This window comes from Archocentrus centrarchus, chromosome 14 (genome assembly GCF_007364275.1).
Source record: "Archocentrus centrarchus isolate MPI-CPG fArcCen1 chromosome 14, fArcCen1, whole genome shotgun sequence".
Lineage (NCBI taxonomy): Eukaryota > Metazoa > Chordata > Actinopteri > Cichliformes > Cichlidae > Archocentrus > Archocentrus centrarchus.
In genome coordinates, this window is record NC_044359.1 from 23,866,869 (window position 1) to 24,155,226 (window position 288,358).

The 288,358-nt window shown below is 40.1% G+C and overlaps 11 protein-coding genes, 1 long non-coding RNA gene and 1 pseudogene across 18 annotated transcripts; 3 read left to right on the plus strand and 10 right to left on the minus strand.

Moving 5' to 3' along the window:
• Positions 1-3,284: 3,284 nt before the first annotated feature.
• fat3b (FAT atypical cadherin 3b) lies at positions 3,285-65,057 on the minus strand. The gene is made up of 53 exons (XM_030745992.1): positions 64,947-65,057; positions 61,049-64,038; positions 60,812-60,946; positions 59,812-60,013; positions 54,640-54,758; positions 51,900-52,098; positions 44,240-44,301; positions 42,962-43,276; positions 41,803-42,013; positions 40,852-40,923; positions 39,003-39,139; positions 38,172-38,447; positions 37,779-37,989; positions 37,443-37,657; positions 37,051-37,209; positions 36,327-36,448; positions 35,977-36,159; positions 35,758-35,872; positions 35,353-35,634; positions 34,645-34,995; positions 34,180-34,353; positions 33,551-34,081; positions 32,026-32,390; positions 31,573-31,726; positions 30,850-30,957; positions 30,574-30,757; positions 30,060-30,280; positions 28,976-29,428; positions 28,155-28,289; positions 27,643-28,036; positions 26,571-26,767; positions 24,707-24,860; positions 24,368-24,601; positions 24,034-24,212; positions 22,828-23,041; positions 22,518-22,732; positions 22,291-22,428; positions 21,943-22,086; positions 21,665-21,862; positions 21,150-21,427; positions 20,488-21,050; positions 20,028-20,159; positions 19,723-19,883; positions 19,111-19,642; positions 18,752-18,905; positions 17,156-17,312; positions 14,958-15,350; positions 13,638-13,893; positions 9,345-9,443; positions 8,137-8,196; positions 7,811-7,849; positions 6,431-6,496; positions 3,285-5,108 (listed from the first exon to the last, which is right to left on the minus strand). The coding sequence occupies exons 2-53, from the start codon at positions 64,013-64,015 to the stop codon at positions 4,348-4,350; spliced, it is 14,376 nt and encodes a 4,791-aa protein (XP_030601852.1). The 5' UTR covers positions 64,016-64,038; positions 64,947-65,057; the 3' UTR covers positions 3,285-4,347.
• A 363-nt stretch (positions 65,058-65,420) lies between these two features.
• Positions 65,421-72,938, plus strand: chordc1b (cysteine and histidine-rich domain (CHORD) containing 1b). Of its 2 annotated transcripts, XM_030746367.1 has the most exons (12): positions 65,421-65,605; positions 68,316-68,365; positions 68,449-68,505; positions 68,679-68,839; positions 69,332-69,432; positions 69,679-69,737; positions 70,487-70,557; positions 70,814-70,919; positions 71,082-71,201; positions 71,298-71,360; positions 71,685-71,881; positions 72,069-72,938. In XM_030746367.1, the coding sequence occupies exons 1-11, from the start codon at positions 65,542-65,544 to the stop codon at positions 71,856-71,858; spliced, it is 1,026 nt and encodes a 341-aa protein (XP_030602227.1). In that variant the 5' UTR covers positions 65,421-65,541; the 3' UTR covers positions 71,859-71,881; positions 72,069-72,938. The 2 variants fall into 2 exon arrangements, with proteins under 2 accessions (XP_030602227.1, XP_030602228.1); XM_030746368.1 differs by lacking the exons at positions 70,487-70,557; positions 70,814-70,919; positions 72,069-72,938 and having other exon boundaries at positions 71,685-72,021.
• Positions 72,939-74,474: 1,536 nt separating this feature from the next.
• LOC115792022 (tyrosinase-like) lies at positions 74,475-77,339 on the minus strand. Its single transcript, XM_030746366.1, has 5 exons — positions 76,418-77,339; positions 75,882-76,098; positions 75,378-75,525; positions 75,127-75,308; positions 74,475-74,868 (listed from the first exon to the last, which is right to left on the minus strand). Exons 1-5 carry the CDS (start codon positions 77,237-77,239, stop codon positions 74,603-74,605), a joined length of 1,635 nt encoding a protein of 544 aa, XP_030602226.1. The 5' UTR covers positions 77,240-77,339; the 3' UTR covers positions 74,475-74,602.
• Positions 77,340-80,537: 3,198 nt separating this feature from the next.
• Positions 80,538-99,161, plus strand: grm5a (glutamate receptor, metabotropic 5a). 2 transcript variants are annotated; one of them, XM_030745910.1, is made up of 18 exons: positions 80,538-80,765; positions 80,850-80,983; positions 82,353-82,614; positions 82,975-83,089; positions 86,289-86,538; positions 90,967-91,202; positions 91,309-91,430; positions 91,508-91,632; positions 91,727-91,895; positions 92,941-93,067; positions 93,506-93,623; positions 93,915-94,101; positions 96,131-96,289; positions 96,373-96,498; positions 96,580-96,762; positions 96,872-97,041; positions 98,230-98,564; positions 98,661-99,161. In XM_030745910.1, the coding sequence occupies exons 1-18, from the start codon at positions 80,538-80,540 to the stop codon at positions 99,146-99,148; spliced, it is 3,534 nt and encodes a 1,177-aa protein (XP_030601770.1). In that variant the 3' UTR covers positions 99,149-99,161. The 2 variants fall into 2 exon arrangements, with proteins under 2 accessions (XP_030601770.1, XP_030601769.1); XM_030745909.1 differs by having other exon boundaries at positions 98,230-99,161.
• On the minus strand, positions 97,259-97,377 carry LOC115792714 (uncharacterized; annotated as a pseudogene).
• Positions 99,162-105,055: 5,894 nt separating the features above from the next.
• On the plus strand, positions 105,056-110,918 carry rab38b (RAB38b, member of RAS oncogene family). Its single transcript, XM_030745911.1, has 3 exons — positions 105,056-105,459; positions 107,014-107,291; positions 108,371-110,918. The coding sequence occupies exons 1-3, from the start codon at positions 105,231-105,233 to the stop codon at positions 108,518-108,520; spliced, it is 657 nt and encodes a 218-aa protein (XP_030601771.1). The 5' UTR covers positions 105,056-105,230; the 3' UTR covers positions 108,521-110,918.
• A 3,254-nt stretch (positions 110,919-114,172) lies between these two features.
• On the minus strand, positions 114,173-119,804 carry bach1b (BTB and CNC homology 1, basic leucine zipper transcription factor 1 b). The gene is made up of 6 exons (XM_030745543.1): positions 119,786-119,804; positions 118,976-119,085; positions 118,600-118,848; positions 116,568-118,052; positions 115,314-115,520; positions 114,173-115,200 (listed from the first exon to the last, which is right to left on the minus strand). The coding sequence occupies exons 1-6, from the start codon at positions 119,802-119,804 to the stop codon at positions 114,865-114,867; spliced, it is 2,406 nt and encodes an 801-aa protein (XP_030601403.1). The 3' UTR covers positions 114,173-114,864.
• Positions 119,805-120,503: 699 nt separating this feature from the next.
• map3k7cl (map3k7 C-terminal like) lies at positions 120,504-132,415 on the minus strand. The gene is made up of 5 exons (XM_030746860.1): positions 131,978-132,415; positions 130,885-130,995; positions 126,067-126,125; positions 125,024-125,139; positions 120,504-121,322 (listed from the first exon to the last, which is right to left on the minus strand). The coding sequence occupies exons 2-5, from the start codon at positions 130,958-130,960 to the stop codon at positions 121,142-121,144; spliced, it is 432 nt and encodes a 143-aa protein (XP_030602720.1). The 5' UTR covers positions 130,961-130,995; positions 131,978-132,415; the 3' UTR covers positions 120,504-121,141.
• Positions 132,416-135,907: 3,492 nt separating this feature from the next.
• On the minus strand, positions 135,908-173,699 carry grik1a (glutamate receptor, ionotropic, kainate 1a). Of its 4 annotated transcripts, none has more exons than XM_030745940.1 (18): positions 173,310-173,699; positions 162,276-162,443; positions 159,884-160,141; positions 158,122-158,303; positions 157,470-157,523; positions 157,057-157,227; positions 156,623-156,766; positions 154,089-154,196; positions 153,786-153,830; positions 147,772-147,888; positions 147,193-147,396; positions 146,612-146,835; positions 145,938-146,056; positions 143,615-143,832; positions 141,930-142,155; positions 139,284-139,534; positions 138,290-138,458; positions 135,908-136,449 (listed from the first exon to the last, which is right to left on the minus strand). In XM_030745940.1, the coding sequence occupies exons 1-17, from the start codon at positions 173,389-173,391 to the stop codon at positions 138,333-138,335; spliced, it is 2,697 nt and encodes an 898-aa protein (XP_030601800.1). In that variant the 5' UTR covers positions 173,392-173,699; the 3' UTR covers positions 135,908-136,449; positions 138,290-138,332. The 4 variants fall into 4 exon arrangements, with proteins under 4 accessions (XP_030601800.1, XP_030601801.1, XP_030601802.1 ...); XM_030745941.1 differs by having other exon boundaries at positions 135,908-136,452; XM_030745942.1 differs by lacking the exon at positions 153,786-153,830.
• Positions 173,700-176,432: 2,733 nt separating this feature from the next.
• Positions 176,433-234,235, minus strand: LOC115792050 (T-lymphoma invasion and metastasis-inducing protein 1-like). Its single transcript, XM_030746410.1, has 29 exons — positions 234,044-234,235; positions 219,069-219,174; positions 217,223-217,869; positions 216,273-216,559; positions 214,845-215,117; positions 214,522-214,753; positions 213,342-213,514; positions 212,527-212,751; positions 210,091-210,276; positions 207,094-207,240; positions 206,759-206,833; positions 203,840-204,010; positions 202,103-202,207; positions 200,514-200,595; positions 200,165-200,251; positions 197,617-197,829; positions 196,394-196,527; positions 182,896-183,120; positions 182,493-182,561; positions 182,247-182,372; positions 181,930-182,038; positions 181,456-181,635; positions 181,190-181,308; positions 180,961-181,069; positions 179,381-179,439; positions 178,884-178,980; positions 177,888-177,975; positions 177,589-177,761; positions 176,433-177,323 (listed from the first exon to the last, which is right to left on the minus strand). The coding sequence occupies exons 3-29, from the start codon at positions 217,860-217,862 to the stop codon at positions 176,686-176,688; spliced, it is 5,022 nt and encodes a 1,673-aa protein (XP_030602270.1). The 5' UTR covers positions 217,863-217,869; positions 219,069-219,174; positions 234,044-234,235; the 3' UTR covers positions 176,433-176,685.
• A 22,574-nt stretch (positions 234,236-256,809) lies between these two features.
• sod1 (superoxide dismutase 1, soluble) lies at positions 256,810-260,408 on the minus strand. 2 transcript variants are annotated; one of them, XM_030746553.1, is made up of 5 exons: positions 260,250-260,408; positions 258,836-258,932; positions 258,600-258,669; positions 257,430-257,547; positions 256,810-257,209 (listed from the first exon to the last, which is right to left on the minus strand). In XM_030746553.1, exons 1-5 carry the CDS (start codon positions 260,319-260,321, stop codon positions 257,102-257,104), a joined length of 465 nt encoding a protein of 154 aa, XP_030602413.1. In that variant the 5' UTR covers positions 260,322-260,408; the 3' UTR covers positions 256,810-257,101. The 2 variants fall into 2 exon arrangements, with proteins under 2 accessions (XP_030602413.1, XP_030602412.1); XM_030746552.1 differs by having other exon boundaries at positions 257,430-257,568.
• A 1,639-nt stretch (positions 260,409-262,047) lies between these two features.
• Positions 262,048-277,352, minus strand: scaf4a (SR-related CTD-associated factor 4a). Its single transcript, XM_030746472.1, has 19 exons — positions 277,180-277,352; positions 275,533-275,616; positions 275,351-275,395; positions 275,095-275,256; positions 273,949-274,081; positions 273,569-273,705; positions 273,245-273,439; positions 273,012-273,097; positions 272,793-272,874; positions 272,301-272,477; positions 271,957-272,030; positions 271,604-271,794; positions 270,898-270,998; positions 270,561-270,674; positions 270,307-270,463; positions 268,754-268,881; positions 266,786-266,939; positions 266,039-266,194; positions 262,048-265,742 (listed from the first exon to the last, which is right to left on the minus strand). The coding sequence occupies exons 1-19, from the start codon at positions 277,207-277,209 to the stop codon at positions 264,448-264,450; spliced, it is 3,501 nt and encodes a 1,166-aa protein (XP_030602332.1). The 5' UTR covers positions 277,210-277,352; the 3' UTR covers positions 262,048-264,447.
• A 5,470-nt stretch (positions 277,353-282,822) lies between these two features.
• Positions 282,823-287,571, minus strand: LOC115792677 (uncharacterized). The gene is made up of 5 exons (XR_004021059.1): positions 287,489-287,571; positions 286,713-286,755; positions 283,459-283,541; positions 283,124-283,197; positions 282,823-283,018 (listed from the first exon to the last, which is right to left on the minus strand). It is a non-coding gene; the product is annotated as an uncharacterized LOC115792677 (long non-coding RNA).
• Positions 287,572-288,358: the final 787 nt, after the last annotated feature.

Consider the following 288,358-nt stretch of genomic DNA (forward strand, 5'->3'; position numbering starts at 1 on the left):
TGGCTGCCCCTCAAGACAAAAAGGTTTGAAAACTGTGAGAAAATGAGCATTTACAGCAGTCTGAAGTCTGAGATTATGGCACACAGGGTTTACTTGGACATATGCTAATCTCAATTCAAAATTTTGTTTTGCTGTGTATCGAAAGTATCAAAAATAAAGAAAATTTTTAGCTGTTTGCTATAATATAAATGCCAGATGCTCCTGTTTGATATGGGATACTTAAAAATGAAGGATTTCATAATAAGCCACACTTCTTTTGGAGATGGTAGTAATAATAATATTAAAAAGTACACAACAGTGAAAATGTAAAAAATACCCTTGCAACAGTTTCCTGGCTCTTGTGCAGTGCCACTTTTCGTGTAATACCACCTGCATTAGTGCAAAAGGAATTGCACAAAAGCCTGAAAATTCTGCCTAATATTTTCTGAGCACATTGTACATCAATGCCTGAGGTACAGGACTTAAAAATCTTCTCTGCAGACAGCCAAAGGATTATCTTATCACAGATACATGCCTTTTAGAGATGCACCGTCTGCATAATTTCATCATCGCAATGGGTCAGTATGGAAATAAACTCCCAGGCACAAAGAGTACCACACAATAAGCCGGATACATTTATTCAAGTCAGCAAAGAATTCAGTTCCTGAGGTAAACAAAAAGGCATAATGCGAAGATTATGCTGAAATCTGCTCAACTGTTGACAGTGTATACAGGCAAAGGAATCTAAGCCAAGATCACAACAGCCTTTTCAAATAACCTCAAATGATTTCAGAATGAAATTTATTGTTTAACTGATCGAACATTTTGTGCACTTTACATTTCAGAAGGAATTCTTATGCCTTCATGTCTTCCCAGGACATTGACAACTTTAAGCTCTGCTAAATGAATCTGCCAGATTCTAGTGGGGAGGGAAAGAAAAACATAAGAGGCATGACAAGACTGATTTGATGGGATTAAATATTTTATGGGGATTATTTATCTCATATAGTCTAGGTTGAGATCTGGCTAACCTGCTATAACACACCCGTTACACATTCACCCTTAGGACAAATGCCGTTCTCTTCCTCTCATTCTCAATAAAGTATGAATCTCCTTGATTGGAGCACATTCTTCAAGTCTCGTTAATGTGCAGCCACTCAAACATCCATTGCAACACTGCGCTTCAACATGTGACTGACCTGAAATAACTTATAATCCCGGAGGAATGAATGGTAGTTTGCGAGGTGATTCAACTGCAGTGGATGGCAATAAAGAATAAAAAGATGACAGCAAAGATGTCTCACTTGTTAGCAGTGTTGATTCACAGCACTGAGGTTGTGGGTTGCAGATTTCAGCCTGTGGAAACCGTTGTATTGGGTTTGCATGGTCTCACAGTAGTCCTGTGGGTTTCCTTTAGGTACCTCAGTTTCCCTCCATAGTCTGCAGACATGCAGGCCAGGTGAACTGGAAACTGTAAAGTGCCCACAGGTGTGGATGTGTTTATCCATGTTTTAGTCTGACCTGTCCGCTATGTGTCTCTGTGTGAGCTGCGGCACGCTTCAGCGTCCCACATAGAGAGTGCACCTGAATAAGAATGGACAGAGGATGAACAGATGGACCCTGTTTTTGTGAGACATGGTTGCATTGGGTGAAACTAAAACTGATTATAAGCATGATGAGACCTGTCAGCTGACATGTGACTGCTACTGCTGGATGTTACAGTATTTCCAAAGAGGCCATTGGCACAGTACCTTTCAACAATAGATTATTTAACACAAAAGTTTGGCCTTCAATTCTCATTACATAGTGACACAAACAGATGATTTGCATTTGCTTTGTAGCATCTACTCTATCCTTCAGTTTGCTACACATACTCTGTGTTTTAGCACAGGCATGTTTACCGGATGATGTGTATGGTAACTTTGACATGAAGGTGGCCTGTAGTTCTGCCCAAAGTGAGATGCATAAAGGTTTATGCAGAATTATGACTAAAACTGTGTTCTTTTACTCATATTTGTAAAGCAGTGCCTACGCATGGTGCTCTTTTTTTATACTCTACTTATGTCTTTAGTAATGAATAGATGTAAACCCTCCCTTATTCCCCATTTGCATATAAATCCTCTAGTGATTAGACATAACAATGGAAGAAAAAAAACAGCAAAGAAGAAGTGCAATTTCACCAAATCTGAGACTGAGACATTAACGTGAAAAATGGAGAAAAGAAAATGTGTATTGGTGATCTCAGTTCTGGACTTGTGAACATAAGAGAAACTAGTGAAGGAAAAACAAAAACTGTCATCTTTCAAGTTCGGAGCAGAGGACCCTGGCAGAAGTAAAAAAATAATAATAAAAAGGAAACAAGAAAAAAAAACAGGTCACAGGAGGAAGGCAGACCATCATTCACAGCTTCAGCTTTTTATAGCACCCACAATTATTGTATCAATATGAAAAAGAAGAACAAGCAGAACAAGAAAAGGAGGCCTGATAAAATTTAGCATACACAATGTGTAGATGTAGTGATGCTTATAAACGGTACATATACAGTTAGGTCCATAAGTATTTGGACAATGACGCAGTTTTCACAATTTTGCTTCTGTTAACCATCACAGTGAACTTTAAAGGTCTGACAGAACATCTCAAGAGAGATAAAAGATCTGGAGTTGATTTCAACTCCAGATCTTTTATCTCCTTAATTTGTCATGAAATAAAGAGGGAACTGGTCTCAACTGGCCATGAAAGTGCTCGTCAGTCAGTTGTCCAATTACATCTGAGTCTCTGAATATGGGGCACTGTATAAAAACAGCTGTAATTCCTAAACAATTTTAATGCAATACTTTTGCTAAATCCTCTGAACTTAAGCTGAAAGTCTGCACTTCAATCGGGTATTGTTTGATTTGAAATCCACTGTGGTGGTAAAATTGCATAAACTGTGTAATCATCAAAATATTTATGCACCTAATTGAAGTGGAAAAAATAAATGCTGATAATATAAAATGCAAGCTCACTTTATTGCTGTCTCGGTTCATTTTTCATCTTCTCTTCACTGTATCAGGCTTGACTTGTGATGGTCTGTGCACGGTGTGAAGTATGAGCAAAGTCTAAATACCGGTTTGTGCATGCGAAGAGACGTATGCATTTTTGTGTACACGGTCTGCCTTTTTTTAAATGACACAAATGACCCAAACAGCTATTATGAATATGTTTATCCGTAATTACTCCCAGTCAACTAGGCATATTCTCCGAAATAACAACACTCTTTCAAAGCTTCGTAACATGGAGTTTATTTTCATTTGCATTTCCTTTGTTGTGTGTGAACTGGGAATGCTGCAGCATTTACACTGCGTTATCAGCGAGCCAACCACGAGCACATGTCCTGGGTGAGTGATTCTGTACTTCACGGTTGCATGTCCACAAATTCTCTAAGCCGTTCAGCACATAATGCCCCAAAAAATTCATCTCACATGTTAACAGCAGGTGTAAAGTGGGCTTCAGCCTGTCTGAAGCAGTGCTAAAGCTTCATTATATTCAAATTACAATATGTACATTTTGATTAATACTCGGATGTGTGTTAATAAGTATCTCTGTGTACTTCCACACACTTTCATTAAGAACAGTTGATTGAGTAAATAAAAAAATATGCCTAGAGTGCTGTTTTTAATCATACTTACGCAAACCAGATGCCTGTAACGTGTTGTTGTTTATGAAGAGACTCATAAGCAAAGACACAATTATGAAGAAATAAATAATTATTGAAAAATTAAATGATTGAGTAAAAGATCTCCTGGTACCAACCTCAGGTAATCTTAATACTCTCAGGCTCTGTGTGGGATGCGAGTGAATAGTTCCCTACAAAAACAACCCTGAGTGTGTGTCAGCAAAAAGAATAAATGCGTAAGTATCGCATGGCTGAGTTAACATAATAATAGTGATCCAACAAAACGATGTGTGAAATACATGATTTGAAAACGTGCGCAGACACGGGGATGTGATCTAAAACGGACACAGACGGGGCTCCAAATGCTGTGCTTCAGTGACTCTAAATAATACATGTAAAAGCACTGATTCAGAGCCAATCGGAGCACATGCAGCACAGGTGAAGCTGTGAAGAGACACATATATTTCCTCTTATTCCTCCAGCTTATAAATGAGCCAGGGGATTGGTGGTGGATTAGTGCTTGTACACAAGGATAATAATGTCGGATAATAAAAGTGTGTATGTTAATATGCTTGTTCAATTATTTTTTTTTAGGTGGTGGACCAATGGTAGAGTAGGTTATAAATGCGAACTGTAATCAGAGAGGATCGCCGCCACTGTAATTTGCAAAGGGACATAAAATCTGTTTGTTTTAATGAGTCTTGAGCATCAGCTCATTTCAGTCCATCCCAGCCTGCTGCAGGATCAGATTGGGTGGAGGCTCTGTTTATTCGTGTGGCTCTCCTGGCTCTCAGTGACACCAGGTTCAGTAGTCTTTCTAGCTCATCCCCAGAACCTGCCAGACTACTAGAGCCAAGCCCTCCGTGATCTTCCTGTGATCCCCTCCACTCCTCTGTCTGTAAGTCCCAGGCCCTGAGGGGGGGCATAAGTTGAGCTGGATGCAGGTTGAGCCCTGGGGGGCTGGATGGGTATCCTTCGTAGGCTCGCCGAGTTGGGGGTAGAGTATCATAAAGGCTCTCTGTGTCTTCATTTTGTTCTGGATCATGACTGGACTCTTGGTATTCTTCATACACAGGCGAGGAGCTGCTGTCACAGCTGTCTTGACCCTGCAGCTGCTGCTGATCGCCGTGGTCCTGGTGTCCCTCCATGTCCCTGCTCCTGATGCTTGTATTCTTTCCTTCCTCCTTGTACCTTCTCTTTTCTTTTCTGTCCGGGGTGTGTTTTCTCTCCCACTCTCCAGACTGATTCCTCTCCCACTGAAAGGTTCTCCTCCCGGTTTCCTGTGTCCGCTCACGGCCTTTGTCCCCACTGTGGCCCATCACTCTGTAGTCCAGCTGGAGAGAGCGTGTGCTGCCTCCACGTCTGATGTTCTGCTGGGTGTCATTAAGCTCATAATGGGATCCTACCTCTGGTGGACAAAGGCGTGATGGTGACACCCAGCTTGAAGTCTGACAGGAAGACTCCCATCTGTATGCTGAAAACACAGTTGGGCATAGTTCAGTAATAAATATTACGGACTCAAAGGAGATCTACTGCAGTAAAACTCAGTCAAATGAATATGATTTATGTAGAAAAAGAGTGTGTTGATGCTATCACGCTGACCTCAACTCAACTTGGATCCTTTATTATTTTTAATAACTGATAAAAATTGTGGGGCATGAACTTTTTTTTTCAGCTGTTAATGGAGCGCACCAGAACAAGTCAAAGAACCACCGTGTTACAGCCTCTCTACACAGTGTGAGGAAGACCGAGATTATCAGTCTAATGGGATCAACCGGCGAACGATGTCCATCAGTAAATAAACTCCTCACCTAAAACAGCAGTATCACCGCAATCTGCTGGAGGTCGAGAGAGGTGACACAAGTAAATACACTTCTGTGCATTAGTTACAGGAGGACTGGTGTGAAGATTTTCACACTTGCACACACAAATTCATTTTCACTGCTGATTCTGCCTCTGTTCTTATTAAAATAAATTTAAATGAAAAAAAAAAAAGCTTTTTCTCGAGCTGTAAAACCACAAGTATCTTGAAAACACTCGCCAATGTTATTACCAATTTTGAATCCATTAACAAATAGCGTGCGTATTATCTGGCTTGTGGTGTTTATTTTGTTTCTCCTCGTAATTTTCCCCGGCGCTTGTTGTCGCTTCCTTTGACTGGGTTTATTTTTGTGGAAAAAAAAAAGAATCAGGCATGAAAATGCGTGCACGTGTGAGCGTGCGCTGCACATTTGAGAGCTGCTGGTGTAGCAGGAGTTCCACAAACGCCTTTGCTTCTCGCTGTGTCACCATGGGGCTTACTGTTTACTTTGTGAGATTTCTCTAGCATGTTCGCTTTGTGTAATCGCTCCGTTTTCATTAATGTGCAAATAAAATTAGTCAACTTCAATTTTTTTTTTTTTTTTTTTACATTTCAGTTCATGCTGTTAAATGGACTGACACAGAACTCCCCACTAACCCACAACTTCCTACAAACTACGGCATGCAGGTTGCATAATTCATGATTAGTTTAATGAGCTGTAAGTGAAAAAATATCATATTGATGAAGTGAGAGGAGGCTGAGGGGTCACCCTGTGTGTGGGACAGAGAGTACACTTAATTACCGTGCTGTGCCAGCCACTACTATATAATGCATGACACATGTGCAGACACAGATATCTAACAGACCGCTATGCCATCAACCCACAAAACACACATGAGCTCTTACTGCCATGCCATGCTGCTTGGAAAATCTGTCTGTGGTTAAAGTATTTTCTAATGAAGGGTTAAGGGAGGAAAATAGATGAATGTTCTTACAATCCACAATGTACTCTTTGATGAACTCTACACAAATCTCATCTTTGCTCTGCAGGTGGCGACTTGCTGTCAGCAAAGTGGAAAACAAAACAAATATCTCATGGGACAGCAACGCTTTGATGATGAAATTCTCGGTGAATGCAAAAAAGACACAGCGAATTATGACACAGAAGAAAGCGCGCGCGCGCTAACAAGAGAGGGAGGCTGGCGAAGAGCCATTTAGCGCACCGCTTACACGCACAAACAAAATTCATAATGGATAATACATGCACACAATCATGCTGCAACTGTACACACAAACACAAAATGGAAAAATGCCGAATAGCAGTCGTGAACTACTAGCAGACATGAAACACTGTTTATTTGCTCTGGCTCTGCTTATGAGATTGAAAAAAACTTTATCAAAAGATGTTCTTATATAAATAGAAAACACTGAATCCAGTGGGTCATTTAAAAGAACCTACTGGACAAACATCATTTAACTCTGTGTGAAATCTAGCTGTTTGTGCTTCAGTAGGCTGGCAGTGACTGAGGCGTAAACACACTCTTGCTCTGGGTTAGAAACGAAATGCTTTGTAGACCTAGCAAATTGCATGCAACTGAGAACAAACAGACTTGGTAACTATGAGCCAATTAATATTGATTGCAAGACTGTAGCACAAGCAACTGACAGTGGCGCAGGGATCTTAAAGGATAGGTGCAACTGGATCTTGACGGCCCCGATGTTTGCTTAAGGAAAGCCGTGCATTCACTAAGAGCGGAAGAGCAGTTTTCAGACTGTAGATGACCCCCCCCCAACAAAAAAGAAAATGTTGAAAAAGGCAGTGTTTGAAGCTGCCTTCTCCTCTGCTGTTCTGGGCGGATGCGAGACTTGGCTCAAAGTGCCCCTAATCCTCTGAGACCCTCTGCAAGGCCGGGGTGAAAGCTTTGCTTTGCTTGGAGCTAGAACTGCTGCACCCAATTTAACAGTCATCATAATTCAAAATTTCTTAATTAACTAGGAAGCAGAATATGTTTTAAAAGTATCTTTTGATGTACAATTTATTTATTTTATCACAGAACCTGACTGTTGTACCTAAAGGTCCTGTGTTGTTTGCTACATCCAACATGGTACCACACAGCATCAGTTTTTATTTTTCTCAAACTCTGAGGTCAGGAAACATAATCAGAAACTGGAAGCCTACATTGACATTCAAAGTCTTGATAGAGTTGGAATAAACTGAAATGGTAATCTGTGCTATTGGGGGTATGATAAACATATTCAGGGAAAATAATGCTTAACATGCAAAAGGTCAGGTTGTGGGCTCTCACCCCTGACAAATAAAGTCAAAGAAATGGCAAATTAATAAGGTGTTTTTTTCAGCTTTGCGTCTCACTCACCAGGGCTGCTACGCCGCTGTTCTTTGTCCATGTTTGACACTACAAAGGGAGCGAGAAAGGGAAAGTCAGAGGCAGACCGAGACAAACAACACAGAAACCAAAGGGGAAAAACTGAAACACAGAGAAATCCGGTGTCAGAAACTGACAAAAAATATTAGAAATCCAAGCAGGATGTTTAATTCTTAATAAGAACGGGGACTGAACAGCACAGGCTCGGCTGCATTCTGTAAATTCTATCTTTATGCGCCTCCACTGAACAAACATTTTGGCATCGGAAAACAGACACAAAGGAGACGGGGGAGTTAACAGAAGATTTTCCTTCATACCTTCACTTTCAATGTTATCAACGGCATCATTGACTAGACGTATTACCGTCACTATGGAGGCTAGGCAGAAAACAGAAAGAGAGAAGAGGAGCAAAAATAACGTCAATGCATTTATGAATAGGCTAAGGTTTTATATGATGGAGGTGACTAAGATGTGTTGAGAGCACCGAGGATGCACGTTGCACACATGTAGTGTTTGTGGGTGTTCCATAAGAGAGACATGAGGACTTTTTTATTTACAGCTAAACTAATTAGGCAGGAAATAAAGCACTGACATAGATTTCCTATGGAAAGAACACAACCCCACGCACACGTGCGCACACATGCACCAGCATCATTAGGGTGCTCGACTTCCACCCTCTTGTAGTTAGCCAGGGGAAGATAAATAGTATTGAGTTATCTGGGAATTCCAGCTAAGTTCTCAAAAAAACAGCTGCGCAGATGACCGGAGCGTATGGATTTGGTTGCACGAAGGCGTTTCCACTGCTCTAATATGGCCTTGCTTTTCAATAATTACTAAAGGACTAGCATTTATTTTATTAGATTTTACATTAACCTTCATTTAACCAGGCAATTCGTTAGGAACAAACTCTTATTCACAGTGGCAGCCCTGCGAGGGGCAAACCCTCTTGAGGAAACTGAAAAAGAAAAATCAGACATTTAAAAGACAGCGGCGCACATCTAAAAACAATTTAAAACACTCGCTGCTTGCATGCAATCACAACAAGCGTGACACGTGACAGCAAACAATACAGGATTGACAGTCTAACACACAAGCTTCAGGCAGGCAACTAATGGACAACGGCATCAGGAATCCAACAGCAAAACAAGAACAGCATGCACAAGTGGCCAGAGCGAAGAAGACGGCAGCAGCAAGACAACAAGAATAGAAGAATATGCATGCAGAACATGAGGCAGCAGACAGACAGAAGCTGGGAGACATTAGACAGCTAGGAAACAATTGCATGTGTCAAGTGAGAATGTCTGACTAAATGTGTCCAGTTTTAGGGTTGTTGGTTTTTTTCTGCAGAAGGTTCCAGGCTTTGGTTGAAGCAGTTTAAAATGATGACAGGCCAAATAAGGTATTGGTTTTGAAGAACGTTCAACAGAATAAAATGAGCATTCAGGAAACATTAACTACAAACTCGTTCACTTGTGAACGACTAAACTGTGTAAAGTGTTTTGGTTCATTTTCACATCAGTCTCACCGTTGTCGTCGAAGGACTCTGAAGTGTAGGAGCTGAGTGAGCGCTCCTCAGAAGTGGAGTCTGAGAGACACCCCAGCCCGTCCGCCAGCTCCGACACATCTGATGTAAAAACGCAAACCACATTTATTCATATCAACATTTTCCACTCATGGAAAATTAAATATACCGAAGGTTCAGAAGACATGTTCAGATACTCGAGTCGTTCAAATCTTCAGATCTTAATAACACTCAGGCTGTATTTACATTTAAATGCTCGACTTCAGCTAATATGAAGCTTCTAAAGTCTGAGTTAAAATCGCCTCACACCAGCGTTGAGTGGGATTTCTAAGCAGGTGGAAAAGAAGAAAGGATTTCAGTGACCGAAAACTCACTTCTTTGTTTATTCAGTGCACTCATGGGAAAAAAAAATCCAAACTGAAATGTGTCCACACATCCATCACCCCTGTCGACTCCTTTTCTATGTTCGGTGAGGAGAGAAAGCCTAAATCCGCCATTCATCCACTTTTGACTCAGATAGAGTGTATTTAAAAAAAAAAAAAAAGCATATTTGACCTGCAGTATACTCTGAATGATTTCTTTTTTCCCCTTAAGGGTTGCCTAGCTGCTTTGATGTACAGCATTTTCCACAAATCCCAGTACACCCACTGCAAATCCAGGTCTGCTCACGTAATGCTGTCCGCACCAGCTGGGGGTATCATGGAGGGGCTGAAGACCACCAAGTTACTTGTGCTTACATAACTCCCCAAAACAACCTCCCTCTTTGCTGAGCTCTTACTTGAAGGCTTGTTTTCCTTTAAATCACTCCAACTGTCCCCTGAGTGATTGTCAAACAACTGCCCGAGGTCCACAGCAGGTAATTATGACTTCAGATACGGGCGTATAGCTGTAAAGATTGTTTGTAACACAGTCAGAGGCAGGTGCATTTCTTTACAAGGTCCCCTTATGTAGCAGCAATAAAGTGCTTTTTTCTACATTTTTGTTCAAATTGGGAAGGAAATACAGAGGACCAGCAGAGTGGAAATACTGAGCTGTGAGATCAATTTATACACTGCTCAAAAAATAAAATAAAAGAACACTTTTTAATCAGCGTATAGCATTTAGTCAGTTAAACTTCTGGGATATGGATCTGGTCAGTAACAGAGGGGGGGTTAAGCAGTTTCAGCTGCTTTGGTGTTAATGCAATTAGGAACAGGTGCACTTGAGGTGCAACAAAGCAGGAATGCTTTTACAGGTGGAGGGCACTCCACCTTTCCCTCCTCATTTTTTCTGAATGTTTTTTCACTAGTTTTGTATTTGGCGAGGGTCAGTGTCCCTACTGGTAACATGAGGCGATACCTGGACCCTACAGAGGTACAGAGATTGGACAGGGAAGGCATATCCACAGCACAGACATCTACTGGTCCAGAGCTGGGAGGAGATCCCCCAGGACACCATCCATCGTCTCATTAGCAGCATGCCCGGACGTTGTCAGGCATGCATACAAGCAGGTGGGGGCCACACAAACTCCTAAGTACTATTTTGAATTGGTGCAATGACATTTTGGCAAAATGGACCAGCCTGCTGCATCATTTTTTCACTTTAATTTTTGAGTTGTCTGAATTCAGCCCTCTGTAGGGTGATAACTTTCATTTCCATCAAACGACGTGGTATCCTTTTGTTCCTAACACATTACCCAGTCCACATCAGTACAGACATCCAGCATGATTTTTGTCCCACTGAGATCTGATGTGTTGTCAAAGTGTTCCTTTTTTTTTCTGTGAGCAGTGTACATTTGCAAAATAAAACTGTATGGAAAGAGGCTGTTTTTGCTGATGTGATTAAAAGTAACTTTTAGCAAACTTTTGGGAAAACTAAAGAGGCTTTTAGCTGGTAGGTGGAACAAACAGGGGGAAAAACAGAAAGCAGTTTATATCCACTTTACTGCTTTACTGCTGAGCAGCAATGCACCAATCTTAAAGTGCGAATCTGAGAATCATTGACTGGCAATAAATGCTCTGGATTCTGAGTCTCACATATTGCCATGTAAGCATCTGTTCAAATGAATTCTTCTACAGCTCTTCGTATTGAATCACAGTAAACAAAGATTCACTGATACATTATATGTCATCAAATCAAAAAAAGTAAATAAGTCTTTGGCGCTAAAGTCATCTAAAAAGGCATTTTCAGGAATATTATATAAATAATGTACGCATTAGGTGAAAATACAGGATTTTTAAATTTGCTTCTTGCAGTTTCAGCTGCACGTTAACACATGCTAGCACACAGGCTTTCCTGTGCTTCAAAGGGGGGGGGGGGGGGGGGGGGGCAGTTCACAATAACAACAGTGATTTTGTGATTGTGTTGTGGTTCTCACACACGGACACAACAGATTAACCTCGTTTGACAGATCTGACAGAATTTCAAATCCTCAAAATCGTGTTTTTCACTTCACGTTTGGCGAGCCAGCGTTCAGGGCTCGGCCACACTCCGCAACCGTGTCCACAAGGGCCGGGATGTCTGGAAATCAACTTCAGCTTTCTGAGCTCAAGCTACGTGATCATGGTCCAGTGCATATGGAACAAGCGAAACGCTCCCGTGGGAATGTGATCAGCAAGGCAGTACTATCAGTCAAAATAAATAAGAAAGACAGTGCAGCGGCCGCTGGTCTAATTCAGAATGCAGGCAAAAAGGGGGGGAAGGGGGGTGGGGGGTGACTCAACATAATCAGGTTTTAGAAAAAGCAAACATTTTTTACCCTCTTTCATCCTTCTTCATTTATTTTTTTTTTCCCCCCCTCACACGTTCCTATAACTAAGACTCACCCAAACTATGGTCTTTGCCTGCCTGGTTCAGTAAAACATCATGTTAAGCTGATTTAAGTGATGCAGTCTACAGTTTGGCTCCCTTCATATTTTCCTTTTTTTCCCAGATCAGTTTTCAGCATTTCAATTCAAAAACATTAATTATGACAAACACCAAACCAAACAGATCCAATCCAACAGCTTTAACTCAAAATCATTTTTCAGCAAATTAAACATCTTTCAGAAATTGCTTTCAGTAAGTAAAATAATTAATAGTTTAAAATGCTGCCCACAAAGAAGGTTTAGCGCTCCCGTAGAGTCCGGTTACCAGAATCTAAACAGTACAGTATAAGGCCTGATTTGTTCAGAGTATTTCCCAAGTATTTAATTATTCATCTCATTTCATTTATTCATGATGGAACGAGTAGTGACAGAAAATAACCAGTATGTTTCCTTGTTAGTAAGTATTTCATGTTTTGACTTGTGGCCTTGCATTTCAATATTCATAACTGCACTTGTTTGTGGTTGCTGCGGTGTAAATAACTCACTGAACTAAACTAATAATCTTGAGATTAGTTTTCTATAAGTCAAACTGTCATTTCATTAATGGACTGTGGTGTCAATGTGAGCCTGGGGGGAGGGGGGAGGAGTATATGTTTTTATACAGACACTCAGCAGGCGACCAAAAAAAAAATGAACCTATTTCCCTTTCCTACAGGAAGAAATCAATAATTAACAGCCAGGAAGTTCCCACTGCTAGCTGTATTATTCAAACAACAGGTTGGACAGAGAATCGAAATATCTGAGGTCTACCTGCACAATGAAATGCAACGTGGCTATTTCATCGGCGGAGACCAGACTGTGAACAGGGTCGGCAGCTAAATATCAGATGAACACCGAATTACAATGACATGCTTCTCTCCTTCAGTTTGGTATCTGTACAGTCGACAAAGGTAAACGCAAAGCAAATTTAGGGAAGAAAAAAAAAGGGGGGGGGGGGAATGGCAGAGGAGGTGGGTGACTTGGGTGAGTGAGTTCCAACTACTTTGATTTTAACTGAACTTTATTTAGTTTTTTTTTTTTTTGGGACAAAAGTAGGACAAGAACATAGGACATCAGTTCTGGCTGATTACCCTGACCATTCAAACAGAAGTGCACAAGAGATGTCAGAGAGTTATCCTGATACAAGTGGACATAATTGCCAATTTCAGCAGTGTAACAGAAAGTTATATTAGCCATTATTGCTCCTAGGAAATAAATAAGAAAACTGAAATGATAGCAAAATAAAAAAAAATTACTTTTTAAGCACTCTTGCTTACTCTGGGCAATTTTCTTTGATGTGTGTGATCAAAAGGCATAGAGCACTGTGAAATGAGCTCTCTCACTGAAGATGGTGTTATTGGTGTAACACAATGCGTTCATGGCCTGTGCACTCTTTGCCTTTTTGATCAGGTTAGAAGCTGGGTGTGCATGCGTGTGTGCATGTGTGCAAGGCAGGCTGTTGCCATCTTACCCTGTGGACTGTTATCTCTCTGTGTTCTCTCCAGCTCAAAAGCTCTCTGCCCCCACTCCTCCTCTCTCTCATCTCTAGCCCTCTCCAGCTCTTTCTCCCTTATTTCTTCGCCTTCCCAGGACACTTTGTGGGCCGGGCTATGCTCTGAGCGGCAAGCAGATGCTGAAGGGAGATTGGGTGCCACGCTGCACACTGCGACGCCCCGCCTATTGGCCATACCTCGGACGTTAGACATGTCTGAGAGGAAACTGCTAATCTGCAGAGACACAAGAAAGCATGCAGACAGTCAGGGTAAGGGCAAGTCAGGTGGTTGCTGCTATTCAGTAACACGAATGATTTCATGCATTGTTTCCAAAAAAAAAAAAAAAAAAAAAAAAAAGCATTATTTAGTTAGTGCACAAACAAACATACAGAAATTGCTAATTGATTGCTATTTGTAAAAGTAAAATATGATATTCTGCATTTGTGTACATTCTGTCTATTTAGTTTTTCCAACTATTTGAATTTTCTGATATTATTAACAATTTCTTAATTAGTGGCATAAATGAAGAAGTGGGTCACCACCCGATCTGAAGGGCCACACACGATGAAGTCAATGCTATAAAGCTCCTTTTTTTTTTAAGCCCATCACATGCAGAATTGACTATGAAGGAGGCATGAAAATGATTATTAAATGTGAGCAGACTTTCTCTATCCTGTAAGCTGATTACATACATAATACAGTGTACATGCTGGGAGCGTTACTACTATTTAATCTTCCTATATTTAACTTTAAATCAAAACCCAGTTCCTGCCATAAAAGCACCATTTTTTTTATACCTCAGCTGTGAAGTCCATGTATCCTTTTTTGGCCACACTCTTTATCCCAAAGGCTGTTTGCAAAAACAGGACTAATACAGAAAGTCATATTCTCTGTTAAATAATAAAATTTATTCAACTATATTGCAGAAGTGCCACAATATCAAAGGGGACTGATGAGCTGGAAGACATGAATATTGATATTGTGACATAAAATGGATAATGCTTGGGATTGTCATTATTATATTTTCATATGAAAACTTAAATGTACTTATTTTAAAGCCTGCAGGATGTTGCAGGATATAATCCCTTCTTGGCAACTGTATTATGAATGTATTTTCCAGATCAACTGTTTTTTATTAGCAGTATGAAAATATTCAGATATTAGATTATTTAATATTTTCTCTGTTCCACTGAATTATTTTACTTTCCCTTGACCAATCCTGCCAGTCCGGTGCGCTGACTATAAAGCAGACACATAAATATAATAATTAAAACATGGCCATGCACACTTTAGCGCACCTGACTGCCTTCGCTGGAAGTGGTCCTGTCACCACTGAGTCCTCCTGGTAGAGGGGAGTGGGCAGTTGGACGCACCATGACCTGGGGAGGGCCCCCACTGCTGCCTCCCACCTCACCATAGGTGCTTGTGGTTGCTGGTGAGCCTGATACACGAACGGCTTTAAACTCAATCCCTTCTGCTCCCATGCCAGTCTTGTGCAGCATGTAGCTAGTTTCTGCTGAGATAGATGAGATGCCCATCCCAGTCTGAGAGCCTGGGCCTGGATCTGAGTCTTTCCTGAATTTGATCTTTTTCCTAAAGATGATGAAGAGTATGAGGAGGAAAACGATGACAAAGGCAAGGACCCCGATCCCAATTATCTCTCCTGGTCCGACGTATGACAGAGGCTCAGCCTGGGCAACATGAAAAGTAAAATCATAAAAACATGAACACAGCAACTCTTTTTGTAACTGCACCCCCCCCCCCTTCTAGTCAGTTACTGAACAGCTGAAACAGTCAGATGTCATTTTTGTTACAAAAGTTCTCAGGTGATGATTAAATAAAGACATGTTGAAGATGACCAAGCTTAAAAATGTTTAAATAACAGCTTACAAGAAAGGTCCTTGTTATAAGATGATTAACATGAAGTGCTCTTTCCAGCCAAATATGCCAAGATATAAAGTACTGTGCTAGCCTTGAGCCACAACTCAGTTCTTTATATTTTGCTGTAGTGGTCTTCTTTGGGCATTGGCTGCTTTTTTGCTCATGTTAAGTCCAGTCCTTGTACTGGACCATTTTCATAGGAACTAAAGGTTAAGCCACTGAACACTCACCTATGAATGATTCAGGTATAAACAAGGCATCTAACACAAACAGACAACGTAGCAAAGTACCAAATATAAATTGTGTCTTTAGGCACTAGCAACCTGTTGCAAAAACACATCATTTGTTTAGTTGAATCTACAAAAAAAAAAAAAAAAAATGTCAAAGATAACAGAGCTTGACAGACATAAAATCGCATTCTTACACCAACAAGGTGATTCCCAAAGAGCTGAAAACTTGACATATCTCAACACATTGTGCAAAGTGTTCTTAAAAAGTTTGATGAAACTTGACAAGTGGAGGAAGTGGCAGGCCTAAAAAAAAAAAAAAAACTACCTACAGCAGATGAACAGTATCTGAAAGTCATGTCCTTAAGAAATAGGGGGAAAAAAATCCAGCAAAGACCTGACACAGAACCTGAGAGATGCATCTGGCCTTTTAGTCGATTCATCTACTGTTCACTGAAGTCTCATCAGAAATGGTCTCAGTGGAAGGGTGGCTGTCAAGAAGCCTTTTTTTAAGGAAGGGAAACAGGGAGAAAAGGCTGCTGTATTCCACATTACACAAGAACTGGACAGAAAATCAGTGGCAAAGGGTCTGATGGAGTGATGAATCCAGATTTGATAATGTTGATTAACATTATAACAGAATAATATGAATCTTATAGGCCCAACTAACTATTAAAAATGGTTATCACAAGAACGTTAATAAAATCTTACCAAAGTTTTAGAACACAAAGCATCTTTTGAGTACTGAAGTAGTGAAAATGCATCATCTGCTGTTGCATATATTTACAACCTTTATGGACCCACTACTGCAAAAGATTAAAAGCACATTTTATAGTTTTGCAATTTGGAGGGAATGATTGAGCCCACAGTTTTTTATGTTTTAATGCAATGCGTGATGAATAAGCAATAAAAATAAACATTATCTTTAATGCAAGCATTCGATTAAAAAAAAAATCAAACAACAAAGTTAACATACATTAGTTGTTAAAGCAGCTTAGTAGATTTTGTCAACTCTGCTGCAGTCCTCTACGGATTAATAAAGGCACCTTCCTTCTTCCTCCCTTCATTAATTGGGTTTGCAGTCTCAGTATAAGGTATAAGATACAATAAATTCAAGAGCATAACAACTTCAAATAGCAATGGCAATTACTACACTCTCATTTACCTACTGTGGGGACAAAGATACCAAGCTGGTGAAGGAGCCTTCCCGGGGGCTGCTGCAAACTCAAAATTCTCAACAATTTCACTGTGTATGCAAAGTCCAATTAGGTGCATTGCTGAATGCCAAAGAAAAAAGCAATTTGAGGAGCTTTTTCGATTATTTTTCAGTTTATTCTGTAACATCAACTTCAACAAAAATCCAATTCCAAGCGCTGCTCATACACTACCTGCGTGTCATCCCCCGGATCACCAGGTGTCAGATTGTCGCAAAACTGACCCTCATACTCTTCTGAACAGTTACAGTAGAATGATGCAAAGGTGTTGACGCACTCTCCTCCATTTCCGCACACTTCCTGGTCGCACTCGTCGACATCCTCATCGCATCTGTAGCGGCACAAATGAGCAAACTGCTATGGGTGGCAGCAGCAAGTACGGTATCAAAGTGAGAGAATGAAAAATGCAAGTGTGGCTTTGAGTTAAAAAACAGAGAAAACAAACTTTGTAGAGAGCATTTCTTTTGCCAAATATAGGGATTATCTGCAGATTCCCTTTTATTTACATTTAGACAGTTCCGATCTAAAGAATTACTTTAAGCATGAATGCAAAAATGCACGCAGACCCCTGCTAAAGAAGCAAATTCCAGCTGAACGTCATATAAGTAATTTCACTGCAGGCCCATACGTGCTCATCTCAGCTTGTCATTTCAAGCGTGGTGTCCTGCTGCGAAGCGGATACATGATACACGCAATTCTCTTTTCAATTATTTTCTCTTTGATGGGATTTTCAAAACATTTCACAAGAGTTAGTCTGATGGAAGAAGAAGAATTTGGTAGAAAGCTTCACGGCAGAACTTTCCACAGTTTTGCTTTAAATGACAAAAGTGTAGGTCACAGCATAGTCATTAATTATACAGAGTATACTCATTAAAGCCCGGATGTGCTGGCCAGTGATATCCTCTCATTATTATTTTAGATGATGAATACTTTACCCCGTAATTAAAAAACTTAATGAAGTTGCCTCACATTTGTTTTATTAACCTGAGTATATATATATATATATATATATATATCAGTAATAATGAGAAAGTTTTGAATTATGGGCTTTTCAACTAAAAATTTCTATATTTTTTGGTTTATTATAATGCAAATATTTCAGTACTGCAGGGGAAAACAAACAACTCTGTAGCCAATTAAATGCAACAGCTATTTGCTTGTTATGATTTCAATCTGTGTTTAACATTAATTAATAATGGTGTAAACAATCTGATACCTGAAAAACAATTATAATTTTTCCATAGTTTTTATTCATGTGAGTATAATTGAATTCAAATGAATCAAAAGATTTTTCAAATCCTCGTCAAAAACATGAAGAAGAAGAAGAAAAAAAAGGAAAGAAATAAAAGAAAAGGAAAAAAAAATTGCTCTGTGAGGGAAAGCTGCTCTCTGCTGGTGGCTCCGTGGAACAGCTGCATGAGTAGGGAGGTTATTTCAAAGGCAATTACTAAGCTGTAATTAAGAAGACAGCTAGAGAATGATTATAGGCTTTTCAACCAAAATTATGCAGAATTAAATTAGAACCTCAAATTTTTTTTTTCCCCACAATAACAACTAATGTGGGCTAATGCGCTTTTGCTGAGTCTAACAGATGCTCTTTCATGTTTCAATGAAAAGGGAGATGCAGACGTTAAGTGTCTTAATGATCTGTACCATACACTCTCATTGTGTACATACTTCCTAAATAGGACACGGCGTTTGTCAACACTGCTGTTACAGCCAGTTTTTAAGGCTAGAAAGTGTGAGTGATTCCAGGCTATTATATCTTACATAAGTCCCCCGAGTCCTGTAGGACAGCCACAGAGGAATGCGTTGCCTACAGGCTTGCAGTCCCCACCATTCTGGCAGGGGTTTGGCATGCAGGATGTCAGTTCAATTTCACAGCGCCCCCCAGTGAATCCAACACTGCAAGTGCACATGAAACCTGTGGGAGAGAAAGTGTCAAATAATAATGTCTGAAAGTGAAAAATATTATAAGTAATGGGCATAATACTCATAAATGTTAATGATGAATGACACACCAACGAGTTATCAAAACGAAATGATCAGAAATAGAACTGCTAATCAATAACTTGTGTAATTAATTTAACACACGCGCATGCATGCGATCATCTGTATAATACACACACCTCCGGAGGGAAGGCTGCTGCAGATTGCACCGTTGAGGCAGGGCTGACTGACGCATGGATCTGGATAAAGCACGCAGCCCAGTTTGACCTCACTGAGCCCTGCTATCTCAGCGTAACGGCTCCTTTTATTCTGGAGTGGCAGCTCATTTCCGTTCAGCATCAGCGAGCCCAGGCACCCCTGGAAGCCGTCCTGGGCTCTCGGAGGGCCCTTCACACCACGCTCGCCAAGTCCTGGCCCTCCCTGGCTCCTCCCTGATCCTGTGCTTGGCCTCTCACCTTGCCCATTTAGTGGCCTAACTTGGGCCCCAAAGAAAAATGATGAATCTGGAGCCAGAGGCCAAAGACGGACAGGGGCTCTAGCTGCCCGTCGGCGTTCCACGTAGCTGTCATCCAATGACAGGAGTGTGTAGTTCCTAGTCAGCTCTAAAGTAACTGCATGCCAGAGACCATCATTTATTGGTCTTCCAGATATACCCATAATGCCAAGGGTGTTGTCACAGTCCAACTGAAACCAGAGTCGACCCCCTTCGATCTGTGGAAGGAAAAGAAAAAGAATCACATCCTCTGTGTCTTGCATGAGCCAAAAGTAAAGAGCAGCCCTATAGCCTTTACCTTAAGCATGGTGCAGGGGTTAACCCGTGTGAACATAATGACTCCTCTTCTCTGAAGCGTTCGGATCCTCAGGCCGAGCTTCATCTCTCCTCCACTCTGGTCACTCGCTGTCACTCTGTACTTGATGTAACTGTTTCCAGAGAAACTCAGCGAGGTTTGGCCTATGCATTCGTACACACAGAGAGGTGAAAGACTTCAGCTTAAACTAAACTGATCAAACTAATAATAAAATACACTGTCATCTGCTTATCAAGCTCAATCAGAGATGTAGAAGTTACACAAACTGCAAGCATGCCAAATCACACCTGCACACTCATCTAGTCTCTCAGGCTGACACTGGCAGACAGATGGCGCCGCAGGACCAGAGCGCACGCACTGCATATCAGCTGGACAGGACTGACCTTCACAGAGCTCTACGGGGGTGGGGCACGTCCCTCCTGTTTGAAAAAAGGGGCAGAAATATAAATATTACAAAAAACATATCTTCACAATTTCAGAATATTATCACGATGCAAAAAAACATCAGATTTATATTATTATTCTATTATTTATAATTTATTCACATTTCTATGCATAGTACATGCCTCTGTAAGTTTTGTGCTTCTCTTTTCAGACAGAGGGTGTAGCACTATAAAACTGATACTACATAAGTAAAACTTCAGTTTGTTTTCATTCAGACATTTCAGGATTTTGCAGATTTTTATATGGCAATGAACTCTGATAAGTGTAAAGGTTGCAAAGTGCAAGAAAGAGAGCAGTACAAACCAGGGCAGGTGCAGGTTTCTTTGCGGCTGAACGTAGGCGACACCAAGCTGACCCTCTCTGTGCTGTAAGTGACAGGCGAGCTACCATCCATCACAAGTGTGTTTTCACATACTCTGTCCCCACACTCTAGCTCCCCAGAACAAGCGCTGCTCACCACCACAGCCCCAGCTAGGATACCTCGGATCTGACCCTGTTCTGCCGCCTCCTCCAGCTTTGCAGACAGCTCTTGCTGGGAGTAGAACCCACCCATCCGTCCACTGACCGGCGTCTCCAGCCTCTCCAGGGCTAGAAGCAAGTCCACGTCCAATGTCCCCATCACTGGCTGTACACTGAGTATGTGGAGAGGATCCTGCTGCCCTGGTGACCATTTCCACCCACCTAGTCCCCGTAATGTTAGCTTAATCTGGCTAAGGTAGCGACTAAGTAAGTCCTCTGGGGACAGCAACCTGAAACGTAAGGTCAGAGCACTACGCAGCATGACATCTGTCACCTGCTCTACCTGGATGGAAACATCAGCTATCACAGCCAAGCGTCCATCACTCACTGTAGCATTCATCTGGTATCTGAGAAAAGACAAGAAAACACACAGAATTTTTACAACATTTTTTTTTTCCATATCAGTTTTTTTTTTTTTTTCTGTGTTTGTGTGGTCTAGTGTTCACCTGCCAGGTTCCAGGCCTGGCAGCGCTATAATGCTGCCATCCTGTCTGTTGACCTTAAACATGCTCTTGGGCTGAGGCTTCTGGGTAAATGACAGAACGTCACTGGGGTCACGGTCAGTGGCAGAGATCCGACCGATCGGGCCACCTGGAAAGGTATCCGTGACTATGACAATGAAGATCTCCAGAGGGGAGACAGTAGGCTTGTACTGACTGTTCCCAATGACCCTCAGAAATACCCAGGAAGCGGAGGTGAGGCTAGGCTTGCCAGAATCACTTGCCTGAGAGACCAAAAACAAAGTTATAATAGGATTTGATAGCAAGTAATTTTCTTCAGTAATATTAAGACTTTGGCAGGTTGAATTTACTACTGCTGTTAAAACTTCTCCATAACAGAAAAGCCGTTATATTTAAAAGGCTACATTTTTAAACCCAAGACCCTAAACAGCCTGAGTGACCAGCTCTGTTGTTAACATTTCCTTACATTTATCAAAAAAAAAAAAAAAAAAGCCCCTAACCTGGATTTCAAGAGTGAATTCTCTGGGGGCTTCAGGGCCAAACACACGGTTAGACCTCAGAGTCCCAGTCTGGTCCAAGGAGAAGAAATTTCCCTCATTTCCTGACTTGATCCGAAACTCAAAGGGAGGGCCATTTTTAGGAGAGTCTTTATCACTTACTGATAACTGCAGGAGAGTGGTACCAGCAGCTTGGTTTAGCTGGAAGCATGAAGAAAGTGAAGTTGAGATAACATACAGCCAATCATATAGCTACAGACAGCAAACACACTCAGACGTACCTGTATAACCACTGTAGAGTTGAGAGGAGTGAAAACAGGGGGGTTATCGTTAACATCAGAGATATCGATGTTGATTGTGACAGTGGAGGACATCGCAGGAGAGCCACTGTCAAACGCCTGGACCGACAAAGAGTACCTGGATACCTAGGCAGTGAAGAAGAAAATATGGTTGCCATATCTGTATGTACATCAGGCAGTGTGGCAAGCACTCTCGTGCTTGCATAATCTGAGATTTCATTGAGTGCTGACCTTGATGGAACCTGGTGTTTTTTGTCCTGACTATGCTCATGAACCAGAAAATTACACTTGATTGTTTATGAGATACTGTACTTAAACGTGCATCCTTACGAGTTCTCTGTCGAGCTTCTTATTGACTTTGAGAAGTCCTGCTACAGGGTCAATCCAGAAGTGGTTGCTTCGGTCACCTTTCAGGATGGAGTAGGTGATTCGCCCATTCACTTGGCTGTCCAGATCTTCGGCCGATACCTAAAAAACATGCACAGGGTGAAAGAAAATTATTGGAAAAGTAAAAAGGTAGAACATAGAATGGAGAACAAATCAAGATTAAGTGTTACCCTTGTAACTGTCTGCCCAACAGATGCATCCTCGCTGACTAGCAAATTGTAGATGTCCTGACTGAAGGTCGGAGCGTTGTCATTGACATCCATAAGTTCAATGGTTACCATCGTAGCTGTGCTAAGAGGGGGGCTCCCATTGTCCCAGGCCTCGACAGTGAGGTAGTAGTCCTTACAAACCTCAAAATCCAAATCATCAGCCACTGAAATAGAGCCTTAACATATACATCAGTAGATATTCAGTTTATTTTTAATGGCTTCAAATTTCACAACAACATGCCACAAGCCACATGCAGGAACATCTGCTCACCCCATTTCCTGTCTATGGTGAACTTTCCCAACTCATTCCCCAACCGGATGTTGTAAGTGATCTCAGCATTAGAGCCGATGTCAGCGCTTGTGGCCAGTACTCGCACCACCTCGGTTCCCACGGCTACGTCCTCAGGGACAGTGACAGCATAGTCTCTCCTCTGAAAGACTGGAGCATTGTCGTTCACATCTAGCACCAAAATGGTCAAGTCGACCTGAGAAAGACACACAAGGCTGTGAAGCAGCACCCCACCAGTTCACTTGTCTGCCCCAGTCCCAGCGTTGGTAGTTCAGTTTCACCAAAAGGAAATGGGCCCAAAACACATATGAAGGTTGTAGAGGCTTTATTAACAAAGTAGTAGAGGTACGAGGTAAATGCTGTCTTCACTCTATAAAATATAGGGTCATAATAATAAGTTCCACTTACTGAATACAGAACACCACTAATCCTTTTACAGTAGTTTTGCTTTTATAATACTGTGGCTATGACAAAATCTACGACACCGTAATAGAACAACAGAAAAGCTGAAGCTAGTTCTCTGCTTATTTGTAGTAATAGTGACCCCTACTGCTAAAAATATTTAGTGTCTGCATCTATGGTCAGTGAATCTCCAAATATGAGTAAAAATAAAATAAAATCTTCCAAAATAAGAACACCAAAGCTCACTTTTAACAGAGTTTTTTTTTGAGCTTTAAAGGATGTCAGATAAAGAAAACTTAGGCACTTATCTGTTTCCCACCTTTTCTGCACTGCTTCTTTCTCTGTAATTTTTCCTATTGCACCCGCTGCACGATATGACAACAATCTATCTTAATTAAAATCTATTCGAGTCTTTATCTGATCTCTTCAAAAAAAAAAAAAAAAAAAAAATCACGTCTTATTCACCGGATTTTCTTCTTCTCCCTCATTTTTTTTAGAGAAATAAATGATTTTAATAGTCATGGATTTACCTGAGAAACAAAATCAGATTATCCAAATATATACATGCTGTGAACACTGATATCATTTTCAGTTACGTTCAAAAGTGCATTCTTCTTTTTATTATTAATTTATTTCAAAACAAGTGGCATTTTTTTGGGGGGGGGAGGGGGGGGGTGTATCATGAGCATCTGGGTGTAAACATTTCCCACAATAAGGTTTGGTAGACTTAATATTGATTGCGTGATACAACCATTGACAATACTGTCACTTGGACTACCCACCAACCTGTGAGGACAGTGCCCCCTGTTGTCCAGCTCGATCAGTGGCCTGCACACGAACGTGATAGGAGTCTCGGCTCTCTCTGTCCAGAGACTTCTCCAGAACTACTACTCCAGTTACCGGGTCGATGGAGAAGAACCCGTTCACTGAGTCCATCAGAGAGTACACCACTGTATGGTTAAGACCTGGAAAGCACAGACTGTTTTTCATACAAACTGTACACAATACAATAATTTACTGGAAACTTCAGCAGTATATTTTTCTTCCATAACATGGGGCTTAAATAAGAACTCAGTAATGAGGGAAACTTTCTGCAACATCCAACAGCAGACCAGCTTACCTTCATCGGGGTCACTGGCTTGTAGTCGGGTAAGCAAAGCCTTAGGTGTAGCATTCTCATACACACTAGCCAGGTAATGAGTGGATGAGAACAAGGGGGCATTGTCATTCACATCCAACACTTTGAGAAAAACATCAGATCGACAGAACAGGCCTCCCCCGTCAGTTGCCTGGGCGATGAGTTTGTAGGTGGGGGTCAATTCTCGGTCCATCACAACGGCTGTACGCAACTCACCTAAGGGCATAAATGCAGAGGTGTAAAAAGATATTTGTGAAGAATTTTTTTCTTTTTTTTGTGTTACTCATGCAAACCCGAAAGGAATAAAATACTTAAATGTACCAGAGTTTGCATCCATGTAGAAATCTTCAACCCCGATGCCAAACAGTGAATATTGGATCTCAGCGCTGGAGCCTGAGTCAGCATCTGTTGCACTCACTCTCAGAATGCCCTTGTTAATGGGAATGTCCTCAGGAAAAGAGGCGCTATAAACTGCCTGGTACAAAACAAACGCATACACAGATATTAATAAAGCACAAAGTAATAGCAACACTAACTACTCTGGGGACAAAAAAAAAAATCATCTATCTAATACAGCAAAAGTACATGCAACCACTGGACACTTGATCCATTATGCCTGCTAGCAGAACAGGGTCAGCTAAGTTCCCTTTTATATCACCCAGTGTCTACTCCTGCCAATGACTGCCTGAGAAATGGAGCTTAGTGGCCTCACGATTTCAGCAAACACAGAGCAGCACAACAGCAACGCAGCAGATCGCACCCTGCTGCGTTTGCTCTGTAACATCAAAGCAAGCTTGCACATTTAAAATGTTTAAAGTTGAAACAGTTGGTAACTTAAGTAATTAAACTAATAAACTGATTACCAATCAATAGCTTGAAAAGTGCCAACAATTAGTTTTATATCATCTTAGCATTTTGGGGGGCTGCTTGTTGCACAAAACTAACATTTAAACATGACTTTAATAATATTTACAGACTGATTTATCAATTGACTAAAGAAATGAGCACTAGATAACTATGAGTGAACCCCTTACTACTGGAGAAAAACCACCACTATTATGTTCAAGCAAACTTTAGAAAAGATGCACAAATAGCAGTTATAGTACAGTGACTGGTCATTTTGATCCAGCTGATGCTGTTGCCAGACTTTGTAGTTACAGTCTTGGCTTGTCTGAGAATAGAAAAGACTATCAGAGGAGAACTGGGAGCATTTCAAGGAGTTTAGAGTTTCTCAACTAATTATGTGAAACTGAAGAACTGCAGAATTTTTACTAAATGAAAAGAGATCCCCCCCAGAAGACTTTACAGTCCAATTATCCTCTCATTTCACAATGATTAGATCATCTTTTGGTGCAAGACTAACTATAAATGTAGTTGGAGCTACAAGGTAGGAACCAGCACAATGTGATCAACTTAATTGGTTTTAGCACCGATTGCTGTCTTTTATTTGTGTAAAATCTCTAACTTGTGCGATTCAAACAGAACCATTCATCACTTTGTCACGCTATTAGATTAGGACTGCATTATATACGCCATAAAAGCACTATGTAAATGTCAGTTTATACATAAATTATATCACATTGCCTGAACTATAATACAAAGACAATCTGTCTGAATTAATTCGCACTGAGTTTGTACTTTGATGCACTTTGGAACAAAGTATCAATATTTGAAGTGAACAAATCCAGTTCTACTAGTGAAGCCAAAGACTTTGCTTTTCTTTTACTAAGTCATGAATATGCAAATTTGAAAATTATTCAACACTGCTGAATTTTCTGAGCTAAGCCAGCATTAAGATTACCCAAAAGGAAGTTCATCATTGGGGGGAACTGGGATCTCCACTAATCTTGACATTCTCATTGGGATTGAAAAGTTTTTTTTTTAATGAGACTTAAAATGATTAAAAATTCCTTCTTTCATAAACAGCTTCTTTTTTTTTTTTCTCATTCAGTCGAGAACCACAATGCCCGAACTTACCTTTTCACTAATAAGTGTACACAACTGTATGCATGGTCAAAAGCAATGTATTCTCTCTGTTTATAGAAAGAAAATTAGCTGGGATGTGGAGACAAACAGAGGATAAAGGCAATTACTCTACAACACTATTTATTCTACAAGCTCCTCTCAGTCTGTTTACTTTGCATATTTTCATTTTGCACACTTCCATTGCTTTTTTATCCCTGACCTGGTTGCAGATGGGTCTGTTGTCATTTGCATCCATAACTGAAACCTCCACTGCCGTGCTAGCGACATACAGGCCGTCGCTGGCAGTGATGTTGAGCAGATACCAGTCCTGCTGCTCACGATCCAGCAGACCACTCACGTAAACCTTCCACTCCCCCTGCACAAGGGCCAGGCCAAACACTCCCCGTGGATTTCCCCCTGGAGATTACACAGACGAGAGTTAAAGCGCTGACACTAAAAAGTGAAGAAAGGAGTGATGATGTATTGTATTAAATGTAAACAAACTGCAGGTCATTATTCATTCACAGGATGAATTGGCACAAGATTCTCTCCAACCGCACATAAAAAATGATGCAGGTACCCTTTGGTGCAATCAATAACCATCTTCATAATATAAACCAGACGGGTAGGGCAGCCGCCACGGCCCTTCAAAGTTTAAAAGTTTGACCTTTTATGACACTTTCATTGGGCCAGTCTCTATTTTTTAAATGCCAGAAAACAAGGACAAAATAAATCATCCACAATCATTATCATACAGCGTTCTGCAAACGGACGTGTTTGTACTCATTATCAAGGTCAGAGTTTTGCTGAAGAGGCCAAACAATGCTTTTCATTATTTTCATAAAAAAAAGAGTAACCACACAAAGGAAGAGAACTGCTGATGATCAATTTATCAAGTGCACTTCATCAGCAACACCTGTCGGCTAATTCTATCCATCAGCCATTGTCTTAACTACTTATCCACTTCAGGGTCACGGCGGGTGGGGGACTGTCCCAGCTGTCAAACCTTTTTTGCACCTAACTGTAGACTAAGTTTTTCTACAAAACATTTTTGTTTTATAGTATAATGGGCATCTTGAAATATTAAAATGAAAAAAAAATATGAAAAAAAAAAAAAAAAGGATTGCTGTGTTTGGCATTTGAATTCAAATTCATTTATAATTTGACCTTTGGAACAGAAACGTTATTAAGCCAATAAGCAATTTTTATGCAACACAGCCTCATCTCATTGCAAGAAGGACAGTTACTGCAGCACAGAAGGGGCAGCATCACAGTTATCTCAGTGTCCTCACCAGTGATGTAAAAGCTGACGAGGCGGTTTTGATCTGTGCCATCTCGATCTTTGGTTTTTAGAACAGCCACCACTTCGCCGAGGGGATCGCTCTCCTTTACGGCACCTCGGTAAAGCTCCCTCTCAAACAGCGGCGGGTTGTCGTTGACATCTGACACAGTGATGGTCACCACAGTGGTCGAGGAGAGAGGTAGTAACTCGCCCAGATCAGACGCTACTACTTCAAAGCTGTAGCTGGAGCAGGCCTCATGGTCCAGCTGACTCACTGTGGTGATCCAACCCGTTTTACTGTCAATGGCAAAGAGAGAACTCGTAGAGATAGGCCCAGAGAAGGAGGGGGCATCTCTTGTCAAGTCTAGATTGTAGGTGAGTAGAGGCCCAAGGCTGTAGATTACCTGCAATTCAAATAAAAGATACACAACATCCTTTCAAAGCGTCTGCAACTCTCTGACTTTAGAAAGATGATTGTTTTAAAATATCACAAATACACAATTTGACCTAAATATCACACACCTGCCCGTTAGAGCCCCAGTCTGGATCAAGAGCACGCACTTGGACCACTCTTGTCCCTACAGGCATCCCCTCCATCACTGTGGCCACATAGGTGCTGGTCTCAAACACTGGCTTGTTGTCATTGACATCTAGGATCTGTAAAACAAATCGGATTCAGTTTAACAAAATCTAAATATAACAAAAAAGCACAGCACAGTTACCTACTTCTCACTATTGTAATGAATTTATCAACAAAATCCCTCAATCTGCAGCATTATTCCATAAAATCAATTCATGCAGATTTCCCTAAAGATAACAATGAGTCTTAAATAGGTGATGTTTCCAGCTTACAGTATGTCTTTTTCACCATTAGCATTTATACATTGCTACACTGATATGTGTTGGTTTTGAGTTAGAAGATCCCTGACCCTCAGCGTACCTTCAGCAACAACAAGAAACTTATGAACTCAGTACATGTTTCTATCCACTGTTAGACTGCAGAGGTGGGAGTGGATGCTTATGATTAGACACTGGTATTTTTCCAAATCGCAAATTAAAACAGAAACAGAAATCAATGGCATTAAGTCATCAGAGGCAAACTGAAAAAGTGCATCACTGGGCTCTGCCTGGACCCCCAGATGATCCCCAATCAGCTCCTATGACAGCCTTTTTTTGTTCATAGTTTTTGATAAGTTCATATTACCTGTTGTGATATTAATTTTATCTGTGTTTCCATTTTCAGTTTATAACCTAACAGTTGAATAATGATTAAATTTATTTCAATTCAGCTGGAAAAAAATAAAGAAAATGCTACCGTTCTGTAGCGCATTTGTGATACTAACCTTAACCTCCAGATCTACAGTGGAGACAGACTCAATCAGGTCTCTTCTTGTTGTTGCTGCAACTTTAAAGCGGAAGATGCTGACCTCTTCATAGTCCAGCGGTTTAACCAGACGGATGAGACCTGTCTCCTTCTCCACCAGGAAGGTCCCCTCCTGGTTGCTGTCATGTGTCTCCCCTGTGACTGCAGTAAAGAACCCCGTCTGTCCAGCGCCCATGTACACAGACCCCAGAGCTGTTCCTACTGCTGTGTCCTCAGGGATAGTGAAGGAGTACTGAGGCTGGCTGAATGAAGGAACAAATGCATCTGGAGGGACAACGTGGATGAAGGCGGACACCAGGGAGTGCTTAGCTGGAGAACCGCCATCTGTGGCTTTGACGAAGAAGGACAGCACGGTGCCCTGGAGGTGGTCCACTGTGCTTTTAGTCATCATCCAACCACTGTCTGGCTCCACCTGAGCACCAGCAAAAATTGCAAATCAGGTTAAATCAGCTTTTAGGATTTTTTTTTTTTTTTACACTGTTAGCATTTGTAGTTATACAGTTAATTCCAAACCACCAGAGTTTTTGCTATTTTTTTTTATATCATCATGATTAATAGAAATAAAATATAAGCAGAATTTTCTTCACAGGTTTACAAACTGAACCACAATGCCCTTTGAGCATCAGCTGGATATACAGTACAGTATTTATATGCTGCAGCTGTACTCCTTTAATCCCATGGTGTTTAGTTTTATTTATAGCAAGAGCTCTTTATTTGTTTAATTGTATTTTTGAAAATTAACCACAGCATCAATCTTAATGCAACATCATTTTGATTAGATAAGTAAAAATACATAATCTACAGCAAACAGATGGCTTTTAATCCCCTGAAATGGGGAGGGAGTGTCATATGAAAACATTCCTTAATTGAAAATCAAGTTAACAGCACAGAGTTTGTGCTTTAATGAGTTTTAAATCAATTTGTTGCGGTTTGCATGCGGTTGCATTTTTATGTGCTTTCACGTATTACGCAGAGATTTAAGCACAGAATAACATTTTTATGAAGGAGAGTCACACAGAAGTTAAAGAGCGAAATGTACTGACCTCCAGCACATCAACCAGAGACAGGCGTGCCTCACTGTAAAGTGAGTAGGTGATCCTTCCATTAGACCCAGCATCTGGGTCAGTGGCCTGGATCTGTGTGACAAGTGAACCTTTGGCAACATTTGCTTTAATGCTCATACGATACTCCACTGCTCTGAAGCGTGGGGCGTTGTCATTCTCATCTGCAAGAACCACGCGTACGGTGCAAAATGATGCACGGCCTGGAAAATAAAAAGACATATTTTACATTTTTTAAATGTACAGTGGTAATACAGATGTAATTTGTAATGAGAATATGCTTAATATTACTAAATGTCCAGATATGTGACTTTATATATATATATATAGATACAAAAGTGATCGTCTCATGTGTGACAGCTACACTGCACTTCCCAAAAGCTATTCCCACTCATGCATTCATGTTCTCAAAATGTTTTAAATTTCCAGATTTAGAGGAGACTAATTTTTAACTTTTGAAGATGATTGAAGATGTCTTTGTCGGGGAAACAGTTACCTCCACCATCCAGGGCCATAACAGTTAGCACCATGTCCTTGTTAAGAGGATTTTCTCTGTCTAATTTCTGAACAGTGGATATGACCCCATCAGCATCAATGGTGAATTGAGTTTTCCCCAGGTCATTGATGAAGGAGTACGTGATCTGACCGTAAAGCCCGGAGTCCTCATCTGTTGCTCGAACCTGTATGTCCACACATAAATTCAGCAATATTCCTCATTACATGGTTCCATATTCATTAATGGTGCTTTGGTGAGCTGAAAACGTGAAATTACCTGAATGACCTTTGACCCTGCCGGCGCATTTTCCTGGACCTCGGCCAAGTAGAACCTCTGGCTAAACACCGGGCTGTACAGGTTAGCTCCCAGGACACGTACAATCACCTGTGAATCATGATTGCATCATCGCTCCATCATCATCATCCTCACTGTCTGCTGACATGTTGCTGTTGTTCATCCCGATAAACATCACTGGCTGATTTGCCAAACATGATCAAATGAAAAAGGCACACCAGTAGTACTGAGCGCACTGGGCTTGTGAATAATTAGCTACTGATTTGAATTACAGACCAGCCACATATACTGACACCTCTGTGAAGAACTGCTGTGGACATATTTCATGCATGTCAGAAGAATGGGATGAGGTGTTATTGCAACAGAAATGTGAGATGTATGACCCACCCTCCCCCACCACCAGCCCCACCCCCACCCCACCATCCCCCAATGCCCCATTTGTAATTACCACTAAGAGACAGATGTGAGTATTTTTTTCCAGCTGGCAGCTCATCCTCAAAGTAAATCTGATATGGCAAGACATTAACCTCCTACTGTGGAGCTTGCAGTCGTGAGAAACGGCGGTTACTCTGACAGCAGCAAAGGCTAATTTTGACAGGCTGGTGAAGAAGGTCAGCCCACTTTCTGTGTATAAGTACTACTGAGACTTAAAAAAGACCAAATCAGCTGACAGAACTAATACGCAACTGCCAAAAGTTGTCTCACCTGAGCAGTGCTGGTGAAGACTCCATCTGACACTGACACATTGAGTTGATACGAGAGTTTCATGCCTTGTCTCCTCTTGTTAGACAGACGAAGCACCCCCGTATCTGGCTCCATCATAAAAGTCATTTTCTCATTTCCTGAGAGAATACTGTACCTGAAGGCAGAAGAAGAGAGAACATGTGTTGCTTAAATTTTGCTCAGGAGATGCTCCAAATACAAATATCCACTTTTCTCGAGGAGTGCCGAGCCAAAACTGCTTGAGAAAAAATCAAAACAAAAACTGAAGAGAAACCGAATTTACATTCAGGATTTTATTAAACTAAAACACAACACTGTGCTTTTCAAAATACGACAAACTGAAAAATTCTGAAACGGGATTTTCACCTGGATTCAATGGTAAATTATTTCTAAAGACACTAAGTCTGTAACTTTTTAAAGCACCTTTTTCCTTACCTCAGCCTGCTGGCATCGCAGATGTCAGCATCTGATGCCTGAACACAAGTCACAAAGTGTCCTCGGGGAGCCAGCTCGCTGACAAAGGCCTCGTACAGTATTTGACTGAAATTAGGTGGGTTGTCATTGGTGTCAGTTACAGTAACAGAGACACTAACATCACTGCTAAGGGCAGGGTCTCCGCTGTCTGTCGCCCTGACAATGAAGTTGTGGCGCTGGATGAGCTCATAGTCGAGCAGACGTGCCGTGTATATCAGTCCGTTGTTACTGTCGATGCTGAAGTAGTCGGTGCTGTTGTAGATGTCGGATAGGATCTGGTAACTCACCACGGCATTCTTTTCTGTGTCCTGGTCCTGGGCAAACACCTACATGGAGAGTTACATTAAACTGTGTCCTGCCTCATGCATTATTCAAGATAAAGGCTCATTTGTTTACCCCACACATACTCTGTGGGTACAGCACCAATACTGAGGCCAAAATGAAAAAGTAAATAAAGTTGCAGATTTTTACTGAGACTAGGATAGAATGCCATCTGAAAACGTCTGTTCAACATTCAGCACGAACACCTTGTTGAGATGCTACTATATTTACAAAGCAGAGAATTCAAGTGGCTCATTATGAAGTAATAAAATACAAAAAAGTGAACTAATAAAAAGGTGTGATATCACATTAAAAGAGGAGGAGGAACAATTATATGGAAGCCAAGGGATCACCCATAGTGTTCCTAGCTTTGTTTAACTTCTAAATTAATCTTCTGTCTCCTGCCAGTGGAGTCTGTGCAGCTCTTTATAACATATAACTGACTGTCCTTTTTTATGTCTGTGAATTGAGTATTATAGCATCACCATTGGGCCAGAGATTATACATGCAATTTTTTTTTAATATATGTATGATTTTCAAATATGACGCATAGCTGGGCTCTTTCAATCATGTCAAGTTCATGCCACCCTTTGACTGCCATATTGGATATTATGAAACCACAAATAAAAATTAACCAGTTCTTTTGTCTGTTTTACCAGGCTCAACTTGTCACTTGTGTTAATGTAACTGATGTGACTGCCATATTTGATTTTCTCAACAGATTTGAACATTTCTAGCCCGCACCCCCCCCACCCACCCAATTTTCACTGAAACTGACAAAGATAACCTTCACACCAAGGACCACTGAGGTTATCAGACGGATTTCAGATTCTGTCACTTACAGCCACCAAGAGCTGTATTTTGATGACTGACTCAAGAAGATATGAGAACATTTTGAATTCAATAATGTGATGTTCTCATCTTCTAAATTTAAATATGTTCTTCACTGGAACAACAGAACTATTGTATTACTCCTTAAAGGTCAAGAGCCTCCGCTGGGAAATTTCTAGGCAAATATCGCACTATCTTCCCATGAATAAATGATCCATCCACACTGCTACTCAAGTGACTCTTAAGTGTAAACACTCATTCAGTTAGAGTACACACTGGACTGACTCAGTAAACACACACACACACAAACACACACATACACACACACACACACCTGTAAGACGGGCGTTCCAATCATGGAGTTCTCAGACAGCACAGCTGAGTATGAGGTGTTCAGGAAAAGTGGTGGGTTATCGTTCACGTCCAGCATGACAATGTCCACATCAACCTCCGACTTGGCTCCAGTCAGTGTATCTGTAGCCTTCACTGTTAAACGGTAATACTGTGTAGTCTCATAGTCTAATGGGTAAATCACACTGATGATTCCTGTGTCAAAGCCAATGTCAAACTGGAGGGAAGGGTCTCCATCTGTGATGGTGAAGATGACTCCCTGACCCTCAGGACTGCTGGCATTGATACATAAGACAGAGGTGGAGACAGCCAGATCCTCTTTAACAGTGACACCGTAGAAGGGCTTGTCAAATACCGGCATAGCTTTATTTACTACACTAACAGGCAGCTCCACTGTGCTGGACAGAGGAGGGAAGCCACCGTCGGTGGCCACGAGAATCAGTTTGTACTCTGCGTTAGATAAGTCCGCCTCGAAGGCTCTCTTTAAGGTCAGCTCTCCTGTCACAGGATGCACCTGCATGCAATTTATAGACATTAGTCCAACTCACAAATTTGCACAATTGTTACATTCTACTGCCTCCGATATGAAATATAGAAAGATGTATCTCTTACTTGAAAGTTCCTGTGCTGCTCCTTAAGGCTGTACGTCACTTGTCCATTCAAACCGTAGTCTTTGTCAGTAGCTGAGACCCTGAAAACAGTTGATCCTGGCTGTGCTTCGACCTGCACTACAGCGTAGTAAGGAAGGTTCACAAACTGTGGAGTATTGTCGTTTACATCCTCCACCTAGAAGGCAATTATTTTAAGGAAAATATAACGGGGTCATTTTAAAGCCGAGAAGGTTTAATAATGTTAAACCACGCAAAATAGGCACACAATATACACAAAATAATTTTTCTGACATTTCATATTATATATATAAAATATATTTAAAGCTTTCTTAACCAGCAGAACTGAAAACACAGGTGCTATAACAATGCATCCAAGTCTACATTAAGTGAGGAGGAAAGATTGCAAAAACAACAAAAAGAAACATTCTTGCACTCATTTACAAACACAGATGATTTCCACGCTCACCTGTACTTGCATGATCACCCTGGCCACCCTCAGTATTTCATCTTCTCTGCTGACCTCCACCACCAGGTTATAACTCTCCCTCTCCTCTCTGTCAAAAGGCACACCGGTAGTGAACACCGCTCCACAGGTGGGCCGAATGGCGAAACGCCCAACAGGGTTCAGCAGGGTGTACTTCAGTGGCTCATTGAGGCGGTGGCCAACTGTGCTCACCACAGTCACTAAGGTGATATTGGGTATGTTCTCTGGGATGGAGGCAGAGTAGACTGGGAAGTTGAAGAGAATTCCGCTGTCTATAGCTTCTCGGACAAGCACCGTGACCAGCGTCATGGTGGAAAAACGACCATCCCAAACCTTGAAGAAAGAAGGTATTTATGACAAATGACTGATAACTGGCTATTACAGGCAATATAATGCAGGAGGCTTTTTTTTATGTGTATTTGTAAAAGACTACAGGCCTTTATGTGTCTTAATAAAAACAGTAAATTCAAGATTGTGTAATCTTGGGACAAAAACCCGGAGTCATGTAGATGAAGTATTCTATCAAGTCATAGAATAACTTTGGGCGCTAGGTGCACAGTTCTGCACTGACCCAGGGATCTGACCTTCCAGTGTAAATCATTATTATGTTCACCCATCTTAGTCAAGATAGTGTCATGATGAAAAGATGTTCTAATGGTATGTTATGTCCACTAATGACCAATGACTTACCTTCACATTAAAGCGATAACGGTCTTTATTGAGATTCTGATTGATGACCGTCACAACTCCAGCGTATCGCTCAACCGAAAAATACTCCGCATTGCTGTCCACCAAAGAGTAAAGTAGCTGGGGTGTGATAGACTTGTCAGGGTTAAATGTGGGGTCAGAGGTCATATCAGGGTCAAAAGCCTTAACCTTAAGGACCTCGACTCCTATGTAGGTAGGCAAGAGGAGGACTGTCTCGTAAGTGTCCTGGGAGAACTTTGGGGGCGAGTCATTGATGTTGATCACCTAAGACGTGGTACACAGGGAGTGAAAATAATGTCTAAAAATTACTACAATAACACAGGACTCAAAGTGAGTCAAGAGTTGTTTATGAGACAATGAAAGCTGATTCACATGTTATTTACTTACCTCTATAACTACCTCTGCTGGGCTGTCAGCACTCCTGGGAGGCTGACCGCTATCTCTAACATGAACCCGAAAGAGGAACTCAGAGAAGGTTTCATAGTCCAGACTGGCAATCGTTCTAAAAACCATTCAAACAAAACCAATATATATCAGCTTATAATCAGGTGAATCAGATCAATACGGATGCACTTGGTCTGATATCTGCTCAGCACTGTCACCTACCGGATCGATCCAGTCCCCGAGTCCACGCTGAAGAACATGCGAGCAGTCTCATCGATGATCTCAAACACTAACAGTGCATTGTGGTTGCGGTCTTTATCAGTCGCCCGGATGACTAAAGGGTTACCGTCTTCTGCCAGGACCACACTGTTGATTGGAGCAGCCTCACTGACTACGCCTACATACCTGTTAGGAGAAAAAGGTAACACTCATGTAAGAAAATCAGATATTTCTTGAGGCAATCCTGAAAATCACTTTTCAGTAATCAACAAAGCTAAGCAAACAGCAACAGAGCAGCATAGTAGTGCCAAAGCTCTAGTTATCTGTAAATCAACTTTGACCACCACTAATACCTGATTTGTTGGAATACAGGTGGACTATCGTTGGCATCCCCTACTTGGATGATGACAGTGGTGCTGGACTCCACTCCAGCCATGCTCAGAGCACGCACCATCAGAAAGTAGGACGGTGTTTGCTGGCAAAACAAAGAAATCCAATCAGTAAAATTGTTCTCGCAAAACTTCATGTAGATACAGTGTTGAGCAAACCTTATTAGCATAAAGAATTATGTGACCCTGGCTTTAAAATTAATGCTATGGATCATTATTTTAATCAATAATCTTCAAGAAAGTGTAGTAAACAAAAACCAGATAACAAAAATAATACCAATATTTGGTGTCATCATCCTTTCCCTTTCAAACAGCACCATGTCCCCAAGGTACACTTGCACAAAGTTTCTCATGTTACCTGACCGACAGGTTGCTACAAGCATCTTGGAGAACCTGCCCGCAGTTTTTCTGCATATTTATGCCGTCTCAATTACCTTTTTCTCATTTAATCACAGGGAGTGATTAGATGTAATGTTGATCACGGCTCTGAGGGCCACACCATCTGCTGCAGCACTGCTTGTCCATTGTTGTTTTTGTTGCTGAATATAATTCTTTATGACTGACTGTATGTTTGGGTCAGTGGCACACTACAAAACGCACTAGGGACACAACAGATGCCCCTTGTGGCAATGGCGATGGATAAGCATCTATACATCTAATACAACTGAACACAACAACATTAACAAACCTCGAAGTCCAGCGGTTTGCGTGTAGTGATTACACCGGTGTGGTGGTTAATAAAGAAGCAGCACTCCTCGTTGCCTCTGGTGATGTCATAAATCAGTGCTGAGCGGCTAAGGGCACTAACAGTGATCACATATGTTCCAATTTTGCTGTTCTCCATTATCTGTAAAAGCATATGGCAGAAATATGCAGGTACATTTTAAGCACTTGAGTGAGTTATGTGGACAGTTTCCTTAAAGACACTATTTTTACCTCCTGTATATCTGTCTAGACATTTAACCTCCATACACACATACCGCCTTCAAGACTGTCTTTATTCCTTCTATCTCTCCCACCCTCTACAGCCTTCCCCCCTTCAGACAGTAATCTCTCTTATTTCTTTTTTTTTTTTTTTACCTCAGCCTGATACTCCTTCTGAGAGAATTTGGGTTTGGAGAAGTCAGAGAGGATCAAGGAAATGCGAACTGAAGCAGTGGCCATTAATGGAGGAAATCCACTGTCTGTAACGCGCACGCTGAGGGTGTAAAAGCCCAAAGAGGTGAGGTCCAGTTCCTTGGCAATGATGATAAGGCCTGTGGTATTATCAATGCCAAATACACCACCGGTGTTACCTGAAAGTAGCAGAGAGGTTACAGACATTGTTAAAGGTGAATGCACACTACCACACTGCTTAAAACACAAGCACAGATACAAATAAAAATGATAATAATTTTATTTTAGGTTGCACTGCACCTGCTTCTATAGTATAGGTGAGTTGTCCATTAATTCCATTGTCTTTGTCCAGGGCCGTCACCTGCACTACAGATGTACCTACAGAAAAAGTCTCATAGGCTGTAGCATCATATACAGTGTTAGTGAAGTAGGGAATGTTATCATTGGAGTCTTCCACTGCCACCAGGATACGAGCCAGGTCACGGTTAAATGGAAACTCCTGATCCTTGACCTACAGCAGCAAATGAGGGATGAATATGGATAAAGCTGTACAAGGTGATAAAAGAGCAAAATCAGCAGAAATTAAGTAAGGCAGACACAGTTGCCAGAATGGGCATCATTTATTAGATAGCACAGTGGCACATACAGACTCATAGTAAGTAACAGAATTTCTCCCACATCTCCTTTTCTCACCATAATAGTGAGGATGTGCTGTGTCCTGGCTTCATAGTCGAGCCTGTCTGCAGTGTAGATGACTCCTGTGCCAGGATTGACCCTAAACAGTCTCATACTCGCCGGGTCTACGCTGCCATAGATGGAGAAGCTCAATCGGGCACGCTCATCAATGTCTGATGCTCTAACCCGGAGCAGCTCCATGTCAACTGGTATATCCTCAGATACGCTGACGTCATAAGTCGGCAGAGAAAAAACTGGAGGGTTGTCGTTGCTGTCCTGTATTCGAATGAACACCTGAGTGACGAACAGACAGAAGAGGGAAATTTGCATAGTCAGCAAGTTATATACAGGCTGTGATCAGTGATAGGAGCCCTGGTGTCGAATTAGCTCTGGCAACTGACAGTCCTCGATCCAGTTGTAGAGTAATTGCAAGTCTCAGATACGACTGAAACGCTATTTGCATTAAGATGAGCCCCTACTTAAGGTAGACTTGTAAGCCAGACTGAGCATTGTCCAAGAAGCATGAGGTTCTTTTTGTATTTATATGAACACTTGACCTTTATTTGCTCAGAGTAATCCCATTAATCCTCTGATATCAAGGATTTTCCTTACAAGAAATACCCAGCAGGGCAGCCCAGGCAGAAGAACAGGGAATGTCAAAGCCAGGACAACAAAAGCACATTTCATAGTCAGTGTGAGATAATTTAAGAAAAACAGAGTGTGAGCACAGGAAGCGAAGCTGAGAGTAAACAGCTCCCCATGAAAAGAGGGAACAATCATTTAGTTTGATGTGGGTTTGGGGCGTATGAGAGGCAGAGCCAGTGCATAACAAATCAAAACTCTGTGCACCTGTGCTGTGGCAACGTTGGTCCCATCTGTCACCTGTACAGTCATGTTGTACACAGACTGCACCTCCGCATCAAGGGGCTTGGCCACGACTAGAGTCCCCACCCCCAGCTGGAGGTCAAACTGCATGTCAAAGCTCCCTGGAATAAATGAACACACACACACACACACACACACACACACACACACACACACACACACACACACACACACACACACAGTGTCAGCCATTTAGTATTCACATTGCATATTAGACTCAGGTGCTCTAAGTTATTACTGTGTAATTGTTTTGGCCAGGTGCCTCCGTCTGGAGCTGGAGGGACTGTGAAATAAAATGAACTGAAATGCAATGTGATGTAGCACCGAACCCACTTGGCAGCCTGAGAGCTGTTAACAGCCACACAAACATCTGTCTTATCACTCCAAAACACAACCCATCTCAGAGATCAAAAACCTGCAGCCGGGTCTTTTCCACGGGCGGTGAGTGTACAGTTTAAAGGCTTAATGTTTGATTAAAGTGAGGGAGGGGATTGATATGTGTTAGGTATTCGGTACCATCCTTCGTCTCATTCCAGCCTCTCTCTCTCTCTCGAGATATCTGGGAGCCTGAGCACCCCTCAGCATATGAATACTGATTGGGCATTTTTCACACAACCACTGATGCGTGTTGAGTGGGAGCAAAATACACGGTCTCGCTTTTTCTTTTCTTTTTTTTTTTGTTAGATTTTTTTTCTGGAGGAGCAGTGGGTCAATATTACACTCTGAGGGATCAATCCCACAGCACTAAGGAAAACAAAATTACAGTATCTAGTCACCAATTTCTTTTCCTCTCAGTGTCCTGTCAGGGTGGTATGATGCCTCGGAGTTCTGTTATTAAGCCAGTAGGAATAAACCAGAGAGGAAAGCCACATAAGAAACAACCATAACTAAAATCTCTCCCTTCTGTCTATATCACAAAAATCATATTCAGCAGCATAAAAGAATGATACAAAACAAAAATACATCCAAATATTTCCTTACTGCAATAAAAATATGATACATCTGAAATGACATTTTTAATATTAAAAAAAAAAAAATCAAATATAAAACTCAGAAACTATACATGCCCCCCAGCAAATGTAAGCAAAGCATTCAATCTTTTTTTCTGCTCTGGATTTGGTCTCCACCAGCTTCCAGAGGTAAAAACCTGCCTCTTCATTTGCTAAGCACTCCAGCACAGCTCCAGCTCCACAGCTGTTTGCTACGGCTGACAAATGATGCACACAGCAGTGAGAGTGATCCAAAATACTAATGCTGCCAGGACTGACAGCAAAGCAGCGTGCTAAAGCACTATGAAATTCTGTAAATCTAAGGAGCATCTGCAAATGTGGGTGGTAAATCTCTGTAGGCTCATCACTACTGTAAGAGAGATTCCGCTCACATTCCTTAGTACTTGTTTTAGTCACTGTAAGGTTTATGTGTAACTGCTGAAAAATAATAAGGTACACTTGAATTCAATCCTAAGTGGAAACATAAAAATAGCCAGGTGTTTTATACAAACACACCTACATAAGGGGGAGCATTACCATTACAGGCTGACTCTATCAGAACATATGTGCAGTAACTTGCCAAAATAGCAACACTGTAGCTGAACTAACAGCATAAACCAATCCTATGTGGGCAAAGATAACAAACTATATGCAAACTACATGTGAATTTGTGTGAGACTACTTTTTTCAAACTCAGATCAATCACACCTGTCTTTGGCTAAACAAAGTCACGGTACTGAGTGCTGCATTTCCTGGAAGTTCTTAATTTCTTCAAACCTGCAGCATTTGAGAAAAAGATGTGACAAAATTAGCTTTGACCCGACCTGTGTCCAGCGAGCAGTTTCTTCCACATGCATTCTGAGGAATGTAGAACATTTCTCTGGCAAGCCGTCCACCTTAAAGGTGAGAGAGGGGGGGAAAAAAGAGCATATAAATATTCATGAAGTCTGAATATCCTTGTGAATAAAGGTTTGGATGATTTATATACAGCACTGCAAAGCTGACCTCTTGACGTTTTTACATTTATATGTGTCACTAAGTAATACAAATTGACTTTTCATTAGACTACTTTAAGCTAAGAGTGGGTGATAAGAGCCCACTTCTGGAAGTTTGAGAGAAAAGATCCCCATGCTTTTACTTTATGAAAAAAAAAAATGTGAAAAATTAATAACCTTGTCTGTACAATTACTCAACTAACATTAACAGTAAGTAACTTACATTTTCTCTATCCATTTAAAAAGAATAATCAAATAATAAACTCATTTTTCACATTTCTACAATTTTTTTTAATATGTACTATCAAAAAGAAATTAATATTTCTTAGTTATCTTTGAAAATCCGGGCTGTTTTATACCGGCACACAGGTATATATTTCCACAAAAAATTCTTTTCATTTTCATTCCTTTTTGCTTGCCAACATGTGTTTGGGTAAATATGCCATTAAGAAGTGATATCTTTTCTATAGAGAATTCACTTTTCTCTGTGTAAAAGTAATTTCAGATACATCTCTAGTGTGCTGACTCTGGCTCGTCCAGAGCAGATGTGATAAATAATAAATAAATTTAAAAAAGCCAAATATTGCGCCTTAAATTTTTAAATTCAATAAAACTGAAATTCAAAGTACAAATAATGATTTGGAAACCAGTACAATTCAAACATTAACATTATCAATAAACATTTTGGGGGTTTTTTTGCTACTGTAACCACAAAATTTTTATTTTTGTTGACTTCATGAGAAAAATCTCAAATATGTACTGCTCTCTGGCCTGTCTTACCGACGATACTGAACCAGACACGTGTGCTGGACTGGCTCACAGCCACGACTCCCACTGGCTGGGCAACAGCAGCTGTCTCAGAAACGGAGAAATTGTAGTACCGCTGGGTGAACAGTAGGGGCACTGGTGAGGGGGCAGGTTTACGAATCCACTCTACATGAAGGTTAACAGTAGACCATAATGGTGAATCACCACTGTCCTCTGCTTTTATCTAAGACAAAGAACAATACAGAGAAATTAGATATTGAAGAAGCAACACGAGCTCACACATGTTGGAGGATTTAGCTACTTGCTCAGGTATTAGTATGTATGTGTTCAGGCCAAGCAAAAATTGAGAGTCTATTAGAATTCTTTCCTCTCCACTTCACAGACTGTCAGACCTACACTCATAATCTATACTGATCACTGCTACACCGACACTGCACCTAGAGTGAATTAACTGCACCTACAGCTTAGCAATAACATCCCATCCATACAAAAACTGAATACCCCTACCTGACTTCCAATAGCTTTCTCTTTTTCACAGCCAACACAAATACAATTAACCAAAATAAATCAACTAAAGTGTACTGTAAGAGAAATCAGGTTTGTGCAGTGCACAAATATGGACACAAAAACATGCAATTTGTGTTTGTTTTCGTTTGGAATATTAGTCTGACCATGATAAGCACAGGTACCCTTTAATGCCAGATCAACAAAGATCTATGATGCTACCTGGAATCCATCAACACAGCTCCACCCCCACCAGCCCCATCCCACAACCCCCCCACATCCTGCTGCTGAATTTATTGGCAATAGAATAAAGTGTGTGCTCCAAAATCTGGGCTTTTGCCTGATGAAACATGGCAAAGTTACTGCATTTGCTTCTGCCAACTTTCCCTGAAAGCAGAGCCTTAAGATCTAACTATCTAACACTGGCCGTGATTAGTTTGTAAGAAACTGAATTGATAAAGCAGCGCTCAAGACATGGAAAGAAAGCAATACTGTGCCTTAAAGTCTTATCTAAAGGAAGGCCATGTACAGCAATTCAAATTGTTGTTCCTGAGTTCTGTTTTGTTGGTCATATTTCCCCACACAACCAGAGACTGAACATCATTAAAAAAAAAAATACAGACGCCCTTTGAAAAACAAGAATCACGTTTGTAGTTTCTGAACTCACAGTGAGGATGTCATAGCTGCCTGCTGTCACCATCTTCTTTGATGACACCATAGCAGTCCTGGGGTCAATACTGAACTTTTCATCCTCATTACCGCTAATAATGCTGTAGGTGATGTTGCCGTTGGCGCCATAATCACGGTCATAAGCAAAGACACGGTACACGGGCTCCCCGCGTTTGTTCCTGTCTCGTTCGGGCAAGCTGATGCGGTAGGTGACCTCTGGGAAGGTGGGCGGGTTGTCGTTCTCATCCTGGATGTGAACTATGACCCACACCGTAGACTGGCGAGTGGTCACTGGGCCATCTATTACTGTAATCTGAGGAAGAGGTGAACACACATGCATGGGATTTTACTGGTGAGTGCATACATTTTATTGGCACCGTAAATCTTGCTCACACTGTGTGAGGGCAGGGCCACGTGTGGCTGAGCTCACGGGAAATCTCTTTGTATTATTGATCCCCTGGAGGCGGTGGCAGAGGGCTGATCACTGATCAATCGGATCAGATAAGCTGGCAGCAATAGTGTTCACCCCTGGCTCCTCACTAGGCTATTAATTAGAACAGTGTTTTAACAAAACCTTCTTTATACCCAGTGGTTAAAGTCCCTTTGCAGGTTGACCAGAATAGTACTTTTTTTTCCTGTTAGATGCCACTTTTCTTTCTACTGTTGCTTTCACTTCGTAGTGTGCTGCCATACATTTATTGAGTGCGGGAGCTAAACAAAGCAGCATGAGTCTAGACAACTCAATTTGGCAATTCAGGCATACAATACAATACATAGCAAAAACACACAGCTACAATCATGTGGGTCAACTGCAGGTTATTTCATTCCATTTTGTAGAAAATGGAAACTTATTCAACAGCATTTAATAAGTTGTAAGAGGAGTCTGGGAGAATAGAAGTTTGTTCATGTCCACAAAGTCAAGAATCTCTGATTATCAGGTTCATCTGCATGCAGAGCTGCAGGAGCAACAGAAATGGTAATCACAGAGCTATCTGTATGCCTAGTGTCTGCACTTATCAAATACCGGGCAGACTAGCTCCTCTCCTCCCTGTTCCCGTCCTGAGTGGAGAAGATAACCAATGATGAATGATTACATTTAGAAAATCTTAAACCTGGGGCCCAAAACTACAGCCATTCATCACAGTTTATGGAACCTTGAGGGTCTGCCAGAGTTGTCCTCCACCCTGTCTTTGTTAATAGTGGGTTGTGGCAGGTGCCAGGGCTGGATAACTAATAACAATATGAACCTGTGAATACGGTTCAGGTTTTACTGTACCTCTAAAAAGTGTTCTGCCTGTTGTTCTCTGTCTAGCTTCCTCGCTGTTGTTGTGATGAGACCTAAAAATCATAAGAGAGCAACTTTAAAATAAATACAAACACAGATTTGCATAAAATAAATAAAAACGGCTGTTATCGCTTGCGCTGTGCATTTATTTTATGTGACAATATGCACTTACATCACAGAAAATCATCAAAAATCATTAAATCAACCTTATTTAGTGCATTTCATGCAAATGTGTGCACACATGCATGAATGTCCAAAAAAAAACTACACGCTGCAACCCTGGCTGGGGCATTCCCATCGAGCACAAATGGTCCTGGGTAGCAGAGGGTCATTCAGTTGGCCAGCAAGCCACCAGGACAGAGGGAGAGAGGGTGAGTCCACTGATAATAGCTTTGATCGATCCAGTTCGTTCAGATGATGGTTGGATGGTGTGACAAACTGTAACAGGCTTCACTGGAAATCACACAACGACAGCTCCATATTCCCCTGACACTATTTGTTCTCTCATTTGATTTAACCATTAGCTTACTTTCACTGTACAACTACAAAGGTCCTCCACCCCCACATTTCCACTTACTTCATAGGATTTTTTTTTAGAATATGCTTCATTGATTTACTTTCAATTCCTGGAAACTTTTCCTAATGCTAATCCAAAACTCTGCTTGCCTAAATGATTTACAATGAGGGCATATGCATTTGTCCCTAATAGGAAGGTAAGCCTTTACAAAGTAACTGAATCTGTGCAATAACTGCCAGATTCGGTCAGCGAAAACTTTAGGAATTAAACAAAAAGCTCCTCAGACATTATTCGTACTAACAAGGAAGAAATATAAGCATTGATCTATAAGCAGATTCAGCCTATTAAGATATCGTAAGTCAATATTTGTCTCAGCCTGGAGCTATTTTACCCTAAGACGCACAAACAAATGCAAGGGGAAAAACTCACAGACGATTCTTGTTTTAGCAAAAGAAACAAACAAACAAATACTTCTGTTTGATGCTCAGCAGCATTCCTGTTTACACTCACAGCAGGTGTATATAATTAAAGAGTAACTGCATTCCTCTGCAACTAATGACATCCACACACACACACACACACACTAACCAAAAAGTATATATTGTGAAAAATCACTCTGAGTGCACTTTTATGTGAAGTTGTGTGCTTGACTGGTGACTGGTGGTGCTTGAGTGTTTTTGTTTCAGTGTAATGAAGCGTTGCAGAGGGGTAGGATTAGTCTGGGTGCCTAAAATGCTGTGCAGTCAACGCTCAATGGATAGACTAAAATCCTGGTGCGCACTCACACACACACCCATTCACACATTCCCAAGCTTGCGCATATCACAGTGTCACCTTGAGCTTGTTATGCAGGCTAACTTCAATTAAGCAAATTAGGAGTAAATCTAGAGCAGCGGTCACAAGCTCTGGGAGACAGACTGGAAGGAGGAGGTGGGGCTTGTTCAGCAGAACACTGCGCGAATAACAACTCTGATAAAAATCAATGATCTACAGCTTGCAGCACATCTGCACTCATACTACACTCAGTTTTAATTGGACAAAGAAACAATAATTGTAAATGTCCCCACCCACCTACTTTCACACCCACACACAAAAAAGTGATGGCTCAGTGGGCTGTCTCAAATTGTCATACCAACTTCAGCTCATTGCTTTCTTCTTAGCCACATAAGCGCTCATTTATTTTCTAATTCGAGCAACATTAAAAATACAAATTCTAGATTTCAAATTAGAAATATTCATATTAGAACACTTTCCGTTTTTTTGATCCCTTTGTGACATATGGTAGAAATCAAAATCAAATAGTTCATTAGGCAGATGAAATCAGAAATTTAGCACCATCTGTATCACAAAATTAAGTCTAACAGGTGCTACAATAGCTTCTGTATGAACACAACAGCAACACATTATTTAACTGGGACTGCTTCCCTTCTTTGTTGGATATCATAACAAAGTGGAAAATAGTGCTTTTTGCGTTTCCATTTCTATTTTAATTTTTCCACCATAGATATATGTATCTTTATCGACATTCTTGGCATTTGTCTGCTAATATGGGAGAATTCAATGGGGAGATTTCATAAGTTGCATGAATGCTGTATAAATTATCTATGTATAGCAGACCAAAAAGAAATATGTCTTTGACCCAGATGTGCCCAAGTGTCCTGGTATAACAAACCAACTCAATCAAACAGAAGGTTGTTTAAAAAAAAGAAAAAAGGTCACACAGCCACCATGGCACTCTGCAAACATGCACGCTTTTACAAGAAGCGCTCCATCTCACACCCTGTGTCAACACTTATCTGTTCTGTTTTCCTCCCCAAAGGAGGTAGGCTTCACTCACTCAGCCAGAGACAAACTGACAGCACTGTAAGCTGTCACAGCACATTTACACACTTTGCACTCATTCAAAGTTTTGCTTCAATACATTTTGGGAATTGTTGTGGTACCTCAAACCCATCAAAATGAAACTTCCAGAGTAAACTTGAAAAATATGTTACTTTCAAGGACCCCAAACCTAGTTTTGAAAAACAATCTAAAACTTCAAGAAGTTTTTTTCAGCAGTTCAGGTTATAGTTTTGCTGGCACTTGCTTCCTGAAAGCAAATCAATCAGCTAGATTTTGTTTATCCAATGAAATCACTCTGGTACATGGAAAGTTTCTGACTGTGTAAACAGTGAGGATTGATTTAAAACTGAATGCATCTCCCCATTCATGCATGTCTTATTACCAAACCAACACGGTGGCACTGTCACTCACAAAACAATGGGAATTATGGTAATGATGCATTCAAATTCAAACCTTGTGACTGTGTTTTCCGAAAGCTGCAAAGTCAAGTTTATCCACAAAAGAAAACACAATTTTTGTGTTACTTAATGGGCTTTGGTAGGCTGGCGGAACCCAGCGTTTCTTTTGAAGTTCATTTATCACACTGGGAACAATACTGTCATCAATGAGTTTCTTTGTATAAAATTAATGACTAACAGATAACAAAATGCTGTGGGTCTTTGACGGAGACAGAAAGCTGGGCTCATATGGCTAAAAACTCTCCCCTGTGGCATGCACACAGACACCAAAGAAATACAACTCACTCACTCACTCACTCACACACACACACACACACACACGCACACACACACACACACACACACACACACACACACACACACACACACACACACACACACACACACACACACAAAGGCAAATTATTTTTACACAGCTGTGTGTTGCGGTTGTGGCGTCATCTTTATTGACTCACTGCAACAGCCCCAACAATGCTGTAACCAATTAATCCATTAATTAAATTACCACACAACGTCTCTTTCTCTCTAACACATACACACATTATTTGTAGCTACAGCTCCTGGATGTGTGTGTTGGACTCTGCTGAAAAATAAATGCACTGACTATGATTTTGAACCTGCATTAACAGCATTAACATCAGTCGTTGCACACTGACTCACTCTGACTCACTATTACAGGTAAAAGTGTGCGGTCAAATACTCAATTTTACTCAGGATCTGCATGGCAGTCATAATAAGAGCTGTTTGAATTCTTTAAATACTAAGGAAAGGTGCTTCAGTGCTCCCTTTATTACCTCCTTTAGAATGATATACACAGGGCCATCCTTTTTGAAAGGAAAGAAGATAATTACATGGCATACCCATCCAACCATTCATGAAAATGATCAATAAAACTGACAAAGTGATGCAGATCATTTAAATGTTAATTATGGATCCATTTTCCATTTCCATGAACTGCTGATATGTTTTGAATTTTCATCAACTGGCTGTTAAACCCACAGCTGAACTATGAACATTACGCTGCTGTAATGAAATCTGCTTCTGAAAAACGCAGATTTCTATAAGCTCCCCTAATCAAGCTTATGAGCTACAATAAGTGTTCAAAGTGCGTTTCACTATTTTTGTTTTGTTTGTTCGTTTTTACTGCAGGTCAGCTAGGATAAGTGATGGATGCAGGGAATTCTACTTTAGTTATAGGAATCCTAAACAAGCGAGAGGAAATGAGTCATACAGAATCCTTTTCCAGCAGGAAAAAAAAATAGGAATAATTTATAAGCTATATGTTCCTTTGTCTTTAAAATTCAAACCTTTGTAATTAACTTCTTGTTCTTGCTTATCTAACCTGCATGAAACAGGCTAAACGAGTTAAATAAGATGCACATTTTGTAGTCTATCTTCTGGACATTGTAGTTTCAATATGGCAGAAGTGACAATTTCCACCAAGATCAAGGAAAACTGATTAGGAAAAGAAGGAAGGAAGTAATTTTTTTTTGGCCTATTCAACCAAACCCTATATGTGAGAATGCCTGTGTTGGATACAGTTTACATATTAATGAGTTTGTGAGGATCAGCGTGTCTGTAATGGGATCAATATTAGTCTTCTCACCCCATTTGAGCCCAGTCCACCTCCCTACATAGTGTCAATATTATAGCCATAATGCACAGAGGAATATTCAGAGGATTAGAGGACAGCACATGGAAATACCCTTAACATTTACAAACAAGGTGAACATGCAGCAGCATACCATTAGTGAATTCTTTCTATTATAATCTTGATCTCTGAGGTCCTGCTGCAGTGCATATAGGCCATCCGATTTAGATTAATTTACTGACATTTCTTTGAGTCTGAAGAGTTGTCCCTGCAACAGCTGAATGAAAGGTTCACATTTGGCTTTTGTTGCTTATTAGAACACTCACGACTTAATCTAGGGCAGAGACAGCAAAGACTTTACAATGTTTTTTTTTCTTTTTTTCCACTGGATTTGAATAAAACATTTAAACTCTTCAATAATTCTTTAATAAAAGCTTCAAGCAACGCTTGTACTGAGAATGCACGGGGACATCCCTAGACTTCAATCTTGGCAGTCAAAACTGAAATACATCAAACTTACTATTTATGTATTTATTTGATTACATTTGTATTCTTCAGAAACATTTTGGGTATTCTTCTCATTTTCAGATGTGTCCATTTTGTTACTATAAATTGATTATTCATTTAAATTTTTTGAAATATTTATTATAGAGCATTATTATACACAGTCTGTTAAAAATATAAAATAAACGGAGACTTTGACAAGGATCCTACGACTTTTACCGGCATAATGCTGTGAGTTGATATTCAGTTGACAGGCTGTCGCTATAAATCATCTTTCACAAAACTCTTAAAAATGCATGAGAAATTCAAATGTGTTAAGAAATCTAAAAAAGATTTTGCCAGCACGGAGCACGCACCGACGCACAGGAAAAAGTACAACTTTTAAAAACATTTGGGCAATGTGTTAAAACGCACAAAAATATTTAATAAAAACAATGAAAGTCTGAAAAAAAAATGCAGAGAACAGGCTCTAAAGTTCCGTTGTTTTATCTTAAATGTAAAATGTGGACTCCTCTGAATTTACAACCCAAAGTCTATTTACAGATCTTCTACTGCATATGTGAAAAAAATATATAAAGCCTCGTGTGGCCTCAGAGGAGCTATGATAAATCTGATAAATTGCCTGATAAATATAAGGCAGTGACAGTTGGGGCTCCAGACTGAACCTGAAAATGACAAAATCTTTGGGGTATAGAGTAAGAAAGCCGTTAGATCACCATACGTCTGTGGCCTCATTTTTACTGGAGTCTCCCGGGGTTGAAAAAGGAAGCCAAATGTAGAAATGCCAAAAATGGTTTGCCAGTCGCTGGGTCCAAAAGCAAGTCAATCTATATATCTCGTTAAAATGCTCAGCTAATAGAGATAAATAATGCAGCCTGGTGCAAACAACAGTTTTTGTCTCTATGGTTAATTTTCTGCTACATAACAACTGTATGCAGTGTTGATATTCAAATAAATCATCTGTATAATTGCATTAAAGCACAAGTTTATATTTATTAATGGGAATGGCCACTTTTATTTAAAGCTGCAGTTTTGTCTTTTTAACCTTTGGTTTTACAAAAACCAAAGTATTTGCAGTTCAGTTTTCCTGGTCCTTACTGGGGATGTTCCTGGTGACTAATTTGCTAGTCGTTTACATGAGAGGCAAAAATTTGACTAAAGGACAGAAAACCTTCCTAAAACATTTAAAACTAAGCACACTTTAAATGGACATGAACTGACCAAATTGACCAAACAAATATTTTGTGTGTATTTTAGGAGCTATATGGAAATGTTAAATGCATTACTTATTTATAAAACCATGTTTAAATGTGGCACTTTACATCTGGTTTAGCTAATTTTAGCAGTCCTAGTAGCAGTAGTCTTGGTTTCCTCCATGCTAGCATCCACGTCCAGGTGCAGAATATGTATATATGTCGCTTCAGTTTATACTGGCAAAGCCTGACAGCCACTCTTTTCTTGTTACATCAAAGTATTGCAGAAGAGTGCTGGTTAACACGGCCATCGTCTTTACTTTTTCCCCTCGCTTGTTTACAACTGCTTTTCACAGTGAGAGAGATGGAGGCTCAGCCATCAGACTACCATTGTATATTAATGAAATAAGAATAATACATGTAATGAACTAGTATTTCTGACACTGACTAGCAAGGGAAGGAACATTTAAACATCTAGTCGACCAGTCGTGCACATGCCTAGTCAGTATATTTGTTCTACACTTTCTCTGCTAGCTAAACTTAGCATCCCATTTAACATCAGAAATAATTATAGTCATCTCGCCAACCAAACAAGAGAGCCATTAGAAACAATAACTGATCCTCAGCATTTTCTGATGGCCATAATGCTTTAAGGCTTCAAAACAGTGGTCAACAAACTAATGGATGGCAGCATGGAAGGTACGTCTATCTTTTATAAACAGTCTATGGCTCAAGGCTATATAAGCAAAACCCACCAGCAGTGAGGCTGTCTTCTTATATCTATTTTGATCTTTTTTCAAAGCGAAAACCAGGAATCTGACAATATTATAGGAGTTCAATGCCAAATTAGTACAGCACCTTTAAATATACATTAATCCCAGTGCAATTAAACAACATAAAAAAAGAAATATCTACTGAATAATACATAAATCACTGTGTTTCACCATGCAGTTAGACTCTAGTCACAGACACAAACAAGTACACTGGCAAAGAAGTAAAATTATTCAATTAATGCTTTATACACATTCACCAACTTAAATCTCTCGTGCAGTATTTCCCTCAGATACTCTAAGCAAAGTTAATACACAACTACAGGCGATCTGAGCATCATTTCACAAGCCCAGAATGTTTAAGACCCTGTGCTGATCCAATATATAATAGAGGGCTTATGGTGAACCTCTATCATGGTTGGTATTTTCTCAATAAATCCTAATTCCAAATTGAAAGTAATACGCCTCAAACCTTAGCCAGCTTCAGTTTTTTTTTTCTTTAACTTTACACCTTTTTGACTTAACATTTCAATACATATCAAAAGCAATGAAATACAACTGCTGTGAATAGAAAGTGAATAGCTCAGAGTAATATCAGCTAGAAGCTGCATGCTGTTATGTGAGATACTCTTGTTTGTTCTCTGTCATACAGCTCTTATCCGTGTAATATCTGTTGTTCTGTTTAATCCCAGCTCGTTAATGAAATGCCTGAAGTGCATTTCTTTTTCTCATCCTTCCTTTCCACACTACTGGTAGTACACCACAGATTACCTCACCTGTTTTTGGATTAATAGAGAAGAAATTCTGCGGGTTGCCAGCAGTAATACGATAACTCAGACGACTGGGCATAGCAGTAAGATCGGGGTCTTGCGCCTGGATACGAATGACTGACACATCCTTTGGAGAGTTTTCCATGATGACTGGGTGGTAGATAGGATCCGAGGTGAGGGGCGCATTATCATTGACATCCTCTACCTGAGAGAGAAAGAACAGAGGCCAAAAAAAAAAAAAAAAAAAGACACAAAACAAAAAAGGGACGAGAGAAGAAAAAGGCAATGAATATTCATTGTTTGAGTTGACTGTCTGAGCTAGATCTTGAAATGGCAACAGATGTGTTGATAAAACCTAGCCCTCTAAAATTTGCACGCATGGTGGTATTGCTTTGTTGTGATTTTAGTATCTTTGTTAATCAATGGAGACCAGGTCTGCGTTGATCTGTTATCAATCACAAAATGGAAATTTATTTGCCAGAAAATGTCAAAGATGTCACACTGCAAATTAATTTCCCCTCTAACGGCATAGATCTAGAATATTTATGGCAAGCAGTGGGTTGATTGAGCATTTGCTGGGAGGCACAGAGAGCCAAGACAGTTCAGCCAGTGAACAGAAGCACCTGTGCCTGATTAATCTCCCCATTTTTCCATGTGATGAAGAGGCTGGGAGTGAAGCACCCACTCACACAACCACACTTGGATATCCTGAAGCCAGAAAAGGCTGCTTGTTTTTTTTTTTTCACTTTTATGCACAGCTGAACTCTTCCCCAAAGGGAGAGCAGTGGTGTAGCAGTCATGTGTGCATTTGAGTGTTTAGACAGTGAAAAAACTTAAGGCCAAATAATTTATAAAAATCTGAAGCATTGAATTCCCGTAGAGTGTATCTCTTGCTTAGGGACAGAATGCCAACTACAGAAACCATTTAACAGAGTAACACACTTGTTCAGCATCATAATGTTAGTTTGGATATAATGCTCTACAAGAATCTTGTAGTATAAATACTAAAATTATCATGGAGGCTAATGGTTGAGAGGCTGTAAACTTTTATTAGTGACTGACACAGACAAATAAGCTAATCTTTCAGCAAAAAAAAAAAAGTGTTTTTTCATAACCTGTCACAATTTTTAGTGCAGTAAGTGAGATGTTATATATAAACGATGCATGACTGTACTCTGTACAACTAAATATGATATTTCTGTGTACAATAAATACACAGTGAAACCTGAAACGACCTAAAGCTGATATATTTTAAATGTAAATGTGATTGGGTATGCACGAAGTAAAATTAATTAAGGAATATTCAGCCAAACTATAAAAATCAAACTATATTTTGAATATAAAACAAATGTCAAACTATATTTTGAATATAAAACAATCTAATTCTGTAGATTTCTTGTCTACAGAACCTCATTTACAGAGTGTGATGGCTAAGAAGCTACTGTGCCAATCATCTGATGGCACATGGCATACAAAGGTACAGGTAATTTAATGTAGGTTTGTTTAGTATCTATGCTCACTGGCCACTTTGTTAGGTAAACCTGTTCTGCTGCTCATTAATGCAAATATCTAGTCAGCCAATCACATGGCAGCGACTAAATGCATTTAGGCATGTAGGCAGGGTCAAGATGACCTGCTGAAGCTCAAACAGAGCATCAGAATGGGTGAAAAAAAGTGATTTAAAGGACTTTGAATGTAGGATGGTTGTTTGTGTAACACAGACTGATCTGTGTTTTCCAGCAACTGCTGATCTACTGGGGTTTTCTTGCACATTCATCTCTTGGATTTATAGAGAATGATCTGAAAAAAAAGAAAGTATCCAGTGAGCAGCAGTTCTCTGGGAAAAAAAATGCCTTTTTGATGCCAGAATTCAGAGGAGAATGACCAGACTGCTTCAAGCTAACAGGAAGACTAGTCGGCTAAGAACCAGAAGCTGAGGCTATAATCTGCGTGAGCTAGATGATAGAAGATTGGAAAAATGTTGCCTGATTTGAAGAGTGGTTGGATATTTTCTTGGCAGACTTAGGGGGTCTTAGTGCCAACTGAGCATTGTTTTAAACACCACAGCCTTTCTGAGTACTGTTGCTCAACATGTCCATCACTTTATGACCATAGCGTACCCATCTTCTGATGGCTACTTCCAGCAGGATAGCACACCATGTCAAAAAGCTCAGATCATTTCAAACTGGTTTCATGAACATGACAGTGAGTTCACTGCACTCAAATGGCCTCCACAATCACCAGATCTCAATCCAATAGAGCACCTTTGGAATGTGGCAGAATGGGAGATTGGCATCATATATATGCAGCTGACAAATCTGCAGCAACTGTGTGATGCTATCATATCAATATGGACCAAAATCTGGAATGTTTCCAGCACCTTGTTGAATCTATACCTCAGAGAATTAAGGCAACTCTGAGGGAAAAATAAGGGGGCCCAACCTGCTACTAGCAACTTGTACCAGGGGTCCCATGAGCATATTTAGAAACAGTTTACTTTGGGCTCACTTATTTTGGGCTTATTAATACAGGGCAAATTCTCTGCTTGTACTGTTCAATGCTACAAAAATCTGTATGTAAATGCATTTAACATAATGATTCAGGCATCATCAGTTAAAGTCCCACTGATTTTATGCTTATAGTTATGTGCATGTGCAAAACTCAAAATACTTTGTCTGTGTAAGACCTCTTATGAATGCAGTAAATGCAAAGTATAATGTGAACATTGGCAGCTGATTGTCTATACCTGGATCAAGACTTCAACAGAAGCTGACAGTGGTGGAACCCCCCTGTCCATGGCATAGACAGTTAGCCAGTAGGAGTCTTTGGTCTCACAGTCCAGGATACCAGAAGTGTAAATCACCCCTGTTGAAGCACAGAGAAAGATTAATGCAGTTTTTACCTGGGTTTGAATACGTATCTATTAGGTGTGTGTGTGTGTGTGTGTGTGTGTGTGTGTGTGTGTGTGTGTGTGTGCGTGTGTGTGTGCGTGTGTGAGTGAGTGAGAGAGAGAGAGAGAGAGAGAGAGAGAGAGAAAGGGAGACTGGGTGTTATCTGTAAAATACATAACAATCCGTAAAAGATCTCTTGGGAATGTCTTTGAATACTAAGTTTCCAGGGCAAACACACAAATTTAGACTAAACTTTGTGTCCTGGCTTCAGTGACATTCACAGGCATTAGTGGTGCCACTGTAGTCACCTTCAATGTTTCAGCTCCTCTACAGCTAATCACAACTGACCAAACTGCTCCCACTGCTATTTGCTTAGTGCTAAATGTACCCTGAACTGCCCTACACCAATAAAGACACACATATGCGCACACACAAAGACACCCAGACATTCACATACATTGACTGGCGTGTGTTTAGTGGCCTTAAGGAAGATGAGTAGCTGACAGCTTTGGTGACCTCTTGGGGGACAAAGAGAACACTTACAATGGATGACACATGGGCACTACTTTTTTTCTTTTCTTTTTTTTAAAATCAGTCATCCAGGACTTTTCATATAACCACTTGAAAAATGGCACATACACACAGAGTCTTGGGTTTTGGGTTCATTTGTTTCTTTTCTATCCACACCCAAGTGTATGACATGGTAGAAATACAATGGTGCAAAGTCATTAGTGTCATACTGATTATTTAAACAAGGAAAAACAGAATTACAAACATTAGAAAAAGTACACTAACACTTGCAGGATCATTTCTAGCAGCAACAATAAAGATAAGTTATGGGAACACACAGACTGAAACTATGTATCAGCTCAGTAACAAAAACTCTCACCAGATCTGCAGTTTTCTTTTAAATAAGGGCTCTTTTTAAGAAACAGACATCCCATTGCAGTAAGATCCAAGATGAATGTGTTTGTTAAAGCTTGCAAGGCATATGTGCTCAAGTTTACATACCCAAGAAGATGTTACACAAGCTGAGCCTGGGCAGGTGAGCAAGCTTAAAGTTAATTTGGCTTTTTTGTGGTTGCCTAGGTCTAATCATTGCAAGCCCACATTTCCGTTATATAAGAACGGATGCACAGTAGTATTGAGTGTTGGTTGGCTGCTCTAGCCTACTGCCATGCCAGATTCCTAATGATTAAAATCACAACCATGTAAAGTACTGTACAAAAGTCTTGTGCCACCACTAATTTCTTTATATTTTGCTAGGAAAATGTTAAATAGGTGTTTATTGTTTTAAACATGTACAAACGGTTCATTCGCTGTAGAGTTTTTGTAGATTAAACTGAAGAAATGGGAACAAATTATGTGTTTTCAGTTCTTTGCTAAGTTATCTGTTATGCGTAGATACAACACTGATTCGTTTCTTGAGTGCTATGTGAAGTGACTATAGTGCTTATTTGCAGCTCCATGTTTTAATCTTGAATTTCACTAGAGCAGCTTCGCAACTACTAAACTAAACTAAGTAACTCACAGTTCCTTATTTATCTTTTACTGGGCCCTCAGTTTATCTGCTTTAGTGTTTTGGTTTCTCAGCTTCCTGCTGATTGGCTTCACCTGTCAAAAATATGGTCTCAACCGTAAGTAGGCGGTTCTCTCAAATGACCATATTTACGATAATCTCTTTCTTTGCTTGCACAGACCCAAAAGTAGAATAACCTTTTGAAACCTGGGGTTTACAGCAGTCTGAAGCTGAGTGTATGGCGATCACCTGTACCTGAGCTAGCCTGATCATTTTAAACTTTCTCCATGTTTAATATAAGCATCGATCTGTCAAACATTGAACATAGGCATGACAGAATTTTTTTTGTGCAAAAAAACAAGGCCAAACTGGGCACCATTTACTAAAAAAAACAAATGAAAGCTTATGTCCAAAACTCTAGGAAGTACAAAAAGTCAAGACTCCACCTCCTGGGTTAATGTGCTCAAAGAAAATCCTCTAACTTGAGAACAAGGTTGACATCAGTGCCTCTTTCTCAATATGTTGAAAAAGTGATTAATCCTTTCAGACATCTCTAATAATTTGTTTGTGGTACTGGAGAATTTGCTGTCATACAGCAGATCTGTTGCATAACTTGGCCTTCCCTTCAATCCCAAGGTCTGCATTCATTCTCAGGTACACACATATAAATCAGAGACCAAAGGTGTGGTGGTATCACTAGAAAGTGTCAGTATGTCTGATTATGACTAGGCCGCTGCCCAGGACACGCACAATGCATAGTAAAAGTGTTTGCTAAGACACATCCTTGCCCTGTCGTCCTTGACCATGTCCTTTTCAAACCTCATCTCTGTCAGACAGCTTGACAGAGAGACAAGGAAAACAGAGCTGGCTGTTTCTAAAGCTCTTTGAACTTTAAGACCGACAGGCACTATTCAGTGAATTCAATATAAATCTGACTCGACAGCATCCATTCTCACCATAAATAACACACTTGAAATAGTGAAAAAAATTGTAGGGTCACAGGATATTTTCAAATCTAGAACTTCAGCGTATGGTTGGGTTTACAGCCATCAGTCACGTCCATTCCCCATCCTTGAGAAACAGGTTTTGTGATCCCACTTTTTAATTAATGCCACCATATCAAATAATCGATCCCAAGACTGATGGCAAAATAGTGTGTGCATTTCTCTCTTGAGACACAACTGAATGGCTCTGCCTGCGCTATAAAAGAAGACATCGAAAAAATATAGCCCATTCATTTTTAATAAATGAAGACTGACTGCTTTTTAAAACTGTTTGCCTGTAACTTAAAGAATGCTTTATCCTGACTGTGACAAATCCTGGAGCTTGCAAGCCCACTAATAGAGGAGCAGTGGCGTCTGACAGCTGTCCAATGAGAAATTGCAGGGTTTGCTTTCCCCCCTAACCAATGACAGGAATACAAATTTTTGTTCAAAGTGCAGGAAAGCTAAGGTTTTAAGCCAGAGAAGCTCCGTCTTCTTTTTTGTTAGCCCCAGTACTTTCCACCCACATATGATTGAGTCATCTTAAACATCTAAATATCAAACGCAGGAAAAGAGGGCACTCATTAACAGCAGCTATGACTGACAATAGGGGTGTCATGGGCTATGCATGATGCATCAAAGAGCTAATTTACAAACTACAAGTGAGGGTGGGAGTAAGGGGTGCATTAGCTGAGACGGGTTAAACAAAACAGAGTTCCCATTCTTTCTGTTTTTCTCTCTGTCTCTTTCACTCTCATTCACTGTCCGTCTCACTCTCTCATCACATATTTAGTTCTGGTGCTAAGAGCCACAGATTGACAAGCAGCAAGAGCAAAGCCACTCAACATGGCAGCTAAATGCATGGTGGAAGGACAGAGCAGTGCTACTCTGCCTGTGCCCGACAACGCTGACTAATAGACAATAAAATGAAGCACTTTATGATAAGGGAAAACTTGGCATGTTCTTACTGTATCTTGTCCTCCAATAGCAAAAAGTCGTTAGCATTTCACATGCTTAGGAAAAAACCCTCCAAGTTAAAAAAAAAAAAAAAAAAAAAAAAAAAATATATATATATGTGTCTGGGAGGAAGAAAGCCGTATTTTCTTGTGACACTTTTTATGTACTCCCCTGCATGCTTTTCCTTCCTCTCTTCGCTTCACTTCCACTCTTCCACTTCCCTCTCCCTTCACTTTCTGCTCTAACAAGCAGTCTGATTTCCCCTGGAAAATCTACACTCAGTAAACGTTCTCACAGGCTCTGATGCTCCTTACTGAGGTATTAATACTCAAGTGAATAAAAACTCCAAACACTATTACAGGCATTTGTTTGGATCAGTATACATACTGTAAAACAGTTTTGTTAATGAGTATAGAATATAAAGAGAAATCTAAGGCTTACTACCTTCCAGTAATAAGACTTAACATTAGTAATATATTAAGTGTCATTCACTACAGAGTGTCATGTAGGGAATGAGCACATGAGGGACTGGTTTCCGCCCTGAAGTCAGTGTTTCAGCACCATGGACAGACACTGAAATTTCAGGTTTTAAAGCTTCAGCATCATGGACAGAGACAGAGACTGCAACGAGCCTTGGTGGAAAAGCAAAAGTTCTCACTTGCACTTATTTAGGTTCTCATGGAAAAATATTGATGACAGTGGCTATAAATGTTCATATATTTAAGTTATCTATGTGCCTGCAACACTGCTGTTTCCCTGATTAAAAAATATAAAAATAGCAAATGGATCTTATTTAAGTTCAGTGGCATGCACTAACTTCACTAATTAGCCCTTAACATTCTGACCATACTCACAGTTACGAGTAAAATTTAAGTTGCAACTATATGGTACATGAGCCAATATGTCCTAAAATGAGGTGTCCTATTTTCACATTTGGTATTTGATTCATTTTATCCCTGGGTGAGTGAGTGAGTCACGGCTTCTTGCTTGGATCAACATGTTTTCAGCTGCAGTTTCACACTGCGGGAAAGTTGGAGCGTGCATGCTTATTTTGGGTCAGGCCTCCTTAAATAAGTCATAGTAGTTTCTCCATACTTGGAAAGGACAGGGTTGTTGTGCAGGGGAGCCTTGATCAATGTTAGCCACACAGCACTGGATGAGTTGTACAGAGCGGCCTGAGGCCCAGCCAATGTGGCTGCCGTGCTGCCCTCATTACAGTAATGATCTCCCAGTGCACAGCTCCCACGTGAGGCCCCATTAACACAGTGGCTGTCGCTATACCTCGCACTCTCTTCAAGTTTCTTTCTCTAACACACTCATACACATTCACTCAAGAACTGATGTGGTGTTACTTTCTTTCCAGCTTCCTAGCCACATTGTGACAGAGACACACTGAAACAAAACAAATAAAAACCTAGACAAGCCATTATTAAAGTCATGGAGAAAGATTTCCTATAATGGGCAATAATTCGCAATTCATTCAAATGTTGATATTCTAAGCATGGCGCTGTAGGTTATTGGATTTTCACTTTACATAAATAGGCTTAAAAATTGATCTTGTGTCACACCTGTGTCTTCGTCAATGGTGAAAGTGCCCAGTCCGCTGCCTCCTTGGATAGAGTACTTCAGCACGCCATCTCGTCCCTTGTCGTCATCCTTAGCGCTGACTGTCAGGACACTTGTTCCCGCACGAGAGTTCTCCTTCACGGAGCCTCTCACAGCAAAGTTGGGAAAGTAGGGTGCATACAAATTCTCACTGACATCCACCACCTGAAGAAATGTAATGGTGCGCATTAATTTTGACAGAAAAACTGTGTGATATTATGTGTAGTTCCTGTAGTATGTAACTGTGAGGCATCAGTAAACTGTCCTTCTATTTCACTGTTGTACGTGTTATTGCCTGTCTAGGAAGTTAAATGTACCATGAGCTAAATGCTGTCACACATTAAATCATGATATCTAACCAGTGTAATAAAAATGAGTGAAGAATTAAAGGAAAAAAATGCACATCCTGTCAGCAACTGAAACCTTGAAATTAACCACCCAAATTATCAATGATAATGCAAGCCGACAAAATTGATCACTGGAATTTTTTCTGGTCAACGCTCAAGAGAGGTGAAGAAGCGAGTGCGGGCAGGGTGAAGTGGGTGGAGACGAGTCTCAGGGGTGATTTGTGATAGAAGAATAGGAGCAAGAGTGAGAGGGAAGGTTTACAAGATGGTAGCGAGACCTGTGAGACCTATGATGTATGGTTTGGAGATGATGGCGCTAACAAAAATACAGGAGGCAGAGCTGGAGGTGGCATAGTTAAAGATGTTTTTTATTGAGAGTGTCCAGAATGGACAAGATTAGAAATAAGTATGTCAGTGGGACAGGTCGGGCTGAGCAGTTTGAAGTAATGTCAGACAGGCAAGGTTAAGATGGTTTGGACATGTGCAGAGGAGGGATAGTGGAATTATTAGACAAAGGATGTTGAATATGGAGCTGCACGGCAGGAGGAAAAGAGGAAGACCACAGAGAAGATTAATGGATGTAATGAAAGTGTATTTAAGGGTGCATGCTACGCACCTCTACCTCCACAAACGTCTGGCTCCTAAGGCTGGGTGTTCCTCTGTCTTCAGCAAGTAACGTCAGGTTGAAAAACTGTTGTTTCTCAAAGTCCAAGTCCTTTCTAATCCTCAATACCCCACTCACAGGACCGATCTATAAAAAGCATAACATTATGAATAATCTATACTTCATCAAATGTCAATAAAAAGAGGCTTAACCTGTGCAAAATTCTGTTCAAAGTGTGTCATCACCTACCTCAAAAGTGCCATTGAAGTCATTGATCAAGGAGTATCGAACTTGTCCTCCAGGTCCAATGTCTGGGTCCTGAGCCTGAACCCAGGTAATCACAGCCCCTGGTGGGAGATCCTCTAGAACTCGAGCACTATAGCTGTTAGGGATGAAAGCTGGAGCACAATCATTGACATCCTCCAGGATTATACTTAGAGTAGTCACTGACGACCTTCGAGTGCCTCTTTCAGCCAAGTCTCTTACTTCAATCTTCAATATGAATAATGGGAATGTTTCTCTATCCAGATGGCTAGCAACAAATACACTTCCAGTTTCACTGTCGATCCCAAACTGAGGAACACTGGTGAGCATTATGTAGGAGAGCTGTCCATTTTGGCCCATGTCTCTGTCAAATGCAGTGATGGTGATAACTTCCATACCAATGGCTGAGTTTTCTGAAACAAGGGCAGAGTAGCTGTCCTGATAAAACTGGGGGTCATTGTCATTTGTATCCTCAATGATCACTGTCAGTAGTCTCCAATTGGACATCTGAGGAATGCCCTGATCGTAGATGGTGATATTAAGGAAGTAACGATCCACGTGTTCACGGTCAAGTGGCTGCAGCACAGTTATCAACCCACTCTCCATGTTGATATTGAAACAGTTTTCTTTGTTACCATCAGGAATGGAAAAGAGAACACGGCCATTGAAGCCCATGTCACCATCTCGTGCTCGCACCTGAAATACACTGGCACCAGGAACGAGGTCTTCTCTCACAAGAATGCTTGTAGGCAAGGCTTCAAACTGTGGAGCCTGTTTGTTCGTAGAGAAAATATCAGCGTAGCTCTCGTCTGGTCTTGGTCTAGCCATAGCAGATGCTTTTGAGAGCATTTTTTCTGCCAAAAGCTGGGCGACCCTAGTGTCCTTGCAGTTAAACCCTCTGGGTGGCATCCTACCCCTCACCACCGATACATTGACAAATGTAGGCTCAGAGAACATCTCTCCATCTGTTGCAACTATTTTGAGGTTGAATACCCCACTTTTTAAACTATCCACTGCTAACGATCTTTTCAGTGACAAAGCCCCAGAGTCTGGATTTAAGTTAAAATAATCTAAATCATTCCCAGAAAGTATCTTGTACTCAACTAGTCCTAGCTCATCCATGTCAATTGCTGACAAGGTGACAATAGTCTGGTTGACAGGGAACTCACGACTTATCATCCCTCTGCAAGAAACCTTCTCAAAAAGAGGTTGATTGTCGTTGATATTTATTACACGTATGGTGATGTTAACCTCACTCTCTCTTCTATAGGGTGAGCCCCAGTCAGAGGCACGCACTGCAAAAGTATAGACATCATCTGATGACTCAAAGTCCAGATCTCTAGTAATTCTCACCTCACCTGTTTTCTGGTCTATGCTAAATGGTAGAAACTGTTCACCACTTATTGTGTGACTTACATACCCATTCTCCCCTTTATCATCATCCACAGCAGAAACTACAAGAACAACAGTACCTACAGGTAAGCTCTCGTTGATTGCAAGATCGTAGGATGGCTTGTTGAACACTGGAGAGTTATCATTAGCATCCTCGATTTGAATTTGGACACTTGTTTGCTGCTGACTTATCATTTCAACTACCTCCATCACCATGAAATCCTGTGATATCCTTGTCAGCTGCCTGGTGGTCATAATAACTCCAGTCAAAGGGTTTATATCAAAGTACATTGGATCTGAGGGGCTGCTGAAGCTGTAATTGACTCTCAGAGGAGCCGGAGATATTTTCACCACCTCTACAAAAGAGCCTGGGGGAGCGATTTCACTCAGCGTGACAACATAAACATCTTTGTCGAAGCTCACTATCACTGGGTCTGGTTTTGTAACCAACAACTGAGCTATTTGGGTATTAGAAAACTTGGGAGGTATACCCCTGTCCTTGGCCTGAAAAGTTAAATTGCAGCCATAGGGGAATGTATCCCAGTTGACAGCTTCTGACATTTTAACTCTATACTCATTTCCAACAGGCGAACGATCAACCACAAACTGCTCAAAGGGATCGCCCTCAATGATGGAAACCCACTCTATATCGCCAGATGGCCCTTCATCTTTGTCCTCTACAGTAATTATAACATACACTGGGTCCTTGTCTTCCCACGATGGAACAACAGCGACTGCATTGAGAACAGGAGCAAATTCATTTACACGCTGCACAGTAAGGACAAGCCTTGCTGTGCTGCTGATACCATTGTTCCCATAGAGCTTCATCCCTCTGTCAACCACCTGTACCTCAAGCTCAAATCGGTCCTGTTTGTCCATCCGCGGTCGGCCCGTCAGGGTAATGACTCCGCTGGTTGGATGAACAGCAAAAAGATCAATTTTATTCTTGAAAAAGTAGTAGAACTCTCCATTTGAGCCCACATCAGCATCTGTGGCTGTTACACGTCCTATGCTGGCACCGAGAGGGGCACTCTCAGAAACAACAAATGAATAGGAAGTTGGAGAAAAGAGAGGTCGGAGGTCATTTGTATCCAAGACCCTGATATAAACAGTCGCTAAGGCCTCTAGACCTCCTGGGGCAGATGCCATAACTGTTAGAGTGTAATTGTCCTGTACTTCCCGATTCAGTATACCACCACTACCTCCATTAGTGCATATGCGGAGAAAACAAAAATCTCCCATTACAAAATCTTCAGCCTGAAAGATGCCTTCACTGTCTCCAGACACAATGGAATATTTTATCTCAAAAGACCAAGGTGGCCCGAGAATGACGCCCATTTTGACCTCACTTCTGGTATAGGTTCTTGCAGCGCAGTTCTCAAATATGGATGCATTGTATGCAGGCTGAGTGAAGAGCAGTAAGCGTTGCCCTGCTCTAGAATCTGGCAGGAACTGGGCACGGGTTGAGTGGAAACAGATGAAGAAGAAGAAAAAAAGAAAAAGGAAAGGAAGAGAGAAGCTGGGCAGAGGAAGCATATTTCCCCACCGATTAGGTTTCATCACTATTCCATCACCCAGTCACCCTGTATTTGGAAAGAATCACAATGAAAACACAGACCTGGATTTAGTTAGTCATTTGCTAGGAATGTGTTCTCTGCAGGTTTAAAGTTTGATAGAGAACTCTGGGTGAACAGAAACAGGCATTTTAGAGGCTGTGATTGTCACTACATTGATGTGATGGTGCTTACACTTTGCATTCAAACACTGAGAAAGGTTGTGAAGCAGCGCATCAACTTCAAACCACAGCTCACTTACACAGTCTCAGTGAAACACATCATGCCATCTGAATAAAACAACAGCGGTCAGTAGCGATCACAGTAACAATAAAGAGCATCAGAAACAGACATTACTTTAGCAGAGAAAAGAAGGGCTGGGATATTTTCAGAAAAAAGAAAATTTAATTATAATAAACAGACACATCATTGTAACAATATTCCACTTCGTAGAAATTAGCACAGACAACCAATTCAGACCAATTTAACAAGTGTCAGACGAGAAGAAAGAGAAAATAATGAAAACAAAGAGGTTAAAAAAAAGATCTTTTCTTCTTCTGTTGCTTACAATTTAAAAAAAAAAAAAATGCTTTAGATACTGTCTGAATCACATCAACCATAGATTCTTCACGATCATGACTCAACTTCGATAAAAACTAAAATATACTGGATAAAATATACTGGCTAGGACCGTATCAATTGTCGCTACCAAAGAAGCTGCCAGAATCCGGCGACTCAACATCAACAATCCCTGTTGATAGATCGTCCCGGGAGATCTGCACCATCGTGTCCCACAGTGATGCAGATCCAGTGAAGCACGCCTCTGTGCAAAATCCACGAGTTTATTAACTTGCACTTTGTTGCTACAGTCCGTGGCTTAAGTAACGCTACTATATACATTTGTACAGACTTCACTTGCACATTGCAAAGTGACCTACCTTTAGATGAATCCGATGCAATCATTGAAATTAGATCCTTTCCCATAGTCTCTCAATAATTATAAAAAAGAAAGAAAGAAAGGCAAAATGGCCGCTTATGGATGCGGGGGAAAAGCCTTTAGTTATATCTCGATAGGCAGTTATCTAGTACACTGCAGCTATCCTCGTGAAAAAAAAAAACTATATGCCTATTGCCCCCGTTCCATGCACCTGACAACTGTAAGCCTGAGTGCAGTGGGCTATCCCGGCTTACATTTGCAATAGTTACAACAAAACTGAGATTAGAGAAGTTATATATTCGTTTGCTGGATGGTTAAGTTCCGAAAGAGATGTGACACAGAGAAGATGTCGCTTATTGCAAGTTTGGAAGCGGCCAGCATCAGCTGTCGCCTGTGTGGGACCGGAGTGCGCTTACAGGCTGGAGGTGGCGGCGGGCAAGCGCCGATCTTTGCCGAGTGTAGCCGACAACATCCGGAAGTGGACTGTTCAGCACCTTAAAGCAACGGCGGCAGTGGTGGCTGTGTCCCTCACACACGAGCTCTGTAGTGGTTAGTTAGAAATTTAGTTACTCGTTGTAGTTGTCCCACCAGCCACCATGTCTGTTTTGTGTTATAATAAGGGATGTGGACAGCGGTTTGATCCGGAAAATAACCCAGCCGGTGAGTAGTCTTACTTTACTATCGGTGTCCATTGTATGTTCCCTGAGTTAGCAAGCTAACCCCCTCATCATCTGGAAATTTCTACCGTGAGCAGGCCCGATGAGCCCGTGTTGCTAACCTGATGTCAGTTAGCCGCTCAACTTAATTCATTAAGACCGGTGTTGAGCGCTGCTGGCAAAATAACACGTGTGCCCTCTGTGAGTTAGTGCTATCATGCTGAAGTTAGCATCGTTAAGCTCCTGCGGTTAAAGGGTAAGGTTAGACTTTGCGGGACTGTTGTCTAGACGCAGTGAGCAGTTTAAAGTTTCAAAAACAGGGCTTTCTTACACGTGAAGTGCCGTTACACACGTTCACAGCTTTACCTGTGTAGCCATACTGTTAGAGTGAATATAGCAATCGCGTTTTTTAATAATTAACGCTGTGTTTCATTCACTTTGATACGTTCAGCAACCGTTATCATGATAGTCCATGTTAGTAGTCCATATCACTAGTAATTGTGTGATTGAATTATTAAATGTTTTGAAATATTGAGCTTTCGTACATGTCGAAAGAACAAAGTAGATGCTAGAATTTCAACAGCGAGCTGAAGACACCAGAGGGACCAGTAGGTAGGGAGTTAACTTAGCTGAAACAATCGCTAGTGTGTGTATATACAAGGAAAACCTTTAAAAAACAACGGTTGTTGTTGTTTTTTTTTAATCTAATATCTTTATTTATATTGGTAAACAAGCTGTAGTCAGCAGGTTTACAAAAAAAAAAAAAGAAAGAAAGAAATTACCTATTTTGCAAGTATTTTTATGACTGCTCCATTGTTCCTACTTGTCAGTCCAGCACTTTGTGTCAACTTAAAATAGCTTTATGGAACTCTTATGTTATATTTTTTTTTGCCATTTCTGCTGCCCTCTTGGCCAGGTTTTTTTTTGGAAAAAGACAGATTTAATCTCTCTGTGAGACTTTTTGCCTGGATAAATGAAAGTCACTACCAAAAAAAAAAAAAACCCTATAAAATGCACATGAAACACAGGTAAATGTGTGTTTTATGGCATTTAAGTAAAAAGGGCTGCCATATTATGAATCACAACTGTGATGAAATCAGCTTCAAACCCAGAAAACACTGAAATGCACCAACTAAAAGTGATGAGTGCCTTTGTGACTTGTGAGGTTACTGAGGTTAACTGTATGACAGTGATGGTGGAAGCTGATCTGGCAACTGTTCACACAACTCAGATAATATTGCATCTGCTGGTAAGCTTACATGGTTTCTATATGTGATTGTGTCTTCTGTATTTGCAGCATGTTTCTATATGCAGTTGTATTTGGCATGTCTGCTTTTGGCAGTCAAAGATGCAAAATTATTAGAGGGAAACTACTTCCTCTGAGACACGTGGAAACGAAGTACAGTGCATTTGTCATTATCTTTTTCTTGACTGCCAGGCTTATCCTTGAGGGAAGCCAAATTGCCAGGAGTGTTTGCTGCCAGCAGCTAAACATCGATAAGTGAAAGTGAGAGCAGTCCCCAACAACCAGGGGCCTCAGTTAGAAATTGGGACATATTACAAAGGCAAACATGATCTGTTTGCATATCTCCAAAACAGGGGCCAAGTCTGTAATTTAAATAAGACGCTAATGGAAGATTAAAAATGTTTCAAACAAGCCAAAAAAAAAAACCTTTTATGTCAATTATATTGTTACTTTTTCAAATTTTTTAACAAATTTTGGTATGTAACATATTTGTGTTGCACAGATGTAGAGGAGGCCCAGGTTTGAGTTTAAAAAAAAAATAAATAAAAAATTCAAGATTACATTTTTGTCTTCAGCTCCCATGACAGAAGCCTCAATAAGTGAGTTATTTCCTTTCTTTAGACTGGTCCTCCTCTATCTTCAAGTAATCTTACATTGTGTACACCCCCAGTGTAGGAGTCGAGTCTAATTTCCATTTTAATGGGATGCTTCTTTTCTCATAACAGTAGAGTATATTATCTTTACCTTTAGAGGTATGTAAGAGGTGTGTCAAAGTCAGGAAGCACAGAGTGGGCACAGCTCTGGTTGTACTACAGGGAAAATGCTTGATTTATGGGACTCTCCAGCCACTTTCTTGTATTCATTCTGCAGTGATTTATTTTTAAAGCATACATGGAATAAAATAATGTATGCTACAGTAAAACCTCTAATAATGACAGTAGTGTGACCAAATTATATTTTGCTCCCATAACCAAAATTAGCCTGTTTTTAATGTGCAAGTTACATTTAAAAATCTTGTCTTTTGTAGGTTTATTTACAAATTATTATATTTCAGTGCCTCCTTGTTTATTTTCTCACTTTTTGAAATCAAGGGATGCTCTTCTGTTTTTCCAGTAGCCTGTTAAACACTTCTTGCAGATATTATGTGATCTGTATCCTACAGTTTACATTCATTTCAGAATTTCAGGTCTTAATCCTAACATGATTTCTTAAGTTATTCGCTTTACATTCTAATAATTACTCTTGGTGGCCAGACTGGACCGCAAATAGCCATCATTTTGTAAAGTTCTCTAAAGCATTCAGACTGCTTTTCTACAGCCACAGTCAGGATTTTTCAAAAGAACTGTACAGTTTTCCACAGTGGCCTTTTAGAACAAACTTGTAAACAGTCATTGTTCCAACAACTACATGATTTTTTTATTTTTTTTTCCCCTCCAAACTTCATCAAAGATATATTTTGTTTTCACAGATGGCTGCACCTATCATCCAGGAGTCCCAGTATTCCACGATGCCTTGAAGGTAAAATGCCTGAAAATGCACAGCTAGCTTGTGTCTTCATCCTGTTGTTTGGTCAAAGTTAAAATGTTTGTTACTTCCTGCAGGGATGGTCCTGCTGCAAGAGAAGAACTACCGACTTCTCAGACTTCCTCAGCATTGTTGTAAGTTCTCTGTTTAATCTAAATGGGTTTTCTCTGCTCTATTCTCTGTGGTGTTGTCTCCATTGTCTATTGTTTCATAGCTATTGACTGCCACCTTTGCCATGGCCATAACAGCATGAAGAATTTTTTTTTTTTTTTTTTGAGAGTCCAACACAGTGACCTTCTCTTCACAGGGCTGTACAAAAGGTCCCCACAACAAAGAGAAGCCCCCTGAGCCGGTGAAACCAGATGTGACGTCGTCAGGGGAAAAGAAGGAATCAGACCACCAAAAACCAAAGTTTAATGAGTACATCATCTCTGCACCGAAACCTCAGGAGGCGATATGCAGGCCAAGGTTGGCTTTAGCCATAGGTTTTTCTTTCTTTTATTTTTTTCTTAAATACCTTCATGCCGGCCACAGCCATTCCTGGGGGCGTTATGTTTTTGTGTTGCACATGCACTTGGACTTAAGGGTGAACTGATTACTATTTGGTTGAATCTAAAGTAACACCAACTAAATTGTCAGGAAAATCAAGCTCTCTTCACAGGGCACTTTTAGGACTTAAATCTTCAAACGTATGCTAAGCATCCACGGGGTACTCTGAGGTGCTCTTACAAAGGTTTTGTTTTTTGTTTTTTTTTGTTATAACCTTGGTACTTTCCCCCATAGTTAAAAGAAAGTGGTTACTGTTGAATAGTAAAACTCTTCACACAAACATGGATTTTAGGTTGGGTTTGCACCAAAAGGAAAAGAAGATACAATGCTTATTGAAAATAAAAATAAATAAATAAATAAAAGAAGGAAAAAGTAGTTTAATTCTTTATATATTTGTGTTTGTCATTACAGTCCTGATGAGCCAATGGTGAAATTGCAGCATAAAGTGTCTGCATCTCTGAAGCAGGCTCTGGAGAAGCTAAAACTAACTGAAAATGCTGCAGAGAAAAAGGGTAAGAGCAGAAATTCTTTTATATATATATTTTTTTAATTTGTCATCTTCAGTTCACTGCTTACATTTATAGACAGAAAGGTCATAGTGTCAGTAGAACTTAATGGATGTGCGCTGGGAATCTGCCATCACCTGTCATTCACATCACAGAATGTGAGTTAAAGCTATCGGGGAGAGGACAAAACGTTATAAGAGTCAATGTACTGTTACAATTTTCTTCATGGAATCGATTCTTTGTCTTTTATAGAGGAAGAAAGTGACGAGATCAAAATTGGAACATCCTGTAAAAATGGAGGATGTACTAAAGTAAGTACCAACAGCAGCTTTAATGTCTGAAGTCAAGTTTGTTTCTTTTTAAGTGTAAGTACTTGTCAAACAAAAACAGTTCATGATGATTCCAAATTGTTCCTGATAAATAATATTGCGAAACCACCCTCTGGAAAAGGGGATTTTTTTTTTTTCTTCTGCCTCCATTTTATCTTTTTCTGAGATGGATAGAAAGCTAAGTTTGCTTCTTCTTTTATTTCTTTCTTTCTTTTTTTTTTTATGCTCAAGCTAATCGGGTCTGTCAGAGCAGAAACTCCAAGATTAGAACAGAAATTGTGAGGAAAATTGTCATTGACATGCGTAGTAGAAGCTTAGAGTGGGATTGTAGTGATTTACATAATTGTACTTCAACTTGTTTGCTTGAAAGCCACAAGACATTTTCTCAAGGGCTTCTTGCTTTTAGTTTATCCATAAGCTTGGGTCTTGGTAGAAGCCTGAATTGGGACATTTTCAGTCTTTTAGCAGGAATTAGTTTTTCCACAACACTGATACCACTATCATTACAATAATATTTTAAAGTGTTTCAGATTTGTATAAGCAGTATATTTGAGGAAGTTGTTGTTGGAGCCCTCAGGCGCAACACACATCTGGAGCTGAAGTAACAAAGTTGGAATTTTAAAACTATTAATCAGGAAGTTCAATGGTAGGTTAAGCTAATTGCCTCATTTGCATTTTTTTTTTTGCCTAACAACCAAAAAAAAAGCTGTTGCACCTTTTGTTATCTTTAGAGTTTTGAGGGACCTGCAAGTGATTCAGATGTGTGCTCATACCACGCTGGAGTTCCCATCTTTCATGAAGGGTTAGTATTATTGATCATGTTTTTAAATTATTATGTAGAAAAGGTTAAATTCACCGGCTTCCTTTCCACCTGTGCGTTTCATTATATTGACCTGAAATATTAGATCTGCTCTCTGAAAACCGTAAAAGAAACATGAAGGGCACCATTAGGATTTTCTTGTTTCATTTCCTGTTAGTCTTGTTTACAGTTCCTTTTGAGTGACAGGTTATTGACTGCTAAAAATCCAGCGGGTGTTAAATCTTTCCTGCATCTGCAGGATGAAATACTGGAGCTGCTGTAAAAGGAAAACCTCAGACTTTAATGCCTTCCTCTCTCAAGAGGGCTGTACCAAGGGAACACATCTATGGAGGAAAAAAGATGTGGTACGTTTGCCAGCTTGGCAGCAAGCAATCATTTATGTGTGCAAGTCTGCATAAAGGAAACTCACCTGCGACTCCATCTAGTGGTGCCTGGCGGATGCTGGCGCTCGGCGGCAGAGACTGAGCAGCTGAATTTGAATTGTCTCGTATTGAAATTCTCCGCAGGGTAAGAAGGTGGTCCCGTGTCGCTTTGACTGGCACCAGACTGGGACGCAGGTCATCATTTCCATCTATGCCAAGAATGCAGTCCCAGAGCTAAGCTATGTGGATGCCAACAGCACTACAGTGAGTTTCAGATCATTTCTCTTCATGTCTCAACATCCTGGGTTTTGTATTCTCTTCTTCCTGTAATCTAATGCTTATTGTGCTTTTCTCCTTCAGCTCAACATCCACATTATATTTGACGGGGAGAAGGAATTTGAGCAGAAACTCAGCTTGTGGGGAGTAAGTCTTATTAATATGTTAATGATCTACTTTTTAAATTTTTAATGTTGTAATTCTTTTTGAAATGACAGTAAATATTTAAGGAAAGGGGGGGGAAATCTTGGGAACTGGGGGTGAATGGAATTTAAAGCTGTTGACAGAATCAACCACCTCAATAAGAAAGGAAACACCTGCGTTTATGTGTGTTAATCACAGTCGTGAGAGATTCGGGCCACAGAAGATTTTCACATTTCCGGTTGTGCTGCAGCATTCTGAAGTTTGGGAATGGCTGCAGGTTTTTTAATGCTCTGTTTGTTAAGGGACACATTTACCTTTTTCCTGTAGGTGATAGATGTGAGCAAAAGTTTGGTGAACATGATGGCAGCTAAGATCGAGATAGCCATGAAAAAGTCCGAGCCAATGTCCTGGGCTCGTCTGGACCTTCCTCCGCCTGCCGCTCCACCCAAGGAGAACGAGAAGAAAAAAGCTGATAGTGAGGATGAGGATGAAGATGAATGATGAGGACTGAAAATAAAGACATGGTGTGTATGTTTAGCTGAACCTAAGGTCACACAGTTCATTCTTTACCTCTTTAAAAAAGTTGCCTCTTTTGCTGTAACTTTAGCCTTTCTTCCTCAATATTAATGTTTTCCCAAATCAAAGTATTTAATTTTTCCCCCTTTTTTTTTTTTTTTTTTTTTTTTTTTTTTTTTTAATATCACCTTATAGGTGGGAACGCTAAAGAATCTTCAGCAATTTTTTATGACACTTTTTCATTAAAAGTTTCAGTAGGCCTCCAATATGTTCCCTGCTAAATTGCACTGAAATCCCCTGAAAAATTACATCATGCGTTCAGATAAGATGTCACTTGTGATCGTGTTTAGTTTCAGACCCATGTAGACTTGATGTCACACTAATGGACCGCAGCTGTGACCATTTTTCATAATTTCAGGGATATTTGGTAAAGAACGGTTCCTTCTGTATATTTCCAGTATGTGTTTTTTTTTTTTTTTTTTTTTTTTTTTTTTTTTTCTCTTTCATTCCATCCTTTGGTTTTTCATAGATTTATTGAGTTTTCTCCACAAGTATCACATCAGACCAAATAGTGCAAAAACTGCTCTGATTAGCTTGACATTTGCATCAATAAATTGTCCATACTTGTATAGTATGAAATTTATTCAGAATAAATGATGCGATTAAAGAATTATCTTGAATATTAAAATTAAATTTTTTGGAAATGCGCTTCAACACTCTCAAGCTTTTCTCAGTAAAAATTGTAGATTTGCTCCAAATTATGTTTGACATCATTACACTCATTGTAAATTTTGTACAAGTTTTACTTTCAGATAAAGTATTTATCTTTTTTCTTGTCAAAACAATGTAGTGTGGTTTTAATGAGAATGTACTGTAATATCTGAGAATGCCAATTAAATACAAAGTATTTTAAGCAAAGTACTGTATCATAAAATGTTATGCTAGAAAACGTGTCTAGACTTTAGATTATATGAACTGTGATTTGGGCAAAAAGAGACACAACAGAAAAGTAAAGTTCTAGGAAAGGGAACCAGTTTGACCAAAAAATAAACTTCTGGGATGAGATTTTACAACTGCAATGTGTGTCTATGATGGTTCATATCAAAATTTGAATTCAGACACATACTCGTACTGGACACTTTATTAGGTACACCTTCTTGGATATATTTTTTTGCCTTCAGAACTACCTTAATTCTTCATGGCATAGATTCAGCAAGATGCTGGAAACATTATCCTGCTGGAAACAGCCGGTCATACTGTGGTCAGAATGGCTGTGGCATATAAACAATGTTCAACTGGTACCAACGTTCCCCAAGCTTGCCAACAAAATGTCCCCATTATCTCATAAAACCCCATTAGGCCAGTACCAGCACCCTGTGTGGTCTTCTGCTGCTGTAGTCCATCTGCTTCAAGGTTCGACATGTCCGTTCAGAGATGCTCTTCTGCATACCCTGTTTTCAAACATGGTTATTTGAGCTCCTGTTACCTTCCTATAAGCTTGAAGCAGTCTGGCCCTCGTTTTCTGACCTCTGGCATTTTTGTCCAGAGAACTGCTGCTGAATAGATATTTTCTCTTTTCTTTTTCAAGAGCATTGTCTGTAAACCCAAGAGGTGTCTGCAGGAAAATGGTAGATCAGTAGTTTCTGGAATACTCGGACCGGCCCGTGTTACACCAACAGCCATGCCACATTCAAAGTCACTAAAGTCACCGTCCCCATTCTGATGCTCCGTTTGAACTTCAGCAGGTTGTCTTAACCATGTCTACGTGCCTAAATGCATCAAGTTGCTGCCATCTGATTGGCTTATTAGATATTTGCATTACTGCGAAGTTGAATAGGTGAATCTAACAGAATGGCCTTTAAGTGTATAATGTATGCAGAGCAGGGTTTTCTTTTAATCTCATGCTCTTTCATCCATGAACGAGCACCAGAAACTTTTTTTTTTTTTAAGTTGAAGTAGTTGTGACCTTTCAAGTGAAGTTTTTTGAACTGCATCGACTTTTGAGATTAGAAGGACTTTTATAAATGCCATTGTGTTTTGTTTTAATCTATTGCGTTTGTCATAGGTTAGAAAACTGAACTTAATCCCACTGCTGTTGAGATCTCACTTCTTCATTTTTAAACAGGCATAACCCTTTTTTTTTTTTTTTTTTTTTTTTTTTTCTTTTTTCTTTTTTCAAACATTTCTCACATTGCAAACATGAATCAATTCAAACAATCAAATTGTGGTTGAGTCAACTCCCACATAAAGATAACTGGGGGGGAAAAAAGCCTTTGATGAAACACTTTGTTCTTTATTCTCATTTGCAGTTTCATGTGTATAGAAATGTATTCTCATAAGAAATGTTCATGTATTTAGCTGATGCAACACACTCCAGCCCCTAATTTTCAAGGTTATCAGCTAAACTGCATGAAATGTAGAGAATAAATGTGAGGAGTCACTGTGGAACATTCTCATGACAGAACCCTTAAATGTTGTAACGAGCACGTCTGACGTGATCTTCTCTGTAGTTTGACAAGTTACAAGTTGTGGGAGGAACATGTTTAAAGTTAAACATGTCCCCTAATCCATTTTGAAAGTTTCTGCATGCACAGGCTTTCATTCACATTTGTAATATAGTTCAATATTTATTATTAGATGATACAGAACTTTGTCAGTTAGTATATAATTCACAGTGCTTCGATCTTAAAATCCATAGATGAGTATCTATCTCTGCACAGGCTGTGCCTTCACATAGTTGTTTGGTATTTAAGTTGGTTGGTTTCCCCATTTTCATTGTTCCAGATAAGCGGTTGTCTCTCAGAAAGAGCAAATGCATTTTTCCACTTTTTCACATGCAGCCAAGGTGATCCTTTGTACCGCTGTTTTACACCTACGACAGCAGCAGCCGTGGCCATTGTCAAGATTCCTCCACACAGCCCCGCAACAAGCAGCCACGGCCACACGTCCTGCATCTCCTCGAGGAAAGGGTGCATGGATTCTGCTAGCCTTTGACCTGCAAAGAGGACATAGGTGGTCACATCAGAGTAGACAAAATGGTAGTGTTTACTTTGGAGTTGGCAGTACAACAAGATTAGTAAATGATGTAAACCTCGAAGGACAAAATTATAAGCCTTTAACATCCAAGATATCTCTTTGAGATTAGGGCTTGTTTTTGCTAAATTAAATAAACATTCAGTTGGTAGAGAATAATTGATTTACTCAGATGTATATACAATTAAAATAGAAAACCCCCATCCATAAGGTAACTCACTAGTATCTAGCAGGTGGGTGTAATCGTATCCCAGGTCTTTGCTGGAGATGAAGAACTCTCTGTTTCTGTGCAGAGGTAGGAACGGCGCCATGTGGTATTCACTGTTGTGCCCTATCGGAGCATTCGACTCCGGATACTGGGATGGAGATGGTCTGTGCCTCCTGAGCCACTGCTCATAAATGCTAATGGAGACAAAAACACTGTTAAGTTCAAATGCGTTTGATTTTTTAAAAGGTGTTTCTGTCTCTTACCAGTCAACGAAAGCATGATGAAGCATAAATATGGGATCATTCGCAGAGCCCTGCACTGAAGACATGGATCCATTCATGTACACGTGTAGAGAAGCATGCATGCCCAAATGAGAGCTGTTTCCCAACCCAGTCTGAGGGTCTCCAAATCCTATATGATGAAAAGTGTCTCATCAGGTTGACAAACATGGTAGCATGTACTAAACATAAGGTAAAGATCGAACAGTATTGGAGAGAGAGGCAAGAAAATCAAATTGTGGCATTTTTACTGAGTGAATTTTAACACCACACTAATTTGGGGGTAAATGTAACCATATTTTAATTTCACAAATCAGTTTAAAAGCCTCAAAATAAACTGCAAATAACCATAAAAATACAGAGCAACCTGCACATATCAGATAAATTAAGTACCAAACATCACGTAATAAAAGAGTGAGAGTGAAAAGCAGGAGTGCAGAGTGGCAAATCGCAGTCTGGGTGGGGTTTATGTGGTCAGGCTTATCTGACCTTCCAGAGTGTTTCTGAAGCTCATGTTGGCACTGCGGTCCATCGCTCCGGTGTCATAGTTGGGCAGGCTGAGGGTGAACTCCACCTCTGCTGAAGTTGGTATTCGTTCCGCCAAATTGCGATCGTGGTTTCCAGGGTTACGACGCAAGGGGCCTTCAGCCCTGGCGTCGCACAGCACGCCTCTCTCGTTGTAGGTCTCGGATTGGGAGCACAGCACCTGTAGGTGCAGACGGACCAAACAAACAGGCAGCGCAGAGCACAGAAAGAAAATGTGTTTGAAATCAGAATACTGAAAATATTCCTGCTCTGAGTTGATTGTGCAAGGCAGACAAAAACTCACTGTAAAAGTATTTTGTTTATTTATTGAACATTTTATTTAAAAAAAAAAATGTCTGTGTAAAGAAAATACGTAAAGACAGGGTGTATAGGTCTCATTTCAAGGCTGTGTCGTCCTTTAGATGAAAACTAACCTTTCTTATGTAGGGAAAGATAACAAAAAGTAAATAAATAAAATGAGAGAAGCTGTTTGTGTTTACCCTCCAAGAAGAGAAGACCGAGCCCGGGCTGATAAGATTGGGATCCTGTGGGCTCCGGTCCCCCATCAGCTCGTCCGTGCACACCTCACAGCTCTGGGCATCCCTCCAGTCCCAGTACGGGACGGTGAAGGTCATGTCTCCAGTCAGCTTCCTGATCTCGTGCTCCCAGTGGAGCAAGTACGCGCGGTGCCACGGGAGAAATGCGGGCGCCCAGTGGCCAAAGTCCACATCGGGCCACACATTCCCCGGGCCGCCTAAGAGCGCATTCCGAGACACATAATAATGCATCCACACAAACACGTCGTACACAGAGACCTCAGCGAACATCGGGCTGGAGCCGTTCTGCATCTCCTCGTAGGTCCCCGTGACCACAACATAGTCTCTACTGACTGTCTGCTTGGCTAAGTTCAAGTAAGACACAAATCTAATTCTTTCTGCCCTGGACAGGTGAAATATGTTCCTCCTCAGATACTCTCTCCTCTGGTTACATTTCTCACCAAAGTAGCCGAACTTGCAGTCTCCACAGTTGAAACCCATGAAGTTCCCAGCACACTGGCATGTGCGGTTGTAGAAAACCAAGGGCCACTTTTCTCTGTCGTCCAACCCAGAGAAAGGGTACTGCGGCCCGTCGGGCTGGACGGAGACCGCCACATCCTCGCAGGTGCCCCGGCCCGAGTTGGCACCGCAGGCCGAGCCGTCTCCTTCCCAAGGCGGGCAGCACTCTTTGGTGCGTAGGGCATCCTGAGTTGCACATTGTCGGGGGAACTGTTGGTAACTGGGTACAAAATACAAAAGAAAACAAATGATTTCCAGTGACCACATTCTAGAGGTGTTTTACTTTGATCACGGCGAGCAGTGACCAAGAAATCAATCAACAGTGTTATGAATTCTTGGCTTAAATCCTTCGCCCATTGCCCCCACCTCCTCTGCACAGGCAGTCACATGCTGCTCAGCCTCTGAAAGTTCACTTCGGGGGTTGGGGGTGGGAGGGCACACTACAATGAAAAGTAGTTCTTTGAATTGAACTGACAGTATAGATAGAAGTTTACAACTGCAGCCGCGAATGTGATGTCAAAACTGAAAAAGTATTGATGGCCTGTGGAGCTTTTTTGTTGTCATTATTTGATGAGTTTACCGGCGTGTCTACTTTGACAGATTTTTACACTCGTCAGACTTCTTTACCGTTTTTATAGATTGTGTGTTTTAGATTTTATCTGGATGAATAGTCCTAGTTATGAGAACATAACAAACTCGTGATACACACACACACACTAAAATAAACAGTTTTTCATGTCTTTATGGGATGAAATTCACCGTAACAGTACTGAGACCAAAGAAAAAGTAACGAACAAGGGAAGCAAACAAAATATATTTTCATATGTGTTTTCATGTTGTTTTCTCTCTCTCTTTGTGACATGAAGGAAAATCGGTCACTGATAAGTACTAAATAACTAGACTTCAATTTACTCGCTGAGGACGAGCATAAAAACTCCTACTTTAGTTTTTACATAGGCTATAGTGTAACCAAACATTCCTCAAAAATCCTGTGGATTTTTTTTCTTTCTTTTCCTTTCTTTCATTCTTTCTTTTTTTTTTTTTTTTTTTTTTGCCTTTGTCTGTGGTCATATGACCCTAGACCCAGTATCATCACCCACTAAGACGAGCTGATAAGAGAATTGCCATAAGCATTGGCTTTATTGTGGCTATATTGTTAAAAGCTTTATTGTACTTTCTAAGAAGAAAACGGAAACGTCTTTATTATCGCCATTGCTATCTCAACTTCAACGAAAAGTTCAACCATCTAAGAAATTCATGTGATACTCACAGAACTGGAACATAACTCGTGTCGGCACCAGAGGGCGCATTGCAGCCATAAATGTCATCTTGCAGTTCACTGGGCCCACCTTTTCTTTTTGCCCGTCTCCCAAGGCAACAAACAAACCTCAGTTTAGAAGCAGATACTCTTTCGTGTTCCCTGACACATTGCAGAATATGAATATATATACTTTGATGAAACCGCTAACATGTAAATAAGTGACTGTGACTTGTAAGTTACTTGGGGCCTACTGCGGTCAAGCGCGGTGTTTTACTGGCGCCTTGGATGAGACATTAAATGGGGGTTGACAAATTCGCACGGGGAATCCTCCCCCGGATAATTTTGAGCATCGGAGACTTTATTTCCTGCATTCTGGTGATTTTTTTTTTTTACTGCACCAATTTGCACATTTTCTGTAGCATGTTATGACAGAATTGTCTTTAAGTAAAGGAAAACACCCAAATCGAGCACCAGCTCACAGGTCAGCACATACTGGATGATACATTGAGGCTCTCTGAATTCTGCCTTACTTTCAAATGATTAATTTCAAGTTCTTTTTTTTGTTTACCTGTGTACAGTTATGAGAGCATTAGATCCTGGATTTTGACAGCTCAGATGTGTTTTCTGCTAAATATCTTCTCGTGTTGCCCTACGTCAAAATCTACTCCTATGGCCTCTGATGTTCTGGCTAGATTAATTTTGCATTCCCTGACAAGATCATCCACATCTTCTACTTTTTCCCTAGTTTTCGAATACACACAATGCTATTCTCAAAAGCAGCACACTGCGATACAGTGCTTTTGTTGAGGTGTAAAAGTTGTATGATGTCTTGCACTTTTTCACTGTTCTCACCTGCCATTTCCAACAGAGAGCGCTGGTTTGCACGGTAATGCCAAATGTTGATTATTATTGTTATTATTATTCCGAAAACTGGGTTAAAATCTTGAAAGAAATGCACTGAATCAGGAGGGAAATCCGCTTTGTATAAATTAGACCTATGATTTAAAATTCTGGCCTTCAGGGAAGAGAAGGAAAGAGCTGCAGGTGAATTGCACGACATGATCAGTTCATCTCTCTTCTCTTGTGGGTACTGTTATTTTCCATGCAGCCCAACTCCAGCCGGGTCTCCTTTGAACACAGGGAATGGCAATTTAAAAATGAATGACGTATTTTTGAGATGGTAAATTGTGAATGAAGACTCATGCGCAGAGGATCAGGCATAAAGCACAGTTACTCAAACAAACAAAAGCACGAGACTGAATCATTGTTTATTCGATACTGAAACTTTTTTGTGTGTGTATAGCAAGTATAATAAGAGGATGTTAACAGTCCAGCATTCAAACCAGTGGGGACAGTTTCAGAGATATACCGGTGATTAGTTGAAACCGATAATAATAATTCATCCAGAGGAGGCATACAGCGTTAAAGCGTGAAAAACACAAGGGCATGCAGATGATCTCACGACAATGTTTTCACTTTGTTCATTTCACTTATTCCTTGTTTCTCTTACTTACGCACTCCTTTGTTTTTGTCTTTTATTGGTGCGTCTCAGTGACTCACCTGTAGGAGAATTCCATCGTTGTACCCTCTGTTGATGCTCCATGCTTTCCACTGTTTTGGTGTTGGAGGAGGAGGAGGAGGAGGTAGAGGAGTAGGAGGGGGGAGCTGTCGTGTGCGTCAGTAAGTCAAGCATGTTCCAATAACGGGCATTATCCGCTGCTATTTGCAGTGTGCTGTAACCAGGCACAAGACTGTGCTTGAGCAAAGAAAAAAGAAAAGAAAAAGAAAGAAAAAAAGGGGGGGAGGGAAATGCAGCTTTTATTATTATTATTATTTTAATTGCTCTTTGGTGATGGAAACGATCTCGGAAGGAATAACATCTGCACTGGCAGAAGAAAGGTAGGCTGAAGCTATCTTTTAGTTTGCTTATGCGAAGTGCTCAGTGACTGTTAATGAATGATTAAAGCAGAGGAGATATCCGAGTTTTAAGCAGGTTGTAGTACTTCACTGAAACACCTGCCTGGATGCCAGTTTTACTTAAGCGGTATGATGCACTGGCGTTTCAGCACCACAGACAGCAATCGGATCTCATGGAAAAAGTGAAAGCGCATTAAAATATTTTTCTTTCTTTGCGCGTAAAAATGCTGTCTGAACTTTGATATATATATATTTTTTAATAAAACGATTATATTTACTTCCTGTCACTGAACTATTCTTCAGGAATCTAACCCTTGCCCTTGGCACTACAAGCACAATGCCAAAGACAAAATATTCACCTGAACTTCAGCTATAAGAGGGCAGAGGATGGCAGGAGGTCTAATGAGGAACACAGTGATGGGACACATCCTGAACTTATATGTGCGGCTGTTAGCAGTGAGTGTGCTGCTGGGAGCTGATGTGAGCTGGCTGGGCTTGAAAGACCACGCTGGGGTCAATGCCCAGAACAATGAGAGAAGGGTATTGGCACATATCCCTGGTGACATCATCATAGGAGCTCTGTTCTCTGTCCACCACCAACCACCTGCAGACAAGGTACATATTAGTATGTCTGTTTATGTGCATGCACCCATCTTGTCAGTGTGTCACAAATGTAAATAATCCATCTGTGCTGATCAGGTCCATGAGCGAAAGTGTGGTGCGGTCCGTGAGCAGTATGGGATCCAGAGAGTGGAAGCCATGATGCACACTCTGGATCGAATTAATGCAGACCCCACCATCCTTCCCAACATCACCCTGGGCTGTGAGATCAGGTCAGCAATCCCAGAACTCACTGTGTTGTCCTTTTTTTTTTTTTTTTTAACAAGAAATTGTTGTTAGCCTTTACTCTTACAGTATGCTGTAAGAAGAATTTTTATATAGACACAAAATGATGTTTTTTAAGAAGTTAGCAATCTTCCCAAAGTTGGTCTAAATACCATATCAATCTGGGTTGGACAATAAATTCATGTTTGTTCTAAAACTGTAATTTCTTAAAAGACCTCGTGAAAGGACCCGTGATAGACATGAATGAAATTTTCCAGTAGCATCACAATCAGAATATCTGTTGGAATTTAGCTGAGATGGTAGGTACCCATAATTGTAAGTATAAGGATGATCTGTAACCTTTTATAAATTCTGCTTCTGACTCATTCAGGATCAAACAAATCAATTTCAATATACTTTCAATGCTTAATCAGTCAAGGGAGGCAAAGCGTTTACCACAAAAAATCAGAAAGTAAAATTGCAACAAACTAAATTTTCTTAATTAGGGTAAAGCATTTTTAAAGACAATGATTTTTATCACACAGACTCAAGTGAGGGACAGTAAGATAAAAACAGATAGCCTTCCTGTGGGTGGCTGTGTCTCAGGGGGCAGAGCAGGTCATCCACTAATAAGAAGGTTGGTGGTTCAATCCCTGGCTGCTCCAGTCTACATGGCAAAGTATCCTTGGGGAAGATGCTGAACCCTGAATTGCTTGCAATGCGTTTGCCAGAGTGTGATTGTGTGAAAGCACTCAGATGCTGAAAGAGCTTGTATAAATGGCTCAATGAGATACACTGCATCTTCTAAATTTTAAGTAGAGGGTATTAAAGTACATAGGGGAGATGTTTCTAGACACCAGAGGAGAACATAAGGTTTACCTTAAAGGACCAAGCAAAGTTTCAGGCAGACTCTGGGGAGGTTCGGGTACAAGCGAGTGAATTGTAGCTGGAGCAATTAAGCCAAAAGAGCAACCTGACAGATAAGCTCTGAGTGCAGTAAACGTGGAGTAAATTAGGGTTTCAGGCCTCATTTCTACAGTACTAAAATGCAACATTGGACTGCTTCCCTATATGTACAACCTGAGGAGCATTTTGGAGTCAGCAACAAACCTGCTCGTGATGGCCAGTTATGTGTCTCTCTGACACAGCACATAGAAAACAAAGAAGGAACTTTGCACTATAAACACTTTGAAAGACACTGACCTGCTCTGATTAACTTCCAAAACATTGAATTTCAGACTTCTGAGGAATTTAGAAATTGTCTTAGTGGAATGGTTTCCTCAAAATCCCTGAAGCACAGACTGTGCAATCCTCACCTCATGTTCCCATAATTCTTGCCAAAACAGTGTGATTGCTAACTCAGTCTTTCTACACCAGGGATTCGTGCTGGCACTCCGCCGTGGCTCTGGAACAGAGTATTGAGTTTATTCGGGACACACTAGTGTCCAGCGACGAGGAAGAGAGCCAGGGCAGATGTACTGCAGAAGGAGGGAGCATGCTTCTTCAGGGGAAGAAGCCTATTGTAGGACTTATTGGACCAGGATCCAGCTCTGTGGCCATCCAGGTGCAAAATCTCCTCCAGCTCTTCAACATCCCACAGATTGCGTACTCAGCCACCAGCATGGATCTCAGTGACAAGGTAAGGCTAGTCAACAAACTCACTAACAACAACATTTCAAACTTTAAAGTCCCACTGAATCACAAAGCAGTAAGCGTATCCTCACCAAATGGCACCGAGTGGCAGGCAAAAAAAAATTGAATTAGTTTCATGTGAAACATAAACACAAACAAATCTAAAAGCTTAAGCTTGGTTTTCATTATATTGACATTTTGATAAAACATTATCTGTTTTTTGAAAATCAGCTTGAAGCCAGTGCACAGCGATGAGTGTGGTTTAAAGATTATAAGGGATGAATATGCAAACTAGTAGATGGGCTGTTGCATGCAGATATGCCAGCTAAACTGCCAGACTTGTGATCATGTAAATTTCTTCCAACAGAGCCTGTATAAATATTTCATGAGAGTAGTACCATCAGATATGCAACAGGCCAGAGCAATGGTGGACATTGTGAAGAGATACAACTGGAGCTACGTGTCCGCAATACACACAGAAGGTAAGACTGTGTATATGTGTGTGTGTTAGTGGGGGTTTTTTTTCATTTATTCTGATTTAATCTCTTCCTTCCCTAGCCATACTTACACATGGATTACACATGGATTAAGCAATACACATATATGTACAGCCAGTTTCCAGTTGCATCTGTACAATCTATTGTAGTGTACTACAGTCCAACAGTCTCAAGCTTTTTTTGCCACTAGATCAGAAATAGGGAAGCACTTCATTATTGTGTGTTTTAACTTACTTGTTATAAGTATAAGATTCAATTGTTTTTTTATTTCCCTCTGAAGGAGCAAAGAAAAAGCATTGCATCTTTGTTTACTGATATTCTGACCTGCCATTAGTACAGAGGGAGCTTAGCTAAATCTATCAACCAATGCAAGCAGCCTCATGGAGCATTCTGTGCTTGTGTCTTGATGTACACAGCCAAAAACATACTGATCCACCTTTTAAGGTAAAGTTATTGTATGATCTAGCATATATTGCTGTAAAATTGAGCATTAATAAAAGTATTTATTCAACTTCTGCTACATACTTTGAACTCTTATCAGGCTACTCGGTCCTCTGATTTCAGTATTACTTAAGTCAGGGGAGCCATTCTTATAGCAGGTGCTCTTTATCAGACATAGACTTTACTTAATGTTCTGGTGATAAAGTAATTAACTTTCATATTTTTGTTGTCCTTTGTGGACAATGGGACACCTGGCTGCAATACAGAAATACACAGCTGTTTAAGTTTAAAATAACTTTTTTTTTTTTTGCCATTCCCAAAGCAGACAGCAACATCCACAGAGCCAATCAGATGAAAATATATTCCCAATGCATCACTCTTAGTAGTATTTAAAAAGGGTTTCCATAAATTTACTGCTTCTCTTTTAACATCTCAGTGGCTCCAGGACATGTGTTTATGAAATAAATCCCTCTTAATGAGAGTTAAGTGCTAAATCTTGACTGGATTGCTTCAGTTTTTTTTTCCCAATAAAATTACCAGTCTTTTGAAGGGAGGATTTAAAGTAAATGCTTTTGCATGGTGAATATTCTTTTCCAGGCTATTATAAATGGGTGGCTCCTATTTAAGAAGTCCTGTCTTCTGATGTTTATGCTGCACTCCATCCTTTAGTGCTTTTTAAAAGTGTAGCACACAGTGGGAGTTATCCAGCTGACTTTATATTTGTTATTCAATGAATGTAATCCCACATGCATACACAGTTTTCCACAAGTTTGTGAATTAGCTACTAAAGAAGGCATTCAGCTCTGTGGAAATTCCTCATTTCATTAATTTTACAATATTTCATGGCTCTGGTTTGAGGCTGTTCACCTCTGTCAAAAATATATAAATAATAAACATCTTTGGTTGTCTTTACAATGACTACATTAAATATCTGTGAAATGCAGTGAGCTTTGCTTTCCGTTCATAAACTAATGACAAGGTGGGAACCAGTAAATGATATAAACCGTCACCTTGATTAACAGCCTTAATGCAGTTTTAGCCGTTTAAAATAGTCACCAGCAGAACTTCTTCAGTTCTACAAAGACAGTGCAGGTCCATATTTGCTATAAACCCAAAGGTTGTGGTTATGCATTGTGAAAGAGTGCACTGCTTACAGCTTAACATCTGTTTTTAGGGGTTAGAGGTTAGCCACTCAGACCCACAGAAGATTAACCAAGAAAAGAGTGAAACATTAATTGTAGTTTTGAGGTGTACAAAAGACAATATCACTAGTAACACTGGCAGCAAATTTAATCAGTTTCAAAACAGAAGAAATCAATTTAAAACTGTTGCTAATGCCACACAAGGAAGCAAGCCACGTTACTCACGTGTAGTGATGGAAAAAAAATACTTCAAATAGTGTCAGAGTGAGAGCATCCTTGCAAAACATGAGAAAGTAGGTGACCTAATTTCTAGCAAAAACAGGGAAGTTTAACCCTTGACAATTCCTGTAATAGGGGGAAAATGTACCAGATTCCCAAGTGCTGTGCTGGCATTACGCAAGCGTTTATACCATGTGTGCATGCATCTGTATGTGTGTCAGCACACAAAAAGTATTTGTGTTAGGGGCATCACAATTAAAATGTGAAAAAGAAAGAAAAAAAAAAAAAAGGTTGTGCAGTAATGTGAGCAAAATTTTCTAGAAAAGCCAGAGGTAAAATTTAAATTTAGAGATGACGAAGAGAGATGACAACTTTTGTTAAAGTCTAATTTGTTCAAATTGTTGGCATGAATTTTTTTAAGGAAGGAGAAAAGGACTTCTGTTGATTGGCTAGGCAGAGAGATTGAGCTGGAAAGGATGGGAAGCAGGTTAGGGTGATTAAGGATAGAGATGGAAATATCCTAACAAGAAGCCCCTTCTTGGCTGCAGTGGTGATGGACAGGTTGATAAATGAGGTCAGGCAGAAGTCTCCATTAACTGTGATGTTTGCAGATGACATTGTGATCTGTAGTGAAACTAGGGAGCAGGTGGAGGAGAGTCTGGAGAGGTGGAGGTACACTCTGGAGAGTTTTAAAAGTCATTACTGTCTACTGAATGTCAGTAGAAGCAAGACAGAATACGTGTGTATAAATGAGAGGGAAGCAGGTATAACAGTGGAGCTGCAAGAAATAGAGATGGTAAAGGTAGATGAGTTTAAATACCCGGGGTCAACCATCCAAAGCAATGGACAGTGCACAAGAGAGGTGAAGAAGAGAGGCAGGGTGGAATGAGTGGAGACAAGCGTCAGGAGTGATTTGTGACAGAAGGATAGTAGCAAGACTGAAAGGAAAGGCTTACAAGATGGTAGTGAGACCTGCTATGATGTATGGTTTGGAGATGGTGACACTGACAAAAAGACAGGAAATAGAGCTGGAGGTGGCAGAGTTGAAGAAGGCATCTCTGAAGAAGGCAGGTTGAGCAGTTTGGAGACAAAGAGAGGCAAGGCTGAGATGGTTTGGACATGTGCAGAGGAGGGACAGTGGATATATTGCACAAAAGATGTTGAAGATAAAGCTGCCGGGCAGGAGAAAAGAGGAAGACCATAGAGAAGGTGAGGAGGTTCACGGAGGACATGCAGACAGAGGAGGGTGCTAGGGATAGGTAGCTGGTCCGTTGTAGCAACCCCTAAAGGGAGCAGCCAAAAGAAGAAGAAATTAGCATTAATTATTTAACACACCCCCAGCTTTCGTGTTTTTATGAACATTCATGTGGTTACCTCCACAGGTAATTATGGTGAGAGCGGTATGGAGGCATTTAAAGACATGGCAGCAAAAGAAGGGATCTGTATTGCCCACTCTGATAAGATATACAGCAATGCAGGAGAGCAAAGCTTTGACAAGCTGCTGCAGAAACTCAGAGGCCATCTGCCAAAAGCCAGGGTGGTGGCTTGCTTCTGTGAGGGCATGACAGTCCGAGGGATACTGATGGCCATGAGACGACAACGCCTGGTGGGAGAGTTTCTCCTGGTCGGGAGGTGAGTGGTAAATTCTGGTGTGTACAATTCTTTTGACTGCATTTCTTAATTGTGGGCGTGTTATATGTTACTGTCCAATACAGATTTTTTTCTGATATTCCCCAGGAAGACAAGATGTATTTGTTGTCACTTGGGACCATCTTTGTCCTCTCATCATCATCATCACCCTTGTTATCATCATCATCATTTTCACTGTCAACATCATGCATCCATCAACATCATGGATAATTTAGGAAACTGAAGGTATTTTTTTTTTCATACATTTTTTGCACATGACAGTGAAATTGTTAAATCTTTAAATCAGTTGTACTTGATGTACTTTTAAATTTTATTACAGTCTGTATTGATGCTGCCAAATGATCCGTGTCGACAAAATGGGAACTGAACCATGAATCAATATTAATTAATTATTATATTGTTATTGTCACATTCACACCTGTGAGTAGAGCCAAACCAAGGCATTTCAGATACACTGTTTCTTATTAAAAAGGCAATTTGAGTAGACTAATGATTAATAACTAGACTAATGAATGTACTATAAATTTACAGTATGCTCATCCATCCTTAGGTCATTATGAGAGATAAAACACCAAAAAAAAAAAAAAAGAAAAAAATCTGAATTTGCTCTTTTGGGAAACATTTCTGCTATGGATTTTGCATATAATGCCTGGCTCTTTCTAAGGATAAATTAAATGAATAAACGGTCAAAGATTTGTAAAACTTAGCAGGACGGAAAGCATTCAATTAGATACGCAAGGGGAGAAAACAAGCAGAAAAGAGGGGGTTGATTTAGCAGCAGGTTTCACTCTCTCCGAGAATAACATGTTTTATTTTAAGGTTTAGCTCTCTGGCTCACTCTCGTCCCCGGTGGTCTATAAATGCCTTTCCTCATTAGGAGCCACATATGTAGGCTGTCGGTCAAATCTGACAGCAGGAAACATAAAATAACCTTGAACTACATATTACAAAACAGCCTGTTCTATGATCCATGTTATCCACACACGCCTTTCAGGTAGTTGTGAAACTGAAGTGTGCTCATTATTAAAACTTGCGATTAATTTGTTAAGATGTTTCTCCTTGCTGTTCTCATTTTGCGAGTAATTAGATGTGAAATGTGCTGCAGAGGTGTCAGATTCATCTCCATTGCTTTTGATGCACGTGCACTCATGCAAGCATTAATGGACATGTATTTTTATGAGTTCTGTCCTTCATTGATGTGTATTTAACATCACTCTAATTGGCTTTATTACCTTTCTTGTTATTCTAGTTAGCGACCCGCACAAACCTTCATTTTTGTGTTAGCTTGGATGATTTGTCACCTTGTAAAGCCCGTACACATAGACTCATGGATTGTTTTGTTTTTTGAATTGACGTACTTAAGCCTATTTTATTCTCTTGTATCTTATCAGCTGCCAACACTGAGCTTATTTGTATAGCTATCTATGGATAAATGAAAATGTATAGCCACCACAAGTAAAAAAAGCCAACCAAACAAAATAAGATATGTTATGTACCTTACTCTTTCATATAGGGGAGAAAGTTACATAAACACATTCCCTATTTATAGCCACATTAACGGCTTGGCTCGAGAAATGGCAACATCATCTATGTTGGACCAGACTCAAAGATCTCTACAACTATTGGATGGATTTAAATAAAATAATGTTCAGATCTTAATGACCACTCACTGTGGTGACCCCGCATCTTTCCCTCCATCACCACATTGAAACTCAGATCTGTCTTTTGAGTGAAATATATTCACAGATTGGATCAGATTCTCACACGCTGTCATGGCCTGTGGTTTTTGTCATTTTGAGTTTTAGTTTACACCTTCTTGGTTTTGCTTCTGTTTACGTTTTTGCTTTTTGTTGGGACTTTTAATGCTTTGAGGATTTGTGTTTTGGGGGTTATCAATAGTTGATTCTTTTGTGTTAAGTTTATTCTTGCCTCCCCTGTGTCTACTTGCATCTTCCTGTCAAATCTTTGTCTCTCTGCGTTTGTTCCCTCGTGTACGACATGCTTAAGCTCGAGATTGTGGATTTAACTTTTTTGTTGTTCGTGGACTTTTAGCTTTCATTTACTTTGTTTTATCTGCAAGTCGTGCATTTGGGTCTTCCTTGCCCACTCGTGACACACACACAATGCAGCAATTCCTTCACACAGCTGCTCCAACTAATCACGTAGAGTTTCTATTGTTAGCTAAACAACATGACCCCTGACTGGCTTCTCATCTGAAAATTGGTGTGGTCTAAGTTATCCAGGCCGTGGGAGAGTGTTTTGTTTTTTTTTTTCAGACAGCTGGTTTGAGTTTTTTTGGGACTTTTTTATATGTGTGGGTCTTTTTTTTTGATGTGCCTTGTTTTCATTTCAGATATGGGCACCTTTCTGGCCTCAAGTTTGCTTTTTAAAAGTGAGGAGTTCTGAAGTGTTTCCTCATAAAAAAAAATAAATAAATAAGAAAAGATCTGCTTGTAAAAGTTAACCATGTATTTTAAAGTGAAATAAGAGAATAATGTGTGTGTATGTGTGTGCACGTCTTTGCACATTTATGCGTGTCTTCACGCTGTAGGTGGTGCAGCAACATGCTGCATGCAGCATATTGCCCTCCAAGGTCGATGTGTGGGTTTTAGAGCTCTCGTTCAAGTGTGATTCAAACCATCCAGAGTCAAAGCCCTCCGTGCTTTTCATATCCATTTCTGCCTTTTTCATGCCAGTGTACCATTTCTGTGCTTGTTTCTCTAAGGATGAGTTATGAAATGATCTCCTACCTCACTCTCATAAAAAAAAAAAAAAAAAAAAAAAAAAAAATCCACCCACACTACTGTTGTGTAACTCCAGCTCAGTTAGCGAAGTTTTCAAAAATGACTTCTTTTTTTGTCAGTTAGGAGAGTGCAATTGTTTGTGTCAGTGAAGTGTGCATTTTTACATGTATGCACACGCGTGGACGTGTAATCACCCTTCTGTTTTTGTTGATTGTAGACAAGTATCCAGAGGGAGAGATAATAATAGATGGAGTAGGAATCTTTTCAAGCAGTTCACTGATAGACGTAGCTTATTGAGTCCAAGCCCTCTGTGTTTTTGGATGAACACCATATCTGATGTGCAGACACTGCAGTCTCACGATGCTTGTTTGGTGTTTAAAGTTTATTCGGCATTGGATATTTTTTATAGATGTCTTTCACCAAACCAAAATAAATATCTTATATAATAATTTGGAGTCCCAATATAATATAAGCCTTGACAGTCAGAATTAAAAGAACACTAACAGACTGGTACACAAACGCAAGTTGTTAAAATCAGGTAAATTATTTAAAGAACAAAATGAGGAAATATAAAGAAAAAAATCTCAAATTTTAAAACTGGCTGTTTGAGAAAAAGCTTTTAAAAATTTTTAGATCTTAGCGAGTCTTGTGTTGCCACATCTTTGTCATCATGGTAAGTTTTATTCTCATTTCAGTCATTAGGTTCATTTTCCGAGGCACCTCCTGTCTCTTCCAGTCTGTACAACTGTGTGCCAATAAATTATTAAAAGCACCAACTACAGCTTATTTTATTTATTTATTTATTGCCATCGTGAATTGAGTGCTATTTTACTTTCCAAAGATATCTGCAAGCAGTGATGGGGGGGGGGGCGTTCAACAGCACATAGTTGCCATGGCAACATGATCTGATCATGTTAAAAGTATGGATGCAAGCACTCATAGGAAAACATACAAATGCTTATTGCAGCACTGCCCCAGAAATCAATTGACACAATAATTTTAGGACAAAATCAGGAAGGAGTGTCGATCTTTTTGCCCAATATATTTAAAATATTAAAAGATAATTTTCCTTGCTGTTTGTGGGCTTTGCAGATGATTTTGTTCAGCTGTGACAATCTCAGAAATCTAAAATCAATCTGCCACTTGTCCTTGGGCAGCTTTTGATAAAATCCATATATATTTATAGGTGAGTATGGGTTCAAAAGCATAACCTGGAGCATAATCTGACATTCATGTCAGATGTCCAGGTTCACTGTGCTAATGTGTTTCCAAGAAATAATTCTTATCTGATAGTGCTGAATGGTGATCTAAAGAGATGTCTCCTTTACAGTTTGCAGTGTGGCCCGTTTCCATTTGTTTCTCTGGCATAAAGTGTCGGGTTTTCCAGCTGTTCTTAACAGATAACAGGCAAAAAGACATTTTTCCAGCAAATCTTGCTGAGGCGACAGCGCTGTCTAACCAGTCAAATCCTAGTGTGGGTTGCAATATTAAGCAGTAGTTACCAAGATGCCGACACTGGTATACAGTATGCTACACTCAACTAGAGAGCTATCCTTCAGGAAAATGTGTTTGTAATTTATTATTTGTGCAAATGAAGCGAATAGTAGCAGTACTTGCTTTAATTAGTTGTGGTACCCTTTTCTAATTCTCTCTTCCTCCTGTCTAGTGATGGCTGGGCTGACAGGTATGATGTGACTGATGGCTACCAGAAGGAAGCAGCCGGTGGAATCACTATAAAGTTAAAGTCAGCGTATGTGACCTGGTTTGATGATTACTACCTGAACCTGAAGCCTGACGCTAACCTGAGGAACCCCTGGTTCCCTGAGTTCTGGCAGCACCGGTTCCAGTGCAGGTTGAAGGGGCATCCACAGGAGAGCACTGCTTACAACCGCACTTGCACCTGTTAGTACAACATCTACTTGGATACTTTTCACTGATCACCGAATCACACATCCGTAAATTATTGTGATTATGAGGATTTGGTTGAGCAGTTTTCTGTCATCCATAGGGAGAGAGTCTCTGCGGCATCAGTATGCCCAAGACACTAAGATGGGCTTTGTCATAAATGCCATCTATTCTATGGCTTACGGCCTACATACCATGCAGCAAACCCTTTGTCCAGGATATAAGGTATGAGGGCTGACGGTGCACATTTGGATGCTTTAACACCAGCTGTGGCAGCGCTGACAGTGCTTGCTCTTCCACAGGGTTTGTGTGAGAACATGCGTCCCATTGATGGCCGCAAGCTGCTCGATTTCCTGATGAAAACCAACTTTACTGGTGTATCTGGGGAGGCCATCCTCTTTGATCAGAATGGAGACTCACCTGGCAGGTAAGGGCTATGATGGGGAAGGAAGAAGAGGGGACAGAAAAAGTCCAGGATAAATTACTATTAAATGTGTGCATATACTGTATATGTGCCACAGGTATGAAATCATGAACTTCAAACAGATACGTGAGGATGAGTATGCTTACATCCATGTGGGAAGCTGGGATCAGGGTGGCCTAAAGATGAATGATGAGGAAATCTGGAGTAACAAGAGTGAAATCATCCAGTCAGTCTGCTCCGAGCCCTGCCAGAAGGCACAGATTAAGGTATGAACCACTCCAGCGCACTCAAGAGCCAGGTTTACACTGCTGAGGTGTAATACTCATAATGTATTTGCCATGGTTTTAAGAGATAGTCGTACACACAAACATGATAAGAGCATATATCAAACCTCAACAAGATATAAATGACTGGAATTGAACGTGTACATCAAACCAAACTGTGAATTATGAAAATTCAGTTCTTTCTGATGGTGTACAATCATACTTCAACATAGACCAGAGAACTTAGGACAGTTATAATGAAGAAAACTGTCAAACACGACCCACGCAGCAGCCTTAAATTGATCCCACAGGTCCCCAGTCTCTAAAACTGGTCCAGTGAGATCCTCGAATATTCTGCCAGGGATTCAGCAAAGCTCTTTGTTCAGGCTTTTATCATCTGCCATCTGGACTTTTCTAGCTTCCTCCAGTTAATTCAAATCACAGAGAACACTGAAAATTTTTTCCCAAAAGTCTCTAACATGTAACCCTTCTTACTTCTGACACTCTGTATGTGCAGCGGTGCACCTCTGCAGCAGCCAGCTGGAACGCTGTGTGAAGGAAAGCACAATGCGAAACAATCAAACCCCATCTTTAGCTGAAGTTTGTACTGGTTTGTACTGTGCTTGAGGTAATACACTTAGTTACTTTCTGCCAGTGACTGCTGATCATGCTGACCCACCGACACAACCTACCTTCACAATATTAGGGGATGCTGCAGAACCCAGGGGATTGGGAAACTCCACACAGAAATTACAATAATTCTGATGAAAACACCGGACCTTGGTCTAACCACTAACCCTCTGCACTTCCAGTTTCACTTTTGCAGTTACACTTCTTCCTATAATTGTTGCTATGGAAAAGAATATGTTGTTAATACTGAGACTCAGTCACCTTCTACACATTTTTTTCTTCATTTGATCCCCTGGTGAACAAATTCCCATTTTCTTACCCCACAGAGCAGTCAGAGGGTAAGATTAGCTACAGAAAAAGTGTCATTGGAGCTCTGAGACATGTCCAGCCTTTCATTCTAGTGTGCCTGTGTCTCCAGGTGATCCGTAAAGGAGAGGTGAGCTGCTGTTGGACCTGCACGCCTTGCAAAGAGAACGAGTTTGTGTTCGATGAGTACACTTGTCGAGCCTGTGACCTTGGCTCCTGGCCCACAGATGATCTCACTGGTACGCACTTTGTTTGCGTTACTCTTTAACTCACATATACAGAATTTCCAGAGAGGTTAGAAAAGCCCATCTGGGTCACACACTGACGGTGCACCACACCCATTAACGCCTCAAACACTTTGTACACATTCACATGTAAAGAGGCTTTAGACAGCTTTGATTGGATCCAGGTGAATTTGTAGAGTTCTTGCCCTCTAATTGTTTTATTTCCTCTGTAATTTGAAAATAATTTTTTCTTGAATTTTGCACACAACAGTTGCATTGTTGATGTTCACAGTATTGCAACATAATTGAAAATCTGTAGTCTGTTTGTCTGTTTCACACAAATGCACAAATTCACTAGTTTTAATATTCCTCTTACAGATTCATCAAAATTGAGCTTGAAATTTTCCATGGCTTGTTTTCTCACTCCCCCCATGATCTCTCTGCACCCCTCAGGTTGTGAGCGAATTCCAGTGCAGTATGTTCGCTGGGGAGATCCAGAGCCCATCGCTGCCGTAGTCTTCGCTTGTCTGGGCCTCATGGCTACACTTTTTGTTACATCTGTCTTTATCAAGTAATTGGAGCTAGTAGATATACCTTTTTGCTTTACTTTTACAGGATGTTTACATACATATTCAGGACATTATTGGGCTAACTTTAGCTGTAACATCAGTTTGTTTTGACCTATTATCAGTGTTTTACTGTTTTTAAACTGTCATGTCCCTGTTTGTTACTGATATATACAGTACACCCTCTGTGGTTTTTGAATCTTATGCTGTTGTATGGCTAACAATTAATTAGACACTATTCTCTGTGCTGCTCTAAGTATCAGCTGTGTGAATCTAGATGTTTCATTTATCTGTAGATTTTGGGACACTCCTGTGGTCAAGTCATCCAGTCGAGAGCTCTGCTACATTATTTTGGCAGGAATATGTCTGGGCTACCTGTGCACTTTCAGCCTTATCGCAAAACCGCACATTGTCTATTGCTACCTCCAGCGGCTGGGAATCGGCCTGTCCCCTGCCATGAGCTACTCCGCTCTCGTCACCAAGGTACCTTTTTTCTGTTTAGTTGCCAGGAGGTAGAGGAACAAGCACGCAAACTTAATGCACGTTAGTGCCTTTTTTCACTTCCTGTGAAACTAAGTGGGTTAAAGCCGGTGGATTATCATTCTGCATTTGAAATCAGCTTGTTCTTTTAAGCACTAAAGTAGCTGTTCTAAAGTGATTAATTTTAAGATTAAGATTTAAGAAATTTAGAAACTTCAGTTTTTATGGATACAGTTACACGTCAGCACCAATAACCAAAATGCTCTTTCACTGTTTGTTTTTGTTGTCCTTTCCATGTCTTTCACACATTCTGTGCTTTTCTTTTCCATAACTCCTTAAAGTTCAGTTGTTCTATGTAAATATTGTCACCTTTTCCTCTCACAATAAACATAGCTGACACACTTCAGTGTCAAACAGGATGTTGGGACTGAATTGCACTTACAGTTAAGAAGTTACCAAAACAAACCTTTGAAAAATGTTGTTGACACTGTTGACCATCGCACATGCTCCAGCTCAAAGTAGGGCTGGATTAAAGAAACATTCAAAATATTTTGAATCTATAAATTAAATTATTATTACAAAATTCATAAACAGATTTTTTTTTTCAAAAACGTGGTGGTGGAGTGGTTAGCACTGTTGCTTCACAGCAAGAAGGTCCTGGGTTTGAATCGTTCTCTGCGTGTCTGTGCAGGTTCTTTCCGGCTACTTCCATCTTGAAGTTAAGGGATCCATGCATTTTGTGAATGACCTATTTTTGAGTTTTTTTCTTTGTGACCTTGCCTTTATTACTTATTCCTTATTACCTCCCCTGTGGCCTTGTACATTTAGTTTGTCATTCATGATTCACTATTTGTCCTGGTCCGAGTTAGTATTTAAATTATTCCCTGTGTTTTGAAGTTTAGAAAGTGTGTCTGTTGTTTGTGGCACTTTAGGATTTAGTATATTTCTCTGAGTTTCAGTTCTTGTTACTTTTAGTCACTGTTGACGTGCAGGTTGTTTCTAGTTAGTTCCCTTTTGTGTTCCTTGGCCACATCTGATTTTGTCCTTTGTTTTTCCCTTGGCTAGGCCTTCTGTTTTCCCGTATGTCAAATGAATCCTTATTTCCTGTTCAGTTGTGTTCCCTATTTTATTGTGGTAACTGCTGTCTATAACTTGTGTTGTGTTGTGTTTACTTCCCTTGACTTGTTATGTCTATGGTTTCCAGCCATGTGTCTCTTCTCTCGTTATCCTGTGAGTGTTTATGCTGTCTCCTTTGTCATGTCCTTCATTCCCCAAGGCTGTGTTCTGCCCATGTTCCTAGTTTGTTTTCCTGGTTCCAGCCCAGCTCTGTTATATTCTGTTTTTGGAAAAGTCTTCAGCATTAAAGCAGCCTTTTTCAGTTCATGTCCTATCTCCCGAGTCCTGCATTTTGGATCCAACCCTACTTGCTGCACAGAACTATATGACACAACCTGCCGAGGCCCCATCCCCCCACCCTGAATTGGATAAGCGGAAGAAAAATGGAATGGAAAATGCCCATAATATTTTTTGTTGCACAAAATGTGTTGTATACAATAGCCTTCAGCAGTGACAAGAACTGCTGGTCTGCACATAGACAGTGCTGTTGTTAATGTAAACCACACTTGTAGACATGATACATACAAACAGATGTTTTCTCATCCATGAGTGCTGAATGAGTGACTTTAAAAGACTAATAATTTGACATAGCAAGGAGTTTCTAATTTCACGCTCCCTTTTAAATTCACTTTTAATCAGACTACCTTGTCGGCTGTTATAATCCTATGTTCTCAAGCTTTCCAGCATAAATAGAATGGCAGCTCTAGATAAAGGCTGGGGTATAAGAGCCACCTCCAGAGACTGAATGATAGCCAATTGTAAGAGAAGCATGGTAGAAGTTGATGATCTGCATGTGGGCTGAGGTTGCTGCTGAAGAACTGGGAAGAGGATTATTGTCATGAATTAGAGCAAGATGTATCATCCACAGTCAATGTAATTGAAGCCTGCACAACCATTTGATCTATTTTTGATCCAGACCAACCGCATAGCACGGATCCTGGCAGGCAGCAAAAAGAAGATCTGTACCAAGAAACCGCGCTTTATGTCCGCCTGCGCACAATTGGTCATCGCCTTCCTACTCATACTGCTGCAGCTGGGGATTATTGTGGCACTTCTCATCATAGAGCCACCACAGGTGTGTGCATTTTTCTTTTACAATGTGGGGAATGATCATATACATTTATTTATACAACTAGAGAAGCTTCTTTCTTCCTTTAGGTGATCTATGATTACCCCAGCATCCGTGAGGTGCACTTGATCTGCAATCTCACCACTCTGGGGGTGGTAGCGCCGCTGGGCTACAATGGCCTGCTCATCCTCAGCTGCACCTTCTACGCCTTCAAGGTACTTCAACATATCATGTACTGTTCTTTTTACTTTACCTTACACTGCTTTAAAATGTACATTCTTCCTTTTCCCACACAGACTCGTAATGTACCAGCTAATTTTAATGAGGCCAAGTATATTGCCTTCACCATGTACACCACCTGTATCATCTGGCTAGCCTTTGTTCCTATTTACTTTGGCTCCAACTACAAGATCATAACCATGTGCTTTAGTGTCAGCCTCAGTGCCACGGTAGCTCTCTGCTGCATGTTTGTTCCCAAGGTAAGAAACAAAAGCAGACCTAAAAATGAAAAGATTTTCTGTGGTCCTTTTTTTTTTTTTGCATTCTCTCTGTTTTTATGCTAACACTTAGTTCGCACTTCATTTTCAGGTGTACATCATGCTCGCCAAGCCTGAAAAAAATGTCCGCAGCGCTTTCACCACATCCACAGTTGTGCGCATGCATGTGGGAGATGCTAAGAAAGCTGCCAAATCTGGCAAACCTTCTAGCAGCATGGCCAACTTGTTTCGACGCCGTGGCTCTACACAGGACAACATAAGGTACAAGCTGGAGTTAATGTATTTAAAAAAGAGATTTCATTAACATTTAATTGGTATTCATGCATCAACTTTCCACTGCTCTTGTTTGTCTAAGTCACCCAATCACACACACATTCATACAGCACTTTTATCTAAGCCAAAGCACTTTTTCTAAGACACTACATCATCTTCTGCCTGGTAGACAACCCACTCTACCGCCTGAGCCACAGCCACCCCAAGCTTACAGCACCTGGTGTTCCCAGGTGGTTTCCCATCTAAGTGCTAATCAAACCTGACCCTGCTTAGCTTCCAAGATCAGATGAGATTGGGCATACTCAAGGCGGTGTGGCCACAAGCTGAATTCAGGTCATGTACTGTAGGATTCCCTGCATTTTGAATTTTTAAAGCGTGTCTCATTCTGTCCTTAGAATGGAGGTTCTGCTTGGTGCTTGTTAATTTATGATAACAAGCAATTTGAGTCACTTTTGGCCATGTTTTGGCTGATAGTTTCCATAAATAAACAAAATGTACTTGATAGATATTTCACACTGCATTAACAGTGCTGTAGTGTACAAAGAGATAAAATTCAAGTTAGAAGAAGCTAAAATGGGACAGCTACAGGCTGGAATCATATGATGGATATGCAATGTAGCTACCTGCTTTTAGTTTTAGTGAAAATAAAAATAAAAAATACAGCCACCTTCTTTAGTTGTTTCTGTCCATCCACAGACATGGACGTTCTCTGCTAAGACAAACAGCCATCTACGTTTCTTCTTAAACTGTATACAGTATGTAGAGCAGAATCTATTGCAACAGGCTGAATATGAAGCCAAGAAAAACTGCTCCCAGAGCTGGGAGTACGTAACCTCATTTGGGTTACGTACTCCCAGAGGATCCCCATTGCCTTTAAGAATTTCTCTTTCTAGGAAAGATAAAAGAACATTCAAAGAGACTTAATATTACATTATACTTAATACAACATGTGATAGTAGAAATACTCATGCGAGTAAATAGAACATGAACCTCAACATAGATCATAAAAGCTTTTGTGTCATCCTGGTATGATGTTTACCATCATACCTGTAAATCTTCACACAAAATGTCCTGCGGTATACTTACATATTATACATGTATCTTTACTGAAGACTTGCAGTGTTACACTATAGATATAACTTTTTTTTTTTTTACCTCCATTCATATGATTTGCAGTTCCAATGGGAAATCAGTTACATGGGCACAGAATGAGCATGGCTACAGACCAAACCTGTGGAAGAGGATATCATTCCATGTCAAGAAAAAGGATCCAGTCGAGGTGAATCAGACAGCCATCATCAAGCCGTTCTCTAAAGGTGGAGATACAACCGCAGACAACAGTGTCAAAGAGCAGTACGAAGAGCCACAAGTTTCTCAGTCTTTCACCTGCTCACCCTCACAGTCACCTTTGCCCACCATCAGCCAGCATGCAGCAAAGGCAATGTGTCATCAGGTAGGAGAGGATGGTGAGGAGGCACAAGTCTTACCCACCTATGTACCTGAGCACCCCGGTGGGGTCAGAAGAAGGGGTGGAGACAACACCCAGGGTGCTGGTATGGTGAATGATGGGGACATTAGCATCATAGGCGTGGGTGACATTGGCATAGGGATGATTGGTGGCCAAACTCAGGGTACAACTATCATGGACCAAATCAGCTGTGTGGTTAACCGTTTCACTGCCAACATCAGTGAGCTGAACACCATGATGTTGCCAGGCGGAGCCACTGTCAGCCCACCCTCCACCACTGCTCTGCCTGCTGCTGCGGACACCACGGTCTGTCCGCCTCAGTACCTCACATCCAGGAACAGACAGACGCCCTCCACTGTCACCACATTAGCGGAGGTAACGGCTGTCTCCAGTTTCTGCGAGAATCGACCAGCGGGTAAGATTTATGAGCACCTGGCCGGGACTTGCGTGAGTAGCAGACGGGCCAAGGATATGGAGGAGCTCATGGCTCTGACGCCTCCCTCCCCATTTAGAGACTCGTCTCTGAGCTCCAATGGCAGCTCATCCCCTTCCCTGTCCCCTGCCTCTGAGGCCGAATATGACCAGCTGCTGCTGAGACATTACAGCCAGAGCTCGTCCTCCCTTTAAACCTGCTCTCTACACAACATCCCCCCCCCCCCCCCCCCCTTTTTTTTAATCTACTATCCAGGGAGTATTTTAAACTCTAAGAGACAAAACTTCTCACTGGACCAAAACTCTTTGATGCCTTTTTGTGGATATTATGAATGTTTAAGTTTTTTTTTGTTTTTTTTTAATTAAAAAATGAACAGATGCTTATTTTCAGATGGGATGCACCCACACATGACCTCACTGAGTCCTGTAGGACAGAGAAGATAACCAATATAAGGATTTAATAAATAAACTGGACTGAAATAAACATAAGGGCATTTTACAGACTTTTTTACTGTTTTTCTGACATGTTCGTGCTCAGTTTTAAATTCCAAAGACATCTTTGATAGGCTGAGGGGAAAAAAATTAAACTACTTTCTGTTTTTCAGTTTAAAATGGCAATCTCTTTTATTGTATTTTCATTCAATATTTCATAGGATTATGCCAAAATAGCAAATGAATCCCAGTGTGGCATGTGATTCTGTACAATCAAGGGAGTCCAGGTGTTCAGAAAAAACTAAAACCAACAAAAAAAAACCTAAATATGTTTGTGTTTTAGTTGGTTATTTTGCAATATCTTTTATCATTAACATAGAATGTAAAATTTGTTTTTTATCGCTTATTGTTGACCTTATGCACTTTTTGTACTGACAAATGGCCCCAGCCTGTAATATTCTGAGACCTGCTGGATGCAGATTGTATCAGCATGAAGGCATTTATGTGAAATCACTTTACTGTCAATCACGAAAGACACGAGCGCATTTTGTATCCTGATGCTAAAAGGGGGGAAAGTGCTCATATGCTGCAAATCAGCTGCCAGGTTTTTAAGTTTCGCAGTGACCTTCTCTTTCTCGAAAAGACGGCATGCACTGAGAATGAAACTGCTCCTATCCCAAGAGGACGGAAGCTTTTTATGTCTCAAGGGAGTCAGACATTGTCCCAGTGGACGCATTCATCAGGTGTCTAACCCACAAACAGCATTTGGACTACTTGGATGTCTTCTTTAATTCTTTGATCTAGATGGGACTCAGTTGAATGTTTCGAGATCTGTAGTGGACCAAAATAATCTTCCACCTCAGGATATGTTTCGTTCCACTGTCGTCATGTGGTGGATGAAAAATGTCTCCAGTTTGCATGACGTCAAGATTTGTTTGCACTCTCTGAGGTTTGTTTCTACTGAGTTACTTCATAATATTGTAATGTCAAGAAACTATAATGAATATATAGTAGCATAGTAATGATACTAATAGTGATATTGATGTGCTTTTAGAAGGAGAAAAGCAAATTTAAATTGTGCCAGATTTTTTTTGTTTTTTAGAAAAACAGCTTTTTTCAGCCTTGCTTTTTACTTACATACGTGCCAGTGCATTGAATTACATTGTGGTTCTGTAAACTAGGTTACTGAAAACCCCACTGTAAGCCTGTTTGAATTTCTTATGCCTGTATATTTTAATTCAGCTGATATTCTTTTTGGTTCTTCTTTTGTGTCTGCATTTTCTGCCTCTCTGAGGTTTAAGGTCAAAAATAGTATGGATTCATAAGCTTGCAGCTTTTCAGCTTCTAAGATGTAACTGATGATATTCACATGGTAGCTGACATATGTCTGGATATCAGACATTTTTCTTTTTTCTATTTCAAGTCTGGCTTTATTTATTTATTATTATTTATTTATATTAATTATTTATTTTTTCTGATAATTTTACACAGGCAGGAATGCGTTTATGTTATTTGAAATGTGCAGTATTTTTTTTTATTTTTTTCAATATAAAAAAAATCATCATGGACTATCACCATTTGTGCATGCATTAAGGCTTGTGCCCATTGTGCAGGTTCATTATTATATATATATATATTCAGTATCTTATCTTTTCAGCTGCTTTGCAGATTTAATTCGCAGCCTAGTCTTTTATAACATTAAAGGTTTCCATCCCACAGCAATGGTTTGTAATTTATTGTAAATGGTCCTTTTTCACGATGAAGGAATGGAGAAATGCTTCATCACAAATGTGACAATAGTGCTTTATCTCAATATTCAAAAACGCTAATGTCTCCAAATGACTCAGACATAAACTAGTAGTTATTGAAGCAACCACTTTATAGGAATTCATGTTTTTGCTGTTGTTTTAATTTGTTAAGTTTCCTGGGAACAGCTAAGATACTGCGCAGAACCCTCTGGTAGAGGCTCCACAGACATGAACATATCGATTGATCTATCGATAGATAGATAGATAGATAGATAGATAGATAGATAGATAGATAGATAGATAGATAGATAGATAGATAGATAGATAGATAGATAGATTGATCTATCGATAGATAGATAGATAGATTGATCTATCGATAGATAGATAGATAGATTGATCTATCGATAGATAGATAGATAGATTGATCTATCGATAGATAGATAGAGTTCCCATCACTTGCAATACCAAGTGACGGGAACATCAAGAAGAAGGAACACGAGAAGCTTGACAAATACCAAGGGCTCAGAGAGCAGCTGGAAAGGATGTGGAAGTTGATGGTAACAGTGGTCCCCGTGGTAATCGGAACACTCGGGGCAGTGACCACCAAACTGGGAGAGTGGCTCCAGCAGATTCCTGGAACAACATCCGAGATCTCTGTCCAGAAGAGCGCAATACTGGGAACAGCTAAGATACTGCGCAGGACCCTCAAGCTCCCAGGCCTCTGGTAGAGGACCTGAGCTTGGAGGGCAAAAATAGACCGCCCATCGGGGCGAGCTGGGATTTTTATATATATATATATATATATATATTTATATATATAAATAAATAAATAAACTCCCTTGGTGGGCTTCTGTTCCCCTCCAGAGAGGGTGGCTACCTCACAGTTTGGAGAACCACTGTTTTAATGAGTCACATCTCTTTTCAATGCTGAAAAGTGGATCGTGTGCACCCTTTCACACCTTTTCTAATATTATTCTGTCAAATCACGCTGCGACAATTTATAAACCTTAGGGAAAATGGATTTCTAGGACGATCTTTATTAAATAACATGATATAATTTCCTATGCCATACATTGTAGTCTAAAAATGTTTAATGACATTAATAGTTCAAAAGATGGTGGATAAAGTTTATTCATAGTTAGAGTATAACAAGCTTTGATGAGTCCAGGAAGAAAGGAAGACTTCAAAGGACCAACTTGTTGTTTTTACTCAAAATCTTGTAGGGCCTTTACCTTACAATATAAAGCGCCTTGAGGTGACTGTTGTGATCTGGCGCAGTATAAATAAAATTGAACTGAATTGAATATGATGGGGAAATATGGTTTTAAATATATTATTGAAATAACTAGTGGATGGGTGGTTGTGGTGGTGCTCCTTGCTTCCAAAAAGCCAGACTTTCTTGTAAGTTTTTTTAAAAGTTTGTATTCTCATGTACCAATACTGCACTTTTTCCCTTTTTCTTTCTTGAATTAAGAAGTTGAATCAGTACTTCAACTTTTCTGAACACAGATATCTATATCTACTTAAGTAATGAATGTCTACGTGAGGCACCTCTGATTGGGAGACACAGCAAACCCTCTGGCAATAGCACATATTGAGGTGCCATCCTGGAGGAGGTGGACTACCTGTGCAACCTCTAGTGACATTGACCCGAGCCAAATGAAAAACTAGTGAAAAAACAGAAAGGATGAGGAGGGAAAAAAGATCAGTGGCCTTCTCCTGTAAACCATTCCTGTTTGGGGGGTTGTCTCATTGTTGCCCCTCTAGTGCACCTGTTTTTAATTTCATTAACACCAAAGCAGCTGACACTGATTAACAACCCCCTCTGCTACTTAACTGACCAGATCAATATCCCGGAAGTTTAACTGAGTTGATGCTAAACTCTGATTAAAAAGTGTTCCTTTAATTTTTTGAGCAGTGTACATAATATGTATGGAGTCCAGGAGTGAGCGTCTACAGCCATCTGTAGAACATGGTGGAGGCTCTGTCATGGTTTGGGGCTGCATTTCATCCAGTGCTGTTGGTGATCTTGTCAAAATTAGTAGAATTATGAATGCAGAAAAATACCACCAGATTTTGATCCTCCATGCATTACCATCTGGAAAGCATGTGATTGTCAGCAGCAAAGATCCCAGACACACTGCCAATGCATTAAAAGAAAAACACACAGTGGAACACAGTCATGGATTGGCCTCTGCAGAGCCTGGACCTGAACAAAAGGCAGCCAACAGCCAAAAAAGAGCTTTGAATGTCCTTTGAGAAGCTTGGAGAACTATTGCTGAAGAAAACTTAAAGAAATTACAAAAATGCCTGCCTAACAGAATTCAGGCTGTGTTGAAAAATAAAGGTGGTCATACCAAATACTGACTTTCAAGCTTGTTAGAATTGTACAAACTTTGTTTTGGCCTTATATGCTGGACTTCCATGTATGTTTACACATTTTACTAAACCACTGCACCTATTATATACAGCTTATACACACACACACACACACACACACACACAGAAGGAGGGAGAGAGAGGAGAGCGAGAGAGGCTTGATTTATTGGCAGTGGAGGCATCTGATGATTCTCACACTCCTCCATACCATTTTAGATTCACACAATAACAAATAACATAATGTGGCTTGAAGGCACGAGGGTTGAGTTTGCAGGAGCATATGTACAGTACATTCACAGTCTCATTTCCATATGTATTCATATATGTGCTATTCAAGCATTTAATATTTCTACATCCACTGCATAGTTCTGTAACCAATCCCATAATACATATAGACTAATGTTCATTCCTTCAGGGAACAAATACATTTAACAACCGGCCAAACAACTGAATATCCTGTCCTGAGCACAAACACGGGTTCAAATGTGAAGATACAGAAAGAGTAAAACGATCGTCAGTCCCCTTTATTGAAAACAAGAAGCCCCCCGAGAGCACAAACCTCCAAGGCGACTCACTGTCTGGGCAGTATTGACTTTTAAGGAAATAGTGTTGTATTTTGTAAAATTTATTTTGTTTTCTTTGTTCTTTTTAAATGTACTTAAATAAGTTTTGATGCAGTTAAAAATAAGTGCAAAGTGCAGTTTTTTTTTGTTTTTTTTTTTTATTTATATGGATATATGTGTGTAGCATACATTTCATCATTTAGAAAAATGTGGGAAAAAAATTGGATTGTAGGTTTAGTTTTTTTCCCCCAAAAAATAAAATAAGAAACATAGTTATTCATAGCGCTCTATAAAATTATCACTTTGACCTTGAATGAGAGGCCAGAGGTCAAATGTGACATATTTTATATCTTTATACGGTACTTCCTATACAGTATGTTGACAATACACACCACATTCGTAAGAATCATAGTTTCTAAGTTATAATTCTTTTTGTCAATCTTCGCCCAAGCAGACTTGGGTGGATGGAAGCCAAATTTTAATGGATTGTTAGCATGACCCCACTCTACACCCCTACACAGTTTTTATCAGAATTCATTCAAAACTTTTCAAGCTGTAGTGTTTAAAGGCATAATGACACACACACACATGCAAACGCTACATAAAACAAACTGTAACCTGGTTGGTTACGGGGCAAATAACAAACGCCTGCACTTTGCACTTGTTTTTACTGCACTACAAACTTCTTAAAGTAAGTTTAAAAAGAATATATACAAAATGCAATACTCGACCCCTTAAAAGTAAACACTTCCCCTCTGCCTTGGTGGAGATTTGAGTTCGTTAATATTTTGCCGTCAAATTAATTTGTAGTGCAAGAAAATCAGAGCCGACGGCACATAAACGGTTAAACGCGTGCACAAAGGGGCAGCACAGAGACTCATAAAACCTTGTTACTTCACTAACCCGTGAACGCTGCTCGTCTCTCCACAGTGGCGAGGCGAGGTCACAAGTTCCCAAACACAGCCCCGGAGCAATCACACACTCCCCAAAAGGGTAGGCGGTTCCTAAAGCCACACGGAGAAAGACACACACACACACATATACACACACACACACACAAATACACACACGCGGGACTAGGGGAACGCACTCAAACCACACTCTAGTCAGGTCAAAGTTACTGAAAACTGCTGCTTTTGAGGTCTGACAGGTGGAATGACCAACTATCCATCGCACTCCAATGGTATGCAGAGTCTCCGGAAAGAGCACCTGTATAAGGTGCTGGTCATCGGAGACCTGGGAGTCGGGAAGACTTCCATCATCAGGCGCTACGTCCACCACACCTACTCCACCAACTACCGGGCCACGATCGGAGTTGACTTCGCTCTGAAAGTGTTAAACTGGGATTCGGAGACGGTCCGGCTTCAGCTGTGGGACATCGCAGGTAGGGGAAGTGAAGATGTTGAGTATGTGTTGCGTCTGCTGGGTTTACCGCTGTCTCTATGGGTAACATCAGGCCAAGTAAACTGACAACTTAACATCAACTCCGCAAAAGTTCGTGAGGGGTGTAATCTGTACTGTGCGCCGTTATATTTTTGATATTTTAAAATGTGAAAGAACAAGTGGGGGGAGCCTAAATGTTTAGTAATGCTGCCTTAGTTCCTGAAAAAAATGATTGTTAGGCTAGATAACACTTATCTTCTAACTGACAATGAGGCATGACTTCTATAATTATGAAATATTCTCAACATAGAGATGCACTGTCACTGTGGAGAGCTGGTATCTGACACAACCTATGTTCCGACACATGCACGCGCGCACACACACACACACACACACACACACACACACACACACACACACACACACACACACACACACACACACACACACACACACACACACACACAAATTGCTTAGAATACACTGCTGTTCAGTCATTCATTTAAGGTATGATGTTGCATCATGTGATTAGGTCCATGTGAGGGAGATTTAAAGGCAATAACAGGAGTGTTTTGTAGCCGTAATAAAAACAAAACTGCCTTACTCAGTCACACTGAGCAGAGTGAGACACACACAGAGGTGCATGTCTTATGCGTTTCATTTTGTTCTATTAAATTAAATGATTATGTCAAGGTCACGTAAATATAGTACAGTAAGCCACATCTGATTTAGTTTGTATACCTGCTTGAATTAATCCAGAGGAAGAATAGAGGCACTCAGAAGTGAAACATTAAGCTTTTTTATCATGCAGGGAACACATTTCAGCTGCTGTCATTTGAAGTCATGTAAAGCTATAAACTGCACCATCAGCTTACTGAATGACAGTTTGTCAAGTGACACATGTGACACTGTCTGTCTGAGACTTCTCTTACGCAGTGACATTTTTTATACATGGCCTTGCATGAAAGAAGGAAGCTATCAATTTCCTCTTACTTGTGATGCAAAGAGCAACATTTTGTCTTTGTCAGAGAGCTTTTATTAGAGCCAGAAGTGGCCTCTTACGCATTAGTATTTACTTTTCTGCTGAGAGCACATTTTCTGCACAGCATGCACACACCTACGTGCTCCGTTCAGGACCAGCAAGTAACGTTAAACAGAAAAACACACACCCCAAGGCAATGCCTTGTTGACAGCTAACCTTCTCCTCCAGCACCTAATTTCCATTTCCTGTACAGATGAACTCACGTGCATATCGGCATTCTTCCACACAGACATTTCACATGGCTGTCGGCATAAATGCTGTTATAGTTTACCTGCAAAGTGCATGTCTAAATGAAGCAAAATAAGGAGTTGCACTGGCCATGTTGTTAAGCGCAACATGATGGTAAGACTACAGGAATGTGCCGTTTCATGGGAATGCAGGCACTGCTGACTGCTGTCAGCTGCATTAGTTGTTTTGCTGCAAAAAAAACGCAGCAAAACAGATCTGATGCTGGCAACAACAGCGTTGCCAAACGAATGAATGAATCTCCCTGTGTGTGTTTGTGAATCACAGGTCAGGAACGTTTTGGGAACATGACGCGAGTGTACTACCGTGAAGCCATGGGAGCCTTCATAGTGTTCGACGTGACACGGCCAACAACCTTTGAGGCTGTCATTAAGTGGAAAGAAGACCTGGATTCTAAACTAATGCTGGCTAATGGGAAGAGCATTGCCACTGTACTGCTGGCTAATAAGTGTGACCAGGGCAGGGAGTTGACCAACAATGGCATCAAAATGGACCAGTTCTGCAAGGACCACGGCTTTGTTGGTTGGTTTGAGACTTCTGCCAAGGTGCGGCCATAGTACAGTTAAAGTGTTCTTGTTTGCCAGGCATTTCTGATGTATGAAATGACATTTATTTTTAAAAACCTACAGTCTAGTTCAGGAACTGCTCTGTATCAGACGCACAGAAATTGCCTCATTTCCCTAACATCACATACCAAACACACCCTCCCTATTAGAAGTCTATTTAAGCTGCTATATTTCCTATCTCTCCCACTGACATGTAACTGCAGCTTCTCTGCATCCCTGTCTGCTGTTTCCACCTCTCCACCGCCATAGCATCCGACTATAACCCTGGGGGATACCGACTCATCGCTCCCTAATTTTATATGTGATATATTTGCAGGGAGTGATGAGCTGAGAGCCTAGATGCTGAACGCTAACTATATTGTGCTGCTTTAATAAATCAGTCATTTCGAAAGCGACTTGTCTGATGGAAAACCATTTTTTCTTTGTTTCTGAGTGTCAGATGAGAAGATTGATTCCAGTCCTGAAGCTAAACCTCTAGCTAGGGAACAATTTGCATAGAGTAGCATACACACCACAAAAGTCAGGTAGACAGTAAACTTGACTCTGTGCAAAGGAAGCAAACTTTGCATTCAAGTGCCTGTAACAGCCACTTTACATAAAGGAGCAATACACTGTTTATTATATATTTGTTGTCGTTATGATATACTGTCTCTGATATTCTGGGATCCTGAGCATTCAAATTAGTAGGTATAAATAAAACATTCTGTACAGCACTCCATGTGTTTGTTGACACTTCCAAAAGATCTCTGAAACGAATGATTTTACTTTTGTGCTGCTGCTTTAAAATCTGTCAATATCGCTTTCGTTTACACATCTGCCGTTGGCACAAATGTGCTGGAGCTGCGTAAGTGCGCCGCCATATTTGTGGCATCAAGACTCGACATTCTAAAAGGTCAAAGTTTATAAGGTGCAGATTTGGCCAGAAGTGTCAGAGGTAGGCTATCCAAACAGATGTACTCGGCAGCAAACAGATGTTAGTTTTCTGACAGAAGGTTAGTAATTTGTGTGGTCTCACAAAGAGTGGCACTTGTTTTAATGGGTTCCTCTCTCTCATATAGGACAATCTCAACATCAGTGACGCTGCAAACTTCCTAGTCAAGCACATCATGGCTACAGAAAATGACATCCTGAAAACTGTGGTGCCCGACACCATCTCCCCGCAGCTCGACCCCAACAACCAGATGAGCTGTTCTGGCTGCTTCAAATAATGAAAGGACGGCTCAGTGTCAGAACTGAAAAAAGACTGGATGCACAGCAGGACTAAGAGGCAAAACCACGCCGCTGAATCTTGCAAGGAAATCTACATGTTAGTAGCATTAGAAATAGTAGCGTCTACTATGAAACAGTTGGGGCTCTTTGGTCCAAACTGCAGTTGAACATTTGAGTTTGTTGCGCTTTTGTGGAGCAAACCAAAGCTTGCAGACTGAAGCCACTTGAAGTTGCTCATTTACTTAACAATGCAACAGTTTTTTTGTAACTTGCTATCCTGCGAGTGTGAAGTTTTTGGCAGATAATGAAAACAGCACTGCTGTCCGTGCTGTTGGTCACAATGTGGTGTGTTGGGCTGAAGAGCAGAGATAAAGATCTATGCTCAGCTCTGCCTGCTTTACAAAAAAGATCAGATTAAACTTCAACAACAGCTTGTTTTGAAGAAGACCAGGAACATCTTCACCTCCATAACCTGAATGGTATGAAAGTTCTCCCAGTATGCTTGATGTAATACAGCTAAAGGGCACAGTAAAAACACACATCTTGTTGAACTTAAATTTGCTTTTTAGACAGGCTTTCTTTAATATTACTCTGCACTAGCCAAAGAATCCAGTATTGACCTATTTCAGAGGATCCCAGATTTACTGTTGTTTTAGCAATGCGAATTTTGCACAATAATTTTTTTCTTATCAATTTCTAAGTTGCTTATAGTGTGCTTTGAGTGTTTACTGCTGGGTAATGTACCAAGATAAACTGCTTCAGATCTGTCCTACAACTAACAAACCTTGCTTGATTTGTCGTTTTAAGTGACAACACATTCATATCTATAGCAACAGCTCGGTCGTGACAAGAAGCTGCGAAGAAACAGAGGGAAATGCTTAGGCGCACAAACATCCTGGAGCCTGCCTGGTATAAGCAGGCTTTTATGGCCAGTGAACAGGCGTGCTGGAGCAATTCAGATTCATGTGGTCAAAGATTTCCCAGACGTGTCTGTGTTAATAGAAGGGGAGTGGTTGTCATACTGCCTAACATTGAGTTTTAGAGCTATCTAGCTGCAACATCTAAATGGTAAATCGACTGCAGCCGTATTCCACTCATAGTGCCGTACACTACGAGCCACACTCACATGCTATCTTACCCGAGGACAGTTCATAATTTCAGCTGGAGCTGTGGACTGAACCGTCAACCTTCTGATTAGCAAAATTTGTTAGTTTGGCCCACGCTGCCTCCTGAGTCACACTTTTCTCAGAAGTGATTATTAAGTGTATGTGTGTGTAATTTTTCTTCATCAGAACCTAACCCCTTGTATCCATGGTAACTGGAGTCTTTTTGGAGTATCCTCCAACATCTTTGTGAAGCTATTTCTCTCTGTATGCAGGCACACATCAATGCTTATACCCACATAGACACATTTCTCCAGTCTCCACGTCCGTGTTCCTTTTCTCCTTCTTCCCTGCTTCATTTTTTTTTTTTATTGTTTCTCTGTTTTCTCTCCATCAACCATTTCTAGATTCCTTCTTTTATGTTATCTGCTTTTTTCTCTACATTCTTTCATTTGTTGATTTACACACGTACTACGTACTGCTCATTATACTGTATACAGTATCTACTACATACCCTGGGATTTTCTATTTAACCCGATCGCCTTCCACTGACCCGGCTCCTCTGTATTACTTGCTAGGATTATCCTCTAAATTTGTGCCAATCTTTTTTTTTCTTTCTGTGACTTATGACTGCAAAGATTTGTGGCCTGATATAAATTTCAATTAGGTCTCTGATCTGGATCAGCCAATTAATCTGGATTAAATCAAGTGAACTGCTTGGTCTGTTGACATTTCCACAAATGTACTATTGGGCATTCTTTCCATAGTTCGCCAGGATTTATACAACAGCGTCATGTGTTAGTGTTCGAGGGTTTATTTTATTTTATTTATTTTTTGGTAATTTACAGCATGCACGAGGGTGGATTTAAACAATGTCCTCTCCACAGAAAAATGTCACAATTTTAGTATGGCTCATCATGAGGGTGTGTGACGTCACACATCATGAGTTATCAGAATAGCAGCGTCACACTCCATAGGCACGAGACAGTGTGTCGTGAGAAATCATTGGTGATGTGTTTGAGAAGTAAAGAAAGCCTTAACACCACTAATTCAGTTATTATTCCATGTGCAGATTGTACTTGTGTATTTATTTTTTAAAGCTGTGAAATGAATTAACACACATAAACCATATTATCTGTTATTGTAACGCTTTCACAAAACTTCACAAAACTGTGTCTTCAAAGTATATTTCTCCTGTTTGACCTGGAACAAACTCTGTTTTCTGTTCACTCTGAGGATCACTGTGAGGGAGTGAGCAGAAAATCAGTGTTTAACTTTTATTAAACTAATAAAAGTTGGCAGTGAGAGTACGTGTGTGTTCGTGTGTGTGTGCTAAGCCTGATTCAGGACTCTCAGGTTCTCATAAGGAAGCCACATGATTGTGGGTTAATCTCTGCCTGAGGGTTTAGAAGATTAGGTCATCTGCTTGTGGCGTGTTAAGACATCCCTACCAACAAACAATCGAATCATTTTAGAACTTGATCATCTGAAATTCCTCATGCTGAATGTTACAGAAACAAATGACGAATATCCAGAAAGGTGACAAATTAAAGGACAAAGCAAGATAAAGTGTCTGTGTGAGGAGCTGTGCTCCCAGAGGTTCCGTTGCCTTTGTGCTACAAATCTGTGAAACAGTATTCCTTGCTTGGAATGCCGTTCTTCCAAAGGATGAACCCCGATTTGGTGTTCCGATGATGCTGGTGAAGAGTGCTGTCCAACTCTGCAAAAGATCTGGTGACTAGGAAGGCCATGGCATATAAACCATATAAATTTCCTTAATTGTGAAACCATTCATTGACTCTTCTTGTCCTATGGATGGGGGCACTGTCCTCCTGGAAGAGACCACTCCCACCAGGAGAGAAATATTACATTTCTGTCAGTCAGGATTATTCAGATCCCAAACCATACCAGAAAAATACCCCAAACTGCAAAACAGAGCTACTCAATGTAAACAATTGTATTGTAAACAATATTTCCTTTAATAAGTCACAAATCTATAACTGAATTGCTGTTTTAGGACACCATTTAGAAAAATAAAGCAAAATAAAGTTTTTATTTCATTTAGGTTTATTCTTAAAGTTTTAAGTCGTCGCGTGGTGATATCAGGGATGGATTTAACTCTCCATTACTGGAATTTGGGATTATGAGCACAGTGAAGCATTCTCTGTGTAGGCTCTGCCAGAGAACCACCTACAGAAAACATTCACATATTCTCTGTGAGACAGAAGAGTGAGAGAAGCTGTTAGTAAGAGAAGATGGAAGAGGCACGGCGCTTAAATGTTACAGCAACAAAAGGTTACCAAGGAGTCAGTGCAGGTAAACCAACAGGCACTTTGAAATTGTCACCACAACTGCTTTAAAAAATATATAAATTTCACACTGATTGAAACAGATTACTCTCTACTATATTAGCACACAATCAACTACCTTAATTAATCTCTTGTGACCATTTTGATAATTCAGCTATCAGCATGGGGATCATAAAAATAACTTGGTCTGATGATCTGACTTGCTGGTGTCTTTCTCCCTGTTGTTACTGTCAGGAATTGTTCACGTGGAGCCATCTGTTGTCAAATTAGTCACATTGCAGGTATTTTTTTACTTCGGCTCAGAGACGAGCTTCTCTTGTCTCTGCTTAAGCTTAACTACAATAATCACAGATAAAGTTATTGATGCACAAGTCCATACTAATTAAACTGGTACTTGTATTCATTTCCTAAACATTACTTGGTGTAATACTAGAGGCTTTTACGATACTAAAGTGCCATAAAAGTGTGACTAATTTAGTGCATTTCCCAAGATGTCTAATTTCTAGAGAGGAAAAAAAAAACACAACAAAAACTGGTGGGCGTATACACATTAACGCACACAAATCTTAAAGTGAAGTGCAGCCACTCGAGAATGACTGGATTTTAAACTTAATCTCACTGTGTGAATACCAGCAAATGCTTTCCCAGGCTAAAGCTCACCTGCTTTGGGGTGAGGTAAGCTCTTGGAAGTTGTCGTCTCTCAGTTCCCACCCAATCTATTTGCCCAAGTAGACCTGCCTGACCTTTGTCCCCCTTTCAATAATTCTTTCACCCTGAATAATCTGTGAGAATGGCCAGCATTACTGCGATTAACAAACCGTGGTGTAATTTTGTAGTCATCCAGAGAGTATTATACTGTGTTTGCTCACATAAAAGAGAACTGAGAGATGAATAAAGAGACCGTAAATTAAATCAGCCTCCTGACAGAGAAAAATAGAAAACAGGAGCAGCGATAAAAGATTCAAAACAAAGGGAAGAATTCAGATTAAAAAGCACAGAGGTGAGGCTCAGTGGGAGAGAGTGTCTAAGATTTGAAAGGGGGAATATTAACAATGTAGTGCGGCATTAAATCATTAATATATCTGTCAAGGTTGAAAGATGAGTCCTCTGAAGACCTTACGAGCTCAGCTATCCATCATACATGCTGTGAAATATTACATCTAATTAACATTACTGATGTTTTCTTGCATTAAAAGTGAAGGATGATAAAACATGTTTCACTGTTTGGGGCATTTTATGCTTGTTTATTTTGTTTAATATAATTTTTTTTTTTTTTTTTTTTACATGTAGTCTAAAAAAGTGGGAATGCATTTGCAAAAGTTCATAGAAAGAAAGAAAGAAACTCCTTTTGGGGTATTACATAAAAAACACACATAGAGCTTCATGTAGTACAAACTGTACACGTCTGCATTGTCTTAGTGGAACGATTACACACACACACACACACACACACACACACACACACACACACACACACACACACACACACACACTGCCACTAGAGGGCCATAAGCACCTAAGTTATCATGCATTACTTGAATGTGCAGTCTGCAGTCGGCTTAATGGCAAAACTAAAGATTTTTTTGTCATTGTACCTCAAAGCTCACCGTCATTAAGAATACAGTGTGGTTAATCAGCATAACTGGTTTAAATATTACACAAATGCAAATTTTACACAAATCAGTTCAAGTCAATCTACGCTCAGGTAATTATTATGGGTGACAACAATTTTATAAATGAGGAATAGACAATAACAGCAAATGGCGTTGAGGAAAATCAAAAGAGAAGCTGCAAAGCGTAAAAGCTGCAGAAAGCAGATCAGTGAATGGAATGATGAATTTTAAGAAAAAGTGCAGTTAATAGAACAGAGAATAAAATACAACCATAAAACTGTTTGTACATCTGAATCAACCCTCTAATTTAGATAAGGGGGTTAAAGATAATGCAGCAGATGATGACTTATAATATTTCCATCTAATAAAAGGTTAGATGAACGTGGGTTGGTTCATTTATTTTCATTCCAGACTTTTCTCATAAGTGCGTGTGCTTTGTTCCCGCGATAAAGCTAAAGACGATTTGTACTCATGAGGTCTGTTCTGCTGGGTTTAAAGTAAAGCTGTGAGAGGTGTTTGCAACTTAAAAGAGCTGTGTCACTGTGGACTGCTGATGATATGACACCACAATGACAGCCAGAAAACTGAGAGCCACACATAAGACAAAAGGTAAACATGCCACTCTATGTCAAGGCTTATTTGGTTGAGTTATGTGGTTTTTGGTGCAAAATGCTGTCATGTGTTGAACTCTGAGTGAAAGGGCAGAACCAACACTGTCTGTAAGAGGTATTTTTTTTTTTCCCTGTTCACACCTCAGACCTGTATTGTAAAGTATGTACACATAACCCTGAGGTAGTCAGGCAGTGAAGCGTGTTACAGATATATGTTCCAGTTCAGTTCCAGTTAGAACTGTAAATGTCTACCTGACTGTGCTGGTTTGCTTCCCCAGACATTCAACTATAGTAAATTATTTGCAATGCTGGAAAAAAAAAAAAAAAAAAAAGATTGGCTACAGAAAACCATCAAGGACTTCTTATTTTTTGGCAAAACAAAATTAATCATTTTAAACATAAGGACCACATACCCGACCTTTCAATATACATTTTGAAATCAAAAGGTAATTAATAAAACTGCAGCTGATTATGGCCTTCTATCTGCAAATGCATTTTTTTGGATTATGATTAAATCATACTTGGCATTGCCATTGCTTCATATTGTAGCACAGGCCCCCCCCCCAATACTGTGTGATATGTATGTACTGTATGATAAGGATTACAGTAAGGTTTAAAAATCAGTTTGACATGAAAAGCTCAGGAACCATGGTTCCTATGATACACTATATTTATCCTTCCATCATATCAGTGTGTTTGATCTGTATCTAAAGTGAATGCTGTCCAGCGACCATGTCCCTGCTGGAGCTTAATGGAGCTTCCATGGATGTCATATACTGTTCAAGACCCAGAGAAAAAGCCAAGGTGGATGCCTGTGGCTGGAGTGGCAACCCATGCTGTGAAAGAAGAGTGTCTATGCGAGGGACAAGAGAGGTCAAAGGGCAGTCTGAGGAGGTGTACTTGGCTAACACCTGCAGCTGCTCTGGTTGTAGATTTGCTTCACTGCAGACCTTCTGGCATAAAGCAGAAACATTGTGACATGTTTTCAGCTTTAGCTGGCTTAACTGGCTCTTCTCCACGATCAGTTTCTCCCTCTCTGTCTTCTGTGATGCACACATGAAAAACACACAATCTGTTTGAGCATGACTGCAAGCAAGGAGTGTTTTTATGAGAAATTTACTGGTTGGAACAAAAAAACAAACAAACAAAAACTTACCAGCTTGTTGATTTCACACTGCAGATTGTAAATGCAATCTAGTTTTCTCTTGCGGCAACGTTGAGCTGCAAGGCGGTTTTTGCTGCGTCGTCTCATATCATGGACAAAGTCCAGCTGTTCACGTGTAAAGACATGTTGCTTCAGCAGTAGCTGGAAGTCATTCCGGCTCAGATCCACTATCCAGTCTACGGAGAATGGCAACTGCACCTGAGGAAACCCAGCAGAAAAAAAAAATATATAGAAAGGGTTATGTGCCAATTTCTTCATCAAGGAAAGTGTATTCCCTTATCACATATTTTTAAATCTTTATGTAACATCACAACACAAGGACTGTGACTGTGTGTCTTACGAACAGACTTAGATAAATAAACAAAGAAAACTGCCACTTAGATAACATGCAAGTATGGCACCAGCCTCAAAGAAGCAGGCTGGTACAGAAAAAATCTGTTTCTTTATCCAACATAAGAAATATGCAAGTAACAAATGATTACTCTCAGTGTGTATTTCTTATGTCTATACACATCTCTGCTTATCAAATCTCAACATAATTTAAATCAGTTACTTTGATTTCATTCAAAAATCCTGGCGGGCCTTGCTGTAAATGCTGACAGGGGAAAAAACAAATGAAGTAAAAAAGGAGTTTGAACAGTTACATTTTTACCAAGGTGTTAATTGTTAACTCTAAAACCCTGCTGCTGCTACAGTGCGACAGGAAACACACACTCGCCAGTTTATTGGAACAGTATAACTCTTGTATTGTTTTATCTGGTGTAAATAAAAGCTTTTTTTTTCTCTAAAATGACCTTAGCTTTGTCTGCACACTCACTGCCTTATCTGTACTTTCGGTCCAATGCAAATGGTCAGCCTGGACATGAGAGCTTCCTCACACTTGTTGTTTGACTCATAGTCATTACCAACTCAACAGGCTGAGCTGTGAAGTTAAGCTGAACTGGACTCTGAACCAGTTAGCCAGACACATACACACGGTCATAATGCACACAGGTGCAAGTGAACACATCAACTCATCTGGGTGAATATTTAACTAGGCACCACAGACGCTCTCCTTTCTTTTGCCTGAATGCAAATTTACATATGATAAAAAGTGCCAAAAACTCGTATCTATAACAAGCACTGCAAAGTCATCCACGGGAAGGGCGGTGATGCTTCTCGAGGCAGTGCGATTTCCGAACAATGAGAACTTCAGAAGTTATCTGGACTAATGAGAACAGAGCTGATTCACTTTAATATTCTCACCTGCCTGGCCCTCTCTCTTGTGGAGGACTCACTGTCTTCTTCTGTTTCTGTCTCAGAGTCTCCGTCCTCCCCTGAGTTAAAGGACGATACACCTGACTGAGATGTCCCCTCACACTCTGACAGCCCTTCTCCTTTCCATAAACACTTCCTTTGGTCCAGATCCTGGAAAAGGGGACAGTTTGTTTTTGCAGAGGTGAAGGTGGTGTGATGTTTGAGCCACTCTAAAGATGTGCTCTGAAGGTATCGGCTCCCTGTATTGGTGGAACATCCTGCCTTGGGGTCCTGAAGGTTGAGCCGAGAGGAGCATATATCAGAGCCCAGCTGCATTGCCAGGCTCTCAGCCACTTCCTTCTCCACAGTGGTATTATTTACTGGCAAAGCTACTCTGCCATTGTTGCCTCCTCCTTTTCTTTCTTCTTGAAAGGTATGACCTGCCCTCTTCCCCTCCGCTTCTACCTTTTCCTCTGCCCTTTGTTGACTGGAAACTGGCCCTAGTACAATAGGGTCTCTTGCTTCTTCATTGTCCGTAGAAAACCCTTCCTGCCCCATTGATCTACAGATTACTGGACCCTCATTCACGGCCCTCAGAGGGCGACAGTGCAGTATTAAACCTGATGACCTCTCAGTCAGCACCGCGCTTGACTCTGAGGAGTCTGCCTTGACACTGGATATGTCTGAGGAGGTGATTACACTACTACCCTCTAGCCCTTCATCCATTTTAATATCATTCTCTCCTGCTTTCTCACTCCATTTGCCCCCTCTTTCATTTGTGTCCTTCTTAACCATAACAGCTATCGCTCTGCCCATGCAGTTCTCTCTCCTCACATCATGCATTCGAATTTTCCATTGCTCATCAGCCCCTTCTGTACTCTGTCTGCAGGCACTTGAGGCTGAATTTCCAAGGATTTCAGCCTCAGTTTCATTCTTACTCTTTGCGCTACTGGAGCATGGCAAGTCGGAGATGGCACAGTTATCCCTGATCCCTCCTGCTTTGGCCAGACTCTTCTCTGTGACACAAGTGTCCTTCCCACAAGCTAGCTGGAACTTGCGATACTTTGGACACTGCATAAAACTGTCATTTGTCCCCTCAGCTACTAACGCAATAGTGTCTGTACTGTTCTGACTTCCCATTTTGTTGTTCACTGATTTGTTACAGTCCCAAACCACTTCCTGGTGGCATGATGAGTCAGCAACTGGTTGTACTTCTTTTTCATCCAACAATACATCGTCAGAGTCTGTGGTGCTGTTTTCCTCTGAAGGCGGCTTCTCACACTTCTCCTTACAGCAAGCCTTTTCCTTGAATGATGGAGAGCCTTTGGTAGTGGAGAGGAACTTAGGGAGCAGAAAATCAAAGCATCCCCCATCCAGGTCTCTGAAGCCAAGAACGGCAGCTGAGTTTCGTATTTCTAAGATGTTGTCTTTTCCAAAGTGTAGTTTGGACGTGTAGGCAAACTTCAACAAGGGTTCAAAGCCAGCAACTGTCACCTGTAAAAGAGGGTAAATGTAAAACAAAAACAAACAAACAAACAAAAAAAAAACCATGAGCACGTTCTAATTCTGTGCTTCCTGTAAGAGGAGATAATGAGGGGAAGCCACTGTAGACCCACACGTGAAAATAGATCTGATTTATGCTAACTAAATAAGTTTTGGGAAATAAAGCAGAGGATTTACTCGCTCAGTGAGAAGTACATGTGACTGAAACTTTAGTTGCCATGGTTGCCATGATACAAAAGGACAAAAAATATCAATCTATGAAAACTAAATAAAAAAAAAAAGTGTTATTGTGATGTCTATATCTATGCCTCTACAGCTAAAATCTATCTATAATCTCTGACACAGAGATTACATGCTGACGTTTAAATGTCAGTCTAAAAAAAAAAAAAAAAAAATCCCCAACCTATGCAACAGCAACACTCGCTGAGGAAATGGGCCTTATAGTCACCTTTTTTCACTTCACTTTCAGACATTTTTGTTATCGTGGGCATGTGTGCAGTCATTTCTGTCTCTGTGGCGTCACGACGTGATTTCTCACCTCTCGGGGCAGAGTGATAACTGCTCCGTGCTGCGTGAAGGAAGAGATACTCTGCGTGAAGTACTCGCTACACGAAGCGAGCACTGAGCGGTGGGCTCTGAAACTCTGGCCCTCCACCACCACTGTGACATCGCACAACACGTCCCGGCTCCGCTGCTCGTCCAGGCAGCGCAGCACATGTGAGGAATGCACAGTGGACTCAAATGTAAACACAGACGACCGGGGGGCAGACATGGCCACCGGAGATATCTGTATATACACCAAACACGCAAACTGCCTCTGTTAAAGTTAAACAAATGCCCTCTGTCACGACATTATATACTTTAAAAATGGTACTTTATATATACATATAAAACAACAACAAAAACATGCCTACCTTACAAAGCTGAATTTGGATTGTATTTCCAGGTTTGTTTAGGGTGTTAAAGAAAGTCCCAGCTGCTGAGCACACATGGTTATTTCTAAATGGAATGCTGTCTAACCAGGCTACGTTTCCCAGAAAGCCTTATCTCAACTCGGCTACAAACTAAAAACTGCGCTTGACTCAGTCATATGGCCTGTGTGTGAGTATGCGAGAGGGAGGGAGGCATAGTGGGAGTGTGTGTGTGTCTGTGTCTAGTGTATGTGTGTTGTAACAACCCTGGGTGTAACAGAGCAGCGCTGACTCATGCACTCTTGCTGATAAAGGATGAGCAAGCAGTTTCCCCCTCCTTACCAAATCCCACCCTCGGATCTGTTTGGTAAACTAACAGCTTTTCCGAGAAAATCCCTTTAAACGTGTACCTTGAACGCACAGTTCACAGATTAAGGTGCATGCCAGGGAGTGAGCCTCGTGTTTAAACAGGATATTGTTTTCTGTGTGTATCTTTGGATTGAAGGTTACCTGGAGTTACTCAAGTATTTGCAGTATTTGAGTTATGAGAAATAACTGCATTAAAAAAAAACAAAAAAAAAACGAAGCATAGGGACACACAACACTTGCTCCCAAAAGGAGGAGGAGGGGCTAATCTGAAGGTTAATATTTCCCAGCAGATCCATATTGTTTCATATGCTGCTTTTAAAAATGTTTTCCAAATGTTTCTGTGGGCTCAGTGCAAATCTTCTGTGCATGCATGTGTGGCAGGAAGAGGGACCGAAATCCTTTGCTGGCAGAGGAACAAAAATGTAACAGTTGTCACAGCTGTACCTATTGCATTGCACTTCATTTCATTCTTGAAGTTACATGGTTCTAATTTAAGCTTTAATACACCGACTGTGTTTACACTTCACTTGTTGGGTGTTTTTATGAATGATTTGAAATCTATTTTTGAAAGTTTTATTGCATGCTTTGTGTTTTGGTGTGGGATACTCTGTAACCTTGTCCTACAGGAGTGACTTTTTCTAGAAACACACACACACATCAATTTCTATAAATCATTTATTTGGTTGGTTACCCCCCCCTTCCCAATTAGTTTCGGTTCATAATTTTCACCCAGTTGTCTGTGTTCCACCTCCTCACCAGTGGGGCCCACTGAGAACTAGAATAGTGAGATTATTGCCTTTGATGGTGAGGATACTACTCTGCAGAGCAGCTACAACAGTGTAAAATTGCACAGTGCTGTTACTAATATCACATGATTTGGAGAAAAGGAGAAGCCCGTCAGGAGCCAAACTAGCCAATTAGGTGACAGTTTCATAACTCTTGAATGATCTAATCTTGAGATTAAAAAGCAAAAAAAGCAAAAAAACAATCTAGTTCTCCTTTCTGTGTAATCACTATGGACATAAGCCAAAAAAAAAAAACCCAAAACAAAACACAACACTGGCTTGGAGAAATGAAAATAAGGAACTGATGCTGGTGTCAAAATAAAATGCATTTTATTTGTATGAGGACAATAACCAACAGTTTATCATGCTGTATATTTCACCTTCTACACTTCATACACTATTTAAAAAAAAAAAAAAAAATGTACAACTCTTACAGTGTTGTGTTGCAACATATATACTGTGAAATGGATAATCACCCATTATCTTTCTGTTCCTCACAAATGGTTATAATTTCCAGATCCCTGACACTGTGTTAAACACTCATCGGTGCGCTGGGTGCAGGAGAGAGGGAGAGGAGACTAAGCACTCCTTAAAATAAAACACTTGGACCACATCATACCACCTTTGGCTTCCTCAGCAGACCTCAGGTAAAACATTTGAGTCTCCACCGGACCTAAGACAGATATCAGATTCACAGCAGCTGACGTAGTATGAATGTACTGATTTTTAGATATTCCACTAGCACCCAGGAAGGTTCTGCATGATCGCATGAAGACAAAGCAGTACCCAGATAACTGACAGTGTGTCATAGCTTGGGAGAATCACTAAAACAACTTGATAACCGCATGTCTGTGGTTCAAGCAAATGACTCAGGCATGAATATAAACAACAGCTTTCTGTGTAATTAGCTGATTCATAGAATGTGGTTGAGTAAAATGAGCACTAGCCGAGCTTTAGTTCCTGGCCTAGTGTCAGCTTGAAGTCTGGTGGTCTTAGGTTCTGTGGAGATCAGAGGTCACGAGGAGTCTTGCCTTGTTCGATTGTTTAGGCAGAGCCTTTCCAGCTGCTTGGCACGCTCCTTGTGGACAGTCACCAAGGTGCGGTTCTCCTCTGTCAGACGCCGAAACTCCTCCTCCAAACGGGCAATCTCCATGGCAACCTTCTCATCCTCCACCAGCTCTGCCAGCAACTTGCGCCTAAATGAATGAGTGGGAAGGTTTTTAACAGCCAGTTATTGATGTCCCAGAATAAACCTGGTTTGTGGCAGGGAAATACCCACGAAAGGTTCCCAGTTCAAGGAAAAGTCAGATTTCTCAAATTCATGCACATGAGAATTTTAGAGTGCTCAGTTGTTTGGTTTCTCGAATGTGGGGGGGGACCAAAATAAACACAGAAACAATGCAAACTCACAGGAAGAGGGGGGGGGGGGGGGGGGCACTCATACACTAGAATAAATAACTAAAACATTTGGTAGAACTAAATGCAGTGTAATATTGATGACATTTGGCACATGTATGGAAATACAGACTGCAGATGCTTGGTATCAATGTAGATTACAAAGTATGTTGTACGACCCAAGCCTTACAGTATGTGCAGCAGAGTTTCACCAAAGGTCACAGATCTCTGTGCGCCCGGGTGCGCTGTCATTAGCTCCCTGAAAAGATGAGACTTTATGGTTAAGGTGGGATTGAAATGGACTGAAATTAAAATACACTTTTTAACAGTGACTGTTTAATAACTTGAGGGCTACACTTTTCCAAAGAAGGTCCTGATTTCAGGAGTAATGATGCATTCAAAACTCAAATATTTCACTGACCACTTGCAAAAGTTATTCCCGTCCTTGTGGGTTGTATGTGAATGGCACAAGAATAACTTAACAAAGCAAACAAAGCTGCCTGACCTGAAACTCTCTACTGCAGGTTCAGGCGGAATGACTTGACTTCCCCTGGCAAAAAAAAGAAAAGAAAAAAGGAACAGCCTTTGGACTTTGAAAGGCATTGTCAGCACTACCACATGGACAATGTGTAATGGCTTTACGTCTCAGGGTTTGCGAGTGTTGTTTTACAGATGCTGTGTGTTACGTTACAGAACGGCAAAACAAAAGCAGAAAAAGGAAAAGAAAACTGGCATGTGTTATCCCGAATATGTATTGTGTGGAGTTTTAATGGTATAATTATGAAAGAATTAATGTTTGTCCCAATATTAAGAGAGAAGCAGCTTTGGACTGCAAGTTGTTGAAATGATGGTAGTGGAGAAACTCTGGTTAACACTCGGGTCTTGGATCACACTCGAAACCAGGTTTGATTTATTTCCTGAAAGATCACACGTGTGAGCGGCAAACAAAAGAAACTGGCTGAAAGTATGATGTAAGTGTGAAAGTATGCAAGTATGATGAAAGTATGTACGCCCAATCTCTATTTTCAGTATTTACACATTTCCATGGAATAAATCAGGTAATTTGATCTCAGTTGGTGAGCAAAACGGTGGGATTATGGTCACTGCAGTTTCATAAAATAAAACAAAATGTGGGACATGTTTGCATTTTTACTGGGTAGCTTCATCTAAACTGTGAGGTGAGGTGTAATTATGTGTTTTTAAAAGTGCTGCACAAATAAAGTCATTATTAAAACATCCATTTGTCTTCTCTGTGCACCGAAGTTTAATAAGATTGGGGGAAACAAATATAGAGAAAAGAAAACAACATGTCATTCGCTGCCAGTTTGTCAGCTACTCAGTGGTGATATTTCTTGCGTAATCTGTTGTGTCATGATTTCAACACAATGAAAAAATATCAAAGGACTTCTCAAAATGCTTGAATTTCACTTTGACCAATTTATGAACTTTATTAAATCCACCTGCATCAAGGAAACTGAACTTGAAGATCATCTAGAAACTGGAAGGTAAATGAACTGTGAATTATTTGAAACCTGTGTGTGCTTGTCTGACAGTGACTAAAAGTAGCAATGCATCCTGGAAAATCCCTCCCCACTGTGTTAAAGAGCTGTTCCTGTCATCATCCTTGCAACACTTCACTGTATGTCTCAAGCCCCCCCCCCCTTCTTTGTGCACTTCCTCATAAAGGAAGTGGCAAAACATTCATTGTACGACGCATTTCTCTTAACATTCAGAATAGAGAATAAGCATATCCTCCTTTCTGTGAAAACATGTTCAACATAACTGTTGATGAGGAGTTTCAAAATCAGTAAAATCTTACCTACACTCTAAACGCTACGTCCTCACTTAATCAGCACCTTTAACTTCATTTGTAATAGTTTTCGAAGAGACACATATTGAATGCTCACATACTGAGGAACACAGTTGTGAATACTTCAAACTGTTGATTCGTAATTTGTACTTGCTTTTTCAGAATGTTACACTCATGCAGTGGCGAGACTCCCGGGAGTGTTAATGTTTGAATTCAACCCCCATGAGTAGTGTTACGCGTATTATTTCAGTTGTGTTTAGATTTGGATTTTTTGTGGATGTGTGATGTGGTTTTCAGTGTCTGTGGACATTGCAAAGGTTTAGCTGGTAGCGGGCTGCCATGACTGAGACTCCTGGTCAGTGTTCACATTCAGGATTGCGGTTCAAATGTTAAAAGTTTTGTCCCTGTAAGTGTGAAGTGTATGGAGCACATGAACGCAACCCAAAGTGAGATCTCTGTCTCATGTAATGTAAATACTGTGAATGAGTTCTCTTGGCTTTCTAAACCAGTCTGGACTTCTAAAATCAGGGCTGGTTGTATAAAGTGTATTTAAATTATGAATTTAAGCAGGTCTCCTTTTACTTTATATGCTGCTCACTCAAAATAAGTGTAACTTGTACCTCAAACGCCGTAGTTATTTATTCTTTCTTGAGACCATGAGTGTGCATATTTTTAAAGTAAAGCCACCATATCAAATTTTACAGTGCAGCATTACAAAGCACATTACTTGTGGTTAGTTGTGTTTCAGTGCACTATGAATGTGAGTCTGATTTGATGCATGAATGTGAGTCCCTGTCAGTGCGAAGAACCAGGAGTTTCTACCAGATCTTATCCGCCTTATCCACATTCAAGGCTATAGTCAGAGTATGCATGCTGTTCTCTATTTAGGAACTGTGAAGCAGTTTAGGTCATGTCTGTGTGTGTGTGTGTGTGTGTGTGTGTGTGTGTGTGTGTGTGTGTGTGTGTGTGTGTGTGTGTGTGTGTGTGGTAAGTGTAAGGGCCTTGAAAATCTCACTGCTAAGACTACCCACAGCTGCTGAGGACACATGGGACAGTGTCCACTGCGTGTGTGTAACACATCCCCACTTATGTGTATGCATACACTACATTTGTGTGTTAAAGTTTGCAATAGTTCTCATTCAATTACACCTGACAAGAGCTGCAGTTTGTGTGATATTCGATCTTGTTTATAACATGAATGAGAAAGGAACTGGAATGTATATACAAAATACACACACACACACACACACACACACACAAAACTGAAAGTCATAAATTACCAGCTTTTCAAATAACATCTTAAGGGAAATGCTCTTGTTGGCTTATGTGCCAAATCCTGTATGCATGCTATTAACTGTGCCATCTGGTGGACATGTTGATCCAAAATGCCTTGCAGTTCTCTAAGTCTATTTTTAGTGAATGTGGTGCTATAGAGGGAACTGAACTCTTAAACCCTTTAAGAGGTCCAAGTTTTTCACCAATAAGTGGAGATTTAAACAATAATTCTCTCTCATTAGCACACGCCCGCATGTTGCATTCTTTCTGTTGGTTCAGACATGGACACTGGCATGATGTGAACACAGCCCTCTAATCTGGAGTAAGACATGTCCTCATTGTGTCCAATTGTGTGTTTTAATGAGGCTTAAAAGGGTTACCACAATTAATTTGCCAGCGATTCCTTCAGAGTCTTACTTGCGATCCTCGAGCACAGCAATCTCATTCTTGACCTGGTGAAATTCTCTTGCCATCCTGCAGTGCTCCTTGTACACCTGAACGCTCTCTCTCAGAGACACGCAAGGAGGCACCGGCTGCAAAAGGTCAGAGAGAAAGTCACACATATGAAGGAAAGTCACACAACTGAGGTGTCATATGGTAATTTCTGCTCTATATTGTGTAAGTAAGAAAATATTTTCAAAACCTGGATAAATGGAATAAGCAAAGCCTCTTCTCTGTTTGTAGTGTGTAACCGTACGGTGTCTGAACACTATATTTACTGGCCTGCTACCATTATCATTTGATACTCTTGTTGTTTCGGTATTCCACATGCAATTTATGTGTCCCTGTCAGTGATACTCATTGAAGGATAATTCAATGACAACACTAACAATAGAGGGAGGATACAGAGTGAATTGTTGATGTTTGTTTTTGATTTAGAGGTTCATAAACTACAGCCAAGTCGCTCCCCGTTTAAAGATTCAGCTACTACCCCGAATACAACGAAGGTTTAAAGGAAAAACCCGGCAGTATCCAATCCATTTGTAGCAAGTAATGCCCACTTTATGCAAGGAGGACATTTAATTTTTTTTTTTTTTTTTTTTTACTACATCAATCTCCTACTCGATTTTCATATATTTTCTATTTGGTACATATGTTCTAATCTGCGTCTTTTACTTCAGTTAACATTTCCCAGACAGATTTTTCTGAGAGAACTGGTGTAGCATCATATGATACCAGTACGAATAAAACATTATTAGAACTGAATCTTTTTTGAAAGGGGAAGTTAGCATTCAGTTTCGTTAAGTAGAAAAGGAAACTGAATGCCAACTTAAAAAAAAATAGAAAAAAAAAAGAATTCACCACCACAACACAAAACAGGGCCACACACATCTTTCCTTTAATGCACGTGCAATGCGACACATTATTAGTTGTGTGAATTCTCTGCTATGTTCTCACTCTCGTGCTGCGCTGCAAACACATGAATTGGTGCTGTTGTGGCACCGTTGTGAACGCTATACCTGTAGTCGCTGTTCAAGATCTGGGAAAGTCTGGGAGAGGTCCTCCACATCTTTTACATCTGTTGAGATGGAGCAGCATTCAGTTAGAGGTAATTAAAGTAAAAGATTACAAAATGTAATTGTAATGTTGTAAAATAACAGTAAAATACAATTAAAAATTGAATTAAATTGAATTTTAGTTGCCTAAAATTACAATATTATCACCTGAAATTCAGTGAAGTACGAAAAAAACTGAACTTTAGTGTAATTTTGACCAGGATATGTCCTCTGTCTCCTACATTAAACAAATCTCTAGATCTGTCTTCTTTCTGGGAAATATTTTAGAAATACGGACATTGTTTTTTCTCAGAGTGATGCTGAAAAACTAAATGTATACGTTACTTTTAGGCTCGACTACTGTAATTGTTCTAAAACCATGAATGAAAAGCTTTCAGTTGATCCAAGACACTGCATCATGATTACTCACAGGGACTAAAAGGAGAGATCACATTTCTCCCATTTTAGCTTATCTTCTTGTAAAAGCCAGTTGAAAGCCCTGAATGATGAGGAGGTCTCGTCATATCTTCAGTCTCACTGTACTGTATTGCTTCGCTCTGAGAACGAAGGCTTACTTGTGGTTCCTAGAGTTTCCAAAAGTAGAATGGGAGTCAGCGCCTTCAGCCATCAGGCCTCTCCCCTGTGCGGGTTCAGGAGCTCTATTTTATGACTAGACTTTTTTTGTCTACTCTCTCCCATAACTTGCATTTTGTCCTGCAGGTGTTCGTGACCTCTCACTGCTCTTTTTCTATCCCCTTATGCCCTGCTGGTCACAGCAGATGGCTGACCCCCCTCCCAGAGACTCGATCTGTGAGAGGACTCTTCCTGTTACTGCTCACTGTCACCCAGTGCTTTCTCACAGGCGACTTGTATGAACTTTGGGGTTCTCTCTTTACTATTGAAAGTGTTTATGTTAAAATATAGAGCACTTTTAGATGACTCTTATTGTGAACTGTTGATACATAAATGAAACTTAAAAGAATTTCACTAAGGTTTATAAGGAAATGTACTTTTTACTGTAGTTTTTTCAGCTCCGCTGATTTTTGTTAATAATTTAGTTACAATAATAGTGTGTTTTAACAACTACTTTACAAACAAAGAACTGCAGGAACCTCATGAACGATCAAACCATGAAGACAAACAAGACACTATTTATCCTTCCTCCTGCTGCTGGTGAAGGACAGTGTGAAGCATTTTGAATTTCTTGTTGAATTCAGTTTCTCTTCAAAAAAAAAATATGAATGAGAACTTGTAATCTTAAACTCTACATGCTGATATTAATAGCTAAACCTAGTGCCAGTAAAGAAGCACATGTACCTATTATTAAAGATAGGGCACAATGTATTTTAGATAAAAACCCTTCACATAAACATAACACTCTTTTCCATGGATGCACGACCAAAGTTATTGTTCTACAGGCAGGACATTTAATGTTCTCCTCTGGCTCATAAATTGGCCAAAAATGAAACACTATAGGGGCCTCTTGTATGACACCACAACATAGCAACATGGTGCCGCACTTATAAATGAGCCATGTCCTCTTACTGAGCAGGAGTAATGAGATGTCAGGTTGAAAGACATGCAGCATAAGAATACAGAGGGACAACTCCTCTATGTGGCAGGCAGACAAACAAAGTAGGCAGAACAAACAGACCAGATGTATAGACAGACAGTGATTCAGATAAACAGGCAGCCAGACAGAAACAGACAGGTTGTCTGCACCAGCTTCTGCCTCAATAGTAATGCCCCCCTGGAGTTGTGGAACACATGTGGAGAATCCCAGGATGATGCAAACTTCTAAAAGCAGGAGAATTAGAGGGCCAGCCAAAAACCATGGGGGCAATTATGATGGGGAATAAATACAGTTCTCATGCTTAGAATTGAGACAGTGTGGGGTTATAACTATGCCGGGCATGAAGTCATGAAAGGCCTAGAGGATGATCCCCAAATGGAGCACAGTTCTTAGCTCCCCTGCTGAGAAACATGAGTTCAAAGACACAACAACATGACTGCTGAGGGAACAGCCAAAGTTTGACTTTGGAGGTTTAGAGTCTGAGCAGCTCCAGTAAGTATAATACAGACCACTGTGACCGTTCAGGTTGAGGTTATTACAGAACAAAAAACAAGATTTTAATGCAATTTATAATAGGAATGATAATGAATATTGATATAATAACAAAAATAATTAATTTATAGGCATGTGAATTACAAGCAGATGATTGTGAAGTGATCAGTCGCTGTTGAAGGACAGATTTGAGTATGCTCTTTCTTCTATGGCCTCATCTTGCTTGCTAAGAGAAAGACTGGGGGGGAGGGGGGTCAGAGGGTGGAGCAGGACTGGAACTGTTAACTGCTTATAAATATAGGCCAGTGTTCTAAAAGCTGAACAGTGAATCAAGCAGCAGGACACTGTTAGTATTAGAGAGGAAACCTGACTCTGACATTGCATAGTTGCAGCTGCTGTCCCAGTGCCTGGCCCCACTGCAGTAAAATATCCTGACAGACAGCACCTAGAACCATAGGTAGAGTAGGTGTTTGTATTTGTGTATTACTTAGGGACTAAGACAACTGTTTATGTTTGCATCGAATAATAAATGACAGAATATTACACCATCAACTGACTTGTTTATGTTTGGGAACGCAGATGCATTTTGTAAGCACCCAGCTGTTTTTTAATATGCTGCGGTCATACAGGAATAGAGAGGGCACCTGTCTCAGTTACAGTGCAGAAGAATGAAGACGGTTAAAGTCACAGGGTGTGTGGGTGCTGCTAAGGGCAGGTTGTGCCTGGTCCGTTTTGGCATCATTCACATGTTCGCCACATACTGGAAATGCAGTGAAAGTTGAACCACGGGACTTATCTGGTGTTGAATAATCAGCTGAGTAATTATATATGCAACTATCCTCAAACTAATGTGTTAACTTCATTTTGAGATACTGCAACACAGGTGTGTGGGTGTTTTTTGTATGTGTAGAATAAACTGATAGGCGGTGTTGTGGAGAAACTCGTTACATGTAACAGAGTTATCAAAGAAAATGACAAATAAACATGGCCAGTTACAGTTACTGTGGGGAAAACGTAGGCTGATTACACTACTTAATCCAAATTTTAGTGATTACACAGGTGTGATCATCCAAGTACTTGTAGAATTTGGCATGTTACTATCGCTTTGCTTTTTTTTTTTCAGTGTGCAGTTATTTCTTTTTCATTTGGCCTTTTGTTTGAAAACTTGCTATCCAAAGTCAGGGTCATAAGGGAGCTGGAGCCTACCCCACCTGTCACTGGGCAAGAGCTGGGGTACACCCTGGGCAGGTTGCCAGTCCATCACAGGGCTAACACAGAGAGACTCACATTCACACCTACAGCCAATTAAGGTCCCAGGCACACCATTAAAACTAATGAGCATGTCTTTAGACTGCAGAGAGAAGTTGGAGAGAACCGACGAGGGCATATGCAGTTCACACAGTCTCCACACAGAAAAGCCCCAGTAGGCTGGCAGTCTCTAACCCAGAACCAACCACTGCGCCACATTGCTGCTGAGCTCCATCTGCCAATCAAATAAATCCACAATGCTCTAAACAACCTGCCAGTGCTACACCCTCTGCATCTGAGCGTGTGAGCATTTGCTACGGTCCAAGTGACGTGAATTTCATCAGCGACAGATTTACAGTCACTCACATTTAGCTGCAATGGATGTGTAGTTGTACTTACATTACTTTGTAGTACACTTGGACAGTACATCCACAGTTAGAGCCCTTGTAGTGCAGTGGCTGGACTGATAAGTCTGCACATTTACAACAAATTGGAAGGGATGCTGACGAACACGTCACAGTTGCATATGAAGTAAGCATAACACTTACACTCTCCAGAAGCAATGCCCGCTATGCGCTGCTAAACCACACTTCCTCCCAGTTTCTGTGTCATCTGCAGTGAGGAATTTTAGAGATCCCCGCAGAGACAGAGCTGCTCAGAGACTTAAAGCTACAGGTTACAAGCTTATGAAACAACCAGCTCAAACCAGCTCAAAACAACAATGAAAATGCACACACACACACAGATGCCAGAAGTACCTAAGCACGCCATAATGTGCAGAGCCAACAACAGCAAACATAAACTAGGCCAGGGTTATTCTCCCTTGTGGACATGGACAGCTTGAGGGCAATGTAACTACCCAATCCATAGAGTACCAAATTCACAATTTGTTCTAAGTGAGGTCAGCATTTATTGGAGTAAGGGGGCAGAGTAAGGTTTGAATTGCTGACACATGTGTGACTCACATTTATCCACCTCTGATGCAGGAGACAGGGCCACATGCACACCATCTAATGATGAAATTTAAATCCCCAGCAGAGACTGGCACACTCATAGATGTAGATGGTGAAACATAATTGCAGCCTATTTGCAATGTCTGGGAAAACCTTTGGAAAATCAACAATATTTTCCTTGTGAAGTCAGAAAAAGGCACTCCTTACCAACCTATTATAATGTAAACCTTATTTCCCACCATCACAATGCGCTACTTCAACACTGAGGAAACAGCTAGGCTACAGCATGTAAAACTTGTTTTGTTATTTCTGTTTGCTCATAAATTAAAAATAATTATTTATAAAAGTAAAGTAACTGTTACAATACTGAAGTGAGTAAAACAGATTGCTTACATAATTACCAGAGTGAACAAGGTTACTGTATGTAACCTGTTATCATTTTTAAAGTAATTTTAACAGTTCTATGGATGGTATAATGTGTGGGTGTGCGCCTACAGTCTGTATTTGTGTGTTTACCTGAGTTGTCATCGAGGCTGAAGGCAATTCTAACTTCAGATTTATCAGGAGACACTCTTCTGGTTGAGGTGATCATTTATCCCTTTGTAAGGTCACAGGCACACAACACAACTGTTAACACAAGTCAAAAGGACCTCATGAGAGATCAGCGATGATGCTATGAACCAATTAATCAATCAGCTAACAATAAATACGACAATCTGAATAGCCTGTTAATAAATCCACAGATTTCAACTGAAAATACTGTCTCCAGGTAATTGAATGCAGCAGTTCACATCCTTTCTCTGTTTTAAAATTTGAAATTGGCTTTGTCTCGATTTTAAACTTCTCCTTCAGTCTGAGAAATTGTAAAGGGCATTTTTTTCTCCACATCATGGTATATTCAGAAGATCAGCAGATTAATGTGTAATTAGACAGAATATGTAGAGCTAGAAGTTTTCTATCTGCTATGGAAGGCACAAACTCATTTTTTTTAATCCTAGTACATGAATGTGATTTTACCTCACCAGAGAAACGAAATACTGAACTCAGCAGGTGTACTGGAAAACCCTTTGATATGAAACCACTACAAAGGAGCCCTATGAGAGCAAACACACACACACACACACACATACACAGAGAGAGAGAGCGAGAGAGACAGAGAGGGAGAGTTTCATCATGCATTTAGAGTAGCTGTGGGATTAAATAATTTGGGAGCTTTGACAGACTGGCTCTGAGGTCTGGATTTTGCATTCCGCTTTCCAGTGAATGTACAGGCTTTTTATATCATGGCGTTTGCCTGCTTTAACCCTGCTGCACTCTCTGTCTCACCCAACACACCTCAGTGACCTTCTCCTGCAAATAAACTTTTTATTTAAAAAAAAACAAAAAACATAACGTGTCCTTTTGTTGGAAAACAGAAAGTCACATTTTGATGACTGATCAAAACAGGTGATGCAATCAAAATACAATCGTATTATTAGTTAGTGAAGTAGCATACAGGTATATAATCAACATTGTGATGGAGACTATAGGATATTCCATAAATATGCACTATCTTCTGCATGCACCCAGTAGTTGAAACGCACCGTCTGTCTCAACAGGTCATTATTACCTGAAGTAGCAGGAAAGTCAGTGTTGTGAAGTTTAAAATCAGGTAGCGGTGCGCGTCCTCAACACCGATTGCTGTCGGTTTCCTGTGGGGTCAGTGTTGGGGGTCTCTTCAGAAGCAGTACGGTCGCGTCTCAGCCGTCGCACCCCCTGCGCAGATCCCAGCAAAGATGGCACAACTGTCTCTTCGAGAGCTTACCTCCGCTATCTTGAGACTATAACTCGAAAATCTGGTAATTAGTAAAGTTAACGTTTTCCACCACGTAGCCAACGCGTCAGTGCATTAGTCACGGTCAGAAGGACTCCAGCAGCTCAAGTTTGCGTAGGCATGTGCACGTTATCCAGAGCCACGCAGAGAAGAGCAACACAGGGCGCAGGCAGTGGAGGAATGCCGTCCGCTGTCCCCCTGTGGCGGCCCGGGCCCAATTAAAAGTCTCAGATGACATGACTTTAGCCCGCAAAAATGCCCATAGCTGCAGCACCGCTCTGACTGACACGGTCAGACCGCTGGGATGGTGTTGGGCTTTGCAATAGCTGTGCAATGAGGCAGTTGTTCAGAATGAGCATCTCATGTTATGATGGCTCATGTGGACAAAAAAACAGCGCATCCTTGTGTGTTTACATTTTGGTAGGAGATTTAGGGGATGCAGTAGCCTGCAGGTCAAACAAAACCTACATGGGTTAGGGTACACACCATTTAAGTGTTTTGCAGACTGATACTGAATCAGTCTTAAGTGAATATTATTAAATTAGAATGATATGTGGATTTTCTTTATCTACAGACATCGTTTGCACTTTTGTTGCACCGTTTTCACTTTAAATCTCTGGAGATTTAAGATGAAAACAATCAATCTAGAAATATCTGTGCTGTGACTGAGAAGAAGAAAAAAGTGAGAACTTTTATGAGATGAGCAAGTTTCATTGAAGTGTAATTAAAAACTATATCAGTAGTATAACTCAAAAACCGCCACTCATATGCACATAAAGAGGTGAAGAAAAGTAAGGTTTAGCTATTCAGTTTTTACAGTTAAAAAAACTTTTCATTTATTTATTTGGTTTGTTTGCATTTATTCTAAATTGTCCAAAGTTACAAAAAACAAACAAAAAAAAACAACAGCACAAAAAATGAGCAGTCATATTTAATACTTTACTAAAACTACATAAAGCGATGTCACAGATCACAAGTTGATATTGATAATTATAATACGCCAAACTAACCTTAAGTCGGTGAAGTCTTTAAGAAAAAAAAAACGCGAAAATGCTGAGTAAGAACTACAGAGTTTTAGTCATGTTGTGATTTGCAATTCTGTGTCCCATTCACAGGCCAGTTCACCTGTGCACCAGCAGATGACAGCATTCACCCTGAATTTTTGCAGCCAGGACTTCAGACGGTAGGAGAGACAGGCAGACAAGGAGGGAGAAACAGAGGAAGACGAATAAATAATGCTGTGTACCTCTAAGATTCCTCCTCCTTCTCGTTTGTCTTCATTGACAGGCAGGTTGACAGAGATGTGCCTTATCAGCCCCAGAGACTGTTCATTACATTGTGATGGATGGGACACACTCAAATGTCTGTGCCTCTTTTATTCTGCAGTCATTATTTAGATCTGAGCCTTCTGTACTTGTATGTACAGTTAAGAGCCTTAGATTGTACTGCATGGGCCAGACTTGACAGGTCTGAAGGACTCAAATTGGTGAGAAACAAACTTTTTCTCAAGAAATTTGATGGAATTAGATCTCAACTTTGCCCTGCTGAGTTCTTCTGTGCTTTGTTAGTCATTCTCACAATTATCGTAACAAAGAGCATTCCACTTTTCTGTTTTGGCATTGAATGGAAAACAGCAAACTCTTTAATTCGCCTTCTTTCTGTGTTTCCTCACACCAGCTTACTGACAGCAAAAACAGATGCCAGAAGCCCTTCATATCTTCACATCTTTCCTTCAGCTCTCCAGATGCACCCAGGTTGAGAGTTCTGTATTTTGAAAATCATTGCAACAAAGAGGTTAAGTAAGGACAGGTAAGGAAACAAACCTGAAACAACAGAGGATTAATCAGGTGAGGTCATCCTGGCTTAGCAATAACGGTCAGTTTAACAGCAAGCCAAGGTTGGAGTTGTAATCCATGGCCTCATTCATGATGGATTAGATAATGATAAAAAAAAAAAATACTGCCTTTGGTTTTGATTAAGAATTATGGGGTTAGAAGATTAGAGGCAACCAAACGCTATTACATTGGACTGAGCCCAATCCCAGAATTAATCTGAATACCAAAAAAGAGAAAACTCATTACATGAAGAGATTAAGAAATGCTTGGTCGAATTCTCCCAGGATACACACAAGCCAGCGCACACAGTCTACAGAGAGAAATGAGAGCACAAAACCTCTGGCTCGAGCAATTTATAAGCTATTTATATCATTTATTGCTCTGTCCAGTTTGAAATGTCATTGCCTTAGCTGCTAAAATGAGGGAAGTGGGGGTCAGTTTTAAAAGTCTCGACATTATCAAGACTTGATGTTAAAGATGATCCATTAGCAATTTGTCTTAGTTTCTGTCCCCATCAAATTACTTCCTTACCAACATTTGGTTAGACATATTCTCTAGTTAACTCTAAAACTGGTCATGTTTGCAAAATAACAGGAAGTAATGAACAGATGATGCATTCAGACACAAAAGAGCACAGAGCACACAGCCAGACAGAGATGAGGGCAGGTGCATGGCAAGCCTTGAAAGATAAAAGTGCACAGTCATTGAAAATACGCAGGTTGGGTGAGAGGTGGTTATTCATTTCTTTGATCCTTAAGATAGTTCCAGAGGACAGAAACAAAACTTGATATGGGGAAGCAGGGTGGGCACTGACCACAGTGGGAATGAGGGTTGGATTTGCCAATAAATATGTTGTTATCACTTATGTTAATAAGTGCTGTGCAGGGGTATCTGTTTCATGTGTGCCAAGTGTCAAAGTCGGTATCCTACACCATGTCCTCAAGAGTAGAGTTCCAGTAGGGGTGTGTGAATAAGTTATTAATGCTGGGAGATGATAGCACAGAGACTCCGAAGAACATTTTTCATTAACATAATCCTCACCTGTCAGACGAGACATCTCTCTTATTTGAATACGAGCGGTGAATAAAGGCACACTGAATGTGCAGTCAAACAATATGAAATTTAAATGAAGCTGTCATAAGCCTTCATTCCTAAAACTGTACTTTTATGAAGAATACTAATGGGAAGCTTCTGTCCTTCCAAAATAAAAGCTTTATATTAATATTATGGTTCAGTCTACAGATTGCTGCCTAAACACACTGTAAATTATATATCTGCTGGTGGGTGTGTTGTACATTCTTGTCAAGCTTAAGATGAACTTCAGTGTAACACATCTTACTGTGTCAGGTTTTTTATTTTTTTTAAATGCTAACATCCGCTGGGATTCACTGTCAGTCCTAGAAGACACAATTTCTCCTCAGGTTGTCAGATTTGACAAATACAAGCTGAAAAAAAAGGGCTTATTGAAAAACAAGACTGTTACTCCCAGGGGAAGGAGAAAATTGTGTTTGTCTTTGACCTCCTTATAGCTTCCGGCATTATAAGATATTCTTTCTCACTTTGTCCTTCACGTCTCCCCGTATCACATTCTTCTTCTGATCCATCTACGGGATAACATCATGATCACAGGTGTTAGTAAGGAGTGTAGACACACGTGCGCATGTGTGTTAGGATTGATGTCTGAGATGCTGCTGCTGGAAGGGTATAAAACAGCAGGTGTGTTTGTGTCTTTCCTTAGAGGTCGTTATCACTTTTTGCCGGTCAGCACTGGCTCGGCAATCCTCTCTGAAGCTACTTCACTATGTGCTTACTGGCAGATAGAAACAGGCGCACGCACACACACACACACACAGCTGCCAGCCAGAAACAACAGTAAGAAATCATCCAACAGTTTAAAAAAATGCAAAAGTCTTTTTATTGTTAAAATCAGTTTTGTCATAAACGATGAGAGGAGCTATAAAGTCTACAGATTCAACTCTGCAAACGGCTTAAACCAGTGAACCACAGCCACGAGGGAACATCAATGGTTTATACGATGAGATTTCACTCTTGCAGTCATCACCTGTTTTAACATTATTAATGTTGATACAAGGCTATAGCGTTGTGAACTACATCTACGGTACAGCATTTACTGTATTACCCACACACAAGCAGTCTAGAGGTGCTGAGGAAATAACTTCACATCTGTTGGTGGCCCACGAAAAAAATCTGAGAATTGATCAAATTATCAGTCTCTGCAGTTCCATTACTTTTTAGATTGAAAGCTTAAGTGCTGGAATCGCGTCTCGCTCCCTCCCTCTTTGAAGTACGTTTGGGTTGACAGAAGATGCAGGCTGACCTTGCGCCGCCGTGAGGTCGTGACCTCCTCCGGATGCCTTTGTAACACTGCAGGGAGATACCCAAATCTTCCATCACAGCGCTAAAAGACATGCACTGCTGAAGAGATAAACAATTAAAGGCTGGAGTTAAGACACCAAATAAACCGATTTCCAGCAGATATATATTACAGTTTTAATAAACTTTGGCCACAAATTGAAAAACTGTGAATGTATCAAGATTTAAACAAAAATAAATCCTTTCCTCTGTAAATGGATTAGTTACAGTATTATTGGATGCAGCTTGCAGGAGTTTGGCTGCAGATGAATGTGTGCAGGGAACCATGACTTCAAGTCAGATGACCAGGAATGGCAAAAACTCACAGAAATTGCAAATGTATCTAAAAGAGTTGTGAAAGACTTATAAACTCTGTTGTCACATCATAAAATCCAATTACTGACACACGAGATAAAGCACAGTGTCTGCATCATATTGCAGGGAGCTATGAATTTATAGTATGGTAATTATTTGAAATTATCAAAGAGAAGGCCATCTGAAATGAAAAGCCTCAGGCTTATTTGAGTCTACAGAATAGCACAATTGTACTGAACACATTAATCTTCAATCACGATTATTTGCCTTTTATTTTGCTCGCCTGTGGAGGCCGCGTTCAATAAAACTTATTTTGGAAATTATAATTCACAGCACAAAGTCATCCAGTTTTTATCTGTTGCTCATTACAAGAATGAAGAAAACCTTCCTGTTCCATCCTTGGGCTTCAGACGTCTCGAACAAGTATGGGTTTCCCACAAATACCAGAAATACGGATCTCTGACCTGAACACCTGACAATTCATGTTTTTTGGGACTTAGAAGTAAAAACAAAACCATACCTAATTAGAGCTGAAAAAAAAAAAAGAAAAAAAATCTTTGGACATGCATACATCAAATACATTGCTCATTCTGGTATTATTTAAGTATCAGTTTTCTAAGTAGTTTATAAAATATGCATTAATTGTGTACACCTGCTCTGTGCTCTCTAATAGCAGTAAAGTCATTAATCCACTGCAGTTCATATTTGCTTTATCTAACAGAATATTGCATTGACTCTTATACTACGTTTCAGAGCAGAAAAAAAGGAACACAAGGTCAGTCCAGGGATGAAGTGAAAATTATTTTTCCTCTGCAATACCATCCATCATTTTCTCACTGAGAATTCTCTGCAGTAATATAAGTTATTAATGAAAGTACAACTTTACTTCTGGCCCTGGATTTGTGTCAAGGGACATCTTAACTCAACACACTGTTCAATCACTGTTATCCTAACCTCAGCCAACCAAACCAGTCTACTAATGAGCTTAATGAGGAGGAAATATTCAAATAAGCTTTCCTATCTTTTGATTTCCCAAAAGGCATTGGGAGTATACACAAATGTCTACTGAGACTGCCAATAGAAAGGCTACTTAACCACGAAAAAGCAAACACCAGGACAGGTGCTGCATTTTAAAGCTATGTTGAATTTTTAGTATTTTTGACTCAACATGATGAAACATTTGCAAATATCTTGAGTGCTTTCTGGAAGAAAGACTGTATTTTCAGGCTCTAATTGGTAATTTGCTCCTTAAAGATAACCAAGAGCATGCAAATAAGAAGGGGACGTGATACAGGCACGCCTGCATGACCTCTGTACAGAAACAGATTCCTAGTCTGTAAAAAGTACTGTAAACCCAGTTATTGAAATTCTAGTATTAAGTGTGGGGAGAAATGTTGTGTAACTGCATTAAACTTTGTATGAGAAAGAGAGAAAAATGCTTGAGAAACAGACAGACACTTTGCAGGTAGAAGCTGAGGATCAGAGGTTCAAGTACAGAAATTATTACTGGGTAAAGCTGAAGGTTTAAGGGTTAGATGGAATATTTTGGAAACAGTGGCAGACAGAAGGTCACCTGGTTACAAACCTATCGATTAGAGTGAGTGTGTGTTGCATATGTGCTGCCATGGCTACTCGGTGTCATCACCCAGTAGCCTGCCGCTCTCTAGATCTGTAGATAAGGAAGTGCCAGAGGAGGAGGCAGAGCCACGTCGCTGAAACTCACGGGACTGCACCCCGTAAAAGAAACAAAATGCCTGATGCAAAGAAAAAAGGGATGGAAGAGAAAACATGACAGAAAAAAAGTGACTTGAAAAAAAAAAAAGAAGAAATATTCTGATAGCACATGAAAATATGAAAACAACCACGAAAGATGGAGAAAAAAAAGGGCAAACTAAAAACAGTAATCATGCGCATGGTGTTGCTGCTCTTTCATAAAATAACACATATTTTTCTTGGAAAAGAAAATCTCTGAAATGAAGGACCAAATCATGTAAACTGATGGATAAAACAGTACTGATGACATATTTTGGGTATGCAAAAAAAAAAATAAAAAATAAAAAAATTAAAGGATACAAATAGCTCCATGGTTTAGCTGACTGACTGACATTCACTAAAGCATTTCACTGCCAGTTGCACTGTGTATGTGACAAATAAATAAATCTTGATCTCTTGATTTCTAGCTGATTCATTTGATCAAACCCAGTATTTGATGTCACACACTAATAAATCATAAATCCATCCAGTCGCTATCTAGCCAAGATGCTGGCAGCTTCTGCTAATTTTAATTTGAGTAATATTATTTGGATTGAGCAATCAATTCAAATTGCTAACCAGCAATTTGAACTTAACTTTTAACAGCTAATAGGCTAAAGCGGAACAAATCCCTCACTTCCACATCTTAAACACTTGTGATTTGAAACAATCTCCAGAAAAACTCTTTTCTTACAAAAAAAACCCAAACAATCAAACTTTAAACAGAGAGCACATTTTACAGGATGACTCTGCTCTGAGCAAAGTGTGACCTTTAATCCAGTCATTTCTCATCATCACACAGCAGTTTACAGCATCACCTCACTTACCTCCTCTATGTCAGCATTTCTGCGGGCCTTGTAGATGAACTCTCCAATAGCCACAAACACAGAGAGAACCAGACCAGCAGCCAGGACAATGAAGATACCGCCAATGTTTTCCACGCCCAAGGCACTGGCTTCCTTGTTGTCCTCTTCTGGGCAGCCATTTCCTCTCCACCATTTCTCCTTCATCATGTGCAGCTTCCCTTCCTCCTGGAGCTGAAGGATGGCAATGGTCACTTTATCCCTGTAAGGAGAACCTGGTGAGGTTAAAAAAAAAAAAAAAGTAATTACCTTTACATTTTACCTTTTTGTTTTTCTAAAGGTTGTTTTTAGAAAACAGTCCTCCAAACCTAAGCCTTACTTTTATGTGACATAAGACTCAGTCAAAACCTTCCACAGATAACAGCACCATGCAAGTGGAAAAAATACGTCACATGCAAGTCGCAGTATGTCTTGCATGTGCTTCGTCTACATTTTATTTTTATTTTTTATTCCTATGTGATACATTTCCAGGCCACATTCTGTCAAAGCTGGATTTATCCGAGTGATCCTGGTGTGAAATACCTAAGTGATGACGACTATATTCCCTCTGATTCACCAACAGGAATGATGCAGTTGGCCACAACTCCACCCACAGTCACGTAAACACGATGGCAGTCACCACGTGCAGGAGATGGATTTTGTGTGGAATTTTTAAAATTTTCCTAGTTATTTGGGATTAGAGGGAACTAATAAGTATAAAAATGAAACATTGCCTACATTTTTCTTTCTCCAGCTGCTATATTTGGAATGTATTTTTTGCATGTGGGCTCAGTCTGTCACATCCTTTGGCCCATGAGAAATGCTGCAAAAGAGTTGTGTTTAGTTTGCAAGCAGAGGAACGTTTGCCACAGGCTGCACACAAGGTTTCCCAGAATAGCCTTTTTGTCTGTACTGCACTGGGCTTTTCAGGTTGACCAGCTTTGGAAGATGTTAAGGAGACTGGACTGAGACATGGAGTACTACAGTGAACTTCTCCATTTATTTTTTACCTTGTTGGAGTTTAGATTGCAGTATACAAACTTTTGTACATTGTTATTGGGGACTTGTTTTTACAGAGTAAAATTAGTCAGCAGTCTTTTGAGCAATATGTTTTTTTTAGTATATACAGCCTATTTCACTCATCCATCCTCTTTTTAAACAGGAATCCTTACACCCTATTATCACTGTTACCTGTTACTTTCTGCATCCTCTGTCTTTACCCCTACTCCATTTGTGTATACACAACTTCCACTACATTAGAGCCTATTGATCGAGTGAGAAAAGAGGTGACTGGTCTAACTTGTTAGCTCAGCCTGGGCACAGCTGCCTCTGCCCTGAGGATTTTAACCCCTCAACTGTGTTAGCTCTTAAAGATGCCTTTAACCTAAACCTGACTATGCACCAAGTTCCCGTACTGTGAAAAAAACATCCTGCCAAACACACAAAACTACTAAAACACTAAAAGTATTTGGAGGGACTGGTCCTGATCCCCCTAGATGTTGGTTTGGAGGGTGGCATCATTGTCAGAAGCTCCTCCAAGTGTCTGATAAAATTACCTGATTTCAGATACACTTGGCAGTATTTGAAAATTGCAGGTGCTGTCCTGTCATTTCTCTTTGTTTTACAGTTCCACATTTACTTCATGATGCAAACCTTTGTGCTTTTTTTGCCGGCAGCAAAATGAAACTGAGTTTAGAGAAATAATAGGTCAACATCAAACTGGACTGGATTAGGAAGAAGGTTTAGTGCCAATTCGACTGCCTTGGGAGACTTTCTCTTTATTGGCCCTCTCTGTCATACTATGCTGCAGATGCTCTTCCATTCTGTGGCGGCCTTTATTATTTTCAACAATGCAGAATATTTTCTACAGGAGCAGCAGAGTGAAAATTAACAGGGTTGTCAGGTTGGCTTGCTGATATGAATGAAACTTGAATCTCTGGTGGAGGGGTCTAAACCAACATCACTTGCAAAACCAAACCGTTGCATCTTGATAGGAAAAGAGTAAAACAGAGAGAAATATTAAGTATTGCTTGAGTAAACATCCAATGGTCCTGACATCAAGAGCAGAGGTTGACTCGATTCCAGTTGAAATTCTCAGTCTAACAAACTGGCCTAAAGCCTCACAGCTGGCAGAGCTTTTTGATGGAAGAGCATTTGCATTTTGAGGATAAAGTGTAGCTGTTCTGCACTTGAACTCCCCCCCCCCAAAAAAAGAAAGAAAACAAAATGCTAATTCCTAATGAAATAAAATTCTCTATCTCACATTCAAAGCCTTCGTTTACAGACGTTCTATAAAAACTATCTTGCAATAACACAAAATCACCAGCAAATTTTAATAGTCCTAAGAATGCTTGAAAATGTGGAATTGTCTGTGGCTTGGTTTAATCAATACATTTATTTAACAATAAATGAGTGCAAGATTCATATAAAGGAGACTTGTGTATTGTGTATTAAATTACCCATGTGTCAGAATAATTTTTGGTCTTATTTTCAATTAAGATATATAAAAAAAATATGAAGTTACATGATATATATGATTTTTTTCTTGATTGACTTTTTTTGGAGCTTCACATTCTCTGCTAAATGACAGTGATGGTGGTAAGGCATAAACCTCTTTTTCTTTCTTCCTACCAATAGGTGTTCCCACTCCATAGCCCTTGGAATCTATAAGACCTCCAATCTGTGTGAGGTTGCAGTTTCTCTGGCTGATATACTCGATGCTGGTGGACTCCATCAGCATGGCGTAGTCTGTTGTCAGGACCCGAGTAATGCCTTCTCTGTTATTCTTAACCAATGCGGTGTTCTTCCTGCTGCTCATAAAGGCCCACATCTTCTCATAAGTGGAGATCTTTGATTTCTGAGGAGCAAAACAGGCAAAAGTTGATAAGACGTGTAGAGTGTTTGAAAATCATAGCCTATGCATGTTTGTGGCTACACAATCACAGATATCTGTACTCAACTAGATTTCAAACACTTTCATAAATACATACAAGTTTAACAAGCAAGCTGTGTGGCACTGTCTTTCAGCGGGTGTCTCAGTCGATGCTCGTGAGTGTGTGTTTCGCTTTGCTCAGTCAGAGAAAATGGGACAGCTGTGTTCTAAATCTCCTCCAGCTGATTCAATTTGTTCAAGCCATCAACACAGCCTGCTTCTTCCTATCGAGGCAGCCATAATCACTGGCTGCAATCTGGGAGGATAAAGCCGTGCATGGATCACCCCTGCTGAGCCACAGGAGGCACAGAGCGAGGGTTGCTGTGAGGCAAGGAAGTGACAGCCCACCCGAGGACACTGGTACACTAATGCATTATATAATAGGAACTTACAAATTACCGTATACTTCAACACAGACACTGACAAATTCTAGCAGAAGTAGTCTTAATATGCATTTTCTCCATTTCCCATCATGCGCTCACTTCTTGATGGATCCACATCACCAGCCATTAAATCCCATGAATCGTGTTCCTACACGCAACTGCTGCACACTTATTTTGATAGAGGTAAATTACACATTTTTAAGAGCTGAGCACCGAGGCTATGCCCACTGGCTGATGTTCATTTTGGTTCTTTTGGTACTATCATTCCTGAGCATATTGATTTTATGTATCTAAATGTAATAAAACCACATAGATTTCACAAATATGAAATGTAAAAATATAATTTTGGTAGCGTGTGCGGTGGTTAGCACTGTCACCCCACAGGGATAAAGTCCTGAATCCACCAGCCAGCTGAGATTTTTCTCTGGGTACTCTGGTTTCCTCCCACATGCCACAGACATGCTCATTAGGCTAACTGGCAATTAGGTATTTGTGAATGGTTGTCTGTCTCTCTGTGATAATCCCATGATGCACCTGTCCTGTGTGTACCCTGCCTTTTTTATTATGACAGCTGGGATAGGCTGCAGCCTGCCTGCAACCCTGAATTGGATAAGTGGAGGAAAATGGATGGATGATTCCAAATAATGGAATAAAGGATTAATAGCCTTTTGCGTGCTCCTGGTTTTACTAGAAGACAAAAGTGTTCTTGAAGAATTCAAAACCCAAATAATGTTTTGCATTTAGTGTGAAAAATCTGGCTTCTGCAGCAGCATTACCAAATATTCAGTTTATCCCTGTGGGCAACATACAGTAACTTCACAAGATCAACAGTGTGCCATAAACATAAAAGAGAGAAAAACACTTTGGTGATAACTACTGGACCTTTTTGATGCTGTGACTCTGATAAAGTCAGATTATATACCATAATACTTGATTTACTGAATTACTTATTGCATTAGATATTTTTGAAAGGCTCATATTGGAGCCTACACCAGGTTTACCTTGAAAAAGGTCATAGTGGATCCATCTCTGACTGCCCCATATTCAATCCTGGTCTGCTTCGCCAGGTCGTCGGCTGAGTCGATGGGTGCATCCATTCGTTCCACTGTGAGGAAGGCTGCCAAGTTGGCCGTATAGGACGAGATGATGATTAAAGTAAAAAACCACCAGATGCCACCAACTATACGTGTGGAGAGAGCTTTAGGCATCAACTCTGAGCCTGGAAGCATGGAAAAGGGAAACAAATGTTTTAAAATGAGCTCAGGTGGTAAAGCTTAAAGAAGGAGAGAGTGAAGAAATACATTTGAAAAAGTTATAAAAATGTTCATAATAAAGGATATATTATAACTAGAAGGGAAACATAACAGTACAGTTTAGAAGACCTGAACCTGACAAAAGAAAGCTGAATGCAAAGAAAATGAAGCAGAGCATCATCCAAAAAGTAATAACGTGCAACACTTAACGTGTAAAATAAGCAAAGTGCTTTGGCTTTTTGTTTATTTAAAAGGGAAACAGGGGAAAAATAGACTCAGGTAACTGGAGAATAGATTCACATTTAGTGTTTCAGGTTTGGATACATTTGTATTATTTTTTATTCACTTGGAGTGAAAAGAATCCCTAAATGTGCTCCTACAGAAGAAACCACAGCATCAAAAAGCTCATATGCAGAATACAGTGCATATGCAGGTTACAGTGCACAGACTGTAAAACATGCCTCAGCTTGTTGTTGATAAATGTTGAAAGGGAATCCGTGCAGCAGGAGACATAATATTAAAGGTTAATCAGCAATCTGGTTTACAGATGAGAAAATAAACCAAAATTTAAATTTGTACACATTCACGATGAGCCTCGCTTGCTTGTCTCTTCATTTTCTGCTGCCTTTTTAAAGAGCTAACAAATTACATACATAGCTGACTGATGGTTACACTTGGCTGATATTGCCAGTAAGTTTGCTGACCACTCAATCAGGCATGTCTGACTTAGCTTGCCCAAATCTCCTGCCTTTAGAGAGATCAAGTCTCTGTGATGTGCAACATAATTCTTATAACAGGGTTTGGATGCAATTCATGTGAACTGGAGCCAGAATACATGGAAGGGCATTCAAAGAAAACAGGAGGCAAATATTGATGTTTGGTATTAAACCGCTCAGAGCAGAGCATCAGTATATTCTTTACTGCTGTGCAGGGTGTTCATTTACCATAGCTCTACAGTAAGATCCCAGTACTTTCTGCTATTAGTAAAGTTTTAAACTTTAAAAAAAAAATTTTTTGTGTGTGTGTGTGTGTGTGTGTGTTCTCACCTGATAAATTTAAATCAAACATTTAACTGATGTAGTCTCTGTAACCCAGAGGGAAATATTTGTTGCTTGTTATGTTCACCAGCTTTGTGTTGTCTGTCTGCTGTTTGCTTCCAGGCACATCGTGTACCAAGAGCAATATCAAATCTATCTGAGCTGAGAAAAAAAAAACACCTAAAAAGCACCAAAATCCAGTAAAGATGTCAATTAGAAAATCAAAAAAATTAGTTGAAAAAAAAAAAAAAACACTACAAAATTTTAGGTCAGTAAGCACTGACTAAGCAATCCCTGGATTTGAAAAACCAAGCCGCTGTAGAACTGACAAAAACCACAGTTCCTCAAACGCCGCTTAAGGTTGTTTCCAAAGTGAGTAAATGCCTATAGAGCCCCAAATTAAAATACCCAATTTTATAGCAGAAATAATGCATATCTATTGTGTGGTGCAAAAATCAGTTCTGAGCTCTATAGATAAGTTACCCATTTTTAGAACTACACGGAGGGTACATTTTTGTGTATATGAAAGAGTTAATTTTCAGCCTGTTTTTCATTAGCCATAAATGATCACCCACAGTACTGTATATCACTGAATTGATTTCTGCATCCAAGAGCATGCAAGGGTCAGGCTCAGTACAGATATCCATGTGGCCTCCAATTTGTTGTAACTGCAGGGCCTTGTCTGCAACACACTAACAGTATAAAAAGCATAATAAGAATGACTTGTTGGCATATTCATAAAGTACGCATTTGCAGCTCTGTGCTTGCGTGTCTGCAAGCGAGTATAATCCCATCCTTATAGAGTGAAGTCTGGACTTTAGGCATTAAAATAAGCAGTTGTTTTCCTGAGCTCCCGCTTTTTTAAGGCACGCACATGTTTGTAAATGCACATGGTTTGCCATGTGTCAGAACAGGAACCCGTTCTAGTATGACCGTCGAAGACACCATCCGTACCAGAGCATTTTGTTAATCTGATGGACTTTCTAGAACCAGTAACAATTTGATCTGTTGATAATATAAAGGTAACAGCTCACTTTGCCGCATGAGTGCTCCAACTCCAAACCAAAAACTGTTGAGTAAAGTGAAATTGTTCTGAATTAGAGTCGAGGACGGGTTGCACGGGTGTGGGTTGTACCACTCGTAAGGAGTAAACCTGCAAGACAGTAACAGGAAGAAAGGAATAAGAAAAGAAGCGTAGAACAAATGTTGTGAAGATAATCATAAATCAGTCATGCAGTTCACATTAAAGCAGGTGTCCATTAGTGCTTCATTGCAATCTGCACTTTTGCAAAATGCAAAACACGTATTTGGATTCTCACATTATTTTCACTTACAGGTTGCAAGGTGCAACCAGCTGGCAGGTTTTTTACATACTACCCGAGAAAAAGGTGGAGAGTTTGCAATTACTCCCAGCTACTTAACAACCACAATCAAATCCACTCCGGCAGCTGGCGGCTAAAAGCACATTTTCTGTTATTTCCGAGTACAAGAAATTTGCTAAAATACAATCGCGCCAAACATCACAGATGATTTGTGATTCTTGTCATGTGAGTGTGTCAGAGCAGACCTGCTCACTATTGATTGTTCAAAAAAGCTCAGTGGTGGCATCCTATAGTAACCAAAGAGACGGTGGCAAAGCTGAGCTGGGGGATGTGGACAGTTCATTACACATCAACTCATTCCCCCGAGCATCAGTACATCCTCTCACCTGGCAATCACAAAGAGGACACAGCTGACCCCTGTGCAGGCCAGCAGCACATACATCCAGATGTCCGGAGAGAGAGGATTAAGAAAGGAAAATACGCCTGGATTGGTGCCGTTAGGTTTCCGGTACAAGATGCTAATTCCTAAGGTCATGAAGGGCTTGGAGAAGTCAATAACTTTCTCTCTGACATAGGTGATGGTCAAGGGAGCCACAGCAAGGTCTGCAACCTAACAAAAACAAAAGACAGTGTGAGACACTGCAGGTGAAATGAGTATCCGTATCCAAATGCTAAATAAACCTCATTAAAAGACTTTCTTTACTTGAGACAAAAAATCTCAAAGCAATGTAATGTTTTTTTTATGTGTAAGAATAAGATTCATTTATAGCTTATGACTGTGGCCAAATTGTTTTTTGCTAGAAGCCTTGTTTATATAGCCAGAGGGAGCATCAATTTTTATCAAACACATAAACTTCTACTGGTCTTTAAACATGGCTTTGCGAATCTGTGAATTCAACTGTGGAAAACTTTTACTTGTTTATTTGCCAATTAATTTGAAGGCTTTGATGTTTAACTAGTAACTCACATGGTCGATCAGCTCCCGGACCATCCCGTTCCACTCTCCTTTGTCATTCTGGGCTCCATATTTCCCATCAGCCACCAGTCTGACTTCATATGTAAAACCCAAGATGTTTGAGAGCTCCTTTAAGAGGTCCAGACAGTAGCCTTCATAACGATCATTCCCAACCAGCTCCTTGTCTGACTTTTTCAACATCACATAAGGATTTTCCTGTATAAAAAAAACCAGATTGTGCATTTTTTATTTTCACAGTATATTCCTTATTCAGATGGTGCTTTTTAGTATCATAAAGGGAGCTGGATTTGTAATTTTAGCCTGAAGACCCTTGGATGAGCATGTGTATTATTTTTATTTTATTAACTGGATTAATAAAGAATCGACTTTGCTCTGTGCTGACAAAAACTACAGAAAACTGTGAAGCTGCTTTTCAGTTGAGTAACATCTCCTAAACACCACTCTCTTTCTTTGTATCCTTCTGCCTTCTCATTGTATTCCCATCTATTGTTCCCCCTAGCTACATTATATATCTCATATGTACTTCCCTCTTTCTCCCTATGCTGTCCTCTGTTTAACCTTCCTCCTCACCAGTATTGTGGTGACAATGAGAGTCCTGTTAGCCAGAGAGTCTGTCACATTGTTATTCTTGTCTCGCCTGGACTCCTCCGTCAGGTTCATCCCCCTGTACGAGTTCCACACAGCAATCTGGAAAGGCAAACAGGGCTTCAGAATTATTGAACCACATTTACTGCTTTGATCAAACACAGGATGTTACATTTGACATCTTCTTGTGGAGTCACTCTGTAAGACTGACAAAACTGCAGTGTATAGATCTCTGTTTCTGATTAAGCTTTGAAGAATGCTGTGTTTTTATGATTAGGGATCGGTGCCACCTGTGTAGGAAATAAGTGGATTGATTACTCCGTTTATCTCAGAAAAAAAAAAGAAAGAAGTTGATATATTCTCAACATTTTAATAAGAAAGTAGAACCTGCTCTGACACACTGCATATTAATCATATTTTCTGATTCGTCGAACAGAAAAATGAAAAAGAAGTATAAAGGTTAAAAGACTTGACACTTGGCTCCTTTTCCACCTTCTGCTCCATTCACTATTCTACACCGATTCCCTTTGCTCAGCTTTGCTCTGATGATTCTGGGCAAAGTGCTGAAAACTTAATTTTATGTACAGTGAATATGAAAATGAAGAGGCGGTTGGCTCCAAACAGATTGTGGGCATCAGGTAAAAGTCTCCGGTTATTCAGTATGGCTACTGATCATGCAGTGCAGCTTGAAACAGAGTTCATTTTCACAACAATTGTGAATACAGCAGTTTCATTATGACAGCTTATTGCATTGAAATGGATCTGTTAGTGTTCATATTAAAGTAATATACAGTACTGTGCAAAAGCCGTGAGCCACCACTCATTTCCTTATACTTTGCTTCCAAGGAGCCAGACTTTCTTGTATTTTTTTTATAGTTCTCCAGGCCATATATTAACATGGTGTGCTGAGCATTCTTAAAAAATCCAAGAAAACCAGACAAGTGGAGGACAAAAGAGGGGGCAGTCCTCCAAATTATCTAAAACACGCAATTGAACATTATGAGTCATGTACTGCCCTCCCCAGAGCCCAGACCTCAACATTACTGAAGCAGTGTGGGATCATCCTGACAGAGAGCAGAACAAAAGGCAGCCAACATCCAAAGAAGAGCTTTGAATGTCCTTCAAGAAGCCTGGAGAACAATTCCTGAAGACTGCTTAAAGAAATGACAAGAAAGCTGCCTCAGAGAGTTCAGACTGTGCTGAAGAATAAAGGTGGTCACACCAAATGCTTATTTTCAACTTGTTAGAAATGTAAAACCTCTGATTTTGCTTTATTTCCATTTATGTTTTCACATGTTTCGATATATATATAATATAAAGGAATGTGATATAGCTCAAGACTTTTGCACAGTACAAAATATTTATGTTACTCAAATACTTGAGATACCTGAAATAAATGCTACTGGCAGCACTCAGTTTAAATATATAAATATACAATACAGAACAGTCAAACTGTAGTGCAAACCTGTTACAGTATCATACAATAAATGTTCTTTTATTTTTGTGCATATTATCACTTTAGGAAAGAGCTGAATGAGCTGATTAGCAATTTAACAAAAATTTCTATTTTAATAATTGAATTTAACAATTAAAAAATAAACATGATTCATCCCTGATGTTCTATTTTCAATTATTGGGATTTGATTTATTTATTTATTTATTTTTTGCAAATTTGGTATTTTAATTAAATTATGAAAATTATTAAATGAAAAGACATCTGAGGACACTACATTAGGCTTTGGGAAATTATTTTCTTATTTTGTTAAATTTCTGACAAATTTTCTATTAATTCAAAAAAAATATACAGTACCAGTCAAAAGCTTGGACACACTTAGCTACACTTAGCCAATGGTTGAGTGGTACTGTATATCACAATAATCAATAATCAAACAATAAAACACATTTTAGTTAGCTCTGCTTAAATATATAAGGGAGAAATGGAAAGTACACCAGCAGTCACAGTATGAATAAAGAAGGGCAGAAAGGGAGAGGAGGAACAGAGGACAGCATGGTGTTACTCCTACTGTTACAGTAGCTATGAATGAGACTGTCTGACTCATCAGACCAGGCGGTATAATCCAGACAGTTATCAGATTAGAACAGACGTCTGGCAGCTGGATTTTTTTTAACCTTTCAAATCCCCTCACTGTTCAAGAGCCAAACAAAGGTTACGATAGCCATGGAATGAAGTTAAGGTCATTAAATTATTAGGCTCTACTGTTCACAGAAACTGAAGCAAATGGCAGATAAGCTTTTCTCCTCCGGCGCATCATTTTGTGAACAAAATAATGCATTTTAGTGTTTTTATTCAGAAACAATGGCCTACTCGTTCATTCGCTGCCTAAGAGGAAGAGGAGTAGTGAATGCATCAGTACCTCTTATTAAACTCAGCTCTACAGAAGGTACAGTCTCATTTTTACAATTTATTTTTCAGGAAATGGCTGGGTGGGATTACCTATTCCAAAAGATGAAATGCTTTTCACTCGTCATTACACTCTGTCTTATTCTGTTAACCAAGTCAGACTGATGAAAAATGTGCTCACTTATAACCTCGCTAAAAGCATTCTATATCTCCACTGAGTTACTTTTGCAAGGGACCACTCTGTGAAGGAGTCCATAAATCTGTCTTATCTCTGGACACTGCAGATGAGGAACATTGTGAATGGAGATGGACTTAATTAATTGCATTGTCCTCAATCTCAAAGATAATTTGTCAGAGTGAGAATATTGAAGATGTGGAGGGCATTCTGGTCTCAAATTGTTTGGTCTCACATCTCGCATTACATGCCGCCGAACAGAGCTGCTTTTGGAGAAATCATCCTCTATAAAATATTAGCGGTGTCATTACACAAATTGAAGTTTAGGTAATAAAGTAATCTCACCAAGTGAATGAAACTAATCCTAAAAATATAACCTAGGACATCAGTACCACATGCAGCCATCATCTTTAAAACCCCTAAGTCATGGATTTACTGTGTATAGCCTTGCAATTTTATCGTGTGCACCAGAGGAGTTCACAAGAACTAAGTGCGCTATAAAAACTGACATGAATTCTCTCTCATATGCTGAGAGGAAAATGTTATCTGTGAATCCTACTGCTCATCCTCATCCAGAACCAAATCAGACCGGAAAACCGTTACCACGGAGCAGAAACTTGCTAAGCCAGGCCAAGAAAGCTGGGGGGGGGGGGGGGGGGGGGGGGGGGGGGGGGGGGGGGGGGGATTATTTTCAGGGAAGGCAACAACTTTAAAAGAAAATACTTTTTTCTCAAGAGACTTTCACTTTGTTTAGTCTCATCATCCTCTTCAGAATGTATTTAACACTCCAGTGCCCAAGAACTAACACAACTGCAACAGACTGATAATTCATTTTTCATGACCATAAAGCCCGGCAATTTATGTGATGTGCTTACCATATAGTGGCATTTCCTCTGAGGGGAGGCTTTTGAGGACTAAAAGTACTGAATGGAATCACAATTAATGCATAAATCGCTGCTTTTGCACCTTGACAGTTCCTGCCTGCCTACATACCTGTTTGACAACTGAGACAGACGCAGAGGGGATAAATGAATTCAACATTTGTTCTTCAACTCATCAAAGCATTGTTTTTACATAATTGCTGTTAAAATTGAACTTAATTTAAACTAGAAAGGAATCTGGATGAAGTTATGAAGTTGATTTGGTATATAATTAGTGCACTGGAGTGTGTTCTAATGTGTGTACTTGTGCATTTTTGTGCCAATCAAAGGCCAGCAAAGGAAATTACTCCTTTTGTAGATTTAAGTTTAGTTTTAAACTTGAGATGAACTGTTGTCTACTTTGCTTACTGGATTCTTCTTGGCACAATTAAATCTGCAGCTAGGTACATAAGTATTTGGACTATGGCACTTTTTTTTTACACCGCCGCAGTGAATTGTAAATCAAACTGTCAAGATGTGTTTGGACTGCAGACTTTCAGCTTCAATTCGAGACGTGTAACAAAAGTATTGCATTAGCTGTTTAGGAATTACAGCCATCTTTATACATAGTTCACCATTTTCAGAGGCTCTTAAAGTCAGTGCAAATAAACTATTTAATGAACAGATTTATGACCAGTTGGTCCCTCACTTCATGATAAATAAATCAAATAAAAGATCTGGAGTTGATTCAAAGTGTTGAACTTGTATTTGGTAGCTGGTCAGTGGAACTCTAAATATGAAGTCCAAAGATATATTGATGCAAGTGCAGGGGGCCAGTAATTTGGTTGAAAGATCATTGCAGATGTAGCAAAAACTTTAGGACTGGCCAAATTAATAACCTGGTACATTCTTGAAAAGAAGGAATGAACTGCTCAGCTCAGCAACACCAAAAGGCCTTAAAGACCACAGAAAACTACTAAAGTGGGTGATCACAGAACTCTTTCCTTGATTAAGAAAAACCCTTTCACAACATCTAACCAAATACCAGAACGATGGGAATAGAAAGGTATGGAGAAGAAGAGAAACAGTTCATTAACCAAAGCACGTCACATCACCTGTCAAACACAGTGGAGTCAGTGTTATGCCATGGGCATCTATGGCTGCCAGTCAAACCGGACCACTTAGTGTTTATTGATGATGTCACTGCTGATGGAAGCAGCAGGATGAACTGTGAGGTGTACAGGGCTCTACTCTCTGCTCAGATTCAGCCAAATGCTGCAAAACTGATCGGACAGCGCTTCACAGTGCAAACAGATAATGATCCAAAGCAAAGTGCAAAAGCAACACAGGAGAAACAAGAGTTTCTCAAAGCAAAGAAACTGCATGTTCTTCAATGGCCAAGTCAGCCACCTGATCTCAACCTAACAGAGCATGCTTTTCGGTTACTAAAGACAAAACTGAAGGCAAACAGACCCACAAACAAGTCCTAGCACAGCATCTCAAGGGAGGAAACTCAGCATTTGGTGATGTTCATGTGTTCCAAACTCTGGCTCTCTCACCCTTTTATCCTCTCTCTCTCTCTCTCTCTGCTTTCTTCTCTTTCCCCTCACCCCCAACCAGCTGTGGTGTATGGCTGCCGCTCTCTGAGTCTGATTCTGCTGAAGGTTTCTTCCTGTCAAAGGGGAGTTTTTTCCTTCCCACTGTCACCAAGTGCTTGCTCATAGGGGTTGTGTGATTGTTGGTATTTCTTTATTTTTTTTAAATTGTAGGGTCTTTACCCTAGAATATAAAGCTCCTTGAGGCAACTGTTGTTGTGAATTGGTGCTATAAAATTGGTGTGGTTTGGTGTTGGTTTGTTAAATAAATATTTATCTGGTTCAAAAGTCATGTACACAGTGTCCAGCTGAGTAGACATGTTTGTAACTCTATGTTGTTTTTTCATGCCTAAAAAGGAATGAAAACTTGACTGAGGTTCTCATGATTCATGTATGAAAGGGTTAAATTGATAGATTATGTATAAAAATGGCTATAATTCCTAAATGCTTAATTCAATACTTTTGGTAAACCCCCAGAATTAAATCTTAAAGTCTGCACTTCAGTCACATCTTGAATGTGTGATTTTAAAATCCTCTTTAGCGATGTTCAGATGTTTCACTGTCCAAATACATGTGGACCTAACTGCATCCAGTCTGCATGATTTCTGTTCAAGTACATATGAAGGCAATCTAATGGCAAAGCAAATTATAGCTTAGTAGCTGACAGACAGCTATTTTTATATATTTGCTTAAGTGTTTCCTGCCATTAGAAATGTGAAATTGCAGAACTTACTTCTCAATCCGAATGGCAGTACAGCTATATCCATTTAAACAAAGTAATTTTATATATTTTTTTGAAAAGTGTCAGAGCAATGCCTGTACCCAAACAGGGGAAAAACTGAAATGTCAAACACATGGCATTGCTGCACACAAAATCAGTGAAGAGAGACAAAGTTGACAAGGCAGGGAGCAGCAAGGTGCACGGCATATAGAGTGAGAGCAGGGCAAACAAGAAGAGGGGGGGGCAAACAACAAAGGCTTCCACCAAACAAGGTACTGGCACAAACCTTGATCCACCTTTTCGTGAGGCGACTTCCGCCCTCCACAATACCCTTTAGGAATTGTGATGAGAGCACAGACAGTGTGGAAATTAATAATCAGCAACTGCATTATTAATATTCGTGAGTGGACAGTCTTAAACAACAAGTGTGTTTTAAAAGGATGTGAATACAGAAAACTGAATCACTAACCGTCTCTCTCGCTTTCTCTCATATACACAAACACAAACACATGCCCTAATGGAATGAAGCAGCCAGTGTGAAAGCTGCATGAGAGTGGTGTAATTGGCTGTTCCAGGCCTCTGTGCTCACCCTGGCAATGCCGTCCTCTTTGAGGCTGATGATGTCCAAATCAAAGTCTCTCCTCAGGCCATCTGTCTTATTAAGAACAATGTGCCCTGTCAGTCCATCCCACTGTGCCTACAAAAAGGGAGAGACAGAGACAGAGAATTGGGAGACCATCTGAGTTCCTTGTCTATCCAGACCTTTAGAGTTTGAAGCTCTAGAAGAGACCGCCAGGAGGAGATGTGAAGCGGATCCAGGCGGTGAGAAGAAGCTTGAAGACTTGCTGGATCACGTCAGGCCAATGCTGGAAGATACCTACAGGTTTTTCTAATATGTATTCTCAATATGCATGAAAGCCTACGTTCCAGATAGCAGTAGAAATTATATTTGCATCCATATTCAGACTGTTTGTGTAGCAGGAATATTCAAATAGTTAATGGAAAAATATGTACAGATGCACATATGTTGGGTTCATAATAACACATACTCTTAAATAAAGAATGTTCAAAAAAAAAAAAAAATAGTTAATGGAATTCAACATTTTATTTTCTTGCTTAATCAGTAAGCATTAAAACCTTTTCCTTACTTGCTGCCTTTGCTTCATTTTCTTGGATGATTCCCTAAATTTTACACATATGATTTTTTTGTTTGGTTTGTTTGTTTGTCCTGAACATTGAGAACATGCGATAGAGATACACCTGCTAAGCAGTTGTTTGCACCCTAAGGTTCATATTTTGCTTCTCTTTTTTTTTTTTTTTTAAAGAGAAAAGGAGCAAATACAAACCCTACAGCTAAAACACATCAAAAACACATCTACAAATGTTAATAGACTGTTGCTTTTTATTTCACAAACATTAAAAATAATTGCACCATATGCAACCACATAATGTGTCGGCTTTTTTTTAGGAACTGTCTGCCAGTCTTTCTTGCAGATCACTTGAAGTGCTGAGATATTTTTAGGGCTGTCTATTAGGAACAGCATGTTTATGATCTACCCACAGATTTGTTCAAGTCATGGGACTGTAAGAGCTGTTCCAAAAGCTTCAGCTTGTGTTTCTAGAAGTAGTTGATGGTGGGGTTTGAGGGCTGTGTTAGATCATCGTCCTCTCAGACAGCCTCTTTTTCATTTCACTGTCTTCACTGACTGCGTATTTGCATCCAGAATTTAGTACAAGCCATTCTTCCCTCTGTCTGTGCATTGTTTCCTGTGCCTCGTGCTGCCACGTGACCCCAAAGCATAATATTTTCATCCTTTTGACAAATGTTTCTCATTTATTTCCCTCCACAAACCTACATCTGTTGAAAGAGCTCAATTTTAATTCCATCTGTCCAAAACATTTGTTTCCAAAACCACTCTGGCTTACATATCAATTGTTTTGTGACAAGGTCCCATGAAAGGTTTTATTCTGTGACATCAATCACGACAGTCTTCATGCACATTTAGGAAAGACTAGTTTTTTTGATGTCTGTGGCAAAAAATGAATAAAATGTGTATTTTTCTCTGTCACACCCAAACTTCATGCTGGAAAAAAAAAGCCAGAATTCCATTTTTTGAGCACAAAAGTATAATTTGCTAAAAAGTTCAACTTGAAGACCAAATAAAGCCCCAGACATAATCTAGCACAAAGAAGAGCAAGTTTTATTTTATTTTCAAATCAAACATTCCTCGCAGATATTATTCACTGGAATAAGAGGTATCAATCAAAAACTTCAGCAAAAAGGTGCTTTCTGCTCAAAGCTGACTAACAAAAAAAACTGTTCAGACGTGCAAAATAAAAACATGCTCATGCGGTCCACAGAATCACACTGCGTACTAGAGTGAGTGACAACATTTGGGTTAAAGTGCCCAGTATTTAATTCCTGCCAGTGAAATGAAAGCTGGGTCCTCATATTCTGTGCTCTCTTGTCAGCAATGTTTTTTAATTGAGTGCAGTGAGAGACATATTACTGGTTTTTGCAATCGAAAAGGCTATTATCAAGTGATGAATAGCACAGGAGGACAGATGCTTCAAAAGAAAACAAAATGAAAAGCTGAAGAAGAGAACCACTAAGATGCAAAAAAAAAAAAAAAATAGAAAAAGAAAAGAAAAAGAGCATGAGAAGGAAGATGGGGGCATGAAGAGGAAAATATGAGCGAGGCGACTGAATGATAATGTTCCTTCTCCATGGCAGGCAGCGGTCCTCTGCTGGATTTAAGACTTAAGAGATCAAAACACTCGTGCATCAAAGGCCTCATTTCTGTCTGTAGGCATCAAGTCTGACTGTCGGGTTGAGACACATGCTTTAAACTTATAAGTACATAAATACCATGCATTTTCATGTTGTGAGTTTTCAGAGGCAAAGCATGAACTGTCAGGAGGAACCTACAAAATATTATATCACAAGAAATGATCTGACATTCAGTTTTGGTAAATTCTTGCCTTTGCAACTGCGGCGTTACAAACACAGCATCAAAAATGCATGGTGGTCAGGCTAAAAGCGACAGGAGCTCTTTAAGCCATGCCGCTGATCGAACAGGTTTTTTTAGTTCGCTGTAATCAGAGACCTTATCTAACACTGACCTCTTTGAAAAGGTTCATGAAGCGTGGTCCGAAGCGCCAAGGCTTGTGTCGGTGACACTGCAGTGAGCTGACAGTCATCTGAGTGGCCCGCTGGGACGCAACAGCGACCATGTACACAGCGTCATACATCAAAGCTGCATCTGTCTGTAGAGGATGCAGAGAGGGGAAGTTTTTACATTTAAAAGTTGTACACAAATATCAGAGGAACTAAGAGTTCCTCTGGGAAAATTGTGCTAACCATATAAAGTGTGGATATAATGATGAAATGAATATAACTGAGAATATCAGCTATGAAATTCTTACTTTGATTAAAAAAGAATTAGATGTTAGCACAAGTTTTTAGTTTACAAGTTTATGATGCAGCATATGGAATAGATGTGCATCACTGGCTTTTTGCAGGTGTATGTCATGTAAAATAACAGCACAGGGCTTACAGTCATGACTCCATCCATCAGTCCACTTTCTTGTTTGGGACCCTGAAGTCTTTCCATGGCCCACTTGTCCATTGTAGATGCTACCCAAGGGTCATCGATGTTCAGCAGTCTGAAACCAGTCATGTTGACCCCACTGTAGCGGTATGGCTCTAGATCCAGGGCGAATAAATCCTGCAGGAGATGCAAGATGGAGATAAGGTACAAGAGGGAAAGAGGGATGTGTTTTTATGTGTGTGTGTGTGTGTGTGTGTGTGTGTGTGTGTGTGTGTGTGTGTGCAATAGCAAGAGAAAGAGCAGCACAGAACCAGTAAATTTACAAAGCCAGTTAAAGGAAAAATGAGCACCTATCTAGTATCAAAGTATTTTAGAGATTTTTTTAAAAAAAATCTAACCTGGGCACTTTTCTAACTCACCAAAGTTGTGAAGAAAAAGTGGTAGTACTCTGTCATCATTCCCATTGATGAAAGCTGCAGTATGAAAGGAGGAAGTCAAGTAATAAAAAGAAAATGCCAAACAATTCTTTAAATTTCCTGATTTCTCCAGCACTGCAGCTAATGTAGAGTCATTGATAACAAAGTAATTTGGCAGGTCATTTTTCTCTCCCACAGTGCATCAAATCATACATTTTACTTTATGACAAACAGACACAAAAAATATTAATCAAATTTATCATTCTTCAGGTATAAATTAAATAGTCGTTCAGCTGAATAGAAAAAGAAGATAAAAGTTTTGCCTTTTCCAAGTTTCTCTTTCTATAAAATTGATCCCAAAACCCATCTGGATAAAAAAGATTATACAGTTTGATTAATACTTAATAACAGGCAATGGAGACAGAAACAACACAAGCAAACAATAAAAATGTAGAATGACAAATCCAATCTGAGACCACAGAAATGGGTAGGTTATTAAATATGCAAGCTCTCAGTTCATCTGTATGTTGGAATCAATATGCTGAGGTACCATTCCCCTCCCCCATCACCCAAAGGACACGTAAATGTGTTGCAAAATCTGTGGAACAAAAGAATAAACTACTGAAAAGCAGCTTAGATTAATCACTGTACAGACCTGCTTTAGGAGCTCGGCAGCCATGCGATAGGAGCAGTCAAAAAGAATAAAAAACTCTTTGTCTTTCTTCAGTTCCTTAAGCAGCGGTCGGGCGTCTTGGTTACCCGGGGTCAGCTGGCGGATCTTGATCTTCAAGTTGAACTTTGCTGGAGCCTTGATCAACTCTTGCATCCGCATCAGACCTAAGTAGAAACAAAACAAAACAGTAAATTATAATTTTCCCCTTATGAATTCTTGTTTTTTTTCTTCCTTCCTACCTGTGGCAGAGGTCAGATACAAAACATACACCGTGAAGCTTCATCTAACTTAGAAATGTAATCCCTGTTCTCTGCATCATTCTGTGGTCCAGCTTCGCTCCAGACTGACCAACTTTGTTTTCAAAAAAGACTATTCTGTTGCATAAGCTGTACACATACCTCGTTTTCTTAAGGCCTGATCATGTGCATGCACAATAGTGTGTAAATGTGCAGGTGTGTCTGTGTGACATTTCAGGAAAATGAATCTTTCTAAAAATCTATAAGCTATGACATTTTAACAGCAGAATTTCATATTATCTGGGTCGTGGGCAGGGGCTGTTTATGGGAAACCACGGGATTTGGAGGATCTCAGTGTTGTGGTTTGGTTGTGTGCAGTTGGAAGTCAGAGGGCAGGAACGTTGGCAGCTGTCTGATATGAGGCCCTGCTGCCCTGTCACAGATTAGGTTCACCGGCCAGCGCAAAGGAGGTGATTGTGTAAGACAGAATTTCATTTTGTAATTATGACCATGACATATGAATACGTTGTAAGGTCCAGAAAACACCGGCTAGCTCTTTTGACCTCTTCTTCCTCTCAGTTCCTCACTTTAAATGTCATGCCATTTTAAGGTTGACGAGCAGCCTTACGGGAGGAAATAAAATCAAGGGTAAAATGCTGTCTTCAGTCAAAAATGATTGGAAACATTTTGAAATCTACATTCATATTGTAAAGCTGGATGATAAATGGATATAATGTTGAAGTTATTTTTTTCCTGGTCCTAAAGAAAATAATCAGAAAACAGATACTGTGAGAGATTTCAGACTTGAGTTGCAGCCAAGCAGAAACATCCAGGGTAAAAAAAAAAATTTTAATTAATAAATAACCCACAGCTTAAGTGCTAAATACTGCAGTTCCTCAAACAGCCACTTGAAGCTGTTTCCACAAGCAAGGCGGTCTCTACGGACTCGCATAATAAAATGCACAACTTTATAGAAGAATTATAAATATTTACAGTGAGGCACAAACAGCATTCTTCATCAACAACACCATCTGTACAGCGAGTGTTTGTTTTTGTTTTTTCAGAACTCTTGAATTGTATTAAGATTTAAAGTTATGCATCATTGGGGGTGGCTGCTATGACTGACCAGTGAATTCCAGTAAAGACTGCCATAGCTCGTGGCCTATGCTAATTTGGATCACTGATCTGAACAAGTGAACTGTCTGGTTGTTTTGGTGCATTTTGGATCCAAATGCCTGTTTTATCCAAGAAATCCTCACTCCAGTTTTATTTGTAAGCATTAATTAGCAGGTATGTGACTATGCCATCATTCAAACTTAGCCTGCTGATAAGTTTACAGTACTCTTCTCTGGCACATTTTCTTTAACATAAGAAATGACCGATCAAATATATTTATATGTATTTTAACACATGAAGTAATGTATTAATCATGTATCGGTGAATCAATTTTCAAAATTCCAAACTTACAAGTTCAAAGCAGTCTGATTTATACAATTAATGGAGCCTACCTGTGCTGTCCTCATAGACCACCGTCAGTTTCCTCCATTTGAAGAATGTGACTACATCCAGGATGGCCCTGGCAATGGCCGTGTACTCAGGATACAGGTTGATGAAGAAGGTGTCTTTGTTGTCCACTGATGGGTGTTTCCATCGAGTTTGTATGTGAGGGACTTCCAAAGCATTACAGATAGACTGAACAGCACTAACCGAGGAGCTGTGAGAGGGGCCAAACACAGCAACCACCCCCAGAGCGAGCTGGTCACACACTAGTGAAAAAGAACAGCACAAACAGCAGCTGGTTGGACTCGCTTGTTAGTATTGGCTAACTCTTGATTATAGGTGAGGATTGTTGATTTATTCCTCAAATTCAACTGTAAACCTGAATCACTTTCTGCTGAAATAAGTTAAATCAAAAATGTTTATATAATTTGAAGGGACAAATTGGTTTGTGTTAACTTATATTTCCTGGCCCTCAGCAATAGTTTCCAAGCTAAAAAAAAAAAAAAAGGCTACCTGCCCTAACAGGACAGAAACATATCTGAATATTTTTTTTTAATTGTGATCAATGGTAATACTTGTGGGGCATCAGGAGTTACAGTAGGTTGCTGTGTGTTACATTATGAAATTTTATTCAAGCTTTAATTACAGGTGCCCTCAGTTTATAAAAAGACATTTTCCAATGGTGAGGACTTAATATTGCCAAAAGTATTCACTCGTCTGCCCTCACACGCATATGAACTTGAGTGACATCCCATTCTTAATTCATAGGGTTTAATATGATGCTGGCCCACCCTTTGCAGCTATAACAGCTTCAACTCTTCTGGAAAGGTTTTCTGCAAGGTTTAGGAGAGTGTTTATGGGAATCTTTGACCATTTTTTCCTTAAGCGCATTTGTGAGGTCAGGCACTGATGTTGGATGAGAAGTCTCCACTCTAATTCATCCCACAAGCGTTCTATCAATCAGGACACAGTGCTTTTACACCACGGCATCCAACACTTTGCATTGTGCTAGGGTTGGATCCAGCAGCTCAACCATGGAAAGCAATTCCACGAAGCTCTCTTCGCACTGTTCTTGAGCTGATCTGAAGGCCATGTGAAGCTTGCGGGTCTGTAGCAATTGACTCTGCAGAAAGTTGGTGACCTCTGTGCACTGCTGACCCCACTCTGTCATTTACCACTTTATGGCTGTCGTTCCCATTCAGTTCCACTTTGTTATAATGCAGCTAACAGTTGACTGTGGAATATTTAGCTGCCAGGAAATTTCACAACTTCACAGGTGGCGTGCTATCACGGTACCACACTGGAATTCACTGAGCTCCAGAGAGCGACCCATTCTTTCACAAATGTTTGTAGAAGCAGTCTGCATGCCTAGGTCCCTGGTTTTATACACCTGTGGCCATGAAGTGATTGGAACACCTGAATTCAGTGATTTGGATGGGTGAGTGAATATTGTTGGCAATATAGTGTATTTTTAATAGAGAATAAATGGTCCCTTGTATTGAGTGATTAAGATGGTGCCTGTGCTAATCTTGGGTCTTGTCTGAGGCATACACTCAACAGCCACTTTGCTAGGTAAACCTGTTCAACTGTTCTTTAGCCAAATATTTAATCAGCCAATCATATGGCAATCATTCAGTGCATTTAGGCACGTAGGCATGGTCAAGACAAAGTCTTCCCTGCTGAACTTCAAACCGAGCATCAGAATGGAGAAGAAAGTGGCTGTGAATGTGGCATTGTTGTTGGTGCCTGACAGGCTGTATTTCAGAAACTGCTGACCTACTGGGATTTTCCCACACAACCATCTCTAGGGTTTACAGAGAATGGTGTGAAAAAGAGAAAATATACAGTGAGCTGCAGTTCTCTGGGTGAAAATGCCTTGTTGATGCCAGAAGTCAGAGAAGAATGGTCAGAGTGCTTTGAGCAGATAGGAAGACAGCAGTAACTCAAATAACCACTCGTTACAACCAAGGTGTGCATTAGAGCATCTCTGAACACATAATATGCTGCACCTTGAAACAGATGGGCTACAGCAGGAGAAGACCACACCAGGTGTCACTTCTGCCAGCTAAGAACAGGAAATCAGACTACAATTGGCACTGAGTCACCAACACTGCGGTGCGCGGTGTAGTGGTGCGGGGAATATTTATTACCAGCTGAGCATCATTTAAACACCACAGCCTACCTGAGTATTGTTGCTGACCATGTCTATCCATTTATGACCACAATGTACCCATCTTCGGATGGCTGCTTTCAGCAGGATAGCACACAATGTTAAATTCTCAAATGATCTCAAATTGGTTTGCTGAACACCACAGAGACTTCATCATACTCAAATATTGAATCTGTGCCACAAAGAATTAAGGCAGTTCTGAGTGTATAGACAAATAAAGCATTTCCTACCTCTCCTGGAAGCCTCAAAGCCATCGAAGAGGTTGATCCTCTGAATGTCATAGGTAAGAGTCGTGTTGGGCATCAGGGTCTTATTGCGGTTTATGTTGTTAACGGCAAACTTGAAGGCCAACTCATCCATACTCACTAACTCGCTCTCTCGGGTCTCAAAAATCCCACCTGGACATTGAGATGGTAGAGAAAGTTAAAAAGAAACAATTTCAGTTAAGATCAAGAAAGGGCTGCATAAGAACACACACCTATGTACAGAACTTAGAACTGCTCCAGTGCATAGGTGCTCTGCACCAAACAACCTGTGCTGCACTGAATTTTACTTTATTTCTTTTGATCAAATACAGAAAATTACCAACAGAGAAGCAAACCTCATGACCTCAGTGAGCTGATGAAGTGAACTAAGATCCTCCTGTGGATGTGTTTTGTTCTTTGTAACAGCTTCGTTAAAGATGTTTATAGTTTAGATACAATGCCAGTAGGACTAGAAAACAAATTTCGGGTTGTCAGGTTATAAAATAATATGCATGAACATTATTTTTATTGATTTCAGTTAATTATGATATCATTAATATATTACCACATTTTCAAGGTATTAAAAATGTTAATAACTCATTAATATTCATCCAGTCTGAGGCATTAGTGGATAATAATAATACATGGCTGTGCACTCAGTCTAAACAGTGAATCTGACTACTAAAAACTGATCAATGAAAGCATTAATAATACTTAATAAATATAGTGCATCTTAATAGAAAATGTACCATGTCAAAATATAAGGAGATTGTATTACAGTAGACAAAACATAGACTTCACTTCATTAACAGATGGTATACACAGATTGGAGGCCTATAGTTGCTGTAAAAAAAAAAACAGCAACACAGAAATCTGCACAATCTAAAATTACACCAGATATTCTCAGCTTCCTAACTTAATGATGGTCACATTTCAAATCATTCTTTTTATGCAAACTATAGCTCTAAGTCATAAAAACATTGTAAATATGCTATGCACACAGTAAAATTAATACTTGCGGCTTCATTATTTTCTGCTTCAGTATTCTACAAAAAGAGAATGAATTTGAATTTGCCATGGGCGCATTATAATGGTGATAAATATTAAGTGCTTGAGGTAAATAATCACAATTTTGTGACTGGCCATAAAAGATATTCTAAAAGAGGAAAGACGGTTCAGTGTGGGGACTCGAGGCTGCATACAACTTTGCAGAAGCAATGCCGTTCAGACAGACTTCTGAAATTGCCCTTAAACTCCTCATCAACATCCAGTGATCTGGGTGGATTCAAAGGGCAGGTGAAATAAAAGTGATTACTCCCATAGAGCAAAACGGCCAGAAATAAAAATGCTATTCAGTAAATGGAGTTTCTAAGATGATTTAAGGCATATCAGTCAGGCAAAAAGGCAAAAGAAAATATTAAATGCGCAAGTAACTGTCAGTCTTCTAGTGAGTTTTTATTGGGATTGTTTCCTGGGAATGCAGATATTTCTTGATTTCTAACAGTTTGTTCCATTTGTTGTATTATTTTCCAGTACTATTAAAATGTTTGGGTTTTTTTTTTTATTATTATGACAGGGCATTTTATTGGTGTTATGGCTGTAGAATTCTAAATAACTTCTCTAACTTTTAGCATTTTTTATTTCTACAAGTTTAGTGGTTTTCAAATGCAAGTTTGCATGTCTTAAAATAAACAGCAATTTAACATGCAAATAATAAAACCCACTGGATCAGGGATTTTGTATCACTGATCAATAGGCTGTCAGGGTTCACAGTACAGCTGGTCAAGGCCAAGCAGATAATGAGCTTAGCTCAAGGATGGTGTCCACCAGTCTGGGATCATTTTGGGAGTGGGCAGATTTCACTACATCCAGAAAATCACATGAAATTATAGCTGAGATGTCGTACAGATATTAGAAATGAACTAATTTTTTTAGTGTACTGTGTTGTCTTGCAGCTTTTGCAATCTGAATTATGATCTGAATGTACTGTTGTGCCAAACATATCTGCTTTTCCAAGATGAGCTCTGTAAATTCTCTATAGGCTCCTTGTGTTAGTGTTTTTCTTTTTCTTTTCATTTCTTTATTTCTTTATTCATTTCTATTATTATTCGCATGAGTGCACATGACAGAGCTGAAAGGCAGGAAAAAAAGAAAAAGGGGGAGAAAATAGGAGGAAAGATAAGAATAAGAGGACAGAGCACAGGCAGAAAAACACAATGGGTCAGCAACTGCTGCACCTGAATAAAAATAAAACATTTTTAATAAACGCATGTGTGTGTGTGTGTGTGCGCGTGTGTGTGCGAACGTGTGTGTGTGTGTGTGCGCATGTGTGTGCGAACGTGTGTGTGTATGTGAGTGCGTGAGAGAGAAAGAGTGTGGATGTCTGTGTATGTGTCTTGGTCATGAACGTACTTGATAATGAGGGTCCAACAATGCCCACCCAGGAGCCAAAGGCAGACAGAAAACCCAGGAGACCCAGGCTATCTACATCCTCCAAGAGTACTGAGACCCCAGACCACACATTTCAGTGACAACTGCGTGCCCACCCCAGCAGAAGGAGGAGGAAGGCCCTAGATGGAGCCCTCATGGCCAAAGGGCAAGAGCCCCAGAGAACCAGAGGTAATGGGCAGCCTACCCCACCAGGTGCCTGAGAGCCACCCAAGACCCGCCATGTCACTTCCAACACTCCTCCTCAGCGAGGGGTTAATTTTTTCTTCTTTTTTTTTTTTGCGTTTTTTGTTAAGTCCCTTAACACTGCCCTATAAATCCTTCAAGCATCTCCCTCCAGGGATGAACTAGTGTTGTGTCGACACATAACAGACAACTTGACTTTTAAATTGCATCTTTAAGCACTTTGTTACATGCGGCCTGTCACAAAAACACATAAAATGTTCCCATGAATCTCTGAAAAATGCCACAGATAACAAAGCTTGACAGGCATAAAATAGTATTTTTGCACCAACAAGGTGATTCCCAAAGGGCTATTAGCAGAAAACTTGAGGAAAGTGGATAGGTGGAGAACAAAAGAAAACAAAAACTAGCTATAGCAGATGAACAGTATCTGAAAGTCATGTCCTTAAGAAATCCAGCATGGACCTGAGAGATGCATCTGGACTTTCAGCTGATTGCCAAAGCCTCATCAGAAATGGTCTCAGTGGAAGGGTGGCTGTCAAGGAAGAATTCGTAGGGAAAAGGCTGAGATATCCCAAATTACAGAAGAATTGAACTAAAAGTCAGAGGCAACGGCTCTTATGGAGTGACAAATCCAAATGTGAAATTCTTGGTTTCTCGTAAATATACACAGAAGATATCAGGAGAGCGGTACAACAGTAAGTGTCTACAGCCATCTGAAAAACATGGTGGAGGCTCTGCCATGGTTTGGGTCCACCATGCAATACCATCTTATTAGCAACAGCTTCGTTTTTCAGTATGACAACTACCACACTATCAAATACACTCACAATGCAGCAAAAGCATACTTAGAGAGAAAAACACTCAACAGAAAACTATCATGATTTGGCATCTCCAGTGCCGAGACGTTCATTTTATTAAAGCAGTGTGGGATCAGCATAACAAAGAATGGAACAAGGTGGCAAACATCCAAAGAAGAGCTTTGGGATGAATAATAAATAGCTGCACCTATTTCCCATTTTCCTAGTAAAACATTTATAATAAAATGAGGGGTGGCTCAAGACTTTTGCACAGCACTGTATATTAAATGCAAAAATTCAGCTCAGCAGAAAGGGAGAAAAAGGTGAAAGAGCTAAATAACAGCCTAGCTCTGTTCAATAATAAAATGTGGTGAAAGCATACAAATTAACAAGCTGTGCTTTGTCTCTTCAATTTGCACAAATCCCCCAAAAAGAAACAAAAAAATAAAGTTTGGTTTCATGGGATGTAACTGTAAATTTTTCAGAAAGCATATTACTAATATTCTCATCTTAATTTCAGTGAAATGCACTTCAAAAAATACACAATTTGTATAAAACAGGCTAAGAAGCATAATCAATAGATTACAGCTCTTCGTGGATCATTCTGCTTTTGGATTCAAAAACTCAGTTATTGGTACGTTCGCTGATAAGTGCAGCACAAAGGCTTTTCAAATCCAAGTGAAAAACAATTGTATTCACTGGGTCTGCACTGGTTTGATGCCTATTCCAGGATTACAAGAAATGTCTTATCTGTTGGTTGGCGTTCTGTGTATGCTTAATGAATATTAATTTGAGCACAAACACCACAGATTCCCATACACTCACACAAAATTCACAGCCACATCTAAACAGGTCAGCTATTTTTTTTTTCTAATGAATTGTTTCCCTGTTGCAAAAATGGGTAAAAGAAATCTAATAGTAAAAATAAATAAAAGTAACAACTGAATGATCTGCCAGGCAAATCATTTATTTTACACATCAGTATCAGCATCAGTCCAGAATTTCACAGTTGGTGCATCCCTAAAATAAATCCTTGTAAATTGCATCCAATCCAATTATAGCCAGAAGAAACCTGTACCACAAAACTGTAGGTATCCGGCAGCCACTGATACTCCAAAAACCTGAAGAATAAATCTGATCTTCGTGCCAGACTGTCACGCAGATCTGATCAGCGTTTTTACCAACCCACTGTGGAGAGATAAAGATGTTTGTGTCTGTGCATGAAGAATCATGAATGATCCGTCTTCACTTTCCTCTCTAATTACAAACAATTATGTTTTACATTTGTCATGTGTCACTCCTGCTTGGGGAGCAGCTTGAACTCTCCTGTGGTTTGTGATTGCTACAGTTACAAAAGTTGCATTTTCTTTTTTTTAAAACACGGTGTTTGTTGCAAATGAATTCGTGTAACTAAGAGCACTAAAAGCATTCGTTTAGCTTCCCAATAATGAAGAATAATTTGTCACCGGAATGTATTTCTGCCTGGCACACAAATGGATGTTAAAGGTTTTCAGGGGACCCACAGGACTCTATAAATGCCTTTTAACATTAATTGTGTAGATTTTACATGCATAAAATATAAGAACACTCTTTATAGCCAAGATGAGGGTGACTGTAAACTTAAAATCTAAGTTCTTTTCCAATCTCAGAGAAAATGTCTGTTTTTTGAAGATTAATGCAATGTTTTCATGATAAGTATGATGTCATAAAAAAAAATGACCAGTAACAGATTAGAGACAATGCCGAGACGTTAACAATGTGCTTTAGTGAACTGTCACAAGATTCAAATTTTTCATCAAAAAGACATTTGATCTGATGACAATATGAGCTCATTTGCCATTTGCAGAAAGATTACTGAGATATTTCAGTACTCTGGCACAATCTGGATACAAACTGTGTGCACACAAATGAGGGAAGCTTAATCTGCTGCGTTGCAGTATATCAAAGTCCCAGTTTGTTTTTATGCGAGTGATGATAGATTTAACCAATTTGTAATCAGACATGAAGCCATCCAAATAATGCGCCTTCGGTCACCCTTAGAAATAAGCAATCATTATTTTAATTACTTTAATGCTCGGTCACAATTGTGCGTGCTGCGTTAACCCCTTTTTCTTAGCCAGTAATCAAATTTCTTATAAGCCAGCGTAGTTATTAAAGCTTTTAGCACTGTTTAACCAGCTATCCTGGCATTGCCAATAGAATCTAGTGTGGCTATTTTACTCTTCGAAAGCCCTTTTACCACATAAATATCAATACTGAGTGAAACAACAACCATTAATGTGTTTCCACATATTTTACTGTACTGTAAAAGACACCCTGTTTTTCTTTTCTTCTATTAATTGTCTTTTTCAGACCCTTTTCAATAACTCTTGTCTTCTTTTCTGCTGTCTGCAGCTTATCCATGATTGTTGATATTGGAGTTCCAGTCACAATTTGTCTGTAAAAGTTCTTTGTTTGGGAGCTTTGATGCAAACAGTGTCCTCTCAAGGTGCAACCAGGGAGCAAATATATCTTCATTAAATATGTGACACCACTCACATCAGATTGCTTAATTGTTGGAAATCCACTAATGTATCATTCAGTAACATTTCTGACCATTATAACTGAAAATGGTTTTATAGCCAATGTTGGCCAATGCTGTTATGAAGTCCTAATTATTACACCAGCAAGTTTAGCTGCTTTTCACACTTTCAACTTTGCCTGACCTTTGTATTGTGATCACAGAAAAAAAAACATACTGTAGTTCATTCCTTTTTTATTTACCACTACATTTCACTGGAGAGCAGTTAGACATCAAACTGCCACTCAGTACCCGAGGTAGATGAAAGGTGATGGTTTCTAACACCTCTGAAAGATCACTGAGCTGGACCAGTAGAAGAGTTCATCTTTCTGTTCGTGATGACAGAAACTACAGCCATCAGTTACTCTGAAAACAGTGATTGCCACGCACTTTGGACAGGCTATGCAGCCACAGGTAAGAGGAAATGCATCTGGGAGAGTATAAAAGGGGCCTCAGGTGTCACGCTGTCATTCTGGCTGAGGAAAAATATAGCAAACATTTTGTTCTCGAGAGCAAATCAAGGGAACTGTGCAATGGGCAAACAAGGCAAACACGCAATTGGAGAAGTAGAAACTGAGGAGAGAAGGAGAAAATAGTGAGGCACAGAGAGAAACAAGGACAAAACTGCTGCAAGGACACGGAGTAAAGTCATGGTGTACTGTGTCAAGTGAGGGAGCTTTTTAAAACATTTCCAACACTAGTGCAAAAACTATGACATCTGTGTTATCATGGTGTCTGATATTGCTTAGTAACAGGGAGAAAACTCCACCACTACACTTTGTGGTATTTAAAACACAAAAATACAGTATTTAAGAAAGAGATTTCAGATAAATTATTAGTTGTAGTTTCCTGGTTTTGCGATATGAAAGCAGCATTTTTGGAGCTGAAACAATGCCAGGCTGAGTCTCTCACAGTTTCCAAAATCATGTTTTCTTCCAACAAACTGGACATATACATATGCCACTTTTAAGAAAGAAAGAAATGACCAGGGGTAGCTCTTTCCTACTCGACATCCTGAGACCAAAGGAACAATACATACAAATAAATAAGGTCAGTCAGGGAATTTCATGACTGACTATCTATCTATCTATCTATCTATCTATCTATCTATCTATCTATCTATCTATCTATCTATCTATCTATCTATCTATCTATCTATCTATCTATCTATCTATCTATCTATCTATCTATCTATCTATCTAACTATGTTATTTATATAATGGAAATTCACAACAACAGTCACCTGTAGGTAAAAGGATACAATATTAGAGAGAAAATGCAAACAGTCAGACAATCCCGTATGACAGTGGGGAAGAAGAACTCCCTTTTAACAGGAAGAATCCTCTGGCAGTACCTGGCCCTCTTTCCCCCGACTGGTCACAGTGAGAGAGAGAAAAGGGGCACAGAGAGACAGGACAAAATACAAACTATAGGAAAGAGAAGACACATTTAGTGACATACAGTAGTTGGATATAAACAAGTGGAGACTGGAATGAAGGTCATAGAGAAGAAATGCATATTTCATCATGGGATGCCTCCTGACAGCCTGAGCCTATCGCAGCATAACTAAAGGATGCTTCAGGGTCACCTGATCCAGCCCTAAGTAAAAGCTTTATCAAAAAATAAAGTTTTAATCTTAATCTTGAAGTATAGAGGGTGTCTGTCTGAACCCCAAATGGTAGCTGGTTCCACAGGAGAGGAGCCTGAAAGCTGAAGGCTCTGCCTTCCATTCTACCTTAGAAGAAACTCTTGTAACCACAAGTAAGCCTGCAGATTGAGAGCAAAGTGTTCTGTTGGGATACTATGAGGTGTTTATGATGGAGCCTGATTATTTAAGACTTTGCATGTAAGGAGAGGGATTTGGAATTCAATTCTATATTTAACAGTGAGCCAATGAAGGGAAGCCAATAACTTGCCAAAATTAAGCAATTTGCCTGAAAAGACATTCATTCATTTTCCTAATAGCTTTTCTTAGCTGTTGGAATAAAATCAGGTAATCTATATTATTAATCAGGTCCTCTGTTTATAAATGTAGGTTACAGCTCCCGCTCAGCTTTAGCAAATCGATTTTTAAAGAAAGCAACACCTGGAGCCAAACTTTGCAGTTCTTTGATTTCTCCTTCTCTCTCTCTCTCTCACACACACACACACACACACACACACAGATAGTATCTGATGTTTTGGAGTTGTGAATTTCTGGCCTTGTGTTGTTTAAGGGGTCTGAACCACCAAAGCTGAACATATTAGTCCTGAATAATCTTCAATTTTAATGTACGCCCATGGGCTAAACTCCTGATGATGTGCAGCCCGACTTCACCACAAACATGAACAAATGCTGTGTATGCAAAACAAAATTCACGTGTTGACATCAAGATCATACGGATGGTAAAGAAAACACAGTTAGGCACTAATAAAGCGCTTGGCTATTGTGAGCTCTGTTTTGAAATTTAACCTTTATGTCCTTTTAGCAACCTATTTAACACCCAGCCCCCACATCCAACACTCAGAAATGCGTTTTATGTATTGTTTCTTCAGTTCTTAAACATGTAACCTTTACTTTGTAGAATAATGTCCAGTTTTACAAAGCTTGACAGGTGAGATGAAAATATTCATCATCTGTAGATGAATATTTTCATATTCATCTCTGGAAGATGGAAAGTATCTCTTTAATAAATGTGAATTAATTATAAAAGCAAGATTTAGTGACACTTAAATACTTATTAATCTACAATTTCTACAAGTGCGGAAACTTGAAACATTAGATCACATACAGGAATGAACTTTTAGGTGAAGGAGACAGTGTTGCAGTTACATGTTAGATGAACAACAAAACAAAAATTTTATATTTATCAGTTCTTTACAGAATTATGTCTTTATTCTGATTTTAATAAAGACTGTTGTGTTAGATGTAGCATGTGATATACAGAACCATTGTTCTCTATTGCCACATGAGAAGAATCAATATTTTAAAAAAAATCCCAAGTAAATTGTTTTAATGTGAAAAAGTGTCACGTTGTATTATAAAATACTGTGCAAAATTCTTAAGTCACCCTTTATTTCCAAGGAGTTTCCAAGGAGCCAGACTTGTAATTCTTACAGTAGTCTTAAGTTCTCCAGGCTTACCTACGAAACATTCAAGCATAAAAAAGGCACCTATCTCAAGGGATGCACCAGTATTGTGTCTATATTGTTATAAGCAGTCTATTACAAAAACACATCATTTTTCCCACTTCTTTAGTTGAGTATACATAAATGCCAAAGATAACACCGTTTGACAGACAAAAATGTATTTTTGCACCAACAAGGTGATTCCCAAAGAGATATTAGCTGAAAATGTGGCATATCTCTTAAAAAAATGTGAGGAAACTGGACAAGTGAGGACAGAAAAAAAAAAAAAGTCTCAGTGGAAGAGTGGCTGTCTGGAAGCCATTCTTAAAGATGGGAAACAGAAAAGGCTGAGATATGTCAAACTATACAAGAACTGGACTGAAGCAACAGGTCTGAAAAAAAATTTGAAATTTTTGGTTCAAATTGTTGTCATTATGTATGAAGGAAGCCAGGAGAGAGGTCCAACAGTGAGTGTCTGCAGCCATCTGTAAAACAGACGGAGGCTCTATCGTGGTTTGGGGCAGCATTTCAGCCAGTGCTGCTGGGGATCTTATCAAAATTGATGGAATTATTAATACAGGAAAAATACTGTTTTCTGGGAAGTATTTTGTTGATTTTATTCAGTGTGACAATAGTACCAAACACAGTGTTAAGGCAGTAAAAGCATACCTGGACAGAAAAACACACTATCAGTCATGGATTGGCCTCCCCAGAACACAGACCTCAACATTAGCAGTGTGGGATCATTGTGACAGAGAACAGAACAAAAGGCAGCCAACATCCAAAGAAGAGCTTTGAATGTCCTTCAAAAGGCCTTCCATGTATGTTTGCAGATGTTTCAACAAATCACTGCTCCTATTTCCCAGTTTCCTAACAAATTGAAAGAAAAGAGAGTTGGATCAAGACCGTTGGATGGTCCTGTAATATATATTCTTAGATGCATAAAATATGGACCTACTCTAGCCTATAGCCTAATCCCAAGCTTCAAATGGGTGGCAGTGACACCAATCCTAAATGTGTTCAGTCAGTTAGATCTGCACATTACTGTTTGAGTCTGGTCTGACTCAAAGGTTGAAAGTGATATGCTTGGATGATGAACAGGCCTCAGCATTCACCAGGCTCCTCCTGTCTAATCAAATCTAGGTGTAGCCCTCTGACTCCTCACCTCCACTAAGCTGATGACAGCAGGATTGAGAATGAGGCGTATATTGAATGAAAATGCCTCCAACACAAGTGTGTGAAGCCATAAGAAAATCCAGAGAGGAATCAATAACCTTTTTTTTTTTTTTTTTTTTAATACCTGTTTGTGTGCAACAAGCACACACAAGCCTCATACAAACTCACTGGTGGCAAATTAAATGCTTATGAGATGATTTCAGTCAGAACAGTAGTATTTATGCATTGATCCACAGCATTTCAAGAGTTGTTTGTATAATTACAATTACCAGCAAATTAGAATTAACAGGTGGGAGTTTTAATTAATTGAATTTTAATCACCTTAGAGGGAACCTTTATCTCGGATTAATTTCTATATCAACTACCTTTCTCAGCTTGCCATCTGTATAGTAATGAAAATGCAAAACACTGAATTTGTGGCAAATTTATCACCTAAAATACGCGGGTAAAGTTGTCAGAGTATGTTTTTAAGTTACGCATGTACTTGCAATCCGTTTTCTGTGCTGACCCTCAGTGAGTCTTAATAATCATAATGAATCATAACAGCACAGTCACTTTCGTCATGTACACAGGCTTAAACTTCGGTTGCAAAACGGCTACCACAGACACAGAATGCCTTCCAATCCTAAACAGAAAATTAAACAGTTCACACAAATTAAGCCTGTAATTCTCGTTCCGACTGTTCAGTCAATTCAGAAACGCAAGGAAACGCCATCAGCACCGTGCGTAAACTGTTGCGCTTACCGATCCTGAGGACTTGCGTGGAGCCCAGACAGAGCTGCACCGCGAACAGAATATAGCAAAAAAGTCTCTTTCTTCCTTCCATTGTTCTCCTTCTCGAAGTCACGGCAAATGTTGAGACCCTGACAGAAAGAAGAAGCTTCTAAAAGAGCGCGAACACACCTGACGCGCCATGGCGCGCAACCCAAGTTTTAGTCCCAATTTGATCACTCCACTCTGCATCACTCCATCGCGCAGAAGAAACGAAAAATGATGAGCGCAAGTCCCACGTGTCCAACTTTCAGATGCAAAGTCACATCAAGTCACATCTTATTAACATAGCTGGCTGCAGTCAGCTGGAGCAAACACGTCCACAGCTCTGTGCGCCTCCAAGGTTGCAGATGCTAAAGGGAGTGAGAGCGCAAGAGTCGGGCCAAGAAAGCTGAAATTCAATTAGCTTCCGGTAAGCATTTTCAAAATAGAACTGAAACGTACACCCGGTTGTGGAAAATAGGTGTTAAGATTTTACCCAATGCACTATTGAAGTATAATTTTGACATATTTTATGTTACGCTCCCAGCAGATGAGCAAATTGAATTTGGAATCACGCTGAATTATATTTTCCCCCGGACTTCATGGTAATCAGGATCATGAGAAACGGTTTTGTCAAACTTTATAAATCCGCTTTTACACTGAAGGTACTCGCGGTCAGATTCTGGCTCTGGTCATTTTTGCTAGTTTGGCTGAAGTCTCTTTGGATTAAGGAGCATGGCAGATGGATTGGCAGTGGTTCCTCCCCACCGGTCCTGATGAGAGGAGAATAATCTTCAGGTTACAGGGCAGAGGCCAGATTATCGCTCACTACAGGCAAACGAGGTTTTTATCTGACTGGATCGCTGGATGCCTTCCCATTCAGTCCCATGACTCTCACAAGGCAGTTAAAATAACGAATTGATGTATAATGTGCTTTAACATGCCTGAAAGAGAATTGGCTAAATCATTATGGCTTCCATTGGAGAATCATTTCATTAGTCTGTGAAGGAAAGACATCTGTCCACTACTTGACTGAAAGCTCCATGGCGTTTGCCAACTCTGGGCTGCTGCTTAATATTGTGACATTTGAAAACAGGCGAAGACACCCAAAACTGGCCGTCTGACAGTCTTGCAACCCTCAAGCAAAAACCGCATCACATCAGAAATGACATTTGTTTACCATAATGTTTGTCAGCTCCCTAAAAGCTGAGAGCCAAGTGATCTGAGACCAGCCAACTCAACCTGGAGCCGCGACAAACAGCCTATAGACAAACTTAATTAACTCCGAAAATGACCAGCCTGCTTCTCCAGAAAACAGTCCTCGGGCAACGGTCCTGGGCAAAAAAAAAAAAAAAAAAAACCCAGCTCGCCTGATATGAATACCGAGCAGAGTTGTCTCCTTGTCACGTTTCTTATGCCACGCATGATGCGTGTTAAACAGAATTGGTGGTTTGGTACGGCTCCTTTGTGGACACCAAGTCAAATCCGGGGGGTAATTAAGACAGAAAACAGGAAATAAATGGTGGTTCGCTGCAAAAGATTAGTTGTTTTGACAATGCAGAAATGGCACATTCACATTACATTTAGAAAATTTATTTTAACATAAAAATCAAAATGCTCCACAGTTTTAAAAGTACAAAGAGGGTGGCGGTGGGGGGGTCAAAGGGATTCTTACATCATTTTCTTCCAAGGACAGATGATTGTACCTCAGTCTCAAGTCCTTACTGAGTATTCTGACCCAGTTAGCTAAAAAAATCTAAGAAATCAGCTTCATAATAAAAAGAGCGTTAAGAACATCCACAGGGTATCATTTCCGTCCATTTTCCTTTCACTCTGAAACAGAGCAGCTTACAGATCTCCCGCCACTCACAGTTGGGTATTAAGTGCTTGTTCAATACATCCATTAAAAAAGTACGCATGACTGTGTTGAGCACAGCAATCAGCAGGTTGTTGTTGTGATGACAAAGTGAAACAGCACAGCCTGGTGGATAAGGGCAGGAATGCAGGGTTTTGAAGTGGAAATATAATACAAAATGCCACTGCTTCACACGACAAAAGCCAACGTAACAGGTGAAAGCTGAAGATGACGTCTGAATGCATTAGAGCAAAGGTGGGCGATTCATTTACCCCAACGGGCCACGTGATAAACTGGGACTCCTAATTAATATTGAACAGATTATTGGTGTGGCCCTCCACAACACAATCCCAGTGACTCATGCAGCCCCTGGAGGAAATTAATTGTCCACCCCTCCATTAGATACTGTTCAACTGCACGATTGGTTTTCCTCTTTCAATTACAGTACAGTCTCTAACATGGCTCTGTTGAATACCTCCTTTTAAAACAAGAGACAATTCAAGTAAACAGGACTACAGAAAATATTCTGGTACTTAACACAGACATGAAGACAGTATGGCCTAATTGGCAAAAAGAGAGAGCCCGGTATATTAATGGGCTTGATGAAAGCCATTAGTTATCAAAATAAAAAGACATTTGAGCAACACAAAGACTCAACATTCACATGAAGGGCTTAAGTGAAACCTGTTCCTTGCAGTAAACACACAAAAGGTAGTTTGTAACACTGGGCAGCTGAATGCAATGTAAACATTAAAAATTACAGTAAACAAAAAAGGCAATAATTAAATAAAGAAGTATGGATATGACAGGAGACAAAGTGAGCTTCAAAATATTTTTATACAGTTATACAAGTTAACAGGACTCTGTTCTCCTGATTATACACTGCAGTGTAGCTGATGTTAAGTTAAAATATTTTAAAAAGCACAATAAAGCTAGTTGGATGACACAGAAGTCATTAAGTCAAAAGCCCCTGAAGGGGGAAAAAAAAATTAAAAAAAATAGTCACACACAGCCCTTGAGTGTTAAAATACAGAGTTTTCTAAGTCAGAAAAATATAACCCCCACATTCCTGTGTTGAAAAATAGACATTTTGGCCTGAAGGTCAGAGCTCAGTGATATTGTCTCTTCAGTAAAATGTGTGCATGGTGCAGTAGCTGCCTTTACTTTGTGTGTCTGTGCACTACACGCACTTACTGTATATTTATACACATGAAGAACCACTTGCTCATTTACTTGCGTGTACATGCAGTGCTGTGTTCCTCATATGTTCACGTCCATGTTACTTTTTTTTTTTTTTTTTTTAAACTCTCTGGGTGCTTCGGTACTTTAGGATTGTCAGAACAAGGGAGGATGCAGGTGAGGTGGGAGGAGAGGATTGTGCAGTGATGCAGGGAGGACTTGTTGAGGTTCCCCAAATTCTACACTTTTAAAGCTTTTTTCTATTCTCATACCTTTTCTTTAAGTCCTACATTATGTAAAAACTCTTTTCTTCATCTTTTTTCCCATCACCTATCAGAAGACGTCACTTTTGCACCCATTAGCAAAGTCATCCCGCCGCACCCAGACGGCATCGTGGTCCTGGTTTGTGGCCCCCTCTACGGCACACTGCTTCAAGGAGGCGACCTTTAAAGTCGGGGTTGCACAGTGGGAGAGGGGAATGCCACAGGAGGTAATTGAGTCGACTGAGCTGGAGTCACCAACACCCTTTATTCGATCAGCGTCCGCCTCCTGCGTGATCTCATGCTCTGTTCGCCCGTTCAGGTTGATGTCTTTTCTCTGTAGGTCCAGTCCTTTCATCTCCCCCTCCAGGTTGTCCAGTTTTGTTGACACGGCTCGGACAGACTTGCAATACTCATCGTCGTCGCTCAAAATGTCCGTCTCCTTCACCTGCCCGAGATCAATGCTCTCACACTGATCTTCATAGCAGCCCAGGTTGAACTGCTCTTCTACCCAGCGGTCCGTGTCCTCTCCCTGAGGTTTGTGAAGCTGACGGGGGGCAGACAGCGCTGAGTTGGAGCAAGGGTAGGAAGGCCGACACGAGGGATCCTCAGTGCTATTGTTGTTGTCCCCTTGGAAAACCAGGTCAGTATCAATGGTGATGCGGTTCCTCACCAACCTTCTGTGGACCAGCGTTCGAGATGGAGCTGAGGCTAAGCAGAGAAAGATAGGACGACAATTCAGTAAGTCTGCAGAGTTACTAGCCAAGGTTATTATATTATTAAGAAAACTAAACCAAGAAGATTTTAATTCATTAAAATAAACATTTAAATCAGACTTTCCTGACAATTATCACCATTTTATAAATTAAAACTAAAGAAAATGAAAAACTAAGCATTTATAAGACTGTAATAAATCTGTTGCCATCCAAGTATGTTTGTCTCCTATACATCAGAACATATATTCAAGCTCTGTCACCTGCTCTGTTCATGGCAGGCCGTGCCCCCTTAAGGGCACACAGGCGCTTGCCACCAAATGGCACATACTGCTGGTTTTGGGGCAGGGACTCTGTCTTAAGAAGCTGCCGGCGTTGCTTCTCCCTAAGGATCGAGTGAACGGCTCTCAGGAAGTCCTTCTTACTCTCTGGAGAACTGCAAATTGGACCAAAAAAAAAAAATCAATGACATTAAATTAAAATAACCATGAAAATAAGAGAAGCAGCTTTTGTTCGCTACCATTCACATCACGTGCTATGAATACGTATGTGCAAGTTTTACCTGAAGCACAACTGGAAGATTCTCTCTGGTCTTCCTTCAGACTCAGACCTTATGTGGACTACTTCACACACCGCTGTGGCCTCGGAGTCTGAGAAAGGGCCAGAAGAGAAAAGATGTGAAATACATTTACAAAAAATATTCCCTTAATTTCCATCATCAATTTCTTTTCCCTTAACAGGCCATTAGGCAGATAAACTGCCGTGTTTGGGCTGAATTGCCAGAGGGTGATTTAAAGTTCACTTAGAACACGGAAGATGTGAGGAAGACCGCATGCAGATCTACTAATGAGTATTTATCTGTTGTGTTTACAAAAAGTTATTAATTTTTTGTGGGAGAGAAAAGCAGCATCACTGATAGGCCTCAAAAGTATTTTAAGCTGCTGTCAGAAAATATTGATTCATCTGAAGTAACCCTTGGTGATTTGGGGAAAGGTTCACACATGAATGATCTTTTCAATGAGCCCAGCAAAAAAGTTAAAAAAAGTAATTTTTTATACTTTGCTTTAGAATATGATTATGGCTTTTAAGTTATAATCTAATGTATGATTAAAAAAAGAGCAATCTGCAGTTCCTAAATGATGTGATAAATTAACATATGTATTAAATATATAATAGTTTAACATATTAAAACAAATCCAAATTCCTTTCATAATTTTCCCTACTGATACTGCTTTCATTATGGAGACACCTGTATGACTAAATTCTGTGGCCTTTGCTACCCCTGCCAGAGAAAAGAAAGAAAGAAAAACATCTGTATGTTGCAGTTTCAGTTCTTCTCTAATATATTCATATATTTTGGACTAATGACTAAATAATGGAATTTTATTGTACAGGTCATCTGTTTGAAGATGTGTGTTTGTTATAAAACTCAATTAAATGCTGAAACCAACCATGTTTATGCAAAACTCCAAATCAATCCTCAAAGCACTCACAGTCCCTGGAGGAAAAGACTGATAATTACATTTTGCTGCATGTTACTATCCTCAAATACACTCACTTGCAAGAGTACGGACTTGCAGAGAGTCAGTTGCAATCATGTGACGGAAGCGGATGGGATCTTTGTCATCACTCGTAGGCACCCGATGAGTTCCACCCTAAAAAAAAAAAAAAAAAAAAAAAAAAAGAAGACTGGTCAGACATCGAATGCGTAACCACTGCAATGCATCAACATGACAGCAGAGAGCATCAGAGTGCAGAGACAGAAGGGTTGTTTGACACATGGATCTACTGTACTGGACTAGGGGGAAGCATGCACATGTGCAGTTACTGGCATCTGTCTTTTCAGTTCCCAGTAGCTGCCCTCATTTAATATCTCAGTCTATTATACCATCATGAAACATTAACATAATTATTTGTGTCTTCCCATGCCAACCAAAAAAGAACATGTTAAAAAGCACTTCAGAGGAAACACTCAGTCCTATTCTGCAATGCACACCCTCCATCACTGTCTGTCATAAAATGCAATTAAAATTAAAAGTGCAACAAAGTACTTACGATTTTTTTCCGATGCTTAGAGCAGTCCTTGTAGACAAATACAACTGCGGTTTTGAACACTACATGAGGGCAGGGGGAGAGAGGAAGAAGGGAAATGAGAGAAACCATTAAGTGGGTCTGCATTCATTCAGCACACATATCAAAGAATGTTTCATTGCACAATTTACTACAGCTTGATGCTGGATATCAATGGACATGTTCCAGCTTTCGAGGAAAATTAGCTCTAAGCTATTGATACTATTTGCCAGCAGAAAGAAAGATGACAGTGGGCCAATGCCGCAACATCACATGGGCAAAGCAACAACTTTTACTCACCATCACCTTTCCACAGAAAGCACATATAGTATGCAGATTTAACATTTATTGCCGAAAGTGTATAAAATGAGCACATTTAAAGCACATCCTAGGCACTTTTGAGAAGGTGTGTGAGAACTGGCTGTCATGCCATTAATAATCACTTCACGTAAAAAGTACAGAATGGAAAAAAAACAGTGTTTGCATGACTAGGTCCATTTCTTTACCGACTGAAATAGCACCCAGCAGCACAAAAGCCTGACAGTAAAGCCTCACGTTAAAATATAAAGTGATTCTCTAGAGCTCAGAACATTCATACATGCAGTGCAATTGCTCTTTCAGAAAAATGTAAGTGCATGCAGCTGCTGTTATAAGCTTATATAAGCTCATGAGGACCATGAATGTCATGGTTGGATATTGGAAATGCTCTTCTGTGCTAGCATATTTTATCTCAGCCTCTTATCAATCAGTACAGGTGTTGACTGGACTGAATCCATCTACTCAGCTGAGTTTTACAGTTTACTCCAAGAGATATTCTTGAGTTGTATTAATCTTCAGTCAGTTATATCTACTCTAAGCTCCTGGAACTTCCCCAGTGTATTGGGTGTTGATCAAGTCAATGAGTTGTCAAATCATCCCTAATTTCCTTTGGGATCAATAATGTCTCTCTGCATTTCTATAAACCCTTTTATGTTGCTACAGAGAAGCTGTAGCTGTGAAAAGTAAAAGGAAGTTAAGAAAAGTTACAAGTTAAGTAGTTTTCAGTGGCACTGAATTAATAATCTTACTCCTATCCAATTTAAAACAGGACAGTGCATTAATTAGTATGAGTACTTGGATCCATTATGTAAATGTGACTTAGTGATTTTTTTCCATTTGCAGTCCCTTAGGTGGGTGTTGATTTCCATTAATGGTGCCTGTTCTGCTGAATGTCATCTACTGAATATAAAAACATGGCCATAGCCGAGTCTGTGCCATAAGAATTTGCCATGCTTTGATTTATACAGGGTTTTGACCAATCCTGTGCATAAAAGATACAAAAACCTGCATCATCAACTGTTCTTTAATTATTCATAAAGAACAGTTGAGGCTGGAAATGAAACCCATCATAACTCAAAATGTAAACAGTTTAATCAGCTTGAGTTTGTGATCAAACCAAACACCAGTGCAACAAATTCTAATTTTATGGAGCCTATATCACATCTGAAGTAAATCCCTGTCTTATGTAAGAAGTTATTCTGGGCCAGCTGATTTTTAAAAACAACAAAATCCACATTAAGCCATACCAAAAGCAGCTAAATCGGGGTCCTTTTTGCTCTTAACCAATGAGGCTGGAGGGTTGATCCACGCCACAGTAGAATGTAGTAAAAGATCCCCCATCGAGAGGTCAGCCACCTGTGGTACAAAGAAGTTTTAAAAAAAATAAATAAATAAAATAAAGCACGTTTTAAAAAAAAGCAGCCGAGTCCTGTGATCATTTACTGGGCTTAAGACCAACACCTTAATGCGTGTTACCTCTTTTTTATCAGCAGTCTGCTCATTGATGAGCTGGTCAAAAACAGCTCCGTACTCTTCATGAAGCTTTTGCATCTCATTGATGTGACTTGCAACCTTGTTCATGGCCTTCATTGCAACTATATGGAAAAAAAATTTTTTATAACACCAGATCATAGATACACCAACACCATATCCTGAATATACCATGTTCTATGGGGCAGGAGCATATATGGTGATCTTTCGTTTCACCATAGTTTTAAATGCTAACAAAAAAGGACACTTACCATCCAGGTGGTAGTGTTCCTCACTGTCCGGGTCAGTGAGAGAGTAGAGCTCCCTTAGCAACAGTGGATACTTCAGCACTCTTTGGATTGGTTTGATCAGGTAAGACTCCAGAGTGGATGAATGTTGCTGTCTGGGATTTCTCTCTGCCAGGAAAGCCTTGAAGTCTGGATCCGTCTTTGCTGGAGGAGCAGAAATTTAAGCATTGACTTATTTTGTACAAGGGATGAGGAAAAAAGAGAGACTCACTGCAGCGAGGAGAGATCTACTTAAGATGAAAAAGCAAAATTTCCACTAAGTAAGTGACTGCTAAAGTGCATGCTGATGCTAGCTCTCCCGTTATGCTGCAGGGCATGTGACTAAAATAAGTTCTACTACACTAGACCATCAGCTACTGATTAAAGATAGTGAAACTATTAAAAGGAGTAAGTGGTGACTGCATGCTTGACATCAGGCAAGAATGTGAGCGTTTTTACCTTTAGCAAGGACCTTTGGGACTTTGGTGTGACTGGCACAGAAGGCGCTGTAAATCTTGAAGCGATCGGCATAATAAAGGAATGAACCACCCAACGAGAACAGCACCTTCTGCAGGAACAGACAAGCATACCATACAATCATAAGATGGTTCCGCTTTTAAGGGAGGGTATTGTACATTAAATGGAGATGGCAATTTTGAGAGGCAGCTAAAGAAGAAAGTGTCTCAACTAGGTTTTGTTTGGGTGCCAATGCTGCAAACAGAAAAATGAAAATGTAGTCAAATTCCTCATCTGTGCTAAAAGCAACCTTCCTTCACCTTAAATTGCTCCACCCTTTCCAGCCTCTCCAGATCTGGCACCAATCTGATTCCATCCTCCAGCGTGCGGAGAAACTCCACCTGGAATTCCACCATCTCTCCGAGGTTACCGAACAAAACGTCCAGCTACAACACAGGAATCATTCTGTCAATACTACCTAGGAGCAATAATCATGAATGTATGTATATCCAAGGCTTAAACAGCATCATTTAATTGTTGGATAATAAATATTGAGTGAAAAGTACCTCATCCTGTGTTAGGAAGCTCTCTTTCCGCAAAGGTTTCAAGTAACACTCTATTAGGCAGCTCAGGTCCTGAAATAAGACGGATATTAAAAAAAAAAAAAAAAAAAAATCAGCCTGTGATCAGATGCTCAAAGAATGAAGCCTGGCATGTGTGGGTGTCTATTAATTTGAAGGCTGTTTAATGAGTCATTAGAAAGGATTTTAAACAATAGAAAGAAGAACCCCTACAGGTTTCAGCATAACTCATGATGACACAAAAGCATTTCAGTGATTATGACACAGCAACACACTTAGCAAAACATTTGTGAGTGTGAGACTGTAGCTACATTATTACTTTCAAGAGATGGCAGACTCGAGACAGCGATTTTAAGACTGAAGAACACGTCAGAGAGCCTGTACTCACTTTGACATAAGTCTTCTCCGTCTCCACCAATTCATTGATGACCTTGCGCAGTTTGTCTGCGTGGGAGAGCTGTTTCTGTGTGGCCGCGGCTGCTGTGGGTGGTAAAGCTGACACAGGGCTCGGGGAGAGAGATGATGAAGACGACGAGGAGGACGACGACATGGGACACTCGAGGGGATTCATGTCGTGGAGACCACGGCAGAAAGCGGTGACCTGCTCTGTGCTCTGCACAGAAAGAGAAAGAACACACAGAATTTTTATAGGGTCATTTTGAAGCCTCCTCACAAAAAAATTTAAATAAAAATCAGTTATAGGATGTAGGTTTATTTTGAGAATTACATTTCTAAAACACATGCACCAATATTCATAACATTCAAACAAACTGCAGACTGGAAAATATGCATCATTAACATCACATTAAAACACATTCTTGCACAGTCTGCCATGACAACACCCACCTACATATCTGTATCAGAAATGCCAAACATGAACAGACCTGCCAGATTCAATTGGTAGAAGACAAGAAAATAAGGGGCTCGCTCCCACTGTTTTTCCTCAAACTATAAAGACCAGCACTGTCTGATATTACCCTTAGAACTTGCTCAGTAATGATCAGCAGCAAATGTGGCTTTACAAAGTGATAAATAAATAACCCTCACAATCCTATACAACATCTGCAGGTATTAGAAAAGTGTCAAAGGGTATAACTATGGTAATTTCACAGATGGTGCATTTTATATCAGCAAAATAGGTAAAATTACAGGAAAATAAAAACAAAAATGCATATTCTTAAGATATCCACAAATTAAATGAGTGTTAAGAAATGTTAAATGCCTATTAACATTACGCCACATCATTGTTTCCCACTTATCAGATTGTCTTGGTTCCCAAACATCTGATGCAGACCTTATTAATCTGGGCAAAGTCTGAGCCGGCGTGACTCTCAGTGTATGCATCACTCATAGTGGTCCCTGTGGTAACTGGAACACTCGGGGCAGTGCCCCCTCAAAACATCAGGAACAACATGCAAGAGTTCTGTCCAGAATAGCACCGTCCTAGGAAGAGCTCAGATACTGCGCAGGACCCTCAAGTTCCGAGGGTAAAGGACTTGAGCTTCAAGGACAAAGACCAGACAAAGACCACAAAGTGTTACCAGAAAAGGGTTAAATAAAGAACCATAATGCAACCAATCAGATTTTGGATTTTTAGTTCTGAAGAGAAACAAGGGACACAGGGGATACTCTGCAGCACACCCCCAACAGCAGTTAACTTGAGCAAATATACTGTAGGGGAAGGAAACAGAGAGGCCATTGCAGATTATGGGACACTTACAAGGGGACAGTGTGGAATTTTCAACCTTTTGCCAGAGAAGGTGAAGACTTTTCTCAAATAGCCATCAACAAGGGAAAACATTCAAGGGAGGGAGATGGACCCTTTACAGTTTGAACAAGGTAGAGGAGGAGAAAATGGACCTTGCAAGCTCAACCAGTGTTTAAGCACCGTGGAAGGGTGAACATTCTAAAATTAAGACCGTTCACATAGGCTGCAGCCTTCCAAGGATGCAGCTCCTTAATTGGGACACACCCATTGAATCTGCAAAGGCAGGTATACCAAACTCAAGCTCAGTAGCATTAGTTTGTCAATTTTAATGCACTCTTTACTCCGGCAGTGTCAGCTAACTATTAAGCCATCTCTTCCCTCTCATGATGCTGAGAGGAGAGCGGGTTTGCTAGCAAAGCTAATGATTGAACCAGTGTTACCAGTTTTACTTTTTAAGCTGTCTGCACACAACAGCCAAATGGAAAGTCCAAAGTTAACGTGGTCAACAACAATACAGTGTTTGACAATATTAGTTAATTGATTTTACACATGTAAATACCTTTAATTTAATAAAAGCAATCTGTAAAATTACACAAGATTTCATGTAAAAATAATGCTAAAACTGTTATAATCTACTGTCTCCATAAATTTTCCGTATTTTACTTACAGAAAATTTACATGACAATTTTCATTTTAAACTACATTTTTCCCAGCACCCCAGCTGCCAGAATCTTACCTGGGGGGTGGGGGAAGATATCAAACCAAAAGGTGGAAAATATAAATTAAATAAAATGTTGTTCAAGTAATACGTCTTTCCAGCAGCTGCCAGAACTACCTGATAACAGACCCAGTTGTGTTGTGATTGAAAATGAAACATCGTCTCTGAATTCAAACCCAGAGTTCAATAGTTTTCTTTGCAAGTCCAGGCAGGCTGTCACCGTGCCTTCTTCTGAGAAATATAAGAAAAGAGTATGTGAGAATCGTAGTGTCTCTAACACCAATTACAAAGGATTTCAACTTCAAAACTCTCATTAAACTACAACTCCTCCTGCCTAAAGATATTACTGCATCATTTCTTTTGAAACTTTACCACCACCCCCCCCCACCACCCCCAATATAATTGACATGTAAACCATCATTTATAAAACATTTTAAAAAAATGAAAAGAAAATTACAGGTAATTTAAACTCTACAGCACAAAAAAAGACTAAAATCACAAGGTCGCACTAGAAACTAAGTTATGTCAAGCTGATCCGATGATGCAAGTTCAAATCTGTTATTTATAGGCAACACAAAGCAGGTTTAGTCCCATTTCAATCATCATTTACTTAAATGGGATGCAGTCAGTGTTATTCATAGAAGAGCTTTTGCAAATGTATATTACAAAACCCATCATTTGTATGGGCTCAATAAAAGTGTTTACATATTGTAATCTGTGATACCACAGAGCACCTCACTGTGTGCTGCTGCTGACTGATTTACAGATGGCTGGTCAGCTGGGAAAATGGCCTGTCTGTACTGATTCAATGCCTGTCTCCTTCTGGACTGCAGCAATGACAAACATGATTTTCCATTGGGGCATTCAAACCAGTTTTGCAACTGTGGCAAACACACAAACACACACTTGGACAGACAGGAAGATTATTGAAATTTCTCCTACTAGCTCAAGAAAACTGGCTACAGTCACAAAAAAAAAACAAAAAAACAAAACAAAAAAAAAAAAAAAAAAAAACACACGAGAACATAAACCAAAAAAAAAAAAAAAAAAAAAAAAAAAAAAAAAAAAAAAAAAATCTGACTGCAAGTAAACTGATATGGCTTACTGAATCTTTTCTAGCACCCAAATAATTTTCATAGTTTGCTAAGTATTGGTTACAACATGATACTCATAACAAAACAAGCAGAGCAATGGCACAGCCACTTTTGTCCCTGATAAGTGAGGTCTTGCCTTTGACACCCAATTGACAGATGGAGCACTGGCAGAGACAGATGACAAGAGATGGTGGAGACAGAGGAAGAAGAAGAAGAAGAAGAAGAAGAATGGGAAGATGCTGCACCATGACCAATAACTAAGTTTCATACTGGCAACCTTAGTGACATATTAAAACTGATGTGCATAACTAATCTGATTCAATGATTGTTTAAATAACCTGCAAACAAACAATTGTGAACTTTGATTTCAGATTCTAATGTACAATATGACAGTTATTAGTTTGTGCAGCACAACACAGCTTTATTCCCCCATTACACTCAAATATAAAAACAGGAACATTAAAAAAATAAATAAAAAAAATTTAAAAAAAAAAGGTCTGAAAACTGCAGCTCATGCACTTAATTGCATAAAATATTAAAATGGTTTGTACGACTAGGGATTGGACTAGGCACAAGCTCAACACAGCTGGTACAATACCATGACATAATCACTGACCTTTGCAGAATCTCATCCAAAAACACAACCCATCACATGCACACATACAAGACTGCATGGCTCACCAGCTGTAGCATATCGTAGATGGATTCAGTCGGTGGTTTGGAATTTCTTCTTCTCCTAAAAGCGGACATCTCATTAAAAATCTATTTCATCTGCCGAGAAGTCAGATTTTCATTTCCTGCCCTGCTTTCCAAGTCCAGATAGCTTCCATTCCTCTGCAGCACTCTGTGCCAGAAGGCTGTGCTTTTCTGCCTCGTGCAGAACGTAGAGTTACTGAACTTGTCCAGCTAAACTGATCAGAAGTGTTAAAGGAAATGCCTACAATTCAACACTCACCATGCGCTACAAAACACTGCAGCCGCTAAAATCATTACTGGGGCAGCTGAACAAATAGGTCATTAGGCAGATTGAATAGAACAGATTGCAATGAACAACAGCGCTCCCATGTCACCTTATCCTACAGCGTCTATCCAATCACTCTCTCTTTTTCCAATCCACCAGCTGTCTCTGCATGCTCCCCTGTCTCCCAGACTCCACTCTCTTCTTTGCCCTGTATATCTCTACCTTTTCTGTCCAGGTGTTTGAGCGCAGTAGCGGTGGTGTCGAATACAACGTTAAACAACAAGATCAAACCTCACACCCTCATGAGGGATGTAAGAAAAGATGGGAGGAGAAAGGAGGGAGGAGAGAATGGGTGCTGAAGAGGCAGTGGGTGGTGAACACTCCAAACACTCCAACAGGCATCTGCCTCCTCCCCCATCACAGCCGAGAAAGACTCGTGTCACTACATCTGAGAAGGACAGCAGCCTTACTGAACAAAGTTAAATGTATTTAAGCTCGCGCTCATGTTTCGAAATGGGTTTCTGAAATTCCCAGAGGAGCATAATGCAATTATTCTTAGAATAATTACATGATCAAAGAACACATCTGGACACCAACTCCGAAAACATAACTGCCCTCATGCACCCAGTATGCAGTCTGTAGTGAAACCAGTTTTTACCATTTCCAAGAAATAAGCTTCACGCTGTACAGCCCAGAATAAGAGCTTCCTAAACATAGATGGACTTACTACCCCTAACCGTGGAAAGAATGTGTGTTAATCATTTAAAAAAAGAATAAAAGAACTGGCAGAAAATGATTATAGTCTACAAACAATACATATATACTCAAAGCCCTACAAAACAAAACTTTAACCCTACGTGTATTAACACTTAGAGAAAAAAATGTGAATAAGTACTTTCTCTTTAATAAGTCCAGTACATGCATTCCTTATTACCACAGAGACATATCTTAACTAAATGTACCATATCCTTGACTCACCTTCCAGAACAGAGGGAGGAAAGTACAGCATAAAAGAGGAGCGTGAAGACAAGCATAAACCTGCTCTCACGCCCATCAGCTGAAACCATGCTGAGCCAGAGCCAAGGTAAACAGAGATTACTCACATCCACATACTTGGCATACAGAAGCACATCACACACATACACCTCATTATACAGTTATGCATTGAATTCCGACATGCACAAAAGTGAATCTTTCTATCGATGTCTCTAGATCTCTATATCAATAGATTTCTGTATATCAATTCTTATTGAAGGGACTCTTCTGCCTCCTTGGGCAGTGTTCCTCTAAAAGGAGCAGGCATGTACTTGTCAATATTTGAACACAGAGAGGAGGGAGGGAAGGGAAAGGAAGCGAGGATGCGTCTTGAAGTTCAGTTTCATCGGATATCAGGAAAACATGCAAATCCATAAATCCCTATGAGGAATGACGGGATATACACAGAGAGGCTTAAATCATTTAATCTGAAGTGAAAGGGTGATTATGTTATGACACGAGTCTTCACAAATCTGTGCAGGAACATTTCGACTTTGGAGCAGTGGATTTGCAAACTACAAGATTCACCCTCCAACTCAAAGTTATAATGGGTGAAAAAAGTTAGAGGCACTTTATTCCTTAAAACAGTAGCAACCACCCAGGTTTAACAACAACAACAACAACAACAACGTAAGAGGATTAAGTTGCGTACATTTTAACTAATTTAAAATTGTAGGCATTATCAGAAGGAATGCCATTCATTAGTCTGTGATTACGGAAATATTCTAAATTAACACTCAAGCATTCAAACTGATCTTATGTCTGCATCCTCAGTGTTGACTTTGTAAAGATTATTGCTGCCTTACAGGCTTCATAAATCAGCACAGTGCTCCCTCCAGTGGAAAGCTGTGGTAGGACAGCAACATGTCAGACAAAGATGGAAGGACCTGATTGGAGGCAAAAGAGGCTAAAGACTTATGACCCTTATTAATTTGTAGTTGCCAGAAGACATTAACTATATTAAAAAAAATTTTTTAAAATGCACAAACTGCAAATAACTAGCTCAAATTATATCAGGAGTCAATCAGAACAAACCTTGATGAAAGTTGTTCCCCACCCTTCACACACTGAATAATGCATTTTCTATTTCAAATCCCCTGAAGTCAAACTGTTAGACATTTGTAAATTATCGCCACACTTGTCAGTGAAGCTGACTACACCTTGGAGAACACTAGCAATCACCGACATCTCTACATCACTGTTATCCTGAGAAATCGCAGTTTTATTCTCCGGTCGGTTTATCATACTGGGGAGGTTGTTCCGCGCTTTGTCTAAAATAATGAACATTTCCATCTCCTCCGGCTAGCCAGACACTCATTTATCTCCACTAAATGATGTGAAACACTGTGGAGAATGGAGTAATTAGAATGTGGGGATAATTAAAATTGTCCCACTTTGCCTCATTTTCCTCACTCCTCTGCCACCATGGCACCGCAGGCACTGGGTGAAATGAGGTAAGACGCAATCCTCAGCACTTCGAAGCTTTTCCAAAGAGGAGAACTGAGAAACAAAAGGCTGATCAACATAAAGGACAAATAGTGTGTGTGTGTGTGTGTGTGTGTGTGTGTGTGTGTGTGTGTGTGTGTGTGTGTGTGTGTGTGTGTGTTTAAAATGCCAGTTTAGTCTGTGGCAAGTCTGGATTGTTTTTGTTGACAAAAGAAAGCATCCAAGTGTTCAGGCTAAGGTCAGTGCTCACAGCCGGCTGGAGAGCTAAGGGAGCGAGCTGTTTTAAGTGCCAGTGGCAGCCTCATGTTGTTTATGGTAATGAACAGCAGGGGGTTTTGTGAGGAGGAGGGTGGTAAAAGACCTAAGATCAGAATAAAACTAGGACAGGAGGAAAGAAAAAGGCATTCAAAACAAAGGGACAGCAGATGAGGGGATTGGGTGATCAGAAGGACAAAGAGAAAAAAAAAAAAAAAAAAGCTCTCACATCTGAAACAGGACACAGACACATTGTTGCTCTCAATTAGGAAAATATGACAGTAAATCAAAGATCCAAGAAAATCAGGGACACCAGAAAGATAAAGATGAAAGGAAGCGATGGAAAAAGCAGGGCTGGAAGAGCAGCAGATGGAAATTAGGGCACAAATCGGACAGCTCATGTTAGAGAGCATGAGGTGAGAGACACAAAGGTGAGATGAAGATCATCAACTTTCAGAGTTTTGTTAACACTTGGATCCTATTCTGGTTTACTGGGTTGCTGCAAATATTTTTTTTCCCACCCCTTATACACAAATCCAGACTTTGCAGGTTCTGCAGTCTGAGCAGGTATGCATTTATACTCCAGGCTGTGAGGCTGATAAAGGTCTTTTAAGAAATACTATCAAACATTTAGGGCTTTAGAAGACAAAAAGATGCAGAGTGCTACTGTACTTCTCTGTATTGATACTCTTACTTTCATGAGATGTCGTCAATAACAGAAACACCACCATGTAGGATAGGTGATGTTCCGTATTTCTAGTTGATAGCTTCCTCCACACCTTCCTTTTCCCATCATTTTGAAGCTGTTCTTAAGTTGGTTTAATTTTTTGCTCCATAACTCCACCACTTTCCTTTTTTCACATGTTTACAGAGTGCTTCCTCACCCAGGAGTCTGCATCTTGTGATGAATCCTCTCAGGTTTTTGATTGCAAACACATCTTGTGATCCTTGACATAGAAACATACTTGCATCCTGGAGGTTATTTCCTGTTTGTTATGTAGTCATAATGGCAGACCATGTTGAGGAAACTAGATCAGCAGTGGTCCTGTTTATACTGTCTCGCTGTGTGGAGTCAGATGAGTTGGAGCTCTTAGGGTTTCAAGCCAAGTCTTCAGACCTACAACGTATTTGCTCTCATGTCATAAAGTTCAGCAATAATGCTTCTCTTCTTTATAAAGCAATATGTTGTGTCTCTGGCACTGGCACCAATGCATAAAATTAACTATTAAAATTAAGATGGACATCTTCAAGAATTTGTTTTATTAAAAAAAAAAAAAAAAAAAAAAACCTGCATGGTGCATTTTGGGTTTTCTTTTAATTAACTCAGATGAAAAGAGTTGGATCAGAAGGACTTCTTCCAGCATGAAGAACCACTGTGAGCTTAAAATAGCAAAGCAGTTTTCAATATCAATTAAAGACTCTGCAGAGTTTAAGAAAGCTTTGCATCATGGGTTCCAAATGAGACTCAAGTACTCCCCTCTATATGAAGCCATCCTGGCAAGCCTTTCAGCATTTCTCCCTCTTCTCAAACTTTGCTTTCAACAAATAATGGCACATTGGAGTCATAGAACCGCTACTGCCCAACAGGACCGAGTCTATACTGAAGCTGCATCTGACCTCACACGTTAGTTCTCCCTCCAGACTGAAGCTCACTGACACAAAATGAGGAGAGAACACAGTAATGTCCCTTTCCTTTCCTCATCTTTGTTCATGCCAAGGCAATCAACAGTGGTACAAAAAAAAAAAAATGTTTCCGGTGGTTACTGGCTATCAGATGCTGCCATGGTAATGGAAGTGACAACCGTATCAAAGGGAGAGTGGCTGGCACACGGCCTGTCCCAGCGATCACCGCGCCGACCCTGATCACACCAGACATAATCTTAATTAAAACCGCAAGCGGTGATATCGGGCCCTCGCACTCCGCGCGCGTCGACCTGTGGCGCTCGTCGACCCGTGCCGCACTCGGAGGTTTTGTGATCGTGATGGGTCTCTAGAAAGTTGAATTCTTTTATAGGAAAAGGTATCTTTTGCTCTCGGCATAGACGCAATGGAATATTTGGGGGTGTGGTCACGGCTCCAGCATGCAAAATAGGGCATGGGTCTGATTGACTTTTTTGATGGGCTGTTTGTCTAGATGATGTGGAGCCAATTTGGTCTCACTGGGTGAAATGCCCTAGGAGGAGTTCATTCAAATAGCAGGCCTGAAAATGGCAAAAATTGACACTTTCAATTGAAGATGCTGGACTTCCTGTAGGGTTTGGAGTATGGCTCCAAGAGACTTTTTTGTATGTCTTAGGATGTTACATGAGTGTGCAAAATTTCAGAGCTGTAGATAAAATGTAACTCAGGGGCTAGCTAAAAAACATGGTATATTATGATATTTAAAGCTGCCAGTAGGGGGCGCTCTAACGTTTATGGACTTTATGCATATCAATGTGTTCAGGGCAGGAGGCTTATCAAATAGATGAGGATTTTGTAAGGAATGGTGAAAGATATTTCATGTATTTCAGAGCAAAACTAATTCTGTGGACGGTCATACAAATTTTCATTTGCTTCTGTAGGGGGCGCTATTGCGCCTACAGTCTTGAATCTGTAGTTATGGATTCAGCCTGGGTGTGTACATGAGTGATTAAATTTTCAGCCTGATCAGACAAAGCATGTGCGAACAAGTGCACAAACAATTTTGGTGGTGAGGGAGAAAAACAAAGGCCAAATTTAATGGCCTGGTGTGACAAGGCCGTTTAATATTTTTTAAAGATTTCCACAATATTTGATGGGCTACTTGTGTAGATGATCTGGAGCCAATTTGGTGTCAGTGGGTGAAATGCCCTAGGACGAGTTCATTCAAATAGCAGGCGTGGAAATCGCAAAAATTGACACCTTCAATTGAAGATGGCCGACTTCCTGTAGGGTTTGGGGTATGGGTCTAAGAGACTTTTTTGTACGTCTTAGGATGCTACACAAGCCTGTACATTTTCATACATGTAGATAAAACGTAGCTCCGGGGCTACTCAAAAAACTTGCTATTTTAAGATATTCCGAGCTGCCACTAGGCGGCGCTCTAACGTTTATGGACTTTATGCATATCAGTGTGTTCAGGACAGGGTGCTTATCACACCACTGAAGTTTGAGCCAGATTGGGCAAGTTGGCTTTGAGTTACAGCCATTTTTGTGTTCATGGCGAATCATCAAACTTTGCCGTCCCATAAGGGTCACGGCCTTTTGTCAAAAACTCACAGTTTTGAAAACACAGTAAGTCCAACTTCTTAAGGCTTTCCAGGTGAAATTTGAGATGGTTCTGCTAAACCGCCTTGGAGCTGGACCTCCAAGTGTAAAATATGGCATTTCCTGTTCCCACTAGGTGGCGCTGCGACTGATATTAAATATTGTCATATGTATGTGTTCAGGGGGGCACCCTCATCCTACTGGAGAAGTTTGATGCACATTGGATCATGTAGGTATGAATGAGAGGCAATCAAAATGTCATGGCGAATGATCAAAGTTCAAAGGGGCATAAGGACCCCTCCCCCTTGGCAAAAACTCACCATTTTCGAGATTTAGATTCCCCTGGGGGTGTAGGTTAGACAAACCAAATATGAAGATGATAAGGTGTAAAACGTCTGAGTTATTAGAAAAAGTGTGAGGACTGCAAATCGTCAAATTTGCATAATTAATTAAAAATGGCGGACTTCCTGTTGGGTTTAGGGCATGGCTCCAAGAGGGTTTTTTGTGCGCCTGGACATGATATACATGTGTATGAAGTTTCATTCATGTACGTGAAACACAGCGGTGGGGCTCCAGTTTAGGGGGCGCTAGGCGCTAGCGAGCCATTTGGGCGCGCCCTTGCCCGAGCCCATTAAAATACTTAAATTTTCACCAGGTGTGACGCATGTGCAAAGTTTCATGAGTTTTTGAATATGATAAAGCCCCCAAAAAGCCAATTCATTTGCCTGAATAATAAAAAAAAAAAAAAAAAAAAAAAAATAATAATAATAAACGAAGCAATTACAATAGGGCCTTCGCACAGTTCGTGCTCGGGCCCTAATTAGAAAGTGATGCTGTTCACTCACCTGTCTCCAATTTAGTGTTCCAGCGCGCGCACACACACACACACACACACACACACACACACACACACACACACACTCACTCACATCCAGCACGTACTGTACACACATCTGCTCATGTGCTGAGACATAGGCACGCGCACACACACACACACACCACATTTTGCCATGAATATACCCCTGCCATACAATATGTTGTCAGCACCATATAAAACTGTTGTTGGAGTAAGAATATGGTTATGATTACAGTTTTAAAACAGTACGTTAAGTTAACAGCTGTGCCTTGTCAAGAGTTAATTTCTTGAATTTCCTGCTCTGTTAATGTGTTTGAGACCATCAGAATCAGAAGGTTTTTATTGCCATATGGGTGAACAGGTTCACAGCATTAGGAAATTGCTGCGGTACTTCGTGCTTACAGAAAAAAAAAAAACAAATAAGTATAAAAACTATAAGACAATATACAAGTATACAAATTGCAAATATACAGAGATATTAGAGCTATAACTATAGCACAATATTACAAAATTACAAAATATACAGTGCAGAGACTAATTAAAAGATAGAAGAATGTAGACTATATTCCACTAATATGACCATCAGTTGTGTTGTGAAGAGGGAGAGCTGGTATACAGTGAATAGCCCTATGAGTAATGTACTAATCCACATTATGGCAGAAACCACATGTTGCACCTCCCCCCTTCCCAGATAAGAGCTCAACTAAATGCTTCACAGAGTTCAAGCAGCACACACACACACACACACACACACACACACACACACATCTCAACATCAACTGTTCAGAGAAGACTGTAAATCTGGACTTTGTGGTCAAATTGCTGCCAAGAAGCCACTTCTAAGGAAGAACAACAAGAGAAAGAGAATGGATTGGGCCAAGGAGCACAAAGTGACACTTAACCAGCATAGCTACCACAGCATTCTGCAGCGTCATGCAATCCCATCCAGTTTGCACTTAGTGGGACCACCATTTGTTTTTCCACAGGACAATGACCCCAAACACACCTCCAGGCTATGTGAGGGCTGTTTGACCAAGAAAGACCTGATCTGAGCCCAACTGAGATGGTTTGGGCTAAGTTTGACTGCAGAGTGAAGGCAAAGCAGCCAACAAGTTCTCGGCACCTCTGGGAACTCCTTCAAGACACTTGGAAAACCATTTCAGGTGATTACCTCATGAAACTGAGAGAATGCCAAGAGTGTGCAAAGCTGTAATAAAAGTAAAAGGTGCCGACTGTGAAGAATCTAAAATCTGAAACATATTTTGGTTTGTTTAACACTTACTACATGATTCCTTATGGTGTTCCTTCATAGTCTGGAAGATTTCAGTGTTAATTTACAATGTAGGAAAAAAAAAAAAAAGAAGAAAAAAAAAAAAAAAAAAAAAAAAACATTGAATGAGGAGGTGTGTCCAAACGTTTGACTGGTACTGTGTATTATGACTAGAATATGGTGTAACGACTGGGCACTTGTGCTGGACAAGTTATACACTTCTTGTCTTTGTTTGAAAAGTTACCAGGATCACACAACAAGAAAAAAAAAAAAAAAAAAAAAGAACCTGTGAGGATAGACTTTGCCCCATCCCCTCTGGAAACTACCCACCAGATCACTGTCAACTATGTCACTTCACAGTTTTTCAGTGACCCCCATATGGGAAAAATATAAACTAAAGGGGGGGGTCAGGCTTCACATACGTATTTAAATATTCATGTGGACTGGCATACATTGGTAAACCACCAGCTCATTAAATCGTCATGTAGCTGAACACCACTGTACTTACCAGAAACAACATAATTGTGAGTTTGTACAGTTATCTGAGGCAAAACTATGTTCTGGGATATTCTGGGAATTGAGGTAATAAATTATTCACACAGAGAGGGAGACAAACACTCAAACATGAATTCTTCTGGACAAATACGCTGCATGCCTCAAGAAATGAATAAGGACTTCTATACTATAACACTTCATGAGAGTTTTGCAAAAACAGCAACACTGCTGTTTTGTTATGTAGCATTTTACACGCACCTTTTTGTATATGTAATTTTGACTTTAGTGTTATTTTATTCTCTTTAAGTCTTTTATGTAGTACAAACTAATTTGAGTTTTTTTTTTTTTTTTTTTTTTTTTTTAAGATGTCAAACTTGTAGCAAAATATATACCAAAACATACCTCCAGCACTGATTCTGGATTTTTTTTTACCCGCTGTGTTTGGAATTAGCCATGCCAAAGTGTTCCAATATAAAACATGAAAGCAAAGCGACTGCTGCAGTTTGTTCAAACATAAATCCACCCTGTGTTGGACTGTTGACCAAATCATAGCGTTTTCCTTTCCTGACTGACATGAAAGAGTAAGAAAGAAACACAATGTCCCTGAAGATGTCAGACTGAAAGAGGGTTAATGCAAAAATCAAAAACTAAGAAAACCAAGACCAAAGCTGCCACTCTGTCTTTGACTGCAGCAACACATCTGACACAATACAGAGCACCACACTCCATCCACTGTCGGGCTAAACAGTTAATCCCCTTTTGTGTTGCATGTATGAATTTTTACTTGGCGTGTAAAACTTTGGCTTTGTAAGCCACATCTTACTTTGTGTCCAGTCCCAGTGCAAGCTTTATCTTCCTGGTGATCTCCATGGCTCTGAAGGGACAGACAAGGTTCTTCCTCCAAAGTCTCATCCGGGCTCTCCAGTGTCAAACCTGACACATCATCCAGGATGTCTTCTACAAAAAGAGACAAGAGGCAAAACTGACTGTAAGAACATGCAGACATATAGGCCTGTTTATAAAATGTTTACAGCTTTAATGATTGCCAGTAATTGTTTCTGTTATTAAATCCAAAAACCAACCTGCTTTAGTTTGTGCACTTCATCTGCATTTGTTTTAAAAGTCTGGGCCTGGGCTGACTTTGAAAAGGTAACAAGTAGGCATGCCCTTTTCCATGTTAAATTAATTTAATAGCATCCTCGTGTTTAAAGTAACAAAAAAAAAAAAATATAGCAATAAATGATTTTTATACCCTCAGTGTTTATTATGATATCACTGTATATTCAAATTAGTTATTATTCCTTCCATTTTAAAGTCTCCTCTGTGCTGGAGAACTCTTGTGTACACCTGTGTCCTCAAAGCATGACATCATCAATAACCTCCATCTGGCTGCTAAAGTGTCCCCCCCCTCCTCCTCCTCCTCTGACCCTTTGCATATGGCATATCCTCCACGATGACAGCTCCACGCTGCTGAAGGATTCATATTAATATTCATACTGCTCCGAGTTCCAAACAATGCCAGCTTGTCAGGCTGAACATTGCAAGCCCCGGTTTATAAGGAATACAAATGATGCCCTTGCACAAATAAAAAGAGCAGGTCAAAGGAAGGCTGGCGGCTGCCTGCAGGTTAGTTATCAGACACCATCCATGCATAATTAGCAGATCACCATGTTCACCCACTGCATGAAAAAGATATACTGTATCTGCACCCTCTCTTTTTCCACCACAGAAAGTCAGGGCTTTGGAGGGTGCATCGTCATCCAGCACAAGATATATGCATCCAATATTAAAGGACAAAAAAAAAAAAAGTAAAGTTATCAATAGCAAATTTTACTCTTGAGCCCCTTTGACCTAATTTAATGGCCATCAGCAAACCTAAATTAGAATTTGAAACTAAAAGAAAAAGAAGCTGAAGCTAAACATCTTTGTCAGTAGGAGATGTATGCATCAGTATGTATGGGAGTATGTAAATATCAACTAATAAAACCTGCCAACTCCAACAACTTATCCAATTCATCCACAACTTTGTAGAATAGAAAACCTTACCTTGGCTTTGTGAGAAGATATCTGTGGCTGGGTCCTGCTCCGCATCAGAGCGGCGGGGTGGAAAGGAGCACAGCACCCGAGGGTCCAACTGGGGCAGGGTGCTGACGCTCAAGGTCAGGGTTTGGTTTGAAAATGCAGCCATTATGTCATCCTTTTGGAAGGCAGATGCAGCTTTACCATTAAGCAACAGAATCTCATCCCCAGCTTTCAAACCTGAGAGACCCAAAAAAAAAAAAAAAAAAAAAAAAAAAAAAAAAAAAAAGTGAAGTTTTACTTATACACTATATGGTGCAGGTAATATGCTAAGAAACAGTTTCAGAAAGTAATGCAATGTAAAATAAATGATTATAGGAAAATTTTTAAAACAATGCACAGGAAGTAAAAGTATTATCTGTGAGTTCATGACTCAAAAACCACCCAACCAACAGCTGAACTCCTATGGGCCACTCAAGAGCGCCACTTACAAATGACTTACATGAAGAAAACTTTTGCACCGTACTTCCCAGCAGCACCTCAGAGACCAATCAGGTGCACTGGGATGCAAATGTGTTCTAGTACATCAAAAAAAAATGCATCCTTCAGTGATAGCTTGCTTGAGGCAAATGCTGATCTAACAAGACAGAATGGATTTAAGAGGGAACAGACAATGTCTGTCTACTCCTGTCCCATCCTGCCCACTGTATACATATTCTGCATGGTACAGCACATGAACACACAAACACTGACTTCACCAGCACACAGCTTCAGTTTGAGCCTTGCTCCTTATCTTGCCCCTCCTCCTCTCAAGCACCTGTGCCCAGTTCTGTTAATTGAGAATTAGCACTCAATCAGCAAACCAATTAGCAGCTAACCTTATCAATAAACCCAATTGGCTGTGACAGCTGTTTAGAGACTTGACAGCAGCCTCATCTGCACACAATCGAGCAACACATAAAGGGGTTTTTGGACATGTTATTTCTGCAGTCACCCATGAACATGTGATTAACTTCCTATTTCAGTCTCATTTTAAATTGTCTGATCTAACAGAAACAGCAGTGACATTATGTAGCATGACTCTCACAGAGGACTGAATGCTGCACGCACAGTTACATATGTGCAGACACACAAGGCACACATTTAGCCGTAAGTTATGACCTAGTTGTCTGGAATGTGAAGTGTCAGCTGTAGCAGAGGCTTTATTGGGCAGAGAGCGATAACCCCTCTGGCCATATACTGCTGCATGTGTATGCCTGTGTATGCTTGGCTGTGTGCGATGCATGGATGTGCCTTTGTGTGTGTGATGTTGTGTGGGGAGGGGAAACAGGCATTACAGTGAAAGAGAGAGCAAGAGAGAGCGAGAGGAAAAAGACCCTTTGGGGCTCCTTGTCCAGTGCTGGCCTGGTTTCTGCATATACCCTGCAGAAACTCAAGCGTGATGTCTTTCATTCCCCATTCACTCTTTGCACTGTTGATAAACCACACACGCAGGCTCATCGCAGTGTTCACGTGAACCTACTAAAACTGTGCCTAACTCTGATTCAGCGAAAACATTGTGCTCGGACTGCAAAAAGATGCTCTATGGATGCTACAAGATTTTTCTACCTCCACATTCAGCTGTGTTCTGTGGCTGCTGGCAGCCTGCTAAGATAGCAGCTTTTAGATGGCTAATACACTAGAGGGCACAATCTCACACTTGAGTAACCTTGGTCTGACCCTGGGGCATAGAAATGGGGCGTGTTATTTTCTATACATTAGTGTTGTATCTACCGAGCAGCGGCATGTTTCTCAAACCCATTAGGGTGTCAGTTAGAAGATAGCAAACAGTGAAAGGGGGGGTGATCTTCAGACCCAGCAGTGCAAAGCAGACAAAGAAATTCTGTTTTAGATCTCAGGAATGAGAAAACAGCCACAAATTCACACCTTACAAACAGTCTTTTATTATTATTATTATTATTATTATTATTATACATAAAAGGCATTTTGAAATGTCACGCCTTCACAATGAACGCCTAAAACCGCCAGATTGGCCAATTCAGAAAACAGGGCAGGTGAAATATGTCTTTCATAGCTGCAGGTATATGTCAGGTGGCTATACTGACTCAGGCATCTCTTAGCTGTGAATGAGTTCTCCATGAACTTCACTTCAAAGTGGACAACAGTAAATGTTCATCCAAAGACTTCATCAGAGCCATGAAGATGCAGCTTTTCTCCTTTCTTCTGACAACACATTTCTAATCAGGATGTGCCTTTTCCTTTTTTTTTTTTTCTCCTTTTTTTATCCAGTCCTAAGCCACCATGCGTCTTTCTCAAATGAAAGACGTTGAGTTATGTTGACTGCTGTGGAATCAGGCGTTTCTCAGGTATTTGAGTTTTGAGTGTGTAATTTTAGGTCAAGAGAGAAATATTTACGCAGCCTTCTTTTTTTAATTTCACTTGGATTCAGGAACAACAGTTATCTTTGATTTTTGCTTGTTTTTTTCTTCCATTTCTGAATGTAGACTCTCAGGACACTAAATGTAAAAGGCATTACACATTTCACACTTTAAAAGAGTATGCATAAAATATGGACCTTTAACTGAAGCCAGTCCTCCTGCTTTTACTTCAGTAACATGGAGCTGCTGCACCCCATTCTCCTCTACAACTTCCATAGAAAAACCTAGAGACATAGATAGTTAAAACACAGAGAAATTCATTTAATTCTTTAAGTCATCTTTGAAATATTTCTATTTGACAGTGTGAACTGCTGCAATATAACTACAGTGATTAAATCCACTTAATATCATGTGTCGCTTTCAGTGGGTAATTCCCTTTTAAGTCATTAGCAAAGCATGACTAAATGAAGTCCATTAGAAAATCAATTTGATACTGAATTTATGGGTGTGTCAGGAACTGATGGCTATTGTCAAAGACAAGCATACCATATCCATTGTTGTAGGACTCAGCTTTGTCAAACCGGATCACTTTGGTGCTTTTGGCATAAATCTCAATCTCTTTGTAGACCTGCAAACACACAACAGAACATACATTTAATATATGTATGTAGGTGTGTATATATATATATATATATATATATTTTATATATATATATATTTTTATATATATTTTATATACCGTATTTTTCGGACTATAAGCCGCTACTTTTTTCCCACGTTTTGAACCATGCGGCTTATAGCCCGGTGCAGCGTTTCTGTGGATTTTTCTTTAACCACCAGGGGGCTCTTTAGCAGGATATGAATCATGGGATGTCAAAGTTGGAAATCAAAGAAGAAAGCGCCAACAAGTGCTAGCAGCAGGCACAAAAGAGATTTTTTTCAAACTCCCTCATCATGGAAACCACAAAAAGAACTTCCTATGATGCCGCTTTTAAGTTGAGGGCTATCGACCTGGCACTACAGGAGGGAAATAGAGCCGCTGCACGTAAGCTCGGCGTGAACGAATCAATGGTGAATTGACTTGTTATAACTCAAATTTGGGGTTGTCTGTCCCCCTCTGCTGAGTGCCGAGTAATTGTGGAAAACCGAGAGCGGCGGAGATACCAGCGGCTTATAGCCCGGTGCGGCTTATATATGTACGTTTCCAGTTTTTTCCAAAAAATTTGTAGGTGCGGCTTATAGTATGGTGCGCTCTATAGTCCGGAAAATACGATATATATATATTTTTTTTTTTTTTTTTTTTTTTTTAATTTGGAAAAATGGATGGGTAGCAATGTTGTGGGATAGGTAAGGTCAAGGTCATGCTGTTGATATTAATAAGCAATGAACAGGTTCATGTATTATTCTGGCTCCTTAGCAGAGCAATTGTGTCTGAAGGTTGTGGGGTCAAAATCCAGGTCAGGCCTGTGAAGTGAGTGGGTGCTCAGACAAGGCTCCGACCTCACAGAAGCCGAGAGCATAGACACAGCTGTGTGTATGGAGCAACAGACAGGAACAGAAGTCCGCAGTGTGTAGTAGCCTTCACTGAGGAGAAATAATAACGTAATATCATAGACTAAGGATGAAAGCGGGTGAAATGAGTCACTGATCAAAGCAGGAAGATAAAAGAGGTCTTGAGGAAAAGAACGAGTTATACAATAGATTTCAGTGTATCACCTACAAGGCACCATCAAAAAGAGAATTCATTTTGGGGTTTACAGCAGCTGAATAATGCAGTGGTGGGGACTTTTTCAATGAGTGTGAGCGTTTTTATGATAAATAAGAAACAGACGCACACAAAGTGGTGCACACAATAGAGTTGAAATGCTACTTTGCATAATTTATAGTTTATGCAGTAGTGCTTCGTTTCCATCCTGGTGATTTTGTGTGCATTGCAAATCAAAACAGCCACCAAGTCATTAAAAATGCACAAGCATTCATCCATATCTGACAATGAAAATATGAATGAGAGGAATTCAAATCCAAATAACACCCTGCAATAACACAACTGATATGGATATTTAAACCTGGGATTTTCACCCAGTTATCATTGAGGAAAAGTCATTTCTAAAGTGGCTTATTGTGTATTTCCTCACCAGATCAGAGATGTCCTCTTCAAATGCAGGAACATAATAAAGCATTTGGTTGTCAACCCAGATCTTCAAACGCAGGTAGTGGCCAGAGGGATCGATCTTATGGGTCTGGGGGCAACAAGAAGGACAATAAGTATATATTATTTGTACATATATGTAAATATTTAAATGTAAAAAAAAAAAACTAAACTCTATAACTCATGATATCCCCTTGAATAAATGTCCAGTGACAGACTGGTGACAAAGTAAAGAGAAACCAACATACAGTGTGTCAATAAAATGTTGTGCCACCACCTGCCACAGATACCTCAAATCTCAACACATTTTGACATCAGTTCAACAAATCTCTAAAACTATATTGAAAAAGATATTTCCTAACTTTGAGTCTCAATAATAGTGGTGGAGAATGCCATCTACAGTAACATGCTGATCCAAAATTTCCCATAGGTGTTCAAAGGGGTTGAGATCCACATACCGTGAAGGTCATAACATGTGATTCCAGCCATTTTCATACTGATCAAACCCCTGAAGTGTCCCCTTGTCCCCTATAGGCAGGAATATCGCATCCTGGAATCTGGTGTTGTATTTCATTCTGACGTGTTTATGACACGTATACACGTATGCGTCATTAGGCATCATTATGCCAATGTGTCTCTTAATGAAGCCAATTATGGAGACACGGAAATGAAGTGAACAGAAATGACAGGACTGTGAGTGACAGGAATATGTGATGTATCCTGAAAGGTAAGAAAATTATTAAAAGATCTGTGACACTGTGAGAACCATCAGAAACAAAAGAACTCAGGTATGCTCAAATTCATATGTACATTCAAAAAGATGGTATCTGAACCGCTGATAATGTGCATCTGACACCGAGTTGACTTTTACACATTTTGGATGTCGTTAGTTGACAGCTGACTGTAATATGGTAAGGCTTCATTATCCTCATATAACTACTTATGGTATTCTAATCGCTCAGCCAGACTGTGTGGAATTTCCTCAGATTCCATGTGTTTTGAAAAAGCTGTTAAGGTGAATTATTTGCATTCCTAGCAGCTCGACTGCTATGTGTGTCTTTGTGTGTCCACGGGATAACAGGTGTTAAAGCTGCGCATGCTGTAGGCAGAGCGGTGATGTGGTGGTAAGCATTGTTGCCTCATAGCAAGAAGGTCCTGGTCAGGTCCTGGGTTTGAATGCACCATCTGGCTGGGACCTTTCTGTGTTTGCATGTTCTCCCTGTGTCTGTGTGGGTTTTCACGGGTACTCCGGTTTCCTCCCACAGTCCAAAGACATGCATTTAGTGGGGTTAGGTTAATTGGTGATTCTAATTTGTCCACAGGTGTGAATGTGAGTGTGAATGGTTTCCTGTTCCTCTGTGTTAGCCCTGCCACACACTGGCAATCTGTCCAGGGTGTACCCTGCCTCTCGCCCAGCTGGAATAGGCTCCAGCACCCCCATGACCCGGAACTGGATAAGCAGAAGAAAATGGATGGATGGATGGATGGATGGATGGATGGATGGATGGATGGATGGATGGATGGATGGAGAAATGCTTTGCAAACTGTCACTTCAAATTGACATTATGTACTTTTTTAATTTATTTTTTAAAAAGTACATAATGTGACATCTGTGTTTATCACACTTATATGCTCTGTGCTCTGCATTATGTATTTCTCTAATGTATAGAGAATATATGTCTCTAGCAATACGGCACTTGCAATGCTATCTGTAATGGCTCACCTTGCAGACAGTATTCAGGACTTCCAGCGCTGTCTCTCCAGGCTGTACGACGACCAGAACAGGCTTGTTGTTTGGCAAACACACCCAGGAGGGTTTCAGGTACTCAGGAACCCAAATATCACTGTCTACATTTTGCTGAGGAAGACTTTTCACAGAGTTTTCTCTCTCCTTCTGAAAATAAAACACACACAGACACTCAGTGGGATTTATGCACCTTTGAGCAGCCTTTGTGGCCATTAAGAGCAGAAAACATAGACAACACAGCTTTAATGCAATCACAAAAATCTGACATTCAGTAATACATCTAATTCCTCCTTTACTTCTTGATCACAAATGCAACTATTTTTTTATTGATTAGACTTGTACTGTGGTCAAATGTGCTTACACTTGCATTTTTATGGGTGTGTTATTCTTTTTAGAGCATGGTCTGTAACCTTTCAGCCCATCAGTCTGACCTCCAACAATCTGGCAGCCACCTCAACCTCTTTGCTGCCTTCTATTTGCCCCGTCTGTAACATATCTCCACCTATCGGGTAACAGCATCCACATTTATTCTTTCATTCTTCTATCACGCCAGCCTCCCATTAATCACTGTCTCTCCTTCTGGTGCCCTTTCCCCCTATCTGTACATCATTCCATCAGCTCCCTCCTCCCCATCTTTCATTCACGCCATACAATCTGCTGGCAGTTAACAATCAGGCCCGGTGGTCCCAGTCGAAATGAACTTAGCCTTGGCTGTATCTCTATGTGTGGGTGTCTGTGTGTGAATCTGTGTGGTAGAGATAAAGTGAAACAAAGAGGAAAACAGCCACAGTAAACTATATGCAACAGCACATTTTTATATTCACAAACACACACAGGCACATGTTCATATGCACAAACAAAATACAGAGACACACACACATTATCTCAGACAGACAACAGACTGGGGGGCCTGTAAGTAGTACCTCCCCCAACTCCCTGAACTCCCAGCCCTGCTCGGCACCATCTGGCTCCCCTCCTGGCCTATCTAGGATGCCTCTGCTGGAGGGTGGTGGTGATGGGGGGGGGGGGGGGGGGGGGGGGGGGGGGTGTTCTAGGATGCCTGCTAAACTCTCCTTTCCAGCTTATGCTAACAAAGGGATTCCCCAGAACAAACAGAGACTTAAAGCTGGGAAAGTCCATCAGATGTGAACATTTGGAACCACTGTTGCTGGAAATATTCACCGAGGAAAATCTTTATCACTGATGCAGCATTTCCAGCTCTATTTCACTTGCTACTAAAGCACATTACATCTTATGCTTTTCTTTACAGTCATCCCATATGCTGCCAGCTGAAACTTGGCGTGGGTGGGTGGGGAAAAAAAAATTGATCTTTCTTTCTGCCACTGGGGGCCTGCACTGCCAGAGCGGGTTATTGCTGCAGATTTAGCTTCTGTCTGCTTGGTTCAGACTTGAGCCTATCTTTTCTCTTCTCCCCGTCTCTGGTGCTTTTTAACCAGTGCTCATAAAATATGGAGCCGACATGCTTGTCCTTGTACAACCTGTGGGTAATTGGCCATTTTTCCTTACATTTCATATAGATTTGCTCCTTAACCAGACAGTTATGAAGCACAGCTGGAAAACTACAGTCATGTGGTCGCCTTGGGTAACCTATTTTTCTTTCTTGAGATATAGCTAATTATTTGCAATTGTGGACAAACTGTGGCCAATACAGCAGATACACGAGAACGCAGATGGTGGGAAAGCAGCAACTCCTTTGGTAGCAAATGTCTGCATAATTTGTTGAAACATCAGAACACTAATGATGTGAACATATCAGATTAAATTTGTCTCTGTGGAATTAGCAGACAGAAAATCCCTCCAGCTGATAGCCTTTTTGATACTGATAGAGATGGAATTGCCTGGAGCAAATGAAATAAAGGGAGTCTGTCAACACCGCTCTGTAAATGTTGTCTGACAAAATTAAAACAGAATAGCGAATAAAAACAATGGCATTATATCTGCCTGCGATGCTGAATAGTGAGTAGTGAGAAAAACATGTAAGGCGCTCCACTGTGAAGCAAATAATTTGTTGGCTGCTACAGAATGCGTAGTCGCTGCGGAAGATGAAAAGGGTCGTTTATGCAACACAAATAAGACTCTAGCACAGTCTTGATGATGCTGAGAGAGACACCGAGAATCCGCTCAGCTTTTAAAGTTTTATACGTCTGCAAATTCCTCTGATCACACTACATCGGGGAGAGAAGTGGATGTCTGAAAATATTAAAGCAAGAGCTTGAAAATGACCTCAAAGAAATGCTCACTGGTGCATAAAGGTGCTGGGATTTTGTGCCTTCCCCAAGATAACCCACCCAGTGAAGAGACAGAGCACCAAAAGGATCTTAGTTAAGTGAAAGGAGGAGAAATTTAGTGATGCTGCTGGCCTCAGGGTCTTAAGAAGCCCGTAACCTATTATAGAAGAACAAAGATTCATCAGATGCTCCAGTGATTTTTCTCTTGGCTTATGCGAAAGGCAAGCAATGACAAGGAATTTGGCCCACAGCCACATGAGCGCTGCTGATTGGTGGTGAATACCAAAGAAAGGGAGGAGGACCTTCAAGGTTATTACTGTAAACGGTACACATGCGATCTTTGTCAACGACCTTTAATTGCTGGAGGGGGAAACGATTCCACTGTACAGCAGAAGAGGGAGCAAGTTGATGCTAGACTATTGGTTTTTAGCCTTTAATTTAAAGCTGCTAAAGCAATTAAAACTGTAAGGAGATGTTCAGGTGTACTCCTCATTCAACAGAAACAGCAGGTCAGTCTCATCTTCCTGAACGTTAAAAGTGGGGCAGACAGAAAATAACACATCGACAAATGTCAAGGAGCAGACACACTAGTATCGAACTTAACCTAAATGGAGGTGTTTACTCATAAATAATGTTGAGCTCTTACAGATTTTTCACTGGTGGAGTCTTCAAACATCCTCTGCAAAGACTTTCTCCCTGGCTCCGCCCCATCAGCAAACACCTGCAATAACACAAAGCAGCACACATTTCAATCACATGTAAACACGTGTATTACATCTACACCTAGAAGAAATTTCAAGGACAACTCTAACTTGCAAACGCATAAGATTTTGTATTGATTATTGAAAGCAAGTAGCTGCTTTTGTTATTCACTAAAATCCAATTTTACAGATTTCAGTTACACATTAATAACTGCAAAGTCACTCGAAGGCCTTTTTGGCCTTTGAGTGACTTTGGTAAGGACAGTGTCACTATCCATACCTGGTCAATTGAAGGATGTCCCTTGGTCTTTCTCTTGGAGGTGGTGTCCAGACCCCACAGGGAGGAGAAACGGCTTCGACGTTTACTGAAGGTGCGAGGCATGGGCTGGTTCCGCCTTCTCACGCTGCTCTCTGTACGAGCAGACACCTGTGACAGTGATAGTTGCAGAGAACATGGCATAAATGGAACATATACGAAAGCAGTCCAGCACACAGAAATAAGCATTTTCAGCACATACTGAACGCTTTCAACCTCTAATCCCGTCTTCAGTGACCTACGACGTGAGCAGAGAGAAACGTCTCTTGACTTTTCTGGGTGAATTCACACTCAAATACTATAAGCAACTCAGATTTACTAGATTTACACTAGTGCACAGCTGCATGTATATACACACAGCACAAAGAGCTGTGTTTTTGTGGCAGTTTCTCCTCACCAGACATGTACGCCTCAAAGATAATAGCTTAAGCGGCCTTTAAGACTCATCTTCTCATGCTGCACACAAGAGGCCTTTATACTGTTATAACCCCATGGATACAAGAATCTACTGTAGAAAATAAGGAAAAAACAGAAATATTAAATTTGTGACAAAGAACTTTGAATATATTTCCCTTTAGGCAAAATATGAATGAGTTCATTTTAATATTTTTGCATTTCATTAATTAGTAGCCATGCGCAATTCTTTACTCTGTTAATGCATTTAATTTAATTTAATCTATTTAATTTAATTTATATGGTTTTGCATTGCGTGTATCTATATATGTGATTCTCCTCATAAATGTGCCTCATATATAATAATTAACCAATGCAATAATGACATTTAAAATTAGTTAGAAGGGATGTGATAATGAACACAGGAAAAAAATAATAATGTGAAAGAGGCAGGTGAGACTGAAAAAAGGGCGGTATTAAATATGGCAGAGAAGGAAAAGGAGAGACTGAGGGAGACAGACACAAACAAAGGAAGTGAGGGTGTAGGCAGTAAAAGGAGGGGGAGCAAGGGGCAGAGTGTTAAGCCTGTTTGTGGGAAAGTGCCTCAGGGATGGTAGCTTACTAAAAGAGTTTGTATTGATCGCCCAATCACAAAAACACTGTCGGTGCTGGATGTTGTGTGTGCATGTTAGTGTATGTTTGGTATATCCGTTAGCCTGCTTGTATAAAACTGCTCTACAGAGATATGGTTTCCATGTTTTTCTCTCCACTTTGCTCTTTGTTTCCTGGATGATACCAGGCAGAGCGTACAGCTGAATGATACACAATAGCATATGGATCAGGCTGTGTTTCACTCTGTACATTCTGCAGCACTGAGCTAATAAATTGGCTTTCAGGGAGAATTTGTAGGTAGAATGCTTTGCTTTCATTTTTCTCTCGGGCTTTTAGGGTAGTGCGCACGTGGTTGATCTTAATGTGTGGTGTGTTATGTAAGTCTGAATGTGTACCTATCAATAAAAGACAAAAAAATGAGTGAGTCCCCAGACTGAAGACAGTTTTCTTTTCTTTTTTTTAACATTTTAACTTGAGTTACCCTTCAGTTTAAGTTTAGGAGTCACAGCTGTTTTTGTACTTTAAATGATTCCCAGAGACTAAATAAAAAACACATGCATCACCACACTTAAATGATGCAGGTGTTTTTTTCTGACATTACCAAGCCACTAGAAAATCAAAAATGTCATCGCTTTCTACTGGAAAAAAGGCAGTTTCCACTGTATTCTATTGCCAAAATGGGACAAAACGGGGGGGGGGGGCTTCAAAAAAATATTCCCAATAAAGTGTGTCCAAACATACAATGAGTGCCAATATGATTCATATTAACACTAAGGGAAAACAGCTGCCATGAAGGCTTGCTCTGAACTAAATTTTGCTAGGAAAATGGGAAATAGGTGAAGTGCTTTATTGACACATGTGCAAACACAAGACAAAAATAGAGTGCTGAAAAAGTCAATATATGTTTTGACCACCTTTATTCTTCAGCACAGCCTGAACTCTCTGAGCCGGCTTTCTGTAACTTCTTTAAGTAGTCTTCAGGAACAGTTCTCCAGGCTTCTTGAAGGACAATCAAAGCTCTTCTTTGGATGTTGGCTGCCCTTTTGTTCTGTTCTCTCTAATGTTGAGGTCCGGTCCCTGGGGAGGCCAATCCATGACTGATAGTCTTCCATTGTGTATTTTTCTATCCAGGTATGTTTTACTGCATTGGCAGTGTGCTGGGGATCATTGTCATGCTGGAAAAATGAACTCCTTGCCAAGACATTTATCGTGATACTGTATATACGTTCTGCCTTCATAATTCCATCAATTTTGACAAGATTGCTGACACCACTGCCCAACATGCAGCCCCAAACCATGACAGTGTCCACTGTATTTTACAGATGGCTGTAGACACTCACTGTTGTACCTCTCTCCTGATCTCCTTTGTCCATAGTAATGACTTTTGGTAGGTATCAACATCTGCATGCTAAGAAACCACCGCAAGTCCTGCTGTTTCAGTGATGATCTTACCCAGTCACCCAGCCATCACAAACTGGCTCTTGTCAAAGTCATTCAGGTTCATATAATTTAATATTTTTCATGCTTAAAACACATTAACTTTAAGAACTGACAGTTTCTTTGCTGATATTAAATTCAACTACTTAAAAAGTGTTTTTGTAATAATACCTGGTTTGTTCATTTGTTTTATAAACTATGGCATATATGTAGTATCTATTTCTTTGAACATTTGTCAGGCAAGCAGAAATCCTTGCTTTCAGTAGGCGTATGTGACAAGGCGCTCACAGGCAGATAAACACACCCACTCTTCAAGCTGGGCTGTTATTGAGGGTCGGCAGTTGGAAACCTCTCACGCAGTCTCTACTGGAACATGTAGAGACACGTGAGGCAGAGTTTTCAGGTTTGGATTAATGAGCTCCGATTAAGTTTTAGAGCAAAATTACAATCAGAGAGACACCTGGCATGTCAGTCAGACACCAGTACTAAAAATATGAGCATGTGCATCTTTAACCATACCAGTGCATGGAAGGAAGAAACAGAGAAGATGCCCAGTCGTCCCATGGCTACTTTGGTGGGGCGTGAAGCAAAGCCCAGGAGGCGTTTGGGATTGGGAGGTTCGCCGCCCTGCAGACTCGCCAGGTAGCAGCGACAACGGAAGAGATCCATGTGAAACCTCTCCAAGTTCTGCTCCCACAAGAAGATCTATAAGCAGAAGAGATTAGAGAGCAAAAAGTCAAAGTCATGTGTTGTGATTATGCAATATAAATTTTGCTGATGAGATCCAGATTTTTCCAGTTTTATCTCTAATGAGAACAACAAAGAAAAAAAAGATAAAAACTGATACTGTGTCAGGTGGTTATTCGGTTGTTTCAGGAGAAGTGAGATGTGGGAGTGCTGCAGCCCCTGTGGAGAGGTATTACTCACCAACACAACCCCCACTAGTTGGTGACCTGCTGTTCTATGTGCAATGTATCACAGGGTGGGCCGTGGGAGGTGAAACACGGGGACACACACTCACAGTGAAACACAAAACTAGACTTAATCTTGCATTGGTTCCTGTGGTCATCTATGTGGAAGTGTGGAAATATTAATGCAAATAAATATATTTAAAAAATTGTGGAAATATGAAAACAGAGAACAAAACATAAAAGAACAACTGTAAGGATTTTAATATATTTTCACATTTATTTGTTAATTTACTTACTTATATATATAGTTTTTTAAGGCCATTAATTTTGTATAAAATTATTAAAACAGTTCTTTTTATTTTTACATAGTAATGTTTAGAGTATTTTACTCCCTTTTTCTATCCTTCATCTTTCTGTTGCTTTTGCTATTTCCAGAAGGGCCAAGCTGTTAATCTACTGGTTTTAGTGGGCTTTTCTGCCCAGTAAAATCATGCACACATGAATCTTGCTTCAGCACTGGCAACATCTTCGAAACACAGTTCAACTGAGAATTTCACTCTGCATACTGAGCACATGCTAAAAGAACCTGTTGGACACCTCTCCACAAATCTTGCTCCGCTTTTGCAGCAGGGTTTCCTTGCTTAAGTAAAACCGCTATCACATTCACACTGTGCAAGTCCACTGTGGCCTCTCCATCCTGTTTTCCATGCTAAGAAGCTCCAAACAAAGTAGGATTCATGTGTGCACCCACTGACTGCTCAGCCTGGGCAGTAAGACTCACACAAAGCCAGCCAGTGGACAGTTTGTCTCTTCGAGGAATAGAAAAAGCAGCAGTGAAAAGACTAAAGGAGAAGTAAGAGTAGAAAAATCTTAACAGTTAATATGTAAATCTGTATATATAAAAATGGATACATTTTAATTATGCCAATAATTGTAACAATTCCTATATATTTTGCCATTATATTTCCACACTTCTTTAATCTTTTACTTATTTATCTCTGTGCTGCATCACCATGTTCTTCTTTTTTATACAGATACAGCTTATTCTTTTTTGGCACCACCGTGACTCAACTGAAAAATGTCAGTCAATGATATAAACCTTGCTTGAGGCTTTATTTTCCTCTTTGATGCCACAGTTTCAATTATTTTGTCTTTATAGCAGGCAATCAAAGTGCTTCCTCATAAATTGCAGCTATTTTACTTGATTGAGATTAGCTGCTTTCTGGTTCGTGTTGCGTAACATATAACAAACACTAGAAAGAACATTATGTAACGACACCATTATAAAGACTGACAGGGTTGCATAGACTTGCTAAGACAAGAAGGCTTATTGTTAATGACCGCACATCGAAGCTTTTTTGTAATATTTCCAGTCAATGCTGGCTACAGTCAGCAGAATGAAATAACATCAATCAATATTCTATTGAACCTGAACAAAATTCCTGGAAAAGCTTTGAAAAACTTGTGATGCTTCCAAAAAAAAAAAAAAGAAAAACTATTAAATATAAAAGGATTAGCCGGGTTTACCTGTGTGCTGTGTATCTGTATGCATGGCATGTGTTTTAGCAAGTGGACTTGCATGTGTTTCTAAATGAGCACCAGCTGGAATAAGTGAAAACATTTTTGGTTGAAAGTGCTGCTTTAGAGCATTTTGCCTGGATGACGGCACGCTGTAAAGATGATTTAATGCTATGATTTCAGTGCCTGAGAACGTCAGTTCAAGTCACAATGATGTGCATCTATAAACCACCTTCAGGTGTTTTCATTCAAGTTAACTGGAAGATAACGAGGCAAAGAGGGTTCTTACCGCATGAGATCACAAACCTGCCTACGATCAGCATTACATTGGCATAAAGTTTTATTAAATGGCATTATCACAAAACTAAAGGCCACTTTATCTTGTGCGTGATGGGTGTTGTTTCTGTAATACTTCACATCACTACCTCATGTACAGCTTTAATCTATTTGACTACTTTAAGTATGTCAGAGTCCATGACACCCAGCTCCACTTTCATTCAACACAACTACTTGCTTGCACCCATACCTGCTCCAGTATGGTTTTTCTCTTCTTGCCATCGGTGACAGTGGACAATTGCATGTCTCCCATTTTCTTCATTTTCTCATCCATGTCAATCTTCTGCTCCAGCTTGCGGATTTCAGTTCGCAGCAGTCGCACGGTGTCCTCCCTGTGGTGCTGCCGAGCAAGAGCGGCAGCACACGCAGAGTGGATCGCTGTGATCCAGTTCTCCAGCTCTGTTTGGCCCGATGTCTGAGCAGAAGGGAGGAAAGGATCTTGACAAAACAGGTAACAATGGCGAGTAGATAAAATCAAGAAACTGGCAGCTAAATGAATTGAAGCATGACTCCCAATATTGGCCTCTGGGAGAAGGTGGTCATTATAATCTCATCATCATTTTATTACTTTCTTCCCATTCATGAATTAAATGTCACTGAGGAGAGCTGTCATGAATATAAATAGACACATTTTAATATTACACAATGGTCAGTCTGGTGGATCACTGTCACAGTATGACAGTGTGGCCTTTAAGCATGTCAAACATAAACACAAGGACACACGCCTGCCTATCTCTCGCTCATGGTTAACATGTGAGCCACACACAAATCCCCTAGAGAAAATTAGCTGTCTTCTTATTTCCATTCATCTCTGTTTCTCTTTATGTTTGATGTTGGCATGTACAGTAGCGCCACATAACAATGGAGGGATTGAAAAACTCTGAGGCTCCTATGAGACTATATGCAGGAATGCCACTGTGGTTTAGCTTTAACTTGCATAAAATACCTTCATGCCAGTAACGGACCTGTTTTGCAACACAGATGTTTTAAATTCCAGTGGCTCACCTGGAAGAGGAAAGCATCTCCCACTGAGTTGCTGAGACAGAAGACAAAGTCTTTCTTGGGATGTTCAGGTACAGCCTGGACAATGCTGTTCTCTGCCCACAACGCATGTTTAGGAACACTGTTGTGGTCAATACCTGAACGCCCATCAGATTCATACAGGAAGAGGGTGCAGCCTTGAAGGACACACAAGAAGAAATATGGAAAAGCAAAAAACAAGAGAGAGAAGGTGTTTTACTGATGTGATATTAAGCACTGGTAAATCTAGTATAACAACAACAACAAAAATTCTTATTTAAATTGTGGACCTATATTGTTATTTGAACAACCAAAGGTTATCAGTACAAACTCATAACATCGTATGAAAAAGATATTATTTTTAGGGTGATGCATGGAGGAGTGCAGCTGCAGATGTTCTATCTTATGCATTTCAAGAGGATGGGATTAGATTAGACATGGATTCCTCCGTAAAATTAAATTGTGATGAAGCTGAGAAGGGGGAATGTAAGGCCACATTGGAAGAGTGTGAGAGAGGACAGTAGGGGTGACAACCAAGGGCAGGGAATGTGTCAAAGCTGATGTGAATGCAGTCTAACGAGTGATAGAGTGTATGGGAGATTAAACAGCTTTGGGTTGTTTATCTGAATGCGATTTTGTTTAAAATTATTATTTTTTTAGTTGCAGAAATATTTTAAACCCAGCCACGGAGGCCACAAGCCAGTGAACTCCTATTGCCGGTTTGGTAGTGTCAGGGAAAGCACTCTGTGTAAAAAATCTGTGCCAATTCAAATATGGGGCACAAGAGAGGTGAGGAAGAAAGGAGTGCAGACAGGGTGGAGTGGGTGGAGACAGGTGTCAAGGTGATGTGTCAGACAAGCATAGCAGCAAGAGAAGCAAGACTGAGATAGTTTAGACCCATGCAGAGGAGGGATAGTGAATATATTGGACAAATGATGTTGAATATAGAGCTGCCAGACAGGAGGAGGAGAAGAGATCACAGAATGGATGTAGTGAAGAAGAACATGCAGAGGGTTGGTGTGACAGAGGAGGATGCTAGGGGTGGAGGCTGTGGTGACCCCTAAGGGAAGCAGCCAAAAGAAGAAGTTGCAGAAGCATTTTAGCAACTGGTAACTGTTGCTAAAATGCATATTAAACATAAAAGTACTAAAAATCTATGCAACACCTTTCAGAGAAACCCAGTAGTGTTTCCACTTGCGTCTTGCTGCAGGTTCCACCTTCTTGTTCTTCTTATGAACCAGGAAGTTCTTCACAGCCAGAGCCCCTGCTTTCCTGACTGTGCCTTGTGCACAGCCAATCACAGCGTCAGATGGATACACACTACTGAGTGTGCCGCTACTCTGCTCATCGCTTACAGCAGAAGATGCCTCCTCTGTACAGTCTCGGCTCCGATTTGTCTGACAAGAAAAGACGATGAATTAGAAACGCAGGGAATTTACCTATATTTTACAGAAACGCACACACACACACATGAAAAATGTAACCTACCCAGGCTTGATTGTCTAGCTCCTTCCGGAAATTTTCATAAACTCCCCCTTTGCCTCCTTCGCCCCCTCTTCCTTCAACTCCTCCTGCACTGCTGCTCCCACTGTCGCTCCCATTAAAAACACTGCTCTCTGTAGCCGAGTACACTGAGAAAGAGGCCGACATGGCCTTACACCGCCGGGAGACCAGTTCTCCATCTCCATCTATCTCTGTGGCAACGCCGTCGATCCCACTGTCGCCATACTCGCTCCCCTCACCCAAAACACCAGAGATGTCCTGTCATGCAGAAAAACACAGCAGAAACAGATAAGGCATTATTAATGCATGTACAGAAGCTGATTTATTTGCATCATCAAACTATAAACTAGTGGCATACACACACACACAGCCTGACCTGGATAACTAATTTCTCAGTCTGCATAACACAAGAAGTTATTTCTCTCAGATCGACCTGACAGCTTAGGCTACACAAAATGTTGCTGTGTTTGCATTTGTTTGTATACATGAGCTGCTAGTTGCATAAGTCTTCATGCATTTCTGATAAAAGAAGGGTTTCCACTTTAAGCATGACATCCTCTGTGCTTTCACCAAACTGAGTCTCCCTCTGTTCTATTTCTTTTTGTTTTGCTGTGTTGTCAATCTATTTATATCCAACAACCCCCTCAGCCTGACTAGATGAATTTATAATAAGCACTTAGGGTGATCTGCTATCCAAGGGTGCTTGGGGGTTCCAGGAATGCACTGAATGAAAAGCCTGGTTCAGTATTTTAGTACTTCTTATTTGGCAACTCTGTTTTTATCAGTGACACATGGTAATATTACTTATTCAACTGATTTAGTTTTTATTTTTGACTATGAAATTTGTCATTAACCAGCCTCTTGGTGATACATCAGGGTGAACTTTACTTTCTTCTTCTTACTCTTTGACTTAATCTGGTTTAGGAAGACGATAAAGAAAATCCTGTAGATAAAGTTCAAAGTTCAAAATGTCTTTGTTGTGGATATTTACGCAGTTCAGTTCAGTGTGTGAGGAAGGGACACAAAGCCCTACGTTGACTTTCAATCTGACTATCTTTCTGTTTAATCCCTTTCCCAACTGTACAAATATACAAACATGCTTGGATGTGCAAAGATATGACATGCATATACACAAGTCCACAGCACACACAGGAAATTCCTGTGGTTGTCAACAACATGTTAATTGCTCGATGAACTGGTGTCCACTGTCATGTCTGTGAAGGCACTGAACTTCCTGGACTGTACTGGTAAACAACGTCCTCTATTATTCTAAGTTTAGAAGTCTGTATTTTTTTTCCAACAAGGACAGACAGAATGCCAGACAAAAGTAGAGAAAGAAGACTTTTACCCTGATTACTGTTTCATCTGATTTGAATACTTATCCATATGCATACTCATGAAAAATGCTCAAACCTGAGTAGTCTGTGCGCGTCGTCCCTGGAAGGTAGGGCACGGTGCAGCTGGAATACCCAGACCAGCCAATCCTTCAGAAAGGCAGTGTGAGCGCCGGCAGGGGAGCGTGAAAGCTCCATACCCCCCACCATCCTCCTCGGTTGGAGACATCAAACCCTCCTCCACTTCCCCGTCTCCATCGCACTCGGCTTCTCTGCGGTTTTTAATGTAGCGGCTCCTTTGCCCCCTGAAGCCAGGACTCTGCTGGCTGCACAGATGGTCCAGAGACGATGCCCTTTCAGTTGAGCCTGGAATGCATGCAGGTTGCAGAGCGAGGTGTGAATTTGTGTGTGGGCAAGGTGAGTTCTGATTACTGTCAGTTACTTTCAGTTAACTTTGCCACTTTTAACCTTCTCCATATGTGCCTGTGTCCTTCTGTGAAACTCTATGATTTTCCTGAGTGATTATGATTATGTGTGTGTGTGTGTGTATGTGTGAGACAAGACCATACATTATTCTGAATGAGCCGTCCACTCATGGCAGCGCTGAGGCCTTCAGCAGTTAAGTTACCAGCTACCGCCTGCTGTCACGCTGAACCCCCACAGCTCCTGCACAGTGCCAGTTAAGCTAACAACCCCGTGATCAGCTGAACTGCTGCAACTGATGGATGGCAGCTAACCTTCAATCAGCAGATTTTCTCAGATCATTTTTCCCCACTCAGTGAGTGCCTGCGATTTTTACCATCTCCCTCCCCCTCATCACCTGTTCACTGAATCAAATCAACAACCATGAACATGCACCCCTGAACTTTTTTTCACTCTTCAGCCATTAGTGATGTAGCTGTCCTCATTTTCCCACAGCTACATTGTTTGAGTTTTTTTTCTTTAATTAGTTCATCTGTTTATTTCTAATTATATTATTTACAAGAAGAAATATCATCTAAATCTATGTGTATTTGTGTATACCCTCACCTGTACTGCCTCTAGGGCATGCAAACTGCTCCTCCTCCTCTTCCCCTCCATCAACCATCTCCTCTGTGCTGGTCAGATGCTCCTGGCTGAGGTCTGACATAGAGAACTCCAGGCTGTCTTCTCTCCACATGTCTGCTGACTTTGACCGCTTCTTTTTATTACTCGCTCCCTCTCGAGGTCCTTCAGTCATTTGTTGTAGGTACCTTTCCTCTCCAATAGCATCTCCTTCCCCCATTGAGTCCTCTCCTCCATCCTGAGCAATAGTGTCTGCCTCTGAGGTGTCGGGAGTCGGCGTGGCCAAGGGGTCGTCGTCGTGCTGATAGGACTCGGGCCTCATTGTCATAGCAACACGCTGGCTCCAGTGAGGGTTGATGCCAAATTTGTCAAACTCATCTGCTGCATTGAAAAGCTCCAGTCCATTCTCTGCTAAGGATTGTGGGATGCTCGGGGTGCTGGAGGAGCGGGTTGAGGCTTCGGAGTTTCTGTGACTCTGTTTCACTGAGGAAGAGTGCCTCGAACGATGGTTGATTTGCTGTTTGTTGGAGATACGGAGTGAGCGGGAAGTGTGCTTACGTGAGAGATGTCCTGGCACATCACCATGGATTCCACTGTCTCCATTCTGACTCTCCACATTTCCCATGATTTAACTGTGGAACAAATAACAAAGTTCCCATTTTGCATAATTTGGGCAGCCTCTTCTTATAAGATTAGAAGTCAGATACAGAAGTATTTTTAAATTATTTAGTGATACCTAAGCCATATCATACATGTTCTGTATATCAAATGTATTGATTTTATTGAATGGGTCTTGTATGCATCAGTCACACAAAATGAATAACACCAAGTTGCAAGGAGACCAAAGGAACAAAATAGTTTTCAAAGAAATAAGAAAAGAAATCAAAACCTGCACTGTCCATTTGAGGGAGGTACTTTATTAGTAGGTTAAAATGTGTTTGTGTATTATATATTATATATTCCTAACAATCCATATTGCTAACACTTAGAAACTTTGAACCAGTACTTAAATAGCCTTCTGCGAGACTTATATGATGCCTTGACAAACAAGTACTGCTGGTAAGACGGCCCATCACTGTGCTGCGTGAGAGATCTGATGGCCCATTAACTAATAATGATGAATCAAAGGTATGAGTAGTCTTTGTGACTTGCAGATGAGAGGCAAATACCAGTTTTCAGCTTTTTTTTTTTTAAACTAAGATATGATTTGTACAGCACACTCAAATGTGGACACTCATGGATAAAAAGCTTGTTAAAAGTTTTTCTGTGCTGCAGTTATGTCTCAGCCTGCTGTTCATAATGTATCAAAATCTTATTCACTTTTTTTAGTGGTGATAAAAGCTTCAAAAATTTTAATTGGCTAAAGTTACAAATCTCTAAACTCTGACTAATTTAAGTCTTCTCCCAGTGCACTTTTGAACCCCAACACAAATGCAGTGCAGCACTTTTCTCCGCGAGTGGTGTGAAAGTTATGCACTAGCCATATTCCCAACACAGCCAAGACGATCAAAGAAATCACTTTATAGCTGCGTTATTTTGATCATAAAGTTATCTCAGCAGCCCACTTCACCTCAAGCTCTCTGTTATACAAGCACATGGAAGTGCTGAGTCAAAGGCTGCCAGATCAGTTTGTCCTCTGAGAGTCACACACCATCAAACCCACACCATCAGGTTCTCAGTGTGGGCTCAAACTGCAGAGACACTGGTGAGAAAAGTGTTTTGGGTTTTTTTTCTTTTTTTTGGCTTGTGTTTAGCCTATCAAGCCTTTAAAACTATTATGTGTGGATATTTTAGCATTGCTGAGATACTAAAGTGTAAAAGCTGTGGTTACCAATGATTAAGCAGCCACATCACCAGCTTCCCCGCATCAGAGCGTTGTCATCTTTTACCGGCTGCATAATCCTGCACGCATCCTCACAGGGTGGTGTCAGTTTGCCCTGAGAGAAACAAGAAGAGAAAGAAGTCTTCAGAGGCGCTCTCACAACTTCAAAGTGACCTGATATGTCAGACACACACAGAGGAGAAGTGAGCAGACAAGAAGAGGAAGCTACTTCTAAAAGTACTGAAGGAAGACCTGCCCAGTGTGTCACATGAAGCTGGTCAAGTGAAGTTGAAAGGACAGCTGTGAAGTGTACAATATAAGACAGTCTGTAGAATACAAATGTGCATGATGAAAGGGAATAAATCACACTATTTTTTAAGATTGGAAAAAAAAAAAAAAAGCAGAGAAACAAGAAATAATCAAACGCACACATACAAACAACTCATCAGAAACAAAGAAGAGAGGTATTGTCTGAGCCTGGAGGGATTTGGGGGAGGAGGGGGTGGAGGGACTCACAAGCAACCACATTTTCTTCAAACTCCCCTGAAACTCACTGCCCACCAAAACCGTGCAGACGTGTACAGGCGTGCGCACAAAACATTTTGGGAAACACCCCCTGTTCGCTGCAGACAAAGAGAAGTGCACACACATACACACCATTAGCGAAATGACAGGAGATGAAAGAAGCTATGGAGACAATTTTGCGCTTAAAAACTCAATTAAATGATCCATGCCAACACGACCTAATTTTCTCTAATACCAGCCCTGAGCTGCTTAGAGTAGACTGAGATTTCCATAATGTGCTATGCATAGTGTGAAGGAATGCAAGTGCAAGCATGCTTGCTGTTGTGAACATTTGCCCAGTAGTTAGTCTTATGCAAACACATTTGACTGCAGTGGGATAAGCCAATAAGCAGTAAAATGATGGAAGTAAGCCCTCATGGTGCCGTGTATAACAATATATTGCAAAGCAGATGGCCACTAGCGTACTGTTTGGAACATCTGTTTGGAGCGACCACATCTGGTGAGTCACCTGTTTTTATAATGCAAAAGAAGCATCAATTTTTCCCCCGAGGTCTTCAGCGCTGGTATAAGTCAAATCTTAATTTCACCAAACTTCAACCACAGCTGCTATTTTTTTAGTATAGTGTTACTGTATTATGTACAGTAATCGGACAACACTGCAGATTTGTTTATTCTCTGGGGCAGAAATACAATAAGTCAACCATGTTACAGTTACAGAAATCAGAGTTCTGAAAACAAGAAGTAAACAGGGCAATAAGAGAAGTGAGCGCATCTGCTGAGAAAACTAATGGAAACTACAAAGAGGGTTTTCAAGTCTGATTTTGCACCGTGCCACTATGTCTCACCCCAGCTGTGGGATGCAGTTACATAAGCTTAACCTGACCCTGATACATTGCTCCTGCCTCTCATGCAGCCCTTTATTTCTCATCTCTCCTACACCCTCTGTCCCACTGAGGCCAACCCACGTGCCCCCCCACACACACACACATACACACACACACACACATACACACAAACACACACATACACCTCAAAATCATTAGGTTGAATATTTATTTTGGGGTTAGCCATCCTCTGCTGGTATCATTGTTAATAATTACTTCAGTGACTTCATTGTCTCAGCTGGAATGATTTATAGATAGATAAACATCTGGATTAAATGTAAATCAGGAACTCACTCATAAAAACAGCAACAACACACAAAACTGCAAGGGAAAATATATATATATATATATATATATATATATATATATATATATATATATATATATATATATATATATTTTTTTTTTTTTTTTTTTTTTTTTTTTTTTTTTACTACTACTAATGACCCTTTCCCTGAATTTACATTACATTTGCAAACCCATATTGTTCAGTCTATGTCAGGGAGGTGCAAAACACACACGCACAAACACACACAGGTCAAACAAACAACACACTCCTGAGTGACAAAACACAGGGGAAATCAAACCGCTGCCTTTCCTCTGGCAGTGTACAGTCTAAAATGTTTAGTCTCTTCGGTTTTTGCTCTCCCTGTGCCCCCCAGCACGGCACCGCAGAGGTAGATGGAGAAGGGTAACACGGAGAGGAGGGAGCGCTCTCTGCTTAAACCCCTGTAGAGCTGAGAGGTGAGGCGAGGCTGGAGGCGAAACACATGAAGCAGGGGGTGTCACGGCTGGTACAGACAGAGAGCTGGAAAAAATATATTGGGGTGCTGCGCTATGAAAAGAAGTTTGATAGAGAAAAGTGGGAAAACGGGGAGGAGGAAGAAATAAAGACGGCGTGAGAGGGAGAGATAAAGACAGAGAAATTGGGGGGTCCCATTGTTGCTGAGCTTTAAGTGGATAAGTAGACATGTGCTCAGTCTGCCTCTCTTCAGGCTTAATTGAGGGAGCCGAGACAAAAGAGGAAACATAATTATTCGCTCTCTTTCTCTGAGCCTCTCATTCTCGCAGTATATTAACGCATCCAGAGAGTGTATTAACACAGTGCCCCATGCAACAGCAGCCAAAGCATCATTACCACGCACGCATGCACACTCACAATCAAGCACACACATACACACTGAGAGGGGACAAAGAACAAAACTGAAGAGAACAAAATTCCATATTTACTATACACAACTCAAGAAAAAAGATTTGTATCATCTAAATACGTCGCTAACAGCAGCAATCACATCTGTCTGAGCATAGATCACATGGGGCTGAGTATTAACCAGAACTGGAGGTGCTTTTTACCTACGCTGCCAATAACAGCTCCCTACTGGAGCTGTCAAATTCATTATGCCACATTGTGACTGTTACATTAGACAGATGTTCAACACCTATAGGCCCGTACGTCTGTCACCTAACGCATGAACATAGTTTTCTGTGGTACGCAGCGGAGTGCTGTGGACTAAAGGCAGACGCACACTTTCAGTCGCACACACCTGCACAATCCCAAGAGAAACGAGAGCTGGTTTTTCCGAGTCACAGCATGCGCTCACACTTTTTGGAAAAATACCAAAGGCCTGTCAGAACAGCCACAGAGCAGGCACACCCTACTCTCCCCTGCCAATCTTTTCATCTCTGCACCTGTCTCACAGCTCCGCCCTACATGACACACGGCTCAGCTCAGCAGACACAAACCGCACATGACGCTGATGTGCAATGCACTGTACTGTGAATGAAGCCAAACAAAACATGTCCCTTGTTTTCTTTTTTCCTGTCATTGTCTGCACTGTATTCTGGAGAAGGATGTTGAAATCAGACACTGATTTTCCATCATGAAATCACTGAGTACTTATTGTTAAACGCTCGTTGTTACCCAAAGACAATGACTCATCACAATATTTCACAAATTTACTTCTATGGTAGAAAAATAGCGTGTCCTAATTAAGATTAAACTACCTGTGCTCATTCGTTTGAGCACATCTAAGTGTTTTAGTCTTGGAGTCATTTTCAGCGATTAGTTATTATTCACACGGTATTACACACAGTGATGAAATGAAACATACTCTCAAGATTTCCATACTAGTTTAGGGTGGGTAATTTTTTTTTTTAATAACACCATAATGCTAAGTTATTAAGTCCAAAAGACCAGACAGTCACTGTTGGCGCTCAAATGCTTTTGGCCACTTTAAAGCCCTTAAATGAAACCTTTTAGATGTGCTTCATCCAAAAACCTGAATAAAGACGCTTTAAAAAAAGAAGATCAAATAAAAATAATCCAGTCTAAAAACTGCAACAGTGACCAGTCTAGACCAGAAAAGCTCCCAGTTTGACTGGCCTCTCTGACCTTTCTCTGCATCTTCAAACTATAACATCAAGCTCTACAACACATGACGCAATTACTGGAATCACCCTTCCCTTAGGCCTTTTCAGGAACCTTTCACATTCTTTAAATTGTTACCATTCCCCCCTCCCACTAGGCAGAGAGTGAGCTCACTGAGGTTTATGCTTACTCTGGGGAGTTAAAAAAAAAAAGGAATTCCTACTGGAAGAAATTTAATCCAAAAGCAAGCCCAGACCAACTACCATGGGAATGTGGCAAAAAGGCTTTATCAGAGTATCTCTATGCTCCTTTTTTTGCATGCACACCTGCACACTTCTACAGAAACACACCTGCACATGTATCTGTCTACACCTTCGTCATCTTTGCTCTTCTTTGCACCGAGCAAATCTGCTAACATGTGAATCAGAACTGGGTGCAGGAAGGCTCTTGGTCCAAAGAAATAAGAATCATGAGGTTTATAAGTACACATCTGTTTGCAAGCTTAGGTGGGTACATGGTTCACATCTGAGGAAGAACCATGTCTATCTAATGCCAAGACAAGAGTCAGATATGCTTTGAAAATATACCATTGTTGAGACGGTAGTGCACACTCCACTGCACTCCCACAGTTCCTTTGAGTTTGCCTGAGACATCACCAGCAGAATTCCCTGGAAGAGAGAGATTAGCTTCTATTCATCCTTCCAGGATCTGACAAGGCACACGCCACCACCACCACCCCACCCCCCATTCTAAGCTTAAACACACATGCACGCACACAAACAGCGTGCCTACAAGCACGAGTCTCGGCTGCTCCTTAAATCAAACAGTAATTTCTTTTAACTGGCGAGACACAAATGATAATTCCTTCCTGAAGAGGGTTTTCATTTTGAGGCCACAGAAGCATAGCGCAGAAATGACAGAACAAAGTGGAGTGGGAGGATACGAGAAGGTTGTTATTCATTCACTATGGCCCCCTCAGTCTGTCCTCCTCTAACACAGAAGTGGAGAAAATTAGCTAGGATTCTATTTTTGGAGTAACAAAACAAATTCAGGGCCACTGCCTTAAAAAAAGAATGTGGCAGAAAGTGGATAAAGAAAGATAAAACTATATAAAAATGGTGGAAAAGAAAAAAAAGTGCCACAGAATGGAAACATGACATGAAAGATTTTAGATTTTGGGTCAGTGTGGCAACTGAGGATCAAGTTTAAAAAAATACATATATAAAGGGCAGTGGAATTCACTGCCAGCCAATTCACTCTGCTTGGCTCCTCAAGTGTCACTAACCTCATTAAATACGCTCCTCTGGCTTTCTAAGAGCTTACGCTATATGCTCCTTAACTCAGATTTCAGTTGACTGTCTCTGCAGCAGGGTGCAGTCAGGGATTACCATATTTTAAAGAAGATTTTCTTCTACCACCCGCTCTCCATTGAACGAGAGGCCCGGGAGAGTCAATGAAAGTGTGTAGATTTCGATGCTCTGCTCAGTAGCTGCTGCTGTAACCTCAACTATCAAGAGTCCCTGCATGAATTCAAAGTCAGGAAACCCCACAATTTAACCTCCTATTGCAATGCAAGGCTTTTACACTAGAAGATCAAGATATCTCGGCGTTAAATCCTTCTCTGGCTTTTGTTGTAGGTTAATATGTGACATGAAAGCCTCTCACTGATAAGCTCAAAACCGTGTATTGCAGCAGGCTGAATGGCACGTGACAAATTAGCGTGTGCGGTTTGTTAAATATTAATAGATTGTCCCCTTTTTTTGGCCATTCCTCAATCAACACTCGCTCGCTCTCCCTGATGAAACGGTGATTGCGCAGACAATCGGCTCACAGTCATCAAAACCAATCAACTGAATATTCATGTGGTGATGTTCTGTTTCAAACATGTGAGAGAGAGCAAAGAAGTGCTGTTTAATTATCTAGAAGGAGAGTGATGACATGTTGACTATGTTTGCGTGTGTGTGTTGGTGGACGGAGGAGGAGGCGTGTCACAAAAAGAAGAAAAAGAGGAAAGAAGAATGACGCATTAAGCTAAAAATTGGAACAATGAGTAGACCACAACTACAATTAATTTATTATTATTTTTAATAAGGTAAGTACTATACAAAGGTCTTGAGCCACTGCTCATTTCTTTCTTCAGCCAGACTTTCTTGTAATTTTTTTAAAGTGAGTTTTTTGGGTAGCAAAGGCTTTTTTTTTTTTGGTTTGCTTGTTTGTTAAGGTACTTAACAGTGATTTATGAATCAAGCATAAAAACTGTATCTAACTCAGGAGATGAACCAGTGTTGCGTCTACAAATGACAGACAACTTAGCAAAGAACCCTTTTTAAATTGAACTTTTAGGGACTTTTCCCTATTGCAAAAAGACATAATTTGTTCATATTTCTTTCCCTGAGTCTAAACAAGTGAAGGACAAAAGAAGATGTGGCAGACCTAAAATACTATCTCAAGCAGGTATCTGAAAGTCATGTCCTTAAAAAATAAGAAAAAATCCAGTAAAGACCTGACACGGGACCTGAGTATTCAGTTCATTTGATCCATCTATTGTTCACTGAAGTCTCATCAGAAATGGTCTAAGTGGAAGAGTGGCTGGTAAGAAGCCATTCTTAAGGCCAAATTACTCAAGAAGTGAACTGAAAACAAAAAGCAACAGGTATTATGGAGTCATAAATTCAAATCTGAAATTTCTGGGCTCAAATCATCAACATGTGCATAGGAGGTCAGCAGTAAGGTCAGCAGTGAGTGTCTACAGCCATCTGTAAAACATGGTCAGCCATGGTTTGGGGATGCATTTCAGCCAGTGCTGTTGGGAATCTTGTAAAAAACTGATTACAATTGGAGAAAAGTGCCATCAGATTTTGTTCCACCTTGGAATACCATCTGGAAAGTATCTGATTGGCAATGGCCTCATTTTTCAGCATGACAATGATCCCAAACATCCAAAGAAGAGCTTTGAATGTCCTTCAAGAAGCCTGGAGAACTATTCCTGAAGACTACTTAAAGAAATTACATGAAAGCTGCCTCAGAGAGTTCAGGCTGTGCTGAAGAATAAAGGTGGTCACACCAAATACTCACTTTTAAGCTCGTTAGAATTGTACAGACTTTGTTTTCGTCTTATATACTGTATTTTCCTTTGTGTTTGCACATGTTTCATTAAATCGCTGCACCCTTTTTCTTAGCAAACTATAAAGAAATGCGGGAGCTCAAGACTTTTATACAACACCATAAAGACTTAAATTACCTAATGAGTTGTATTTCCCCTACAGTCTCTTGGACCACTTTGGAACTGTTTTTTCACTGTTGCACTGAAGCGCACACTAGAATCTTGCTCTTATTCTTGTTCAGTAACACTGGATGCTTTGCTACAATTTTGCTGCTGTGTGTGTTTTTTTTTCTGAAATGAACTGAGACAAATCCCCCTCAGGTATGTTGACATGGTAATAAAGTAATGAAATGTAGATGTAACACTCTGTCACGGCCTGCTAAGCCTTAAGTAATTAAGAATTTTATCACATTCACTGTATGCGGCTGTTTCATGAGATTTAAAAATAAAACTGATTTCATGTGTAAGGTTAAAATAATGGCCAAATCCAAACAATCTTAACATAAGCATTACATACTATCTTCAGAAATGTAAGTCAAACCCTGGCATCACCATAAAGTCACACACTGACACATTTCGAGACCCGCAGACAAACTCAAAGTGGCTTCAATGGAGCCAAATTGGCGGGTAATACTCCTATTGTGCTCTGTGATGGCTGAAGGGACAGTGAAATAACAGGGCGGCTGAGTGGGTGAGAGGGAGGGATAAGAGGGTTTTAGGCAAAGGTAGACTGATTGAGGTGGGAGGTTGAGACAGGGGGATGAGATGAGAGAGGCAAGAGAGTCTGGAAAAAAAAAAAAAGATGATGGTGGTGAAAGGGGGATGAGAGGCTGTTAATGTGACGAGGAGCTGGTGGAATCGAGTGTTGGGCCACAGGTAGACAGATGAATGATGTGTGCTGAGGTGGAAGGAGACACGAGAGGTAAAGAGGTGTAGTGGTGCTGATAGGTCCTGAGGGGCTGATAGAGATAGATGTTGTGTCAGTTCAAAGTAGGCCAGATGTGAACAGAGCTGATTTGTTGTCAGTAACGACATAGCTGCAAGACTATCCGGAGAGAGCCATTGAAGAGGTTATTGTCTGTGTTATAGTGTGTTTGGGGGCGACCAAACTACTGTTTCTAAAAATGATGGGGAGAGTTTGCTACTGTTATGATGAGAAAGCTCAGATATCCTTGCTCTATTTAATTAGCCTACAAAATTGATGTTGCTTGCAGAAAATGGGAATTGTCCTCATTAGCCAAACTATTGTGATTTAGGCTGTATTTTTGTAAAAATACAACACTAATATTTTCACACAAACTAAGATTATCCATATTGATGTAATACTTTGACTGAGTTGTTTACACAGGACTTATAGGATCCTGTCTTTCCCAGTAATCCCAGTATACATGATCTGCTTGAAAATGGCTATTAACCCAAATATGTAAATGGGGTTCTTTGCTAATTCTACTTCTGAGCTCAGTGAAACAATAACAGTATGATTAAGCTTTAACTATTACAGCAATGCCAATGCAAGTTTACTCATATTATTGAATATGATTGAAGATTTCAGAGTAATGCAAAGAGAGTTAATAATATGCAATGCAACACTTATTACTTAATTAAGATTACTGCTGAAGCTATAGCACTACCCTAATCATCACCAGAGAGCAAGAGTGAAGCTTTGGCATAACAACAAAACAGGTAAGGGGTAGATTAGTGGGCACCATGGGAGCACGAGAAAGAGAAAATTAAAAATGAAAGGAAGAGATGGTTTTGAGACAAAGGGGGAAAAACATCAAAGTACAAACCTGTCAAAGGTAATGTAATGAAAGATGGTAGCAGCAGAGGAATGGGCAGCGCAAAGTGGGGCCTGTGGGAGGTGGGGGAAGGGAAGAGCAGGATTTGGAAGGGGAAGTTATCTTAGTGCATCCATACACCTGAGTCAATAGCAAGGCAAGCAAACAAAGCTTAGCTTGAAGGAGACACAGAAGACAATGTACTACAGTGACAGGGGTAAGAAATGCTCAGGAAGAATGTGACAGACAAACATCAGCCCACTGTGCTGGGTCTCAGGCCAACATAGGTCACAAACCAACAAAACAATACAGTGCAACATGTACACTGCTGAGGGGAATTAGGAGAAGAGATGATCATTTTTATTCAAATATAACATAAAAATTAAACACAATTACTCGTTCTACTGGCCAAAAACAATAACTATGGTAGCTACTGAAAATATGGCTGACACCTGAAGCTGAAGTTTTACATAAACGTACAGCCTAATTCAAAGAACATTTGGAGATACAAATTTGCATCGCCCATGCTATAATTTTCACATGATCTAATTAGTTTGTCTGATTTATGTACCAAAGAGAAACTACAGTCTCTTCCGCCATTTGTTCACCTCACACAGGAACATGAACAGAGCTTGCGTGGAAGTAAGGTGTGAAAAATTCAGAGAATGACACAGGGGACCAACGCCCGGTTCCGTAAATTTCACCAGCTAAAAACCACACACACCAGTAAGTCTAGCAGACAAAAGGTCAGTTTCCCACGCACAGAAAGGTGTTGACTAAAATAAAGCTAAAGTTAAACTAGAGGGTTGAAACTAATGCTCATGTGTATTCATCTGTTTTTTGTTATATCTTTTTTCTGATTAATAGATCTAAATCTAGTCCTAGCTGGCTTGCTAGAATGAGGACCCTCATGTTACTCTGATTTGAGGCAATGATGATGAGATATCTTGTGGCACAACACTGTTGTTGAGACAAGGATATGAACGGCACGTCAGTTACGGGGCATCTCTTCAGAGGATGGGGTTGGATCTAGGTCAATGGGTCCATTTCCTTGGAGTTGATCTCTTGTGCAGGCTCGAGCTGGGGGGGGGGGGGGGGGGGGGGGGGGTGTTATTGTTTGAGCTCTGAGTGGCTACAGTGAATAGAGCCTCCCCTCTCAGTGCATTAGTGACCTGTATAAGCTCCACACGACCGACATCTGAGTGCCAGCCTGAGGGGAGACAACAAAGACAACCTGACATTATGCAGGCACACACGTTCACGTGCCTAAAAGCTAACTCACCACAGGACAGTAACAACATTACACAGTATGAAAGAGACCTCATATAGCACTCACCACAGCTTTTTTTTTTTTTTTACCTCAAAGAAACTCACTCGAAAGAACAAAGAAAAGTCATGAAGATTTGCCCGTAAGCCCTCACCCTTGCTTTTGTCATTCTCACACACACCCATCATATATACACATGCACATTTGCACACCCTTACAAATGCACACACAGACTTTTCAGACCGCCTTGCAATATCCCACTGCATCACTTCCAGGTCAACAAGCAGGAACGCAAAGTGCGACAGTGTGATGAGAACTGAGTCGCCTGCCAGCTCTTATGAGGGGGTTGAGGAGAAAGACGGGGCCAGAGAAGGAATAACGAGAAGAGACAGTGGCTAAGCGGCCTGTTTCCTGTGCTTTAATTATATAGCCAGTGAGTGTGAAGTTAGACAGGGAAACAGATTCAAAACAGGGGTGTAAAGATTTCCAATCAGAGATAAAAAAGAAAAAAAAAACAAGATCCCAGGAAGGCCAAAGCAAACCAGTGCAAACAAAGCATAAAAACAATCTTTGAAGACACTCTTTGCACTGCTGCAGTAATACTTGCCCTAAATCCGTACTCAGCACTTCACACACACTTGCGTTTCCTCTCTCGCACTCTGAAGCCTTTTAAAGCATTTTCCTGTTCTGGTTGTCTTAAAGCAAGTTTCCTTTTTCTGTGAATCCGCATGCTTTGAAACTATATTCTTTGGAATGAGATATCATCTCGCACTGATCTCATACTCATCTCGTACTGATCGCTCAGTATACAAAATTACATGTATTATAAATTAAAGGCACCCTAGAAAATAAAATCTAACAGGTAAAATGTATTCACGCACACAGAGATGCATTTCAACCTCATCAGCTGGTAGCCAGAGCTCATGTGTGCGCTGGAACACCACACTGATCAGAGATAATGGGCAGACATGACAAGGGTGGTAATGCTGTCACACTGAGAGAGGAAGGATTTAAATACTTTATGATGGAGCAAGACATGGAAAGAGGGGGACAAAGAGAAAAGAAAGCAAGGGAGAATGAGGGAGGGTGCAAAGGAAGGAAGGAAGGAAGAAGGAAACTCCCGATTCATCAACAGACAGAACAGACAAAAGGGAGGAAATGATGAGGGCACATGGCAGCTCATGTCAACTGTGAGACACCCCTCCCCTGCTTAGACGCCTTTACAAATTAGAGGCATCCCTTCTGCTCCGGCTTCTCCTTTTCCATCCTCTTTTTACTTCTCATCAGGGGGTTAATGTTAAGGAGTGTGGCTCAGTGTTCTCCACCTGATCTGCACTCTTTAGGTAACAACAAAGTAGTCCTGCTCAACCAGACTGCTGACATTGCATAACAGAAGCAGGAAGACGTTAGTATGACATAATGTTCACACTGACTCACCCAGTTGCACATGCCTTTCATAATTTCCAAATATTTCAAAAGTGTCCAGGAACATCCAGATGTGTATGCAGCATATGTAACATCTGAATGATTTCCAGCCTAGCCATCCTGGACTGGATAAGTAGAAGAAATCTTTTTTTTATGAAATGGAGCTGAGGAGGTTCAATTATCCAGAAACAAGGACCAGGGTGACATCAGAAAACTATATTATTTTTTTGTAGCATAAACATGTTTTTCCTCCTGTTCTATAGCTCATCTTATAAACCCACAGATTCATCTCATCCACTTGATTTTGACCCCCTCGGCTTTAGAGATACTATATACTTTTCGATATAATCTGCATTGCAAAGGGAATCCCCGCAGCCATAACTGAACCAGCACCGTCATTAGGGCCACTCAGTGAAACCAGAGAAGAGAAAAAAAATATTTTAGTTTCCCTCCTCCCTCAGCTGTCAGTTTTGTCTTGCTTTTCCCAAAACAGACTTCAGCAATATTCGTCTTTTTACTGGGCTCCAAATGACAGCAGCAGAGCACAGAGAGTAAGAAACATGAACACACAGAGAGACAGAGAGAAGGGACACACAGAGAACCCACAGGCACACAGTCAAACACAAACATTTAAACAGCTTGATTGCATGCGGGGATGGTGGGGATGGTGGGGGGAGCATAAGCTCCACATTTGCTTACAGCAGAAATGAGCGGACCAGTGAGGAAGAGGGATGAAGTGTTACAAAAGGCACCATTTAGAAAATGAGACACATTTAAGGATCACTCCTGCATCACCTCATTCTCATGCAAACTGCCTCTTATGTATTATATCTGTAATGATTAGTTGTATTCATCATAGTAGCCCACAGTGTGAGAATATGTGCACAACCCCCTGTTGTTGTTGTTGCTGTTCGTCAAGAAAAATGTATTATTTAATGCATGTGGAGAGCTGAACTTTGAATAGATCGAATGATATTGTTGATTTGGTGACTTTTATTTATTGCACAAATTATATCTGCCAGTTTATTTACTGAGACTATATATTAATGCTGTCAAATGTGAGGGGGACAACAGTTTGAAAACAAAATCGTCTTCCTCAAAAGGAAAGTCTTCTCATTTTTAGGTTAAGACTTGTTTTTTTTTGTTTTTATTAGGGTCAAAGCAGGGCTTGTCCATGGTGTGGTTAAATTCAATGTTCTCCTATGAGACTCCAAACTGTGCGGGGGGGTGGGGGTGGGGGTGGGGGGGGTAAATATAACACCTATACGGGCTTTAAAAGTGAGCTGATAGAGCATGAGAGCAGTGTATCAATCTGGGTCAGTATGTACACCTTAACATACACACACACATACACCCAGAGGGTTCACTTAACAAAGTCCCATCCCCCCCTTCATGCTCACACACGTTAATAGCTTATAGCACACACAGCACATGGTTGTGTGGATGTGCACATATTTGTCCCCAGCACACACTTGAACACATAATAAATGGACACTCATGCACAAAAAAAAACCTGGATATGCAGTAGGAACAGTCAATGGGATAATGCCCCCCCCCCCCCCCCCCCCCCCCCAAAAAAATGCTGCCAGCTTTTGTGAAGTCTTTGTCAGTTTTTCTAAAAAAAATAAATAAATAAATAAAGTGTGCGCATACACACATGCACACACATGCACGCAACCACCAGTTTTTATCTGTCACTATAAATCCTTTCACGGATCACTTCCTCAAAACACCCCGCCAATATTCAACTTCCTCATGGCAACTGATGCAGTGAATTGTGGCAAGAAGGCAAGAAAGATAAGAGCTAGACAGAGAGAGCTAGTTTAATATTCTTCTTTGGAGAGAAAGAAAAGTAAATATTAACACAATGAACGCACTCAGTTACAAGGCAGAGCAGACAAATTGATTTGCTGTAGAGATCTTTGTTTTACAGTTACGGAGTCAAAAATGTGTTGTGACAGCTCTTATCGGGATTCTGTGGTAACAGTCTCTTTAACAGTTTTGGCTACTGACCCGCTATGATTCGGCTTTTATATAACGGGGATAGCTTTTGGGGTAAGTGGTTTATCAAACAATTAGATTTGCCATGCCACAGCAATATCAAACCATGTACTGTAAATAATATGACAGGGGGTCAGGAGTTTGCTTTGCCTTTATGGTTATTAGGACCCCAAACAACAAAATAACAGCAAAATGAAAGGACTCCTCACTTGATCTCTGCTGAATAGATAATTGATGTTGAGAAAAATCTCTAATAAAAAAAAAAAAAAAAAAAAAAATACTTAATGAACTAAGCCTAACACCAAATATTTTATTCCTTTCCAGCAAAGAAGAGGGACTGTAAGGGTGGAGGAGTGGACAGACTGCTTGGCCCCTCCACTGTAATTCTTTTGCTGTCTGGATGCCGGCACAGCTGAGGCCTGACGCCTGCTTCAATACGCACACATTTGAGTGACAGATGTTAAATGTGTTGTTCATTGTTCAGTAGAAAATAAAAGTGGATATTTGCAGACTCTCCACCATCGTTTTCATATTTCCCTTAATTTGCAACTTGCCCCTACTTTTTATAGTGCATTGCTGGCTACTGTCACTCTGCTAAATCTTCAGTGCCACTCTGCCTTTACCTGCTGTTCCCTCAAGACTTTCATTAGTCCCCCTCTTTGTCAGCCTCATCCTCTGCTTCACTTTTTAGCATTTTCTTCTCTCCTTTATTAATATTCCCACACACACATGCACAGAGCAGGCTAATGTCAGTGAATCTCTCTTTTTTCATTGTGCATTGTGAACCTTTAATGGTACTGTATAACCAGAAATGCTGAGGTCTGAGTGCTTTATTTGCTTCTTAAGAGAGCAGAGGCTAACGAGCTTTTGACAGGTCATAATTACTGTAAGAGCCACTTGATCTTTTGATCTATGAGAGCAATCCCACTTTTATCTCAAGTAATTTCATGACTCTGCATATGAGATCCGTTATGTAAAAGCATGCGATCAAAGACATGCTTTGATATAACATGCCTCACTCAGTTTCCCCCACTCTAACAGAGCAACCTGCACAGCTCAAAGGGCAATGTCAGGTGCTTTAGGTTCAGAGGGCTGTTAAGGTATTTTATCATCATTAAATTAGCCCGACTGGGAAAGTAGGCAAAGTCCCAACTCAGAGCATTAATGATTGATAAACTCCTTTCGTCATCACACATACAATGGCCATGCAGGATGGCTATTTAAACAAAGTGTTTTTGTCCAATTCTCATGCATTTATAGCAATTTGTGTGTGACACAGAATGGAGGAGACCCTAAAGAGTGAGCTTTATAAAGGAAGAAAAGCCATCCCCACACAGTAGTGTACTGTACTAGCGGAGGAGAGTAGTCACAAAATAAATAGGACTGCACGGCATCTTGCTACACATGTTGGTGGATGATAGCACGCGCGCGCGCACACACACACACACACACACACACACACAGGCATAACAAAAAATATATACACTTCATAAAGATGCACAGACGCTACACACAGTTAGTAACTTATCTAATAACAAATAACACAAAGCCAGTCACTGTAGGCAACAGTTTATATTTCTATTTCTCACAAAGCTCACCCAACGTCCTCAAAACAAGAAACACATCTCTTTACCTTTACTTCAGCTCCAAGTGTTTCCCGTGTGTGTTACAGTTAATTCCCTGTACTGGTTGAAACACGGTCAGTGTGCGTCCTCTTCAAGAGAACAGAGGGAAATCCTTGCATCAGTGAAACGTCTCCAGCGCAGCTTTTTACGCACACACACACACACACTTTAGAGCCGCATACTCGCACATGCTGCCTTTTGCGTGCCTACACCAGACTGAAGGCTAGAGGGTGTGTGCGCACTGCCTGAGTGAAAGCCCGCCCCCTTTTCTCCGGTTTTCCCTCTTTTTCTCTCCCACTTGCGCTCCAAACTCAGCCCTCATCTCATCTCGCTCTTTCTCTCGCTCCAATTTCACCTCCTCTGGCTTGCCAGTTGACTGCCAGCATGTGTGCTGGGTCTGTGCCTCTAAGCCTTAAAATGTCCCAGTCCTCTTTTTAATTGCTGGCTCTCTGGCCTCAAGTTCTACACACGGATAGAGTGGACAAGCATGGGCATGCACAAACACACAAGACAACAAGTATAGAAAGAAACTTATTACCCTGCGAGGAAAGATAGGCTGATACAGTAAGTATTTCTCAGGAACGATACTAGATAACCCAACCTAGCACACTCCTGATAGAAAGTTAGCAGGAAATGCTTATCAGCTAGATAACCTGTAAAAAATAAAATACCCTGGAAGGCAGGAGTGGTTTTGAATAGAAAGGTGAAGAAGTTGCGTGATGGAGTACATGAAAAATCCATCTCTCCATCTCTTGGAAACCTTTCATACAAGCCGCTGATGCTCATGTTATGCTTCTGCTGCATCCTTGTCTTTTCTTCCATCTATCCTTTATTTACTATTTTATAACCCGGCAGGCATTCTTGTCAGGAGCATCAAATAAAAAAGGATCGAGACTCTTTTTTTAAAATATTTTTGACTGTTTTCTCCCATGTTTTGAATACCAATAAATTACCGCCCATGGGCTTGAAACATTGTGTTGAAAGTATTAGCTAGAGATATACTATGTAAGACACTATATAATAGAATCATTAGATAATAGTTGGGTTTTTTTTGTTTGTTTTTGGGGCAGAGGTAATCAATACCAACTCATGAATACAGTGACGATTAAAAACAAAACAAAACAAAACAAACAAAGTGGCAGAAAACAGTAAAAGTTCATTTGCCACTCTTTTTTCTCTTAAGTACTGAAACACTGTTTGTTTCTCAGTACTTGAGTATTAAGAAAAGACCAACTGACTTTGGAGTAATCTGTAGTGAGTGGTTACTGTTTTGTACCGCTCAGTTTTTATTGGTGAGTTAATCAGGAAGGACTCATTTAGAAAATAGGGAAATAGATTGATTAGATATTTTAAACTAATTATTCCCAAATGGTTCAGTTATAGCAGTTACTAGGTGGTTCTTTGGCAAACAACAGTTATCTATAAATATATCCTGGATCAGGAGGTATTTGCTGATGAGCAACTTATCAATAATGAGGTCATCCGCAGTAGGTTCCTCATTTGGTCTTTAGTAACTTCCTTTTTTACCTAATGCATTTAATACAGAAGGTTCAAACGGGAATGCCAAGATCAAAGGGCAGGAAATGCAGAGAAATTATCATCTGGGCTTTTACTCAGCTAAAACCAGGCTCAGCACTCCAGAGATCTTTAGCAATCACAAAAGAAAGAAAGAAATATCCTTCAGGCATTTTTTTTTTCAAAGGAACATTTTTGATTTTTTTTTGTACTTGTGGAGGAAATTCAGTGGGGAGTTTCGTCCAAATCTATTGAAAGTTTTCCATCTTATAACATGAGTATCTGTAAATCCAGGAAACAATTCAGTAATTTGCATTCCAACAAGGAACAACTGAAGATAGTTTGTACTGTATCACCTGACAAAAGACTTTTCAGATTTCTTAGGATTATCAAATCAGTCAACAAACCTGCAGGTTTATGAGGAAAAACAACAACACTTATATAATAGGACGACGATCCCTGTTGTCTTTGCTGCACTGTGAAGCTACTGAAATAACTGGTCTTTAGGTGGCTAACATTTACAGATACAAACATGTCTGGACAAAGGCCAGGCAAGGTAACAGATCTACCCAACAAAAGGACCTCATATAGTCTCCACAGGGAAAAAGGGGAGACAGTCACAAGCACAGAATCACTACGTGACGGTGCACAGACAACACACACTCATGCATTCACAGCATCCCACCCCCCCAGGCACATGGTGACATTTCAGCACCTTACTGAGACTATCCCACTGCTGTGCCTCTTGCATAACATAAGTCCTTTGTATAGGACTGTGTGCTTGTACGTCCACATATGCATCTGTCTCCCAGCACCTGTCTATGCATCAGACCTGATTATCTTCCCAGTTTTCCGTGTTACCTAACAGTGTGACCGGAGAAGGTTGTGTTGTGCTGTGAACCGCCTGAGACAGGAAATAGCCAGTCCTGGAGGATGAGCAGAAACCAGTTCCCACACTCTTACCCAAACACTCTTTTATTGGACTGTAATGCGGTTATCCAAGAAGTGGGGAGAAATTAGTTAGTAGCTTAATGACAACCCAGAGTGATGTACTGTATGTGATGGCATGTTTGAACAAGCAGAGAACAGTGGAGGTAAAAACAACAAGTGCAGGTGGAGAATATTATGTAAGTAGAGAAGGGGGGGGGGGGGGGGGGGGGGGGGGGGGGGGGGGCTACAAAAACATCAGGATGTTGGGGTGTCTTTTTGTTTGTTGTTTTGCTCCGTCTGCATTCATCATTGGGTGGACTGCTTGTGTAATAAGAAGACGCAGACAGTTTTCTGTCAGCTGTGTGTCAGCACTTAGGATACTGCAGAGTAAATGAATATCAAAAGCCCACTGACCACTTGAGCTTTCTATTGAATAAACATTGATGGCAGCACCACTACACAAGTGTATCTGCCCCCCCCCCCACCCCACCCTTCCAGCCCACCTGAGCTGGCCTTTCAGCACCACAGACTCCACCTTTTGATCCTTATCAGATGTCATCACAGTGTGTATGTGTGGGTGTGGGTGGCAATATCAGTTAAGAGCTGACGGGATGAGATTGGTTTCCCATTTCATGGCTCCTGCCGCCTCTGTTGCCAAACATATCATATTGAAGCTCATGAATACACTGTATTGGAAAGGGAACAAAAAAAAACCCATGCACATCCCCACCCCCACCCCGCCAACATCCACCGTGCCAGATTTGATAAAATCATCAGCCATGCGAGTAGAACTGATGAATAATGTATGTATTGCTGGTCCACAATTGTACATTCCTCCCGGCCTTGTACCTTTCTCTTAGTCATATTAGCTACTGGTTGCTCTTTCCACTGCTTAGGCTCACAATAGCTGGTCCCTGCCTAGCACTATTACATTTTCCATTACCAGGGGGCACCACTATAAAGACACGTGCAGAGCAGTATGTTGACAAAGCATGCATTGAACACACAGACACATGGACACAGGAAGACGTAGCTGTACTCATTAATAGTGACAACATATTTGACTGACAGGATTTTAAACTAAAGTATACATGAGCATCAGTAGTTTGACTGCATCCTTCCATAGTGATTAACACTATTACATGTATCCATATCAAAGTGATGCCTATGAGTTTGAACTGATAGTAAAACCAAAGCTACACTCTATGGACAAAAGTACTGGGGCACCTACACATTACACCTACAGGAGCTGCTCAGCCACAGAACCCCCCGCCCCCCCGCCCCATAACTTTATGTGATGTACCACTTCATCACTTCATGGCTGAGGTGCTGTGGTTCGTAAATGCTTCCACTTTGCAGTAAGAGCACTTACAGCTATCGCGGATTATCTAGAGGGAAGAACTTTAACAAACTGACAACCACACTCAGTGAGCCCTTTAGGATGACCCATTCTTTCACAGATGTTTGTGAAGGCAGACTGCATGGTTTAGGTGCTTGATTTTATAAACCTGTGGCAATGTGACTGAAAACAGCTGAATTCAAAGAATATAGTCCATATAATGTATGTTGAAGAGCTTGGGTTTGACAAAAAATGTAATACTAGTTATTCTGTTCATCAGGTATAACAGGTTATAGGTAGAACCGCCTCCTCTAAAGTCTCTCACACGTTCCAATATATAAACATAAATATGCACACACACACACACACACACACACACACACACACACACACACACACACACACACACACACAGGATGTGGCACACATGCCTGATGTTCCTGTTTATTGGATTTGTCTCAGTTTCTTGACTAATGCCTTTGTCTCAACCAATAAAATAAATGTTTATTCAAAAACCCACTAGAAAGATCTACAGTGTGATGTGATGCACATATGCTTGCAATTCTATTTCAGATGCTGCAAGTGAATGAATTCTGGTTCACTGTTATCAGCCTCCTATTAGCCCCTAGGAGTAGACGGACGGAAAAAAAAACAAAAAAAAAAAAAACGCAAATATACAGCCAAGTTGATGTTAACAATTACTAATGGGCTAGCTGGTTATTTTCCTTAGACTGCAAGGTCACACAGTACCACATTAGCCTAAAGCTTTGCGTCTATAATGAATATTCATGTGGGAGAGGTTAGATCATTACCTGCAGTGTGGTTATCGAACAGGAACATTGTACATTGTTCTTTTTATTCTGGCCACTCTCATGTTACTGCTCCTAAACCACTGCTGCGCTCATGTGGTTTGTTAATAGGCTTTTACAGCACATACAAACATGACCCTAAGCCCACTGCATGCAGGCTAAAAAAATGGAGTTAGTTTACATCATTATTGTGTCAGATTCAGAACTGTGCTGTTGCCACAGTACAGTTAACTCTGGCACACATATGAGAGAACATCTTATTCAGAAGTCATAACTTTGTTTCACCCAAGGCTAGTAGTGTCCTCATTTCAATAAGGAGAGATCATTAGGAGGAACTGGACATGATTTACTGATATACAGAATTCGATTAAGCTATCTGGAGATTAGACTCCGATGGTCCATCACGGCAGAATGGAATCCCAGTGTTGATGGGAAATCAGGCAGAATACCCCCCCACCCCAAAAAGACACTGGAAGTAGTGAAGAAGGTAAGCAGTGAGATTTAAAGCACAGAGTGGAGGCTGAAGAAGGCGGGAGGAAGGATGATTGGACTAGAGCAACGATGACAGCTTTGAGTGTGACATCGTGTGAAAATGGAAGTGACATGAACAAACTTGCAGCCAAACACCCGAGAAAGCAGATGAGTGATTTCAGATGTTCCTTGTTGAACATACGCATAAGCTAGCAGTATAATCATATCTAGAATAAAGACCCAGTATTAGAGTTATGACAGTTATTTCTTCAGTCATCACAGCTACTTATTTCGGGGTTATATGTAGTGCTGCGCAAAAGTCTTGAGCCACCCTTTTTTTTCTTTATATTTTGCTTCTAAGGAGCCAGACTTCTTTGTTATTTTTTAAAGTGGTCTTAAGGAAGCGTTCTCCAGGCTTTCTGAAGGTCTTTCAAAGATTTCCTTTGGACATTAACTGCTTTTTCACTCAGTCCAGTCCTGGTACCTGACTATTTTCAGAGGAGTGTTTTTGTTTGCTTGCTTGCTCATTAAGTCACTTAACATTGACCAATGAATCACTCGACCACAAAAAGGCACCTATGTCAAGGGATGAATTAGTGTTCTGTCTACACATAACAGACAACTTAGCAAAGAAATAATTTTAACTGCTATCTGTAGGCACTTTGTTGCTAGAAACCTAATGCAAAAACGCATCATTTGTTCCCATTTCTTTAATTGAATCTATAAAAAATGCCACCAATAACACAGTTTGACAGACATAAAATAATATTTTTGCACCAACAAAGTGATTTCCAAAGAGCTATTAGAAGGAAATCTGGCATATCTCAACTTTACAAGTGCAGCACAAAATAAGAGATGCATCTATTATTTCAGCTGATTCATTAACCGTTCACCGAAACTTCATCAGAAATGGTCTCAGTGGAAGGGTGGCTGTCAAGAAGCCAATCTTCAGGAAGGGAAATGGAGAAAAGGCTGCTGTATGCCAAATTGCACAAGAACTGAACTGAAAATAAGTGGCAACAGATGGAGGGATGAATCTAAGTTTGAAATTTTTGGGCTCAAATCATCATCAATATGTAAGGAGGACGTCAGGAGAGAGGTACAAGCCTGAGTGTCTGCAGCAGTGAAAATCAACTGGCGGCCCATGGGCCATATCCGGCCTGCCAGAGATTTCCATTACTGAAATCAAGACTAGCCTAGTGAGGAGGAAAAAATATGAAGACTTCAGATGCAAAAGCTGCTAAATGCCACCTCCATCAAAAATGAGATAATGATATTTACAGAATCCTTTCCACATGTACTATGGGCCAATCAATCGTGTTGCGTCATAACCCATTAAATGTCTGTCCCTGACTAGTCTGAATTATCAAAAGTTTCAAAACACCACTTCCGATTGCCCATAAAAGCCCTAGAACCACTCAGAATGCAAGATTGGACCATGTGACTTCAAGTATTTTCAGCACTGCGCTGCACTGAGGAGCCGGCTGAAGGTGAGTCTAGCCTTGTTTTGTGTGGAAAAAATGTTTGGAGATCAAACTTGTCTAACTAAAGGAAGTAAAAGTTGTAACAAGATTTTGGTTGGCGAACCTGTGGAAGGATTGTTACTGGCTGCGAGTGCACTCCCTGTGTGGAGCTCCGTCTCCTTTGCTGTGAGGGTCTCTCACACGGTCTGCTCGCAGGGTGGGCGACCGGACAGGTAGGTGGCTCGGTGTGTACCCGCATGCAGTCACAGCCCCCGTATGCATCCGTCCCTCGGTTGCCAGGAACCCCGTGGCCTAGTATCTGTAATTCCTATTGTTAAAAGGAATGTGCTGACATTTTGTGCCATCACAGTTGTACTGTGTGAACCTGTGTCAAAATCTTTTTATCATAGTCTGATATTTGCACCTTTTGCCTTCATTCACACTGAGCAGAGGATGGACTGAAGATTTAGGTGGTTTGCCACAAAACAAAATATTAATTGTTACAAAGTAGGTAAATTACTATATTTACATTTTTGGAAAAAAGGCACCTTACTATCGCCTGGAAAATGAAATTACTTAACTTTACCATAAGATCCAAAAAAAAAAAGAGAGAGAGAGAGAGAGAGAGAGAATAGTGTCCAGGCAGATTTAGAAGGTTTTGCATCTGAACTCTTCTTGTTCCTATATTTATTTTTAAAAAAAAATCAGCAACAAAAACACAGTTTGAAAAGTAGATCATGCATAGATAAGCTCGTTGTTCTCATTTAACATTTTATTGTTTCCGTGCTCATTATATCTATAATGAGAACTGCACACAATTAGTGTTTCCATAACAACCATCAACATAACAGAGAAGAACATGTAAGTACAAGACGTGCACATCATATCATTAAGAATAGTATAAATTTGAAAGGAAAATTGATATATCAAATCATAATATATTACTAAGGATAGAATATTAATTTTATTTTACTTTATGAGAGCATCTGGCCCTCACACTGTCTGCCAAACTCCAAGAAAACAAGGTGGAGGCTCTGTCATGTTTGGGGCTGCATTTCAGCTAGTGCTGTTGGGGATCCTGTCAAAAATGATGGAATTACAAAAGGAGAAAAGTGCCATCACATTTCGATCCACCCTACAATACCATCTGGAAAGTATCAGATTGACAATGGCTTCATTTTTCAGCATGTCAATGATCCCAAACTGCCAGTGCAGTAAAAGCATACCTGATAGAAAAACAGACAATGGAACACCATCATTCATGGACCTCAACATTATTGAAGCAGTGTGGGATCATCTTGATAGAGAACAGAACAAAAGGCAGCCAGCATCCAAAGAAGAGCTTTGAATGTCCTTCAAGAAGCCTGGAGAACTGTTCCTGAAGGCTACTTAAAGAAATTAAAGAAAGAAGAGTTCAGACTGTGCTGAATAATAAAGGTGGTCAAAACCAAAAACTGACTTTTAAGATTGTAAAAAATTCAGAAACTCTGCTGTTGCTTTATATGTTGTATTTCCATATATGTTTGTATATGTCTCAGTAAATCACTGCACCCTTTTTCCATTTTCCAATAAAATATAAAGAAATGAGGTATGAGTTAAGACTTTTGCACGACACTGTATTTTTTTTTTCCATAAACAGTTTCAAATCAGTTCTAGACAAACATGTAAATCCCTACTTCCCTTTGTAAATTAATGGGCTGTATTACAGTCAGCTCACACAGCTAGGTCTGTCCATACTAATAAAGCACTCACTGAAATCCACTGGCAGCAGTGTTCAACCCTTAATCAGATAACACACTGAAGTTGCAGTTAGTCCCTCACAGCAGCACCACTAGAAATCCTTCCCCTGGAGACACTACAAAACCATTACTACTCTAAACTAATTTACCAAGTCTTTTTTGTAGCTTATGCTGAGATAAACAGAAGGATGAATAAAACAAGAAGGAATACTGCACTCAGCGTGGCTTTATTTTGGGAGGCGATAGATTTAAGATACAATCGTGGGAACATGAATGTGGACTGAGATGAGACTGAAATAGTCAATAAGTCCTCTAAGGAGAAAAATAATAAGTAAAGCATCCTGGAAGAGTCAGCAGAAATATAGAACTATCTGCAGAGGCCCTCAAAAAACAAGGATTCTTAATAACAGTAGAGACGCCAATTTTATCCACATAGTAATCCATTAAAACTTCTGTTGTGCAGGGTAGAAAATGTACATGGAGGACCTGAAGAGGCAGTGCATCATTAATAATGTTTAGGCAGGATAAACCCTTGTTAATACCTCAAAATACCTAAGCCAGATACAGAATTAAGTTCTATGTTATGGGTGTCTAATCACTTGTCACTCAGCATAGATCAAACCAGATCAACCTGAAATCATACTCAAAACTATAATAACCTTCAATGTAAACTGAGAACATAGATAATTATGGTGCTGAATTCAAAGACAATTATGTGGGATACAAGCACATGGGAGGGGTGAAAACACTGTTTCTGTTGTTGTTCTGGCTTACTTCAGCTCTCTTACTAACTTGTATTTGTAAAATAAATACATATCAACAAGCAGTGGCAAAAATAATAAAAAAAGTGTGCGTGTGCGTGTGTGTGTATGTGAAAGAGAGCGAGAAAGTGGAGAACAATGAAGCATGTAAGTCTGTCATCTGGGCGAGAGAGAGTGAGACACAGATAAGGCTGTAGCAGTGCTCAGATGCTGTGCACACAAAACAACCTTCTGACCTTGTCACAACCCCATGAGCACAAACTGCAGAGCCCACTGCATCATTTACACTGGCGCAAACACACACACACACATGCATACACATACACATACCAGTCTGCTCTTTTGTTAGGAGAGCACATTCAGAGCTGGCCCATGAGCTCAAGCTCTTGCGGGGCTACAGCCTCAAACATCAAAAGAGTTCAGTGCTCATCAGGGGCTCTTGGACAAGGATGCAAATGGATTGTGATGTGACATCCTGGAAAAAAACACCTATCTCACATTACATGAGCCAGCAAGGTACATGAGCAGTCAAAGATGTCTAATAACAGAATAATTAATCCTTAATTTTGGGGTGCAACTACAACTACAAACACATACAGTGTATCACAAAAGTGAGTACACCCCTCACATGTCTGCAGAAGTATATCTTTTCATGGGACAACACTGACAATATAACACTTTGACCCAATGAAAAGTAGTCTGTGTGCAGCTTATATAACAGTCTTCATGTAGAGCAACAATTCATCTTTTAAGCTCAGAGTTCTTTGCCATGAGGTGCCATGTTGGAACTTTTAGTGACCAGTATGAGAGCTGTACTACAAAATTGAACACACCTGCTCCCTATGCACACCTGAGACCTAGTAACACTAACAAGTCACATGACATTTTGGAGGGGAAATGACAAGCAGTGCTCAATTTGGACATTTACGGGTGTAGTCTCTTAGAGGTGTACTCACTTTTGTTGTCACTGGTTTAGACTGGTTTAGGCTGTATATTGAGTTATTTTGAGGGAAGAATAAAGTTACACTGTAGCTGATAAATGTCCAATGGAAGCACCTGCAAGACTTTCTCCCACACCACCACCCAATACACACACACCCACACAAACACACACACACATATGGGTGACAGGTTAACAAGGGGGGACCCATTTTGGTGTTTTGCTAATAAAGAGCCCTGCTTCCTGTCCCAATTTCCTGTCAAATTGTGTACCAATCATGAAAGTATGCCAACATAATGAACCAAGCTGGATAACACAGATTACTTTAGTATTGCTATTGTGAGCATCTTTGGAGCATAACATTTAGCATGTAGCACTTCTCTGCCAAGAACAGCAGCTAGAGCCACAGGCAAAACAGACTTTTAGTGCTGTTTTAAAAAAAAAAAAAAAAGTTTTCTTCTTCTTTTTCTCACCCACTTACTTCCTGCACTTAATACATAAACAAAACGCACACACACGCACGCACGTATGCATTTCCTGCTCATTTAAGAAATCTTCATATATGGGTTGTTTCCCGGTCAAGCAGTCGAGACAGAATTAGACCTTTTCCTGTCCTCCAGTTGTGCTTGTCTCACCACATCAGTCTTTATCTGTAACACACAGCCATCTCAAATCCACATCATCCAGCCCCAATCAGTGGCTCTCGGGTTGCCCGTATTAGGCAAAGTAAGCCTATAGTGCTGCAGGCAAAGTTTGGTTTCAACATGCAAGATAATATTTTATAATATGCCGATTATTGCAAACTTTGTGATGTCTATGCCACACATCAGTGCAGACAATCTAATACTAATGAAATCAATTATTTTTGATAATCAGTTTGCATGAGGAGTGCTAAAAAGCCAACAGTTTCTTCCTAAAAGGATAAAAAAAAATAAAAAAACAGCAACATCTTGAGCTGTAAAATCACAGCTTTTAATGCAATCACTGCTGCATGCACTGAGTTTCAGCCACTTCAGCTAAAAGTTGACAACACCAGCAAAAAAGGAGGGAGGGAGGGAGGGAAGAGAAAACTGGAGATGAGGTTAAGAGGTTGAGTGTGGGAAAAGGAGGGGAAGGAAAGGGAAGAAGGGATTAAAGCATCAGAAGGTATAGTGTTGCTCAGAAAGATGACGGGCTGATGGCTGCTCACACAGGACTGACTGGAGGAGTAATCCCAGCAAATGGAAGAGTTTAACAGTTACCACCCACTGAGAGAGAAACATAGAGACAGAGACAACCCACACTCACACAAACCACTACATGAATACAGACATGCACACATATGTACACGAATGGCATTTTAATAGCACACACAGTAAAGTTGACGCACATTTTTGTGACCATAGCGAAGCTGAAGACTCTACACAAAGAGAGAGGCAAGCAGAAATTGGTATTAATCAGACTATTTACATGTGCATTTATACATTTTGTTGGTAAAATTAAATCATTGGTAAACTAAAAAATAAAATATAAACAAAACTGCACAAGTACACACTAAATGGTAAAAATCCTCCAGACTGCAGAGGTGGAAGATATTGTGCTGTAGGGTGTCAGGAGTTTTCACCGCCTAACGCTGAAGCTTTCTGTGAACATCAGCAAAACCAAGGACCATTGTGCCTTCAGAAGGAAAAAAAGAAGACAGGACAGGTTTTTTTTTCTGCTGCTGTGCCTGTGGCAGATTTGGACTGGTGTAACCCTTCTAACACATTGTTTGATAAATTTTCGCTGTTTAGCAAGCTCAAATAATTAGAAGTACAAACAGCCAGAAAAAACGCAGACAACAGGAGGCAAAGAAGGATGGGATTTAGTGAAGCTAAACGATGTTGCCAAGTACAAAAAAAAAAAATAGCTTGTGCCCAATTTGGCCATTTGACATAAGAAATAAACAGATAAATAAAAATACAGACAGGAAATATTACTGTCCTTTTTTAATCCTGAATAAGTGCTCATTTTGTCATCAAATGTGTCGCACCATCAAGTGAAAGTCCCCAGATCCCAAATAGGCTCCAGCATTTTTGTATTGTAAAAAACTTGTGTAAATCTTTAAAGAAAAACAGCATCATGTTGGCTCACTGTATCTTTGATTCAATTACTTGTTGGCTGTTCTGTTAAGCACATGTTTGCCATCATCATTGTTCTCTTTAGGATCAGTATCGTTTACATTTAAGAGAATGCTTTTACAGTAATCACTGTGCCATTTAAACGGGCAATCCGATGCTGAATTAGTGGATTAGTGAATTGATTTTTCAGTTAGTGGAATTAAATGGAAATCACTGGTCATACATCTCAATTATGTACCATCATAAAGAGGCAAATCTCTCTCAGCTATACACATGCTCACTTTCTCTCCTGCTCACACAAGTATCCACAGTTTTCAGGCATATGACAACAATGGATGCTTACCTTTATGTGGCTGAGGTGAGGCGGATGAAGCTGTTTTTCATGTTAAACCCAAACTAATTGTTCCTATTGATATGATAGTGATGAGTAAATTCAGCTTTCTAAGAGTGTCAAAGTGCCCTCCCTCGTGCCCTCTGAACTGATTAAATGATCAAAAAAACTTTGAACCTCAACTTCAGGGTCACAGTTAGGGCATGAGTGAATAATATATGGTTCAAGACTATCCATGGGTTTAAATAAAATCTTTACCCAAATGTTGTTTAAGCTGAACAGGGAGTGTTGTCATAGTAACTATCAGCACAGCTGTGATTTGGTTATAGACATGAGGATGGAGGCCAAGTGCTGAAAATAATCTCAGCGGTGCTGATATTCTGTATAGCAACACAACCTCGTGTGTATACTGCTTTAATAAAACAGCAATAAAAATTAACAGCAATAAACAACAAAAGGCTATCAGTGTTTGTTAGCTTAGTTTAATCCCTTATTTTGCTGGGCTGTCAACTATTTTGAGATACACACCACTGCAGGGCAGGTAATTTAATCTGTTTACATTTATTGTGCATCCTGTGGAATGTGTTCTCCATCTTTTTTCTGTGGAAGCTTGTTGTTTCATATTTTTCTGCTGTCCATGGATGGAATTTTTTTTTTTTTAGGAAAAACGCCATTCCACAAGTCGTTATAAATCACAATCTACATCTAATCTTTCTGTAGTTTTTTCTAAAGCACCTCACCCATGCCATCTATCTGTCTCTCTAACATCTGTGGCAGCTGGTTTATTCCCAGGAGACTGGAGGCATACCAGAAGCTGCCCGCTGCAGCTGTTACCCTCGCGGGCTCCAGATCGACGGCTTTTACACCAGGTGGAATTTTGTATAAGTACATTTGGAAAGATGCAGAGCATTTCTTTGTTCCTGAAACATTTATGCCCCTCAGATTTTATTTTTCCTGTTCTTCTTCCAGGATCCTCTTCCCCCTTTAATTCTCTTCTGATGAAGGGAAGGAGATCATTTCATCCATAATTTCATCTTGGACTTTAGCTTCATCTCTTCCTTGCAGTAAGCTAAACACTCTTCTGGCTGACTTACTGTAAACAGTTGAGCAAGTGTAAGCAAAGTACTGGTCAAAAACATACAGGAAAAACTATAGGTGGTTGAATTGACTCACAGAACATCTGATGTGGCCCACACTTAAACACTGGATCCAGAAAGTCACTCCAAAAGATTTATTTCTGAGGATGGATGGATGGATGGATGGATGGATGGATGGATGGATGGATGGATGGATACTCAACTTATGTCACTAATCCATCCACCACCATCTTGGTACTTCCATTGAGTTTAAGTTAACAAAATAAAGGAATCTAATGTAATATGATTAATATACATTTAAATGATCATGAAATATCCCTTTCCATTAAATGGCAATAAATTGATTGAAAGAATAAGAACAAACTGCCTACCAGGCCTAAAGAGTGGAGTTTTTTAAACTCCTGGATGTGTCCAACAGACTGATAATGTGTAATACAATCTTTTGGGTTTAGTGATTACAGAAAGGGTAAGATTTTTAAACTTGTGACTACAACACATCCAGTAAAAATGATTATGATTTGGTATCAGCTGATATTCATCATGTTGACTGTCACTGGCCTACTGGCAAATAAGATGACATTTACCAATTGTAGTGACGCATGATCGGCAGTTGTGTCCCATCAAAATTGAATGGTCAGGATTTCATAAATTGTTATGATGAATTTGTGTTCATTTCAGAACATGTATGTAAATAGTGAAGTAGAATAAAATGAAAACTGTATGGGCCTATGAGTAATGCAGTTGCTGCTTCAGAAAACATCTGCATCAGTTAGTACAGTGTATAGTTTGGTTAGTGTAAGTTGATCATGAAAAAAATCAAAATTATTAAGCACAAATTGACAGTCATAAATCAGTCTTTCTGGTGTACGTATAGACTAGCAACAGATTATTCTCCTGAAAAAGTTGGCAAAATGATCACTCTCACTCTGTCCGTCTCTGTATGATTACAGGTGTTTTTGACCAACTTCCTTCAGTAACACAAGCTCAACAAGTTAATTGCTGTCCAGGTCTAACAAGACTAGGGGCATCACAAGTAATTAATAAGATAACTATAAACACCAGCAGGAGATTATATCCCCCCATGTGCACACAAAGATAGGGCTGAGTGTGAGTAATGTCTGATGCTTAGCAGGAAACACAGCCTACTTATTAGAGATAATCATACAATTAAAGTGTAATTAATGGTTACATTAATGTAACAAGAACATACTGCATTTAACCGCTTATGGGGTATCTTTAGCTAATTTACATAAATTGATAGAAGTTGATGCATAGAGGAGCTCAAGTGGCCTTGTATCCTCCTCAAGAGCCAATGCCATATCTCAGTTTGTCAGAATGTTATGCAGATCTGCACCAAAATTTTATAATTTAATGTGATTTTTTTTTTTTTTTTTACTTTCTCCACCAAGTACAACTTGGTAGTCTTTGCTGATATACAAACAAACAATGAACACATCAGCTGAAGAAGATCAAGCAGAAATGCATCTCTCTGCAAAAGAGAAAGATGCATTTAAGACTTTCTGAATTATATGTCAGGATGTGTCGTTTCTGGGGTGAATTCAAAAGTTGACTAATCAGTTAGTAGGTCAATAAAAAAATTAGCTGCAGCCATTTTTTTTAAATGCAAACACATACACACAAATGGGGCTTTATACTTTTGTTCATGCAAAACCAAAATTTAAATATGTCAGCTTATGCTTTGCAATGTTATGATGCATTTTCAAGTGTTTTCTGAGATTTTACAGGTCAAACAATTAACTCAGAAAACAGTCAGCAGACGCGGCTCTAGTCTTTTTCTTCCAGTTCAGACACCCTGAGCATACTTTACTTTCCAAAAACGTTTCACAAGTAGATGAATAATTAAGCGAAACATGGTGTGAAGTGTATCATTTCAGGCTGGATATTTTAAAAGAATGCAAAATATGCGCATATTAGCACAGTAATTTCCTCCTTCATCTCAAAGCATGTGGGGGTCAGAGCCAAGACTTTCTGCTTTATCTGTAAAGGACAGAAAAGAGATGAAAATGCCTATAAGGGAAGCAGTTCTAGCCAGGCTATATATAGATAAATGTGTAGAGTTTTCTATTCTCCTCAGAGTCAGTGCCTCTCTCTCGTTCCGTCTTTCCCATCCCCCCTCTCCTCTGTTCTCTTCTCATGTTTTGCCCTAATGAAAAGAGGAGCATGTAGTGGTTTTTATCCTGCTGGGAGCACTTCACACCTGTGCAGCACTTCTCACACGCACACACAAAAGAGTCTTAAATGGAAAACTCACTAACATACACTCAGGTGCACACACTAAGCTTTCAAGTAAAGAAATAATTGCAAAAGCATGAAATCTGTGTGGTGTCCCTGTCGAAAAAAAAAAAAAAAAGGTTATTTGAAGACAGAATGTAAAGTTTCTCTTGGCAGTAAAACCTTTTATTCACTTCCTGTTTCTGCTCCTGCCTAAACATTTGCTTTGATAACAGTTAATGAGGGAATGAATTTACATAACAGGGGAAAATCTGCGTGAATGGACTCTGGAAAACAAAGAGGTGAGTGTAATCCCAAATTTATTCAAGTCAGTTTATACATGTAAAAAGAAATGTGGATAAACACCAAAATGTCCATGGTATTTTTCACACTTTAGTTCAAATGTCATGTTAAAAGCAGTGGGGAAACATTATGTAGTGACCAGAATCTAAGTGCTGTCTGTTTTAGCCTGTTAGCCAGCTGGAGTGAGCATCTACTTCAAATAAACCCTCCAAAGCTGCTATCACATAAACTCTTAATGTAATTTCAGAGAGAGACTTGTTATTATATTATAATATAATATAATATATAATATATAATGTACCATTTGTGTCACATGGGTTACAAAAGCAATAGTCATTGTGAAACATACAGTCTGATAAATGTACATAAATGTAGATAATAAGTCACCTGCTGGTTTTTGGAGTCCCATATGACATCAAGCAAAGTGTGGATTGTAATGAGAAACTGAGGACACTGCATCCTTATATGGTAGGCCAGGTCCTGCCTGTTTTACACTGTATTAGAAAATAAAGTACAAAATAAACACTATTCTGCATTGCATCAGTCTTCAAACTGGTGATTGATACCATAAACCCATACAGAAGTGTTTACTGTGGCATTAGCTCAAGTGAGAAGTAAAGTCATTTTCTCAGAGACTTTGATACAATATTTCCTGTTGCAACCAGAAGTTTCACCCCCTGCTGGCCATGAGTAATAATGCATGTTCAAAGCATACCAGTCGGTGGACATCCATCTTTTACATTCCTAGTACGGCATCGTATTGTGGCAGTAAACTAAAACTTACAACGCTTGTATAGTATAGTGTAAAGGCTTTGTAAGAATCAAAGAGAAAATAGCCACAAATTGCTTGTTCATACGTGAATTACCTAAACTGCAGATTTGGTTCATGCTAATGGCTAGAGATTACGCCATCCTTCCTAGAAAGGACAATAAGCATCTTCTTGAGTAAAGATGAGAATTATAACCTTCACTGAGTTCAAAGGTCAAAGCCCTAGACTGCTGTTTGACCATAGAGCAAAAAAGGGTTATAACATGTTAAACTGAATCCCTCTGTAGTCATTTCTACATACCCTGCTGAGGCTAGTCTGCTGGTCTGAAAAACATTTTCATACTAATATAGAAAAAAAATTACCTTTTCGCTGGTGTGTCATACTTCTTTCATTAAAGGTGGAGAGAGTAAAAGGATATTGGCTTTATAAATATCATGAGAGTGTTCAAGGGTTTCACTCATGATGACATGACACGCAGCGCAGAGGTCAGAGGTTTGGTCACAGGGGCCTTGTAATTAGTCTGGGTACAAAGCATAGAATAGCATCTCATAGCATGGGCACCATTTATGGCATCTCACCCCTGACCTATGGCTTCTGGTCTCTAAAATATCCCCACAATGTCAGTGGTAGGGTGTATACAGGAAGGTGAACTTTCACCCTCGAGCAGCCATTCCCAAAGTCAGGAGTGCTGCGGCCCACTTAAAAACCAGAAAATCCCACGGGGCCCACCCAGTCTTAAATCTTCAACCTAATCAAAATAAGAGAAAGTGATGCATTTCCTTGAAACTTTTATTCAAAAACAAGAATAACACAGACTGTTGGCTGTAAATTGCTAATACCACCCAGTCATATGTAAAGTGCTAATGCCAATATGTGACCCACTCACCACTGTGACACAAACTTCAATACAAGAGCAGTAAATTAAGTCAGAGTAACATCACAAGCTGAACACCTCCTATTACCAGTTTTAATTCACTTTTTATAAAAATACATATATAATTATAAATAACTGTACATATTTGTGAGTATGATTTGAACCAAAAATTTCTCATTTAGATTCATCACTTCATCAGACCCATTGCCACTGATTTTCAGTCCAGTTCTTGTGTAATTTGGCATACCTCAGCCGTTTCTCCCTGTTTCCTTGTCCTTCCCTTTTAGGTCTGCCTCTTCTTCTTTAGTCTTCCACTTCTCTAGTTTCCTCAATTCTTTTAAGGACATCATGCCAAGTTTTTGGCTAATAGCTTTTTAGGAATCAGTTTGTTGGTGTAAAAATATATATTTGGCATTTTTTATAGATTCAAGCAAAGAAATGGAAACAAATGATTTGTTTTAGCAACAGGCAGCTTTTAAAAAAGTGTCTAAATATACAGTTTAAAATTGGTTCTTTGCTAAGTTGTCTGTTATGTATAGACACAACACTAGTTTATCCTTTGAATTAGCTGCCTTTTATGCGTGAATGATTCATAGGTTCATGTTAAGCGGCTTTTGCACAGTACTACACGTTAGCTCCATCTTCTTGGCTTATACCAGTTTATCAGAGGTTACATTTTAATTACAAACCTGGATGCAAATATGTTTCTTTGTGTGTTAGGAATCCACTGATCTAAACAAGCTTTTTATTTTCTCCATTTGCTGATAACCAGGGATGTTAAAAATGCACAAATTGGTGATGGCTGGGAGCACAGATGAGCACCAAAAAATATGTTCACAGATTAAGCAAATGTCCCAGGGCCGCAGATATGATAGGACACCTTCAGAGTATCTTCTCTGAGTCCAGTTCTCAGTGGAGGAGAGCTGTTTTGGTGGCAAAGACAATGGCATTTTAGGCAGGGGTGTGATGATGTGTTTTGTGTGCAATTTACAGAACATGAATCTATCAAAGAAAAGCTGGTACAGATTGTTCAGCTCGGCCATAAATCTACGGCTGCAGCCTGGGGGAGTAACTGTAAGACGCCTCCTACAGAAATGTGGACACACTGGTTCTCCTCTGTAGGGCTTCAAATCACAAACGCTTTAAAAAACAAAACAAAATAAAAACAAAAACATAAGCTTGTGGCTCTTCACAGACAAAGTAAAGTATACCCGTTTATACAGACAGTCAAATACACACATACATGCCAGTAAAGTGTCCTCCCCTCTGCTTAGCTTGCGTAATTCGGTTAAAAAGAACCAACTCTGAGTCATCCTTATGTGAACACCAGTGGGAAGGCCTTACTATCACAAGTATGACTGTGTAGGTGTCGGGGTGTGGTATCGGTTAATAGACTGACATGGTTCCCTTTCTTTTCCCATATGATGCACATGCAGGCACATTCGTCACTGCTACTACTTTAGCAACAAATATTCAGAATCCTGTAAGACTGGTTTACTAGGGCTTTTATGGAAAGAACACCGTGAGCACCTTAAGCCCTACCTTTCACTGGGCGCAGTGGCAGTCATTTCTTTGTCTCATACTAAAGATTTTCACAGAATTTGAGGTCGTATAGCATAAAGGTGAATGTTACCAAAAACTTTCACTATGGTCTTCGGTCAGCAGCTGGTTTGATGGTCTCTGTTGTTTTTCTGTTATATTCTGTGCTTCCATACTAAGCTTTGTTGGACTCTCCTGCTGTCATGGCCCCTCTACCTCAATGTCAGCTGCATTGGTAGTGTCTATTATTCATCACCTCCACTCCCAGGCTATTTATACCAACTTTTACAGCCAGTCTGTCTTTCTGCTCGGCTGGCTACATCTGTCTACTTGAATGCAGCGATTTCAGCTTACAAATTTGGGCTGCCTTTGAGTTCTTGGCCTGACACAAAATCACTTCCCATTAAAAGGAATATAGCAAGGTTAAACTCTTCAAATTCTGTCCATAAAATACCTATTTTTTTTTTTTCATTTCTAGTACCTGAATGTGTTCAAAACTGAAATTTACCATCAATATACAATCTACTATTGAATAGAAAGTGCAGTAACATAAATGTTCCACATGCCTTGTTAGATAAGAGTATATGATTATTCCACTCCACATCTTCAGACCTAAACGTTTTTATGTATGAATTTAAATTGCACACGCTGCAGCTTGCCTTTGGATTGCTCCTTGAGGCATTCACTGCACTGAAAGGGCCTCCAATCTCTTGTTTACCCAGAAGAAGAGCACAGTCACGTTAACTCACATGGGAACGTCTCACATTCAAATGAAAATGCAATTTAAGCAGCAACGCACTTGATGTCTGTAGGCAGAGGTGTGCATACTGTCTGAGAGACTGTGTCTGTATGTATTACTCTGTGTATGTGTGTTGGTCAGTGTGGGTCACAGCTGTCCAATCATGGATGGCTCAAGTTTTTTCATTTCCACCCAGCGCAGCCCATCACAAGATATGACATTTCAGCAGTTTGACACCCTTGGCCTGTGTGCTAGATTTAATGTTTTTATTTTTTTGGGGGGAAACATCAATTAATAAGTTAAAGTGAGCAGTTTTCCCATCTGTGTCCTGTGATCAGAACTAATCTTTACACAGATGAACTTGGAGACGTTCCCAGACACTCATATACACATACACAACCATGTCTTTTACAAATAAAAATACGCAAAACTCATGACAGCATTTATAATCTTCATGAGAGGAAAAAAAATGTGTTTTGATCAATTTGGGCTGCAGTACAAAACCAGCAGCCAGTTGTTGCAACTTCACTTGCCAAGAGTAACTATACCCTCTAGAGGAAGATGGTGCTTAATACACAGTAACTCAAGGCACAGTGCAGCATTCAAACTGATACATTTTATGTGCTGTCAGCACTTTGGAGAAAATCCCTGCAGGGAATAAAAATTTAATTTACAGCAAGAAAATTACTGTAACCTTCATTTAACAGTAAAATTACTGTAAACATTTTTACTTTACCTTAACTTAGTGGCATCCAGCTGCCAGTAAGTTACTGTAAAATGACAGAAACCTGTTCACAGTGCAGTGGTAAACATGAGGTTAAATTCACAAATTATTGAAATGTCTTTTTACTGTTGTCTGCTTCATCTCTTTTCGTACTGTGTTCTAGTGGAAAGCCAAAACAGTTTTTCCCAGCCTTGAAATAGCTTTCATCTCCTGTGAGATATTTTGAGACAAATTACCTTTAACACATTAACATTTATTGTTCTTACCTGTGGCTGGGTATATCTGTCAGGGAAACTGCACAGATCATACATCATCCCAGGTATTGGCCATTTTTAATATCAGTGCCTGTATCACTCTAGTACAACACAAAAATAAAACAAGACTTGTAGCCTTTACTTACTTGTCATATACATCAACTCTACGTAGATTACATCCCACATATGTTCTGTTTTTTCCATTTTTGTTTGGGAACAGCCTCTAGTGTTTCTACCCGCTCATGTAACTGAAAGATTGAACTTAAGTTGCTAATGTTTACCAGACAGTTAATTTTTTGCATTTTTATTGATGAGGCAGATAAGAGATATAGGAGCAAATAATGAAATAATTTAGTCGATTGTATTCCAGATCCAAAGCTAGAGTTTTTGTAATTGAGGTAGTTCAGGCTCTGCCTGCATTCATGTTCGCGTATTGTTTGGTGCGAGTCGTTCAGAATTTAATCCTTTTATTTTTTTTCTGCACAGAAAAACCTGCAACTTCCAAACTTCTAGACTTATTTTTTTTTTTTTGCATATTTGTCCCATTTACAGGTTTCAGATCATCAAACTAATTTTATTAGACAAAAATAGCTGCTCTTGGCAGCTCTCTTGCCACAAGGGGTCACCACAGGGGGCAGCTCCACATGTTAAATTTGGCAGAATTTTATGATGGGTGGGGATTTGTGTAATTCACAATGATGAGTTCATTTATGAAAGGGGAAAAAAAAAAAAAAAAAAACTGCCCAAACTTACATGTATAAAAAAAGTATTCTCCCCTAAACATATTAACTGGTTGGACCAGGTTTGGCAGCAAGAACTGCAATCATTTGTGATAACAGGTCTTTCTGGATCTGGAGCCTTCCACGCTGCTATGTAGTCACTTTTACGCATACAAAAAGAAAAGCAGAAATTCATCTTTTGAAACTCCCGAGTGCACATACAAAGGGTCAAGTTTCACACCTTCAGATGATCTTCATACTCCACTGGAGTTAATAACAGTACACATGCCTGCATTATAGAAGGAAGAGACATTTGTACAGTGTACAAATATCTGAAAAGATAGCTATGTTAACTAGGAAATCTTGCAAACTGGGAAAATGAAAGAAGGGATCACAGAATGGCTGGAAACCATTTTCAGACCCTACTGGCATCTCTACATTTCACTGACAGCAGACTTAAAGATTTGAAGTTGACTATAAAAGACCGTAGTTGAACTTTTTCTTTTTGTTCATTTTTAAACAGCTAGCTTATGGAGAAGACCTCCAGTATAAAGTAGTCTGAATTAAATGTAGTTTAGTGCTGAAAAAGACTATTTAAAAAAAAAAAAAAAAAAAAGTTACAGCAACCTTGATATATGCAAACTGAAAAGACAAATCTGCATTCTCAATACAAAAAGCTGTAAAGGTCATTGTATAAAGCAAATGTTTTACATGGTCAATTTGTTCTTCTTTACATTTCCCATAATTTTCCTTTGAGGAGAAATGGGTCCAGGTTTTTATGGGTTAATAAGAAACCAGCCAACACATTGGAGCTGTTAACTCTACATATATTAACACATTAATTACTGCATGGATCCCATTAGTCTCATACACAAAGCCATCAGAACTTAACAAGTCTAGATAATCGTAGTGAAGTCAGAATAAGCTGGTACCTAAGATGATGTAACATGTAGAGTTAACAATAGCTCAGCTAAAACATTCAGTGCTTGGATGGCAACCACAGCAAGCCACCATATCCTGGACAGGTGTTAGCTTCAGTGAAATCTTTGGTGGCTGGGGGAGGGGGGGGGGTCTGCCATTTAACCTCAACTACAAGATTTCTGGCATAAATCAAAACATACACAAATTAGATGAACAATTTATTTCCTTTGTGAAGTATACAACAGCTCATGACTTGTGCGTTACTGATTCTTTGGGACCTGGCAAACTAACCTGCAGACATATAAACCCATACGTAGAACTGTCATTAAGAACAGACAGGGAAAAGCATGGCTCATCTACTCGACTGTTAATTAACAAAGTCACAGAGTACTGAAAAGGATAAACTGTAACATTAAGCGGCTGTATTGGTCTTAAGTGCTCTGGGAAAAAAAAAAACAACAAAACTGATTTCAGTGCTCCTTGCTCTTGTACGTTGGTTACTGGGTAATGCCAATGACTCCACAGGCCAGACGTCCACCAGCATTACCAGTCTTCAGGCTCTCTTCATCTCCTCCTTTACCCAGGTCATCAGCCTTCTCATGGATCTAATACAAAGGACAAAAAGACCCCCCCACCCAATCAACAGTTCAGAGATCAGACACTGAATTACAGTCAGTAAGGTCCCACAGCCCATATAAACCTCATGTGGGGCCTGCCGCAAAGCTAAATCAAATATAGCAACTTGAGGCTCATGATCTGGCATACTAATTTCACATATTTTCAGTAAAAAGGAAATGAAAATGACTGGCGTTTTTCCCCACTTACCACCATAGTTCTTCCAATGATGGAGTCGGCACCTGTGAGCTTGATCACACTGTCAGTGATGTCTATCTTGGCAACATTATCTGCTCCTGCAGTCACATTTCCCAGGTCTCCAACATGTCTGTTTACAAAGGAGGGGGACCCAAAAACAAAAACAAAAATAAATAAATAAAACTTGCTTTAAACCACGTTAATAGCTGACAACATAGCTGGGAGGTGTTTCTGTAATCCTGTTATGTTTATAAACATGCCAAAATAAAAATCACTCCTACCAACAGCTCTGACCCAGATCTGTATAAATTTCATGGATGGAATATGATCTACAAAAACCTTTAAAAAAAAAAAAAAAAAAAAAAAAAAAAAAGAATATACCTGATTATTTTACAGATGTTTTGCTCTTTGAGAAATATTTAATGTCACCTTAAGAACTTGTTATATCAGATAAATCTCTCTTTTCTTTTTGGGGGATTTTGTTTTCACACTGCAGTGACTGCTGGAATGAGTGCGATGAGGGCATCTGGTGGCCTTACAGTTAAGATTTATGCCACATAACATCCAGTTTGAATACAACTGGAGATATTGTTTGCATGTTGCAATCCCCTCTCGACTTTATTTCCTGTGTTCACCTCAACTGTCACTTTAAAAAGTTATAAGTTCCCCAAACTGGTCACATAAATCATTTTGGTTCCCCTCTGAGGAATTAAAAAAAAAAAAAAAAAAAAAAAAAAAAAGCACATACAGGCAAATCAAAGCTACAGTCAAACCAGTTACTTGAAAATATTAGATAACATAACACAGACTGCAAGCAAAACTATGCAAACTCACCTGAACTGTTTCTATATATGATTAAATCTATTCAAAACAAACCATTCGCATCCTTGAGTGAACTAAATGGCAAATAATCTTAGGAATTTTTGGTCCTCCCTGCTGTATGACACACCTACAGAGAAGTCCCATTTTTTTTTTTTTTTTTTTTTTAAAATACTGTTCAAATGCAACCCTCTTGGCATGATCTTTTAAAACACCCCACTGAATCTTCTGAGTCTTCTTGTAACCATTTGCATTAACTGTTATTATACACATTGCTAAGTATTATGATTTGACGAACAATATAGTGATAATATAATACAATATAGTGATTATACTACTCCTCTTCCTTCAGACAGGACTCACCTTTCTGCATCCTTAGGACCAGCATGCTTCTTGTTGTAGGGATTGAAGTGTGGGCCTGCACTAATGCACCCTGGGAAAGAAAATATATACTGAAACATTGCAAATTTAGTCTAAGTGCAGGTCAGCTAACCTAGGTGATGCAGTAACATTATCAAGTTCTGCAAATTCTCTTTCACTCACACACACACACACACACACACACACACACACACACACACACACACACATAAACTTACCATTTGTGTTATCGCCAAAAGCATGGACATGGAAACCATGCTCACCAGGGGTGAGGCCTTTGATTTCTCCTGTCACTTTCACGGGGGCTGAATCACTCTAGAAGATCAAAAACATCACAAATACAAAAGGAGCTCTCAAAGCCAGGCAGCTCCAAAGGCTAGAAGCTTGAATAAGGATTACTTCCATTCAATAGCACCCCACACCCAAGGTAGGCATTTTTTTTAATTATAACATAAAGGAAAGAGAAAAAAGAAAGGAAAAAAAAAAAAAAAAAAAAAGACTAGTTGGAGTTGGTGCCTATAGGTTAACAAACCTGTCAGACCAAATACAAAAGCATACTAATTCTCAAATAGAAACCTAAAAGATCTTATTCAATTGAAACCTAAGAGCAGGATTGTACAATGCATTTGTTTTTGTTTTTTTTAATAGATGTTAACGTCAATTTAAACTGCAGCATCATGTCTTCGGAGAGTTATCCCTGCAGGATTGTGCATTTTCTATGGAAAGGTTCAGGTGCTCGATCATTACGTCTGCAAGCAGGGAATCTTCAATTAAACCACATTTAAACTTAGAAATACTTCTTGAAGAGGGCAACGTTTAAAAAAAAAAAAAAAAAAGTCTGTTGTATAATTTGCACACCAAGTTTGATTTGACACGAAGGGGACAGTCTGTGAACCTTGTGTCTTTGACGGCTGCACAGTGAACTTTACCCTCATCAGCAAGGCTAAATAAATGAAAGGCAACGAGACCGAGGACTCGCAATGACTCAGCAAAAACTAATGGATAAATTCCCGTTTGCTCTTGTACAACAAGTGCTCGTTTTGAAGGTTACCATTATTACCTCAGCATTGCTGTTCCAGAGCTCCAGCAAAACAGCTACATACAGAATGGCCTGGCTGGTTGAGGAAACCACATCTTTACAGTCGATGTTAATGCTTCTGCAAACGCTGAATTTATGCAACAGGCGTCTAGCTAATACAAACAAAGCCTGGGCGGGTCTTAAAAAAAACAAAAAAACACACGCCGTTAACCATTAACATACCACAGGCCTTTAGTGGCTAAAGGTTATGGCTTTAGTTAGAAGCCATTTATTGCAGACAGTGTATTAAATTTATGGTATAAAGGAGCAGCCTACTTTGAAGTGCCAAGCAGCAGTCTCTGACTATCCGAAGAGTAAGCTAAGGTTCACCTGCAACGAGCCAGCACCGAATAACAGATCAGTCTGATAGAAAAAAAAAACAAAATAAAACAAAACGCAAATGTGGACGAGATGTCATTCAAAGCTAACATGTACCAAGCTAACAGCAAGCTACCGTTACGATTAGCGGTCCCAAGAGGATGAGTGGTCAACTCTTCCGAGTGTTTCGCTTTTACACGAATAAATACGTAAATACGCAAAGCAACCCGCCTTACCTCTTGCTCAAAATAAACTGTCCCGCTGGTCTCGCCAGCTCCTTTCAAAACACAGACCGCTTTAAGCACCATCTTCGCAGAAGTTTCAGACGAGCTGCCCAACGTACAAACGCGAAGTGTCACTTCCGACAAGCCATTACGTATGTCATAGACATATATCACGTAAATAATGGGCGGATGTATACTACGTTCAACCAATTAGAATCCACTAAAATAAGACAGCCTGACTTGGATTGGTTACTGCTAAAAGAAAACGGTTTATCGGGCAGACGGATAACATCTCAACATTATAAAACAATAAATACAGAAATATTGCTTCATACGTACATTTTACAAAGTTCCTAAAATTCCAAAATGTGGTGCTGCCATTTATATCTGAGTACCGGTCAATAGCCTAGCATTTCCTAGTATTTGTATCATATTGCCAGTGGATTAGCTAAATTTCTCATAGTGGTGGTGTAGATGAGGCTACACGTGTTTTTATCATAAAGTCAGAAGTTCGTGCATAAACAGTGCTTTAACCAATATCTGCATAAATACTAACTGGGGCCGGATCAGTTATTAGCTCCCAATAGTCCTCAAACTAATGATACAGTAAACCAATCTAGCCAGCAGGCATACTGAGCATTAGATGAGCAAGTTTATAAAACAAATCTGAAATAGTCTTTAAGGAATATCTGTGGTGCAAAGCTAGCTGCTCCTTTCCCTTGTGTTTGTTGTTGAGACCTACAGTCGTGGTAGAAAGAAAGCTTCTATCACCCCCTGTCACTTCTAAGGTTTTTATGCATCAGGACATCATGGAAAATCATTTTAACTTATGTAAATACAACCTCAGATGAACGGCATAAAATGACGTAATACATTTTGTCATTATTTATTTAACAAAACAAAAACTAAATGTGGAATCAGTGTGTGAAATACTAAAAAGTCAATGCTTCCATAGAAGTAAAGAGGGAAAGAAACAGCCAGGTGCTGAAAATCCAACACACTTAATTGATAATCAGCAAGTAAGACCACAGGTTTGAGTATTCAGGTGTAAATAAACACAATGACAAGAAGGAAAGACGTCAGCAATGATCTTAAGAGAAGCAAATGTTGCTGCCCATCAATCTGGGGAGAGTTATAAGGCCATTTCCAAACACCTCATAACAACTGCCTAGCACGATTTGGGCTTGTTTTGCAGCCGGGCACCTTCCAGATACTGAGTCGACCATAAACTCCTCTGTAGGAAAAGGAGAGAATCAAGGTGCTGCAACGGCCCAAAGTCCAGACCTCAGACTGACTGAAATGCTGTTCAGAGATCGCCTAAAGATTTCTGTAACTGAAAAGTATAATTGCTATTCATAAGCTGAACCTTGTATGATATTGGCTCTACTTGTTTTATTCTGTTAATGTGTTTGATTTTTTTATTTAATTTTAACTTGGAACATTGTAATGGTGCGCCTTCTTGGCCACATCTCCCTTGAAAGAGACGTTAATCTCAAGGGACTTCCAAGAAAGAAAAAGAATTCCTCTACAAAGATGTGAGACTGATAAAGTCAAACAGAAAACAATAGTTCAAGTTATCAGTGGTGTACTTAGTATTTCACACACAGCTACTGCATTTTTGGTAGAAAAGAAAAAAAAAAAGACATCTTACTTTTCTTAATCATTTCCCATGAAAGCAGTGACTGACTTACTTTAAAATTACAGCAATCTCAGACTTGGTGCAGTTATGTGCATGTCTGTGGATATCCTACTTCTGATCGTGTTAACAGGTAAATGTGGGTTAAGCAAAAAAAGTTGAACACAAAAATAATTTGGTACAAAAATAGTTTATTAAAAACAATATCCTATGGTTGAAATATTGAAGATTTTATGTCCATGTCTTTTGTTTTTTAACAAATCATAGAAACATCTGTCAATTTTCAAACCACTAGGAGTTAAAAATGTTAAAGCAAAGGGCCTCTGTTGTTCCTTCCAAGTCAACACGTTTCTCTCAATAAAGAAATCACAGATTATTAACAGAAATTACCGCGACTCTCGTCAGTGATACAAGCATATTTACAGCAGTGTCCCAAGCAAAGTTCTTCATCTCATCATGTTAGTTTTACCCTCGTTGTCTCAGTGTGAAATTATTCAGGAACAAGTGTCGCACTTGCTGAATCTGGGCTTGAGATTTTAACATTATCAGATACAGTACGTCTTCAGTGAAACAGAGACCAAGTTAGTGAGCTGTGTTTTATCAAAGAGCAAAAACAAATAGCCACAGGATTTCATTCTGTATTTCCATGTAGCCGAAACAAATTAATGACTTTGACTGATGGACGAGACAGATGGAAAATGCTTCCAAAAGACAATATGACTCTTGTGCGATCCAAAAATGTACTTCTACTAAAGGGACAAACAACCACGAACACAAACTTGTATCTATCCTTGTAAGGAGTCCAAGAAACCCTGACCCTGACCCCTAACCATATGTTATCAGATTTTTGGTTTGCGAAAATTGTTCTCCCCGTGTCTCAGCAATCAGGGGAGAAAAACAAAACAAAACAAAACATACTGACACACATCTAAAGCTATTTACATTTGTTCCCCCCAAAAATGCCATGTTATTTTCCTGCAAAACATAGTGTTAGGAGTTATGGTTACGTCTCAACATAGAAGATGACTCTGTCCTCACAGGGTTATACAAAATGCTTAATAATCCAAGCTGGGACGTGAACATTTGCACATTTTGAATAATAATAAAATATTTCTCTGTTGATTCTGAAGCTCCTCTTTCTTTAGCTAAGGGGAAAGAAAAAAAAAAACACGCACCCACACACACATACATAGGTAAAGGTGTTTTGAACTGGAGGGGGAAAAAGTTCAGTGGCATTTTTCTTGCACATTACAAACATTTGTTTTGAAACTTTGACAGATGGTAATAATTCTTTACCAGGAGCTTCTTCTTTGTTCCTATTTTTGATCATCTGTTACTCAAGGTGACAAATCAGTTTGTTTACAAAGGATCTTTATTTTAACAAGACAATTTCTGAATGTTTAGATCATGCCAACTTCTAAAACAAAAGCCTACCTCTGGCTTGTTATTGACCACATGCCAATATCAAGCTTAATCTACTTCATAAATTTTATTTTAGATCTACACTGCCTCTGTTATAGTTTAGGTTCTGGGTTATGACCAACTATACAGGTTTGAATCATATAATTTACATCTAAACTGTAAATTAAAATACTTTGAGAACTAATAAGTTAGGATCAAAATTGTGAGAATAAAGTCAGATTCTAAGGAGTCCTAAGTCCCTGTACTAGCATATCTTTAAAACTTATGCAGGAAAACCTGTTATAGAGTGATTCTTTTAGGGATACTGTATGTGTCACCAATTCATCAGTTATTGCACTAAGAACGAAGACTGTTTTTATTCTTTCTGATGTGATTCAAAGGGCAGAAAGTGGGGACATAGTCCAAAGGTTCCACATCTAACTTTAAGAGTACTTTACCTAAACATCCAGAAGTTTGTATTTCCCAGTTAAAAAAAAAACACAAACAAAAAAAATTAATTGCAAGCCCTGCAAGTAATTAGATTTGATTTTAAGGCCACAACAATCCCTTTCAAACTTGTGCCTTTCTGGCTGTGAAAATGCAATGAGGATTTACAAGACAAACACACACACACAAAAAAAAGATAATTAAACAAAAAGCCTAGTTATAACGAAGTTGCTTGAAAAGTTTATCAGTGTTTGACATGAGTTTGGCAAATTAAAAACAATTATCTAAAACAATACATCTGTGAGAAGATCCTTTCGTCCTGTAAATAAGGGCATGAAGTAAATAGAAATGTCGTACAAATCAGTCGTTTCCTTTGTTGGCAAGCCAACTACAGCAAAAACAAAGAAATAGAGCTAAGTGAGCATGCAAACACTGTCTGTTCTTACAACTTACAGGAAGGAGAAAAACTACAGTCATTTATCCAAACTGATTTCCACTTGTTTTGAAACACAGGCCTAATTCTGACATGTAAAGCCTGAAATCATCAATTTTCATAAGCCTAACAACATTTGTGGGAGATCTTTTTGTTTTTAAGAAATTACTCACTGCCCAGAAACTGTAAATTAATGACGACCAAACTGTGATTAGTTTGAATTAATCTGCCAAGAGCTGAGACCGACTATCATGGCAGAGACACATTTTTATCCATCAGTGGTTCACAGCAGTCTATGATGCTGCTTCCTCTTTTGTTTCTGTGGGCTCACTTTGAGCCGGCTTAGAGGGCATCGCATCTCCTGTACAAGCAGTTCCCTCTGGGGGCGGAGCTATAAGTTCTGATTCTGGCTTCTTTTCAGAAGCTTCCATACCTGGTTCCTTACTAGTTTCCTTGGTAACCACAGGGGTCACACAAGGCTGCTCCGTACTGTTAGAGGTCCGATATCTGTCCATATTTTCCAGTTCGGCTAAACGGTCATCCTTGTCCCAGCGTGTTGTCCTCTCACGCCGATCTGACCGCCTTGGCCTGTCTCCTTTTGCTTCAGCTCCTCTGCCTCTCTCGCGACTTCCTCCTTCTCCTCTTCCTCTTTCTGTTCCCTCCCCCCTCGCTCGCTCCCTCTCTCCATCATCGCTCCTCCCACGTTCCCTGTCGCTATCGAGGCTGCTTCGCCTCTCCCTCCAGTCCCGCCTGTCTCGGTCTCTATCACGATCCCGTTCTCGATCACGGTCGCGGTCTCGATCTCGGTCTCTGTCTCTTTCCCATCCTCCACTACGGTGATCGCCTCCATCTTCCTGCCAGCCTCCAAGCCTGTCTCTCCCATCCATTTTATCACCACCCGCTCCTCTCCCTCCATCGCCAAATGGGCGCCTGCCACCTCCAAAACCTCTGTCTCTCTCTCTATCCCTGTCTCGATCCCAGTCTCTGTCCCTCTCTATCTCTCTGTCCCTGAATCCAGGCCTGTCTCCCCTGAATGGTCTGCTATCCATTTCTTCTGGCCCCTCTAGACCCCGAGGACCACCCGGTCTGATAAAAGGAGGAGGACCCTGAGGAGGTGGGCCATGTCCATGAGGGAAAGGAGCCCTTAAATTGTGAAGAGGGGGCATCCCAAAGCCTCCTTTAGTTGGAGGAGGCTCATGGTGCTGCATCATTTGTGGGTGTGGCCCCCTGGGAATCATTTGTGGGGGCATAGGGGGCATGCCAGGGTGAGGTGGCCTTGGGCCATGGGGTGGTGGAAAACGCTGCATGTGTGTTGGTGGGGGAACAGGAGGACGCTGGAGGGGGATCAAGCCAGGCCGTGCCCCTAGGAGACCGCCTGAGGGGGGTGGGATGCTGCCAGGATGGCCACCTGGGGGTCCGCCTGGGGGTCCAGTTGGAGGAGCACCAGGAGGTCCGCCTGGAGGAACACCTAGAGGTCCACCTGGAGGAGCACCTAGGGGTCCGCCTGGAGGAGCACCTAGGGGTCCGCCTGGAGGACCACCAAGAGGTCCGCCTGGAGGAGCACCGGGAGGCAAACCTACCTGGTTAACTAAAGGAGAAAAAAGTACAGCATTAATTTAATTGCAATTTTCATAATTCCCCAACATCATATTTAAACATACACTAACTATAAAACGTTTGCTGCTATACAGCAAACTAGCTAAGTGACTAAGCATTTTTCTGTATTTATTTAGCAAGAAAACAATCTTCATCAGAAAAAATAAGTGATGAGAGTCCTCTGGTTTCAATGATCAAACTCAAGTTAACAGCCTTTTTACAGAGGGTTGGGCAGAAGGGAAAAATCACTTCATCTGGTGAAAAGTTAGGAGAGAAGGACAGACTGACCCATAGATCCCATCTGGTTATTAAAGATGTTGGGACCTTCAAGGGCCTCGTCATTCTTCCGGTTGCCCAGACCTGCTGGATCTAGAGGGGGTTCCTCAACTCCACTTTTGGAAGGAGGAGGGGGGCCAAGGGGCATAGAGCCTGGGAGAGGAAAACCTGGAGGAAAGTGGTAAAAGGGTGGTTTACACCAGTTTGATTAAAAAAAAACAAACTTGGAATAACCAATGGATGGACTCTGAAAATGTGGACTTGTGTAGCTTGTTGAAGTGAAACCACAAAAACAAAACCAAACAGCCAAAATCATAGAGAGTAATAACAAAGCAACCACCCACCAACTATCCCCAGTAAATATTAAAGTACAAGACACCTGGATTTTGTTCTGTTTGAGTCTTTGCATCTTTATTATTGACCATTTTTATGAGCTCGTGGTGATGACAACATGATGGGAAGATAAAATTTAAGGCCCTGTGAAGTGCTGCATGACTTCCTTTCACTTGCAATAACTTTGTTTTCATGAGTATACGAAGACCTTCTTAAATACCCAATAAATTAATTACCTGTCATCATTACACATCTCAGTCCACAGTTGCCAACCTTATCATGCAAACTGAATCACAGGCATAAAATTTACATTACATTATTTTCTTATTTCTATGTACACTACTGAGAAAAAAAATGAGAACAGACACTGTGTAAGAAAAAAAAAAGAAAGCGAAAAAAGCATGATAAAAGAGTGGAAATTATTACCTGGAGGCATTTGCATTGGGTTGAAGCCAGGTCTGATGAAAGGAGGAGGGGGGACACCTGGAGGGAAGGAAGGTGGAGGCATGCCTATGTGCCCAGGAAATACAGGAGGCTGGAGAGAACCCACACCAACCATTGGCTGCTGCATTGGAGGGACCTGAGAACATTTAGAAGAATTAACTGTTGATGTCAAATGACAGAAGTCAGGCAGCATCTAAAAACTGCAACAAGATATATACTGTACTGTGCAAATGTCTTGAGTCACCTATCATTTCTTTCTATTTTGTTAAGAAAGCTGGGAACAGTCTGGATCCTTTATATATATATATATATATATATATATATATATATATATATATATATATATATATATATATATATATATATATATATTAGGGGTGGGACTTTAACGCGTTAATTTCGATTAATTAATTACGGGGAAATTAACGCATTAAAAATTTTAACGCATTTTAATCGCACTTTGCACCGTGGAACGTTTCTCAGTGCGCGAGTTCCCGGCATACAGATTATATCGACGCACAATGTCCAAATTAGGGGCCGCATCCTGCGAAGGACCCGGCCTACGTCTTTCGCAGCCCACGAACACCACAAAGGCCGGAAGTGAGCGGCTAGCCTTCATATCAGCTGCCGTCACCTCTGCGTAGCTCATGTCGCCTAGCAACCGTGAGTGTGAAGCACAGCTGTGTAAAAGCAGCTGTTAAACGGAGAACGAACTTTTTCTCCTTTTTGTGGTTTAATTTTAAGTCTTTATTTCAAAATAAGCTGTTAAAACAAGCATGACACATTTCAACATCAAGGAATACAGCTGAGCTAATGATTAATTTCCAACTATAACAAGTGAGACATTAATGTTGAATAAAACTATCCAGTTATGATGCTTAACTTTAATTTCAGGTGTTTGCTTATCACAGGAGCACTTCCACCCTTCATTGGTCTGTGTAGTAGACTGGTGGGAAAATAAACAACATTTTGAAGTTTAAGCTTATGTATATTGATTTATTCATCAACTAAACTTAAATTAATATTTCTCATGTCAAATATTGAAATGCGATTAAAATGCGATTAATTTCGATTAATTAATTACAAAGCTTGTAATTAATTCGATTACTTTTTTTAATCGAGTCCCACCCCTAATATATATATATATATATATATATATATATATATATATATATATATATATATATATATATATATATATATATATATATATATATATCTTGTCTCCATTTTCATCAATACAGTCGATTCAGCACTTGACACTCAAGTAAGCTTCAGAATTTGCTTTTAAATTACCAGCAGCACCCTATGGAACTTGTGCGATGACGCGACAATTTCTTGCCCTCCTCCAGCCAAGCGACCGTCAAAATTTGTGCATGTGAAATTTCGAGCTTGTACACGTAGACGTGCACACACGACCAGGCGACTCAACACAACAAATTTGCAAAATGTTCTACTTTTGTCGCTGTCGAACGGCACTAAAACCAATGAGGTTTTCGTTGACTGACCAATGAGCAGAGAGTATGCTACACGCTGCAGTCTGCAACCACTTTCAACATGGAGGAAAGAATCATTTTAGCTGTGCTTGACTTTCCTATATATGACACTTCAAGCAGTGATTATCGAGATACACATAAAAAGGCAGCCATATGGGAACTTGTTGGTGCCAGGGTGAAAATCTTCTGACTCTTCATCTTTACTGCCTTGTCTGACACAGACTGCTTTGAAAATGTCAAAATCCCTCCAATTTCATAACTAATCAAATTTCTTGGAGACAAACGGCGCGAGAGCGTGATTCGCTATGCTGCCGTCGCTATCGTGTCCCATGTGTTGGGTTTCACTCCAATGGCGATGGGGGCCATTTGTCGCTGTCGTTTATCGCTCCCCGTGTGTCGAGCCCATTAGAGATTACAATACCGGTAGCATCTTGTGGCTGTTTTATATTTTTACCTGTGCAGGAGGAGCAACTGGGGCAGGCACAGGTACTCCTTGTGTCTCCTCTGGCTGCTGTTGCTCTGAACGGCCATTGTGTGTGAGCTCATCTGGGTGGTCAAGTGCCTTCCTTGCCCCACTCCACTCTAGAAAGAAAGAAAAAAAAAAAATCATACATTTTTAGAACAATAACAGAGGCACCACGTGAATTATTAATTTCACTAAAACACACTTTAAGTGTATATAGTGCCACGACGGTTAGTGCAGCTCAAAGTGCTTTACTGAAAAGCCAACAATAAGGCAGTCCAAATGTGATAAAATCGGTAAACAACACAGAATACTTAAAATACACAACATAACAAAATAAACAAGAAGCACTCAGAGCACATACCTCCTCCAAGGCAGCTCACTCTCTGAGCAGGATTTACTTTTAAAGGACTAGTATTGTATTTTCTATATATCAATTTTGTTTTCTTTGGTCTTTTTAAACATACTTTAATTATTACCGGCTGGAGCGCCAATGCTGCCGTTTGCATATCTATTTTTAAATGCCGGTAGAATTGCAACCACATATGATAGAGCAAAAATTCTTTTTGCATATAAAACCGGAGGATTTACACTTTCAAATCACACATTCAACACGTCCCAGAGCGCTGCATTCTTCCTTTAACGGGATCGTAGACATCACGTAAAAAGTGCAAATAACAAAATATTACAATCCAAGTGTTTTATCGATCTAATTAGCTGCTAACAGCACTTTCTACGTTGGAATAAACGTCATCACGTTGTCAGCATGAACTACCACATGGTTTCATGCGAGCATGGAAATGTAGTTCTTTTCTCCGAGGCTTGGCACAGCTCCACTGGGGCTATTGAAAAGTAATGTTTGACTTTGTGCCTTCCTATATAACTTCCTAGGACACTTTGCACTTTGATTACACTTTTGGAAATAATTTATTTTGATGCACATGCTGTCTTTTTGCAAATTTTGCACAGTAGGTATTTTTTTTTGTTTTTCCTGCAGTTTATAAAAATGAGTGTATCTCAAAAATTAAGTTATGAAACCACTCAAAATTAAATTTCTGTGCTTTGAAAGGCTTCTGTGCAACTTTTTCTCATTTACAATTCTGAAAGATACAGCTAAGGCATTTCTGTATCTAGAAAAATATGTCAAAATTAAAAAAAAATGGTTTTGAATTTCTTTGTGGATTAGTGCACTTTTTAGCTACTTTCTTTAGTTACTATGAACTTCTTTCATACACATTAAAATTTGGAATATAAAAAAAAAGGCGAAAACTAAAAATCAGTTTCCCCTGTTTTGTATAGCCTTACCCCAAAATTATTTGTGCTTCAGAAGATTTCAAATATAAAATGACCAAGAGTAGCAAATTTAACAAAAGGCCGTCGAGCGCACGGCTCTATCAGATAAGCTCTGCTGACTATCTGTCATCAACAGTGGAGCAGTGGAGAGTTTACTGTACAAGTGTATCCATGTGTGACTAACTTTACTTCCCAAATGAACTATGAGGAACTGCATTTTATTTCTTAATCTGCTCAATTTTTTTTTTTACCTGGTGATAAAGAGTCCAAATCAAGCATGCCTCCTTCTTTGAGCTCCTCTAACTGATCCTCTCTGACTTTAGACCAAGGTATGTAGGTGACACCCAGCTCCACATCCCAGTACTGCTTAAAGTCAGCCTTTATGCCTTTGTTCAAAGCCCAAGCAATCTGATAAGAAAAAAAAAAGAAGAGGCAACTTATTAGTTTTGTCTTTTCCTAACATTCTGTTTGAACCATTATAAAGCAGGGATCAGTGCTCACTCACCTTGATGGCTTTCTGGTTAACTTTGAATGTTCCTCTACTGAGCTTCTGTAGAGCCCTGAAGGCATCTTGCCTATGTATCATGACAATATAAGCACAGCCACGTGGAGGGATCATCTTAAAAAGAGGAAGACAAAACAACAAGTGAGGAAAAAAAAAATTTATTGAGCCCGAAGTTAGTGTATTGTGGTCTTTTTGTAAACAGGTACAGCATTTGGTGCAAATTTGATTCTGTGTAACAACAAAAAGCCAGATTTACTATAAGGTGACTGAAAGATTTAGAGGACAAAGTGCAAATATCACAGTTGGATAAACGGGTGATCTCTCTGAGTGGACTTACATTGATTGACTCTATCTGCCCAAACTCCTCTAGTAAACAGGCAACATCTTGCTGCTGTGTTCTCTTGTCCAGCTGGCCCACCCAGAGAGTTGTACTGCAAACTAAAAAGAAGAAAGGAACAAGAAGTTAGAAATTCAGAAATATGTGAAATAGATGTAATCAAAGAGTGGAGAATAAATTAACAAGAGACCTGTTGGCCTATAGAGCTCATCTGTCAAATGTTTTACCTGTACACTATGTGATATATTGGAATGGAAACTAATTTGCTGTAGGTCAACCATCTGACACTTTATTTTATGCAAATTTTGCAAAATATAAAAAAGTTAAAAAAAAAAAAAAAAAAAAAAGAAAATCTGTCTGCGATATTCTGTAGACCTTTGCCCATGAATACTCACACTAAATCTCAGAAGAATAAGACAATAAATGAAGGAGTAGCTACTGCAGTTAAACATCAAAGTACAGTATTTCTTGAAAATTTCAAAGATTCATTAAAAAAACAAATTCATTAAAAAAAGTCAAAAATGGACAGACGTGGGACGGCTGGGTATCGGCTCAGCTCTGCTGACTGTTGCCCGTCATTGACAACAGAGCTAAAAAGCTAAATAGTGTAAGTGAAAGGCAGTCTTACGACCCTACTGAAAAAAAAAAACACACTGTGTGCTCTAACAGACTGATAGTAATATATAATAAACAGATTATGACTTACTGCTCACTGTCTCGCTCTTGATTGGTGGAAGGCCTTTCTGCCGTCTCTCTCTCTCTTTCTCTCTCTCCCGGCGCTCCTGCGAGCGTGAGCGCGGTGAGTGGTGGCGTCTGTCTCTGGAGCGTGAGCGGGATCGCCTGTGCCTGGATCGACGTGTACGGGAATTGGACCGTGATCTCCTTCGCTTTGGAGATCTGTGGGGGGAGGGGGAGGGGGACATTTAAACTCATAGTATGATATTTAAAACTTGCGTATTCAGCAGATTATCTGTGTGAGGCAAAATAAATAGGAAAGAAGAAATTAGTGTGGATAAGGAAAACTAGTTTGAAAAAATGCATCCTGTTTCAGATGTTTACCTGGAGCCTGAGTGTGATCTTCGGCCATGTCTGCCATCTCTCATGGATGAATGGTCCACATCCATTGACAAATCCTTACACAGTAAAGAGAAGACTAAAATCAGTTACATCCGTAGCATTATATCCCTGTGCAAGGCAAAGCCATATAAGATCATAAAACAGAAAACATTTCTAGAATTAGAATTCAAATTTAATACATTTTTTGCATAGAAATTTACTTTACCAACTAAATTTTAGCTCAAATTGTTCAATGCTACAATTCTGTATAAGTATATTAACACTTGCCCAACTATAATTGGCAACTCATTTTATTATCTACATTTTTATGCTGCTGTTTAGTCTACCTGCTGTTGCTGTGCTGCATTCTGGGGAGGGTAGACCCCAGGGAAGCCTGGAGGCCCAGAAGAACCAGAGAGGGGCAGCCCTGGCAGTGCATGCCCCATAGGAGGCATCGCAGCAGGAAAGCTCTGTCCTGGCGGTAAACCACAAACCTGGAGCTGACCATTAGGAGGAAGGGGAACCTGAGAAAGAAAACTGTAATAAATACTGTGCAGATACAACCCGGTCCCTCACAGCAGTTTCTCAGAAACAAAGCTGTGCTTTTTTATATTTTATACATGTTAAGGCATATACAATCATTTGCTGTATATGCATATATAATATGCATGATGTAATCCTATTGCTGAGACAAGCTATAATGTTTCTATTGATAGTATTTTAATTTAATATTACAAGGTCTAGAATAAAAAAAACAAAATAAAGATCAAAGAACTAGATGTTTAGACTTGTCAATAAAGAAGAAGATCTTTTTCATTTATAAGTCCTGCTCTTTTTACCTGTTGTGAGAGCTCTTGTGACATGATAATCTGGGGTTTAAAGTGCTCCATGTGCTGTGGGAAGGCTGGAGACTGCTGCATACTGTGATGATAAAAAAAGAAAAAGAAAACAGCCTCAGATCCACAGTTTTTATTTAATTAAAAAAATAATAAAAGTCAAAGCTTCCCATTTCTTGGCATCACAGACGTGCTGCATATATAATAAATCAAGGGGCTTACAAAGGGGGCTGAGAAGAGATTTCATCTTTTTTTGTTTCTTCTCCAACTTCTGGTTCATCATCATAATCAAACCGGTCTAGCAATTTCTGCAAGAGAAGAACACAAATAATTATATTTTATTAATGTAGCAAAGCTTCTATACTCTTAATTTCCCCCTACTATTGTATTAGATGTCTAATAAAAATAAAGAAATAAAAAAAAGTGCACAATCTCTTTGTTTAATGCACTGTCACCTTGTCAAACGCTGTTTTCTGCTGGGCAGGCTGGGTTGGTTGGGTAGCCTGGGAGGGAAGGGGAGGTTGTGGCACAACCACGCCTAGTCCAATGGAGACATTTGGGGCCTGTGTTTGGGTAGTCTGGAGTGGAGGCTGGGTATTGGCCTCAGGCTTCACTGGCTGCTGCTGAAAGTTCTGCAGCATCTGTTGAAGCTAACGCCCAAAACAGAGTGAAAGAAGAGTCAGTAATGAAGATGTAAAAGATGCTTAAAAAAGCAACAACAATACAGAAAAATGAATGAGACAAGAAGCTAACGCCAGTCTGCATTAGCAGGAACACACCTGCTGACCCTGTGAAGTCTGGAAGAGCTGTGCCACAGCAGCAAAGGCGTCAGAGTTATGCAGCTGAGTAGCAGATGTCATGGTGGAGTTTGCCGTTACCACTGTAACTGGCTCTTTGGCTGGAGGTGGTGGAGAACCTGACAGAAGACAGAAAGAGTCAATCTATGTGCAGCATGCATTTGCTTTAAAACACATCACCAATCCATCAGCATATTAATATTAGATTAATAAAGCAGTTTTCTCCACTATGCAAACCTACATAATTTTCAGCACCAAGTGAATACACCCAAACAGCAGTTTGGGTGTATTCACTTGAGCTACTCAAGTTTACTGAAGCAAAAACCTGGATAAAAATAAATCTGCGCAATCACAGAAATTACCTGGCTCATCTGTGCCTGTGTTGGATGCAGCACCACTGCTAGAGCCAGCTGCCATATCCAAGAGGGGCTGAATAACCTCTATCTTGAACACCCCGTTCTTCTGCCACAGGTTCAACACCCGCACAATCTTACTCTATAAGGAAAATAAGGAAACAAGGGAAGTGGAGAGGCAAATTAATTTAGCACTGGACATTTATAATTACAAGGGAGTGTTCCCCAAATACAGACATTACTTGGGCAGGCAGCCCAAGTATACTAACATCTGCCCGGCTATAACTGGCAACTCATTTTATTGTCAACATTTTTAGTTTTTCACCCCCTGAGAGAATGTTCCCATAAAGATCCATTACACAGGCTACCACCTTGCTTTTTTGATTAACTAGTCCCAGTCCTTCGCATCTTTCTTTCCTTAAAAGCTGGCTATGTTGTCACAGTTGTAGTAGTTCTCACTATCATGGTACTTATACAGTACTTTTCTACTGTAACTACACAGAGTACAATCACAATCTGATGGATACATCATGGGCAATTTGGCATTTAGTATCTTGTCCAACGATGCTTCGACATGGACTGGAGGAGCCAGGGATCAAACCATCAACCCTTGGATTGATGGTGGACCCACTCTATCACCTAAGCCACAAGACCATCATTCACTTGCCTCCTGGGCAAACCCCAGCTCCAATATCTGCAGCTGGAGTAGTCTTTGCTCTGCACTGGAGGTCCACTGTGAGCTGAAAGGCTATTTAAACCAGAACCTGCAGCAGGGGAGAACTGACTGATGTGCTGCAATGGAAAGCTTATTCAGCCTGCAGAGCAGAACAGGGACCATCTCTACCAGCTCCAGTCCAAGAATGTAAAGTCAGGACAAGAATCTCACTTACGTAAAGCTAAGTCTACTACTTATCTGTCACAAAGTACTTTGTTATTAAGGTATTTGCACAGGAGTCCCACATATTATTTAATAATTAATTTGGGAAAGTCTGCATGTGCCACCACTTTTTGCTCCTGCACACGCTTATACACGTCCACATGCCCGCCCCACCCACCACAAAGAGAATCTAAATCTGTAGGAAACACTGAAAGGCAGCAAACAGTCAACATAATTTGCAGTACAATTAAATTTTCACCAGCTCTCTCTTCTCTTACCCTGTCTTCTATGGGGCAAAGGCAGAGGTTCTCAAAAGTTCCTGTAATGTTTTTGGTGAACCTTGGACCAAACACATCCTTGTCTGGTCCAAACTGGTGTCTGGACTGTCTAACAATGGAATCCACCACATACAAGCCTGCTACCTTATACTCAGGCTTACACTGGAGAAAAAAAGAAGGAGAAAACAGTTGAGTTTACTGAGATTTAGCGAGGATACACAGTCTGACAAGTTAACTTGAGACAGGTTCAGCTCACCTTTTTTATGAACTTTTCTACAATCTGGACCACATGTTTGTAGAGCTGTGATAAAGAGAACAAAATGAGAATGCTGTTATAGTATAGGCTCCAAACATAGATGAAATTTTATATATATATATATATATATATATATATACACACACACACACACACACACACAATATATACAAAACTCTTACTTTCATAGCTTTGATGGCAGATTTGGTGATGGAGATCATTTTTGCCCGAGATATTGGGGGTTTGGAGTCCATCAATGAGAACAACTAGACAGAGAAGATAATAGATTGGTGAGTTGGAGAGTCATGACACTGGAAGAGTGCCTGGGCTGATGCTAATCACTTCTATTCCTCCGTTACTGCTCAGGAAACCCTCATGGCATCTTATATCAAACAGGCACATTTAGGATTTTTATGAATTCCCGTTACAGTCATGCCAAGTGGTAGATATATGACCAGACAGTATCCAAGCAATGAATATCCTCATTAATATAGGCTCATCAAGTTTAATGAGGATTTTTCAGCAACCCATCTGCCATAATTGTTGATCTGACAGGTTATTTCTGACATTTACTAAACATGTTACAGTCTGGCCTGGGATAACTTGGGGGTTTCAAGCACACCAAAAAAGTGCACAGCCAGAGTAAATGGATATAGAGGATTCACAAAGCAATTGCAAGTATTATTATGAAAGCAAATTGGTCAAATTCAGTCATATCACCGTTCCATTTTCAGAATTAAAAGCAATAGTTCATTAATCAGCCAGACCTGTGTCTTTATTTTATTCCCCCACTATAATTTATCAAAAAAAAAAAAAAAAAAAAACTATTTCAGTTCTTCCTCAGCTCCGTGGAGCTACAATTGGCCTTTCTGGATGTTCTGCAGCACAACTCACATTAACTACAACATACAGCCTTGTTACAGTTTGTGCTTTTTAGCATGGGGCTTAGCAAGAGGCTTATTCTGAAAAGATGGGTAGGATCTGGAGAAAAACTAATTTAGACATAGACGTTTGACAATAAGGTTAAGTACACACTGCTGTTATACATGTATGCATATCTGCACGTATATAAAAGTGATTTCCATGCACTGTCTGCTACCACTTTCTCTACTTATGTGTGTGAGAGAAACTGCAATTGAAACTGCTTGATATCGTTCAATAAGCATCGGGGGTACTCACAGCCACAGAGTTAAAATCTGGTTCCAGAAACAAGATCAGGACTAATGTGTTTTGATGCAATAAGAAATTTCTGCTTGCCACTCGGTCTCAGTGGTGAATCAACTTTGGAGGTGCAGTCAAAAACGCCAAAACATGACTTGACCAGTGTTTTGACTGGACCCCTAACAGGATCAACCGCCAATGGTCAGGCCTCGTAGTAACTTGGCCTAGCATCTTCTTACCAAACACTGGTTTTAATATTAACGGCGCCGTAAAGAACACTCACTGTTAGTTTACGGTGTGGAAACGACACATTTATGTATTGCTTTTCTATATTTTGCTACGCTCTCTCATTTGCATTATTATCAACCCCAATGTTGGTAACCACAACTTACTCCCACAAGCTAGCAAAACGGCTGTCACTGGAAACGCTATTAACTGGATGTTATTACAGTGTTAGCCTAATAGGTGGCAGAAAACCCTTACTATTCGTTTCAGTGAAATTAATTTACTTCAGGGACGCTACACTTAAGCCGAATAAGACGTCCAGTTCACTCGCCGAGCAGGCCCACAGCTTCGACTAGCTCGACTAGCTCCAGTGCAACACAGCAGCTCCATGATCAGCAGCACCACACTAAGGGAGGTTCAGGCTCTTAGCAAGGGCCGCTTACCTCGTGGTTAAAGGCGTTGACGGCATCCATGATTGCCAGACGTTCCGAGCCTTCCCTTAAATTCCCGGTTCCCCACTTACGGCGATGTTTATTCAAGAAAGGGTCGGTCAAAACATGTCCGCTCCCGGTAGCTAATGCCTGTTAGCTTCGCATTGGAGGTGTTCGGGTCGGCGGGTACGGCAAAGCATGATGGGATTCAGTATTGTTGTTCTCAGTTTTGTCCACTGGGGGGCAGAATGCTATATGGAGAGGGTACATGGCGCCACTCGAGCCTCGAGGACAAACATTTGTTTAGACCAGGGTTGGGCAACTAATTCTAATTGTGAGCAATAAGATTATAAGGAGACTAAATTAATATCAAGCAGAAGAGCTTAATATTAATTTTTTATGTCTTTATAAGCTTATTGTGGTGGCCCTCCACAACAGTCCCAGTTTGTCATGTGGCCCCTTGGGAAAATTAATAACATCAGCAGGTACATATCTAGTACAGTATTTTTAGTGTGCCACAAAATATATGCAAATGTATTATTTACAAGTACTCTTTTTCCTCAGCACTACATCAATAAGTACCCTACTGATTACAATAAGTAAATATCTTCAACTGGCACCTCATTGATTAAACCTTTCTTATTTTATGTTTTGAAGGTTGATGTGCAATATTATGCATGTAATAAGTACACTATGAATTTCTTTTCAATCAATAATTTGAATACATCAATCCAGATACTCAAAAGAAAATCATCTAAATCCAGATATACTTTTCCATTTCCATTTCTGGATTTTGCTATATCCATTGTGCTTAATGGTTTTTTTTTTTTAGTAAATGCAAACTGATTAAATTCCACATTTTTGCTTAATTATTTGAGTCTTCTATTCTTTTTTTTTTTGAGCCCCTTTTGACAAAGGTACGGCTAAAATGAACCTAACCCAGAGAAAGTACCCAGAGGGAACCCACACAGACACAGGGAGGGAAAGGGACAAAGTCCACCCCAGACTGGATTTGAGGCAACAGTGCTAACCACTGTGCTGTCCAGTTTATTTCCTACATATAAAAATTAGGTTGCATCTAATTTGCTTTTATTGCTGTCTTAGTAGTCAGACAAGAAAACCAGACCATATATTTAAATAATTCACTTTTTATTATACCACATTTAACATTAACAGCTCTGACAAAATGCAGCTTCATATACAATACCAAACTCCTCCAATAAGATAAGCATGTGGAAAATACAGGAAGGTTTTTAATGGTGCATTTCTTAATTATGTGCTTTAAATATAAATGTGATTTTAGTGGATTTTGATATAATATTAATGAGTGGAAGTGATTGGGAATGACAGCAATTCAGCCATGAAGTGGTAGGCCACGTGAAATGACAGAGCGGGGTCAGCAGATGCTGAGGAGCATAGTGCGCAGAGGTCATCGACTTTCTGCAGAGTCAATCACTAAAGACCTCCAAACTTCATGTGGCCTTCAGATTAGCTCAAGAACAGTGCATAGAGAGCTTCATGGCTTAGCAGCTGCATTCAAGTCTTACACCAAACACAATGCACAGTGTCAGATGCAGTGGTGTAAAGTACACCACCACTGGACTCTAGAGCAGTGGAGACGTGTTCTCTGGAGTGAAGAATCATGCTTCTCCGTCTGACAGTCTCATGGATGAGTCTGTGTTTTGCAGTTGCCAGGACTGCTCCCAACTTTGGACTGGTTCTTATAAAGCACTTTTCTACTCCACTTTGAGCACTCAAACCGCTTTATACAACATGTCTCATTAACCCATTCATACAAGCACTTCCTTCTACAGCTAAGTGCTTTCTGTCTAACATGCACCCACATTCATTGCATCGGAGAGCAACTTGGGGTTTAGTATCTTGCCCAAGGATACTTTTGTATGCAGGCTGGACCTTCCATTTAGTAGGTGACCTGCTCTACCTCCTGAGGTACAGCCACCCCCATCCCAGATACACAAGGGGCTCACCCTTTGTGGGAACAGTCTGGGGATGGCCCCTTCACAACTACACACCAGTGCACAAAGCAAGGTCCATAAAGACATGGATGAGTGAGTTTAGTGTGGAAGAACTTGACTGGCCTACACAGAGTCCTGACCTCAACCCAACAGAACACCTTTGAGATGAATTAGAACCCGTTATTGTCTTGGTGCGTCGCTGGGTCTGAAGTGCACTGGGATGTCATGCTTGGAGAAAATGTTTGTGAGTTTCTCTGACAAACCTGATCCATAAGGGATAACAATGTTGTTCATTTTGTCATTCTCTTTCTCCCCAGTGGTTGTCTGACCTTCTTTCTTGTGCATCTTTGCTGATTTAATGAAGGCCCAGTTGGGATAACCACATGTTTTAAGAACTTTCTTTCCATGTTCCTTTTCTTCCCTTCTGATTTAAAGGAAACTTTTTCAGCCCAGTGTTGCAGGGTCCTGATCACCCCAAGTTTGTGGACCAGTGAGTGGTGGGAGACAAAGAGTTGGTACTGATCTGTGTGTATGTGTGTGTGGGCTTCCAGTAAACTTCACTGTTGAAACAGTTTTCTTAGGAGGAATACTCCAAATTCCTCTGTACTGTTATGCAAGTCTCATAAGCAGCAACAGGAAAAGTCGGATCAAGGTTTTTGCCATTAAAAGAATTTGTTTACTTTTACCAGCTTGCATCATGAGTGGCTGTGCGTTATTAATCAGATGGCATTTGTTTGTTTCAAAGTAACTCTGGATTGTCTGAGATGGGGGGTTTGGAATCCATTAATGATAGACAAAGAAGACATTTAACAGTTACATCACAAATCCATCCATCCATCCTCTTCCGCTTATCCTGTTCAGGGTTGCGGGGGGCTGGAGCCTATCCCAGCTGTCATAGGGCGAGAGGCAGGGTACACCCAGGTCATCAGCCAGGGCTAACACAGAGAGACAGACAACCATTCACGCGCACATTCACACCTATGGGCAATTTAGAATGACCAATTAACCTAACCCCAGTAACTGCATGTCTTTGGACTGTGGTACCCAGAGAAAACCCACGCAGACATGGTGAGAACATGCAAACGCCACACAGAAAGGCCCAAGGTCAAGTCAAACCCAGGACTTCTTGCTGTGAGGTGCCACCGTGCTGCCCTACATCACAAATCAGTAAACAAAATGTTGCTATGAAGTAAAATACATCTATGATATCATATCACTGAAAAAAAAGATTATAAATGAACTTTATTTATTTTACTTAAATTCAGCAGCTCCTCATATTTCCTGACCTTGAGCTCATCCATGATCCAGTTTTTGCTTCCTTGTTGCTGAATGCTCCTGTCTGTACACAGATATCCTGTCATTTCCCAGAATTAAAGAACAACAATGGAGCAGAATCTGGATGTTGATCTGAACGGACTCTAGGACATAGAAATGTCATCAGTTTCTTTCAGATCAATCATCTTTATTAATATTATACCTCTATGTTGTGTTGCAGCCTGCAGCTCACTGTTGATCTTATTCAAGCCTTCTCATTTCTGCACGCTGCCTAATTAAGGTAAATACAATCTGAACTTTGCTTCAGCGACTCTTTGGTGCCGTTTACACGAGACCGTTTTCATTTTGAAACGGTGTCGTTTTGATGCGTTTCGGCCTTGCGTTTACACGACAACGGTGTCGTTTTGATGCGTTTCGCCCTTCTGTTTACACGACAACAGAGTGAAAACGATGTGTTTCAGAAACGGGGTCCAGAGTGGAGCGTTTCAGAAACGCACCGGCTTGCGTTTTCGTGTAAACACTTGAAACCGGGGTGATTTGAAAACGCTCGACTCGCACATGCGCACTATGGTTGCGACGGCCAGTTTTTCGCGCACGCGCAAACTGATAAACAGTACTCGCGGATTCACGAGTGCTTCTTATGCTTTTCCTGTGTTTTTACCGTTTTGTAATTCAGCGTTGTGTGCAGCAGCGATCCAACCTCATCATCTGTCCACACAAAACCTCTCACATTGGCCGTTTTGTAAGTAATGAACAATTTGCCGCACTACCTACTGTGTCACTCCACGCATGCGCGTCTTGCGTAAACAAACTGCAAAGAGAAAACCAACGCCAACTTGTGGCCTGGCATGGGAACTACATCGTTTTCATCGTTTCACATGTCCTCGTGTAAACGCGGATCGTTTCTGAAATGCCATCGTGTAAACGAAAGGCTGAAACGCATCAAAACGACACCGTTTCCAGTGAAAACGGCCTCGTGTAAACGGCACCTTAGTTCAGATGTTGTGTGAACAGGGTCTGTGTAACGTCTGGAATCTATCTTAACAACTAACGCACCTCTAAAATATGAATTACGAGTTAACTATACAGCACTAACACTCTGTTGTGGTGTCTCTTCTGATGTCATGTGCTTATGCAGGTAGATGACCATGGAGGAGCCAGAAAGGAGGAGGAGCTTTGATACCAGGTCAGTTGTGGGCCACAGGGGTCACCATTGTTTTTATTGTTTAAGTTTAAAGGTGTTGTTGCTCGTGTGTTAACTAATCTTAAGAAGGAGCTGCCTGTAGTGAGGGCAGTGAGTCTGTGTTACCTCACTTGTGTCTGTTTGTGTCTTTCTGACCATTTGGCAAACAGCAATGTATTTCGTGCTTGAGTAAATGAAGCTTTTTAAAATATATAAAAAAGCAGGCAGATAGTCAGATTCAGTCAGCACATTTTACTGTGAATCTCACGTCTGACACACACTAATTAGAGTTGCTGAGTCAGCACATTTATGTTTTGGACATTTATTTGAGGAAATTAAGAGTAATAATGATACAGAATCATGAAGAACCTCACTGCATTTTTTTTTCCTGCATGATTATTGTTGGCTTGTTTTTTCATTTATTAACCTAGCTGAAGTTTTCACACTGGACTAACGGTGCTTTGTAGCTTCTTCAATAGGAACACACACGTGGGTGTATTTAATATAACATATTACTTATGTATTACTGTAGGTACACTGTAAAAAAAAATCAGTTGAATTTACGGTAAAATACTGGCAGCTGTGGTTGCCAGTACTTAACTGTAAACTGCTTTACGGTAAATACTGTAAACAGATTCACGGTAAAGTACCGGCAACCACAGCTGCCAGTATTTTACCGTAAACAGGTTCACGGAAAAGTACCGTCAACCACAGCTGCCAGTATTTTACCGTAAACAGGTTCACGGTAAAGTGCCGGCAACCACAGCTGCCAGTATTTTACCATAAACATGTTCACAGCAAAATACCACAAACCAGGTTTATGACAAAATACCGTAAGGCGGGTTCACAGTAAAATACCGTAAAGCGGGTTCACGGTAAAAAACTGTAAACCAGGTCCACGGTAATATACCGTAAACCAGGTTCACAGTAAAATACCGTAAACCGGGTCCATGGCAAAATACCGTAAACCGGGTTCATGGTAAAATACTGGCCACTATGGTTGCCTGTATTTTACTGTATAAAATACGATGACAATTTAAAACCATTTATGATAAACAATTCCAAATACAAATGATATACCTTAAACCTAATTACAGTCGATGAAAAACAGAATACAACTGTGTGATACATAACAGTATTTTATTGTAAAAATCAACATTACATTCAAACAGTGGCAGCTGTTGTTGCCAGAACTTCACCCAGAAAAAAATAGAACACCAGTGGCTAAGATTTTACAACCAACTGCCCGTGGTTAATTACAAAGAAAATAACATATAAAGCCCATTGCAAACAAAGACACTGTTGAAATATAAATACTTTTTGCATTTAGACATTCTTTGGGAAAAATATGTCACCAGTTCTGCTTGAGTACCCCCGTTAGTCATCAGGTGTTTGCTGTGGAATTGCAGGATCCTCTCTGCAGCCAGAATAACAAAATAAAAGAAAGCAGTAATAATAAGAATAATATTATAGTTCTTACACAAATGAATTAAACAAATTTTCAGTTAGATGACATACATACCCTGAATGTAAAATATACACCTTGTCTTTGTGTACATATTAAGTGTCTTTAATGCAAAAGTCACGAAGGTCCTCCTAGAGAAAGAATGCAGTAAATGTCTACATTAATATTAATTTCCAAAGCCAACCTGCAACTGTTCAGTAAAACTGCAAAAAATTACTGCAACTTCAGTAATGTGGACATGTGATGCTGATCAGAAAAAAGAGTTATGAGTTAGCAGTTAGCATAATTACTGAGGTGAACATTTGTCAGACATGAAAAAAGAATCCAAAAACAAACAAAAAGAAACACCATCAAAAAGAAAACAAGACAAAAAAACAAATTATGGACAGTACCTGATAATGCTAATGTTGAGTCAAACTGCTGCCATTGCACATTCCTGTGAAGCTAGCAGCACTTCATTCTCCACTGCACTGTGCTGAGGAGAAGGATACATTATTTTGTTGTGTTTAAAAATTGTATAAATAGACATTAGAGAAGTCACTGCCATAAATATTTATTAGAAATAAAGCAGTAAGAAGGACAGTACAGAATAATACAGAATAATACAATAATAAAAGAATAATAAATAAAACAATACAATGTTTTGCATTTCCTTTTCTGAAAAAACAAACAAAAAACTGAAACTATTATTTGAAATAGTTCCTGATTAAATTTCAGTCAACCTGGGAAATACATTTAAATGTACAATTCAGCAATATGTATAATTAAGACAGAAATTATTTTTATGGTATGAGTGTGACATTTTTATACTAATTTTACAGAAAAGAAAGATTTTCACAGTAAAAATGTGTGATTTCAACATATTTTGACAGTTATATCTTGGTTCTTGATTTATGGTGATTAAATGTTTCTGTGACGGAGATACACCCTTTTCAATTTTACGGTCTATTACTGTTGCCATTTGGCTGTTTTCCACCGTATTTTTTACAGACTTTTTTGCAGTGTAGGAAAAAAGATCTTTACAGTGAAAATGTGTGATTTCAACATATTATGACAGTAAAAATTACAGTTATGTATTGTTTTTTGATTTACGGTAATCACTTGTTTCTGCTACGGAGATACACCCTTTTAAACTTTACGGTCTATTACTGTTGCCATTTCACAGTTTTCCATTGTTATTTTTACAGACTTTTTTTGCAGTGCAGGAAAAAGATTTTCACAGTAAAAATGTGTGATTTCAACATATTATCAAAGTGGAAATAACAGTTATGTATTGTTTTTGGATTTATGGTAATCACATGTTTCTGCCACAGAGATCCACCCTTTTCAATTTCACGGTCTATTACTGTTACTTTTTTTACAGTGCAGGAAAAAGATTTTCACTGTCATTTCAACACATTATCACAGTGGAAATTACAGTTATGTATTGTTTTTTTGATTTACGGTAATTACATGTTTCTGCTACAGAAATACACCCTTTTTGATTTTCCGGTCTATTACTGTTGTCATTTCACAGTTTTCCACTGTCATTTTTACGTACTTTTTTTACAGTGTATTATATGATACTGAGAGGAAGTTTTTTCTCCCTCTCTGCTCTGCACTATAGATTTCCTCCATCCTGGCTCCCTTTCTGTGAAGATGTTGGAGGAAGCTCAGTTAGAAGGGCAAGAATGTGGAAAAATCAGCTGGATGCATGGAAGATGTTCTCCTGTGTAAGTAACGTTTAAAACAGTCTGAAGCAACAGATAAGTGCTGTCACCAAACCGACTGTAAACTGACTGCATGTGTTCTGCTCTTTCAGTTCTGTTGTCTCTGTTTAATTCTTAGTTTCCTCTCCTTTCCTCTTGTGTTTATATTCATAGACATACATATGCAGATGCCGCATTGAGCAGGGCGGCCCGTTGCTTTAACATGTCAGCGCCTCTGCCGTGCTGGATGTGGCAGATCTGAGCTGTAAACTAATTCAAGTAAATGGACTGAACTTCTTAAAGCGCCTTTCTACAAAGTTCTGTAAGTTCATGCATTTCACTCACACATTCAAACATGCACTTTCTCTCATAATTATAAATTTTAAATAATCCACGTATGTTAGGGTACAAGCATCAAACCAGTGTATGTATTTTTAATGTTTTTATGAGTGTTTACAGCTACTGATGTTTGTAACGCTCTTACTGTGATGATAAATGTCTACAATAACCAGATCTTGACATGTAGATATAACATCTGCAGGTTTATGAATTTAAAAAACATTTTTATATTCACTGATTTTTCACAATTTGAATATTAATAGAAGAAATGTTTAGCAGCTGTCTAATGCTTCAAAGCCCTGAGGCATCAGCTTTTTCTGCTAAAGGAACGGCATACATATATCTATGAGCTGTTAAAAGCTGCAGCAGCAGAAAGGGAGGCAAAACTGAAGACACCTTTACGCACAAGACTATTTTAATAAAAAATCTAGACACTTTTCCTGTCATCAAGCTATTTTTAAGCCTGACACAGAATTCACAATATTCAAGTACTATTAATATAATATAAGTACTATCAAATACTATTGTGCACTGTATTTTAGTAATCATTTTTATCACTCATATTTTTATTATTTTATTATTTATTGTCTGAGGCACCTAGAAAGGAATGCATTTTAAATTTCGTTGTGCAACTTCTGTGTACAATGACAATAAAGATTCTGATTCTGATTCAAAAAGTCCTACATAATAAATGTTGCTAAGGTATAAAGGCACAGGGCCAGGCTCTTGGGCTTACCTGTTCCCGAATGATCAGGTACAAAATGTGGGCAGATCACAGCTCCTGGACTTGCACTCTCTCTAGCCTCACCTGTCCTATATTTAAGCACCTGTTTTTAGATCTTTAAATAATGGTTGTATTGTGTGTGTGTTATTTTCCCTACTTGCTCTCATGTGAAAAAAACTCAATTTCACATGATTATCTTTGTACATTTGATCTATTTCTGTGGGTTTGTTAGTACCCCACCTCGTTCTACTGTATACAGTTGGGTAAGGCTCTAGCACCAACATGACCCAGAATTGGATAAGCAGTTAAGAAAATGGACAGATGGATGGGTGGATTATTTGTATTTTGTTGAATTGCTGTGATCTTGTTTGTGTTTTTAGTTTTTCCGTTTAACTGTTTGCAATCACACCTAAGTTTTTTGTTTTGAGGTTGTTTTTTTTTCTCCTTCTTCTTCTTGTGTGTAATCTTTTGATGACATGGCCCTCCAACCTCATCGTATATTCTGTGTAATGACAATAAAGGCATTCTATTCTATTCTATTAACGCTAAGCTTTTCAGGTCTCCCGAGGCTTGTCAAATAGGTGACAAAAAAATAATTATTCTCCTTGACACTCACCAAAAACTATTTACATTTTTAGGATGTTTAGGGGTTAGGCTCATCACCAAGAATTGCTTAGACCACTTTGTCTCAAATTCAAAAACCACAGCTGTATCCATCTCCTTCCTTCTTGGATTTTCCCACGCTTTTCACAGACCCTGTGACTGTTGAAGGTAAATAATATTGGTAAAAGCTTTTTGTTGAGAGCAACACCTCATTTCAGATGAATGATGGTCCATGTTCACCCTGTGGTGCATGATTTCTTATCTTTGTCAGCAGGCAGTGGTGTAAACTCACCAGGCATCAGAGGACCATCTATTTGCACTACAGCTCAGGGGAACTGTTAAAAAAAAAGAGGTCAAACTGAGGGCAGCCCAGGAAACCATAACACAGAGCAGATAATGACACAATGCAGTAGAATCCTCTGAGAATGGCAGGGTTGTCATCGTGGTTATCATAAGTTGGGAAATATTGTGACAGACATATGAAAAACAAGTACTCCCCCTAGTGAGGGCATGCAGTCTCGTGTTCCACCTTCAGTGATGGTGATGCAGTGGTTAACATTGTTGCCTCACAGCACGAAGAGTCTGGGTTTCCTGGTCTGGTGGAGCCTTTCTGTGTGGAGTTTGCATTTTTGCTCTGCCTGTGCAACTAGATTCCTCACATAGTCTGGAGACTTCCATTTTAAAGTGACACCACTGTAAACTGTCCCTGAGTGTTAGAGGTTCTCTTTTTTTAGCCCTGTGATGGACGATACACATCGATAACAGATAACTACAAATATTTTAATGTCAGTAAAGGTTTAAAAGAATTGCAGTTCATTCTGTTTTTATCAACATTTTATTACCATCCAACTTTTTAAAATGTGTGTAGCCAAAATATTTTTACGTTCTTGTAGTACCTTAAACTTTGATACTTTATATACTTATTTTCCTGACTATGATGAAAGATAAAAACCTGGATACATGTTTTACTGAAGTATGTAAGCAATCTGGGTATTACAAGTACCTCAAATGCAAACCTGTCTTGCTCTAATTTCATGCAATTTTGGCAGTTTTAGAAGAAACACATACCAGTCAGCTGTGAAGGCAAGAGCAGAACCATGAATGCAGTCCACGGGTTTCTGGAAGAGCACACGTAGGCTGCCATGACAGACTGCTACTTCCGCTGTTCGGTTTGATACTTCCGGTTACCCAAAGTCAGAGCCAGAGTTAATGACAAAATTCGGTTACTTTGTGCTGTAACAGGCGGCTTTATTAGTTGGAACATGAGCTCGGATTCAACTTGTGCGTTTGTCGGTTGTCACTACATTAGTCTGTACATTTTTTCAAATTATTTTATTCTGTAAATTTGTTCTTTTTCCCCCAAATTATACTACCCAGTTGCACATCCTATTACCGTATTTTTTCCTTATGTTTTAAGTTTTCCTTTAATGTACAGCCTCTTATTTTTTTACGTTATTTTATTTATAGTGTGACACTACAGTATACATCCTACACAAAGCTTAAACAATGCCTGCCTTCATGTAAACAGTAGCAGTTAGCAAGATGACAGCTGCGTGTCTCCCCGATCACAGCTTTCGGCCAGTCCAGTGTTTCTGTTTCAGTGATCTGAACATTCTGATATCCAGATCAGTGATGTACCTTCCACAGAATAGCTGCAGCATCACTACATGATTTCCCTAATCCGCGATACAGGAACAGCTGACTGTCTCCACCGCTCCACTTTCCCTTAGCATGACCCATGCTAAGCGCTTAGCTTGGCCGATGCTCTGGCTCGGCTCTACAGCTGCTTTAAGGAAAACTTTGATGTTTGTTCAGCATTACTTTATTGATTTTATTGCTCTGAAGGTCTTAAGGTCTTACGTGATTCCCCGCCATCAACACCTTCGGAAAAAACAAGGTAAATGATAATGTCGATGTAGCTGACTTCAGGCCATAATT

What these genes read in the sequence shown, in the direction of transcription:
- fat3b (XM_030745992.1), bottom strand. Translation starts at nt 64,015, where the DNA reads ATGAAACCTAATCGGTGGGGAAATATGCTTCCTCTGCCCAGCTTCTCT. An exon ending in GTTATCGCTTTAATGTGAAG is followed by an intron (nt 34,996 to 35,352) that starts GTAAGTCATTGG and finishes TCTTTCTTCAAG; the next exon opens with GTTTGGGATGGTCGTTTTTC. An exon ending in ACAGCGGCGTAGCAGCCCTG is followed by an intron (nt 6,497 to 7,810) that starts GTGAGTGAGACG and finishes CTTTGCTGACAG; the next exon opens with CAAGTCGCCACCTGCAGAGC.
- chordc1b (XM_030746367.1), top strand. Translation starts at nt 65,542, where the DNA reads ATGTCTGTTTTGTGTTATAATAAGGGATGTGGACAGCGGTTTGATCCG. An exon ending in TATTCCACGATGCCTTGAAG is followed by an intron (nt 68,366 to 68,448) that starts GTAAAATGCCTG and finishes TACTTCCTGCAG; the next exon opens with GGATGGTCCTGCTGCAAGAG. An exon ending in AAAATGGAGGATGTACTAAA is followed by an intron (nt 69,738 to 70,486) that starts GTAAGTACCAAC and finishes TGTTATCTTTAG; the next exon opens with AGTTTTGAGGGACCTGCAAG.
- LOC115792022 (XM_030746366.1), bottom strand. Translation starts at nt 77,239, where the DNA reads ATGTGGTCACTGGAAATCATTTGTTTTCTTTTGTATTTTGTACCCAGT. An exon ending in CGGTCTTCTCTTCTTGGAGG is followed by an intron (nt 76,099 to 76,417) that starts GTAAACACAAAC and finishes CTGCACCTACAG; the next exon opens with GTGCTGTGCTCCCAATCCGA. An exon ending in CATCATGCTTTCGTTGACTG is followed by an intron (nt 75,309 to 75,377) that starts GTAAGAGACAGA and finishes TGTCTCCATTAG; the next exon opens with CATTTATGAGCAGTGGCTCA.
- grm5a (XM_030745909.1), top strand. Translation starts at nt 80,538, where the DNA reads ATGGCAGGAGGTCTAATGAGGAACACAGTGATGGGACACATCCTGAAC. An exon ending in GCATGGATCTCAGTGACAAG is followed by an intron (nt 82,615 to 82,974) that starts GTAAGGCTAGTC and finishes TTCTTCCAACAG; the next exon opens with AGCCTGTATAAATATTTCAT. An exon ending in GTCCGCAATACACACAGAAG is followed by an intron (nt 83,090 to 86,288) that starts GTAAGACTGTGT and finishes TTACCTCCACAG; the next exon opens with GTAATTATGGTGAGAGCGGT.
- rab38b (XM_030745911.1), top strand. Translation starts at nt 105,231, where the DNA reads ATGACCAACTATCCATCGCACTCCAATGGTATGCAGAGTCTCCGGAAA. An exon ending in TCAGCTGTGGGACATCGCAG is followed by an intron (nt 105,460 to 107,013) that starts GTAGGGGAAGTG and finishes TGTGAATCACAG; the next exon opens with GTCAGGAACGTTTTGGGAAC. An exon ending in GGTTTGAGACTTCTGCCAAG is followed by an intron (nt 107,292 to 108,370) that starts GTGCGGCCATAG and finishes TCTCTCATATAG; the next exon opens with GACAATCTCAACATCAGTGA.
- bach1b (XM_030745543.1), bottom strand. An exon ending in CAAGAGAGAGGGCCAGGCAG is followed by an intron (nt 115,521 to 116,567) that starts GTGAGAATATTA and finishes GGGTTTCCTCAG; the next exon opens with GTGCAGTTGCCATTCTCCGT. An exon ending in AGTGTGAAATCAACAAGCTG is followed by an intron (nt 115,201 to 115,313) that starts GTAAGTTTTTGT and finishes TGTGCATCACAG; the next exon opens with AAGACAGAGAGGGAGAAACT.
- map3k7cl (XM_030746860.1), bottom strand. Translation starts at nt 130,960, where the DNA reads ATGATCACCTCAACCAGAAGAGTGTCTCCTGATAAATCTGAAGTTAGA. An exon ending in CAGCCTCGATGACAACTCAG is followed by an intron (nt 126,126 to 130,884) that starts GTAAACACACAA and finishes CCATCTCAACAG; the next exon opens with ATGTAAAAGATGTGGAGGAC. An exon ending in GCTGTGCTCGAGGATCGCAA is followed by an intron (nt 121,323 to 125,023) that starts GTAAGACTCTGA and finishes TCATTCATTTAG; the next exon opens with GCGCAAGTTGCTGGCAGAGC.
- grik1a (XM_030745943.1), bottom strand. Translation starts at nt 173,391, where the DNA reads ATGGAAGGAAGAAAGAGACTTTTTTGCTATATTCTGTTCGCGGTGCAG. An exon ending in CTTTGAGGCTTCCAGGAGAG is followed by an intron (nt 160,142 to 162,275) that starts GTAGGAAATGCT and finishes CTTTTTCACTAG; the next exon opens with TGTGTGACCAGCTCGCTCTG. An exon ending in GAAATGCTGACATAGAGGAG is followed by an intron (nt 136,450 to 139,283) that starts GTAAGTGAGGTG and finishes TCTCTTCAGCAG; the next exon opens with TGCATGTCTTTTAGCGCTGT.
- LOC115792050 (XM_030746410.1), bottom strand. Translation starts at nt 217,862, where the DNA reads ATGGGAAATGTGGAGAGTCAGAATGGAGACAGTGGAATCCATGGTGAT. An exon ending in GTCCTACAACAATGGATATG is followed by an intron (nt 200,252 to 200,513) that starts GTATGCTTGTCT and finishes CTATGTCTCTAG; the next exon opens with GTTTTTCTATGGAAGTTGTA. An exon ending in CGGAGAAGACTTATGTCAAA is followed by an intron (nt 182,562 to 182,895) that starts GTGAGTACAGGC and finishes GTCTTATTTCAG; the next exon opens with GACCTGAGCTGCCTAATAGA.
- sod1 (XM_030746552.1), bottom strand. Translation starts at nt 260,321, where the DNA reads ATGGTGCTTAAAGCGGTCTGTGTTTTGAAAGGAGCTGGCGAGACCAGC. An exon ending in TTTTGGCGATAACACAAATG is followed by an intron (nt 258,670 to 258,835) that starts GTAAGTTTATGT and finishes TTTCTTTCCCAG; the next exon opens with GGTGCATTAGTGCAGGCCCA. An exon ending in GGTCCTAAGGATGCAGAAAG is followed by an intron (nt 257,569 to 258,599) that starts GTGAGTCCTGTC and finishes TTTTGTTTTTGG; the next exon opens with GTCCCCCTCCTTTGTAAACA.
- scaf4a (XM_030746472.1), bottom strand. Translation starts at nt 277,209, where the DNA reads ATGGATGCCGTCAACGCCTTTAACCACGAG. An exon ending in TCAACGCCTTTAACCACGAG is followed by an intron (nt 275,617 to 277,179) that starts GTAAGCGGCCCT and finishes TTCTCTGTCTAG; the next exon opens with TTGTTCTCATTGATGGACTC. An exon ending in TTTGGACTCTTTATCACCAG is followed by an intron (nt 268,882 to 270,306) that starts GTAAAAAAAAAA and finishes CTTTCTTTCTAG; the next exon opens with AGTGGAGTGGGGCAAGGAAG.